Source organism: Chiroxiphia lanceolata, chromosome 4 (genome assembly GCF_009829145.1).
Source record: "Chiroxiphia lanceolata isolate bChiLan1 chromosome 4, bChiLan1.pri, whole genome shotgun sequence".
Taxonomy (NCBI): domain Eukaryota; kingdom Metazoa; phylum Chordata; class Aves; order Passeriformes; family Pipridae; genus Chiroxiphia; species Chiroxiphia lanceolata.
Window position 1 is genome coordinate 52,201,990 of NC_045640.1, and position 288,358 is coordinate 52,490,347.

General features: G+C 38.1%; 2 protein-coding genes and 2 long non-coding RNA genes across 7 annotated transcripts; 3 read left to right on the forward strand and 1 right to left on the reverse strand.

Moving 5' to 3' along the window:
• Positions 1-22,430: 22,430 nt before the first annotated feature.
• TSPAN5 (tetraspanin 5) lies at positions 22,431-108,005 on the forward strand. 2 transcript variants are annotated; one of them, XM_032685321.1, is made up of 8 exons: positions 22,432-22,930; positions 84,041-84,091; positions 94,617-94,763; positions 96,586-96,756; positions 98,703-98,828; positions 101,840-101,887; positions 102,021-102,137; positions 102,705-108,005. In XM_032685321.1, exons 1-8 carry the CDS (start codon positions 22,850-22,852, stop codon positions 102,768-102,770), a joined length of 807 nt encoding a protein of 268 aa, XP_032541212.1. In that variant the 5' UTR covers positions 22,432-22,849; the 3' UTR covers positions 102,771-108,005. The 2 variants fall into 2 exon arrangements, with proteins under 2 accessions (XP_032541213.1, XP_032541212.1); XM_032685322.1 differs by lacking the exon at positions 84,041-84,091 and having other exon boundaries at positions 22,431-22,930.
• A 2,745-nt stretch (positions 108,006-110,750) lies between these two features.
• On the reverse strand, positions 110,751-206,507 carry RAP1GDS1 (Rap1 GTPase-GDP dissociation stimulator 1). Of its 3 annotated transcripts, XM_032685318.1 has the most exons (15): positions 206,379-206,507; positions 170,948-171,055; positions 155,705-155,827; positions 150,544-150,669; positions 136,482-136,628; positions 128,583-128,711; positions 126,073-126,198; positions 123,213-123,356; positions 122,815-122,946; positions 122,281-122,415; positions 120,570-120,695; positions 119,485-119,624; positions 116,860-116,986; positions 115,316-115,444; positions 110,751-111,418 (listed from the first exon to the last, which is right to left on the reverse strand). In XM_032685318.1, the coding sequence occupies exons 1-15, from the start codon at positions 206,380-206,382 to the stop codon at positions 111,291-111,293; spliced, it is 1,824 nt and encodes a 607-aa protein (XP_032541209.1). In that variant the 5' UTR covers positions 206,383-206,507; the 3' UTR covers positions 110,751-111,290. The 3 variants fall into 3 exon arrangements, with proteins under 3 accessions (XP_032541209.1, XP_032541210.1, XP_032541211.1); XM_032685319.1 differs by lacking the exon at positions 136,482-136,628 and having other exon boundaries at positions 206,379-206,505; XM_032685320.1 differs by lacking the exons at positions 170,948-171,055; positions 206,379-206,507 and having other exon boundaries at positions 155,644-155,758.
• On the forward strand, positions 113,797-117,245 carry LOC116785577. Its single transcript, XR_004356591.1, has 3 exons — positions 113,797-113,836; positions 114,495-114,943; positions 115,252-117,245. It is a non-coding gene; the product is annotated as an uncharacterized LOC116785577 (long non-coding RNA).
• Positions 142,813-158,774, forward strand: LOC116785578. Its single transcript, XR_004356592.1, has 3 exons — positions 142,813-142,922; positions 147,827-147,926; positions 158,725-158,774. It is a non-coding gene; the product is annotated as an uncharacterized LOC116785578 (long non-coding RNA).
• Positions 206,508-288,358: the final 81,851 nt, after the last annotated feature.

Sequence of the window (288,358 nt, forward strand, 5' to 3'; positions counted from 1 at the left end):
GCTCCTGTTGTGCCACCATGGTGATGTTAAATGACTGAAGATAGTGTCTTGAACTTGGAGGGGTTTTGGTCTGTTTGTGCTGTCCATTGTGGCAAAAAAGAAAAAAGAACTTGTCTCTGTAGGTGTGTCGTTGCATAGCTGTGCACTTAATGCTTGAGATTTTTTATTTTATTTTTTTTGATTCAAGAATAGATGTTTGACTGCTGTAAACTGATTTCACTACTTGGCCTCAGTTTATCTCTTGTGTTTGAAGTGGAAGTGCCTCCTGCATAGTGACAAAATGGTGCCTATCAGTGTCCAGAGTTGGAGATGCTCTTGGGAGTTTCCCTGGAAAATCCATCCTTGAGTTTGTTCCCTAAAAGCAAGGAAGAAATATCTGTCCCCAGACAGCAGCCTGCAGATGTGCTCCAGAGTGGTTGGGTAAAAAAAAACAAACCTGAAAAGGTCTCTTAAGTGTTTATTGCTTCATCAGTAGAGGTGTGTCTTCCTTGTACACACCACCTGGAAGTTGTGGGTGAGGTGAGAATCAAGGGCAGAACTGAGGTTTGATTTTTGTCAGGCCATGATGGGTTGTGAAGTGGTGCAGACTAGTACTAAGCTGTAACAGCAGTAACTTAGGGCAATGTACTGCAAAAAAAAAGTAAATGTTTGGATATGGATAGCTTCTTAGGCAATAGATGGTTCTTTCACATTTGTGTGAAATGTGAAAATAATGCAAAGGGGGGAATTGGATTTTTTCTAACAGATTTATGGCCTTTCCTTGCGCATTGTTTCTTGGTAGATGTGGTGCTGTCCAGCCATCCCCCTGCACTGTGCAGCAGGGTCTCACCGCAGTGGGAGCAGTGGGCACTGCTGAGGGCATACCCAAACAGAGAGCTCTCAGCAGTGGGAGCTGGTTCTCCTGTAAGCTTTTATTGTGGCTGCTATTGCTTATCTTCAGGAAGCCCCAGGACTGAGACACTTCTACCCTCTGACATAATCTTTTCCAACTATATTTGTATTATAGTGTAGAAACATAGTCCTGGTTCTGTGCACTTGATGTTGTTGCACTAACCCTCTCAGCTGTATGGTTTTCAAGGTTGAGATTGTAATCCAGGATGAATGTTTATGTGAAATTCTAGGTGGTCTGCCTGAATAGGATTAATTCTGGTTTGAATACTGGGTACATCTTAATTGCACTGGAAGTGGTATGGTTTAGAGTCATCTCTAGTTAAATTAGCTTGAGGTGACTCAGTCCTACTCCTTGTCTAATTTTAAATTTTTTCTTGGTTTTAGCAAGAGAGACTCAGCTTTTTGGAAATGCTGGACTGTATATACCTTTGTTGCAATACAGGTAAGCTTCAACTGCCGCCTAGGTCTGCCTTCCTGCCGCCTAAAAGAAGCAGTTACTGGAATTTGCAGCAGAACTGACGTGTCAGGAAGGGAGTAAAACACCTTGCCAGCTGGCTATCCTGTTGCCAACTGCTGTACCTTGCAGTGCTGAGCCTGGAGTTTGTAAGGAGGTTTGTACAGGTGCATAACTATGCTTGATAATACTTCTGCCTTAAAGTCACGGTTTCTTCCCTGCATTGTGTCAGTTTTGAGAGGCTTTATTTCTGCATATTTTATAACAGTTTCTGAGAATTTCCCCGGCATTGTTGAGCTGTGCCAAGATTTTTTAACATCTCTGGAACCGTATGTTGGTTAATGCACCTGCATGCTGGCTGCAGCTGGGCTTGGCTCACTTGGAAAAGCAAAGAAGAGATTCCTAGCTGCCTGGTGTATCTATTTAATTTTTTGGTTGGTTGGATTTTTTTCCCAAAGCTGACCTGTGCTATTAAAGTGGAGAGTGCACATAGCTATAGTAGCCTTTCAGTTGTGCCCTTTAATATCTTCCTGTAGAGGGGATGGCCAGCAGCAGGTAGAGGAGCAGCCTCACAGGAACATGCCGAAGGCCAGTGAAGCTATTACTCAAAAGTGACTGAGCTACTGGGTCAGTGAAACAGCTTCTTCTGGATCTGAAGAGGTCAACCCAAAATACTATTAAAATTTGTAGGTTTTGTCCTTATAGTTCCTTCTTTCCATAGGTCTGAACCTAAATACTGCAGAACGTTTTCAAGAAAACATTTCACACTTTGCTCTGCATGTTTCAGGGGCCAGTATAAGCTGTGCTCCTACAACTGATGCCACTTTGCTGAAGTAGCAAAAGCTGTGTGAGAGGGGCAGAAGCACAGTGCTGTTCTGCACAAGAGGAGCTGCGTGTAGAGCATTTTTACACCAGCCAGAGTGCCTCATGCACTGAGCTTTTTCCAGCTGCCTTTGTGCTCTTCCTCTTCAGGTAGTCTTTTGCTTAGTTAAGCTACAGCTGCTGGGCTGTAAGCAGTCAAAAATCCTTTACTGGACGTGAAATTTCAGTACAGCTCAGAGGCACAGCATGCGTGAGCTGTTCCATACCTGGTTATGGCATTAGGGGATGGATGACTTGTGCTGCAGTTTTCGTGCCAGTATATTCAGCAAGTGCCATCTCAATGTTAATTCCAGTGAGAAAACAAGTATTACTGATGGTGATAAAGACAAATTGAAGGCATCTGAGCCAAAGCACTTCCCTGGGCCCTAGGCAGATGCTGAATCTGAAATCAGATATAATAGAGATTGAACAAGTTTTACAACTCATCCTCAATCAGCATCAAATGCTTTTGATACAGCAGCTGCTCTGTGAGGTCAGTACTGTGCATGTGACAGTTTTATCAATTTTATTGCTTACCTTAATGCTATATTTTTGGGATTTCCAGTTTACCCCGTGCTGCTCCTTTACTACAGCAGACAGAAACTGGAGTTTCTGAAATGGTATTGTTGGACAGGGCAGTTCATATTTTCCAGTTTGTAGTCTAAGCTGTCCCTTGAGCCTTGAGACAATTGACTGTAAAGGCCTTTTAACTGCAGAAGTCTAAATGGGAGTAGAAAATAAGTTTGCAGTTCTGTTCAGCAAAGTCCCCATATAAACATCAGTCTTCAACCTGACAAGAAAAGGCTTTTGCTGTGTGGACAGTTTTCTGCAGCGTTAGTCCAATGTTCACCTCCAGGGTTAGCAGATGGCTCTGGGGCGACATAAAAGTAGTAAAGGGAGAGAAAAACAAGTTTTTGTCACTTCCTGATAGTTTGCCAGAGTCCATCCCGGTCTTCATATCTGTGTGGGGAGTGCTGGGGTAGAAAATTCAATCCATGGACTTCTCTACCTATCTCTGTTTCCTATCTCTGTCCATGTGATATTTTACGGAGGAAGAATTCAATTGAGTTTGAGATCTTGTAGAAAGGGGAAAAAATTCAGATAAGGTGCTACTTAAATCTTTTGTTTCAGTCATTTAGTGAGATTTAGATATTTCCAAAATAAAAAAAAAAAAAATCACTGAGTTCTTGTTTTCCAGTGACTTCAGGCCTGTGGTGTTTGATCTGTTCTGGCCACATTGTTACCCATGGAGAAAACAGTAGTTGACAGCTTAAAAAACTTAGCTTGTTGGAGTTTTTTTTCCTTTCAGTGAAGTTTCTTTTGTGCTTTGTCATTAAGCACCATGGGGCAATTTTTTGTGGTTTAGATTTTGCTGCAGGGGCTATAGAAACGGGTGGGGATAGGAATGTGTGGATTAAGAATTTCGCCCTGGAAAAATCTTCTCAGTGGCACAGAACTGGAAGATACTGGGAAGATATAGCAGGATGATGTGCTCCCTTAGGGAGATGGTATGCTGGAGGCACAGCTTAGAACAGCTCCAGTCCAGTGGGCAGCAAGCTCCCTCTCTGACTCCAGTGCTGTCCCTGGCTTTTAGGCATCCTCCCTTCTCTGCTTTGCGTGTGGCTGCACTGCTGAGGGAATGTGGCCATGTATTTCCCTGCAGCAGGCTGTGGATGGCACACAAAGGAGTGTTTGAGAGCTTCACCAGGTGTGTGTATTGTTTCCAGATATGCTCTGGAAAGGCTTAACAGCTGAGCCTGTTCCCACCTCCTTCCTGGCTGAGATGATTGGATGCTAACTCAAATACTTGCAAGCACACACTTACCAGGTGCTGGCCTCCAGCTATCATCTGCCCTCCTGCAGTAATAAGATGGTAGGATAAAAAATTTCAAGCAGTAAACACATATGGAGGGAGACATTTTGCACTACAGCAGTAGGCAAGCATGTCCCAAACAGAACTCCAATAAAAAGTGAGACAGAAACCGGCAGTGCCTTCCCTTTTCACAACAGTTGGTATTGTGTTTGTTGTGATTAGGATCACCTAAAAAAAACTTTCAGCATGTTTTCCTGTACAACTGTTCATATCTGCCCCAGCAAGAAGGACTTAACACATTTGGAAAAATCAATAGACTTCAGCTGCAGGGGGATGGAGCATGGGGCATGGGCTGGCTTTTGCACTGAGCCCTTTAGAGACTTTATTTATCTAGTGGCGTGAGATGTGCAAGAGGAAAATAACTGTTACATGATTCTTGTGTCTTGCCAGAGTCCAAAGCAGGAAATACCATAATCACAGCAGTTCTGTGTAGTTGCCTGGATTAGAAAGGTAACTCTTAAACCATGGTAGATGTTTTTGAACTTGTTGAAAGTGGTTTCCAGCATGCAGTTTGAGGTGACTGTTGCTCTCTCTTCAGTGCAGGAGGATAAAAATGTGACATTTTTTGTTCGTATAGTTAGTTGTTATCACTATGAGTTGTGGTACAAATAGGAAAATTAGGTTATGTGTAACTATAATACTGAACTGGGCTGACAGGAACTTATGTTCTATAGACTAAAATGTCACTAAAAAGGGGATGTTCTTTACTTTTCAACATGTGGTGAAATCCAGGACCTGTTTATTCTTTGGAGGCAATTTAAAAACAAAAAAAAAATCCCCCAAATGCAGGTGTTTCATTACTGCTAGTAGAGCTTTAAAGATAATTTATTACTTGGAGCATTCCATGCAGAAAACTAGTTTTCTAGCTCACTTGGGAGGCAGGAGCTCTGCTGTTTGCCTTCCTTTGGCACATACTGTATTCTTGTCCATGCTTATTTGAATCTTGGGGCTGACAGCAAAGGTGTCCTCCTATCTACTGACTTGGTTAAAATATTGACTGAACTTTGTGTCCTGTTTCCAACAGTAGCTCATGGCAGATGATTAGGAAACAGCTTAAGAATTGGAAGATCTGTAGTGTAATCTTTGTGTTGGGACACCTTGTTACTTCTGGCAGAAGCACCTAGACCATCATATATAATAGCTCCTGATTGATCTGTCTCCATTAATTTGGCAAGTTACTTTATGAATGAATTTATAGTATTGTTCTTCAAAGTTGTCACAGCAGTTGAATTTCCAGCACAGCGATGCCTTGTGAGGAGGCAGTTCCGCCTGTGTCATCCTCTGTAGCACCTTCTCACAAACAAACCTGTCCTGGATTGAACCTCCCCTTTCCATTCAGTCTGGTGTCAGACATGTCAAAACTACCACTTAACAGAGGAGGTGGAGATACTTGTCTTTGCTTTAGGTTTTGGTTTTTTTTAAAAAAACTATGCTCTCTACCAATCCCATTTACGGTTTAGCTTGCATATTTTGTTGGGTTTTCAGTTGTTGAATACTGGAAACCTGGTTAACAACTTCATTTCTTCCACCTAGGGCAATGCAAACAGTGCAGTTACAGTATGTAAATAAAAGTACTGCAATTTAGCAGACTATGTTGTAGAAAGGATGGAATTAGAAGCAGAAAATCTGTTTTTCAAATTAAAAAAAGAAAGGGGAAACTCCTAATAATTAGCACAACTTTTCCAAAGTAGTTCTATTTGCCTTCCTCCAAGTCTACCTCACCTTATAAAGCAGACCAGGGTTGTTTCAAATGCAAGCTTTATTTTTTGACCCTAGTAATAGTTAGATCGTTAAGTCCAGATGTCACTTGGCAAAGCTATCCGTAGGTACTGTGGGCTTTTCACTTTGCTGCTGCTGTAAATCCCCTTTAATTTAAAAGTAAGCAAATACAAGTGGTGTATATTTGTAGGGGAACCCTCTCTCCTGTACTCCATCCTCTTGTGTTAGCTATTTTCAAACAGCCCCATGGGTTCTCAATTATTTCAGGAACCTTGTGATCTAATAAATGAAACAGCCATAAACAAAGCCAGCTTAATCTTGTCACGTCAGGCATTTTGCCATGGGAAGTCTTTGTTAGCTGGCTCAACTCTGTCAAATTGAAGAGGTACTGAGAGAGAGAGAGATGACCCATCATGTAAACTCATCTTTCTTTGTCATGGTGAGAGAGCTTTATACACTGCTCTCTCTCTGGGCTCTGCAGACCAGGAACCACACCGACTCGACCAGCAGGAACCTGTGTGCAACTCTGCAGTATGAGGTGTATTTCCATGGGAGCAGCATCTCCTTGGGTGAGTACATGCCTGTGTCTTCAGGTTGCTTCCTTCCAGAGTTCAGACTCCTTCCTCCATAAAAAAATGCTTCACAGGCTTTTGAGGTAGCTACAGTAGCTTGCTCTTTTAAAGCTGACCTTCAAAGGAATAAATGCTGTCAGCATGTTTGAGGAGGTCCTGATTACTTTTTCTTTCTTTTCTGCTTGTTCTTTATGTCACTGATTAAGATCTTGTCTATCCTGGATGACAGAGTGGCAGATCTGGAAATGTAACAGAAGTGTGAATTCACAAGAGCAAAACTTGGATCTGCTTAAGGGTAAGGGTCTTTTTTTTTTTTTTTTTTTCCCCTTTGATTGTTCTAGAATAATTAATTCATGGTGAAGCTTGCAAAAAGGAAGGAGCTACTGTTCCTGATAAATAGTAATATATATAAGACCCTCACTCTCATAGGTATAAGTTTTATTTTTTAGGGTATCTGACCTGTTACTGGAACCTGAATTTCAGGTGCATGGATTTTCCCTATCGAGAGACCCTGCTGTAATTGCTACAATTCTTCTTTATAGAACTGTTAGTTTTTCTCTGCCAAAGAAACATCTTATTTGATGTATTATGTAGCCTCCTGAAAAACTTAACTCCTTTTTAGACAAATTTAGTTGAAGATAAAAATACTTCCAAAACTGATTGTGCTTCATTTGTGCACAAGTTTTGCCAGTAAGGGAAGTTTAATAAATATCCCTCATCTTGCCTCCATAAAATTAACTTTCATACATCTGTACTGTAATTTATTAATAAAAAATTTCTTAGTTCATAAGCTTACAAAAATACCAGCCATTCCACAAAATAACTTCTTCAAGATAAATTTTTTACATTCCAAGAGTAAGAGGATATAAATCTTACAACAACTGATAGAAGACAGGCTCAAGTAACAGAAAATTCCAGCCATAACCTACTTTCCTTTGGAAAAGAAAAAAAGGAGGAAGAATGTAAGATTTTATAAAATGTGCCAAGTTTGCATTTTATTTCAGTCCTCGGATTTAATTGAAATAACTGTATCTGTGTTATGGACCTGTATTGTAATGCATAGGCTCTGTTTGGTGTCTTTACTTTAGATAAAGTTTCTGGAGAGACCTGTAACGCAGCGGTAAACTCTGTGCACAAGATTCAAAAGCTAAATGTGAAAACTGGATGCGGATGGTTGTTGCTGAGTCATGCTGACAGCTCAGCCTGGTTAGCTTTAATGAAGGTTCAAAGTGGAACAGGGCATCTTCTTGAGTAATGAGGTAAGACCGAAGAAGTCCTTCAGGCACTACCAGTGCTCAGTCTGATTCCTGCTGAACTTGCTGTGCCTCTGAGCTGACAGGAAGGGAAAGAATTTGGCTTCTGATTCTCAGGTTTCTGGTGCTGTAATTAGGGCTTTGGCTTTTTGACTCTCTGCAGAGCAGCATCTTAAAGCAATCTGAACAGTTCCTTTGCTGTCAGATATCACTGGGGTGTAAACAAATTTTTATTGACTTCAACGATGGTACCCAAAGTTTTACTTTATAATTTTTCTTAAATGCGATTAGGCACTCTTGCAGTGAAGGCTGCCATTGCTGCCAAGGGATTCTGGGAACACATATAAAATACAATTTACATGTGAGTAAACTACGAATGGATGAACTTTCTTTTGATAACCACTTAGGTTAAAACTCAGTTGTGCCCTGGAAAGCCAGTGGAAAAGGGACATGGAACCTCAAGGCAAAAGTATTTTCTCCCCCAATCAATCCTTTGTGGTATCTGTCACAGGATGTCCTTTTGCAAATAGCTTCATGAAAAAGTTGTATAGCAACAGATGTTGTTTGTCTTCAGGTGGGTTTACTCAAGGTGCAAAGGATGTACTTCCTGTTTTCTGACTTTGTGGGCACACATTTGGGGGGGGAAAAAAGATGCTATTAGTGTGTGGTAGTTCATACTCTACCAAGGATAGAGCTGTTTGCCCTTTCGGTATGAGTCACGCTGGACTAAGCACTGAATGATGCTAATCAGTTGTTTCATCCTGTTAGTTCTTGTTAAAAATAAAGTTTCTTGCTCTCTCACCTACCTTGCATTAGTAATCTGGCCTTGCACATAAACTAAGATCACTCCTTTTCTCACAACCAAAGATAAAGCCCGCTTTTAAAGTGCGCATGACTCCTGCTAGCTCTGACAGCTCTGGTCTGCAGCCCCTGTCAGTTATTATTTTGTGAAAGTTCAGGTTTCAAACTCACCTGTCTGCCTGACACTACAAGGTTTCCCTTTGGATATATTCATTGGATGTGACTTTAGCTTTATTTACCACTAGGCTTGTTTTACTGTTCCAAGTAAGGGCTAGTCCCTTCCTAGAGCAGAGCGTGTGGTATTTGTCAGAAGGAGATTGCTTTAAGGCTTCCAGATAACCTGACCAGCCTGCTCCTCTGTAAACAATTCTGTGGGCCCTACTGATAAGGATAAAGCAACTGCACTGAAGATGATTAGAAGATGCTGATAGCTGTAGGGGAGCAGACTAGTACTGCTCTGGCATATGACTACCCTTGAAGAAAAGCACTTACAAACTTATGAACATTTATAACATCTTGTTACTGGTGATGGCACCGATCTGCAGTTTTTCTGCTGTCAGTGTGTGCCATCAAGCCCCAGATGCTTGTTATTTTGTTCTGATCAGAATCCCTGCATTGGTTTGCAGGCCCACAAGAAACTCACTGTGGCTCTTTGCAACAAACTAAATGATAAACAAACTCCCTCCAGACCAGTCTGGGTGATGTTTATCAAAGGGTTACTGGTACAGATCTTGCCTATACTGGAAAAGGTGTATACCTCTAGAATGAGGCAGCTGGATCCATGGAGCTGCTGGTTCCACTAACTCTGTTCAATCTTTATCTGAAATTGATTTTAAGCCTTTCAGGATTAATATAAGCTTTTGCAGTTAGGGATTACATAGACCTATGAGGTCATGCCAGTGACATTTTGCTTGTTAAAAATTGTGTTGTAGATTAGATTCTAAGGGACTCAAGTATTTTAAAACTGTCATTCAACCTTGTACAGGTGGACCAAATTTATCTGGTGGGCATGTATAATGAAAACCCTGAGAAGAAGAGTGGAGATCTGTTTCCTCGTTATAATTGCAGCAACAGAGAAGTGATGGCTTTAGGTTAAACCTGTCAGGTTTCACCACTGCAGGCATGGTAAGGAGAGCAACACCTTCATCCTTCCAGCAAACCAGCAAATAAAAAAGCAAAGACTACAAAGCAGAAGAGGCTGAAAGGAGAATCTGGGGTCTAAGGAGAAGATGGCTCAAACAGAAGCACTGCGTGTCCTACATATACTTGCTGTGTTGAAGCATGGGAAGCCATAAAAGCAGTCTGAAAATCTGAGTATTTACCATCTGCGGAAAGAGAGAAGGAGAACTGGAAAGCAGGTATTAGCTTTTTTCCCTCTGATTCTATTGCCAGAGGGCCAAGACAGGTAATGGTTGCAGCTGAAGCTGCTACTTTCCCCTGTCTCCAGGGTATGTGGGCAAACCTATCAGACTCCTTGCATTGCTTTCATTTCAGTGCAACTCTGCTCCTTACACCAAATTCTTTTAGAAGATCTGTAGACTGCTACTGCCTGCCCTTGCCTTTTCCTGTGTAATTTTTGCAGGAGAAATGGATCAATTTTGCTTGATGTCTGCTGCCTTTAAATCAACTTCAACTAATGTGAGACTCAAGTGGTGGCAGCTGGGAGACTGCTTAGCTTCAAGCGTGGCTGGAGTTGTTCTGTGACCCGAAGAAGATGGCAGAATGCCATGCATTAAGGGTGATGGAAAATAGGTATGTGGGAGGAAGCCCTTACTCAAACAGTTAATACACCTAAATGTGAAGAAAAGAGGATTTGGTGTCAAAGTACATCTGTTGCCTGTGGTTTGATGCAGTCAGCATGACGTATTGCTAAACCTTTGTTCCAGCTGTCATAGGCACCTAAGTTTATGTGATTTTTCATTGGCTACTGCTTTTGAAATTTAGTGCTTCTGACATATGGGAAAATTTTTTTTCAAAGTGTGAGTGAGTCTGCAGGATGGGTGTGTTGGTAGTACATGGCTGACCACACTGTGCTGAGAGCTTTAGTGCAGCAGCATTTCAACTCCTGGCTGCAAGGGTAGTTAGAAACAAAGAGAATCAAACCGGATAGCTCTCATCAAGTCCTCTGATTCATAATTCCTGAAGAGATTCTTGTCCTAGTCTACTCCTATGTGCTATATAAAGGAAAACATATAAACTCTTCCCTTTGTATTTAGAAAGCGGACACGGATTAGGCTTACTAAGCAATAATCAGCTTTCACTGGTTTAAAATTAACTAAAACAGCACTAGTCTTTTTTTCTCTCAGCTGGTGGCAGTGGGGGACAGAAGATGTCTGGAGGAGGTGGCTCAGGCTTTTGTCACAGTGTGAAGAGAGATGTGACCTGCAGCAAGCTCTGTCCATTACCAGAGGCACGGTGCTATGTCCATCCTGGATGAGTTTTCCTGGTCTACCCTCCCAGCTGCCAGAATGGCTGTACAGGAGAGGTGAAGACTGCACTGTTAGCGAGGGGGGAGGGAGAGGTGTTGTTCTGATGGGATGGGACTATGTGTCCTGGGGCTGGTCGCGTGCCAGCAACAGCAGGTGTCCTTTGCTGTCCACCATCCTCAACTTGTTACCCTAAAGAGAATTTCTCTGGGCACTCTCCCCTCCTCCCCTGCGCTGATAGTTGAACTATTTATTTTGAGTTGTAATTGAAACAGGCACATTGGGGATTTTAAGCCCCTGCCCATTTCAGGGGTAAGGACACTGAGATGCCTTTGCTACCTGCTCTTCCTTTGCTCCCCCGATAACATGCCAAAAGCTTCAACGACAGGGGATGTTTCTGATAGCTCAGGCTGGGTTTGGTTTTGTTTTATTTTGGCTGAGTAGCAGCTAAAGTTTTCCCCTTTCCACTACTGAGCAGTTGGACCAATGGCCTCCCCCTGAAATCACAACTGCAATCCATTTTCTCTATTAAAGCAGCAATGATGCAATAGTGCCCAGCATAGCACAGAGCAGTGCCTAGCAGGCAACACTCACAATTTCTTCTGTTTGCCAAGTTTCTTCTGTTTGCCAAGTCATGCTGGGAGATGTAACTTAAGGCTAAAAACCCTCCACAGAGTGTGGAAGGCCTGTCTGTGTGTCAAGCATCTTTGCGTCTCCTCTTAGATGGCACTGAATAGTAGAAGGCTATTTTCCTTTTCTAGCATTAGGGGGAGCACAGCTGTTAAGAGAAAGATACTACATGGTAAAAAAAAAAAAAAGAAAAAGAGAAAAGATACAAACTGGAAAAAAAGTTCTGAACCTTATGAGTCCATTTAAACCCTGTCCCTACAGAATGGTCTGTTTATAATCTCTGTGCCGCCAGTAACAAAGTGTCTGCAGGCACCCAGGATTGTAGGACCTTGCTCCCAGAGATGTCAGGCAAAGAGGAGGAATAGAAATGGACAGCCTGCTAATTTTTCAGTCCCCTAGAAAGAAGCAAATAAAACTGAGTGACATTAACAACTGTTTTAAGCTTTCTTAGCGTTCCAGAAGCCATGTTGACAATGTTACAACAGCTATTCAGGAATGCTGGTATACCACCAGGGCTGTCTTTGAGAATTTATAGACTGTAATTTCTTGTTTTAGCTTCCAGTGGTGTCATTGATGATTGTACATAAGGCCTTGGCTACAGGGGAAAATATTCTTCTCTTGTTCCAAGCCCTTGACTCTGCAAATTGATTTTGTTTTGCACTTTGGTGGGAACGTTGCCCAATAAGCTGTGTGGTAAAGCCTCTCTACCCATAAAATCCCCAAACTCTTAATGATTTTCTCAGAGCCAGGATTTCACATGTGGGCTCAAAGTTCATAGGCCTATGTAATTCCTCTGCTTCTACCTCTACTGGCTTGTGCTTGCTTCCTCTGCTCATGAAAATACTTTATTGATCAGATCTCTTTAAAACTATAAGGATACTTCCTGGCTACTCAATGAGCAAGGCTAGCAGAATCAGTCCTTGTGTGCATAAAAGGTACCAGATAATGACATTTAGGCCAAATATTCTATCAGGGATATTTTACTTCATATATTTTTCCTCAACTCAGCAGACGCTTTAATCATTGGAATGGACAGGCTGATTGATTGCTTGGCTGATTTCTCTACACTCAGCACCTAAAAATAAATGTTTAAAAGTTACATAATCTTGGAGTTAAGGCTGCTGTCTGCATGTTCTTTGGAAGTGAGAAGTCCAAGTTAGGGCTTATGCTTTGGGAGAGCAGAGAGGATCCTCTGAGAGCAAACAACATACCAGACTTGGGTGTAAAGAAAGGTCAAGAGAGAGCATTGTAGTTTGATTCTGCTCTTTCCACTGATGTGATCAGCTGGCTCTTGGTGGTGGTACTGATTTGGATCTGTCAGGTTCACAGGAACATGTCAGCATCCATGCATCTCAAGCCAGTCCATTCTGCACATGTTCAATTTGCTTCTTTAGGAATATACCAAAGTTAGTATTGTGAGGAGGAGTGAAGGACAAAGTATTTAAGAAGAATTATTCCTTCCAAGGGAAAAGTTTGAGATGCCCAAAAGAAGCATGCCTGGGTGCCAAACAATAGTACTGCTGCCTGCAAGAATACTGTGCAAGGAGGAAAAATTGTAACTGGTACATGTGGATCTCTCCTTAGTAGTATTACTCAAGGAGAAGTTCCTATGAGACATGTGATATTTGCAGTGCTTCCAGAAATCAGAGAAGGAGAAGTGGGAGAGAGTTGAAAGGTATTGAAGAGAGAGGAAGAATCTGGGGAAAGGCAAGGAAGAAGGCCAGAAAGAAAAAAACATTTGTAGGTCATTCTGTGAAGGGTACAAAGGTAACACGTGCTCCAGAGAGACAGTGCCATGAAAGTTACAATAGAAATCACCACTGGGAAAGGATACTCTTCTTTCCTTCTTTTTTTTTTTTTTTTTAAATTTAATTCAAAAGGATGGCAGGAGCATGATGCAAAGTGTTATTCATATACTTGGGAAGACACACATATGAGGACATCTGTTTTAAGAAGCTGCTTCAAAAATAACCACAGGAGAGGAGTGTGTTTGCAAAGTGCAGCAGGCAACCTGCAGAGCAGTGACAAGCAAGACAGCAGTGGTGCTCTGAGTGCAGACAGCCCCAAATGTTTACAGGATTGTACACATTTATACTCACTGCTGAACCACCCCACCCTGACCCCTGTGGGTGTTTTACAAATGGAAGGAGGTGCTGTTTCCATGTTTTCTGCATGAGAACATTGATCCCTTTTCTGTTGCTCTCTTTCTTGACCCCTTTTTCTTAAGTCAGCAGCTTCTAAATTCCAGTTTCAAGCCTTTAAGAAATAACCCTGTTTCAATGAATATCCAAAACGTATGGGAGAGGAATACAGATTTGAATACTACTCCATCCCAAAGATGAGACCTTATTTGCCTGGAAAAAAAGGAAAAGCAGGCTGAGAGATTTTGAAGCAGGGTGCTCATATCCAGCATTCTACCCTAGCCTCTTACTGACTGCTGAGTACGGGAACAGGCAGCAAACCTGGCCACTGATTTACTGAAATGCTGTGAGGAAGTTCATTACAGCTTACCTGTTGTTTCAGCTTCCGGATGGGTAAAACAGAAGTGAAAAGCACAACTCTTGTGTTCGTCTTCTTCCCAAAGTCTGTGGTTTCAGACAGCTCTGAAAGTGCTGTGGTGTAGGACTCAATGCAAGTATCAGGTGTGATCCATTAGCGAAATGAGAAGGGGTAAAGCCAGATGGCAGGAGGCATCCCACTGGGGAACACAATGTTTCAGGCACCAGGCAGTTAATTTCTTGTGTTAGCCAGGTAAGAGAGCATGTTTGATAAAGACCAGATGAAAAATGAGCATAATTGTGTATTGGGAGATTCAACCTCTCCTTAGAACAGAACTTTGACAAAACATTCATGAAGAATATTCATCCCTATCTATTTTCTAGTTTTTCAGAGGAGAATCAATGGCAAATATGACTTCAAAGTAGCAACCAGATGTTTCCCTCCTGCTTTTTTAGCTACCCATTGTGGGTAACAGAAACATTTCACAAATAGAAGTGAGAGTTTGATATATAGTAGCTGATATCAATCTAGTAGGAAACAGCTGTATTTCTTTTCTGCACTAGTGGCTGTCAGCAAGTAACACTGAGCTGACTTCGGATATCCCCTACCTCAAGGGAAGCATTATCCTCTGTACTCCCTCCAGTACTGTGTTTTCTGATAAAGAATGAACGTGTCTGCTAAAATCAGTTCATGCTGCAGTAACCAGTTGGAGCAAATCTTTGTTTTCAGTTATAAAAATTCTCCCTTACAGCACAAAGTTAACTATTTGGAGTTTTGCAGAATTATTCTATATTTACCTGGCTGTGCATGGTATAACCCCAGTTGCACTTTGGCCAGTGTTCAGTAGCTGAGTGAAACCTGCCATGCATTTTCATATGTATGTAAACCAATAAAGGGATGTGCTTTGGACAGAATCTGATATTTCAAGAGTTGAGTAGCAGTCAAATTAGCTTGGAGTAAAGTGTAGCAACAGGGAATTTAATATCATGCTGTTACTCTATAGGTTAAACAGAGATGGAAAACAATTGCTTGTCACTATGTAAGAGGCTGTATCTCTAATATTGGCTGTTTTAAGTAAAGTACTTACCTTTACAGTTAAATAAACAGATGATTTGCTTTATGTTTTTACTGGGGCTCAGTTCACATTGAAACCAATGGTCATTTAATGTCCAAATTGCTTATGCCATCCCACTGGATACCTCTTCTCAGTGCCCAAGCCAGTTGCAGACTAGGCCCTACAGGACTTGCATCTGACTGCTTTTAAGTAGACATGGACTTCTAAGCACTGAGATTGCTTTTGGAGTGGGAGCTCTGGCATACTGCACTGAATACTAAGAGGTATTCAGGCATACAAATTGTTTGGTTTTTAAACTTTCCTTGAAGTATTTCATGGTTTACTATTTTGATGTCACTTCAGGCTTTGCCAAGATTAAGCTTTTTCTGTTAGTTTATAACCATATAGAAGATATAAAACAGTTCACTCTCAAAAAGCATTTTATTCCAGCTAGGACTATGCATATGGCTTTCTGTGTTTAGTTGTTTGATTGCATCATTCCTGTTTCAGTTGTGACAATTTGGCTTACACCTTTCTCTTCTTGTGTGAAATGAGATCTGAGTGCACTGCACCATTCTGTTGTGCATATCCACTGGACATCCTATTCTCTGCTATGGGACTATAGAAAAATGCCCAAATTTTTCTCTGAATGCTACTATACAGGTGCAGGCAGGGTGGCAAGCGTAAACTCACTGGGACAAAGATGTATTTTGAAAGAAGGATTGAATAAGCACTGTAAGCAGGCACCTGTAAGCAGGTGTACTTCTACAGTGTAGAACACTGACTGCAGGCTCTTCCTTGTCCACCCAGCCAAAGCTGACCTTGTGTTTGATATGGTTACTGCTCCTGTCTGTCTTCCAGTTTGGCTGCAGGGTCCTGTGCACCTTAGCTAGCTCCCTAGATGTCTCACTGCTGCCACATCCTACACCTATTAAAATCTGGGCAGTGTCCCTTTCTCCCTCTCCGGAGCACATGGAGGCCCTGTGAGTATCCCCATGGAAGGCTGACACCAACAGGCTGCACAGCGGGGTAATTTACCACTAGATGGCTGGACCTCCTTATTGTCCAGCTCTCGGTTTTGTTCCCGGCTCAGCGTGACCAGGCTTAGTACAGAACAATGGACTCGTTGTAAGCTCTCTGCCCACCCACTTTATAGCTTAACATTTTTAAACAGCTGATGCTTTTAGCAGATTTGCCTTCATGATGAATAGTTCAAACTTCTGAAATGTACTGAAAGAGCTGTGGTAATATCTAAGAAAATTATAGCTATTTTGCAAGTTGAAAAGGAAAAGCTCCCTAGTCCTATTCTAGGTTTTTTTTCCATTCCATTATATGTGTAATACAACATTCACTGAGTCTTTTATTTTGTACGTGCAAGCACAAGTGGGACACATTTAACAGTTTGTCACTCAGACTGGGATATAACATCATGATGTCCTGAGTAGTCACAGCCACATACTTTGATCTGGTGAATTTGGTGATGTAAAATCTGTAAAACTTTTAGACATTGACATATATGTCACTCTAATTTGAGGCAGAAATGTCTTTCTTTTAAGAAAAATTATTTTGCTCTCAGTCAATCTCTTCAAAAAGTTTAATACCTCTGAGTGAAAAATATCAACTTTGCTGATGATTGCAGACTGATACATTATACAGAGCAAGAAAGCCTACTTCAAAAGGAAGATTTCTCCTGCCTGAAAGCAAACAAGAGGAATAGACAAAGTAAACATCTGTTTCTTAAAGATATCACTTTTTTCCCCTTATCAGTCTCTTCACATTTTCAGCTCTGTATTTACTGGGTTCATGTTGTATGTCTATAGATGTATTTGTATCCTTGGGTTGCAAACAGAGAGGGATATTTTTAAATTAAAATTACTTTAGTTGCTTTGCTGTCACAACAGTAGCATTTTATGCTTGCCATTTGCAGGAACACGGAGGAGTCATAGTCTCTGCCTCCAAGGTAGTATAAACTAAAATATCAAACCTGGAAATCTTAGGGCATGTTAACAGCTTTGTGAGAGCCTGAAGTTGTGCCTAAAGAAGGTGATACATGGAATGGTAAGATAGAGATGAATCTAGAAATAGATTTGAGGTGGGTTTTCTTTTATTTTTTTTTTGAATATCAGTATCAGTCTTTCACAGTTCAATTTTCTTAAAGCACTATGACAGTAAAAAAAAAAACCTGATAGTATAATTAGTGTGCTAGAAGAAGAACAGGAAATTAAAATGAACTCCACCCATCTAGACTCACAGAAAAACATAGGTAGTGAAGCATACAGCAAGTGACAAGCCTGTGAAAAAAGACTTCAAAAGTAGTTGTTCAACCCAACAAGAATATGGGTTGCTACTCTGTTCTCATCTGCAGGAAGGTTTCTGGTTATGTTAATGCAAAAGGTGAGAGTAAGAAAGGCTTGGAAATTTACACTTACTGGACTTGCAAACAACTACATTATATATTTTTCTGAAGTGTTTCTTTTTAAAGGTGCTTGAAGGGTAATGTGCAGGTTATTTATGAAGTACAACTTCATGCTTGGAAGTAGTCTGGACCCAGTTTATTTGCTCTTTGAACTCTTAAATACTGAAGTTCCAAAGTAAATAAAGAAATCACATGGCTAGCTTCAGTCTTAGTTCTGGTACTTGATCCTGTCACAAACAGCATGTTATTGCTGAGCACAGAAGATTGTCTGCCTAAGATGTAGCATTATCACAGGCATTGTGTGCTCCTCCTATGAAGTTATAGGAAGTATAAAGCCCTGACAACACAGCATGGCTTTGTAATCACTCTAGTACTGCTATTGGGAATGTTTAAAAAAAACTTACTTTATTTACCTTGTTGCTAAGCAGGTCCAGTGGTTAAAAAGTCTACAGAATACTGCTGTAAAATACCTGTTCACTGGTGATATTACAAGTGCTATGTTTGCTGTGGCAGCTGTGCATAACATTTGAGAAATTAAAAGTGTCAATGCCAAGGTAAAGGAAACAGGTATCTTTGATCCAGCTATGTGGTAACTGTCATTAGATGTGAATAAAGAAGGCATATATGAAGAACCAGACAAAAAAGTGTGAGGAAATCAGCCTAAGCATTTCAACCACCTTCCTCTGGGATTATCAGTTCACTTGCAGAACTCTTGTACAGTCCTAAAAAACTGGAAGAGGCCCAGGATACACCCTGTTATGTAGACTGACTGACAGGAGACACTGATGTCACAGCAAAGATGGCACCCCTTTTGTCTGCTGCTCTTGTAGCAAGATGATTTAAGGACTTCGCAGAGGTCTGGGGGCTGAACTCCTGACCAAGATGGCCAAACATATACTCCAATGCCTTGTTGCTCAATTATTGGTCAGGCCATGGTAGCAAATTGTTCTAAAAGCTGAGCTCTGAGATTAATTGTTCTGTCAGCCTCCCCTCCTACCACTTCGGCAGCAACTTACAGTTAAAGCCTACAACAACCAAATCTGCAGGCGTGCACTCTCTCATTCTACCTCCTGCTTCCACTCCATGACCTTCTGACAGGTTAAAATGGTGGACTTGCAGAAAATCTTATCACCATTAAAAACACACTCGGAGGAACTTGTTCTCACACTTGTTCTTCTGAGTGGTATTACAGAGGAAATAGCTGTTAAACCTCTGAGTTGGAGGTGTCTGAGTGAGGATGTCCTGGTTATATGATGAAGAATCCTTGAAAGCAACTCGGAGGGCCTTGAAAAACCTCATGGATCTTAAGAAAATCATATGGTGTTCCATTTATAGGATAAACATTGGTTGCCCTTTTGAACAGAGCATTGTCAAGAATTACACCTGAACCCCCACGTATACACAGTAGTCTGTGTTTGGGAAGTGAACAGTTTCCAAATTTCAAGTTTGTCCAGTGCTTTTAGCAATACAAAGTTAGACTCCAGTGTCAAATTTATCCTTCTAACTTTGTATCCATATTAATGTCCATGGTCCTGTAGGACCAGTAATGAAAGGGGAGGTCACTATCCATACTCTGATTGCAGTCACCCCTAATTTAGAACTGTAAATCTGTGTCTCTTTTTGTAGAATAATGCATATGTTTTATCTCATTAAGCCCTCTCCCTGTCCTGTGCATGAAATGGTGGTAAGAAGTACCTCATAATTAATGCACTTGGGAGCCGGTTTGCTTGTAAGAGTGCTTGGAACCACAGCTGCAGTCACTGTGCGGCAGTGAGCTATGGACTGAGTACGTCACATTATTCCTGCTTCACCGTTGTATAGACTCATCAGAGGATAGTTCCTGATAAATTTCTGATAAGAAAGAGCTCCGTGAAACACTTCAGAAGAGGAGCTTGCTGAGACACAGCACTATAGAAACAGAGCTGTGTGTCAGCGTGTTTGCCCCAAGCAACACCCAGGTGCAGCTGCAGCCCTGACTGTTCCTTCGCTTATGAGTGCACAGTGTGGGGAGGAAGTGTGCCACCACTCCCACTCCTTCCTCCCACAAGCAACAGAGGTAGCAGCTTTGAAGTGCCTGACACAAAATGTACAGCATTTTGAGAAAGATAATAAAGACTCAGATGCACGTTCTCACGAGAAAGTAAAATCAGACTTAATGTGATTGGTTACTGGTTGTTATTTTGTACTTCTTAGCTTCAGATTCTGGCCTGGAACCCTGTAGATGTATAAACATGTTTAATGCTTTGTGAATCATCATAACAATGTTGTTGTTATCACATTCTAAAGGTGTTGGGTTGGTCCTGCAAGATGATATCATTATCCAATATTGAGAGTTAAGTTTCATATGAAAAAGCAGCTCACTACTCACCAGTGTTACCCATAAAAGTAATAAAGCAGTATTTGCACTTGTAAATTAATGAAATATATTTGTGTTATTCCTAAGATAAGCTGAAGTCATGTTCACATCTGGGACACAGCATGTGATTCCACCAAGGCCAATACTACTTGTATCACTACTTGAGTTTAGACCTATGAAATTCTTAGCTCAGAATTCCTTTTAAACCTAAAAAAAGTCCCCTCATCACTGTTCACTCAGTTTCTAAGTGGAAAGCATGGCTGCAAAATTATCAAATGAACACAAATGGCGTTACAAGCTAGTATGGTATTTAGATTGAAAAATATTTTGAGGTAGGTAATACCTCTGACTCTACAAATCTTGTTTTATGTCAGAAAGCTGTATGGCTTCCCTACAGAAAAAGATTGTTCTCCTATGAATTTCTACTAAAATAAAGTGTCTAGGAAATACCTAGACTTATGAACACAGACACTGAACTTCTCTTAGACCACAACTCTTTATCTCAATACGTGTGGCATGAGGTGAGATTGACAATGTGATAAGTCCCAGAACTACAGTCTTCAATGTGCTGCTCTGCCATTTCTTTTCTCAAGTCGCTCAGGCTTGCATTTCTTTTTCCCTGGAAAATGTCAAAGAATTCATAGATCAAAAACTGGGAGCTGACACACAGACAGAGGTGCTGGATCTAAGAAGTGATTGAGGAACTGGGATGAGAGTTCTTTGTGGAAAGTAAGAATTTTAGAGTCCGCAACTCTACCTCTTTTAAGATGTGAACTTCTTAAACTTGCCGCACTTATTAGCATTAGAATTGGCCAGTCTTTAGTCAGAAGAAGTCCATTGATATCTACATCTTAGAGGTGGGAAGTAGATTGTCATTTGGAGGGGACTTTTTCTCAAACGTCAGTTGGAAATCAAGGCATTGCCCAGTGTTATGAAGCAATGTGCTACTAGAAACATTGCTCTGTCATTGAAATACCATCCATCAGTACTCGTGACTCGTCAGATGAATTATGAACTAACTGAATTTGAGTAATTGTCTTGCCCTACTGCAAGGAAAGGTAATATTGCTCCTGCTTAGTATTGCCTCAGGCTTTTGTGCCAGAAGAGCACACTAGAATTCAATGTTGACTGGTAACTAACTGAATTTAAAGTGCTGTCACACTCATCGTGCTCAGCTTCCCTAGGTGGCCAAAACACTAAGAAACAATCCACGAGAGATGGCACAAAGCTAAAGGATGGGGATTTTTTTAATCCCTGTTTGTTTAGGAGAGGAAACAAAATGTGTTTGTAAACCAGAGAGGCTGCTGCAGGTGTTGAGGACTCTGTTACAGCTGGCATTCTGAAAGATCAATTACCTACATCAAAGCTGTTCTGCTGCCTTTGCTGTCTGCTTGCTTATTTCTGAGGCTGCACAGGAACCATAAACACAAAGTGAATTAAAAAGAGCAGGGTTCTGTGTTCAATACCCTCTTTGAGTGAACGGTCTAACCCTTAACACTAGACATCCCACGTTCTCCTTAAGCTGATGAGATGATGGGACAAAGTGAAATGCTTTTGGCTTTAAAAAGACACTTGGCGATGATATAGCTATGCTTGATTGAGAAAGCAAGTGAAATCATGTAATATGATGCTGTAAATGATGTAGGTTGTGTTTCAGTTTGAGTTGTTGATTGGGAATGAATGGATCAATAGGTAAAACATCTGAGATTGTTACTGAATTTATTGTAATAAGTATTACTTTACAATATTTTCCTCCTGCTTGTGAAACATTAAGCTATTAAGGGGTGCCAACATGTGATATTAGGAGTGTGTTATGACAGGAATATTATAAATGTTTAATATTAATAATTTAATAAGTATTACAGGTTGTCACCAATATTTGAAGCCACTTGTAAGAAGCGCACCTTAATATAGCACATTATTACCATACCCTACTGTAAGGCACCTGTTGTGCCCTTATCCACTGGTATGGAACATATGCATTACTGATGATTCACCTTTTTCCACCCTCTTGCCATGGATGGTCTTGTAAAGACAGTGTTAACAGCAGACAGGGATAAGGCTCATGTGATAAACGGCACTGTCATAGTTAGTGTATAGATGTGTTGCATTAATTTCTCATTTACCAATAACTTTATAGCTGTCAGGTTCAATATAAACTCAGAGTATGTTAAAATATAAATTCTAGCAATCATTGTAAAATAGTTCTTCACGCGTTCCTGCGCACACGGGGTCCCGTGGGACGCGATCCGAGGGCGCCCATTCAGAACAACACACACGGTGTAATTACGGTCTGGCTCCTCCTCGTTACCGCAGCCAGCCTGGAACCGGGGCTGTCGTCCGTGCCAGGCGCGGCTATTCCTCGCCGTCTCGGCATTCCCGGACCTGTGTCACCCCGGAGTGGAGGGAGGGAGGGATGGCAGCAGGACAGGGGGACGGAACTCCCGGGAGCGGCTGCGGAGGGAGCGGGGCCGCAGCTCCGCCCCTTCCCCGCCCACACGGGGCGGGCGGCGGCCGCGCGGTCTGATTGGCGGGGAGCGGCGCCAATCACGGGGCGGGGGCGGGGCCGGGCGCGCGCGGCGGCCGTTGGCGCTGCGGGGGCGCGCTCGGGGCAGCGCGCGGCTCCGGCCTCTGCCCGGGCAGATCCTGCCCCGCCGGCGCCTCTCCCGCTCCTTCTCTCCTCCCTCCCGCCGCGAGCAGCCGAGGGCGTCCTCCATGCGGGAGAAGAGGAGGAGGAGGAGGAGGTGGGAGCTGCTCGCCGGCCATCCCCGGCGCCCGGCAAGTCGGAGCCGACCCGCCGCCGCGCCGCTGCTGCCGCATCTCCCCGCGGCGCGGAGCCGGCGCTGAGCCCTGCCCGCCGCGCCGCACCCGCACCCCTCCTCGTAGTCTTACCTCCACCCTCCTTCCAGTCTTCCCAGCCCCCTCCTCCTAGTCTTCCCCCTCTTTTTTTTTTTTTTTTTTTTTTTATCCCCCTCCCGGCCCCCCCGCGCCCCCATTTGGTTCTCACCCTGGCCGCGAGCAAAGCGTCTTCATGAGCGCAGAGGATGTCCGGGAAGCACTACAAGGGGCCTGAAGTCAGTTGTTGCATCAAATATTTCATCTTCGGCTTCAATGTCATTTTCTGGGTAAGCGGAGCCGGTTGCGCGGCGCTTCGTGTCCTCCTCTGCCACCTCCTCCTCATCCTCCTCCCTCTCCATCCCGGCCGCCGGCGCCCACGGTCTGGGCACGGCCGGGAGCGACAGGGACGTGTGACAGCCAGGCGCGAGGCCGCGGGGGGATTTTGGATGGGGTGCGGGTGCGAGGCCGGGGGTGCCGCCGCCTCCGACACCCCCCCACCCGGCTCCGGACAGCCCTTCCCCGGGCAAGTTGTGGCGCTGCATTCCTCCACCTCCCGGGGATGCCGGCTCCTCTTCCCTTCCGGCCCTCCTAATTGCTTTTGTTGTAGGTGCGAAGAGGATTTCGTGCCTTTTTTTTTTTGCCCCTCCTTTTTTTCCTGTTTCCTCCTTCCTTTCCCCTCCTCTGCTTTGTGGTGGGGGAGGGAGGGAGCAGCCAGACACCCGGGCCTGGAGAACGAATTGATCTGCGTGTTTTCACGCTGACATCCCTGTTAGATGCAAATAATAATAATAATAAAATCACAGCTCAGGTTCTCTGAACAGTGATGTTTAATGATTGCACAATGGTGAAGCTGAGTATGGCAAGGGTTTGTTATGATTAGCTGTTAACACATACTAGTAGTAGCAAGCATAGAATGGAGGAGGAGGGAAACAGTATTTCCACCCATCCCTAAAGTTCAAGCCCATGGGAGGCTTGCTTGGGCATTTGTTGGGATTCTGGCTGTGATCTGCCTGCACAGTATCTTGTTGCACCATTCTGGCTGTAGAGTAGGCAGAACTGTATAGTGAAACGTAACCTTCATATACTAGTACTTCTAGCATCTTCTCCACGTGTTGGATTTGAAAGAGAAGCAGCTGGTTTTGTATGTACATGCCAAATTTCGGAACCGCAGAGGGGAAGGATGTGAGCATTCTCACACAGGTGTAAATGATGAGGTCTTCTTACTGCATAGAATGTTCAAGTCGAGTGAAGGGTCTTACATGTACAATCCCTCTCTTGTCATGAGATGTTCCACATAACAATGAGAAACATGCACAAACCCAGGTAGGGTGAATGTATTTTTGAGGGGCTTTGAAAGCAAGTTAAATATATATCCACTATAGTGGCTTGTTTGGACTAGAAAGGAGAATTGAGGAAAAAACCCCACACCACTTTGAAGTTTTATGGATGAAAATGGGGAAGAACAGAAGAGAAAAAACCTAAGCAGTACTGAGCTTCTGATTGTCCCCTTGGTGAGAACAGAGAGTGGTTACATGGGCAGCAGGTATCCATAGCTAATCTCAAGTCTGTTTTCCTGGAAAATAAAGATACCTGAAGAGGATGTTTGAAAGGATGGGAGTTTTGATTAATTACATTTTTATACTGAAATACCTTTCCTTAATCAAGAAGGTATGCTGCAAGAGTGAACCTGACTCTGGCTTTATGTCGGTGTTTACTTGGCCCCAGGCTGACCCCTGGAGATGAGTGGTAGCAAGCTTTGTAGTATTCTGACCCGACAGAGCTGTTTTGATTGTACTCTTCCGTTCAGTTTTTAGTGGTTGAGTTTGCCATGGTTCTTTTCACTTGTCTGTTTCTTTATTTGGATTCTCCTATGCATATGTTTATGTGAGCATGAATATTTTTCAGCAGGAAACAAGTGCTGTGAGGAACATTTGAGTGCAGTGTCCTTGGACTAAGAGAGGGAGATTATGGTGAAATCTACATAACGATGTTAACATGCTGTTTCAGGCACTGTCAGTATATCAGAGGCTATACACCCTATAATTGCCTTCATTTTGTTTTCTGAAGGTTAATGTGTGCAGGGTGCAAGTGGGAAAGTGGTATGTTTTACTATGTTTTCTGTAGCTACTCGTTTTCTAATCCTGTGTTCTTGGGGCTGGTGCAGCACAGCTTCTGCAGGTGTGCCTCTCTTGTAACTGAATGGGCCAAAGGATATTCCACTATGCCAGAGGCTTTATACTATTGGAATGCTAATCTGAAAACCTGAAAAAAATATAATTGTATATCACCCACTCAGCCACTTGCTTGATGTGTGGCCCTTGCAGATTTCCTCTTTTGTGAAATGCTAATCATCTCATTTGTGTTCCTGGCAAAACTTCTTGAAATTCACGGAGACCAAGCACTTTATAAGAGTTTAGTCATTTCTTTAGAATATTGTAATCTCTTTACAAGAAAGCCTGCATCTTTCATGATTTGGAGTGAAAATATAGGCAGTTACTCTCATAGAATACATTTTAATATTGTTTTTACTGAATTAATAGCAAATCCTTCAATAGTCTATGATGAAACTAGGCCAGAAAAGCTGTAAATGAAAATTGCAAATTCAGTTGGCTGTTTACAGAAAGTAATTACCAAAAATAGCCACTAATGTAGTAATTTTATACAGGTCAAAATGATTAAGAGGTTGTCATATTAATGCCATGACACTCTCCAGGATCTTGCAAACATGGAGATACGTAGCACACCTTTGATAGACCTTTTACCTGAGCATCGTTATATAGTTGTTTCAACACAACCTTTAAAAATTTTAATGTAAACAAGTGGGAAATACTCTTTATTCTGCATCATAAACCGATGGACTAAAAGAGAATGAGTTGGAAGAGTAATGATTTTGACAAGAAAATTGTCAATGCCTTGAATAGAGGAATGTTATAGATCTGCTGAAATGATTGGGAGAGTGATTGCACATGCTACTTAAACTGAAATTATTACAAAAAATCCGAGGCTTTAAATGCCACAGAATATGGGCAAAATAAATTACCAGGCCTTTTTGTCTTTTTGGTTTTGTGCTGGTTAGATATTTCTTTCTTTAAAAAACACAACTGAATTATTAGAGCAATGACTATGGGAAAGTTGCACTCTAATGGTCTGTACGTAGTTGTGACTAAAGGTGACAGTATGCTTTTTGAAGATAGTTCTCAGACTTGCATCACACTAGGTAACATGTTCTTGCCTAAATATGTGCTTCATACTGTTGTAGAAGACAATATTATCTGCTGAGTCTATGCATAATTAATGTTTTAGGTATATTTGCAAGCTTAATTTCTTTTGGAAATTCGGTATTAATGTTGGTAAATACGCTGAAAGTGTTTGTTCAGAAAAACTTATTTTATGAGACTACTATGCTGTCATGGAAAAGGGAAGCTCATTTTGCAGTGGTCAAAGTAAGATTTAGGAACGGAGAACTAATAGGCACAAATACATCTAAATCAAAAGTTAGAACTCAATATTATGCCTCCCTTCGCATTGCTCAGCTGCTGTCCTTCTGCAGGTTGTTCATGGGGCACACACCTGTGCTTTAACTTGATTAGCATAATGCCTGTGCAAAGCACCACATGGTTTGTTACCTTTCTAGGCTGGCAGCTGGTGGAATAGACAGTGCTTTTTTATGAACCTCTCTGTTTTTGTCTAGGTAAACCATAAGCTGTAATATAAGGTAAGAGAAAGCATTTTTCTGTAGTTAAAGAAAGCAAACAAATGATGCTCCTCCCTCCTTTTCCCCTTAGGCTTCCATGTACAATGTTGTCAAAGATAGAGTGCAAAAGGTCAAAGTAGGCCACCCAGCTTCCCAAAGGGCAAGAACCATTTTTCCCTCTTTCCCCCTCTACTTTTGCAAGACAGTTTTAGGCTGACTTTAGTTCCAAGAGCTGTTTTAAATTGTTCTCTGTGCTTTATTATATTTGATGGAAACTGCATATATATATATACTATTGCTTAACTCTGAATTTCAATCCCCATTTGATTCCACTGACCCTTGTCTAATTGGAAAGATATAAAAAGCACTGACAACTCAGAAACTTTTGCTTTATCTGGTGATTCACTGTAAGCTGTGAGATATGCTGCAGTTATGATACATCAGCATATTACAAGTCATAACTTGTGTTTTAATTTGCTTGGCATCTGATGGTTTTGATGGCAACCATATGGGAGTCTAGTCTTCCGAATTACAGAGAGATAACAGAAAGAAAATAAGGTTATGTAAGTGTGTTATGGGAAAAGTGTTGGAAAAGTGCAGTGACCTTTAAAGGACAACCAATAGATTGCTTTTTAAATTTTGTACATTGTTGATAGTTTGTTTTCAGAGGGGGAAAAGATAATTTTTGATGTCAGCTGGTTTTCAGATATCCACAAGGAAGTTTGGGTTATGTAATTTTCCCTTGCCAAAACAAATCAATGTTTGGTCCGTGCAATTTTCTAATGCATTCTGTAGCATTTGATCTTTAAAAATTTGCATTGAGAAGACGTCCTTGCAGTGGAAGTGGAAACATTCTGTTCATTTCCCTCCCTTCCCTCTTTTATGATCAAATGATTTTTATTTTTTATTTTGCATTTCTTAATAGCACAGATAGCTAAACATTCCACAAGTGGTCTTGCCAGAAGCAAAACAATGCTTGTTTTGGGCAAGTATCCTGCTGTTTTGTAACAGTGAAGGGCAGTGGTGTATATATTGATGAAATAGATGCTTGTTGTGAGCTTGTGATTCTTGAACTCTTCAGTGTCTCTTTCAGCAGATGTAGCCCCAGTATTTCAAATGCATATAAAAATTTAGTAGCTGCTGGCTCCAAGGGACTTGCTTCAGTTTTTTTTAGAGATTGTTCATGGCATAAAATTTTTCCTTGCCCTATGTTCCCTTATAGCTTGGTGGTAGGCTGTGTCATTGGTCATACAAAAAGAAATAGGTAAGGAACATGGATGAAACTGTTTCCTTTCTCATAAATATTTGTTTTCCCAAACTAGGTGTTTGTAAATATGTTACTGTTTTAAACTCTTTGATGTCTCTAGTTTCTGAAAGACTGAAGAAGCATAAGGGCACAAGAGGTAGAGAAAACTCATTGTGATGGATTGTGTGACTCCTCCTGTTTGATGTCAATGTACTTCAAGAGAATATTATAGAAACTATCATAAGCAGCTTACATACTTTTCTTCTCTGTCAAAGATGAATTTGGTAAATATATTTACCAGTCTCTCACCTTGATTGAATTGTCAGAGTAAGTTTTTTCTGGTTGCACATCTATCTCAAAGTATGAAGAGTCAATTTTGAATCTTTAATGTTCCGGTCGGAGAAAAATGTGAGTGGCACGCAGAGTACGGGCAGTCCCAACAGAATACTTCTGCAAATGAAACATCTTACTGGTATATGTATGTGTAAAAAGAGGTTATCTTTGGTCCTAATCTCATCCCCTTTGTTGCATGTTGATAATACTTCCTTAATAAAGGCAAGAAAGCCATGTTCTGTAACGCTGAATATCAAGGTGGATGTGCTACCTTAATTCCATAAGGCAGTCTTGTAACTGTAAACTTTTTGGTGTATGGATTATGTGTATGAATATGTACATATTCAACTGCAGTATATGATATAATAGGCATATAGGGAAGGCAAGCATCACCTATACTGGGGAATAAAGGCTTTTTTCCCAGATGGGAACCCAGAAAACATATTCTTGTAAGCAAACAAAAACATTATGTACCAGGTGCAATAGATGTAGGATAATTTTCAGATGGAAAATATGGGGGAGAAAGTTTTTTTTGGGGGCAAGGGAGAAGGAGGGGTTTGGGTGTTTTTTTTGTTGTTCTTTTTGTGTGGAGAGTAGAAAGAAGAAAAACGTAAGGAACTTCTCTATCCTCTCCAGTGGACAGGAATTTGAAAATATGTATGTAATCTACCATTTAAGAATGCTCTCTAAAACCTAGTTCTATAGATTACAACAATCCTCATGTACTTCTTAGTGAACTTTAATTTATTCTTTGTTCCTTAAACTCTGTAAGATGCAAGTTAATGATTAGTAGAGGATGAGAAACTTGGGCTTACATTGCTTCCTTTTCTTTTGATTCGCATTCCTACAAATAGACTTTATGAAGTCTATGTTAAAAACAAATTAGAAACTGGTTTTGGCACCTGGACTACTACAAGTAATAAATTTAGAATAAGAAGCTGATGTGTTGTTAAGTGTTCAGGCTAGGTACTTCAACAGTTTATACTCCATTAACCAAAAGCAGTAAGCTGTGAAGATTTGCTGTGAACATTTAGAGTATAATGCTTTGCTTTCAATTAAAACTGGAGGTGAGAGAGAATATCTTTTGACCCAAAGAAATTGCTTGACCTAATTCTGCCAGTTAGGGGATTCTAATCTGAAACCATAGTGCTGTAGGAGGGAACCAGCCTTCAGACTTGGCTTTGCCCAAAGTATGCAGCACGTTTCTCAAGTGCATGACTAGTAGTCTGTCAACAGGACTGTCACTGTTTTATTGATATGGACAGGAGTGAGAAGCTAAACAGCTCATGAAGTAACGCAGCTCTGTTAGAGATGACCCAGAAGTCACTGTTAGCATTAGCCCTAAATGCCTTCCAGTATGGTAATATTTTAAACTCTTCTTAATATCTGACTTTTCCACTAGCTAGCATTTCATAGTGACTTTGTACTCTTATACCAGTTTCTGTCTTTGTTTCTCATAAAAGTTAGCAAGTATTGTTGCAATGCAGTAAAGAATTAAAACAAAAAAAGCTTATCCATTTTTTAATGAATGTACTGAATTGCATTTAATGACACATTTACAGTGCAAAATCTAGGAAAACATTAGGCCTTAAATCAGTAAAGAATAATCTGTTTCTTTTTCGTTGTACTGTTGTTGAGTTTGGAAAACATTCCATTTTTTGTGATTGTTCTGCTGCTCCTGCCACAAAATATCCTATCTCATGGATCACTGTGGATATAGATTTTCACTGATTTCAGCAGTATTTTGTGCAGGTGTTAAGGGTTGTTGTGGGTGGATGTCACTGTTGGCACAGTGCTCGTTGTAGCTACTTCTGTAACATACACAGAGATCTAGAGCAGTTCAGCCGCCTTCTTATGCTGGCATTTAAAAATGTCACTAACACACTGAGGCTTGCAGTCAGGGGTGCTTGATTTGGTATCAAACTCTGACTCAGTGTGATCTCATATAACCTCCAGATGGCCTAACTTGCGGAGATGCTAAAAACAGTCAGATCCTACTCCTTTAACTTTATAAAATAAATGAGCCAAATGGCAGTACAGGTATTTATTTTAATACACATCAGTCTCCACATCAGATTCTTCTGCTAATGTTTCAACTTCCCAGCCACTTTCCTCTGGACACATTTAGAATAAGTATTTCAGCACACACAGAGGATCTTATGAATGAACTGTCAATTTCCCACAGAACTGGGAAAAATCAATATGCCTCTTCCAGGCCTTGAAAATCCCTGTGCTCTTAGTGAAGACTCCATTACATCAAATAATATTGAAAATCATTTCAGGCAAAGTTCCTGATGTATGGTGATGGAAGAGCTTTTTTCTTTTTGCAGCAAAGCAAATACATATTATGAAGACACTTTGTATATCTGTTCTGTACCTTTTGTCACCTGGTTTTCCTAACAACATAACTTCTTATGGAAAAAAAAAAGAATTGTAGGAACTTTTGCTTAAATAGGTTCTTTTTCTCCTCAATAAGCAAGTAACATTATTTCTGAAAGTGTTTGGTCCTTCTTTGTGGTATTAAATTCAAAGAAAGCATTAAAAGGAGACTAGATATCTTTAGATACATGCAATACTTTGGGTTCATAGAGGCTTCTGTTTTGTTTTCTTGATCACAGTGTTAATGAGTTAAAACCTGAGTGTGTCTCCAGTCCTAGCTCCAGTGAGCTACTGTTAGAGGGTAATGAGTGTGATAGAAATGATACTGCAAGGATACTTGAAATAACTCAACCTACTGGGTGTTTCCTAGTGTTAGTAGCTTACATTTGATGAGAGCCCAGCTTAATTTACTTTGATTTAGGGGCAAAACTTCTATGATGTGGAACACTGTTTTATGTCAGGATTTTCTCTGTGTCAAGAGGGCAGACTCTCTCAACTGAGCTCTGGTGCCCTAAGCAAAGATGCAGTAGCACTTTGTGTGGGGTGTCACCGCAAGCAGATCCACCTGGTATCTGTTATTTTGTCAGAGCCTGCATCACAGGTTCTGCCTGTTGGACACCTTTGCTTTATGTACCCATGTAAGCTTCACATATGCATATATTTACCCTTGTGAGGCTAGGTTCTCTGTGCTTCCCTCGCACTGAACTGCATCTCTTCTGCTGCATTCTGTGTTCTGTGATTTAAAAAGAGCTTGATGGGAGTTCCCTCTACGTGCTGTAAATGCTTTATATATAAAAGCAGAGACACTGAGGAAAAACATTTACAGATAATATATGGCAAAGGTTTTGCTGCTTCATGCAATGCTTCGGTTAACTGTGTCACCTTGTGGAAGATCACTCTCAAGTTTGTCTTCGCAATGCCATGAGGTTAGAGTGTTTCAGGCTGGAGAACAGAATTTTGAAATGGTGACAGTTTGAAACATTGAGTCCTACTAGGTAATGAAGAGGAGGTTTGGCAAGTATCCGGGGCTATTCTCAGCTGGGAGTATACAGAGGTGTTCTACTATGCACAGAGCAAGGGTTTCAGATTTTTTAATTTTTATTTTTGCCACCTAAATATAAAACTAGAAAGGTTCCCTGTGGGTATAAGATAGCATTTCATAAAAGTTGTCTTCCTGACTGCCAGTTGATGTGGGTGTATGTCAAAAGGAATATGTGTGAATTCAGTCAGTCCAACAATAATGAAATATAAAATTAAAATAATTTAAAAAGAAGAGGTAAAACTTGCAAAGTTAGAATCCCTCTTTTCCAAGGAGTTATCCAATTAATTCCTAGATGAAAATTCAGCCCTTTGGCTTGTGAAGACTATAAAAATGTGTATATATAAATATGAAATATGTATAATTTTGCTTGAAAAATTACTAAGGTCCAGTTTCTAATCAATATTGCTTGATATCATGAGCATTCTTTTGTTTCTTTTTCTTTCTGTGAGCATTAAGGGGTCATGTGAGGTGTTGCCTAATTCAAATTTTTTTCTTCTCTCAATACATAGAAAGACCTATTTTTGTAGCGGGGCCACTTCCCCACCTTGGTTGGCAGTAGTTTCATGGCTGGTTTTGGTGTGCTATCTTGCAAATTCTAGTGTCAAAATGAAAGCAGGGGGGCTGCAAGTGGCTGAGGCTGGCACAAGGCTGCTGCAGAACCACGTGTTAATACAGCTTCAGTGGACTGATAGCAGTCAGTTACCAGATCTGACTGAGAACTCTCTCATCTGGAACAATTTCTATTGACCTGCTGTTTAGCTGCAAGAATGAAGTATGGGAAAATGGTAGGACCGTCTTCTCCTTTCCCTGCACAGATCAGCTTTAAGTGATTGTACCAGCATGGCCTGTCTCAGCTCTAGGTAAAGTGGTTTTGGACTCAGGAGTACACAGAGGTGTAAGACATGCTGCTGTGTTAACAGATAGCTCACTCCAGTGAGGACTGTTATGTAGACATTGGCTAGTTGGGAATACCCCTCTGGTGCGCTTTGATCTCTGTTTTTGTAAGAGTTGTGGTGGTGATCTGTTTTCTCCTTAGTGCTCAGTGAAGTGGAGAAACAAAGAGCAATGTTTGTCTACCAAGTTTATTGTAATGTGAACTTAATTTGAACTTAAGGTTGAGTGGACAACTCCATCATTTACCTCTCTAGTTTCTTCTCCTTCCCATAAATGTCATTCTAAACACCATGCCACTCGCTGTAATAATGCAAATCCTTCACTGGAGTGGCCTGCTAGATGGGGTGGCAAATGATCTCTCTGAAGAGAATTTGTCATGATTATCCCTTCCCAAGTAGTATCCTTTCTGGTGGCTTTGTTACAAACAAAAGGTTAGTATGCATTTAATGTTGGAGATACATTTATATATATAACACTATGCATGCATATATATATATATATATATATAACATGTACATAAAATAATGCAGTACTAAAAAAATTATTTTTTACTTGCTAGAGCAGAAGTTCATTATTAACTTATGTATTTATCTATTGTTATCTATCTAAAAGGAGCACTTGAAGGGACTGGAAACCCATCTAATTGCTGTTACAGGCAAAGGACTTTTTGCTTCCTCTGACTATTGTACTGTTCTGCTCCTGCTGGGAGCTCTGGCATAGTCACCAGTTGTGTTCCCGCTTCAGCTCTGTGGGCTGGGTGTGGTTTGAAAACATTGCTTTTTTGTTTTGTTTTGTTTTCTTCATTTTGAAGATAGGCAAAACCACTTCCTGGGTAAGTCTAGTGATTTGTGGTAATATTTAAATCAATGTTTTATTCTGCAGAAACTTTTCCATGCAAGTAAGTTTGTGTTTGACTCAAGAACATAAGCCTGTTAAGGTTTTACATGGTTTACATCTTTGTTGACCTCTGCTTTCCTTCATTTTTCCTAAACCACTCTCATGCCTGTGGGAGAGAAAGTAGCTCCTGAACAGATGCAGTTAATAACTTTGCATATTAAAGAAAACCACTGCCAGTCCTGATGAGACTGACACTGAAGAGTTTGTGCCACTGTAACAGGTGAATGAGTTGTAACTCCCATCTGGCCATTTTTGTTGTTCTGAGTACTCTTCTCTGCCCCATAGTTTCATGACCCTATCAGCTGTTCTGCAGAGGGGCTGACCTCTGACGAAGGCAAAAGGACAGCAACAGTGGGCAACAGTAGCTTGTGTCTTCAACTTTTCCCATCCCAGAAATTTCTGTATGTGTGTGTGTGTGATTTCCAGTGAACTCCCTATCATCCAGTATTTCATATATTATTTTAAATGTCATACTTAATAAGTGACAGTGATGATGTACTCCACTGTTACTTGTGGCTTTCTTGTCAATAGCAGCTTACTACTGCCTGGATAAATCACTGTGCCTCTTGTTACCTGATTCTTGTTGGTTTTGCCCTCCTTTCAGTTTGTGCTGTACTCCAACTTGCAGAGACTGTTCCATTCTCCAAGAAAGCTCTTTTTGTGTCTTACAGTTATTTGTGTCTGTTCTTGCTTTTGTCACCTGGATTTGAAAGCTCAGCTGGGTCTGTGCTGTTAGCCCACAAGAGCCTCTGCATGGTCATTGCCGTGCTCCAAGAGGTGCAGTTTGCTGTTTTTGTTTCTGGAATTCAGCCACATGTCCACAGGGAAGTGGGAAGGAGAAGTAAAAAACCCAACACTGAATTTTTTTGGTACCATTTTTAAGGTGCTTGTTCCTATTTGGCAAACAACTTTGTTCCATAAACATGTGCCTCCTTTCAGTGTAATGTGCAAGTATCTCTTTTTGAAACAGCAAGCCTTAGTATTGGTTCAAGACCTTCCAAATTACACCTTCTTTAGTTGTGTCAAACTGTGTGTCTGGTGAATATCAAAACTGTACACACTGCTCTGGCTCTGATGTGAAGAATTTCACATTTCATAGCAATTCATAAACAATTGCTGCAGGACTGAGCTGTGTAGGATCAGGTGAGGTGGAATGGATGGGGCTATTGTAGAGACTGGCATGGTCAGCAGAGATTTGAGTGATGTGCTGTGTCTCCTTTTTTGTACCACATGGAAGGCTTGTTGCTTTTGAAGCACAGGATCTCAACAAAACTTGAGGCTGGAGTACAGGACTGAAATTTAAAGAAGCTGGTGGTTGTTCCTGCTTTATGAGTTAGAAAAATAGTGTAAAGTTCTACATATTTTATGTTGAGAGTTGGTGGGATTCCTTTTTTGTATCTTTGGAGATGATAAGAACTCCAGTGGGTTTTGCTGTTTGTTTAAATCTCTGTAGTGTACCAAGGTCAGATTTTCATTTACTTTAAAAGGCTATCTTGCTCCAATCTGCCACTGTAACATGTCCTTAAAATGACTGCAGATATTTATAGAGCAACGTAGAACACTTCTGGTGTAGCTGTGTTGTCAAAATTGTTCAAGTGAGCAGTATTAGACACCTAGCTTGAAGAATTCAAAGGACTTTATAAGTTGGAAGGATGGACTTTGCATTGTGGGATGTGATTGGACTTCTGTGTAAAGGATGGTGAGAAGAGAAACCTGTAACTTTTCACAAAAAGAGCAGGAATGGAATACACCACTTGTTCATAAAGCAGAAGGTGTTTAAATTTAAGAATGTAGTCTTTTAAAAGTGAGAGGATAGTCATATTTTGTCTGAAAAACACTGCCTTGTTTTTTATTGTATCTCCATGTTACCTTCTGCGAAGATACTTTTCTGCAGTTATTGTTATCAAAGCGCCATTCTGGGAGCTCTCTTGTTATTGTTTCACTTTGTTTTGTTAGTAGAACTTCAGTTTAAAAACTTTCTACCTTGGAAAAAAACCCCACAAAGACAAACCAAAACAAACGTCCATAAAGATGTCTCAGAATTCCGAGAAACAAACTGTGGATCAATTATTAAGTGCCTTCCCTCTCCCTCATGCACTTCCTGATGTGGTATTAATTTTACATGAGCCCCCCCACATTGCCCTTCATCCACTTAGGGTATAGAGCACAAAGGCTTTCAGCACTGTAAATGATTGGGCACTTGTTACAACCCTCTGCGTAAGAGCAGATCCTGTTGACTTCAGTGGGAATCACTTGTTGGCAGCTGCATAATTGTTTTTCAAACAATGTAGTTTTTTACAGAAAAAAAAAAAAACACCAAACAAAAAAGGGAGGATGTGTGGGAAAGCTCAAAGAGGTATCCGAAACAAAACACTGAAAAGTCTTTCATAAGAGCTAGAGCAATTACTTCAGTTGCCTAAGTAGCTAAGAGCTGGCAAAAAGGGTGTTACAGTAGTTTAACCAGAAACTCTGGCAGAGAACAGTGGAGCCTATCAGGCAGCGTTCCTCCTCATTTGTGTTTTAGAGGAAGCATCCTACCTGACCGTCCTTTAGATGATAACTTCCCCTCAGTAGCAGCAGCTATTTGGGACTCTAGTACTTGTAGCACTGGGAGAACTCAGCCAATGAAGCACATAGAGTTTGTCCTCAGCAAGCAATTGTGACTGTATTCTCTCTAGTTGTAGAGTAGTGGTGTGCTTGGATGAAATAGCTTTACATGTGCTGAAATACCACTTAACAGTGGTTTCTGCAGGCTATGTGCCTTGCCACCAGTCTGGGCAGCGAGCTGGTCACCGGTGTCATTTTTTATAACTAGTGATTCATAGTACTTCATTGAGCACCGAGTCCTGCTTTTGCCAGGCATGGACATAACAGCAGCAACTTCATGATAAATCTTTGTCCAATGGAGCTGCTAATGCTCAGCTCTAAAATACCACTACTTATGTGGTGTACCATTAGCCACATAAGAAATCTCCACATTTGGTTTATGGCATCTGAACTTCAACAGCGTCTTGGGCTAAAGAGAATGACTTCTGCATGAAATATGTTCCATTACTGCTAATGGTGTCTTATTTTATCTGACACACTAACTTACTTGATAATTTCTGTAAACAAAGCATAAAAGAAGCCATGTATATAAATCAAACCTGAAAATCAATTTATAGCTGAATGGGAACTGAACATCTCGGTCTAGTTTTGTTTATGCTTTGGTGATTGATAAAAAAAAAAAGTAAAAACAGTCCAAATGTAGAACTTAATGCATATTGCATTTATTTTCTACTATTGGATTGTTTCAGCACTTTGTGGAAAAGCAATATGAGTAGGTAGTTATAGTCTGTGCTAATACCAGTGGTTTCAATACTATTAAAAGTAAACAGTAAGAGCCACCTTGCTTTTTGCCTTTGAGGAAGGCTTTAAAGAACTGTGCAACTGATTCTTATTGATGGCTCAGGAAAAAAAAAAAAGGGTCAAAGTTAACAATCCCTGCTTTTAGATTCATTGTACCACCAAGGGAGATGAAGAACTTTGAGCTATTGCACTGAATCCTTAATCAGCTAAATTGTCATGTACCTTCAAATGAAACATTAGCCTCCAGAGCCAAAAGTTGCTCCACAGTTTTGGAGATGTGCTGAGCCTTCCCTTTTGACTAGATTCAATGCAAGGGAGTTCCCCAAGGGAAAGAATCTTGCTCTTTTATTTCTCTTTAGTATGTGAAGAAACAATATATCAATGCACCTACGCCTCTTATTAAAAAAGTCAAAATTTTAATGGTTTCAAATTTAAAAGTTTGAAGATCCTGTAGTCTGGATTTCTGTTACTTTTGTGTGAATTGACAACTTTTAAATACCTAGAACAGGTGTTTGTTTATTTTAAGATATATTTGGCTGTGTTTTGTACGGTGTGAAAGATGTGATAAAAAGGCATTTTTGAATAATCTTTAATTTCCAGATGGGGTCCCATACAGATCAAAAGTAGTTTGGAGGTTTGATGTTCTTTTTTCCCAGAGGACATTTCAAGATGGTATCCTTGCCAGCTAAACTAACTTAGAACAGTTGGGCCAGTGTAAGGTATGGCTTCATAAACCAACTGAGAGGCTGGTGAAGAGTGACATAGGAGGAAGACAGCTCCACTCAGGTGAGGATGTGACCAGGGGAACTAAATGGACCATTTTGCTACTGAAAAATCTATCTAGTTTAACTGCCTGGAGTTAAAGTCATGTAGGTTTTGTTTTTATGAGTGTTGTCCATGTCAAACACCACCACTGCAATTAATATTTGGCATAATTAACAATTTTTATGGACAGACTCAATCTGGAAAAAAAACCCCACTGTAGACTGAGCAATGTCCCTTGAAAATATTAATCTTAACTAGCTTTGAAGTCTGTGGACAAGTTGTCATTTCCCTATTGTTTTCAAGGTCTGATACCTTTGACTGACCCCAGGCTGAGTTAAGAAAGCCTGAGTTGTGAAAGGTATGTTGAAATCTGCAGAACTAGAGTTACTACAGAAGTTATGGAAACTAAACTATTAATACTGGTCTGGTATGACCCAGCAGGAGTTTGGAATGGTTTTTCTGCTGTACTTCACTTAAGAGTGGTAAAGGTGCGCTCTTTTCTTTCTCCCTTGAGCCTTGGGATAAATGTGTCTAGTGAAAATTCTTCTTTCAGGCTTAAGCTGAGATAATGCCAGCAGTTTGGGCTGCATGATCTGTAAACTGTTACAAAATTTCAAAATGACTTCTCAGTGTTCAAAATGAGTTATGTATTTGCTGTTCGTGAAATGTTCTCAACAAACTAAAATCATCAGTAAAGTAACCGAAAGCAAAAGGAGTAAATACTCTTAGGTTTCAAAGGTAGTATTGGAAGTAATTTTGTGAGTGTTGTTAAAGGTAGCTCTGAAATTTTTAAGAAATTGTTACTTTAATGAGAATATATAGAATTGAAACATTCGTTTAAATTCAGACAAACTTAAATCAGTGTCTTCCTTTTAATATGGATATTTTGCATTTAAAATAAAAGAGAATGTTCTTAGATTTGGACAGGACGCAAGATGAAAACTTGCGGAGGGTTGGGCAGAAAGTTGTTTTGAAGCTTTTATAGTGAAGTACTGTGAGCTGTTCTAGTCTTTCCTCTCTGACATCTAACATTATGTTTGGATTGAAGCATTTCCTGATATATAATAAATAAGATATAGAATTCCTGATGTAGAATAAAATAAGGCATCACTGTTAAGGTAGTCCTCAACCTTTTTAGAAGTGCAACAGAGACCATACCAGTGATCATACTGGACCAGACAATAGGTTTCTTTAAGGTAAATATTCTTAGAACAGTGGCCAGCTGGTAAGAAGTATGAGAAACAAGGCAGGTAGTGATAAATGTTAGGGAGTATGTTCTGAATCCCCAGCCTTTCAGATCTAGAATTAGTATCTTTGTACTTGGAATCCCTATATGGATTTTTCTTTGTGAATTTATCTGGTTGGTCCTTGAATCTCTGACTTTCTGAAGTGTGTGACATCCAGTTGTTAGCTGTACATTTTCCCTATTAGTATTGGCTTACTTTTGCGAGAGGTGGAGTTCCAACAGGCATCTAATAAAGCATTCTGCAGCTTGGAGTCAATTAACTTTCATGTTCATCTGCTTAGTTTCTGTGAAACCACAATGAAAATCCTGCATCTAAAGAACGTAGTTTGAAACACCTTTTATCTGCTCCCTCTGTACCCTGCCCCTGGCTTTTCCACACAATACCATTAAGAAACAAATTTTGGATACCTTCTTTTTCAGTGGTTCGGATGGTTGAATTACAAATGTAGGAGGCGTGTAAAGTCAAGTAAGTGTAGCAGTCCAAGGCAACTACAGCTGGATGTCACAGATGAAAAAGCTTTCTGCTGGGAAGAGGAGCTTTAAGTTTCCAGATGGTGACCTACTTGGATCTTTACACAGCTCCTCCAGTTACAATGAATTAACCATTTTCAGCCCAGGCTGTGTTTAACAGCAAGGTATATAGTTGGCAGTTTTTATGTAGGATTCCAATTGCTTGCAGTTCTGTCCTTTTTCATCCTCTCTTTCCCTTGCCTCCCAAAAGGAAGAAATGAGCCAGTCTGCACTCCCAGAGTTCTTATTTGGTTATGGTGGCTCCTTATTAAGTAACAAAATGGTATACTAGGGCTGAGAGTTCTGCGATAGGCAGGTGAATCTGAAGGGTGTTCTCAGGCAGGTGCCAGACTATTCCTTCCTTTGATTACTATTTTGGTAGGTTCTAGAAATTAGCTTTAACATAAAAGCTCAAATATAGCACTTATCTGTTATTTTGGAAGGAAAGGTGGGAAATTCCTTTCTTGTCTGGACCCTGAGAAAGTCCGTGAGCAAGTCTGTGGCTTTTGGGCAGTGCTGCCTGCTGCCTAGGCTGTCTCTGAAGCAGAGACCAATGTGCCAGGAGTACGACTTTGAGGGGTTGCATAAGGTAAATCAGTGGCCAGACAGCACAGCGGAGTCATCGGTTCTGGAGTCATCATAAGCGTGACATCCCTAAGGTTGTGTTGTAGCCCAAGCAAATTTGTTAAGACAAGTTTACAGAAGTCACCTTACATTATACCATGGCATTTGACACCTGGTAAATGAAATGTGAGACTTTTCTTCTTTATTTGCATAATAGTCATGGGAAGGGAGGAAGAACATAAGTGTCATGGGTGACTACTTGTATTTACTGGCTGACAAAGAGAAGACAAGAGATAGGCAAGAGAGCCACATAACCTGGTGATGAGGTTCTCGCCAAAAAATACCAGATCCTTTAGAGCTAGCTGACCATGCAGAGGCTGACTTTAGATTTAAGCTAGTTTACTAGGCTTGGGGAAAAAAAAAAGCTTACAGAGTTCTAAGACTTTTTGTTTTACTAAGAAATAAAAATGAATGCTTCTGAATGCCTTTGTAAGTTCTTATTCCCAGGGCCCAGATCCATGATCTGATCCCACTGGGAATAGGATTTCCAGAGAAACAACTTAATCTAAATTCCTGTTGTTATAGGAAATGGGAAAAAAAAAAAAAAAGGAAGAAGGCCTGAGAAAACAGTTTGGTAGGTGTTCATCCTGAAATCTGTTTTATTTGCTGCATGGGGATCTATTTTAGAAGTACTTCAATGAAAACTTGCACAATAGAACAAAGTGCTTTGAGGCTTTACATTTAAAGGTATGTTATTTTGTTTGGTTGATAGTTTTGGTTTTCTTAAGTTTTTAGGTGTGTGATTTTGTGTGGGGTTTTTTTGGGGGGGTGTGGGTTTTATTTTTGGTTTTTTTTATATATATATGTGAACTACTTGGATTAATTAGTGTTTTCTTGGCAGCAACAAAGAGTGGTTCCCTCTCTTGCCCACATCCTTGGTGTTTGCTGTATAGCTGTGTTTTGCATCGTACCCTGATCTTTGATATGATAGATTCTACTGAAGAAGAAATAAACCCATCCTGTAAACTGAATTTCATGCTGTGGGCTAGGTATACTTCCAAAGATGTAATTGCTACAAAACTGTGGTTTCTACTAGTGTTAATAAAATCCAATGTGAGCAGCATATGCTAGGATGTTTACTTTCATATAAAGATATGTTTATGTGTGTGTGTATATATATATATATATTTTTTTTTTTTAATGTTTTTCCCTGGTTCTGTTTTTCCACTTCTTCTCCATACCAATACTGCTGAAGCTCATTGAAGAGAACAGCTTTTGCTCTTGCCAGCCAGAATCTGTTTTTGCAGTGAGGGGTCCCTGCTGGGGAAGTCTTTCTTTTTCTGCTATCTTTCTTCTCTCTGCAGGGTATCAGGCATCAGGACTGCCCTCCTGTCTGCCCTGCTGACAGCCATACGTTCTCTGCTCTTACTGCAGCAGCTGCTGCTCCTCAGCCTGACTGAGAGAGCATAAATTAAAATACAAAAGTCTCCTGTGGCCACTCTTGGCTGACAGTGCAATGGCAGATCAGACCTTCCTACATCATCTTCACTTGACTTTCTTCTTTTTCTCAAGAATTTCCTCCGCATTTGTATCAGTCACAGTCTTTTACCACTGGGCTGAATAGCAGCAGCAATCCAGTAACTCTAAATGTTTTATGTACTTGAGTGATTGGAGCAGTTTGCAGAGAAAAGAATCAGCAATGTGGGTTTCACCAAAACTTCAAGTCTTTCTTTCTGCTTTTTATACTGCCTGAAGAAGGCAGGCTATTTTTGTGCTTTCCATGGCTGCTGAAGATACAGGGCTAATTCCTGTTCTCTTCTCCCCATCGGAGAGTTAGAAACATCAGAACTATTGTGTTGCCGTTGTGTGTGTGTGTGCGTGTGTGTGTGACTTAGGGCACAGCAGTGAGTGGAGTGTTTTCTCAAATGAGCCTTTATTGTTTTGAAACCTGGTGTTTGTAAAGGGGTTCTTAACTCCCAGAGGGCAGAGAGGGAGCTGCTTAGTGGTGGGATGGAATGCCATGCCTCAAAATTGGCTATGTAGAGTTTCTGACCCAACTGTATTCTTTTTGTGAGGAGATTGTTTTGTATTTACCCTGTGTGTGTCTGACATAGATGTTCTTTGGCTCAGTGTACTTAAATGTGAGGACCCTTCCTTGTAGAGGTGATAAGTGATGAGGATGATGATTATTTTTAGTCTTTTTGTTAAAGGAACTATGCCCACCTGCTCTGGATTCCACAAGCTGGTTTGGCTTATTGGGCGCTTGAGTGTAAATATATTGATACATTGTGTGTGAATTTCATATCCTCTTTTAACTTTCGGGAGAGCACGTTAAGCCACAAACGTTTTTCCAGATGGTTCATTTTGTTAAAAACTGCAGTGTTTTTAGGTTAGGTGGACACTCCCCCCTCAATCTTCTTCTAGCATGTTATTGTGAGCTTTAAGTTCTGACTGGGCAGTTGGGGCATTTCATCAAAGCATTGCTCTGATTATCTGCATCTTCTGAGTGGAGGAACAGTTCTGGAGGGAACAGTCTCAACAACATTTTTCCAGGGTTCTTTGATGAAGGTAAGTGTAGCTGTCAAGTTAATTTTTTTTGTTAAGAGTTATTTAGGCCTTAACTGAACAAAAATAGGCTTCAAGCACTTAGAGAGTCTTACCTGAAGTCAATGGCACTGCCTTTTGTTTCCTGTGGAAAAGGGTCCTAATTTGCAAAGACTCTTTTCTCCGAAGTAAGAATTTGATAAAACTTTCCAAAGTAGTGTAAGCTGTGGCCATCTTCACAAGTGGCTTCAGGCTGACGGAGGCTGATAAGAATCTCTCATTGATAATACAGCAGACTGGAGTTCATCTTAAATGTTAATAGGTCGTCTAAGTGCTTTTTGAAAACTTGCTCTGTTTTAAAATTTTTCCTTAAAAATGTCATAGATATTATGGAAATTGTATAAGCATATGGTAATGTTTGGAAATAATCATGGGACCAACGGTAGAATTGCTGTTCTGCCTACCAATTGGACTTAACAAGAGCAAAATGCCATTACTACCTTTGTAATTAGATTTATTTTAATGTCTTTGAATAAAATACCTCTGAAATCAACTACTGAGTGCTTTAACTGCTTTGTTGCTGCTTAATGAAACCGTGGCCTTGCCAGACTGCCTGCTAATAGAGTGCTTGTTCCTTTCCTCCCTGTATATTTAGTGTCTGGACCATCTTCAGTAATGCCTAATGCATATGCATGCAGTAATGAGATTCAAGAGGAGCAGGGTTGATGTCCCTGTATCTTTAATCACAGTTTTTATGTGTGGTGCTTATAATGGAAGACAGGCAGGATGAAAAGTTCTTCTTCTTTAAGCTTGAAGGCAAGTAAACATTCTTCCAAGACCAGTGAGAAAAATGTTCCTCTCCACCCATCCCCACCGCTCCTTGGGTGAACTTCTTTGAATGAATCAATTACTCTTACAGCAGGTTTTACTTACACGGTAATTGAAATTTGTATTCAGTACCCATCGATCAGAATAGAATTATCCTGCTGTTAGGTTAGGTGAGGAGGACTATAATGGGACTGGTGACTCCTTGCTCACAGGGAGAGTGGGAGGATTCACTAAAAGGATCTGAATGGTGTTCAGGATCAAGCTGTTTACTGTGTTTCTTTGTCTGATTTCCCAAATCTGGAAGCAATGACTGAATGTCAGTGGTAATTCAAATACCTCTCCTGAATAAATAAACAGGCTATCCCATTTTGTCATACTAAATAATATTCCGCATTGTGAAAGCCTAAAAGCAAAGCATGCCTAAGCTTAGAACCTTTTAATCCACATTACATTAAAATGTCTTGATTTATGTAATTGACTTTAAGGATTTGGAGGTAGGGAAGTATCAGGACTTGCTCATGCTGTTCATTTTATCCTGCTGATTAGGCAACTGAAAGCTACCTTGGCGGTGGAGTTAGAGACAATATTGTGCAAGTAAACTGTTATATGAAAGCAAAAAATACACATGTGGAAAAGTGCACGTGTGTTTTTCCTTCGGTAAGTTTAGTGCTAGTAGCAGGTGCCAGATGAGTAGTCCTGTAAGCTGGTATCCTGTATTTCCATGTCACATACAGCAGGATGAATGGGAAAGCAAGCGTCTGTACAGCATCCATGCTGAGGTGCAGTGCCAGAGTACTTCTGTAGCTGTTGGTAGCTCTTTCCTTGTAACTGCACCCCAGCTAGTACAAACAATAGTGGCTCTTTGGTGTGAACTTGCCAGCTAGTGCTTGAATTGAGTAAGCTGGTCTTCCTTTGTTAGCTGCTTCTGGAGAGTTGCAGTTGTAACAGCGTGTTGACTCTTCCTATCTTTTTTTTCTCCTTTTTTCTCTTTTAAACAGTAAACCTTCTTCTTGGAGAGAATGAGAAAGATTTTGTGCACTGATTTGCTGTTTGTGGTGATGTGAAGGAGTGTAAATTTCTGTTAAATTCTGGTCAGTCCAAAAATATTTTGCTAGAAAGAGTCCAGGGTGTGTGGTGAGATTACCTAAAAAGGTTGCTAAGGACTCATGAAATTAATTGTAGGAATTTTACCCTTCCTGTCAGTTGATGGTGCTCACTTCTTTTTTAGTTCTGAAATTGTATCATCCTTGAATGTGTTTTTGTGAATCACTGTCACTTGACTTGCTTGTGGGTTCAGAAGATTGACTTTTGTGTAAAGCTCTTCCCTGTCCTTTCCTGGCTGATTAAATAAATAACACTTTCCTGAATTTTTGGCATACCTTTGTGTTTGTGTTATCTTTTAAAGGTGAAGAAGAGGACTGAGAAGCATATCTGCATCCTCTTCTATTTAATACCAAAACTTACAAAACCCACGTGAATCATGAGGGCACCTTTGATGTTCATGCTGGTCTCTTCTACAGGCCAGAAGATAAGAAAATAGGAACAGTACCTGAAGTACATGGTAGACTGTAATTGCCTACTATCACACTGTGATTTGCAAAGACTGTAGAAGCAATACAAATAGCATTGGTGGAGGGTTTTTTTCCCCAGGCGATGTTCCTTCCACCCTCAGTTATGACCAGTGCACTTTAGTTACAGCTCCCTAATATGAGCTGAAGAGACTTATAGCAGTAGCTCAGTGTCAGAGAGGGAGTGTGTAGCTACAGTGTAGGATTCATTATGCTCTGAACTGACACTGCCATAATTCAGCTGATGGTTTTTATGCTTGCTGGCATGGCCTTTTCACAACATAAGATGCTTTGTTCATTTAGTATTGTGCTAGGTGATTGCCATGATTTCAAACAGGCTGATCATGAGATTTTGAGTTTTTTGACACTTGTTTTGGGTTGACTGCACTAGCCTGTGTTTCCTGTGAGTGCTGTAATAATATAAATAACTGTGCTTTTTGTTCTGACCAAGCATATTCTTGAAATATCATTTCAAGTGTAATAATGGAGAGCATGTTAATAAGAACGAGTGGGGAATGCAGCTGTTGGGTTGTTTTCTTTTTTGAGACTGACCTGCTCAACCTTCCCAGGACCTTCTTCATTTTTTCGTGGGAGCTTGGGAAACAACTGCTGATACATTACCTTCAGGACATTGACAAGTATTGTTCAAAAGGGTAGTTTGTTCTGTTCTGTTTCCTCTACTTCCCACTGCAGTAAAGCTTGGCCTGGCTTGTGTGTTAAGAAGCCAGTTACTCTGCCTGAAGCTCTCTTAAGGGCTATAGACAAAGACGGTGAGAACTTGCCTAAAATTTGGTGATGTCTTGGACTGGAATAACAGACTTTGGTTTGGTGTGACTTGCTGTTGTCAATGCTTTGCTCAGAATTTTGTAGCCTGTGCAGATAGCTGGAATACACTTGCATTAAGAATATTTTGGCATTAAAACAACATGTATTTTCATACTGAAAGTAAAGCCCTTTCTTGCTGATCTTGCATTTGTTCCTAAAAAGGAGAGTGCTTCAGGGGTGCCTGTGGAAAAATAGAGATCATTTAGTTTTGAGCAGTTACTGAAAAACTAATCCTGCACTCCAGAATATAATGAGTTGTGGATTCTTCACTTCATTGAGTGAAATATAACTGGTGTGACCTACTTTATTTGCATATTTAACATACTGGATACTTTCTGTCGTTTTTGTTTTTTATTTTTTTTTTAGCTTGTTTCCTAGGAAACAAATGCCCTGGTATACTAGAGAACAGCTATTGTATGGAGAACACTGCCCTTCTGAGCATTGTTCTTTTGTAGGTGGAAGGCTTTCAAGGGGAAAGAGCTGGAGTTTTCAAAAACATCTTTCTTAACCAGAATAGCACAAGGATGTGTTTCACGCTGCTCTACAACCCCTCAATGTATTTCCTTTTTCTTTTTTTTTTAGTAGGAGTATCTATGTTATAATGGCTTATCTAGTAAAACTGCTATATATGTTCCTATGGAAGGCATACCAAAATAAGCTGAATGAGTAATTAATAAATGGTTGGTTTTGTCATCCTTGCTGAGCACCATGTAGATGCATATTTCTAAAAGTGTTTTATTTTGAATTATGTGGAATGGAAACAATAATGCAGAATATAGGGGTCAAGTAGACTTAAGGAAGTAATATTTGCATTAGTGCAGTAGATCAAGAGGGGAGCAAGAAACCTTTTAGATGTAAAAATTGTCTGCAGTTTGTTATGCTGCTGTGGGTTTTTAATTTCTTATTTTTAATTTTAGCCCAATGTTTATTGTTGTGATGTTAAAAAATAGTTGTGATTTTTGCAATGTTAAATTTGAAGCTGTGATAGTGGCATAGTTTTGGGATTGGTAATGCTGAATCTTACTAAGTGATGAAAGAAAACAAACTAGCTCACTGGTTGAATTGTCTGGTTAAATGACAAGAATGGTGGGGAGAGTTTAAAAATACTGAGCAAACTGGAGGAGAAAGAATAAAAGGGAATCTGAGCTTTTGGTAATGTGTGACAAATAGGAATGAGTTCTATGGGTTGAAAGTGCTGCACAGTTCCCCTTTGGTCTTTTTACACAGACTTCAAAAACTCACATAATGCCCAATGATCAATGGGGCAGGTAACTTACAGCCATATCTCTTGTAATTTGTGGCTTATTCTGCTGTTTCTGAACTGCTTGAACCGAGTGTGTAGAATGTGGTGTAAGTCTCAAATATATATGTCACTGTAACCTGAGTTATGTGCTGCAAGGTCTTGATAGTTGTTTTTCTGATAATTTTCTTTAATTCTATAGTTTTTCTGTAGTCACTGTATATTGAGAAGGTGGAATATAGGCAGGATGAGAGAAATCTGTCCATGTAGCTCCTTAATTTCTCACCAGAGCTTTATTTAGTGCCCCTTTATTCAGCGCCTTCCTGAGGTAAGGACAGATAGCTAACAGTAAGAGAGTGTGATCCTGAGCAAAATAAGGGGATGTGCTGGGGAACGGAGCTTGTTTGTGTAGAATTGCTTTTGGGTTTGAAATCCAGCAGAGCTAATTCTTTGTCCATATTTGCCAGAAGTAGGGATATAATGTGTACTTCCTGCATTCTCTAGGGGTTACAACTTTCAAACAACAGAGCATGTTTCATATAGGGAAAGAAATTATGATTTTTCTTAAGAAAAAGCTCTTTTTGAGGTCAAAGGGAGGTTCAGATTCTGTATGGTGACTTCTGCAAATGAATCAGATGGTGATCTCCCCAGGTGGTTGTCATGTGATTTATCAAGTGGTTTTACCTTGTGGAGAGAAAGTAGATGACTGACATTGTTCTGGATGTTCAATACCAGCATCAACTGCTGTTCACAAGTACCTGTTCCTACTTGTGCTTGGTCAAAAAGATGACTGACTGCTAGTAATGAAAGATTTTACAAGTCTTTGAACTCTTCACGTGCCAGCTTTTGTGACTTGAGAGTACATTATACCGCTGCACCTCTTCACTGCTTACCAGAGAACCTCCTCAAATTGAAACCAAATTTGAAGACAAGCATTATTTAACAGTCTCTCCAAGTAACTGATTCAAGTTCTTTTAAAAGTACCTGTACTCGATGTGATCTGCACCTCTTGTAAGAGCTATGTGACAGTGAAACCACTGATCTTGTCTAACTTTGTGCACATAAAATAAGACTTTCTCAACACATAGACACAGGCAAACAACTTCAGGTTTCAACACAAAGCATAAAAATCGCTAGTTCTTACACAGAACATCTAAAGTTGTTTGTCAACATAAGGGCTGGAGTGGGGAGCAAAAGTAGATCTAGGTGCCATAGATCTTCTGAAGCAGTAAAATATGTAGATTATATGACTTGAGCCAGTTAACTATTGCTGAACTGTCCCTTTGCATAATAAATAATGTGTGAATGAAATAATGAGAAGCTGCTGGTTAGCTTGCTCTTCCACCAGTGATGGTGGAAGAATCTAGGGGAGAACTCTGTGCCCTGACTACTCAGTTATTAACATCCATGGATACAGCAACTAAAACTGCAAAACATGGAGAGGCCAAGCGTTTGGGAGGGAAAATCTTTCTTTTAATTCCATCTGGGATTAAGTTAAAGCCTGTGAGCGGTGACCATGGCAAGTTTTGCAGCATGCCATATTAATTTAACCATAGGAGTCCCCATTCTGTGGATACATTAGTTAACACTGTTAGAAGCTGCTCTCTTTGAAAATGCTGAATGCCTTCCCCTCCCCAAACCCAGTGCTTGCCTCTGTTGCCTTTCTTCTGGTCACCTTTTGAGACAAGGTGAAAGGAGGTTGAGATGACCAAATTGACAATTGCAAATAGGACTGTAACTTCTGTCTTTGCATTAAGCATTCCCATCTGTTGGATCTTTAATACTTCTTTTCTTTCACTTACTTAGTGGTTTTTTTTTCTCTTAACAGTACATGCCATGCACATCCATTGCTGCTCTCAGCATTTGTATGCAAATGTAAAACTCTGAAGTGTAGTGCATTTGGGGTGATTGTGTAAAGCAGTATTTGATTGTGTACGTGATTGCAAAGTAAAGGCATTCTCTGCTGTGGAACAACTAAATGTGTCATTTAGGGCAAGATCTCAGCTGTTGTAGAAAATACATGTGGAAATGTTTTATGAGTTCATTACATAACTGGGGCATCTGATTATTGTTATTCAAATCACTTCTCATAATAAAAGCCAAAAACTTGTAGAGCAGTTGTCCTTGTATGTTAGTGTCATCCTAGCTGTTCCACAGTGCAGTGTAAATCTCAAAGCAACTCTGATGCAGCAGTAGGGTGATTCCCTGTTACAGCAAAGTTACAATTTCATTTAGTTTTACTCTGCTTTTCATCATATATTTAATGACATGAGCAGAGGAAATTTCATCCTTTTTTTTTTTTCCTTCGAGTTCAGCTTTGATTTGTAACATAATCACAGAGTTTCTTAAATCTGTTAAGATTACTTACCACTGCTAAAAATAGCTTTTGCCTGAGGTTTTGGAAAACCTCAGGTGCTCTGAGGAAATGAAACTGGTGGCCAGATAAAAGAGCAATATCAAGCAGTGGCTACAGCTGTCCCAGGTTGATGTAAACTGGCACTGATGATGTGGGAGTGTATTCTCACAATAGCTGCAGTGTTAGTGGGGTCCCTTGGTGTGGGGTGAATTGCATGTGGTAGTACCTACTGGCAAAGATTATTTTCCTCCCTGGGATTCTCTCTAGGGTGTTGAAGGACATGATGGTGATATGAGAAGCAGTAAACAAGGACTGTTCTCAGTTGTGCTGGTTTTTTGTTTTCTACACCACTGATGACTGTGATATGTTGGTCAAAACTTTCAAGTGCTGTGTGTGCAAAAAAAAATCCTCAAATATTGTGTCTAGATAATTGTCAAATATGTTCTAGGCCTTGCAGAATAAATCAGCAGGAGAGCAGTGAGGTGCAAAATGACATGTTTGTTGCTTTAATTCAAAGTGCTTGGTCATTAGGGCTGCTAAGTTGCAAATATTCATATAGTAATACTGTTTTTTCCTGGTGCTTTCAGTTGCATTCAGTAACTCCTTGCAGAGGAAAATAGAAAATCCTGTCCCCTTTAATGATGCTTAGTTTGTTTTGAAGAGCATCCTTACTTTCAGAAAAATTCTGGTGAGTTTCAGCTAGATGTAATATGAAATGACTGTCTTGGTGGCAGATTCACCATCTGCTGGTACGAGACACTGTTAATTGTACTAGCATGATTGTTGGTTTGACAGCTCTCTAAACTGAAATGGTGAAATGATACAGGTTGCAAACATACAGAAAACCTCCTTTGTTTTTATGCCTTATTTTGTTTCCTGTAAAAATGACATAATTCATAGTTCCAGCTAAACAAAGTAGTGTTAGTGCCTTGAAGAAGAAGCAACCTCTGTCTCAGGGTGGAGGAGAAATGGGCATTGGAGGGAAGATCTCAGGCTTAAGATCTGTTGCTGATGAAAGATTATTTGCATAACCTCAGATGAAACCCTGGCCAGAGAGCCAGTCAATATGTGTCACATATGACCTTTGAAAGGAAATCAGGATCAACTGTAAGAGAATGTAGAAGAGCTGCTCTGTGGTGTTGTCAATTTTCTACTTGCTAGGTAAATGCAGTGGTGCAGTGAATTTGAAATGGTAGAACCTTAAAAAGATTCAACCAATTTTGTTGAAGACTGTGGTTTTTAATGGGAGTACCAAATCCTTATGCTTTGGTTGCTTTTTAGCTACCTGTAGTTCCTGCTTTTCCTTATTGTTTTTTTTTCTCTCCATTTAATACAAGTTGCTTGCTGCAGAACTACATAATCCTTTTTTTCTCTCAAATAAATTGCTGTATATTAGTATAATTATACAACAAGCTTTATTTTGTTCCTTACTTCACTGCAGTAGATCAGAAGTTCTCTATGCCATGTAAATCTCTGCATTTCAGATTTGTTTTGCAACCTGCTTTAAACTTTTTTCAAATGCAACCTGCATTTTTACTGTATACCTTAGAAATAGAGTTAAGTCATTGACCTGCAAAGTAAGAATGTGGTTTGGGTTATTTTGACCTGAAATTTCTGGGGTATTTTTTTTAGGACTGCATTACTGCTTGATTTTTCATTTTGTTTTGCTAGCACAATGACTAGTGCATATATACTACACAGGATGGGACAGAAAGGTTTTACTTTTAGAGGGTTATTCTTAGCAGCATTGCAGCGAAGAGAGAATTGGTGTTTGGATTTGCTGCAGTGTAGCCACAATCATGAATTAAGTGCATGAACAGTGCCAAGAGAAATGCTATGTAGCTGGTGTGCTACCCTTTCACTTTTATTAGCTCTTTGCATGAGACAGTGACACCCAAACCTACTGGCAGTAATATACTATCTTTGTGTTCTGCCTGCACTTTGAGCCTGGAGTGGTTAATGTTTATCTGTGTGCCCACTCATGAGTCACTCCCTTACAGTGCTTCCTTGATTAGCTTCAAGCATTGCATTCCTGCTCTGTTCTTAGCCATAAGCTCTTCCTGCAAGGACTTGAAATACGAATGCTCCTGAAGCAGCAGATGGAAAACTTTTTGTTGTTAACGTTCTTTTGTTTCTAGCTGATCCATGAATCTGAGTTTCTCTTCAAGTAGGGTTAGGTGTACTCCTGTCACCCTCACTAACTACTCAGCTGCTCATGCTTTCAGCAGACCTCAAGGAAAGAAGCAACACTGCTGGGAACAGTGATGTGGTGGAACTTGTTTATCATATACAAGAGCAGCAGAGCTACCTTCATGTGAAAAGGCTTTTATAGTGAATGGGTTGTTCTTATCAGCTGAAGTGAGACTTTAAAGCTTCTGGAGGAAAATATTAAGATACTTTTGAGTCTGCTCAAGTTGCTTTATTGTGGGAGATGTACTGGCACAGATAGTATTGAAAGCCTATTTTACATGACAGCATAATAGTAAATTTAGTTGAATGCTTTTAAAACCTTTCTCAAGAGCTGAGATTTAACACTATAATTTTTTTGGGGTTGTGTTTCAAAGAAATTGTTTTCTACCTTCTTTGAATAATCTGTAGGGAAGCAAAGCAATTTAGATCAGCAAACAGGAGCTCCTCAAAATACATTTATAGCAGCTAGTGATAAATAATCTTTTTCTAACAATGGATTTGTTGCTAAATCTAAGTGTTGTTCCCAGGTATTCGATTACCTGAGCTGATTTTGTTCATATACTGGAAGTATTGCTGTGCTCCAGTCCTATGCTTATTGTTCAGGTTTGAGTGTATGTATCAGCACTGAAGATGGAGCTTTTAATACAAAAGACATGCAGTATCCATTTCCTTATTGTTCTTGAGTGGAGCTGCCCCAAGCTGGCAGTCCTCAGACTGATCTGCAGCTGTTTTGCTGTACTGTGACAACCGTGTGGCTGAGGAGAGGCAGCAGCAGCAGGCAGAGAAATGGGCTTTCCTGAATTCCCTTCCTCACAGAGCAGTTTCTGTTCCAGAGGCTTTGCTTTATGGGAATTCAGTGTGATTGTAACTGAGAATGAAGCCTATAAGAAATGGGTTTTGAAAAACTGAAGTTCAGCAAGTTTATGATGTTCATTCATTAGTTTAAAAACATTTTCAAATGAAGTAAACGGTCTCATGGGGCCAAATGTCTCAGTGCTGAGCCCAGGCTGATTCAATTGGGCTCACATCTGGGGATTGCCATGAGGGAACACCTGGAGCTGGGGAAGAGTAAAATATCCACACTGTAGGTCTATTTGCCACCCAGCTCTGTATTTGACACAACAGGACTTGCTGGACTGTGCAGAAAGTATGAGGTGAGCACTGTGTGGGCTTATACCATGTGGTGCCGGTAACAGAAACTACAGCGTTTTGAGCTGGTCAGGTTTGGATGGGAAGCACTACAGGTAGCCTGAGGGGGCCTTGCTCACCCACCTGCAGCAGGCTCAGCACCTAGACGGCTCTTGCTCCATCCTTGGGTTATGCCCTTGTAATTTCCTTTTGTTCCTGCAGAACAAAAAATGGACTGAGTGCTGTTGCCACACATACTGTGTCTTTCCTTCTCAGTTGAGTGGAATGCTACTTTTAAAAATACTTACTAATCACGTACGTGGCTACGCAAAATAAGTGCCGTGTTCTCAGACCTGAAGCCAGTGGCTGATGATGGTAATGTTCCCCAGGACTGGTTAACGTGTGCGGATCTGTATGACGCCTTTCCTAAGTTTTACCTAAAGGGTCCAGCGTTTGACTGTTGTTTCATCTCATTTATAACATTTTGCATTGCATTGTGCAAAATTTGTTTAAAGCCTTGTAGCTAATTTCTATGCAAAGCTTACATTTGGAAGACTTGTTGTCAGTTCTAAAATGTTAATGGCTCAAGTATAGTGCCAAATCAACAGTTTATTCAATTTTTAATTGATTATTTTGTAACTGGCAGGTTTTTAATTGCCAGACATCACTTTAAAAAAAGTGATCATTCTGCAATTTTTAAAAGACTGAAATTGGAGTACTTCAGCTGTCCAGTTTCTCAGATTATTGTTCCTTCTGTGAGCACTTGGAAAGAGGGACAGTCCACTTCAACTGATTGTGTTGTAACTGTCCTAGTGGCTATGAGAAATTGTATGAACTCTTCTGTACTTATGAGAAAAAAAGGAAATATAGACTTCATGTGAAGATCTGGCTTTATTTGATGAAATATCTTTTAATTTGAACTTGTTTTCAGCAGCACTGTTAGCTTGATATGTTGATGCATAGTCTGTTTCTGAGGACCCTTGAGTTGAAAACTACATGGAGGTATAGGTAAAGAATTTGGTTCCATGTTTTATGTTGTATGTGATCCTGCACCTGGAGAATTCAACTGGCTCTTCCATGCAGTTCCTCAATTCAACCAATGTCTTTTGTTTGGTTTTTTTTGTTATTGTTTGTTATGCTGATATCCCAAAATAGCAAGGCATATGTAAACAGCCATGAAAATTTATAACTACTTATCTTTTTTTGAGGGAGAGGAGGAATATATTGAATTGTGCAAAATCTTGGTCCTGTACCAGTGGGCTGTGACAATTCTGGTACCACCACTCTTCAAACTTTTCCTGACCTATTGACAAGAATACAGAGGAAGTAAGGACCTAAATGTGTTACTCTCTCCTCCTTCCTCTGTAATAATTCTGAAATCCTTTGGCCCACAGCTGCAATATTTATTGGAGGGAAAATGAATATATGCCTTTGATCTTATCCAAACACCTTATCCAAAGGGATGGAGTACGAACCTTCTGCAGAGGATCCTGTTTTATAGACAGGAACTCTTTGAACAGTTAAAGTTCTGAGTTGTCGTTTCCAGAACTTGAAAAAGAGGGACAAGAGGGGAAAAAGAAAAAAGCTAAGAATAACTGAAGCGTCCCTTATTATTCAGATCCTAACTCTGTTGCCAAAGGAAAGCCGCAGCAAAGCAAGAATTAACGATGAGTTAGCTCAAGGTCTGCACCCTTGAGTTACTAGTTAACATAGGAGGACGTGGCCTGGCTTTCGAAAGAAGCTGCTGGCAGAGCACTGCTTGATATTTGGCTCTGACATATTCACGATGATATGAATAGATTTCTTATGTTGCAGCACGTAAGCAGGATGAGAATGTGAGTCTCCTACAGCAGTTGGTGAAAACAACATACGTGTAGTTTTGTGAAGACTTAAGGACAGATGGTGTCCCATAGAATAATTATATAACAGCCAAAATTCCCTTAACAAATCTTTATATAATAGGTGTGATAATTACTCATAAATTGCCAATCATTGCAATATTTTTCTGTTACATAAATAGTACAGGGATCTAGCCCCACTTAAACTCTTGGGTGAATTTGTTCTTTAGTCTAGGTTACTTTTTTTCACTTACCTTGTCATTTCTAGTCTTCCTTTGTTTTTGACAAAAGGCCCAAGTGATGTGCGCTTCTGTCCAATCAAGTGAGATAAAGCTGAAAATGTCACCTCTCTCTTACATCTGCCTCTTTAGGACTATTTTCTTTGCCTTCACGGACTCCCATGTTTTACTCCTCCCAGTCTCCGTCCAAAGGCATTAACGTTCCCCTAAGAAGTTGGCTACTGCATGTTACCCTGCAGTCTGCCTGAAAGGAATGGAGTATAGAATTAAGATCTGTTTTCTGGGAACTGCTGGCTTTTGCCCAAGATTTTACACCCATTTCTTCAGCTGTTATCTTGGCTGTTTCTTGCATGACTCTTGAGTGGGCTGGGAATTTGTGCAGATTGCTGGAAGAGGGCTTTTAAAACTGGGAATGATCTGGACAATTATTTCTGAGGCATCAGTGTAGCAGCCTTTGAAGCACCAGTGGCCCTGATTGATCTGACATCAAGATGAACTGTCTGCTAGCAAAGGACAGTTGTCTTTTGTTGAGAATTTTAAGGGGTGGATTTAACAAAGTCCTTTCTTCCCTCTCTAAGTCTAAGCCCTTTAGTATCCAGTAGCTCATAACCCATCTGCTTTCTGTATCCAAAGGGCAGTTTGCCAACTCCATACAAGCCACAGGTTGCTCCTTGACTGACATAATTTTAGGGGAAGTTACAGATAAAGGTTTTTTCCTAGCTTGTTGCCTATATCATGTCCATGCTGATTTCTACTTTTTCTATGGAAGGTAATATAGGGCAGGGATTCAGATATATATGATGTTAAATAGACTGGCCAAAATTAGGGACATGTTACATTTGGGAGGGACAGAATTCTGCTAACACAACATTTCAAGTAGTGCTAACCAAAAGTAGAAGCATATATTAATCACTGACCAGTTTGTCTGCAAAGTGTGCTTCTTACTTAAAGGCCTCTGTCTGAAGCTGTGTCCCTGCTTTCCCCAAAGGAACATTGATAGCTTCCTTGCTAGTCATGGACCTGTACCAATCAAAACAGATGAGGGTTTGAAGAAGTAATTATAGGAAGTACAGCAGCAAAAGTACTTTGGTAAATGCCACAGTTTCTCATCTGGAGAAGTACTAATGTTGATTTCCTTTGGGACACCATACTTATTCTCAGTGGTAGATGTGCGTGTGGTCCTTGACAATTCTACTTGAGTAAGTTACAAGAAAGTTCTTCATAGCAAGAGCAGCTCAGGACTGCAAAGTTGTAGAGGCTGCTTGTGTTAGCCAGGTCATTACTCTGAAAATGAGTGGTTCTTATGTGACCCTGTGCACAGCATAACTTACTTCAATGCTGTTTTATGAGAGCATCAGCCCTAAACAAATTCTCTCCAGCAGTCAGTTGGAAGCTGATTAAATGCTTCTGCTTGTTGGGGCTGTATCTGTCTAGGCAAGGATCCTGGAAACTGGGCATTCACCTACAAAAGCACAGATGGGGGAAATATTCTGGAGTTTGGGGGTGTGTGAAAAGAAAGGTCTTTGGTAACCTTTGTAAGTTACCAGATTTAAGCATTTCAGTAACAATAAATTAAGGAAAATCTCCCTTTCTAGGGAGATTTCTAAGTCAACCAACTTCCTCACAATCTATTAAGAAAGAAATGTCAATTTGTTCAAACTTTAACAAGAAAGTGTCTATTTTTTACTTCTCATTTCTTTTTAGGGGAAAGCATTTTTCCAATATGGAATTGTTTGGTTGGCTGGTAGTACGGTTAATTTCATCACTCTGTCTGCAGAAGAGATTCAGATCAGATTCAGTCCCTGGCTCAGACAAATTGAGAAGTTAAACAGATGTCTCTAGTATCCTAAACAAGTTTCTGAGCAACTAGACTCTTGATTACTCTATGATAACTTTCATGGTTATCCATCGAAGAGATGTGTTGATTTCTTGATCTGGATGTTGTTAGGACCCTTGCAGGACACTTAGATGTCTTATTTTCCAAGTCTAGTGTGGTTTTTGCTTTACAACTTCAAAATCATCTTTCACATTGTCTATTTCAATTTTTAGCTCATTCCTAAACAGTCCTCTTGTAGTGCGCAAGATTCAGCAAAGTCAGCTGCCTGTGAGAGAGCAGGGTGGTGTCTTTGCTCACCTGAGTAAGACAGCATACCTGCTTTTAATGCATTTGACCAGTGGATTACCCTTGAAGCCCTCTGAATACTAGTTGGCATGGAGTTCCTTCTTGCTCCTGGTCATAAAATTGCAGTTTCTCATGGTAGGTCTCAGCTTCTCTGTTCATCAGCCTCCTGACTTTGCTTGCTCACAGTGCTCAGTGTGGTTTGTTGTCTTGCTTGTTTTTATTTACATCTACTAAAAGCAGTATGACTGATAGTGGCTGTCTAATATACATACTCAAGGATTAGAGACTGAATTCTATGGAAAGACAGTGAGATTGCCATCTCAGGCCTGAATTATTTTATATACCTTTTTATTTTTTTTTTTTTTTTTTTTTTTAGGGTTTTTTTTTCCCTCCCCAGTTTATTGTCGGGATTGATTTTTTAATTTTTTTTTAACTGAACATTTGTTCAGATTTATTCTGTGGTATTCCAAGATGATTGAAATCAATATTTCTAAACCAGTGGTATAGGTGCCTGCATTCCCTTTATCATGGAGAGCTGCTCCTCATATTTTTCCATGTCCTGCTTCACTTCGGCCTGTTAAAATAACTCCACCATTCTCAGTCTTGTCCTTCTCTTATATGGAGATCAGGTTGGTGCTTCGACAAATGAATACACAAATCTTGCACATTAGACTTCATAGTGGGGGTTTTTTTGTGTGTATGTGTGTGCATCTTACATGAAACCCGTTTAGGAATTAGATGTATTTTGTTCTGTGTTTAATCAGTTGGTCATTCTGTAACTTGCCTAATTACTGTTTGTATATAAATCAGGTTGAAAAGACACATAGTTTATATTTGTGAGTCTACAGAAATGCTGTTTGGTGAACAGTTAAAACATTTGTTCTTGTTTTTTCACCCTATAGAATTATGGAATTTAATGTTGGATTATTTACATATTCAGTGTCTAAGTGTCACATATGGTAATTTGTATTATTTGCTCTGAGAGACCTGTGGCTGGGAGTAGGACACCTCTGATCAGCAGAAATCTTTCTTCTTTTGAGTCCCATGCTGCAAGACCTGGAAGTGCAATAGGATCACTAGGGATCCAGAAATCTTTTCACAGAACTTCTAGACATGAGCCATTTATTGTTACAGCTTTTGTGTCATGACTTTTTCTAACACTAAGTGGAAATTTGCATATCTTCCCTTGTTGCTTAACATGTTACACGTACTAATTACATGCTTATTGAATATTTAATTATCATGCATGTCCTATAAAGAGCTTTGAGATGCTGAGACAGGCATTACCTATGCTGACAATTGTTTGCCCTTCTTAAGATGGGCTATAGGAGTTCAAGAGAAGGTTGACCTCAGACATAACAGGATTGCTTTCTTATCTGTTAATAAAAGCATCAGCTCTCCAGTAAGATGAAGTGATAAAATACAGTCACAGTTAGGTGATTTCTAACATTGCCAGTGCAAGCCTTGAAAAATATCCAGGCTCCAAGATATGAGACTTGATTTTTAGTAATAATTTAAGCTAATATAGTGAGAATTTTGGACTACTAATTTTTATATTTTTATTTGCCTGTGAAAACTAATGAGCCGAGCAAAACAGAGAATCTCAAGTAACAAATAACAAGTTAACTAAAGCTAACAGTAATGAGTAGTTAGAGTTTTGTGGAAGAACTTAATTACTAAGAAGTCCTTAAATCACTTGGAAGAGTTGATGCCTCCCTATTTTGAGGATTTTAATTTTCTAGTACTGAGAATTAAAGAAAGGCTCTAAGCCTAAGAAGTATTGCTCCTTGTTAATCAAAGGAGTTGCACGGTCGTGACCTGAAGGAGTAGAATGCCAGTGTCTTTCTCAATAGGTAGGAAAACCCACTGATGTTCCTGCTAAGCAGGTGGATATATGTTGTTTTTTTGAGTGAGGAATAGGAGTCAGAAAAGTGTAAACTTTATTCTGTTTTGTTAGAAAACAGAAACAGAAGTTTCTGTTTTGTTTTCTGGAATAGTCTGAGAGGATGTAATTCCCCTTCCTCTTAAAAGGTTCTTAAGCGTTAAATCCTGCCTGAAAAGGTGCTATTATTGTCCCTTTATTCAGAGACTGTTGCAAATTCTCATTGATTAATGTTGAAATAACCTAAGCTATGCTAGAATAATGCGTGTACAGATAAGTGTATTTATATATACATACATAAACACCCAGATTTTTTTAATTGCTTTGTATCACAGAAATTGCTTAACACTTCTTGCATTTTTTTTCAACTTGATTTGCTTTGTCCTTCAATCAGGAAATGTTATGTTCTTTTTCTTTATAAATTTTTTTTTCATTCAAACGAGGGAAAAATTCCAATCATTCTGTTATAAATATAACTGTAGCAGACATCTGCCATGTTTGCAAGTTCTTTTATTACTTTCTGGTAATTTAAATGTCATTTTTTGTAATATAACTTTTCTAATTGTCATGCTCTTAACCCCAAGTGGCAACAAAGCTCCACACAACTGCTCACTCAGTCCCCCCACATCAGGATGGGGGAGAGAATAGGAAAAGTGAGAAAACTCATGGATTGAGATAAAGTCAATTCAATAGGTAAAGCAAAAGCCACAGGCACAAGCAAAGCAAAACAAGAGATTCATTCCCCGCTTCCCATGGGCAGGCAGGTGTTCAGCCATCCCCAGGAAAGCAGGGCTTACTCACATCGAACAGGTACTTGGGAAGGCAAATGTCATCGCTCTGAACGTCCTCCCCTTCCTCCCTCTTCTCCCCTCTTTATATACTGAACGTGGCACCATTTGGTGTGGGACATCCCTTGGGTCAGTTGGGGTCAGCTGTCCCAGCTGTGCCCCCTATCAACTCCTTATGCACCCTCAGCCTCCTTGCTGGTGGGATGAGATGAGAAGTAGAAAAAGCCTTGACTGTGCAAGCTCTGCTCAGCAGTAGCAAAAACATCCCTGTGTTATCAACACTCTTTCCAGCACAAATCCAAAACATAGTCCCTACTAACTCATCGTCATGGTTGGGCTTCGCAAATGAAGATTAGGGTACCCTACTAACTACTGTGAAAACAATTAACTCTATCCCAGCCAAAACCAGCATGCTGATGGAAGTGGGGACTGCATGCAAAAGAAAGGCATTAGGTCATAAAGCAGTGAAATGTTGCAAATAAAGTTTATAGCTAATATTTGTGTTCCTTATGTGATCCTTAAAATTAAGAGTATATTCTGTTCGTTCTTTTGTGGGGAATGGCTAAAGAGGGTTAATGATGTTGATATTATGTTGGTGAAGTGACAGTTTCCAGCAGTTTGCAAAAGAATATTCTTTCAGATTTCTCCAATTGATGCAGCTTCTTTGCCTCTTTTTAGCAGTAGGAGTCAGATAATTTAAGAAAAAAAAAAATCTCTGCTACTACAAGGCAAACTGCATTAATATTTCATCTATTCTAGACCATTGTATTGTGTGGAAGGTACAAGGTTCTTGGGAATAAACTTATAAGCAGCAGTTAGTTGGTATGTGATTTACACACCATGAAAATCTATTTAACTATTTTAGGCCTTTAGAGCCTGTGATTCTTAAGTGGATCTATTGTCTGTCAAAGTTGGAGGACAGAGGCACTTACATCCTCAGGAAGATGCTGGTTTGGAGGAGTGAACTAGCTCTCTTTCCAGCCTGGGGTTAAAAGTAGGATTGTCAGATTTCCCTGAAGTGATCATTTGCAGCATGATATTAAGTCTTTTATAGTGAGGAAATAAAAAATATGCAATCTTAAAGGATAACACTGAGAGTGTTGAGGTGTAAAGGTTTATTATCCTTAGTATATACTGCTAAGTCTGGGGGTCTTACATTAGTCTCTTCAGTTTGCATTTTTTTGTTTCACTCAGAAAACCTTTTAATGCATTCAGCTTGTTCTTGCTACAAGAAAAAAAAAACTTTCAAAAGCAAAGAATGTGTATTCATTGAAGATGTGGGTGAGACAAAGCAAAATAATTATAATGACAGCTTGTAAGTTGGTCTGTACCAGCTTCAGTTATAACTTACTTCTACAAGTTTTTCTTTTTTTTGAAGTGCTTGCCTTTCTGGAATTTTTAACCCCACCTTGTAACTTGTCACTTGAATTTCAGAAATGTGAAAAAAAGATTTTGAATCCAAATCAGTTTCCCTTATTGATACTTGATAACAGAAAACTGCTAATAGTTTGATTTGATTGAGGTCTTTAAGGAACAAATCATTCCAGTGTACAGGATTGTTAAAAATGTCAGAAGAAGGGATGTTTAGCTAAGCAAGGAATTTTAATGAACTCAGATGTATAAAGAGAGCGTAGAAGAAATACAAGAAAGGACAGGCAAGGCAGAGGTGCCTGCAAGCATCCTATGGGCCCTAGGGATTCTACCAAGAAGGCCAAAGCCTAGTTGCAGTTCAGACTAGCTTGGGACATAAAAAATTGTCAAGAAGGGCCTCTGCAAGTATACCAGTAGCAAAAATAAAGTTCTTTGAAAACACAGGTTTGTTATTGAATGTGGAGGCAACTTAATAATGGATCATACAGGAAAGGCTGAAGTACTCAGTGTTTTTGACCTCAGAAAAGCAATAGGACAGAGATCTCCCAGAGAAGCTGAAGTGTTCTAGTGTTGTGCTATGAGAAAGCTTTATTTGATGTCTCACCTGAATCCTCTTTGATTAAATAACAGCCTGTTGTTGTTTCTGTTTGAATGCAGAGTACAGGTTATTCTTTTTTCCTTATGCAATAAAGGCTATTATCAGTTTGCTGCTCTTTGCATTGTAAATAAAGATCATAAGCCTGTTCTTCTTTTGAGGCCAACAGTCATTTCTTTGCTTTCTTAGATACTATAAGCTGCCCGTGTCTTTGTAAAAGTTAAGTGCCTAAAACTAGATGTAACATCCAGCTAAGCTTTACAGGGACTAAGTAAAACGTAAGGATTACTGTCTATATTTTGCAGGATATATTGCTTCATTTTTAAGCTCCTGTATGAAGTTTGTGGGTTTTGTATAGTAGCTTTTTATTGTTGACTCAACTTACAATTTACCTTAGGTCTTTAAAACACTTATTTTTAATCTTTAATTTTTTTTAATTATACCTTCTCAGTAAGGAAGCAGTGTGTGACTCTGGTTTTGCCAGAGAGGCACATAGTTACTGTGGCTGAAACTGCAACAATGCCTTGGTGTTGCTGTCCTGGAATTAGAAAAAGGATGGGAAATGGGGGATCCTCCTGAGAAGTCTACGTGCTATATGTGTGCATATGTATATATATGTATAAATAGCTGAGACCTTTGAGTCTGGGCAGAATTTATTTGTGCTGAGAGTCTTAACAAGCGTCAGCCATTTGAATAATCCTGCATTAGATCTTTTTCTGTGAGGAACTGCCACGTGCTGTTCTCTGCACTGCACTTCTGCACTTGACTGTGTCAGCTTTTGAGTAGCTCCTTGTACGTTGTCCCTGATGAATGGATGATTTCATTCTGTTTTGATCTCTGTACTCTGTTAAAATAAACTTGAGGTCTCATTCTGAATTCTGTAGCAAAACCTATTAAATGTGCTGTCTTCTTTTATCCTGTTGTTAAGAAAAATATCCAATGGCACTAGACTTAGGACAGGCACCTTGTCATGTCCTTCCATTTTGGCAGGGGGGTACTGGTAATTACTCAACTTATTCCTGTCATTCTTACTGTCATCCTAGTAGATTCACTAAGACTACTTACCCAAACTTGATAATAAGAGCCATTGAAATTGAAATTCCTTCAAAATACCCAAGACTAGTTAGTCTTGCTGGAGGTAATGGGGCTCAGGACAGGCACAAGATGTGGGTGGATATTGCTGTAGAAACGAGGTTTTCACTTCGTATGTTGACATTAATCAAAATAATTTCAGCTGTACAGTGCACAGCTGCAGTGTCAGTGTCCTCAGGGAAACCTTTTTGATCTAAATGCAGTGGGTGTCATTGAGAGCACTTAAAGTGCACAGGGGAAGTGCAGTCTTGTGGCATGAAATAATCTCAGAATGGTTTGGGTTAGAAGGATCCTTAAAGATCATTTAGTTCCAACTCCCCTGCCATGGGCAGGAGCACCATCTGTCAGGTTTTATTTTATAAAGAATACAAAGACAGTTGCCAGACTTTTTTTTTTTTTTTTTTGTATTTGTAGGTTACATTTGTCCTTCTCTGAATGGAGGAAAAGAAGCTTCTATTCATTATTTGATTTGCTTCAGAGCCATTATTGGTTTTGGAAATTTGATAAATATCTGAGTTAATGGTTACTCTGTTGCTTTTTCAAGTGGAGCCAGACTTGGCAGAGGTTTGCCCTGGTACGTGGCAAACATGATAAAGCTCGTCATCAGGAGCCTGTGTTTTGATTCTGTAAGCTGAAAAACAGTAACATCAACTTATGATCCTTTTTCCACTGATTCCTAAAAATGTTTTAAAAGATGCTCTCATGAGACCCTGCTTGGAATACTGTTTTGAGCTCTCAGGTCCTTGGCGCAGGAAGGACATGGACCTGTTGGAGTGGGTCCAGAGGAGGCCATGATGATGATCAGAGGAACGGAACACCTCCTGTGCAGACAGGCTGAAAGCTGGGACTGTTCTGCCTGGAGAAGAGAAGGCTCCAGGGGAACATTATAGGACGTTCCAGTACCTAAAGGGTACCTATAAGAAAGGTGGGGACAAATGTTTTAGGAGATCCTGTTCCAATAGAACAAAGGTTAACAGGTTCAAACCAAAGGAGGATTGATTTAGATTAGACATAAGGAAGAAGTTTTTTGCAATGAGTGTAATAAAACACTGGCACTGGTTTTGTGATTTAAGGAGATGCTACCTTCTGAAGCTTTCAAGCTTTAAAAAATTTAGAGTTGTTTCATGTCTTTGATATGCTGTTGTGGTTTAACCTTAGCTGGCAGCTAAGCACCACACAGCCACTCACTTGCTTTAACAACTCTGCCAATTTTGATGTAAAATTTACTTTGTCCTGTCATTACTGACAGTCTGTGGGAAGTAGTAAAAGTATCTGAATGAACAGAGTCACCATTTTGGACAGAAATATGAATCTTTCAGAAATCCTTCTATTTGTAAGTGTAACTTTTTTCTTATTAAATAAAACAAAAACCCTACCCAAAGATAAAAACCCCAGAACAATCCAACCTGCAACATAAAGAGACCATGAACATTCTAATTGGCAATTGTCCTTTAAACACCACTGGGACTGCACAGTAAGTATTCAGTTGAAATTACATGAATTAGTAGTAGTCGCTTGAAACTGGTAATTCATATGGAAAACTCTAGATCTGTTTTGCTGTCTTCATTGCTAATAACATTGTCAGAGAACATTAAAGAATGAAAATTTTGTCACTGAATAGTAAATTTATAAGATGTCATATTGCAGTGCATGGGATGGTCATTAAGTGCTTTTTAATTTTTATTTCTCTGGAGGAGCCGATTAAAGCTGGTCACTAAAAGCACATTGGAAAAAGCTTCTGTTCTTGTTTCTTGGGTTTTCTCTTTGTTTTTAAAATAATCTAATGCAACTAATGCAATCTGTATGGGATCTAAATGAAAGAAATCTGCTTCAAGCAGATTTCAAGCAAAACAAGGATTTTACTCCAAGCCTCATTTCATAGGGGAATTTCTCTTCTGAGAACTGGGTGGACATGCAAAACAGATGAGGAAATCTGGAACAGACAAGATAGCGGGTAGCAAGTACTGCCACAGAGAAAAACGTTAACACACTTTTGGAATTTCCTTTTTTTCCACGTTGTTAGTATTTTTTCATTGGCTTGTCTGGGTTTCATCTGTGGTCTTGGTCCCTACCAACTTGGAGTTCCCTGAATTATATTTGTGATGTCTGAGAGGCAAAAAATATCACAAGGGGCAGTTTTCGATCTAGTCAGCACTTCAGATTACTCTGGCAAGGACAAGGACATGCAGCTTGTAGCAAACAAGCTTAGTGCCCTTGCTCTCTTAGGATTCTCTATGGCATTACTAGACTTAATTGTGTTGATCCCAAATGCACTTTAATTAGGACAGGCAAGGAGAAAACGAACTGGACAGCACAAATCACATGAATCCCCTCTATCCTACTTTTTATGTTCTTTGCTTTATTTTTCTCCCTCGTTTGATGCTCAGGCTTTTACTGGGAAAAAAAAAAGAAGTGTCTGGCTTTGTCAGACAAGGTAATTGCATCTTTTAAAGTATAGCTGTCTGCTGTGACTAAAAGGTACCAAAACAGCTTTTAATGTCCTGATACTGATGAAAGTTTGTCAGGTGTGAATGGTTGATAAGGCTGCTGTTAGGTTTGTTTTCTAGTGACATTTAAGACAGGTCACTAGAAAAGGTGGGCCTCTGCATTTCTCTTGTGTCTCCTCTGGGTTTTTCCTAGATACTTTTATCATACAACAGTAGTGCTAGTCCTTTACACCTGCATTTATCTCTCTATTCTCTCCCTTCCTTTCCTTTTAGACTTCTTAAAATCTGTCAAACAGTGGACTTGTAACCCACTGTAATAATGTATGGCCAAAACCAATGAGTGTTCAATTTAGCATTGCTAAAATGAAACCTTTGCTAAATGCTTTTTCACATGCTATGTTCTTTCTTGTATATTCAGTATGTTTGAGTGGAAGCGAACCAGCAATAATCTGTCATAAACCCCCAAATCCAGCCTTGTTTAATTGAACAATAAAACCCAGTGTTTCATCAACACTTTACCCTTCCTGAGCCTGAGAAACTACTGGGTTTTTTGCCTGTACAATAGGGATAGTATTGTACTCAACCGTCAGCTTTGAGAGAGGCCTTGTCCTGAAGAATTCAGTCTATTTAGACAAGACAATAGATGATAGGGAAAACTGAGGCACAGGAGGGACATGACCTGTGTGGGGTCTTGTTGCAGGTCAGTGGCAAAACCATGGTGAGAACTCGTGTGCTATAGCTGTTGTCTCATTGCTGGGTCAGCCAGTGCTCGCTGTGAGCCGCCGCTTCCCAGACACTCCTGATAATCAACTTGCAACATGTACTGAAGGTCAAGCTTCTCAGTGACTCTGTGGGTGGTGCTGTCATATCTGTTCTTTCAGTTCATTGTCTAATATATAGCTTTGGGTCTCTCAACTTGTTTCTAAACTTCTTCATAAATCCGAAGACTAATCTGGAATGAGAAAATGTTAATTTGTAGAAGTATTTTACACCAGATATTATAATAAGCGGGTCATTAAGCTGTCATGGTCTGTCGTGTCTGTGGGACTTGAGAGACCTTTAATCAGCAGATTATTGACACTACATGGCGAACAGTCTGATGTGGAAATAAAAGTTCACGACCTTAGGAATTGCTAATAAAAGTTCCTGATTCAGGTTACTGCTGCTAAAAAAGAAGAAAGGTTTATATACATTTTCTGCAGTTGTTTTTATTGTAAGGTCAGCGAGAGGTGAAGAAAGCAATGCCTTGTAGTTCAGGCCCAAGGCTTTTTATCAGCAACTGTAACGTACTGCTGCTAACGTTCAATTTTGCCAAGCCTGCAACAGTTCCCATATGTTGTGCTGTAATCCTCCTTTTGGTAATATTTTTCTCAAAGTTGTTTCAAGTTCCTTTGACATAATAAGGATTTAAACAGTATGTGCGTAGTTTTAGGGATTTGTTTATTTAGTGGTAGTAAACTCATACACATTTTTTATGTAGAGTGTAAGCATTGTGCAGAAGTTGCAGTCTTCACACGTGTAAAACTGATTAGCTGTAGCTTTGTAGTGTTTTAGATGGTCTTAAAAAACAGAATCCTCTCTGTACATCAAGACAAAACGCATTTTGCTTGTCAACCCTCTCCCAATTAAAGGTGTGAGAGCATCTAAATTAGAGAAATTTCAGAACCCTTCTCTAAAAACAACCATGTTGTCCCCCCTGCCCCAAGCTCAGTGCTCTGGGACCAAGGTAGGTCGTGATCTGCAAACCAGAACTTGGATTGTATGTGAAGTGTAGTAGCTCTGGTACAGAACATGAGTACAGGTGGCCACAGTTAGTTTAGCTCCCCCAGAATTTCCACTGCAATCTCTTGTCCTTACGCAGTTGCCATTTTCCGTGTTTCATACCACAGTGAAAATGAAAACTAATGTTTGAAAACAACAGTTCTCAGGAAGAAGCTACAGCCTTAGTCCTTGGTGTCTGTAATTGACAATAAAAAGTGAATAAAACCAACAGAACTGACCATAAGCCTTTGTGGTAAATAAATTCTCTTACTTAGGATTTACAGAAGAAATTAATAATAGCTGACGTTTTATTTTTCTCATATTGTTTAGACTTGTTGCCAGTGCTACTGCCTGTGCTACTCTTATTTTGAAGGGAAATATGTTTACAGTTAATTGACCTAACCCTAGTTAGCTGAATTTGGTAGATAGACAAAATTTTAATAACGAAAAGGATTACAAATTAATACAAATAGCTAATACTTTTGAATATTGCGTAAAGCGTTCTAAATGTTAAATGGAACATGGGAATACGAAAAAGGCTTATTTTTAGTTCTTCATTCAGCCAAATGTAAATCAATCAGATACTGTACTCCTTGTCTTATAGTTGTTTTGTCTTTCATACTAGTTTTACAAGAACCTTAGCTGAAACTTTGTAAGAAGGTGCTGTAGTTTTAGTTAAATGGGAAGGATTTTTCAGTGATGAATATTTCATACCACCATGTAATTTCGGAGCATGAGGACTACCCCTCTCCGAGCGGGATCGGGGGAAAGACTGTCCCTGGGGGTCTTGAGACCCGATGGAAAGGTGGGTCCCTGGTGTGGAGCATCCCAGGAACTCGGGAGACAGAAGACCAAAAGCGACCGCAGGCCGCAACTGCTCTCTCGGTACCTCGGGTTTGCCCGCTGGAGGACGGCGGACTCTTGAGTCTTTTGCCGGAGTGCTCAGCCTTCCTCTGCTGTTCGGCTGAGCTCAGACTTTGGAACCACCATAGCGCTGCTTTTTGAAGCGCTTTTGGAACTATTTTTCCATAGCCCGGGAGACGCCGTCAGCCCAGGAATCATAGCCCGGAGTCACCGCCGTCTCAGCCTCAGCCATTTCACTCCCTCGCCCGCACAAAGCGCCACTGCCCCGGGGCCTGAGCCCGCTTGGCCCCGCCAGGCCCCGGCCCCGCGCCCGGTCAGCCCCAGCTCTGCCACCACACACACACGTGCTTTGCTATGCTGGAACCCACACCAGCAGCACAGGACTTTTTCAGGCGAAATATCCTTCCAGGTTTTGTTTTAACCTAGGGAGGAGGTACGGAACTAGGTAATATTTTCTGCTATTGTTGTTATTTTGTTTCTTTCTTAATTTTTAGTAAAATTGTTATTTTTCTTTCTTCATTCAGACTCCTCATAATTTTTTACATTCTCTGTATTGGAGGGAGGGAAATAATAAAAGAAGAAAGGTTCATGTCATTAGAGGTCTCCCCTCCTGAATATATTGTCATTAAACCAAGACAGAAGGCTTGAGTTACTAATTTCAGTGATAAAATACAGCAATGATATATAATGAAATATATAGTAAGTATTAGATGTTAGACTGTTCAAGAGAAATACTACACTTCTTAGGTGTTTTTCTGACTTCTAAAATGTAGTTAGATTGCCATAATTTGGGGTTTGGGGTTTTTTTTAAATTTATCTGCACTGTAATGGCATCAGTCTGTTGCTCCTAATCCCTCTTTATAGAAAATCTATGGGATTAAAAAAACACACTATACAATTTCACTGAAATGTGCTCTATTTTTTGTAATTTGATGTGAGTATGTTCAGTATTCACTGAGTAATAGTTCAGTAAAGAATTCCCCTTGTTAATTCAATTAACGCTTCTTGATCCTTCTCATTGTCCAAGTTGCAGCCTTCCTTTTGTGGAATGAAATTGAACAATTGATAGGAAAGGTCAATGGAAATTAGTTTGTCTGTGCTGCGGGACATGCAGCTTGTTCAAAGAATAGTCACTGAAAAGTAGATCAGGGATAATTTGTCTTATGTAAAAACTTTGGTGGCTTTGAGCTCATACACATGCTTCTATAGCGAAGTTCTTGCTCTTGTGTAAGTGGAGAGATGATGGGGACATGAGGTTGTTTCTGTATAAACATTTTTCGGCAGCTCTTTTTCAGTAGAAAAATACAAGTGATGGCAGCTGTTGGAGTGAAAGAAATTTTACTTCCATAAGGAATTCTTTTTCTGTGCAAAATCATTAGTGGTGGCCTTATTCAAAAGTATTAAAAATAGCAGTCTGTCTACAATTTGAATGATAAAAATGTATATAGTTTTGCTAGAAGGCATTACTCAGTGCCTTTTCTTGAAGGCATGAAAGGAATAGATGAGGGACCAATGGTTAAACTGTATCACCCTTGATAACATGTCAGTGTTATGGATTGTTATTCTTTTAACAGTGAATCAAGGAAGTTTCGAAGGTACACGTTCAGGGTAAAAAATCTAAAGTGAAAATTGTGGTACAAGGATGCATTTAAAAAAAACTCATAACTTATTATTTCTAAGTCATGAGATGGACTGTGCTGCATTGATTGCTTATGCAGACTACTAAAGTGCACCATCTTGGAAAATGAAGCGCATCTAGGATACAGCTTTGGGACTGGCAGATGTCATGTGGCACTTGGGGCAGATAATTGAGCACAGCTTACCTCCTCAGCTTTTCTAAGCAGGTATTGCATTTTTCAGGTTACTGGATTTTGGGTTTGGTGATTGTTTTTTTTTTTTTAAATTTTATTTTGGAAGTTAAGGCAGGGTGATATGTTAACTTTCATTATGAAATGAGCTATCTTACTAAAGAAAACTTACCTGGATGCTTACCATGCAGCTTACCATACTGCGCATTGTATGTGCCAAGAATAGCATTATTTTTGGTATAATTCCTAGGGGACTTCTACAAGTAGGCAATTTTCAACATCACTGAACACAGGAATAAAATTCTCAATTTGTAAGATTAGCTGCAGTGCACTTATTAGGAAGGACTCAGAGCTACACACTCTAAAGAATAAAGAGAGAAAAAAAAGGGAAAGGAAGAAGAGCCTGAGATCCAGGTACTATTTTTGTTAGTGTCTGATCATATTTTGTCTTTTAAAGCTAGAAAAATACTCTGATCAATATGAAAAATATTATTATAAAAATGTATCAAAGTTCTGGTTTTGCATTCACTAATATCTCTCATTACCCTAAAAGACTGTGTATCGGGGAGGGGAACTTTTTTACAGAGTTTTAAATGTGTGCTTATGGCCAGTGTGTACATACATGTATTCCTTGTGATTTTATCAGCTGTGTTATTGCCTTTCCTGCATATACCAGGAGTAAAGGAATGGCTGGATTACTCGGAAAGCCCTTGGTGACGGGATTTGGAAGAGTGAATTAAGTAGAAAGTGTATGTCAGAGCTTAAGCTGAGCTCTTAATTGTATTGCTCCTGTCAGGTGAGATTGACCCACAGAGTAACCTTCCCCTGGCATTGTGCAAACCTCCAGTGTTTTCAGTCCTGACTTATGGAAAAGCTACATGGAAATATAGAGAAGTAGCAAAAAAAGACTCTTTTGTTGTTTACTGCAGTGCACAGGACACACTATCGGGCAACTTTGGGTCTTTGGTTTCGCTCTCGCAGTTATTGCTGATTCATATGGCAGAAATAGGAAGAGCACCAGGATGTCTGTCTGTTACATTGATCAGTGAGGTTGTTGAGAAAGAAATGGATGTATTTAATAAGCATATATGAGTATCTTATGACTCAAACGGGATGAAATTATTTCGTATTTACTGGGAGCCAAGAACTGAGGGAATCCCTCACCTGATGCAAAGAGGGGAATCTGTATTCATGATGCATCTTTTTTTCTCCAGGGAGTCTGTGATCTTTAAGATGCCTTAATTTTGCAAGGGGGTAACCATTTAAAAAAATAAACTGAGAGAATACAAAACCACAGGTAGTTATTCTACACAGATGGAGATATAAACAGTTTCATTTGTAAAACTGACTGCTTGCAGTTTTAAGTAACAGAAGATATGGTAAGGCTGGTGGGCATTCTCATGGAAATTTGTCTTTCTAAAATAAAAATTATTTTTAAAGAGGAGATGGAGCAGTTGGCATCAAATGCAGTGGTACTATTTGTAGTCTTCTGATTCTGTGATGTGAATTAATGGTAACTGAATTAAAGAAAGCTTACTGGTTTCTCATGGGTTTTTTTGTCCACTTCTTAGTTTTGTCTACAGGTATGGTAATAAATTGTTTCTCTTAAGTCAGGTACTGTGGACATTAGCAATAATTATAGGGAGAATTTTCAAAAACTTCTAGTAGTTCTTGGCTACTGTTAAAGTCAGAAGGAAACTTAGAGGGAATTGTGCCTCAATGAAGTATGTTTGTATATCTTGATCGTTGTGCGTATTTTGCCTAATTTTTTCAAACATTAAAAAAATTTTTTTTAGTTGTGTTTCATACTTTTGGATAAATAGACAGATGCAGTGTCTTATGGGGACAGACAGTCAACTCAGCCAGCAGCCGAAACTAATCCCCTAGTCACTGGAACATTGTGGGATGTGGGCTTCCTCCTTCTGCTGCTTCTTTCACAGCTTCAGCCTCCACACGACCCCATAGATGATCAGAAGCTCTTTTTTGTATGTATCTGTGATTATGTTAGTTGAGAGTGCAGGAACTCATTTTACAAAATGGGGCTTGTAAGTTCTTGTAGCACAGCCTCAGACATCCGTGTCTTGTAGGAATTGTGTAGGAGAGGCAAGAGTAGGAGCGCTGAACAAGTCAGTGATAGACCACACTGACAATGTATAAATCTATGGGATAGATTTGTTGTCCTGCATTGTTATATAAAAATCATATGTCTTTACTGTAATGGCAGGGCAGGACAACAACTCTGTTCCTTAATTTGGGGCATACACGGTTTTTCCTTCTGCTTCACCCAAGGCAAGATCTGGTAGTGCTAATTACTGTATTAACTGAAGGAGAGACAAAAACCTATTGGTGGTGTCTCTTGTCTTCATACACACAGTTCCCCTTGCTCTCTCTTTTTAGTGCCCTGAGGGGGCACTAAATTGTTTGATTTAGTGCATCGAGGGAGAGAGAGAGAATCTGACACGCCACCCTGCTCTTGTTTGTTCTCTGCCCATTTGGCAGTGACAGAAACCAAGGAGAGGTCATGTGAGTGCAGCCAGAATAGCGTGGCAGTGCCGGGAACGCAGTCGCGTTACACTGAGCTCCTTTCATACCTTCTGTCTGAATAGGGGTCAGTGCTGTACCAAATGTCATGGAATTAATTGGTGATTTTTATGCAGACACATCTAAATGGCACGCACTGAGGAACCCCACCCCGTGCTGCAAACAGCATGTTGTGCTTTCAGGGCAGGTGGGAAGAGCTGACCATGGACTGTTGAATGAAGGTTCAAATGAAAATGGGAGTGACTTTGGAGTAAAGCAATTATGGGGCTGATCCTAGAAAACCCAGTTACCTGCTGTTTGTATGACACAAGCTAAATGATCTACCAGGGAGACCAGAAGTCTAGCAGTCACACAAGGATCTGTTGAAGACATGTTCCCTAATAAAAACACCTGCCACCCCAAAGTTTTAGGGGGTGTAATCTTGTATGTTTCTGTTCGTGTGTTTGTACTTCAATGTACCCTTGCTGGGATGCCTTGTCTCCCTAGCATTGTCCAGGTTGAAGTGTAGTTAATGAATGTGCAGTTTTATGCTGACATGCCCAACTACTTATGAAGTGTGATGGTCCATGTACAAAAATCCTGAGAACCCAATTTCATTGCTGAGTGTTGATGGGGTGCAGCGGGGTCTCATACAGGAGTTGTAATCCATATGCTTTAACTCTTAGAGTTGGGCACTGCCAGTGGCAGTGACATTTGAAAGAAGAGCCCACAATCATTTAGCAGGCTACAGCTGGACTAGATGCTGTACTAGAACTTTGCAGAGATAATAGAATTGAGGGAAACTTAGAGAGCAATTAGTTTCTTTCTGAGAATGTTTTCTTAAATGTCATGAAATTTATTTTACCTTTCTATATTTCATCAACTTACTAGCTCACAGATTGATGCATGCAATTTCAAAGCTGTCTTCTGTTGTGTTCCCAATGAATAAATTTTCAGCTTATAGCAGGTATTTTCTTAGTCCTTAAGTATATGATACTGTGTTTGGATGGTTAAATTTCATTCCATCTGTGTGTCCCATATGTTCAGCCCTCCTACTGTTCCAGTTTGTTTGTGGTCACATTTCTTCACTAAGTTAAGGAAAGGACATGAGGTACTAAGAGAAGGATTCTTGCTGATGGCTCCACAGTCGTGTATGGCCTGTACAGCTGTGTTCTGCTGACCTCTTACTCTATCTCTGGGTAGCTCAGTGCAGGGTTAATTGCAGTGTTTGTGCAGCAGGGGAGGATCAAAGTTAAAGGTCTCTTTCTGTCTCCTGATGTTTCAACTCAAATAAAGAAATACCTAAAAGTATACAGATATGGTTGTAGTGGATGTATTACAGCACAGGTTAATGGGGAAATCTCCTAGGCTGGAAATGGAAGAGAAGGTAAGAGCAGCAATCTGGATTTCCCTGAGTGTGTTGGTCAAGATACATATAGTTTCAGTTGTTTCAAAGAGGTCAGTAGATGAAATTATTGAAAAACAATAAAAATATGTTTGATATTCCTTTTCCTTGCTCAATTAAATTTTTTTTGTTAGTTTGCATTTACTTCTCAAAAATTTGACTTCCAAATACACTTGTTCTTAAAGAAAAGCAGGACTGAAAGCTGGAGAAGCTATGTTAAGAGTGGTTTCCTTTCCAAACCTTCCTCTGGGAAAGCATGCCGTTGCCTTTCAAGTTGTCTCCTCTCCTGTTGTCTCTGTGTTTGTCACGATTAGTGGCTGGAAAGTGAAACCGACACTATTGTCTTCGGGTCAAACTTCAGCAGTGTTTTTCAGATGAGGGAAAACCTTCAGATAAGTTGTTATGCTTGCACTTTTGTGCTGCAAAATGTTTATTTTCTCTTCTAGCATGGATTCAAATTGCAGCGCAGGCAGGGAGGTGTCAAAATTGATTTAGCAGTTTGATGCTGTGCATGTTCTCCTTTATACTTATGTTCCAGTTTTTACCCTTGCTCTACCAGGATACCTTCTTGACATTGGTATTTTAGCAGGAATTAACTGTCTCTGGTTAGCAGCGGAGATACACCTTCTTTGCTGTATAATGTATAATTATCTGTTTTCTGTAGTGTGGAGTTATACTCCTTTAGAAGATGAAGCCTTTTAAGCAAAGTTGAGAAAATGTCCTGTTTTGTGCTTTTACCCTTGTTTCTGTGACACGTTTGTTAAAACACACATTTCTTGATCTCTTCCTATCCTTGACTTTAATATTTATGCTGAGAAATCTGCTGTCAGGGGTGGTCATGAGCCTCTCTGAGGCTCTCAGTCTCACAGAGGTCTGCGTGCCCTAACACACTGGTATTGTGTAATGTGCCCAAAAGCATCACAATTCCAACGAGATCCTGTGGGACTCTTAAAGACAGAGTTCTAGACAGTTGTATTATCTTTCAGTTGATCAAGCCAACTGTAGTAGATTTGCCTGTAAGGCTGGAGTTGGGAGTCTGTGGATTGCAGATGTCCCTTTTGAGATTCTATACAGGGTTTCCATGGGGAAACAGCTAAAGTTGTTTAAATGAGTTTTACTGCTGGCAATCAATAGTAAAGAATAAATGCTTTCTTTTATTCTCTTCTATAACAATGTCCAACTGGGCATGGAAACTTATCCAGTATTCGTATTTTTATGATTAAATGGCTGCTTTGTGCTGCTCATATACCTTGTGCCTTGAAACCCTTCTGGGGCTGAGCATAAAGAAAGAAAATACTTTTCCTGCAAATGAGGAGTTACAGTTCTTGGACCAAGTTAAAGTGATGGGTAAATGCATAAAGTCAAACCAAATCCAGTTCTCTGTGCACGATTGTTGGGGGTTTTTATGGTGGCATTTGTTCTTGAGGTGTTGTTTCGTGTGATTTTTGTTTTCTTTTTAATGTGGGCCCCTGTTTGGATACTGAGGTGTGGCATGAAGACTTTACTTTGAAGATCATACTAGTGTTTCCAAGGCTTTCTTAAAAATGGTCTTGAGGTACTGTCCTACTTGGTAATGACTATCTACAAGTACATAAGGTGGGATCTTAAAAACAGCTGCTCTGTTTTTACGGATAAGGGAGAAAATTAGATTATCTGGTTGGCACGTACACTCTCTGCTGCAAGTTATCTTTGCAGTACCAGAACATCACATTCATCCAGAAAGAGTGGTAGGCAAAGACTGACTGACTGCAAGAGCTATGCAACACAAGGGTCTTAATGGTACAGCATCATTTGCTTTTCATAGCTTTTCTCTTAGGGAGCCTCCGTATGTACTACAACTACATTTCCACATCCCTCAGAGACATTTTCTAATCCTTGCTTTCCTACTAGGTGTTGACAGAGGGATGAGCTATTGGTGTTTGTGCAAAGCAGCAAAGGTTTATGCAAACAGTAGGCAAAGGTAGTGGATTCATCAGGAACTATAGTTTATGGAAATAATGTAGTTCAAAGTGGCAATAAAATTGGGAATTGCACTTACATATGAGCATTTTATATGATATAGGTGATACTACTCATACTGTTAAGCTGAAATTATATAAGAGTAGGCTCTGTTGTAGTGATCTGGAAATCTTCCAGTATGGTTCTGTTTATTCAATGCATTTATCCTTAAAGCAAGTTTAATACCCTCAAATTAAATTGCAGTGATAGTGTTGTAGATATCTTCAGCACAAGTCCAGCAAAAGTGTCAGCAGCAGAACCACCCTGGGCTGCCATATGTGATCTCAAGAGGCACCTGTAGAGAAGGGGAGAGGATTTTGTCTACATGTTTTGTCTACATAGTCAAGCCCCTGATGCCTCTTTTGAGAATGACAAATAATAGAGGTGCTTTTGATACTACCTGGAAACTAGATAAAATGTACAGCAGTATGTTTCCTTTAGACAAGCAGCTGTTTATCGCTTTTTTTTTCCACTGCCGAACTGTGGAACTTTTGCCTAGAAATAAAGCCTTCAGGTAAATGGCATTGTGGCCATTTGTTGCCTCTTATTTGTTCCATGTCACTTGTGTTTGAAAAGCAATTGAAATCACTTTTATTTACTTTGCCCCCTGCAAATAATAAGCGATAAAGAATTTTGGCCAATATTTACAGAACATCTGTCTTGTAATTTGGCTTTGTGTGTCTGGATTGCTGGTAGTAACTGTGTGTGGGTATTGGAAAATAATTTTTTATATGTGTCTAAATGGCATTTAGCTTTATTTGTTTTCCCCACATTTCTCTCAAAACCCAAGGTATGCATAGGTATACACACAGCTGGTCTGACTTTTGAGATTGTGCTTTTGTTTGTGTTGACAAAATAGTGCTGGTTTCTGTACACTCTTGGCTGCATCTTTGTATAGTGAAGAGTTACTAGGCTGTCAAATAACTCTTAATAATCCTACCACAGCCCTTCAAGTGTCTACTTCTATCCTGCATCCTCCAGCACTGGGTGCTATGACTATTGGAAGCTGATTTAGTTCGTCTGTTAACATATGCCATATATGTGTGTGTTTGCCATTGTAGAGTGTATAGTTCTGAGTCAGATTTGTTCAGGGGAAAGGTGTGATAGGCTATACAGTGACATCATATCAGGGTCGGAATTTTGGATACCTGAACTTGGCTTCTGGCATGTTATTAAATTGCAGTGCACTTCCTAACTTTTCAAGCTATGATTTCTTCATATATGTGGTACTGATTTCTTTGTAAATGGTTTTAAACATATTACTGTGGGGGACCCTAAAAAAGAACCAGGAATGAGCATTCGGTGAAGGTAAGAGGCATTAAAGCTATTAAAGAATTTGCTAGGAAAAGTTCTATGTGCACTTGCAGAATGAGGGTCTGTTCACCATTTGCTTGATGCTCGCTATTTTACACACTGGTTGTTTTTTTTTGTTTTGTTTTTTTTGTGTGCATGTGTGGGTTTTTTTGTTTGTTTTCTTTTGTTTTCTTTAAGTAGGAGAGCCAGATTACATTGTTTGGCCCAGGTTTGTCTGTAAAGCTGGTGGGCTTCTCTTGCCTCTCTGTTCAGACTTGTTCAGTGTTCTCATACTTCCGTCATCCTCCATATGCACTTGCTTCTCTGCTAAGTGAAGGAAATGAATCTCTGAGTATAGTCCCTTGAAACAGCCTGGGATACAGCAGCTTCTGTAGCTGGGATAGATGATCTTGAGACTCTCTCTCGTCCCTGTCTCAGCTGTGAGCACAGCTAGAAGCTGAGACTGCTTTCTCAAAAGGAAATGCTGAACATTCAGAATATCGTGCTGTGTTGACAAACCTACCTGTTTGTGTTTCCTGGCTCTGCACTCTGAGGTACTCGCCACTTCAATCAATTGTGTACGCAACTCAATTATCAATTTGTTACTAAGGAAAAAGACTAGCTCAGATTGTTTCAGTTTGCTGTATCAAATGCTTGAATTAAGTCTAACAACTTTACTGCTTGTAGCTGAAATAAGTGAATATTTGTGTATCGGTTTCCTAATGAGACTTTAATGTATACTCTGTTTTGTTCTGGTTGGGTTTTTTTGTTTGTGTTTTTTTGAACTTCTGCTTTTAGTGGAACAGCAGCTTCAGGAAAAGAACATGAAGAAGAATCATGGTGGGGCTGCACCTAAATAGTCTGAAGCTCAGGTAGGGTGGTTTGGGATGAATGAGATTGGCACAGTGGCAGGAAGAGGACAGCTGGAGGAGGTCTAGCTGTCCTCTGGGGCTGGAAGCTGCTGGTCCTGGGCAGCACAACAGACCTGGAAAATGACCCATTTACAATACTGCTTCCAGACCTTTTCCTTCACCTTAGCTTGAAACAGAACATGCCTTTAAACTTTTTCTTAGTTTACAGGCCAGAATGAGAAGACTTATGTCTTTGCACTGTGAAATTGCCAAAAAGAAGTAATGAGTGTACTGCTAGAGGATGTGGAATTCAGGTTTAGTTTTTTTCCCCCGATTATCTTATTTTCTACTTTTCTGCTGCTTGTATTTGTGTTTTAAACCCATTCTGTTTTCATACACTGCTACACCACCACTTACATAATTTTGGGCCATTTTAAAAATAGAAACTGACTTTGGGCACGGAAGCTGCAGTGGAGGACTGAGCCAGAGATGGAACAGTATTGATGAGGAGAACAAGACTGGACAGGAAAAGTAGAGGAACATGGAGCACTTAATGTAGTTCAGAACTGAATGTGGGGAAGAGGTCCTTGAAGAGGTGTGTGCAGCAGAATTTCTCAGTCTTTCCACAAAGTCTTTTGGGCTCAGGAAGAGCAGAGAAAAAGAGTACTGTGAAACGAAGACAAATTGAGAGTGTAAAGAAGAGGGATAGGAGCTGTGCCAGATGCGTGTACCAAAGTGACAGTTAATGGAGATGTCTTGTTACTTCAACTCTGTAGGCTTTTTATTTGTTTGTGTGGTAGTGGTGGTCTACCAAAGACCTAAATGGTCTTTGATGTTTGTATGGGGAAAAAAGGTACTGGTTTTAGGAAATGAGCTATATCCCATAGAAACAAAAATATTAAACTCTCAAAAGCTTTAATAGAAGAATTTAACAAGTGACTGTGATGAATAAATTTTATGTGCTTTAAAATAAATCTGCTCCAAATGAAGTATTTTCTTTAGACATCAGGACCTGAGTTTGAAGAGTCTGTGTGCATTTGAAAAGAGTTAAATTTATTTTATCTAGGCTTGAGAGGAGTTGTTTGAATGTTGAAGCAGGGGAAGTAGGGTCCAATTCATTCTCCTTTTTCTGTTTTCTTGTATATCAATTTCTATGGACAAGAGGAGAGGGACTTCAGTCTTTAGGGGCTCTTGCTCCAAGCCGATTGGCAGTGCTTACAATTGCACCACCAGAAAGCAATAAAAGAAATACACAGAACAACAGTAACAGAAAACAGATGTCTTGCTTTTGCAATTAAAGAACTGGAGAAGGCAGTAAGAAAACAATGGCAATTGACTCTGCGTTGGGACGGAGCGTATCTATCTTGGTTACTTGTCAAAACGGAAAACTGGTGAAAATGAAACATACCTTAACAGCCATAGTATCTTGCTTTGAAAATTTGGGTCAAATGTGCTTAATTTTTCATTAGAGAACATCATGCTAAGAGTCCTGCAAGATGGAGCAGACAGCTTTTCTCATTGTGTTCTCGTGTCTGTTTTTCTACTTTGGATAATTCTATAAAACCAGTCAAGTCTCTGATTTAGCTGAGCAAGCTATGTGGAAACTGGGATGTCTTTTTTTCTTCCATATGTGTGTGTTTTGTATCAGGAGGGAAAAGGTGTTACTGAGACAGTTATCTGTGAAATATAGTTTAATGTTTTTTAGAGGCTGCACATAAAATGGAAATATATTTGACATCTTGTAGTCTATATCTGAATGTCACAGTGAACTAAAATGGTAATTAGTCACCTACACAGCATCTTCATTCACTGACTGTTATACATGGAGCTTTTCTGCTGGTAGTGTCTCAAGGCAAACAAGAAGTAGGCTTTAGGAGAATGCACTCTTCATAAGCATTAGCATAATGTTTAAATGTATATGTATGCTTTGAGCAGTTTGTCTCTCCTTTCGTCAGCATGTTTGTTTAGCCACATGAAAATGAGATGCTGTAACAATCTGTGTTGAGAATGGAAAAGTTCTTGAAACTGGGGTGTATGGAAAAAGAAACAAGGGCAGACTTCTGATACCTTCCTTCCATGTGATATTGGTTCAGGCAAAAGCTGTAGAGTTGAGAAGATCTTTTTGCAAGAATGCTAGCTGACATATTTTAAGCAGAGTACACATCGGTGGCATGAAGGGGAGAAAAAAACTGTGTGAAACCTTATTTTAATTTCTGGCTTGGTGGTTTTTCTGTCAGAGCTACTTAAAAACAAACAAGCAACAAAACCAACAACAAAATCCTTTGTGCTCAGACAGACAGAGCTCCTTTTTGCCCTGGCTTCAAAAGCAAAATGACTGATTTGGCATAAAGTACTTTAAAGAAAGCAGTGAGTATTCTGGCTGAAATATCTCTGAGTGAGTCTGAGCACAGAATGCTGCAGAGGAAGTGCTTAGGGAAAAATTGTTCATCTGGGGTTTTGGAGTCAGTTAGGAGCTTGTCAGCACTGCTTTATATATATACAAAGCTCAGAAGTCCTGTGTTTTCCTGATTGTATTTCAGGATGTGAAATACTACACTTCATGTTGTCCTGATCACCGCTGTGCTTGTCAGTAAAATACTGTACCTTGTATTTCCGTGCTGTGCTGGCTTAAATCACACAGAAGGAAGTCTTGCTCTGTGAATAACCTACAGCATATTGCCATGGAAGAAACACCAAAGTGCCCATAGGAATCCTTATAGATCTCCTTGCTAACAGTCCTTGCTAACATTGTGCACAAAGTTCTTACACCTTCAGGGAAGGGCAGGTGGAACATTTTCACACTGCCAAAATATGGGGCTAAACACCAAAAAAGCTCTTGCAAGTAAGCTCTAGTTCTGAACTCTGACAATTTTGGCAGGCTTCTGATAGTGTGTTTGTGTTGTTATAGGGAAGGTGAAATTAGGTGGCTGCACTAGAGTTCTGTCTCTCACAAGTCTTTAATGTAACCACACTTGTACATACACTGGTTTATACACGTGGCACGTTAACCAACCTTTTACTGCTTGGCCTGCTGCTGTCGTCCTTTTGGTTGAAAACTGGTGCCAAGTTATTTAAGAATGTCAGCTGAGATGAAAAATTCAGTATGTGAAGTCATGTCTGATCCCTCTACAATTAAGCTTCTCTCAAAGTTTTTCTAGTGTTTCTGTTAGTATTTGCCTCAGTAGCCTTTAAATGCACTGCTGTGCTGTATGGTGCTGCATCCCTAGCAACAAAGATCATTTTCCTTCATGCAGGCAAGACCGAGAATAAGGTATGTGCAGCTTGAAACACTTATTGATCAATTGACTTCTGAAAACTGCACGTGAATTTTACAAGCAGGGTAACAGTAAAAGTACTGCTACATGTTCTATTTTTAAATACATATAGTCTTTATAGAAGAAATTGGAACACATTTGTTCTATGTTTGTGAATAGAAAACCTATGGCTGAGAAAGTACTACTATGCCTGTTTTTTTGTAAGGCTAATATTCCAGAGGAATGTTCTGATATTCTCCTGCAAATTATTTTATAAAAAGGAAAAGTATCAAGATTTTACAAGCTCTGCACCAGATCCAGTGACTATTTATAGTTAGGCCAAATGGTCTTACTTGATGTCTGTGGAGAATTGAGATTTTTTCTCTGTTAAGTGTTTTGTAGATAATGAGGCAAACTTCCACCTTTTTATTGCTCATTGGAATATTTTAGTGGATATAAATTAAATTTTCCAGACTTAACTGAGATTATGTGTGTGCCATCTCACCATCTTCCCATGTGCTTCAGATGTGAAGAGATTTTCTTAATGGTTACAAGCAAGCAGCACAAGACTGTCTTTGAGACATCTGCAGAAGGGCTGCAAGATAATCAGGATATATGTCCAGTTTTACTTCTGGTTCTAAGAGCAAATAGAGGGATTTTTGCTAAGCACTTCCAGATATTTTTAGGCTATGCAGGAGTTTATTTCATAATTGTCAAGAAAATCCAAACTTAATCCTGGTGAGAGGTGTAAGTCTTCTCATGAACAGCTGTCTTCTACCGGTGGGGATTACTGATAGCCTTCCTATGTGCTTTGTCGCCATAGCAGGCTGTGTTTCTGCAAAGGTTGGCCTTTTTAGGGTGTGATTGTAAGGGCTTAGGTCAGTGGTCTGTCTACCTCTATATTTTATCTCAAGTAGTGCAGGTAGAGTTTCTCCAAGGCGAGAGACATTTAAACAAAAAGCATGCACGCAGACATCTTTCCCTGATTATAATCTTCCAATGAGCAACAGCGTAAAAACTTTGAGCCAGGAGCTGCATCAGAATCACATTTCAATAGCTATGGATCCTCCGTTAATTTATCTGATCTCTTTTTTCTGAATGCCATTAAGCTTTTGGTTTCTGTAGTATCCTATGAGAGTTCATGATTTCATTCTGAACCTTTTTCACCTAATGGATCTTGTTCATTGTTCCTGTTTCTTATCTGCTCAAAAGAGCATTTCTGTTTTAGGGTATGGAGAGAACTGAGCAGCATGCAATTTTTTGAGCCTCTTGAAAAATTTGAGAATTCTTTTTTTTTTTTTTTTCCCTTGACAAAAGCTTGACAGTCTCAGTTTTTTAGGTGTTTCAATTTAGTATAGTACAGTCTGATTACCCAATCTGTAAATGGAGACCTGGCTTGAAACCCTGTAGTCTAAGTCACCTTTTACAACCCATGAGGTAATCTTATCCTTAAGTCTCAACTTCTGGTGAAGGATCAGGACACTTGACTAGATTAAGTATGTAAAGCGAGTGGATCTGAGCCAGACTTGCAGCTGATGTGTATGACTGTAAAGTTACATTCGTATGCACTGATAAAATTCTTTCATTCTGGTTTTCCACACTTGTTCTGTTCAAAGCCACATTAAGCTTTTTGCAAAACATAATTTTTTATACCTCTTAACAATAACAATTTGCTACTTCCAAATGCAACTTATGGTTTTTATAATACTATAGCTATTTCCCCCCCCCTTAACTCCTGTTCCTTCAACTGTTGTGCCTTTGGCTGTGTAAGAAAGAAGGAGACTGTTGCTGCAAAAAAGATCTTTGTCTGAGAGATTTGGAAACTTGAACAGCTTTATCTCAAATTTCAAATAATCACTGCAGTCAGGAGGATTACACACACTCTTCTGGCAAGCTTTATAACCCTAATAAAAAAAGCAGTCATGATACAGGTAAGATGACCTTTTTTGGCTCAGGTGGTGTATCACAGGAGGCTGTACCAACTTTCTCAAATCCACCTTTCATACTTTATGAAAATTAAGGCTGTTGAAATAAGACTTTCTTGACCAACAGTTATGTTTTTCCATCTAGGAAAAATTTCCACTTATCTTGTGTTAAAATGTGGCCAACCCTGCAACAGTTTCCTTTGAAGAATGCTGACTTGTAGTATTGTTTAAATTTACAGTCATGACTCTTCAAGTCAAAAAAAAAAGTTTAATTCCCAGTATGCATGGTCCTTTGGGTAGCTGGAAAAGCACACTTGGAGGAGAAAGTCACAGAAATGAAATGGGCGTTAGGGAACTCCAGGGCATTGCAGTGAGCAGATTCCACTCGATATTGGGTTATGCTTTACATGTATTGTTGTGGTACAAAGCTAAAAGTGCCCCTTCAAAAAAAAAAAGTGCATGTAAGAAAGAAGGAATCTTTCTTTGAAAACATTGAAATCACTTCTGGGAAAGCTTTTAAAGTTTATGTTCCTGCCTCCTCCCACTTTTCAACAGAAACCCACTTTTGTCCTGTTCTGCAAAGGAAAAATCATTAGGATACTTAACTGTTTACACAGATCTTAAGAGAAAACGTACTTGTGTGCCAGAGTAAGTCCACACTAATGCAGTGTGGAGAAACCACAAAGAAGACCAGAGTTTTATGTCTGAGCAACAATCAGCAATGTGCTCCAATACTAATGTGAATATAGTTTTCTTTTTAGTTAGCGCTTAGGTTTTAAAAACCAGATATGCAAGTTGGACAGATGGACATTTGGAGATGTGCTCAGACATTTGCTGTGTGTTTTTTAAACATTTTACATGATAGCTACTGTATCATGCCAAATATGCAGTAATGATGCTGGGAGATGGAATGCTTATTCTGCCTGCTTTGCTTGTCTCACTGATCTTTAGTGTAGATTTTGTATGGAAACGCTGTAGATTTGGAGGGAGGTGATGCCCTCTAAATTGTTCAGTGGAATGGAGAAATACAGGGACGTAACAAAATCCAGGGCACTGTTCCCTTTTCCTTAGTGGAGGAAAGGGAACTTTTGAGTTCGGAGCTTTTGAGTCCCTTGGACGAGAAAGGGAATGTTAACTTCCTTTATGAAATACAGAAACACTCAGTATGAGAAAAGTTATAAAGTGTTGACTTCAGGGCTTTAAAAAGTTCTTAGTCTTTCAAACCGATATTGTTTTTATTATTTCCCTCCCCCACTCATAGGTTATTTTCTGTGGACAACATTGCTAAAATTGATAATACATGTGTGTTTAGGACTTTCTTTTAATCACTTTCTCTCACTGGGAGAGCACTGTGAGGGCAGATACTTTGTGCAGGTGGTGGTAATACAATAGTAAAATAATGTGTTGCTTGACAGTGGAGTCTGCTTTGAATCTGGCAAACTCAAAAAGAACTTAACTTGCTCAATGCTGATAAAATGACACTGCACTTACTATTCCTATGTGGAACATCCCTGAGTTGTGCAAGTTTTAAGTTCTTCAAGTTACAATGGTTGAGTTGTGAAATAAACAACGAGATACATATTATAAGTGTCTCTCAGTCCTGATAAAATTGATTCCCCAACAGAGAAGATGAGTCAATGTGTATGTTAAAAAAAAAATAAACAAAGAACCCCCCCAAAAAACCCTATGCAAAACCCACCATAAATTTCTAGTTCCTGCTCTGATATTTTTTTTCCTTTTCCTTTAGTTCCTTGGCATAGCATTTCTTGGGATTGGATTGTGGGCATGGAATGAGAAGGTAAGCTGAATATAGCACCAAATTTTGTTTTTCTTCTTAATCTCTCTTTTTCTGACGAAATGTTAAAATAGTAATATACTGTGTATTTTGGGTCCACACACATTTTCTACTGAAACAAAATCAAGCTGCTGTGTCAAATAAAACCTTGGCTTGGGTCACCTAGAGGAACATCATTGGCATTTTTCCCAAGAATACCTTGGCAAGACATCATGGCCGACACTCGCACATAAAATAACCATTTCAGGCCTTGCACACTCAAACTGCAGCTCAGATACCAGAACCCTTTACTGAGGCAGTATTGGCAGTGTGTTTCCACTCTGTGTGTCCCCAGGAAATGGAGAGGGAGCCTACATGTCTTATAAAGCAGCTTCCTGAAAATAGGCCTGCGTGGCTTTGCCCTAACATAGCATGTTACTTGCTGTTCCTATTAAAACAACAAAAACAAAAAAATGAGAAACAAAATGAGCCCTGAAAATCAAGGCAAACCTTTAGGGAACGCTCTCTGTTGCAAGACTGTAAAATCATCTTCAAAATGGGAAGTCTGTATGTGCATGGGTAGCAGGCAGGGAAAGAGAAAACATTTGTGAACCAGAGCCCAATTTTTACTTTGCTTGCTGCTGAAGTTGAGAAGATGAAATATCAAGACATGCTATACAAAACAAGTCAGTATGTCTGGGGTTACTGGATGAAGAGTTGTCTCACTAAAAGACATCAGCTAAATTAAAGCCAGAGTTTCCTTTTCTTCTTTGTTTAAAAAATTGAAAATAACAAAACCTGGCCGATAACAATGGTGCTATGAAGTTCAGTTACATAATAGTTTTTTCTTCATTTAATGGAAAACACTGAGTAAGTTATGAATTGATGTTCACTTAAGGCATTATAACTGGCACTTGCAGCAGAACAAGTAACACATTGGAAGCTCTGAAGTTTTGCCACTTAAAAATTCACAACAAATTTTTCTGGTTCAGAAGTGAGTTGTTAACTTAGATTCTAACTGCTCTCTGCGTATACCTTGAATGTAAGTAATACACAGAGTAATGGGATATTAATTAACTCACACTATATACACCTATATTTATATATTTATATACACCATATAATACCAATGTTGGGTAGGTTCAATAGCTGTGTCTATTTTCATTCAGCAAAGGCGTAAAAACATGTCTTTTTTAATACTCTTAGCATAATCTCAGAGCTTTGTACCTGTGTCTAAGCCAAAGAGAACAGCATTATTTTGGAGTGGTTTTCTAGAAGAGATTTAGACATTTTTGTTTCATTGCAGTAGGTAATAGAAGTGATTCCTCTTCAGAATGAATGAGCAGCCGTAGAAAAATCAGCTATAGTCTAGTGTTTGAAGTCTAAAGTATGCCAGTCCTACAGCTAGAAGGTGTTCTGGCAGAGTAGTGGTTTTTTTAGGGTTTACATATTTTCTATATGGGAATGCATGCACCCTTTCCTAGGAAAAATGTATTCAATTCATAGTTGCTAATAACCAGAAGTCATAGGTCATGTTTTTACTTGAGGTTTGGACATCTGTTACCAAGTCATCTTAAACCATTTTTAATCAGATTCTGAAAGTGGAAGAAAATGCCACGTTGTTTTTAAGACAAGCAAATAAAACCACCTACAGCAGTTTAATATATGTTAGCTCAGGCTCCATACGTAGTAGGTTTTCCTTTAGAAATTAATAAATAAAATACTCTTTATTGGTATAAAGCACAGGTTTTTCCTTGAAAATGAGCATCTTTTCCCAGCTTTTTTAGCTGTTGTGTCTTCCAGTGCTTAGTGTGGACTCTGCCAGTTCGTGGTTGTAACTAACAAAATGCCATGTAGGTGTAGCTGAACCACACAGCTCCTGAGCATAGACAGATTTGAGTTCTTGCTACAGTTTTGTAGCAAGAGCTATGGAAAAATGGACTTGTGTCAAGCTAATTTGAGGTCTTTATTTCACTCAGCTCTCCAGAGGACAGGCAATGGCCAAAAGCTGCAGTCAGCAGGATCAAGTTCCAGATACATAGGCCCTATGTAACTTAGTGCGGGGCAGATACCTTAGATCCCAGATAGAGTTGTTCTTACTGCAGATGAGGATTTGGAGATGAAAGCCAAGTAGGTGACGCCCAAGGTTTGAGAGATCTGTATCTTAACTGAAAAGCGCTTCTCTAGTTAGACTGATTCTTGCCTAAGGCTGGACTGGATATCCCTTAGGCTTTGTGGGCTGCTGTAAGACAACAAAGCAGCTTGTCAGAGAAGGACACAGGAGTCCTGGTGTTCACAAAGTTGAACTTGAGCCAGTGGTGTGTCTTTGTGGCAAAGAAGGCCAATGGTGTCCTGGGCTGTACTAGAGTGTTTCCAGCAAGCTGGGGGAGGGAATTCTTCCCCTCTACTCAGTGCTGGTGAGGCCACACCTGGGCCAGTTCTGGGCTCCCCGGTACAAGAGGGACATACTGGAGAGTCCAGCAAAGGACTGCCTAGATGATTAAGGGACTGGAGCATCTCTTCTACTAGGAAAAACTAAGAGAGATAGAACTGTTCAGCCCAGAGAAGAATAGACTCAGGGGAATCTTAATGTATGTAAATACCTGAAGCAAGAGTGCAAAGAGGGTGGAGCCAGGCTGTTTTCAGTGGTGCCTGGCTGTTTTCAGTGGTGCCCAGTGATGGGGGCAGTGGGCACAAACTGATACACAGCAGGTGCTCTCTCTGGACACCAGGGAACACATGTTTTTACTGTGAGGGTGACTGAGCACTGGCACAGTGTGCCTGAAGATGATTTGGAGTCTCCCTCTTTGGAGATTTTTCAAAAGGAGTCAGGACATGGTCCGAGGCAGCCAGATCTGGGTGATCAGATGACGTCAGCCATTCTGCGAAGACTTGCTGCTGCCCAATGAACTAAGTCTTTATCAAAGTTGAACTTGATGCTGTTATTGTATAATGTATAAACATAAATTTGTAAGGTTTTTTTGCAGGAGTGGGTCTTCAGAAGGACTCCTACTTAATTTGGTGCTGGCGAGGATTTTGATTTACTTCTGTTTTGAATCGTGTGACTTTATATCCAGCTGTGTGGTTTTATAGCCTGGCCATCAACTTGTATATACTTTTGCTACCTCACAGAATCTTTTTAAAGTAAAAAAATAGCATTCCAGGCCACATTAAAACTGCAGGACAAAAAGAAATCCACACTTTTCAGGAGTCCCATTCGCTGCTGGCTAAAACCAGTTTATGGTAGATTTGTGAACTTGGTGGCTAGTTTCTCTTTTTTTGCTAAGTTGACTTGAATTCTCTCCTTTAAACTTTCTTGTAAAGAAGAAAAGCACAATATACAGTCTCGTGACCTTCCTTACAGCCTTTGCAGGGAGGCAAAAGAGCTCATTTGTCAAATAGGCAAAAGAATTGACTTGACAGCCAGTCAGCCAGCCCTAAACAAAAACTGGGCAATTAGCATTCTGAGTCATGAACCTGAAAGAGAGCTGGGGTGGGTGGGGGCAATAAACTCCAAGGACGAATAAAGCGATCTATACATGGATGTACTGTATAGCTCACAGTCTCGCAGTGTTTTCAGGCATGCTAGACTCGGGCTTGTACCATAAAATAGTTCATCCATGGCAGCTGATTTCCTCCCTCCTCCCTGCAACAGTGACATGAACATTTTTAACATATAAAGAGTCTATACTAAGCCCCAGCAACCTATACTACCTTTGCTCAGCAGCAGGGGAAAAAGTTTATATTTCATTGATTTTTTTAAACCACTTCAAGTCATGCCTTCTATTGACTCTTTAAAAATAAACTAGACTTGTACAAAAATGTCTGTTTCCCTCCTCTGTTGTATATATTAGATTTTGTGATCTCTAAGGCTGTTCATGGTATGATGCCAGTAGGTGCTTTGGAAAATAAGCTTCCTGGCTTCCTCCAGGAGATTTATATTCAAGAGTAGTGAGCCTAATGATGAATTGCTGTTACGTCTTCTGAAACCTTACAAGACTATCTATGGGGACAGACTTTTTAGAAGGAAAGAACTGTGGTTTTGGGTAAACTCTTTAGAAGGTAGCAAAAGTAGAGATACTAAAGTAGGGAAGAAATCTGCAAATCCTTGCAAATTTTGTTGATTAAACTTAGTTTGTGTATTAAGTTTACTGAAATGAGGAGGGAGAAGTGGAAGAAGTTGATTATGTACATAAGTTTGGTTTCTAGGCTTTTTCTGTTAAATCAGCATAACTGTAAGACACTCCAGCTCAGAACAAGTTGTATGCAGTTTGGAGTACCAGTATGGTACCTCTGTATGCCAGCATAGTATTCTTAGTGAGCAGGAGCTCTAAATCTGGATCTCAAGTTTTAAGGTACACTTTTACTTGTTAATATAAGGTGATTTGGGCCTGCTTTTGGTGTTCTGGGAAAGGCTAAACTCCCTACATAAAAAGAGTCACAGTTTGTCAGACCAAGTCTGTCTCTCTTTGCCCTGAAGTGAAAACCACAGTTGTTTTCAGGAAAAAATTCTCACTTCTCTTACTGTCCCGGTGAGTGGCAGATATCAGGAAGGAGTGATACACTAGTCACTCTATAATTGTTATGCATACATGTCTGTCACACAGTTTTTCTAAAAACTATTGCCAGCAAGGAAACTGTGCATGTATCCTGTGGTTCCTTATGGGCTGAAGGATACCCAAAGCTTATATCTTGCCTCTAAGTCAGGGCTGTGTGTGGATTTTACATGATTGAGGAAGAGAGTGAGGGATACTAATATTCACTATTACATTTTGATTAAATTTCAGTACATAAAGATGAGTAATCTAAACAGGCTCCTAAATAGTTTACTAGTGTTCCAACACTTTATAGCCCTTAATCCTGAAAAATCTAAAAATTTGTATCTTGTAATGTATTTGTGCTGGTTATTCACCTATTGAACTCTTCTTTGTCAGGGCAAGAAAATTAAACTAGTTGTTCTCCTTTATTAGACACTGCTGCTTTTACTGTTTGCTGTGGGATATGCAAAACCAACAGAAATCAAGGAAATAAGATTTGTAAACATCTCCCAGCTAGTTTCTTGCTTGCAGAGCCAAAATTCCAAAGTAGAATTAATTTGGCATGTTTCAATGACTATTGTTCTGTTCCTCATTCTCATTCAGATGCGCAGCATGGAGAAACTGCATGGATTTTATGACTAACAAAGCAGAGAGATATTTTTCCATTTTAAAATCATGCATTTGGAAATACTTTTATTTACCATCACCCCCACATGTTCCTGTTTGCCAGTGATTCTGAGTCCCACAGACAAGCCTGTGAAAAGGCTAAACCTCTGTTTGCAAAGAAGAAATGTTTCAAAAGATCTTGTGTTGATGAATCTTTTTTTGATCTTCTGAGTTGTTTTTTTTCTTTTTTTTTTTTTTTTGTCCTCCCAGTAATGGAATTCTGCAACAGAGAAGTTTTTTTTCCCCCATCTTGGAGGAAATGGAAAATAAAAAGTAGCTGATTTCTCCCATCCTACTCTCACAGTGTATTACCCTGTTGATGATTCTCCTAAGGTGTCTCTGACTCAGTATGCCTTGAATTTTCATTACAGGATCAGCTTTTCAAAATTGCTTCTGCCTGGTGTTTCAGTTGGTGCTGTTCTCTTGCCCTGAGGTGTGGTACTAGGCCTGCTAAATCAGCAGCTGTTCACAACAGACCATCTGGAAATCTCACTAGCTTGTTAGTGCACTTGTGACTTCCTTCTCTTTGGCCTCATCAGGAACCCAGGATTGCATCAGACTGTACAGGTGTGACAGCACTGAGGCACTGTTCCAGCCAAGATGACTGTCTTACTTTGGGTTCAGCGTGCAGAGGCTGTGCCTGCTAAATGCAGACAGTGTGGACCAACAGAACAGCAAATGGTGTTGAAGATCCCGCTTGCAAACTCTACAGGTTTTGAAAGGTTTTGAATTCTCTTCAGCTTAGTTCTAGGGTGATCTCATGAACTGAATACCTGCTAGTGGTTGGAGCTTGAATTATGTTCCATTTATAAGTAACCTAGTGTGTGTGCTCTGGGACTGATGTGGACTGAAGCACAGCTAGTGTGTGATCACGTCAAATGAACTGCTGGATCTGACCTGAAATATTAATGCAGATGTGCACCAAAGGCAGGAGCTGGAGTCAGGGACCTGTCTCTGGAAAGTAGTACAAGTTGTTCTGATGATCTTAAAAAGTACAAAATGGAGACGGGGTGGGGTAGAAATATGAGATCAGTCTTTCCTGTTCCATCCGTGCATCATTGCATCCTAGTGATTGAAGTAAAATATTTCACAAATAAAGGAACTTTTCTAATAACTTCACTGTTATGTATTTTAGTTCACATATGGATGATGCTTTTGTTGTTTCACTACCCCAAACAAATTTTGACTTGTGTTGGATTAAAAGATTAATTAACAACTCATGCACTGTTATGTACAGCAAGCTATGGAGGATGGAGGAACAGAGCAAACAGATGATCTGGAGATCAGCCAGGGAACATGTCCTACTGGCTCTCCTTGTGGGACTACAGCAGAGCCCTAAGTTGACACCATGGGGAGAAGTAAAATATTTGAGTATGTAGCTTTTTACAAACAAAGTGTTTCCTGCCAAATACAGATTATACACGTGCCTAAACTACTAAGAACGTGATGCGCATGTACCTCAAAAATAACCGTGCTTCCAAAATGAGAATGTATGTTTAGAGGAAAAAAAAAAGTTCCTCCTTTTAGTAGTTGAAGTATCAGAGTACCTGCAACTATTTAACAAAAAAGGTTGAAGTGGGCAACTGCAGTAGCATTGCTGAGGAAAAATACCTTGCATTTGTAGAAAGGCTGATGCTAAACTACTTAGAGGTGGTTTGTCTAGATCTTGCACTGATGCAAGAGAGAAGTGGACAGTCACCATATATGACAGTCAGTCACCATGGCTGACTGCTCAGCCTAAATATTCAGAGCAGATCACTGGAGGATGCAGTGTTAGAATATGAGATTCTTGATCCTCTGCTCAAGCACCTCTGGAAACATTCCCTTCTGCTTTTGGCTAAAGATGGGATGAAGACAGAATTGATCACTACCAGCTGGTTTTATATTTCTGTCAAACTTTCCCTTGCAGTAGCCATTGCAGCCAAACAATACTGAATACTGTGGTAATAGGTACAGTAGGCATTACAGAAACCTGTGGTGGATAGGAAGAGTATATGCCTAGAGGACTGTATGTTTAGTTCTTCTTAACAGTATAAAGTGAGATAATATTCCCCAGTTGTTGTTCTGCTGATTGAAGCAAAATATGCTTTTCTTCAGGATATTGCACCACTGTATCTTCAGAGAGCTTATCTTTGAGTGTCCAGAAAACTGTATTTCAAGCAGTAATCTTCTATCAGACTACCCCTGTGCATCTCTAGCTGTAACCACAGAGCACTGTCTGTGTTTCTCATTCCCACTGCTGGCTATTGTTTTATTGCCAAAGCCTCTCTGAAGATTGTATGTCCTGAGATGTCCCTTCAGAATACTGATAACTTGGGGTTCATATGCAGAGAGCATATGCAGTACAAACAAGAATTACACAGTATGTGCTTTGCATTGTCGGGATGTATGATTTGGGATTTAGCCAAGCTAGGCTTATGATAGCCATGTGTGCATTAGCAACAGATGCACATAAGATGCTTTCTAAGGACAGCAAACAATGGCAGATAAAGCTTGTGTTGTTCTATTTCAGTACGTGTCAAATCATTGCTACCCTGAGAAGCTGGAACCTGGAAGAGATGAGAGATGGGATAAATGACTTGTGCCAGGTGACTGGCCAACATGTGGCATGCTAGGGTGCTAAGAGCCCAGCTGTGCTAGAAAATCAAGTAAAGTGGGAAAGGGCATGATCAGAAAAACAGTATAAAACTGGTTCAATAAATTTTACTGCCATCGACTTTCATGGCAGTGTGGCAAAATGCAAAGGGATGTGTTTCTTACTACACTTTATATTATGACTAGCTTCTCTAAGAGTCCACAGATGTGAGCTGAATTTCACCTGGATTTCTTTTCATTTGAATTTTACTACTTTCATATGGAAAGAGGTTGATTTAGAGTAGTAATTTTCTTTGAGGTTTTTGTTGATTTATTTCGTTTTGTTTTGTGTGTTTTTAAAGAAAGACTAAGTGTCATACAAAAGGAGACTCAAATGGCTGTTCATCCATCTTGGATTTTTTTAAAGTAAATACAAATAGTACAAAGACAACATCCTTTATCCAGTGACTGTTTTTTCCCTCTACTATTCTATGGTCCATCAACTTCAAAATCAGCTAATATTAAAAGAAAAGAATTCTACCTTGCTTTAAGGTAGAATTTATTCTCATCTTGTGGTAACTATATAGGCACAGAAGAAAGGACTTTAAACTTTGTGAAGACATCATTTCAGTAGCTTTTTTTTTTCCCTTGAGGCAGAGGTCATGCTTCTTGTCTTGTGTATGGCCATAGCCAAAGGCCCAGATTTTTTCAAAGGTTTCTGTGTTATTGGATTGTACTGTTTATATTGCTTGTTAGCCAGAAAGTTGTCTTGGATTTCTTTTCTATGACAAATGTAATGAAACGAAAGTAGTGGGAAACTTTTGCACAAGCTGATATAAGTGTTAATGACAGGTAAGTGTTCATTTCATGCTGGTGTGTACCATCTATTCACTGAGATGGTCCCAGAAGAGGGGATGGGCCAACTGGTTTGCTTTGATAGTAGTGCTGGCTTTGAGTTGTGTTATGTCATTCCTTACATCTATTTTTGCGTTTTTAATGAATGACAGTAAGGCTAGTACTATATGTAATGTAGGAGGAAAGTGATGAATCTGATTTTTTTCTAAAATTTTTTTTCATCCCTCTCTGTCAGGCAATAGCCTGTTGTAGTAGGAGGGAGAAGAATCCGCTTTGAGAATGTCATTCATGCTGTTGGATTATTGTTTGTACTTTAGGATTGGGTCGTAGTCAGGTTTTTCTTTTGCTTTTAGCGTACTGGACTTTTCTAAGGCTCCTTGATGTGTGGATTGGAGAAATTCATGTGTACATTTTTATCTAGTCTGTCCTTGTCTGTAGAATTAAAAAACTTTGAGTACTGTCTTTGTCTACTACTTGTTCAATGTCAGTTTTGCTTGGGAAACTCTATGAAAGTGTTGCAGACTACATGAGGTAATGTGTTAGAAATATTGGTAGCATGACAATTGGTATGTTTTGAGTGACCCAAAATAGATTTATATATATAAAATAATCACAGGTCTAAAACTATGGTTGTGAACAGTCATCCATTAAAAATGTTAATATCAACTTCTGGAAATAAGGTTATAATAATTTCCTTCTAAATTATTGCTGGTTTGGGACTATTTCAAAGAAACAAAGGGGATATGAACAGGAAAAAGGAAAAGGATGAAGAACCTAATAATTCTGCAAATAAGGAGCCGTAGATGTAAAGGTCTATATTGCTGCTTTTCAAGCCACATCAATATTCAGGAGTTAGTAGGAAGCAGTAGCCAAAGCACTCAGCCTGGCTTCAGAGTTCTTTGAGGAAATGCAGCAGTGTGCTTCGCATTGACCTACAGCACCAGGGAGGGGAATGAAGAAATAGTAACACTTCAGCATTTTTTTTCTGCCAAAAGGCTTTAGGAAACTGTAACTGTTGCTGTGCAAACACACTGGAATAAGGGAGACTTTGTACTTGCTTCTTGATATGACCCATCTGTTCAGCATCAGCCAAGGGATTACTGGCATCACAACCCAAGCTCTACTTCTAAGGCGAAAATGGCATTACAAGCAGACTGTGCTGACTGTCATATCTAAAACACAGCATATGTGATTTAACATATGATAGGTCTAACCTAAGTTAGTGTAAACCATATCCCAAGACAAGTCCTTAGACTGTCTTATGTCCCACTAAGAGACTTTACATTATTTTCAAATTTTTGCTGCTAGCTAATTAGTCACTAGCCACTTTATTTCTAGAACGAGGTTTTGGCACTGGAGATGCCTGAATCTGAATTGGCCAGGTATGTAGTCTGTCAGAACTGAGTGTAAAATTTTTTGTTGTAAGGTGCTGCAACCTAGGACTAAATCCAAGTTGGTTTTATTACTGTTGACTGCTTTTTCTGTCATAGCACGTGTAACTGTGTGCTTACATAAATGGTGTATATGCATAAATGTGCTTACATAAATGGTGTATAAAATGCACCTCATCATGGGTAATAAGACTGAGTTAAGTTTTGTTCAAATATCTCTTCTGACTTTCTGGCAGACTACTTCATATAGCTGCAGAAGCAGGAAATGCCCTGTGGGTTTCTCACAGAAGACTCTAGAAGCACAATTTGTTGTTCATTCACGTGTTGATTCAGAAATGTTGTACATAATTGCACTTTTTATCTCTTCTGGAATGCAAGGATTTTCTTAATTGTGTTTTCTTGCTGTACTGCAGAACATTTATTTTGCTATAGTCTTCTACCTTTTTAAAAAGAAAAATGCAAGGAGAATTTGTACAACTGAAAGCTAAACATGCTAACTAATTCTTGGCATTGTCTCTTTCCCAGGGAGTGCTGTCCAATATCTCCTCCATCACCGACCTGGGAGGCTTTGATCCTGTTTGGCTCTTCCTAGTGGTGGGAGGAGTAATGTTCATTTTGGGATTTGCAGGATGCATTGGAGCTTTACGAGAAAATACTTTTCTCCTCAAATTTGTAAGTAGCCTTTGCAGCTCTGGCATTCATCAGTTACACAGTGTGTCATGTTATCTGTTCTGCTTAACTGTGTGAAGCTTTTAAAATGTATTTTGGGGAGGAAGGTGTTATCCTGTGTGAGAGTACCACAAAAGCACTTAACTTTTAACACTTTACAGCTCTTCAGTCTCTAGTGCTTACTGGTTTTGTTTTCTTAAGGTTCAAAACTATTAGCGGTAAGAATCATAACATGGAATTACTGCTTTTCATATGGATATAGCCTAACATTTTGCTTTCCTGTCACAAAAAGAGGGAAATTTCTGCGGAGAATCTGTGTGTTTAACTTGGAGGCCATAATAAGCTGCCTGTGAAATACAAGGGATGTACATACACCCCTGAATGTGACCCAGCGGCTTCTGCTGTGCAAGTGCTCCCCATGGTACAGAGGAGATAGGACTGTTATGAGGGGTTGCTTGCCGATATCCTCAGTCTGTGCTGTTTAGCTAATTTGGAAAGGCTTCAATGCTTAGTTTCAGTGCTGGGGCCTGAGAAGGAGGAAGGGAGGAGAATGTGTCCAGGATGTGTAAAGAAAATGCAACTTGTCTTCTTGAACTCTGGTCTGGACTGTTGGTTAGGAAAGGAGTTGCTGATGTGCAGTCATACCTCAATGTGCAGAACTCCTTTAGCTAAGTAGCTTGGTTCTGTTTTATTGAAAGCCTTCCTCCTGTGAGCTTTGAAGATGACGATGACAGTTCCATTTTAGATAAATTGAAGATTTATAATAAAAATGTAAAATTCTTTCCTCCACCACTCCCACTTCCAGAGGTGGGCACAGCCTGGGTAATAGCTGTGTCTCCATAACCATTAACGGTTAATATATACATGAAAAGGCTTTCAGGGAAATAACTGCCTCCAAGTGACATATTTGGCTCCCACAGACATGTTGTATATGGGGAGGAGGCAATTGAGAGTTACAGTTCTTGAGGCATTTATAAAGCAGCTTGTAACACTTTTTTTTTCTCTTCTTCCTTGCTTCTCTTAGCTTGCCTAAAATGAACCCATCTGCTGAACCAGAAATAGCTCCCCATACAGCAGCTGCAGGAGAAATTAAAAATGCATCTGAACACACACAGAGAGCATATTAAAATGAAATTCAAAGGCGCAGTTGCAAAAGGGATGGGAGTTCCAGTATACCAGGACCCCCTGTGTGTTCTAAAACAGTGTAGACTCAGTGGAAATGCTTAGAGAAAGTGGCAGATCATTAGTAATGCCTTTGGCATCCATTGCATTTGCATTAATCATAGCAGCCTCATTTGGTTTTAATGTGGATGTGAGTCATTTCATAGACATTCCGCTCTGACTTAGTCATTAATTAAGTTCTGCTGTTACCAATTTTTGCTTTGTCTGCTTAGGCGAAGCTTTGCCAGTGAGAGTAGCTAAAGAAGTCACGTAGAAAACATTTTACTGGCACTACTGGTTGTTTATGCCTTTGAAAATATAAGTACCTATGCGGAAATTAAGATGGGTTTTCAAGGGCCTTACATGTGGTGACTAGCCATTTCTTGAAACTTGAATTCTTTTGGATCTCTTTGAAAATCCTAGTGAAATGGCCAAGGTTTGAATTTGTTGGCATTTTTATTATTTGTTAGACTAGAATTAAGATTTCCGTACTACAGCCCTAATAAGAAATGGTATATTTTTAATTTAAAATTTCCTGTGTGCTAGAATGGCTTGAACTTGCACTGAAACAAATAAAACCTTATCACTGGATATAATTATGAGCCTTGAAATAGTTTTTGATCATAAAGGAAAATAATTTTAACCTTTTTTATTTTCTTCATAGTTTTCTGTATTTCTTGGAATTATTTTCTTCTTGGAGCTGACTGCTGGTGTTCTAGCATTTGTTTTCAAAGACTGGATAAAGGACCAGCTGTATTTCTTTATAAACAACAACATCAGAGCATACCGAGATGACATTGATTTGCAAAACCTCATAGACTTCACGCAGGAATATGTAAGTTGCTCTATGTTTATTTTTCGTAAAGCTTGCTTTAAAGAAATATTTTAGCATATAATACTTTTGAATGTATATATGTATGTATATTTGTCTTTACAGAACTTCTACGAACAGCACCTGTGAAAAGTGTTTTATTTGTTGATGTATGACTGAGTAAAACAAGGTGGAGAGTTGGGGTGACTTATGCTGGAAGACTTAGTGTGTCAAATGTATTAAGTTGAAATATTTTATTGTAGGAGATGTCACATCTGTTTAAAAAATTATTCATTTTCTAAGCTTAATTTGGTTCTAAGATGAACGTTGGTGTAGTTTTAGCAGCGTTAGAGTTGCTACACCACACTGTAGAGTGGCAGAGATATTTGGTTGGTCCAAATGAAACTACAATGTTGTTTCTGCTGAAGTAGACTTAGTGGAATTGGGCCATTCATAGAGTTCTTGTGACTCTAAACTCTGTAAGTGACTCTTGTTCTCTAAGTGACACTACATCTGCACTTAGGAGAGAGGGGTGAAGCCAGAGATGTACTCATTTGTGAGGGTTAAGCTCTGTAACTTAACAGTGTGTGTAAAGGAGAATTGCACTGATTGCACACAGATTATTCTATCAGTACCTTCTTGCTCCAGTACTCGGTTCTGGCCTGTGTTGATGAGCTTTAAATTTGGCCCTGTGTGGCTAAGATGGTTAAGTGTTGTTTGAATTCGTGTTTACTAATTTTTGTATATTCTACAATTAAGATGGTTTCAACATTTGATTTGCCTCTGTGTGCCTGGGGGGAAAATGGCAAGTAACAGGATGTGGATCCTTGCACTGTTTTGAGTCTTGTCCAGTTGGGAGAAGGTCAGAGGTCACTACCTTTGAAAGCAGTGGTCCACTGTATGCAACCAAAAGCCTACAGTCCAACTTTGCAGTCACTGCATAAAGCTTTCTCTCCTTATTGGATTAGCACTCTTAGCAGATAAGCCAGGGACAGCTCAAGTCTGAAGAGCAAGCTACTTTTTCAGCCAGTAAAGATAGTGCTTGAAGACATATTCAGGTATTGCAAAGAGAACTGTGCTACATCTAGAAAGAGAGAATTGCTATTCCAATGCTTTTAAAAATGTGGTTTGTTTGTGGGGTTTTATGTTTTAAAACTTTTTTTAAGCTGACACAGATGGGTTCATTGGGCTAGCTTCTTAAATGCTGTAACCATCAGTGCTCCACTGATCTCCAGTCCATTCTTTGCAGTTCAGCAAAGCACACCAGTTCTTTGTGTGTTCAGCATGTTTTGCCAGAGACTAAGCCTGCCTTTTGGCAAATATACTCTTTAAAGAAGTCAGTAAAGATGTTATTTGTGCAGTGTGTGATGCTCAAGAAACAGTGTGTTCGTACAGTCTGATGCACAGACAGGCAAAGTTCCCCCAAACTGGCTAAAGTACCGGTGTAACCCTCAGAGCTGAGAATCCAGGACACAATTAGACTGGACAGAATGTCACACTCTTGGCTCTGCTGTCCCTTGGGCTGAGCTTGTAGGCTTGTGCAATTCTGTCGTGTTGTTTGGGCTTATCAGCTCACTCCACGGGTTTCTCTCCAGGGAGCAGCATAGCAGGGTGTGAACGTAACTTTAATCACATAATAACTTTAGAACAACTTACAGGTTTGGAATGGTCTTTAAAGAAACAACAACAAAAAACAAACAAAAAAACCCCAACAAAAACCAAGCCAAACCAAACCAAAACCCCAAACAAAACCAAAAACAACAACAACAAAAAAACCCCAAACAACAACAACAAAAAACAAACAAAACAACCCCCCCACAAAAAAACAAAAAACCAACCAAACAAAAGAAGCCAGTGGGAGTGTCAGATTTTGTTTTGAAAGCTAGAGGGAAACTGGCAGCAGTGATGCGTGTTACTAATGCTGAGATTTTTGTTCTGAAAGTTAAGGAGCTCTCCTTTCTTTGTTCTAGTGGCAGTGCTGTGGGGCTTTTGGAGCTGATGACTGGAACCTTAATATTTACTTCAATTGCACAGATTCCAATGCAAGTCGAGAGCGCTGTGGTGTGCCATTCTCTTGCTGTACTAAAGACCCTGCTGTAAGTGACAGTCAAGAGGGTAGGATGAATCTGCTGTTCCAACTGTAAATCACTCTTCAAGATTTTTTTTTTTTTTTTTTTTGGTCTGGAAATCATGCATAATCATTACCTTCTCACCCACTTGTATTCTTTTTGTTCTTGAAGCTCAGCTTACCACTACCTTTTCTGCAGACAGCAAAAATCCTAAGCTAACTTAAGTCTTCATTGTTTGTTTTCTGTTGCTTTTCATTAGAATGAGAGAACCATGGGCTTGGCTGAATGTAAATGTTAATTTTAGCAAGTATAAAAAGCAGAAGCTCTTAATGAGTTAAAGGATATGAGCTTTCAATTGAAAATCATCAGAACAGCACCTCTTAAGATCAGACACTCTGAAGGAGATATTATTCATTATTTAATGCAGTGTCCTGAGGCTGCAGCCAGTTTGACCCAGTTTGTTCCAGGTACAGTAATGAATGTCGGTCTGTGCCCTGAAGAATTGACGTGTTTGCATTAGAATCTGGAGCTGGGTATAGACACCTTTACACGCTCTTTTTCTCCCCATAAAATTACTGCCTGTACTACGGTCACCTGAAATCAGACTTGAGAAGTCAGAAATTGTTTGAGGGAGCAGCTTTTTGGTAAATTTTCATGTCTTTTAAAATAGTTATAGTTCTGGATCAAGCAGAAAATGTTGGAGCCATGTATTGCTAGTATGGACATGATCAAGAATGAAGAGTAAAGTGTAGGAAAGCGTTCACTAACAGTGAAAGACTTGGAACAGGGATGGCTGTGTACACAGAGACTGTTATGCGCATAACAGTGTATACATTTGACTTTCATATGGCTTGAAAGAAGCTGGCTTTGAGTGTTTGCATTATCTAGCAATTCAGCTGTGGCTTTTTCCCCACCTGGAATGACTTAGAGTTCCTTGAATGTATGAGTCTAGCACTGACTGAAGTTAGGCAAGTTTCCAACAGGCACCTCAGGTGCTTCCTGCCTTGCTAATGCGATGCAGTCACTGCTCCCAGCACCCAGTCACTGCTGCTGCACTCCTCCTCTCCTGATAAGGCACTGCCACTTGCACAAGCTGGTTCTGGTTCTTCTGCAGTGAATGTGTCTTTGCAGTAGTTTGAATCTTTCTCAGAAACATAGCTGAAAATGTTTCAATGGGATATTAAAACAAAATGTAGATTAGGCTCAAGCATTACATTATGATTTGGATTCCCTCTACTGTTTGCCTGTCTCCCCACCCATCCACACAGAGAGGTCATCACAACCCAGTTTTAAAAATATGGTTGTTATAAAACCAAACTAGTGACAGCAGTACAAGGTAATCCTATAAATCCTATAGTTCTCTCTCTCTTTGTTGTGTATATGGCTATGCAGTTTCTTAGAGTGTGATGCAGCAACCAGAAATTTAAAGATTAATCTCATTCATTGTAAGGAAGCAACACACTTAATTGCCTTTAAAATAAAGACTGAAAATATTAGAAGTCATGTATATAATGGATATAATTGTAAACAAGCTGTGACTGGTTCAATTGCAGTGATTAAATGCAGGTTTATTCTGTGGAAAAGCAAAGTTGTCCCTTTTGGAATTAGGATTCAGTGTTGACTGATGCAAAGAGTTATGTGGATGCTTTATTGAACAGAACTTGCTTTTAGTTTAGCTTGAATCAGGAAGTGATAAGTTTAAGGTAGACTAAAATAAGTATCTTAAAACAAATTTTGACTCCTGTAGTTCACTTTGCTATAGTTTAGCAGGTTCCTGTACAGACAAGTGTAGTTTATAAACAGTCAAGTTTGTTTATTTCAATTGCATTCTTCATACCTTCTTTCCGTTAACAAATTCCAAGGCAGAAGACATTAATGATGAAGCATTCAGCACAAGGAAGAAAGCTTAAAATCCCTCTGTCAGAATCTTAGGTACTTTTACAGCCCTGAAGAACTTGGCACTTATATCCTGGCATTGAAAGGTACAAGTTGCTCAAATCTTAAAGGTTCATTAAGGGAATCCAGTTTGGGCAACTGACAGAATGCAATCTGTCGTACTTCCTGCAAAGTGAGGAAACAGAGGAGCTTTAGTGCCGATAGGAGATATTTTTTTCCATATGGCTGCTTGTTAAAATCCTTTTCTCCACTGCCTGCCTTTCTCACTTCCCACTTTGGTTACGTTGTGGTGTTTTGTACACCTAGGTAAGATTGGCTGATTTTCTCACTTTCTTGAGTAGTTCCTTCTTCTGCTCATTGTTATTATTTTGCTCCCTTCGTGGATGACACCAAAAGTACTTGCTTCATTTTGTTGCCATGAAACAATTGTATACAAAGTAATAATGCATCTTCAGCTGTCAATGGATAGCACTTGTTCACTAGGGAAAGTCTTCCAGAGCCTATTTTATTACCTGTGCTTTGGGAGCACTAAAGGAAAGGAAGTAGGAAAAAAAAAGCCCTCCTTTCCCATTGGTATTGAACTTCTGTAAGAATGAACAGGCAGTAAGAACACGTTCTGTTCTTTTTTCTCTCTGGTTTCTGGAAAGGAACTAGATACTGTATATATTTCTAGGGACATTCCCAGAAAGAACTTGCAATTTCTTCAACAGAACTGCCCCTTGTCACCTCTTCATTCTGCACAGACTGAACCCTGAAAATGTTAACAGTATTCTTGGCATATATTTTTTAGTATAGACAAAACATTTTCAACAGAAGGTTCTTCCACTTAAAATAGATGTTCCCTATTCCCTTTGCTTTGACTTCTGAATCCTTGTATCTGGAACATGGAGTTCACCCAGGTGGAGGGCTGGTCTTCCCAGCTTACTGACTAAATGATGAAAAAGGTTTTTGACCGTGTGCTTTTGTTTGTTGCAAATAATTAATAGCACTGAGTGAAAGAGGAAGGCTTTGTTTTTAAGCAATATGCTAGTCAAAGTTAAGGTGATTGTTTTATTTACATACAGGACCAACTCTGGGGAGCCTGGGAGAGGTGTTTGGGAGACATTTCACTAATTGTCTCTCTCTGTCTCTCCCCCCCCCAGGAAGATGTTATTAATACTCAGTGTGGCTACGATGCAAGGCAAAAACCAGTAAGCTTTTTTTTTTCTTTCTTCTTAATGTGGTATGTTAAGGATCTGAATCCCTGTTGCAAGAGCAGATTATTCTACTGATGGGATAGTTGAATATAATTATCTCTATTTTCTTCCCTCTTCTCCTTGGCAGGAAGTTGATCAGCAGATTGTTATCTACACTAAAGGCTGTGTCCCTCAGTTTGAGAAATGGTTGCAGGACAACCTTACCATAGTTGCTGGTATATTCATTGGGATAGCATTGCTGCAGGTAAACATCACGCTCCCTGTAATGAGTCACACAAAGGAATAATGAATAAAGTGAATATATGAGGGGGGAAACTGTGTATGAGAACTGGAAATACAGTGCCAGGTGCCCATAGAAATATAATGTGCTGGGTTTAGTGAGGGGAACTAAATGTATGAGGCTTTCTTTGTGTTAAGGAGTATTTAATTTTTATCTATAGGGATGCATTTTTTTCTTTTCAACTTTCTGTAGGTCAAAAAAACCACTCTCTTAGATAAAGCTTAGGTAGAGGTTTTTAGTCCCTACAGACTTACTGTTTCTGGTGGTGTTTAAATGAGCAGCAGAAAGCCTTTAGAATTGCTTTCGTTGAAGCAAGACTAGAACTGTTCAGTTTCCTGAAACGCAGCGGCACTATAAAAATACTGGCATTACAGGAGTTTTGCAATATTATTCCTTCTTGCAATTTACTGTTAATTTGATTTCTAACTGTCTGTTGCTTGTTTTCATACCTAAGTTCTGTATAACCTAAGGAGCTGAACTTTGTGAAGATTTGTCTTATGCTCTAAATGAATAAACTGTTGTCTCTTCCAGATATTTGGGATATGCTTAGCCCAGAATTTGGTTAGTGACATTGAGGCTGTCAGAGCCAGCTGGTAAAACTGCTGAAGTAACCACAACAAAACACTGGACAACTGAAACCCTCTGAAACCTCCAGTGTGTCACTCCGACACCAAGCTGTATGGACATGGGTGACAGGGAAGCCTTCTCTCCAGAGTAGTCTCAAGTCTAAGTTCCTGATATTGCAGTGAACTCGTGTTTCTTTGGGGTGGGGGAGAGAAGAGTGGGCTATTGAAAATCTGCTGCTCACTGACAATTTTTTTTTTCTTTTAAACCACCACTTTGAAAGCTCTTGAGCCGTGAATCTCTACTGTATTCTTGATTTTGAGTAACAAGTGGACACTTTTTTAAATTGGTGTATTCAGTGAGACAGAGTTGCATCGTTGTAGTCTGTGGATATGCTGTTTATTCTTCATGTCATGAGCTCTTTGGTAGCTGCCAAATATTCCTGAGATAGTCTGTCTCGTCACCACTCCATAAAGGAGCAATCTTCTTGTTTTCACAGCTAAACGTAGCTACAGGCATAAACCCATGAAGCAGGAAGCAACTTTCTATGCATCTATTGTACAGTAAAAGAAATTGTTTTTAAAACAAGGGAAATTTTTTTTTATGTAAGCTTCCAACCATCTCCGTGTAGTACCTTGAGGTTGGAATCAGCAAGCTCACAGGGAGAATTGCCTAATTTTATGAAGCTCTTTCTTCCTTCTCCACCCTTGTATGATGGGAAAGGAGTTTTATATTTGACAAACAAGGGTTGTAGAGCCTTTGGTTGCTGCCATACCTTTGAACATCAGTCTTTTAAGGCAAGGATGGGATATAACTGTATAAATGTATGAAAGCAGTGTGGATGTTGGGTCCAAGTGAAGAATAATATTCAAAGAATGATTTATATATTAACTTAAAAAAAATCAAAACATATGTATCCGATATGGCAAAATCTTCTGTTTCTCTGAAATTTAGTGTAACCTAATGTTTTTAGGGATCTTGCTGATATTAATGCTTTGACATACTCCTGCAAAAATTCCTTTTTTTGTCTGTTCCTAGCTGAGGCTTTGGTCTTTCTTTTTTTCTTTTTCCTTTCACTTGCATGAGCTGTGGAGTAAGCATCTGTGACACTCCAGTGCTTTAAATACGTGCATATGTTTTAATACAGTCTAATCCAATCTTATTTATTGGTAAATGCATGTGATTATGGAAAGATCATATCCCATTCTCTTGGAAGCTGGAGAGAACAGTTTTTGCCAGAGTAAATGCATACCTCCAGTGAACAAATCCTTGCTATGGAGATGTCTCCCTTTCTTGCTCTAAAGGCAACAAAAAGCTTTCTTGAAGCAATGGGATAAAAGTTTTAAAATAGAAGTGTTTATTAGGATCAGCCAAGACAGACTCTTTTGAATTGGACAAAAGAGAGTAGAATTTGGAATAAAGCACAACTAGTGGAAGAAGGCTTACATCAGGCTCCATCCAGCTTAGGCTTTTTGATTTGTCCTTCTTCACTAACAGTAGTGAACTTACAGACCTGACCATGGCTTGGGTAGTTTTATTGCACTTTGTACAAATTTAGCTTGTTTTATGACCTTTCTCACTATCTGTAGAACTAGTCCTGAAAGCTGTAGGTTCTCAGCTCCCGTTTTGGTCAGACAGTGACAAAGGGTGTGCAGCACCTCTTTGTAAGAACTTAACATCTTTCTGAGTTGAGTTTCCTAAAACATGAGGTATGTGGAGTAGAAGAGATGAATGCATTGCTTTCAAAGCTTTTCTGTTCTGGGGGATAGATAGAAGGCTGATCTGATGACCTGTTGAGGCCCTTTCTGGTCCTGTGACTCTTAAACAAATGAGTATACATACCCTTGCACATTTTGCCTTTCTGTGCTTTAGCTGGCCATGGTTTTTTTCCCCTCTGAAGGCTGGTGATAGGCACACCAGCACTTCACAGATGCCTCAGACAGACCTGTTGTCCTCCTGTCTTTGAGCATTACCTCATCCTCTTCTGGTTAACTCCCACTGACTGGCTCTGAATCAGGCAGCCTCCATATCCCTTGCTATCTGCTGTTAAAGGCCAGCCATGACTCAGAGTATTTTTTTAAGGCCTTTGAAAGCAATTATAATTCACTGTCCTTAATAAAATTGGTTCCACCTCACCACAGTGTTATGTTTTTCTTAGCCACTCCTCAACTTGAGGAGTTACTGGTGTTTGTTTTGCCCTAGAAGGGACACACCATTTTGCCTGATAGCGGCAGGACAGACAGATCATCAGCACCAGTATTGCTGCACTGAAACAAAATGATGCAGGGAGGAATCAGGGAAGCAGGGTTGAGGAAGTAACCCTTCCACCAAAGAGCCTTGATTGTGACCCAGGGCTTTGGTTTGGAGGAAAAAAAAGCCTAATTACAGAAACATTCCTTGTTGCCACTGATCTTGAATACTGCTGTTGCTGCTCTGGGCTTCTGAAGACAGCTTCGTTCCTCTACTTGAATTTCTGCAGTTGTACTGTATGGCCTTCTGTCTTGTCACGCTGTTCTCTCAGTTCCAGTCTGCTGAATGTGCCGTTGGCAGTGTCAGACTGATAGGAGGGTAGATGCTCTGAGGTGAGCAAATCTTGTTCTCACTACTTGCATGTGTACACACAGATGTGCAACACTTCTGCTGAATCCCAGAATGACTGACTGTTCTTACAAAAACCACTAAATAACTTATTTTTCTAGAGCTTGTCTTTATTGCTGCAGATGTTGATCCTCCTCCCTTCCCCACTCCCATAAGAGATACTTATTTTCCTTGTGTTCACAGTTGTTTGATGTATGTGTACTGAATGTTCAGGATTAGCTGTCTATATTGCATATTTAAATCCCACATTTTCTTGTCTACGGATCAGGTAAGATGTCCTAGTAATGCCCCATCAGCAGCTGGGCTACTCAGCAGCTTAAGTGTCCAGTTTGGATAGCTTGTGGGGAGGCCTTGGAAATCAATGTATTATTGTTAGAGCCTGCTGAATACAAGCAAGCTTTCTTCCAGAAAACTGAAAAGTTCAGGTGAGCTACAACTAAAGCACAACTGCTGCTACATGGGCTCAGTGTCTAAAGCAATAAGATACAGTAGGCGCGAGGACTCCTTGTCCAGGCAATTTCTAGCCTGCCTGGTGTGGTGGTGGGGTAGATGTGAGGTCAGAGGTCAGTGTAATTATCTTTAATGTGCAGTAGTTGTTCAGAGAATTGTTGTCAGGCTTATGGTCCTTTAGACTGTGAAACAGCTGTTTGCTGTGTGATTCCTGTGGGATGGTGGCATTGCTAATGAGGAGCCTGGTAGCTTCAGCAGCAGCACTGGCTTTAAAGCCATTTCCATATACCCCGTGGAGCCCTGCCAAAGGGCATCACAGTCCTTGCTCCTCTGCTTTCTAAATACTCTGTGTTCACAGGCCTTTCTGTTGTTTGATTTTTTCCTTTTTTTTAATTAATAGCCTAATGGACAAATGTTTGATTCATCTCTGTGTGACTCTTTCGGTAGCAGTAGAATCTCTTTGTTTCAAAATCCATAATTTTGATTGTGCCCCTTAGAGTTTGAAGCTGTGGGGATGCTTGCTCAAGTGTGCTCTGTCCTGAAAGCCTTCTTCTCTCCCCTTTGAGAGAGATGCTTATTGTAGTTCTGGTGTGTAAATAATGTTTGAAATGTAAATAGTAGCATGCAGATTAAATGATTCTTGCACATGACTGCTTTTCACCCTGAAAGTGTTTATTGTGGATAGGAAAGGTGTCCACCGTGAGAGTTTGCTGGTGAGTCCTGTGTGGTGGTCCAGGCTGTCCCTCACAACGGGGGTGCGGCCTGAGCACCTCAGCTGCCTGCCCTTGCGTGTCTGCCCCAGCGGGCAGGCGGGTGGCAGCACCTCAGAAAGGTGGAGGCCTGACCACCCTTTCGGGCTCTGGGCAATGGCAGGACCTCCTTTGCCTTTTCCCTTTGCTGCTTGGCATTAGAACAGCATTAGACTGTAAAGTGGAGGGTTGGTGTCAGCACCCCCAGTTATGGGAGGTTGCCATCCCTTTGTGGCGGGACTAAACATGGTGCTATAAGAACTGTCCTGGATGTCAATCTGTGTTTTTACTACTTTAGAGTTGCCCTTGGTAAAATTGGTTCTGATTAATATGGTTGGTAACAAGAGAAACTATTGTGTGAGTTTTTGATTGTGTTTCCTTTCTTGCTGTGTGTGCCTTTTGGGTGCATTGAAATGGCAGTTCTGCAAATACCTAGGAAGGAAATTAGACTTTAAGAGTTGTCAAGTACTCCTGAAGGTTCGAGTTCCTCCCTCCCATTTTTGTTTTCTTTCTGAATCTTTTTCAGATACCTATAATAGGTGATGAAACTGTCTAAAGCAAACAAAACAATACTACCCTGATCCATTAGCTACCAAATTTTGCCACTTGAAATAAAAAAATCAGTCTCCCTTAACATGCAGGATATGAAGAAGTGTTGTGACTACTAGCGTGCACCAGGCAGCACTGCTAGCTGTCTTTTGTGTTTTGGCAATATAAGGTGTTAATAAAAAGCTCTATGCCTACATGTGTTCATGTTCATGCTGTGTACATAGAAGAGATGGACCTGAATACCATCTTGAGCTCTGGGGAGATTGGGATTTGGGTTTTGTGACTCAGACCCATTTCTGATACGTATATTCCAGATTAGTTCTGGCTGAATCTCTTTTTCTGGTTCATCCTAAGGTGTACAGCAAGGTGTCGATATTTACCCTTTGTGTATCATTCCTTTTTATACGAATGTACTCTCTTGTGTTCCTTTTTTTATCAGTTGTAAAATTGATTGTAAAAGCCAACTACACTTACCGATTGAAAGTATTGCTATAACAGAACTGCATGCCCAGTAGAGTTTGACTTGAGCTTTAGTTTTCTGATTTCAGATTGGTTCCCTTCAGTCTAGGAGAAAAGCATAGATCAGGTGCATAATGTATTACTTGTCATCTTTAGCATTAGACTGTGGTATTGTATCACATGCTGATCTCAATGGATGTAACTGGAGTCTACTTAGGAAGTTAATGCAACTTCCTGGTAATTCATTTTAAGCTATTGAAAGTGGTCTTGGTCATGCTACTTGTGTTCTTGGGTTTTTGTTTTTTAATAGAGGCATTTTTTAGGAATGTTTTAATACACTTATGATGGACAATACAATAGTTTTAATAGTCGTGCAGTATTCTGTATTTACTTGAAGTAAATCATTTTATATGCAATTTGTTAGATAATTACAATTTTATAAATAAAACTGTGTGAAATATGATGTTGTGAATGTGTACTCTTGATGTAGCACTTAACAATACAAGGATACATTCATGCAAAATTCCTCCAGGAAAAGACCCCCTACCTCCCATCCTCCAAAGTAACAGTGGAAATAAATCCCCAAGTCTCTCATCTATGGTGTAGAATATTGTATTCTAATTAAGTCACAAAACACATTATCACACCACAAGTGGCTGCCCTTAAATTAATGATAAGCTAATATGTGAAGAGCATGTCCCCACTTGAAGAGATCCTGTATCTGCTGTCAGCTCTTGTTGAAGTCTCTGGCTAATGAACACGCCCTGCTTCTTTCCAAACAGGTCGTTGGTGTTCCTCAGGCTGCAGTGACTGATCTCTTCCCAGAATCATTTTGGTGACCCTGAAGTGTTCATAAGTTGCTGCTTTGCAGGAAACAGCACAGAGGGGATTTGTCCCAACTTAATTAAACTTTTGAAAGGGAGGTGGGAATTTTATTTGTCTACGTGCAACATGTCCTTAAACAGAAGTAGTGAGAGCTGGCTTATTTTTTTTTGTGCAGGTAAAAAAGGGTAATGATGTCTTATGCTTCTTTGGACAAAGAAGGAAGCAGCCCTTTTTTTTTTTTTTTTTAAAGTATTTCAAAAACTGTAGATTTTGTACACAGAACACCACCATGACCAATTTGAAAGCATGTCTCTACATCCAGATTGAAGTGGGTGCTCTGGATCCAAGGATCCGTATTGTTGGGACTTGTGTCTTACCCAAAGTGAAAATTCACCTTGTAATAAGGACATTGTGAAATGTAAAAACATACAGATGTTTTTTTATCTTCCTGGCTGGTGTGATGCTAGGTCTTGCAAACTTCCTTACAGATGCAGACAGGCGTAATACACGAGGCAGGCACTGCCTGCCCTGTGTCGTGTGGCCACAGGGATGCTTTAGCTTGGTTTACAGTGGCAGTAAGACAGAAGAAAAGGCCCCATGTCCAGCATTGCCATCCTAAAAACAGTCTGAGCAGCAGATGTCAAGCTTTGCTGAGATGTAATCTATCTAGTAAACATCTGATTGGAATTATTGTCAGCAGTTTCACTTAAGTTGCCTCCAGTCAAATGAGTAGTGAAATACATGCAATAGTAACATCCTTAGATCCCATTTCTGGTTAGATCCCATCCTCTGGTGCTCAGAGGATAAATGATTTACCAGCTACATAGAAATGACCTGCAGGCTGCAGCATGCCTCAGGATAGTGCAGTGTTTTTGTGGCCAGATACAGTCTCCTCAATTACCTCCTTCTACTGGGACATACACCCATCTTCGCCCTTATGCAGGCTTTCCTTCTTAGACTTACCACAGATTTTATCTAGGAATGTAAGTCATTTGATGTTCCACCCAGGGAAACCATCTGAAAGTAGGGTATCACCACTGGCCTGTGCTTATGCTTGCTGTGACAGTGGTATCCTTGCTTTGATGATCAGAATATGGCAAATGCTTAACCACAGCTACCGTTAGACAACCAGGTAAATGGGAATTTTGTCAGTGTCACAACTTTGTCCTCTACAGCTCGTATGAGCACTTGCAGTTTATGCCAATGTCAAAAGAATGGTCTCTTTCTAGAACCAGGTGGGTCACTGATAACTGGCCTTTCAAATATATTTTGGGATCTGTTTAAGTCAGTTTCTGTGCCTGACAAAACTTGGGCTTGTGAGGGCCTATGACCTGTGACTGTAAACATGCTGGTTATGTTCAGCAGCAGTGCAGAGGTTCTGTGTTGTTTGAAGCCTGATGTCACAGGGTCCTGTGCTCTGTTCACAGCTCTGCACTCTGTCAGTGGCTTTATTGCACTATTGCTAGCAAATGCCTTTTTGAATACGTGGGTTTGTTTTTTTCTGTTGTTGTTGTACAGCTTGGTATTAGAGGCTTTTTCTGGATGTTTCTGGCACTGGATTAAATGATTAAATGGATGTGGAATCTCTGCAGTGTGAAAACTCCTGTAGCATCTGCTGCATTTTTTCAATTACCTGGCATGGGGATCTCATGGGTGCTTGAACTTTGGGTTTGCTGCCTCTGATGATAAAAAAGGAGCCTGAAACTTCCAAGGCTGGCACTTCAGTTCCGGAAATGCCGAATTCACTTTAAAATGTTATAGATCTTATGACCTTCGTGCATGGTGGGCTTGATCAAGCTAGGCAATGGTATCACACAGTCCAAAATAACATCTGTTGGCTTGCTGGAAACTATCGCAACTGCTCGTTGTTTTGCCAAAGTGGTGTCTGCTGATTTGCTCAGAGGCATGTTACAAACCTACAAAAGAGCAGCTGTGAGATACGATGCTCAGACTGGCAGTTTCCATCTCCCTTACCTAGGAAAGGAGAAAAAGGAAGTGTCTTGTGTCCTCCCATTTCTCACTCGATGGGCTTCTGTTGAGAAACTGCTGCAAGATATGCCCTTAAAATTCCATCTACAGAAAAACCCCCTAGTAAACAAAAAAGCAATCCCAAGCAAGCCCAAGAGCACTTGTACGCACATGGCTTTATAGGATAAGGATCGTATCACGCACTGCTGCTCAAATGCATGATTGTTACGCCACACAGTGCCTCTGTGTGAGCACACACAGCGAAAGTGGTTGGAATAGTTTCCTTTGTATCCGCTCAGCTGCAAGGCAGTGAATGCGTCGGGCCAGAGCCAGCAACAAAACCAACTCCTTGCCAGTGCACAGTAGTGCAGTCGCAGCTTCTGCGTGAGATTACAAAAGAGGATAAACCACAGAGTAAAGTGAGAGCACTGAAATTTTTATTTGTTACCTCTAGGTACCACGAGTTTGACATTAATAGGCAAGACCAGTGAATGAGCAGCAGTACATTGCATTCAAACCTGAATCTCCAAAGCACCAAAATCTGAGCTAGATTTACTTCTTAATCCTATAGTCAGCACACTAGTCTGGACTTGCTGCATCTCGTATTGTCCCTAATTTAGTAGTACATTGTTATGCAGTTAAGGGGCATGAGGAAAGAGTCAGTTGTGTAGTACCACTTCTACATCATCATAGGACTACAACATGCACATTCTACTGTGTGGCCCAAGCAACAAGAATACAAGTAGAACAGTTACGGGTGGAGACAGCTTCATGTTAACACCACCTATGAATTTGTAGAAACCTTTTTGGACGGGTACCTACAGCAGTTCATCAATTTGTGTGGGAACGTTACACGCATGCACGAGTGATACAGTGGAAAACATAGCAGGAGCGGCAGCAGGACGGAGGACAAAGGTGAAGTCTGTGATGGGATGCACTGGAAACAAGACCTTCCTCAGCTTTCTACAGCAAGTCTCTGCTCTGTTAGCGAGGCCTGCTGGGCAACAGTTTTGTTCTCATGGCTGCGGAGTTTTGATATGACTTCTAGAAACGCCATGCTCTGCACTTCCTTTTGAAGAGGCTCTGGAAAAGGAAATATTAAACAGTGCTTTGTATGAGACGGGAAGAAGAACAGAAAACTGTGAGAAGCTTTTCTACTGAACCCTGTACACATAAGCACACAGCTCTCTGTGTACACATAATCTGGTTATTTACTTTTTTGAATTGCTTTTGAGGAATGAGAAAACTCTTTGGGGCCTGGGGCATGCACAAACTCCATGGATTTCAGGTAGTTATGAGTGATTAAACTGCTGAACAGCAGTTCAGAGCATCCACCTGGACTGCCTTCTAAAACAGAGGCTTTGGAAGTATTTTTACGAAAACATTTTTTCACTTTATTCTTTAAACCAGCCTGACCAAGTGAGCTCTCAGCCTTGACAGGCTCACTGCATTGTTTGTGTGTACCAGCTGTTACTGGTTGTGTGGGGATTGATCCATTAAAGTAATAGATGTGTCACCACCTGGTCACTGTTTGCTGTCCATTCACAGCTCAGCTCTGAAGTTAATGCAAACACAACACACAGAGCATTGCCCAGTGCTGTGCATATGGATACACTGCTCGTGTTTTACTCAAAACTGAGACACTCTGATAAGTCTGATCCTGGATTGCATGGTACTTTAATAAGGAGAGGTTGTGAGCGACTCATAAAATCAAAGCCCCATACTCTAAAAATCTCACAATTTTGATCCAAAGCAGTTGGTTTTGTTTCATGCTCTGTTCAGGCAACTTCAGTGAAATCCCACTCAGCAACAAATGCCTACATGTATTTTTGCTTTCCACATGCTGCTGTGGGCCTGATCCCTGAGAAAACCAAACCAAACCTGCTTCAGATAGCTATGCTGTAGCTGTGCTATTTACTTCTTTTTTCTTTTTAAATTTGTTCCCATCCCTACCTTCTTTCTTGTTCACATATTTTCAGTTTTCGTGCAGTTTAACCCCCACCATGTCAGAGCTGGGAATTCTCATGTTGCTGTGCACCTGGGAACCTGTATGTGATGTCATCAGAGTGATGTCAGTGAAGCTATTGGGGTGATTATGCCATGTAAGCACTTTCTTCTTTCTCCTGAGATATCAACATGTTTATGCAGGCATTTTACTGTGCTTTACAGCGGCTGATAACATCCAGGTTCCCAGACTCTCACACACAGAAGTGACTGTGCTAGCTACAAATGCTCTGCTTTTGATGATTCTTCCGTTTTCCTTTATCCTCATTTTTCTTTCTCTAACCATTCACTCAGTTGCAAGAGAAACTTCCAGATGGCAAGAATCACATATAAATTGATATCTATTTACTGCTTAACACTGTCTGAAGTTCAACAAAGGCAAAAGCAGGGTCCTGCACCTGGGGAAGAATTACCCCCTGCACCAGTACAGGCTGGGGGCCGATCTGCTGGAAAGCAGCTCTGTGGAGAACGACCTGTGGGTCATGAGTTGTCCATGAGCCAGCTGTGTGCCCTAGTGGGCAAGAAGGCCAATGGTATCCTGGGATGCATTAGGAAGAGCATTGCCAGCATGTCAAGGGATGTGATGCTGCCCCTCTACTCAGCCCTGGTGAGGCCACAGCTGGAGTGCTGTGTCCAGTTCTAGGCTCCTCAGTACAAGGGGGACAAGGAGCTGCTGGTGCAGGTCCAGGATAGGGCAACAAAGATGCTTAAGGGATGGGAGCATCTCTCTTATGAGAAAAGGCTGAGGGAGCTGGGAAGAGGTGACTGAGAGGGGACCCCCTGAATATATATATAATTATCTGAAGAGACAGTGACAAGAGGATGGAGCCAGGCACTTCCTGATGGTGCCAAGCAATAGGACAAGAGGCAATGGGCAGAAACTGATGCACAGGAAGTTCCACCTGAATATGGGGAAGAATTTCTTTACTTTGTGGGTGACTGAGCACTGGAACAGGTTGCCCAGAGAGGTTGTGAATCTCCCTCACTGGGGATATTCAAGAATGGTCTGGATGCAATCCTGTGCCATATGCTCTAGGATGACCCTGCTTGAGCAGGGAGGTTGGACCAGATGACCCATTGTGGTCCCTTCCAACCTGACCCATTCTGTGACCCTGTGAATACAGTTGTTGGCAATATCAAGTTAAATGTGATGCCAGATACCCTGTAACAAAGCACAGTAACAACAGCAGTCACTGGAGAATTAAACTTACCAATAATTAAACCAGTGGAACTGCTTATAGTCTTTATGGAACTATACTGGGGTCTATTACTTTAAAATGATTACCCAGGTCTGTTTACAGTAGAATACAGAACATGTAAATGCTCACTGTGTGGAGACAGTGATGAAAACAGTTTAGAGTCAACAGAACTGGGAGAGAGGTGTACTTTAGTATTTTCCCATGTAAAGGACATTTGGCTCTTTGATCCTCCCCTCCTTGGTTAAAATAGTAAAAAAAAGGGTAAGGAGCCTCATGTCTAGGCAGAGCTTACAGTGTGGTGGCAGACTGAACTCTGCCAGTCAGATAATCCTAAAGAACCTCCCCTAAGATAGGACTGATCCATACTCTGGTGGACTAGAGAGACAGGTATTTGACTTTAAATAACTCTGTCAGTCTTGCAGGTGACAAGACTCGAGGAAGGGAAAACGCAACTGTCAGGCGGAATTTCTGAAGATGAATATTTTAGTTGGAAGCAGGTAGGAATATACACACAGTGAGGTTGAGTGGGAACCTTTGCCAAAAGAATTCTGCTCTACAATGGATGGATAATCCCAACCATGAAATGGCTCTAGAAGGTTGTGAGTAAGAACTAAATTTACATGCCTTAACATTAAAATGAATGCTTACTGGGAGCTGAGCCTGGTTAGCAGATTTAGAGCACAACCTTTGCACTGAGATGTGTATACTCTCTAAAACCAAGTATTTGTTTCTATAAGATGGCAGTAATACAGCATTCACATGCATGGATGTACAGGTCACCTGAATTACACTTGCAGTAGGCAAAAACTCTTTAAGAAAAAAAGCACCTCTGTTTACAGAGACAGCACATGCTTAGCTATGGTAACATTTAATCAATTAAACTGAATTGCTGTAAACTCATCTCTGGAAAACCTCAAATATTTCACACTTGGCAAGTCATGTGCAGACAGACTGAGTTTACACCTTTCTGTACTTAATCCAATTGTCATCTTAGTTGTCTGTAAATGCCTGAAACCTTTATGGAATGAAATTAGTTCTCTTTCCACAGACTAAATACTTCTTAAAAAACCAAATGAAAGAAATGTAGCAACTTCTTGAAACCTCAGCTGGGAATCAAATTTTCTGCTCAATGACACCTTGCTCTTTTTTGTTTTGTGGTTTGTTTTGTTTGTTTGTTTGCCCACACACAGGTGGGAAGTTGCAGTATCAAACCACAGCCTGCTACTCCACCCTGAAAACAGCCTGACCTTTAGCAGAGGGTGAGCTCAGAGAGATGAGAGTTTGCAGCCTCCAGCACTGACATGTGTTAATGCATGTCCTGCTCATCTTTCAAAGCAACCTAAACAGTTGTGGCTGGTGGGCTGAGCACATGAGGGCTGCTGAGGGAAGGACTCTTCCTAGTGAGGTAAGTGTAAGGATCCTTCCTAAACCACCATCACACCTCAGTTATAGGGAACTTGCAGCTTAAGATGAAAATGAAGTTCTTGTTAACCTTCATATTTGCAAAGACAACCTGATACTGTCATTTCTTTCCTGTCAAAGTTTGAGTTAGCTGCACCCTGCAGAAGCCAGAGTCTGACTTCTGCAGTTAATATCCCAAACTGATTTAACAGCCTCTTCCTTGAGAGTGTCATAGTAAATTGAACCTTTCTGTGTACATCCATTGTGAACACAAAACCAGTCTCAGTGTGTTTGCATTTGCTCTATGTTCAGGCTGTAGGAGGGAACTAAGTTTGCATCCATAAATCTCAGGAAGCAGCCTCTCCTGAATACTCACCAGATCCTATAAGAGCACAGATCAGCACCATGGAATTGTATTTTATTTCTGGAGCACTCCTGTCGTCTGAGAGCAGTCTGTGTAGAATCTGAACAAGCTGAGCATTTTCAAGATCCTTTTCAGCAGTGACTGAAATAAAGTGAAAATTTTTAAGTCTGTAAGTGCCACTTGCTTTGATGCTTCCGTGTGTAGCTGTTTACTGAAACATGGATCTCTCACTGGAGTGAAAGGGGTGCTGTGGTACATAACTCACTGGTATGAAACTGAAGCACATAATTGATGGTATGATGACAGGAATCACAGCTCTTGCTATAGAAATGTGAAGTTGCCTAACTGCTTGAAAGGACAGCCACAGAGTTTAATGACAAAATCCAGTCTTAAATGTGCAGTGAGCTGATGGAAAAGCCACCAGGCTTTCTAGCTATTTAGGCCAACACTTGCAATATTTCAATTTTCAAGACTTCCATTGCCTGAATTTGCTTTTGGAAATTCTGTCTGAGTAAATACAGATTGTGCAGTTCTTGATTCCATCGTAGAGGGAGCTCAGAGTCCATTATAAAGGCTGTGAAAAACTTTCCAAGATCACAGTGTGAGTTACTACCTCTGTAGCTTTCTAAGAAACATTAGGTATTGAACTGAGGCTTAGCCTTTAAAGGCCTGAAGACAAGAGAGTTAGGCAATTCATGTGACTAGGAACATCTTTCCTTTTATTTAAAACAATTCCCTGATGTACTGGCAGTGATCTGGAAGTTGAACAGAGCATTCCTGTAGTACGCACTTGATGACAAGAGATGAAATCAAGAGCAAAAATAAGTAATGCTATTTGTTTAGTTCCTTATCTTAGTTAATAAGCAAGGATAAGCAGAACCTCAGTTGGCCATTTACCTTTGTTTGGAAATCTGAGGTACTACAAATGCAAGTGAAGCCACATAATCATCTCTGCCTTCATATGGCAACTCTTGCACCTATTTCTGTGGAACTTAATGAAGACATTTTGGGGGCATTATCCATCTCTGTGTGTTCTGTAGCCCTTACTAATTAGGTAAGTGAAAGATTTATTTTCATTCGGCCAGTTGGTTAGAGCATGGTCCTAATAACACCAAGGTTGTGGGTGCAATCTTTGTATGGGCCACTCACTGAAGAGCTGAACTCAATCCTTGTGGGTCCCTTCCAACTCAGAACATTCTGTGATTCTGTGACCATTCCAGTGTAGGAACACGGTCAGGTCATATGGTCTCCACTGTAAAGTACATTCGCCTTCTTTTGGGTTTTACCCGAAATCTGAAAGTTAAATTGAAGGGCCCTTCTAAATCATGTCATCATCTACCAGAAGGATGGAACAGATACTGTAGAACCAGCAGTCTCCAGTTTTCTGCACAACATGACAGCCTGCTGGTGTCTTCATGAACCGTCACGTATTGCTGTGCTACCCAAAGGCAGGTGGAAGGAGGAGGCTGTTCTACACTGCCAAAGAAACTCACACAACTATGGCTTCTCTTGGGCACAGACTGGAAAGGCAACAGGTGAACTGCTGGGATACTCACCTAACTCTAATGCCGCTATTAATGCCAGTGCAACGAGAGCTTCGTTTTGCATTATTACGTGTTCGCTGGTCGCCATGGTTACTAAATGCTTGATGCCACCACTCTGAACAATGGTCCTAATTACATCCTAAAATAAATAACACAAAGATAAAAAAAAAATCTGTATTGCATACAAACTGCATTAAATAAGGAAACCATCATGGAGGCTATGTTATCTTCAGGTAAGGACCCACTCACTGGCTTTATGCACATGGAATCACTTTATACATAAATGTACACACACACACAGGCCTACAAGTTATCTGTTACTACTTTGCAACTGTAAGGTACAATGTGTTAAACCAAGCCAGGTGACCCCATAGCTAAGACACACATAACTAACTCTTTTCCAGGTCATATTGTGTAACTCAACTTCTCACGATGTGCCATCAATCACCAAACAGTGAGGTGTTCAAAGTACCCAGTGAGCCACATATCTGGGATAAGGAAACACAAGAACATTTTCACAGTTTCTTCAAAATGTTCAGAGACGTGAGATCACAACTATTACACCTTACTATGTAACAGAAATGGTGAACTTTAAAAAATATATTTAGAAATAGGCAGGAAAATGAGCAGCAGTCTCTTAAATATTGTGGAATTTTCCTTCAAATACAAAGGAAAGGAAAAGGTAGGTATGGGATACCAATGTGTTGGTTTCTGTTCTAATGCCAACCATTAAAGTGAATTGTTGGCCAATACTGCTGCCCGGTATATAAGAAATTAAAATGTTGACTGGGTTAAATATCCCCTAAATCAGTTCAAAAATACACAGCTGAGATTCTGCTTTCAAGTCCAAAATTTGATCCAACTTGCTTATGTGACAAGCATGAATAAAGATTTCTAGTCTTTGCAGGTACTTGTCAGTTATAATTTTAAAAGTGATTTTGCACCTAATGTTGTCACCATTTTATGTCCCAAAAATTGCAGCCTAATAACTCAAGAGTAACAAATTTAAAACCCTTTTTCCCCTAAATGACATAATGTATGCAAGCGTTTAAGTATTTTTATATATATATATATATATAATAATTATATATATATTATTTATAGAGCATACTTGCAATGATGTGTTTTATTATTTGTGATTTTCTGGTGGAACTCCAAAGTAGTTTTGAGACAATCTAGAAACTGCTAAGTCCTATTTGAATTGGTGTGGAATTTTGGCTGTATAAGCCTTAAGAATCAATCAGCATCTTTGACATCAAAATTTTTTATTTTGTAGGTGAACATCACCCTTTAAAGGTAAAACAGATGACAGCCAAAAGGCTCGGTGCTAGTGTGGCTAAAATCAAAAGTATTTTCTCCATTTTTTTTGGAATGACTAAAACTAAACTACTGTTGCCTTTGTAAATATTACTCCAAATCCTTTAAAGTTAAAAGCCAAATTAAAATCTGACATGCTGTGAAGAACCATACAGTTGTACTCATATTCAAACCTAGAGGGCAGCAAAAGCTTAAAAAAACCCACCCCGTCAGCTCTGTTTTCTTCTTCCCGTCAAGTTTTGTCTATGAGTACATAAACCAAACAAAAATTCACCTGTGACAATTCTGTTAACTTCCTTATTAATATCTATTTCATGCTATCAGTAGTGTCTCCATATTTAGAATTGAATTCTGTTTTCCTGTAGAGAATATTGATAAAATCTTGCATCTGTGGTAGCATTTGCCATTCCACGCATGCTGGGGATTGTGTGGGGTGGGTGTAGAAAAAATGAGAACTCAGAGAAGTGAAACCTGATCAGTTTGAGAGGCTGAACATAAAATGGAGAATGGGTATTAGAGAGAGGTAATATTAGAAACCAGGAAAGATTTAAATCCCCGTAAGGCCTGTTGACTTGTTCTTGGAGAGGCTCAGTATAGATCAGGCCCACACTATGTTTTTCACTTTGTGAAAAACATTCATGCCATGCATGAATGAAGAGGTCACTGTTACAGTCCGAGTTCTCTAAATCACACTTGCTATTTAAGCTCAGTAATGCAGCCTGTGTTCATATCAGTGAACATGCTGAAGGAAGTCTGAGCCTGAAATAGCTTGTCTCCAGAGGAGATGCATTTGTCCCTTCTAAGGCTATGTTCTGCCTAATACTCTCCTGAACAAGGGCGGTGGACTTGGACTGTTTAGGTAAAGGTATTTGATTGAAAGGTATTGAAGGTGACAAGATAAGTTTCTCTTAACATCGTACCTTTAGCCACGTGCAAGCAAGCTTTTGTTAGAATTTGGGATAAATTATGATTTCTAATGATCTGTCAGAATCTTGTAACTCTGAAATATGCTATATGAAAAGCAAGGGGACAGATTATTTCTGGATCTCATTTTTATATAAACATATAGCAAGTTCATAACAACTGAGCTCAATGATTCTTCACATATAACATCACTAAAACATGGAAAATATGGCATGCTGAACTGCTGCAGGATACATTAAAAACAAAAATGAGTCAAAACTTGGGCAGGGGAGATGTAACATGTGAATACCCAACCTGGCTCTCTAGAAGGACCATGTGCTGAAGGGTCAGCTACCGACAGCAAGTGCAGAGTAACTCTTAGTTGTTACAAGCTGACCTTTTTCACCACTAACTTACTTTTGATTTGCTGTGTCGTATAAGTGCAGAAAGTAGTCTGTTGGACTCTCCCATCACACCTGCGTGATCCTTGGCTTCACACCACTCCACCAATCGTTCCACCAGTTTTACATTTTTGCCCAGCTGTTCAGCTGCTTCTGCTACACGATGCCGGAGCCAACAACACAACAAAAAAGTTGTCACTTTTTTTAAGCAAGTGCTAGAAAAACAAGCTGAAAGTTACTAACTAGAAGGCGTTAGTAGAACTTCACTAGCTTGCACTACAACAGCAGAAGTCTAGGCTGCATTGAAGCAAGTAAAGCCAGTCAAAATGGAAACACCTTATCAGCGCAGTTAATGAAGCTTATGTATTGATTAAGAGCAGGGGAAATACAGGTGATGTCAGACCCCCAGGTTAGCTGTGAGCTAGCTCAAAAATTTAAAACCAGGAGGGACCGCTGCCACAAGGGAGCTCTGTTGTCAGTTAGATTAGGTTTGATAGACTAAGTCACGTAAGTTTCTTCAATGAATTTCTGTTTCACATCTAATAGCTTTACTAGAACTATAATGGGTCTTTTGAAAAACTCTGCAGGACTGGGTCAAAAATACATATGCAGCTAATTTACCTCATTAACTACTTGCGGTTTTTAGCAGACTTCTGATTTTATAAATCCTCATCCTGGAATGAGCTGTTAACTCAAAGGTGCTTGTTCTTTTTGAAATTGCAGTCTATTAATTAATAGAGTATTAGCCTGTTCCAAAGAGTGAGGTACAGCCAGGCAATGCGGTAAGTGAACAGCAAAACAGGAGTGGTTGCTTCAAGCACTCACGCCTCAATAAATACTTGTGATGTGACAGTGAAAGGAAATTCAAAAGTAAATAAGTATTTGACACTTATTTGGAGGGTCCCTAGTAGTCAGCTTAGGAGTTCTGAAAGAAAAAATCAACCCACATTCCTCTTCCTTTGCATATGCATTAGATTTATTCCAAGACTTAAGGAATAAAATTTAAAAAAATTCCCTGCTTCTCTCTTTTAAGAATCTTGGCAGCATGTCACAGACTGAACGAAAGAGAATCACTTAACACAGAGAACAGTTTATTTTTACCTTGTGCATCTATTAACATTCTTAATGTTCCCAGCAGCTTGAACTGAACAGGGGGCATCTCCGATCTGAGAAATTTCAATACAGCTTCTGCAACGCCAGCTGATAGCATCTTAGCCTTATTTACAACTGCATGAATAAAGAACAGGGATTGATCTCAAGAACGTTTCTGGAAGATAAGTTATTTCCAAGATGGTCTTGAAGCAAATCTTCGGACGTGGTTTGAAAAATAGGTTGTGAGCACAGACTTCAGGAACATGAGCGTGCGCTGATGCTACCGCATTATGGAAAAATGTCACGGATCCTAAGGCACAGCTGTGAAATTAAGTGCTTTTTCCTAGCATGCACATCTAATTTTCAGTGTTCAGCCTGAACACAAACTTGGGCTAGACTTCTCCACTTGGTCTAGGAATGGCATCTTCCACAAAATGCATCAGGTAGAAGCCCAGGCTAATACTTGCACCCCAAATTATGAGGTAACTTCCCTGAGTCCCAACAATTCTCTTCTATTCCTCAGGCAAAGAAACTAAAGCATCTAATTAGCAGAATAACCTCTTACCCAGTTCCAATATTTTATAAGAACAACACTGGCCTGACATGTCTGGAGTCTGTACCTTTTATTGCCCCCTACCAACCTTTCTTTTATGCCCTCCGCTAGTCTACGCTCTCCGCTTTCGCAGAGCTCTCTCAAATGTATTTAAGGTGCAAATCCTACCCAACAGCATACTTAGAAAAAAGCACTTATTTGATATTCAAAATAGTGTTTTAACAAGCAGCTTATCACTGAGGTCAGTTATTACTTGCTCATTTTTCTTTAACAATGTACAGGGAAGCTTATTTAGGTCTCTGGCAGACACCCTTGAGCACAGGCTATAGGGAAGCTGACTGATTGAAGTGAGAAGAATGACTCACCTGAGAAAGGTAAGCAAACTGCATACCACTAAAGCAGAGTGGGTTTAGTTATGTATGCATGATCATTTCTAAAAAGTTATGGTTTGTCAAAACTGAAAATAGTAAAATAAGGTTAAATGGATAAAAGACTTATTTTTGGCTTGGCACAAGAAAGCATACCACAAGTATTACAGATTTGCTTTGTTTTTTATGTCCATGTGCTCTACCTTTTATGCTTGGGTAATCAAAACTCATACAAATTAAGTTATTAAAAATGACAAAATTACCATTCAGCTCACTGCCTACAAACAGTAACTAATTGCAATAGGCTGGCTATTCTAACAGTCTACCTCCAAATCTAATTTGGCAATTTTCAAAGTCTCAGGAAGTTACAGTAAGGTCCATTGTTTCAACAAAGTGGGCACTGTTCTCTGGTGGGGATCCTCAGCTGTGATACAGATCCCAAAGGAAGCAACCAAAAAAACTCATAATGCAGTGCTCTGGACAAAAGGGTTTGAGAAATCATATCCAAGGCCTCCTCACCTCCTTGCCTTTTACAAAGCTGCTCTTTTGTTGGTGGGAGATACTGTGGGATCAGAGGGGCAAAGGACGGTCACTAGGCCTGTGATGTATTTTGAACTGCTTGTCACAACTGCTGTGCAACAGACACAAAAGCAATGATGGGGCAGGATGAAAAGCAGCAGTGTGATCTCCCTCTAGGACTAGGACTGTCAGTCAGTTCTCCCACCCTCATTCCCTGGGGGGTGCAGTGGGAGAGCAGAATGTCACCTTTGGGTAGTTAGCAATGCAAAGAGAGGCTTACCAGGAATAGCCAGGTTTCTGAGCGCGCTCAGTGCAGCATGCTGCACAGTTACATTTCCATCCTCCACATGTCTGTCTAGCAGATCCATCAGCTTTTGAACTATGCCATTATCCACCATATGGATGCAGTTTCCGTCTGTGCGAGATGAGACAAGTCACTTGTGAATGGAAGATCATTACTAAGATTTTTACGATAATGTCTTACGAATGGAAGGGTTATTTCCTTCCTCCTTTCCAGATTTCATCGTTTAGAATTTGACCATCATCAATGGGAGCTGCAGTGCTCACAACAAACTTAGAAAAGTGATAGAAGAAACACTGAAGAAGGCAGAAATCCCCTATACCCCTCTAAAAATGCAAAATAGTATTTTTAAAGTAGGCTTAATGCTTTTCAGGACTGTAAAGTATAAAACTACTGATGTTGCTGTATAAACACCAGCTTTACTGTGACACAGGTTTTGTTTGTAGCTGTACAGACAGAGCATGATAGAAGGGCACACATAAATTTACATAAGCTATTATGGCATGTTCTTACCATTTCTGGCAAAATTTGCAATAGCCAGTGCTCCTGCAAGCTGTAGCTGATGACTATTGGAAGGAATCCATGAAAGCACTCTTTGGAACACACTGCCTTTTCCTCCTTCAAATAACTTCTGCATGGATTCATCTGGGGTAAAAAGCACAGACAGTCAGCAAACCAAAAAAGTGTTTGTTAGGGAAACTTCTCTTTATGTTTGTGAAGCTATGCTTCCACTACAATTAATACAGTCCTGCAGTGGGATCAGGACAAAATTGACCTGTTAAATGTTTGCCTGGTGGGTAGCAGGTCCTCTAAGTTATTTAGAAAATTAATGAATAGTGAAATTCGGCAGCCAAACAGCATTACAAATATCTGCTGTTGCTTTGCAGAAGACAGTGACAGCCCATACTTACCTCCAAGCAATAACAGAACCATAAGATCAGAAGCTGTTTTCAGCTCTGCAATATCATCCTCTTTGTCACTGTCCACAGTCTTCTGGACGATCTCAAGTAAGCACTCCACCAAGCCTGCTTCAACCAGCTGCAGTTTAATGACATCTGAAGAACAGCATGGATAATGGGAGTCAGAATCAGGATTTTAAATACACCTATCGCACACACATGCAAGACAGACTGTGAGAAGAAGTAGTGAAGAAATCACTGTTTTCACTGATGGCTTGTATACATAAACCTGCAACTTCTTTATTTGAAATTCTTAGGGCCAACTTCTGTTATTACTCATCTAGCAGGCACTCCCTAAACGGCCTTTAGAGCACAACCATACACTGAAGCTCTGTGGAGTCCTTCACTTCTCAAAAATGAGGATATTTCTCTACAGCAAACTTCTGGCATCTCAGTCATGACACAGCAGACTTATAAGGACTGTGCTGTGTTCATGCTTTCCAAAGACTTTGGACTATGCTGCAGAATAAACTTAGGGTTTCTTATTCTGTTTCATGTACAGAAGCGTTACTGACTTCATTGACACAAATAAGTATAAAACATGGAACTTTTTGATGAAATCTTAGACCAAGCAATTTCTTTTAGTTGAGACAATATTTTTGCCATTCATTGAAAGGGCTGCAGCAGGAGTACAGTAAGGTCAAATCCAAAAGGCTGGGTCTGGAGGGAAGTTTGTTGTGATTGAAGAAAAACTGGAAATTGATGAGGCAAACACATTTCTTAGTTATTACTAGAAACAAGGCTCAAGAAGGCAATAAATACGTTTTTCAGGTGGTGACACAGAACCTGGGAACAGTGTTTTATCTCCTGTTTCCACAACAACAAAATCTTTAACAGATACTTCCCTGTGAACTTGGAGCTGGGAATCTCCTCACATGCCTAAACTCCCTTTCCATTAAGATGGAATGGCAGGTCGTCTGATGCTGTTATTAAGTCTTTTCACACATGAAAGTGATTCTGGTAGTTTTTGCATGCTGGTTTTGGAAAACACAGTCACAAAGCTCTGCAGAAGTGTGCAAAGAAATAGATTTCTCTCACCTTTCCGCATGAAATGGTGTTTTAACAATAAGCCGTTTAACCCAAGTTAAAATATTTGTAAAGGCCAAAGCTTTGGAAATATTTTTTTCTTACAGTTTACAAGCCACAGATGGGAGAGGAAGTGTATTCTACCTCTGGTGGAGGATGTGTCTGACTCTCAGTTTCCTGGTGTCAGTAGGCTTCTGGCCTGAGTGAAATTCATTGTTCCTCTAAGAGCAACTGACCTTCTCATGAACTTTGTTAGGGAATGCAAAATATCCAGTTGGGATTTTTTTAAGATAGGCACTTTTGCACTGAGGTGCTTTAAAAAATAGAGAATTCCCTTAGTTCCAGAATATCGGGTTGGAGATGTCTTGTGATTTGAAACTGAAACTGCTACACCAATGTGCTTAATCAACAACTAAATAAGAAACAAGCTTAAAACACCCCAACCACCAAAATCTAGACTCTGCAAATACTTAATTTAGATGTTTTTTTCCTTCTGACCTATTGCTAATTGTCTGCAATCAAAAGCACCTAAATAGTACCAGCACAGTGAACTCATTGAAGTATGCCTTGAATTCACAGTGGAAATGTTCAGCTGACTACCTCGTACATGCAGGAACCTGAGTTATCGTCAGCAGCAGTGAACTTCTCAAATCTAACTGGAACTAAAAAACATAGTCTAAGAAAAATTAAGCATTTGAACTGAAATACGTCAAATACACAAAACGTTCAACCCTATTCCATGTCAGTCCCTGAGAATGGAATAACTCAGAGCAACTGGCTAGTTATTATATAATAAATTAATATATTTTGGAAAAAATGTGCAGCTTTAGAACTGAAAAAAGGAATTTATTTCCCATACCACTTAAAAGTCAAAATAACTTTTTAAATTAAAGCTTATCTTAATTTATACAATGTAAGACAGACACACACAGAGTGTGTATGTACACAGAGTAGAATGAAACCTAAATCTTTAGAGTTTGCAATTCTATCTAATAATTTATTCAAATTAAACAAGCTTTAATGCTGAGATGGTTAAAACAAAGTTATAGAGCCATCAAATACGGTGATGTCTTCCATACTTAGAACTGTTTCCAACTGCAGTCCAGCTCCATTTCCACTAAGGGTAGATGACAGATTGTACAAACTACCTTTGTACCACCCTTTGTTCCTTTGGGAAGAACATCCCAGAGGAGTCATCAGGTGTACGTCACTTCCTGTTCTGGCTTGAGCAGTGAATGAAATTCCCAGGGGCCACCTGGGGCTACCACAGTATATGCCACCAAACACCCAAATTAAATTCCTATGATCTCTTAACAAACATTAAATGGAGTGTCCATCTCTTAGCTCTGCAATTAACACGTCCCTAGCAAAAATAATGTCCATAGGAAATGGAACTGCTAGTGGCTCTGCGATTCCATGAAATGATGTCCTGGTGCTGCAATGGTCTATTCATGCTTGAGCCAGCTTTTGCAGACAAATGTTGTAAAGCCCTCTAAAAAGCAGTTTTTGATATTCCCACTGAGGGCACAGGGAAATAAAATATAACATAATCATAGAGTGAATCACAGATGGAATTAGCATCAACAATTTGTTAGCTCCTGTCATACGCTCGACAAAAAAATGAAGACCTATTCACCGTGCATGAAACTACCATCACAAGGGTCAGTCATAGTGGCTTCTGAACAAAGCAGCCAGTTACTCTGCATTTAGTCCCTGAAAGAGATACCAATACACCAAAATACACATAAGGGAATGAGTAAAAGATAGTGCAAGAAAAAATTCTCACCATTTTCTGCCAGGGGAGCCAAAACTTCAAAAATCATCTCTTTTTTATCATGCTCTATTTGCTTCTTGAACAGTTTCACAAGCTCTTCAGCAATGTTTGTGTAGGCAAACTGCTCCTTACTTGACTCTGTGAAGCAAAAGGAAAAATTCAGTATGAAGTAAACAAATCACATCAAAAGGTAGGACTATTTATTTTCTCTTTGTTACCACTGGTAAGATGACTCTTTATTCACAGTAAGATGACTAATAGTGCTCTTGACAGACAAGAACAATAGACTTGTGCTTGTCACAAAATGAAAAGATACATGTCTCACACTTTCAGATAAATGTGCTGACCTGAATTTATTATGACTAAGGCTGTAAAAACTATATAAATATATGATCAAGGCTGTTGGGGCTGGTTTTGCCCAACAAAATGTAAAGGTAGCTATAGAAACAGTAACAGTACAAAAATATATATTAAGTCTTTGATTTCCCTCATCTTAACAGGAAGAAGAGCAGGTTATATAGCACATTGTCTATGGGAGAGATGAAGATTTGCACTCAATGCTTTAATATTTACATGGTTTCACAATGTTGACATTTCTTTTGAAATCTGTGTGTGGCTGTTGCTGGGCCATCTCACCCTGCACAGAGAGCATAAAGCAGCTTTTACAGATGGGTGGGCTTCCTACCAGCAGATTAGCCAGCAGATCTTCAACTGTACATTCAACAAAAGCATCTCTTATTCCACTGCCTGTATCATATTCCTCCTCCCTGGCAGTATTACAAGGGATGCAGGTGGTAGGGCTGGTGTTCTGCATTCTCCAGTTGCCACCTCCTGAGGGCCATCTGTAGTTAGAAAATCTTCCAGCACCTTTGCTATTGCTCTGATGGATGGTTAGGGATTATTTTAATCTAGAACTGACACCAAGGACTTGGGAAAAGCATGAACTGAAGACCTAGACTCTTTTGTGCACATTCCATTATTGTTTTCTCTCACTATGCACAGTTGCACAGCATATTCTAAGTGGATTTTTGATTTTTCCAGTATTTTTAAAAGGAGATTCATCACTCTCTTTATTGGTTTGTGCCCTGCTTTGGCAGAGAATAAGAGTCATATAATGCTTTCCAATGCAGTTGTCTCTTAAGGGGTGCAAAATGATAACTCCACCAAAAAATTCCCTGAAGTTACAAGGTAAAAATAAAATAATACAGTTTCAATGTGACTGACTAAACTATTGCTTAAGGGAGATTAAAGTATTACAAACTAAATTAATTTTGTGCCAATTTTAAAGAATGAGGACCTTTTCATCACATAACAGGAAAGGAAGCAGCTACTGTTAAGCTTCTTTCCCATGGTTCTTGTTACTCAACAGGACAGAGCTGGATCTTTCCAAAGAGGGAAAGGCAATGTAGTTCTCCATGAGGCTACCATTTCTTGTATTTTATATCCTTATGGTTTTAGTTGCATCTAAGCACTAGAATTTTCAGAGTATGACTCTTATTATACTTTCTGTTGTGCAGACACAGTACACCAGTGCCCATCTTGAAGACCTGTCATCTATTAACTTCTTTAGCGCTACTTTGATGGCTCTTTCTGTTGTTGAGTTGTTAAAGAGGAGTTGTCTACTGTAAGTGAAGGTATCATGTGTACGATCAGACCACTAGATATGATGTTCTTTCTGGCCTTGGAATCTGTGAACTCAGGCCACCAAACACTACAAACTCAGAGATATATTTTTCATATTTTGAACTGCTGAATGTTCTCAGAAAAACAGGATGATATCATAACTGCTATATTATTCTACTGCAGTGCAAAAAAACTCATAAGACTAAAATTTCATTGAATAGGTTAGCAAAAGAATAGCAATGTAAAACATAAGTGATAATAAAACATAGGCTGTAACAACCTGTTGATTTACACTTGATCGAATTCCAATGAAAACTAATCCAGCTGCAAAGACACTGGATCAAAGCAGGGCTACAAACTTCAATTTAAATGAAGTTGTAACTAAAATTGCTAAAGATAACATCTATTCATGATTTATACATGGAAGCATTTAGACTAGAACATGTTAAAACTCTTTACCTAAAAGAATATTGTATAGGCAGATTAATGAACTGTGCCTGTCTCAGTTTCATTGAGAGATTTTCATGAGTCAAAGTTAATCCTGATAAAACTTTGTGGACCTACACCAGGATACAATATTTATATTATTAATAAACAATTCACAGTAAGTAGCAGTGCTATGGAAATACTGTTTGGATGATTTAAAACGTGTTTAGTTGCACTGAAGAACATTAACAGAAAACGTAAGATTCTATTAAGCACTCAAATAAATTTCAATTACTGAAGGCGAAAAAAAAAGACAATTATAGATTCTATGGAAAATAAGCAGAAACTGCTTGTCTATTATTATAGAGTGTACCAAAAGGAATGGAACAAGCATCAGTGCAAAGCTTTTGTTAGTCTTTAACTAAGACTTAACGTAACTGAATGTGAATTTGAGATTAATATCATGGACTTACCGAGTTCTGCTAAATTGCCAAATGCAACAAGGCACATTTCTGTCAGAGCTGCATTTTGGCAATGAATACCCAACAATTTCACTAACGTAGGAATAACACCCATATTGATAAGCTGTGACTGCAACGTATCTACATAAAAAGAAAGTACAACAGTGAGTTAGCATTTCTGTTCGTAGTACCATTCCTTTAACCAAAAAAGCATTTTTCACACAAAGCAACTTCTAGGCTAAGCAGCATTTAAATGTCTGTCTCCTCTGCTCTGCTACACTATCAGGTCCAGAGTTGAGATATGGACTCATAATTCTCCTTGTCCCTGGCAATGGGATGTATTCCCAGAAATATTCCTTCCTGATCTGGTCATAGGGTATAATGAGTTATGCAGCTACTGACAATTTTGTGGTTATCAGGTTCTTAATACATGTCGGGTTTGATTCTGGGCTCACTGAGACGAGCCGGCTGAAATCAACCTAAACTAGGTCAGTGAAATAGTTATTTATCTGAGAGCTTTTTCTATATACTCTTTTATTATTAAAGAGCAAACCCGGAAAATTAAAATTAGGATGAATATAAACTGGCACTGAAATAAACACGAAAAGTTTCATAAACACAGAAGTCACAATGTAGATTATGAGGAGCTTGAGAAAAAAGAAAGTTTAATAAAGACAAAAAATGGAAGGTTTAAGAAAAGTCCTTAGAAGCCATTCTGATAATTTCTTGCATAGGATGAAAGTTTATAGTATTTACAAGTAAGAAAGTTATTGCTCCTAGATGTCTGCAAATAGAAAGATGCTTTGATGGTTAGGCAGAAACGTGATTGTTTTGAAGGATTATTTATAACGATATTTTCTCTTACACATTTTACCTATAACATAGCAAAGAAGAAAAACATTGGTTTACAGTTGAATAGAATGAAGCAGACTTAAATAAACACACCAGATGTTGTTTAGTAATTTTCCTAAGCATCTTTTTTCCTTTGTTTCCAAGCACTTTGACTATGTTTAAATGTTACAGACCCAAAAGACAAGGATCCAAAGCCCAGTGAAGTCAAGAGAATTGTATTACTTCATTTAGCTTTGGGTCAAGCCCTACAGGGGAATTCTGGGGTTTTTTTTGTGTTTGGGGTTTTTTTTTTTGTTGTTTTCCTTTTTAAGGAATTCATTCTAGGCAACTGAAATCAGTTGGACGTTTTATATCTGTGGGATCAGAGCCATAAAAAATTGCAGATTTTTACAGGGAGATAAAAACATATTACACCTTAAGTTTAGCAAATTTAGTACCACCTCACGCTCTCAAAAAGCTCTTTGCCCTCAAAATTCTGCCAAATGTGTTTGAAATTTTCATATAATAAAAATTATGAAAATATTCCAGAATATTTAGCTCATTTTTATTAAGCATAAAAGACTTTTATAATAATTATCAATTTGGTACACTAAGTAAGTAAAAGCCATGGTTATTACAGGTTAGTGGGGATGAGCAGGAATCCTTATGGCTTGACATCTTTAATAAAACTGTATTACTTACCAGTAACTGAATTTCCTTTTTTGGGGAGAGGGATTATCTCTTCCACAGATTCATGATCTTTAGTGAAATTTATGAGAACACCATGTCAGACACCAAAGAGCTGTTGAAGTTGTCAAATTTCAGGTAAGTACAAATTGTACTAGCGCATGCATTGAATGCCATTTTACCTCTGGCAGATGTGTGAGTCACTACTACACCCTCCTACTTCAATCCAAACTGACTGCAAAAATCTGTCTCTGAATAGGAAAATTGGAGCAGGGGGAGATGGTTCTGTGGAGAAAATTATTGTGTAGGAGAACTCAAGTTACTGGTAAATAATCTGGTTTTGTCCTTGTTTTGTGATTGTCCCCTGCAGACACTTAAAAATTCTGAAGGAAAACTGGTAGTCATGGAGAGTGGGAGAACAAAGACACAAACCACAAATGCCATAGAACATTATGTGGAAAGAAATTGCTTTGTTACTAGACTATACCTTTATGTCACTGTAAAAATCACTTTATCCAACTGTAATGGACAGAGAGACAATCTCTATGGGCTTCATTCTGACATCAGAAGCATAAACTCTCAATTTTGAGGAGGGTTTTTTTTTTCTGCTGTCTCTTTCTTAATACAAAATATATAAAAAGCATGGAGGAGAAGATGAGTGGAAAAATGGAAACCACATCCATCTTTGAAAGGAAACAGGAATCTTTAGAGCCAAACAGAAGGATATACTGTTGGTCAAGAGAGCATGGAGTGCACTGACTAAAGGGCCTCTAGAATTTCCAAGTAAGAAAAAAAGGAAAAAAACCCCACATACTAAGAAAGGACAATTGTACTGGGTCAAAAGTCAGGTATTATATCAGACTCCATACCAGTCTCATTTCCCTGGAGTAGAAGGATGACACCTGAGTACAGGAATTGTCTCCAGTGGTAAGAATGGCATTACAAGAATTGTCAGTAGGGTAACCATTGCCTTAACAGCAGTAAGCGGAGGGATAAATTTTCTCTTTTGACGAAGACAGGACAACCCCATGAGTCACAAAGCTGCATAGGAGGTGAGATCTTTGAAAATAAAAGGCTGCCAGCAGCTATTTGCAATGTTTATACTTAAGCTTGGGCTTGCCATACAAATTCTGGACTTGACATTTACATCTGTCGTTACCACCAATAGGAGGTTCTTTCTCTAGCAAAGTCTATTAAGCAGTTCAAGAGAAAAGCATTAGGCATCTCAGTGGTATTGAGACCTACAGCACTTTTTAGTTCAGAGAAATTAAAAGCATCTAAGTGGTTCAGCCTTAGCTGAAAAGACTGCCAGCAGTTCTGTATCTGTCCGAGGAAAGACCTCAGACTGGGTAACTTGGATTAACTGCGTATCTTGGCCTTTCACTGCAGGAAGTGTTAATGCCCTACTAGAGCAGGAAACAAATTCAGGGGACACATGCATCCATCCTACAAGCAGTTGCCTGACACAGGACTAAAGCAAGCCATGAAGCCAGGCAACATCGTATCTCAGGATGAAACAGCTTCCTAAGCAGAACTTTATGCACAGTGAGCAGGAAGCATGAAAAACTGAATGCCTCTTCTGAATTTATGACTCAAAGCCACATTTTACACTGCTATCACATGTTGCACTAGTAAAATGCCTCTGTGTTCTTTTGGGGTGAAAAGCACTGACAGTGATGCTGTACAGATGCATATACAGGTATATAAAAGGCAATCAATACATGCGCCAGCACAAAGAATTACCTACCTAAAACTTGAATTTCAATGGCTCCATGTCCTTCGGTGACACACATGGAAGCTCCAAAGAGTAAGATCTGGGGAGAATATCCCAAATTGAGAACTTTATCGGGGTCATTTTTGTTTAAAACTCTGATTTAGGCTAGTTCATGATTTTGAAAAGAATTTCAGAAAACAACTCATCATTTGTGTCCCATAAGCAACTGTGATTATAATGCTGAAGGAATTTGTACAAATTGGTGGCATGATTTCATACCCTAGAGAAACCTGCTTGCAATCCCCATAGCTATATTAAATCATCACATAACATAAAAGTGATTGTATTGATTATCTCACTATCATAAGGAACATACTTTTTATCTGCTTTTACATACTTTAGGTTACTTTGCATTTAAATATATTTAAGTGTTGAAAGCATGCTAGACGTCTTTAGCTGTGATGTAAATGAAACAAAAACCACGGCAAGCATGAAAATTAGCAAAGGTAAATCTTAGGAGGAAGCATTATTGAAATATTGCTTTTAGACCACAATAATGGTGTCATAAATCTCCCTTCCACTTCTTGTGTATTTACATAACTTCTGCAGAAGGTCAACAGTGCACATCAGTCCCCAACATTCATTCCAGTTGCTAAGAGTTTTGTGAGAATAAGAAAGGGTTGGCAGTTGTATGATTTAACATCAGGATGTCACTTTTTACAAAGGCACTGAAGGAAAGAGAACCTTGACAGACTGAAGTTTAATATGGAATGAAATGATGAAGGAATCTATAAACATAATTATTTTTATCTACTATATGCCCATATATATAAATGTATATATACTTTCACACATGCATACTGTATCCAGCTAACTTCCGATCTCCAATTTGACTACCTAATAAGCCAATTGGCCTAGTTCTTGCATAACTTCTGTATTTCTTTAAAAAGGCTTTCATGGTTTGTTTTAGAGATCTCAAGAGACAATTAGTTACCTTATAGACTGATCCCATTAACTTGCAAATAGTCTTGGCTTTCAGGATTATGAGATCTGCAGAATAACTACTCATGTTTCTAACTCAAGTAAAAGAGTGTTTGCATATGATTATTAGTTTTATTAGATTAGTTATTAGTTTTTCCCTCTTTATCCAAGCCTGCTTTGCTTCTTGCTCTTAAGCAGATTCATAGCTACACAGAGACTAATAATGGAAAGCAGGAATGAACTATTTGTGTCTGATTGAATTTGTGTAGTAAAATACGATTATGACAAGAGGGTCAAGATAACCTGAGCTGAAGGCAAAGGGATGTTCTCCATAAGAAAAAAACCCTCTGATTTCAAGCAATGCAATTAAATATCAACACTTTCTTTTCAGCTTGAAAGAACTGCAAGAGATGCCAAAGCTGAGTTTGTCCTCTTAACTCTGTAGTTACTAATAAGATACTAAGGAAGCAAAGAAAGAATTGAGAGACAGTAGGCAAAAATAATTCCTAAACACAAGCAGATGACACAAGAACCTTGTAAAAGAAATCTTAGTTTTAAAGCTTAGATAACAGTGTTATAAATGGAGTTACAACTGCAAGCTGAGTGTCCAGAATCAGGATGAGATACAAGTATGCTCCATTAATTTGTTCTGTTTAGAAAAAGAAAACCTTACTTGTAGATGCTCTTCAGTTGCCTTTTTTATATAACTCAGTGTAATAAATCCCTGAAAGTACTCAAGAATGAGTCTCTCGTGTTAAAAAAAAAGAGGTAGTTGATAGTTACTACTAATAAAGTAGCAGCTATTGGAAAAAGGTAATTGGTTGACTGGGAATGACAAACTGTTTAGAATCAAATAAAACAATTCATATACTCTTTGCTCATAAAATGCTAATAACTGGAAAATATTAGGGTGTTCACAGATAATTAGATGCAACTAAGAGCCAACTCTGCTGTAATGGTCCTTGTCTAGATAGCTAGTGCAACTTAAAATAGTGCAAGTCATTAAGAGCAGTAAAGAAATCTTCAAAGTCCCCACCTGTGATTTTGTAACATAGCATGCTAAGCTGGAAAAGATTACAGAAACATGAAAAAAGAAGGTAGAAGTGCTATTTCAAAGACTGGAACACCTTCTCCTTACCTAATATTTTTCCTTTTATTTTTGTCCAATTGGTTTCCATAACTACAAAGAACGTGATTCTAGGCTGAAATCCCATACTGCTCATCCTTCAGCAAAACCAATGCAGTGTTTATCTTCTTCATAAGTAACTGAGACCAAACCTTTGTAAGTAAATCCTGAAAATGATATTCACTAATCTGTGACCACAATTAACTGTCAGGGCAATCTCAGTTTTGATGTTTAACAGGTCAGCAAAGAACTGCATTTAGTCAGAATATTATCCATGATGCTGCAATGCATGGAAGTTAAGTGGTTATCTCAGGCTGACATTGACTGCTGTCCTGAAAATTTATGATGGTCCACATGTGATATTTTTGATCCATTCATAACTATGGTCATAACTTGTGGTTCTTAAAACAAAACTGGAAAGATAGGTCAACTATGCATTTCTCCATTCACATGCTACAGGTACGGTCACTGAATTTTCTTCTAAAAATTTAGTCCTCTAAATCCTTTTTCTCCTTTTTTCTTAATTTTTTTTTAATATTGTTTTGGCATATTATTTGGAGTTCGATTCAATGGTTGCCCAAGTCAATGAGCAAATTTTACACAGCATACCCATGGGTGCTGGGCCAAACATGAGCTGGGTTCCCACCAAAAGGAACCCTTCCTCATGGAGACCACCAAGTATGTGGGGTAGGGTGAAGGTTTGGTAAGCCCCCAGCACTCCTCCCTGATGTGGCGGCAGAACAGGGTGGTGGTGTGCACCCAAATCCAAGAGCTGGGAATACTCCTGCATTTATCACTTCTGACATTGGCTTCAGCAGCTCTTGTGAATATTGTGTCAGTGTGTGAGATGAAAGATGTTCTTTAGCAGAGAGGAGAGCAGCTAGTGAATCCTCCTAGTTGTCACTGAACTACACAACTGCTTTACTGATTGCATCAGAATAAGCTATCTAACTAGATGGAATGAGTCATTTATTCAGTGTTCATAACAGTTAAGCTGTTCAGAAGCTGCTTTTTTGGGAGATTTATCTCATAATTAGTTTTCCTAGGGAAGATCTGCCAGGAGCTTGGTCACTGAAGCAAAACTGATAACAGTATCTCTACACATTGCTTTTGGACTCGTCTGTCTTGAGCTACCAAGTATACTGTATGCTCATTAGTCTTAATTAATACACAGGATTCCAGCAGCTTAGAGGTGAGAATACCTTTTTTTTCCAAATATTTTAACAAAGAAAACATGGAGTTAACACTATGAAATGTAACAAATGTGACACTCATGCAGACATCAAGCAAAAGAGCTCCTGAAGACTATATGAAATAAAGGAACTGGAAAGTTGCTCTTTAGATAAGATGGAAGAAGTACGGGAAACAAGAATTCTTAGATAATACAAAGAAAAGAGGAGAAAAAAAAAAGAACAAGAGAAAGAGATGAGACACATACAACAGTTGTATTTGGAGCTGAATGAGTTACACCAAGAGATGAGATCTCCACAGAGATGGCACAGAAAACACACATGGAAATTATACTAGAAGAGATGATAAAGCAGATTAAAAATGTACACAGTAAAACCATTCTGAAAACTAGAAGAGTTTTAGGAACACAGGATTGGAAAGTGAGTAACAGGAAGTTACAGCAAATTATATCTTTCCGGAAATGGTGAGTTGCTAATAAAGAAGATATTTCTTCCTAAGATAAAACACTGCAATTCATGAAATGGGCATGACTGAAGGAACAAAGTGATTACTAACTACATTTGCAATCTGTGCCATTGCAAGTCAAGAGAGCAGCCCCTATTTAGCCTTCCTCACTTATCCCAAATTTCTTCAAATTTTGAAAGCTTGAAACTGTGTGAACACTATAAATATGCTTTGGCATATTAACATACTTGTGTGCAGAAGCAAACTAGGTACTAGTTTCTACAATTAATGTAGAATGCTATTTTGTTACTCTCAGTGGTCAAGGGTTTCTCACTTAAGATACTATCTTGGTTTTTGCCCCAGCCCCTGAACATCTCCAATTAATGGGATAGAGAACATAAAAATTTGTAGACACAGAACAATGTTGACCATACCCATAAATGATTCCCCATTTAACTTAGAAGAACATAACGTTGTTTTATTTACATTTCACGGGGAGAAAAATTATTAACTGTTTGGCATACATACCCCCAAATCATTAACAACACTGCATGTCTGCAACAAATTAGTCCTATTTGATACTAAATGAAAAACAGAGGACTGAATGTAGCCTTCTAATTAACTTCTGTAATCTGTTTTTTTCCTAAGGTGTACGATACATCTTCATGCAGTGCTTTTAAAAGAAGTAAATTCCAGATGTTGATCTTAAAACTTTATACAATAAGCTATATGGAATTGTATATATCTAGTATTTTTGGGGAACATAATTTTACTGAAACAGAAAACTGTATATGTGAACTGAGGTCCTTCATCTTTTCAGAACAGCTTAGTGTTAGTATCCACAATGTAAACCTACAGATGACTTTAACTTTTTATCTTTTTTTTTGTTGGGGTTGTTCTCCTGGTAGACAGAAAGCAAATTTTCGGTGTTGTTTACCATTCTCATTGCTATAGTTCATCAGCATGCCACAAAAGACAGTCAAGAGCTTCTCACTGGCTGGATCTGTTTTACTGCACAGTGACCTTAAATGGTCTACTACAATATGTGCACCACCTGCATGGTCAACTGCGTTCCTGCCCTCATCTGTAAAACAAAGAGTTACATTAAAAAAAAATGAAACCAAAGCCGTCGAATCCCAAACATAACAGTAATCATACAAAATGAAGTTTTTAAACAGAGTGAAGTCATTCTTCCAGTGTTGTCAAATTCATCTAGAGAGATGCTTGAGGGCCAGCTTTTAGTGCAACAGAGCTAGGAGAGTGAAAACACCTACAACAGAAGGGATTAACCACCTGGCACTAATACCTTTGTAAAGAAGTTCAGTGTTTGAGGCAGAGCTGCTGGAGCTGCTAAATAAAATTCTGAAGATACATTCAGTTTAGCCAGAGGGAGGTTCTGGGCACTTTACAAAGCCTAGTCCATATACAGGTAAATTACTCTTACCATTATGCAACTTGAGAAATTGAAATACAGAAAATAAATTGCTTGAGTTACTTAAAAACAAAATAGGGAATAAAAAGGACAAAGCAGACAGAGGTACTAATTCACAGTGACGAACTCTGTTCATGCACTCACTCTGCCACATAGCATGTTCTTTGTGCTTCTATAGTTGAAATTTAATAACACTATCAGGTTCTTTTTGTATGGCTAAAAAGAAAGATTTGCTCTACATCTATAAAAGGCTACGATGTTCTGAAGTATTGTAAATAGCACATCATAATCTTTGTATGGAACTCTTCCTATATAAAAAAATCAGACTTTGATGAAACAATTGCCTTCTATTACATTAATCATCAATACTGCTTTCTTTCCCAGCAGGCAATCAGCAATACTCAACAGTCAATAACCTAAATTCCAGGGCTTTCAAAAGAAAAGATATTTCCATGTGAGGCACAGGTGGAATCAACTGGAAAATCTGGATGAAAACAAAACCTTGTTGGGAAAAAGCAATAAAGCAAAAGTTTTTGCGAAATAAAAAAAACCAAAACAATCCTCTCCCCAATTTCTTAATGGCCTCAAAGCAAATCTCCTCTTTTCCTTGTTATTCACCACTCTACCATCACTCCTCTCTCCCCCCCATCATACGTGGAGGCCAAGCTACCAACTTTTCAACATTCTGCAAGGTACTCAGCATGAAAACCAAGGCTGCACACATCTATAATACGATCTTCCACTATAAAATGTTCCAGAACTCTGCAAAAAGAAGTTTTTAAATCTTCCAGTTCTTGTTAATATTATTTATGAAGCATACATACCCCTTATCCTAGATATAAAAACCAGGATTATAAGTATTGTATATAGGAACTGCAGATAATTTGCTGAGTGGACTTGGAACATTAATTCTTGGTGGATCTTAACTATTAGGATTATTACCAAAGTGATAAGTGTTTTGCAGAATAACTGAGATACATGCAATGCAGAAAAACATCACTGCCACGACTGTTTCCACCTTGGACAGGATCTGGGTATCAGAAGACTGTGTTTTGCTGCAAGCATGTATACTCCATACTGAAAAAGGAGACAGTCATCTATTTACACTCAAACAAATTCAAGGTAAGATTCTGTGTCAAGGAAGGACTATAAAAAAAAGGATAAATACAAAATAAACCTCTCACATATTTGATGTTATAACAAACATAGCCATACTGCTGAAATGAAAGGAAGTCCTACATCAAAATACAGTGAAATGATATAGTTAGGTGTTCAGATTCAGTGTTTACATTTACCAAATCTGCAGAGAATAAAATCAAATTCGGTTGGAATATTACAGCATTCTGCTTTATGTATCCTCTTCTGGTACTTTATATTACAAAAGTAATGCGAATACATGTTTTTGTATTTGACTCAACCTGTTTTGTGAGTCAAAATAAGTATGCAAAATGAAACTGAATCACTGATTTTGGATCAGAAGGGCTGAATGTGGTCCTCAAATTACTATAATGCAATTAAAATCAACAAACTAAAACCATAATAAAGATTAGCTTCAGATAAGGATCACACATCTCAAGCTTGTTCCTGTGTCATGATACAGAACTACATGTAGAATGTGTAAGTGAAGAATAATGTAAAAGTAGAGTCAGGTGAGAGTTTGGAAGCAAGGGTTAAAAAAAAACAAACAAAAAAGGTTACAAGCCAAGTTCCTTACCTGGATGGAATTTGGCAGAACTCCACTGAAAATAATTGTGTGGCAATACTTCAAAACAAATTAAAATCTAAGTCATATATCCTTTAACTTCCATTTTCTCTGGTTTGTGAAAGAAGTTATATATTAAAAACTGGTGTTAAGTCTCTCAATTCAAATACATGACAAAATTTGTATCAACACAATATTTTTGTTAGGTAAATAGATAGTCAACTTCCACTGTAGTCAGCAAAAATAAAGCAGAAAGAGACAGAAACAAATCTCATTCCAAGAAATGTCTCTGTCTCTGTGGTATACTCAAAACTTTAAGTACAAATGAACTTCAGGATCCCTCCCAAGAAGGTGGCAGGCTGTAAGTGCCAGACTTTGACAGGACTACATAGGCTGGCAGACTTGTAAAAGAGATGCCTTAACTGAGTTTGTTGCTCTATCTCTTTCCCATGCTAGAGCTCACCTTGCATGGCTGCTTCTCTGCCCTAAGCCGCTGAGTGAAGAACAGACCTGGGCTAGGGCTATAATTAGATGTCCTGGTGCTGCCTTCTTCGCCCAAGAGGATTAACTCAGCTCATTAGTGCAGGGCCACAAAGAATCCTGCACCAGATGTAGGAGGAACGTTCTGAAGGTCCTGACTACCCACTGCAAGCACTGCTATGACACCCCGCTGCATCCACAGGCAAAAAGCTACTTCTGACTCAGAATGCTTCGTGTACGTATTGCCAACTTACTTCTCACTACTCCGTCGCTAAGAAACAGATCTTGCACACAAGAATACTCATCAAAGTCCAAATCATTTACAGTCAAAACAAGCCCACAGCATGTTGCCGTGTCTTGTTCTCAATCCAACTATTACCTTGCAGTTCAGCAGCTCTATGAACTCCCACACTTAACGTGCTTCCAGCCTCCCAGAACCTGTGTTGAATTTTTTTCCTGTGACCTTTTTAAATAAACATTTGCTATGCCTAAGAGAACACTGATTGAACAGTTTAATGAGAGCATTCACATTTCTGCTTAAAAATGCTTTATTACAGCCCACAAAGGGCAATGCTGTTGTATAGCTTTTTTTTTAAAGTACATGTAATACTGTCTAAAGATGCCAGAATGACAACAACCCAAGAGACCAGATATTTTTTTCCCTGTAAAATGTACAGTAAGATTTATTACAGAATGAGCTATTACTTCCACAACATTCTTTAGCCCAATTCAATACAATCGTCTCTAAGAATTAGTACAATCTCTTTTCTCTATCCTGAGTTGCTGGAAGGAGTTTTATGCAAAAAGGGGTTTTAATGTGGATTATCAAATTACTGCAACTGCTCACATTCCTTCTATGACCAGTCTTGTCAAATTTTCCCATAGCTCAGCCATGCCTGCTTCAATGGATGCTCAAGTCAACAATCAAACTTTTTTTATTGTGTATGATTGCTAGAACTTTAAAATGCAGCACTTAAAGTACTTTCAATTTGCTTTTCCCAAGATGTATTTGCATGATTTTCACTTGAGTTTTCGTCCGTAGTTCACTAAGCCCTAAAACAAATCAGTCATAAAATGTAAACAAGAAAAAATAATTAAACTGACAGCTTAAAGAATAAAAACAATGTAAAGCATAAGCTATATACCGCCAGTGAGTTATTTCTAAACCACATGCACCAAAATACTTTGATTTTTGTCCTCACCGAAAGCTTGTTATTTCCGGACATACAGCTAAATCAGGAAAAAGGGCTGTGCCACAGTATACGCAGATATTGGGAAATATTTAGGCTTAAAAAACCCCACTCATTTCTCAAATAATCAGCTAGAAAACTATTTGACAGCGTTTCTTAAAAAATGATCTTTTGGGCTTGAAGTATATGATTTGAAATGTTCTGATTTTGTCTTGCAACTGGAAACCTGAATTCTTCTTTCCCCGATTCACGTTCTGCAAAAGTTTATTGGTGTAAACAGCTGCATAGTATAAATGGTGCAACTCAGAGAGGGAAAGGATCATTTGTATGATCAAGGTTCCTGATTTGTATAAACCAAGCTGCCAAGACAGCAACTTTTGGTGATGTGGTAAAAACAGTATTTATTTTAAAATTCTTTTTACTCTGCAATTGGCTCATCATTTAAGTGACATACTGCCATTTTATTTTAATTACTACATCTTTATTGCATTTGGCTACAATCCTGCATTTTTTTTGATCAAAATATTGCTTAGTCCTGTAGTAAGTTTATCTTAAAATGCTGGCAGCTATCCTTAACCCTAAGGGTAAGCACTGAGGGTACTGTCTCATAAACTATTCCTTTAGAATAATTGCTAAAATAATAAATATGTAATCAGTAAACTAGAAGTGCTATAGTAGAATGCTGTCTTTTAATATAGTCTCTTCAAGGATTGAAAATAGGTAGCGTTGATCTTTTTGGATAAAACTGTTGCCAGCAATTTTGTTGGGTAATGACAGCTCGCGCAGCAGCATACTGGCCCTCTTATGCAACTAGTTCATTCTAACAAACAAATACAAATTTTAAATGTTGTAGCCAAATAGAGATGTAGGGGTGTTTTTGGTTGGCAACTCATAGTATGTTCAATATGTGGACCACAGGTTATCAATAACAACAAGCCCTAATCTCTTTCATGATTTCTTTTGTCTACAGACTCAGGAGTTTGGCAGAACATTTGAAGGGAAAGGTAAATGTGCCAGGACCGCAATCTCCCTAATGTTATGCTGAGGCAGCAGTCAAATGCAAGCCAGATTCTAGTCTACAATTTAATTTCAGTAAAATGTGCTTATTTGTCATATTCCTCTTATGTCAGATAAATACAAGAAAAATCATATTTTTCTGATTTCAGACAAAAGAACAGTGATGAGTTTACTGTTTAAGACTTCAATACTTCATTTCCAGTCAAATTCTACTAGTGGACCTGAGATTTCAATATAGCAGACAATGAGGCATCCAATACTACTAGTCTGAGTATTGGCAAATTATTTGTTCTGGATTCCAAGGATACTTCAAAATGTAATTAGAATGTAGTAATTACCCCTACTGAATTTATTTGAAATTAAAGAAGCCAGGTATGAGAATGTTCTACTGGTATGAGAATGTTCTACTTAGATATACAAAACTCAGGTAAAGGTCCTCAGAACTGAATTTAGCAGTTCCTCTTGCCTTCCTTTTCATGTGCAATATACTTACAGCAGACTCTTCAGGTGATTTTATAACTCTATGAAACTCCACAGTAATTCCAGTGCAGTCAAACAAATTACTCTAGGTTTATGAGAGCATAAGTCAGAGCTGAAACCTGCCTAAGTCAGAGCCAGCCTATGCTTATTATTTCATACAGCATGAAATAAATCATGGAATCCAATTATACACTAAAACAGCAGGCAGTTTTTCTATACTGGTAAATAGGTATTTATAGCATCTCATACTATTAACAGAATAAACTTGCACAGCACAATTAATTTAGAATTCTAACTCCCAGGCCTACAGTGAAATGTTGCCTTCTAGTTTCAAACTATCCAAGAACAAGGGTGAGAAGTGAGCGTGGCATGGTCACAGTCTGGTGCAGAATAGGGGCATGCTGCTGACTGCTGCTGAAAGGAGCTTGGCAAGAGGCTTAGACTGGTGTTGTGTGACAATGGTTCTGCCCCTGAAGGAGCTAAAAGGAGCTGGGTCTCCACCAAGGCAGCCAGAGGAGCAGTCACAGAAAGTGTGTGACCCATGGAGATTTGGAGTAGATTAGGAAAAGCCCACGAAGGAAAAAGCAAAATAAAGCCAAAAGAATCCACCGTAAAGCACATCTGTGGATCCTACTAGGCCCTGGGAAGAAAGAAAATTATTTAAAGAACTGAAAATTAATAAATGGACCTGGGATCTAGGAAAAGCTGGGGCAAGTCTTGCATTTAGGGTCAGTGCTACTTGCCCCAAATCATGAAGCCTAGAGGCAGTGAGAGGACCTGGCCCTACAAAGTAAATCCAAGCAGCAGAATGTGAACTGATGCTTGTTGTACTCTCCTTGTGCAGCCTGCACAGAGGAGCTGACTTGTAGAAGATTCTTGTATCTGAAAGGCTGGAGGATACAGCCTGAGAAAGACCACAAAACGTCTTGTTTTAGGAAGGCTTTTACTTCCTTAGCAGAAGGCAACCCACTGATTTGACCAGAGGGCAACTGGCAATGCAATACAACTGCAGAACAGCCTCAGCTCAAGAGGCCAAGGGGTACCAAGATAGGATTGATAAACTGGACACTGTCTTAGGTAAGTGACTCTTTTCTAAGGGGAATCTGAATGCTGTTGTAGACAGGGTATTCAAGGCATCTACCGTGATTCCTCAGGCCATCCTGCTGGCTGGACAACTAGCCAGACATACAGCAGTCTCAGGATCAAGGAGGCTTAAAGACCAACTTTGCTCATACGCACTGTATTCCTAACACAAACCACTTTGCTAGTATGTGTAGTGTGAACTAACTCTTTCCTCACCATTTTTGCCAAATACTTAAGCTGCAACTTCCTCTGGTGGGCACTGTCTCCTGATTGTACTACTGTACAAACAGCATTATTAGAACTCTCTAACTAAACAGAGTCCTGGTCCCCTGGCTGAGGCATTTAAGGGCTCCACTGCGTTAAAGGACAGATTTTACTAACACAGTTCCTCCACAATTATGTCCAGTTTCTGTTTCTGAGAGTTACACAGTATTCCTTAGATAGGAACACAGCAAATGTGATGCAATTTAAGTGGTTTGCATATAGTATGTTATCTCTATGCTGTTATCACACTGTAGGAAATGCTGTATAAAACCAGATGCCTGTGCAGCTATCATATGAACAACTGAAAGGCTTGGTCAATGCAATACATGCATGGTGCACAGTGTTGCAAAGATCTGCAGAAGTGGATCTGAGAGTACAACAAAATTATATTCTTCGGTATTATTTACGAAGCTGTCATTACATAATTACACTGTATTAAAACACAAAGTTAAAAGGAGAAAAACAATGGCTGAAAACTTTAAAAAAGACAATAAATTAATAAACACATCCCAATTTTATATAAGCAATGCTTAGCAAGATACTAACAGATTCTTTCTTCTGTCTTCCATAGTAATCAGTTGTCGCTTTCTACCATTGCTGACTTAGTGACAGTTGATATTTCTAGTCACATAATGCCTACTTTCCTAAATAGAGTAAGCTAGACACTTTGCCCATGTTGAGACACTCAACTAACAACCTTTGTTTTCTGAGGGGTGAGAAATCAACAAGCTGACTGTGCAGTTATCTCTAAATATGAAAAATTTCACATATCCTTAACAGCAAAGTGAAAAATGGCATGAAAAGGGAGGTTGAATTGAAAAGAGAAGAGGGAGCTACCCATTTTGGGTTGTTCACTTAGAGTTACTGAAATTCTAAATGCTTTTCCTCCTGATAAGAATTTTTTTTGTCATCATAAATATTAGGAGAATTCCAAGTTTTTGCTTTCCTACTGTGTTTAACTTTGAAGCATGAAGAAATAGGTCAGTTTTTAACTGAAGTTTGGAACTTAGATTTCCTTTTAAGGTGGCAACAAGATCTAGTGAATAAGGGTTTCTTTCTAAGTCTGCTCATGACCCTGGAAACATCTTCCATATATTTTTTTTCCTTTTTTTCTTGTTGCCTGTGGCTTCTATTTTGACTGTTAATTAAGCAGATTTCTCTGAGCCTGCTGTAATATGAGCAATACACAAACTTTACAGACTATGGATTAAATGCTGGAGAGGAAGAAAGGAAGGAATCAGAAAAAATCTGCTTGGTTTCCTAGATATTATTTGCTTTGTACCTGTACTGACAGAACAGCTATCTACTTATTCTGCTTATTCAAATAATCTTCCTGGAAAAAAACAGGAAGAGGAAAAGTATTTGCCCTGCAGAAAATAAACAGGACCTGTAATACCTATGGACTTTAAAACAAACAAAAAATCAGGCCTCATAGCTTCATCTTAAAGGAAGGAAAAGTTCCAAATCTATGGCAATTTGGTTTGGGTTTTCACACGCACACGCAAACAAACTCTCCAATGTGGGCTTCTGTGAAGTTTTGGCTTAAGTAATGAGAATTTTGCCATTTGTTTCAGTAGAGTTAATATTCAGTGTAAATTTTAAAAAGAGTATTAGCCTGAGAATGAGAATTCATGGGTTTTGCACCACCTCTCAAATGGGTTTTTTGTGATGTTCTAGGAAGACTTCATCATCATTCTGATTCCATTTAGGCCAGCTATAACATAAATAAATGAGAATAATATTGTTTAATAGCTTCTTAAGAACATTCATGATTAATTGCTGTTAAGTACTAAATATTACTGAGAAAGTATGTGTTGGCATACATATGGTATGATTAGTTTCTAGCTGATGCACACAAGGATTGCATCCCTAGAATTTTAATTCTCTGCAAGCAAAACAATTTTCAAGCAACAATTTAAGGACTCTGGTCTTGATTTCATGGTATTTCTTGGGAAACAGCTTAGTAGGTGGCATTTGCATTTGGTAGGATCTAGTACAATGATAAGTGAAAAATCGTGGTAAGATGCTGCCTAGCTGCATGAATCAGGGTGACCTTCATAAAAATGATCAGCCAGTAGTGTGCTGTTATCAACACCAGTTGTGTTCTAGGACTCTGCTGTTTTTCCATATGGTAATGAAAAAAGTTATGCCATTTTCTAAAGAAAACTGAATTTGACTGCTTTCCAGTACGCTTAATTTCTTAAGTGACTGGCTTTCTGCTTTAGATCCTGAAATTAATCTTATCTCCTGAGAGGAGATGGACATAACTGCAACTGAGTAGTTTCTTATTTTTGTGCTTAGCCTTCCTTAGCAGATCTCTGCAAGAGGTCTGTATTATCCTTATAAAATGGGCAGCTGAGAATTTATAGCATGTGTAAGATCTTTCTAACAAGAAGTGGTGTAATGTTCATGTTCCAGTGCTGAGGGTGAGAAAGGCCACGTAGTCAACATTCAGCTAGGAGTCTTGCCATCAATACAAGTAAGACTGCATAGATAACTGAAAAATATACAGCTTGGGAAATGAGAAAATGATCCAATAAATTTCCTGCTGAGAAAGGTAGATAAGCAGTTGTCAGAGGAGAGCCTTTATAGAATGAGCTGGCATTTCTAGCTTCTTCCCAACTCTATAGCTGTTTGTATCATGATGTATCGTTGCTGAGAACATGGTATCCAGGCTGGTGGTTTCATGAAGAAACAAGGTTGTGGAGCGAAAAGAAATAGCTTTGAGATTCCCCAACGAGGTCTCTATGTACTACCATTAATATGAATATTGTGGAAGGGCAGAATGGGAAATTTTTCACTTCTGTTACAAGATACATGAAGAGCTTACTTCCCTTTGCCAGCTCTCAGAATATGTGTATGCTCTAAACAGCAAGAAGGACTTGCTTTCTACTGGGTAAGAGTCTAATCTATTCTCAACTGAGTCAATCAGAATCACTCCCTCTAGTCTGTATGGCTCCTGAACCAGGCTCTAAATATCCCAGCCTTTCAATTCCTCTTAGAATTATCACTTTTGTAGTATAATTATGGTAGCCTCTATCGTATGCACAATGCTATATAAAAACACAGGAAAGTAGCTTGTCAATCAGTTCAGAACTGACGTGTGTAACAAATTACCCGTGGAAAGATGAGAGATTAAGATAGCATGTGCATCACAAACTTAATGATAAAAAAATATCGTGAGGCTATTATCAGCTAAGAAAATAATATTAATTTAATATAGCATAATTTTCCATTAAAATTCTTGATAAAATCTATTTGGTTGGTCTGATCTTTCATCTATACAAACTGCATTGGTGTGGAGGGTGTCAGAGTAAGACAGAGACCTGGCTACAGACAGGTTTTGTCTTTCTCCCACATTGTCATGTAGGTCTTGCAAGAAGGCAGGCCTCACTTGAAGACTGTGTCTCAGTCTCCCTGTCCCCCAAGCATTCAATCAGCCACATGAGTCAAGTCACCAGAGTCTGCCCAGTCTACTGGGAAAGAAGCCAACAGAGAGAGCAAAGGTGTGTACTAGCCACCAGGTTGTTCATTAAGTGATCAGAAGCTGCAATTTGGATAATGTTTTTCTATAGCTTAATACCCCAACTGCCAGAGCTGATAGTAGCAAATAATTTTTAGGCTTTATCTACAGCAGAATTAGCCACTCTGTTCTGACTTAAGACATTGCTTTTTGTAGCGAGAACCATGTTAGGTTAAACATAACCTCCTCCAAACAATGGAGATGAGATCTTTATGTCGCATGTGGAGCCCAGGTGCAGGGAGGTATCCTTTATCTGTAACATTTGTACATCCATAACAGACAGCCTTTAATGAAGAAATAGCACTGGGGAGAATGACAGGAGGGGTTGGAAAGACATACAGTAGGAAGGCAGCTATAGTTTGACTCATGCATAAAAAGTGATGAAGCAGGTAGAAGGACAACTCTTGTGCTCTGACTGGACAACGCCTGAGAATTTAGCTTGGACTATAAGCAAAAAACCATAACTGGTGGCTAAAAGGAAAGAGTAGGCTAGGAGCTTTGCATCTAGTACTATAGTTCAGACAGAATTCTGCCCCCGAGTAAGGCTGTGGAACCCGTTGTCTGGGGATACGGCAGTACAAGCAGCTGTACTTGGTACAGGCTCTAGATACAGTGGGGGAGAAAGCAGGAGGGAGAGGAGGAGAGATCATGTCTCCAGTTCTTTACTTTGCACTTTCTGCTTTGACAAAAATTTGAGGGCTGAGGTGTATGTGCCATTTACTAGATAAGCAGGTAGAACAATTACAGGCTGTACAAGAACATGCAGTAATGTACCTTCTTAAATTGTACGACTGCACTGAACAGTCTGCATGCTGTTGCTTCTGACAGTCTGCAATTCAATGCTTCTGACTTAAGATCTTTTAGTTTGCCTCAATTGTTTCTTTCATCTCTGCATACAAAAGTAAGGCTGGGTGACTAGAAGGCTCATCACTACCAAAAATCTGCCTTCTACTCTGCTTTGCAATTGTATTTGCCTGTATTCTTGATGTTCAGAGATTCACATAATGCACATTTCTTCACAATACAAATACTCTAAAAAGGATGTTCTCAAGGCTGCTTGGTGTAAATTTGACCTATTTTTTCCTCTTTAATTTCTTCCATGCTCAAATAGGTGATGCAGTGTTATTTTTAGAGGGCCAGCACTGATGAGCACCCAGATGATAACACTTTGCCATGTGTACCTCAAACTTAATAAAGAAGAAAATCTGTCAGTAAGTCAACAGGTTTTCACTTCATGTTTTTTGTGAGGAGATGAATCGGTTCAGTGAGGTCCTTGGCCAGCAAGTGTGTAATTCCCCTTTTACCTTGTGGAAGGTACTAAACCTCTTTCAGCATTGGGACTGAGCTATGAATTACTGTTCCACAGCAGCTGTGTTCCAGGAGTAGTCACTCCTGAACTTATGTGGAAATGGTCTTGCCTTCATGTCAGCAACTCTGGGATCTGTCAACACTAAAAAACTACTGCCATTTTCCTTTAATCAAGAAAAAAATTTCAGGCAATTCTCTTCTTCAATGCCTTCCCTGCATAAAAAGCCATTTGTCCCACAACTTTCCTTCTGCACCATGCAAACTTCTCTCAAAAATAGAGACCCAATTAACTCAATTTTGTACAAACTGTCACTAAACCAAGTGATGCATGCTTGCTGGGATGAAATACAGGACAACTGGGGCTTTCAGTAAATAGAAAAGTTGCTATGAGCCATCCAATATGGGCTTTATTTCACAGTTTCATTCTAACATTGATTTAGGACTTAAAAACATTCCTCATTATTGCATAGTATAATTACATGAACAGTGTAAGTGAAAAAATGCTCATGTATATGCTAAAATATAGTCACTGATGTATTTCAGGTTCTTATACAAGTCCCAGTTTTCAGAAGGGTAACAGCTGCATTTGTCTCAATTGAAAAGAAAAATACTATCAATATGTAGCATTTTAATTAAAACTACTGGCCTCCACATGTTGTCTTTGTTATACTTTATAGTTCCTTGTTAGGAAAAACAATAGGAATAAATTGAAATATATTAAATTTTCTAGTAATAAGCATAGTGAAAGTATTTGTCCTAAATAAGAATTTCGGATAGGGTACATAACAATTAAGCTTAATAAAAACATGCTAACATATAAAATAATGCTAGATAGGGTGGCTGTGATAACTAGGCACTGTAAATAGCCTCTTCCACTCAAATCCAATATGCTAATCTTGATTTTTGTGACATTTTATTACATTTTATTCATTAATCTTATTCAAATACACAGGGAAGGTAGTGACTGTCCTCCCACAGGAGCACAGCAACACATGGCACACAGAACACATCACCGCCCTACTGTAGATTTTATCAGTGCCAGCTTTGCTCCACAGAAGGTGAATAACACAGCTTTTCTGCAGAGGATAAATCCTGCACTGTAAAAGTCAGCTGTAGTCCACAACACCTAATACCGCAAAACCATTTATGTGTGCCCTTATTGTATTTCATGAAGAGATGTGTGGTGGACAACAATGACATGAATAATTACATAGATTTTACTTATATGAAATAAACCAGTGCACTTGAAAGTGACCTTTATGTCACACATGATCCTGAAATAAAATATAGTAAATAAATTATGTTATAGAAAAGCTCAACAGCTTCTACTTGGAAGTTTCCACAGGGAAGCAGTTGTTCAGTGATTGGTCACCTTAAAGAAAATCCTAAATGAAAGAATTATACATTAACATCCTCAAGAGTAGTTATCTGTAAATGGAAATGCCAGCATGGAAAATATGATTAACTTTCCTCAGGTCAAAGGCAAGGTAATTTAAAACAATATAAAATGTAAATTTTCAAACTTGGATGAAAAAAAGGAGCAAGGAGAAAGGCTACAAATAATTCATTTTTTGTTTAACAGGCAGTATTCAGAACAGCAAATTTTTTAGTAACTACAACACAGTACACAGAAAATTTCTTGTCATATGAAATAAGGCACTAAATCTCAAGACAACAAAATGCTTTTACAATTTCATCTCACTTCCCATCTGCAGACATCCATAGCCTTCTAAATCCTTCATGTGCTTGAAAAAATGTTCCTGTTGTCTCTGCTTCTGCAGAGGCTTTTATCAAAATATTTAAAGTAAGGGATAATGAGGCCACATTTTCCAAACACTGCAACCACTGACTTGGTTTTTCAGATGACATATCTACGCACGTAATCAGCACATGGAGTCACAACTACATTTCAAAACTCAATTGCTTCTCAGTGTAAAAATTTATTGTGCCCATACAAAGCTAAAAAACCTCACCAAGCTCCCCCCTCCATCACCCTTGACTACCAAAAATACCAATATGTAATCTTAGGGCGATTGATTGGCCACACAAAAATACTGAGAATCAGCAACATTAGCTCAGACATCATTTCAGCCACATACGCAGCTCTTCACAGCTTTGCGACTGGTAGAATACAAATATTCCCTTCTGACTCTGGTCCCTTCCAAGACATTCTGTTTGAGGAAAAATTAACTGTTCAGGCCTCTGCATATGTAGCACCTGCTCCTTGAAAACCTAGTTCACTGTGTTTAAAAAATCCCAAACCCAGAATCACGAATCTTTTCTATTCTTATATCCAGTTGTATCACAATATTGAAACAGGTTTTTTAATCTTTCTGTCACAAAAGCATAATCCAAGTGTGACACTCAATTTTCCCATACAATCAGAAGAGTCATGTGGTAAATAAAAAAAAATCAAGGAAAGAGGAAAATAACCCGCCAGTACACAAAGTGCAGAACACCAAAACACTCCCCTCCCTTCTACAAGAGCATCTACAAAATAGGGCATATTTCAACACTCACGGCTATCGTAGCATATATTGCCCAGGGCACGTCCTGTTTGAAGCAATACTTCCTGGTCTTTGCAGTTTAACAGCTGCACCAAAGGAGGGATCAAGCCAGCATCCACACATGGGTTCCGCATAAATTCTGCAAGTAACACAAAGCCTGTTAAAGCGAGCCAGCTGTTTTCAGTTCATCAATTCTAGTTACACTGGCGTGGCAACTGGGCCTTTTGTGTGACTAAACACATGCATAGATAAACAGTGTAAGTACTCATGAAAGTTTCTAGAGAATAAGCCCAAATCAGGATTAGGGCTTAGTTCTTTCCATTATTTGCTAATTTAGAAGGAATTAAGAGTATTTAATTGACTTCCATGGAAACTAATTTAACATAGTTCAGACTGTGAATATTTTTAGCATCACAAAGAAGTGGTCAAAAGAACAGTGAATTCACAATAAATTCAACATAAATTAAAATTACTAAATAACACAAAAGGTGATATTTTAGTAATTAAAAGTAGTATTCTAGAGCAACATTTTTCACTCTCTATTCTCTTAATCAGAATTCCTGAAAAGCTTTTGCTTTAAAACAATAAAAAAAATAAAATTAAAGCTCAGTAAGAGGCTATTTATTTAGAAGGTAAGGAAAGGAACAGAAAAAGAAAGAGTGAGAAATATAAGAGATTATGTGAGCCCAAAGGCCTGTATCTTTCCACAATCTAACCGAGGGAGAAAAGGCAGAGGACCCATCCCTCGGGAAGCTCTTTCCCTTCTGTCCTTTCTTGCTGCTGTGTCACAGAGAACCAAAGTATTATTTCACGCCCATACAAGTCACAGAGTATGATCCTGCTGTCAGACAAAGAGCTGATCTCCAGAAGGAGCTATAGTTAGGCAGGCACTGTGCTGCACATTTTAAAAACGAAGTTTATAGAAGGAACCACCTGATACACCAGTAAGTGTTACTTCATAGTTTACTACAGTGCACCCTTAGGGACGTAGCACTGTAATAGGCAAATGGCCAGTAAGTTTTTTTATTTGTTGTGAATGGCAAACAGAATGGTAAGGTTAGAAGGGACTACAGTGGGTCAGGTCATCTGGCCCAAAATCCCTGCTCAAGCAGGGTTTTCCCAGAGCACATTGCACGGGACTGAATCCAGACAGATCTTGAATATCTCCAGTGAGGGAGACTCCACAACCTCTCTGGGCAAGCTGTTACAGTGCTCAGTCACCCGCAGAGTAAAGAAGTCCTTCTTCATACATTGGTAAGGTCCCTCTTCGTCATCTCTTCTCAAGGCTGAACAGGCCCACCTCTCTCAGCCTGCCCTCAGAAGAGAGATGCTCCAGTCCCTTAACCATTTTTGTTGCCCTCTGCTGGACCCGCTCCAGGAGCTCCACATCTCTCTTGCACTGAGGAGTCCAGAAATGGACACAGTAATTAAGATGTACCCTCACCAGGGCTGAGTGGAGGGGCAAATTATGTCTCTTCCTGATCCTAGACAATGTCGGATCTTTCAAAATCAGTTTGCCTTTGTGTTACTTAGTCATTTATAAAACAGATTCAACCAGGGTGCACAATCCCCCTAAAAACAGATGAGAAAGTTTTTCTGATTCTGGATGAACAAAATTCCTCATGCCAATAATTCAAAGATTTCACACCATGACTGAAGTACAACTACATCTTCTTAAATACTCCCTTTGTTGCATCCATTACAATGTTCTTTGAAATTTCTGTAGCTTCAAAATCTAGTCTCTTTTGTAGTTAATCTCACAGTGTTATTTTAGCTAAAGAATTGTCATAGAGGTAAGCAATAGTCACGTGATGATAACCTTCAATATATCAACAGTAGATTAAGAAGAATCAGCAATATCTAAACACTTGCACAGGTACAATGGAAGACAGTTGTGAGTGCAGTTAACGTGCCTTCTTAAGTTACTGTAACATTTTAAAACTGTGGCCAGATGCTACAGTGTGATAAACAGTGATGATATCCATCGTAATGAACGTAACAAATATCAGATACATCTGTTCTTTAAAATTGGTTTTGCTATGTCTTTGTAATGTTCAATCTATTTCTTTATCACCCACTTTCATCTTCATCGCAACATTTGTTTGCTAAATGTATTTTCTTCCTGTCTTCTGTGTCTCCTCAGTCTCTTCCTCTCAATTGCCTGTAAAAGCTTTTCTCTGATCCTCAGCTTCTGAAGCACTTTCTTTTACACCTACTAATTTACCATAGTCTCTACATCACCAAAGACAGATTTATGTTTTTCTCCTAGTCTGTAACAGGAAATGAAACCTTTTCTCTTCTAAAACATTGAGAGGTCTCACTCAGTCTGTTCTGCTGTTTGTTTAGGTTTTCCTCACATGGTGAAAAAGAGTAAGAAATCCTTTTTCCACCCTCACTCCATTTGGAGTGCACAGAAGCTTTCAGGCTCCCATTCAGCAACAAAACAACCGGGCAATATGCGGAGCAAACTCGTATTTATGTAGGTCATGTAAGGGCAAGAAGTAAAAGAAATGGTGCCGTATACAGCAAAATAGATTTCTGAAACAGGAACAAAAATGTGATAACTGCAACCACATTTGCAGTTGACACTACACAGAAGTAATAAAAGAAAGAGGAAGTAATCGAGAGCAGACTCACAAAATTCCCACTTATGTGGCAGGGAAATGAAGCAGATCCTGTGAAGCAAAGAGTGAAGAATCGCTTAAGAAGTTAGGAGGAGAACCACCAAGGACAGAGTAACATAAACCAAAGGACAAAATTTTGAAAGAGAAATGTGATTGTGATCTAGTATTACAGACTGTGAAGGTGATGTTCTCATTCTTACACCTTGGCAAAGAAGATGAGGCTAAAGACCTTGGAAGAGGGTTTAAAAGGTACACAGTGGGGAGAGAAACTCCATGTAAAAAGTGCATCTGAGCCTTCAGACTGCTCACAATTGAAAGGGAAATAGCCGTAGCTGGAAAAACAAGAGTGACTAACAGGAGTTTTGTATGTTTGGATATTCAAAACAGGAGAGACTAACATGAGGTCATGCTGGGAGGAGGAAGAGTCATGTGGGCTGAAGAGGTGAAGCAGGAAGAGCACCAAGAGGTCGAAAGAAAGAGATGAAACATGACAAAACCACTAAAGCAAGTAGAGGAATTTGATGTGACCAGATGCGTGAACTTGTGTGTGTGTGTGTAAGACCAGATAAGGGGAATGCAAAAGGAAAACAAGAAGTGAGGAAGGAAAAGATGCTCTTTTATCAGTAACATCCAAAGTCAGACTCTCTACTCCCAGCTCTGGTAGTGTTGCATGGCGTGACCATAGGGAAATGAGTTCAAATGCCTGGGTTTAATGCCTACTATCTGTAGGATGTTGATAACACAAATCGCTCCAAGTGCCCTGAAGCTTGTTGAGAACAGGTGCAGTATAAGCATTAAACTCTTATATTTTTATGTAATAAAACAAAGAAAACAACGGAAATCAAATGAGGTATTCCTTGCTATCCTACCTAAGCAACTATTTCAACAGTTAGAATCCAATGAGAAATACCCAGATGATCTCAGTCTTGAAAGCACTGGGTACCTTAAATAATTTCTGAATACTGTCACTTTAACCTTGGCTGACAGAGGTCCCAGTTACACCTGCTAATGACTAAAAGAAAGACAAAAGCTATTTTGTACGATGAACCAGGTAAAATGCCAGCTTTTCTGAAGTTTGTACATATAACACCAGTTTAAAAGCTGTCAGGAAAAATGATACATTAGAAACTATTCATACATTTCATGTACTATTTCAGATTTGAAAGGTACTGGCTAAAATGCTCTGTAAGAGAATCTTTCATGAAACAATACACAGTAATCAGTTTAGCCATTGTGAACATTTATTTTATTTTTAACTTTCCTCAGGTAGGAGCTACAAGGACTAACTGGGAGGATACACAGTTGACTTTGATATTCTAAATACACTTATTATGAATTCATTAATTACAGAAAAAACATGTAATACTGTTTCATAAATCTCTATCATGCTGAAACATTTCTAAGTTGAAATTTCTATGTTTACATTTTTTACTGGCTATTTATCTAAATAATTTTAACACTTAAAAAATAAACATATATATCCTTTTTTTGTTAATGTAGTTTCTGAATGTCCATATATAGCACTGTCTCAAATTCAGTAAAATGTGTGGAGAAGGTCACCATGGGGCTATCAGTAAGAAGCTGTATTATTGTGACTCCAAAGAAAAGGTGGAAATGGAATGTGGAAATAGTCAGCAGTAATGTATCCCTTCCTCTGAAGAGGCATCAGCATAAGAGTTTACAAAGGGAGAGGGATAAGGCTGCCAGGACAGCAGTTAAGAGGCATCCTACTTTTCTCTACCTGGCCTCTGGGGAAGGGAAGTCCAAAATGCAATCTCTGCCTCTTTTGCTGGGACAGCAGCAAGTCCAGGGGTGTGAAAAGTCGGCCTCTACCCTCATCACAGGGTCTGCCTGTAGTGCCCTCCTGCAGATATGAGGTCATTCTTCTGACCTCAAGGTATGCAGGGTATTGGGTGAGTTTAATATAATTCTTTATAAAGAAAAATTTAAATAGTCTTTTATTATTTCCTATGTTATATCATACACCATATGTATATAATACATACAAAGATGCATGCCTGATTCTCATTTGGGACCCTGGACTCTAACACGTATAATGCTCTTCAGGTAGAAGTAACTGGTTTTGGTGTGGTACCAAAGGCCTCATAAAGGTAATAACCTTATCACAAATCTCAGACCAAAGAAATGATCTGCTATCCCTTAACTACCTGTATACATGCTACTGCTGTAACTACATGCACTATGCAAAACTGGCTGCACAAATGGTGTATGTCTTTTTTTCTACATGTATTTCATACAGAAATGCATTTCATCAGTGGTGTGCTATTTCTGCCCAATAAATTGCACTATTGTCTTAAAAACTAAATACTCTGAAAGTAAGAGTTAAAAAAAATCCCAGTAGGCCAAATGCTGTTTTGACTGTATTAAAAAGTAGAGAAAAAAAATTTGACAAAACAAAAGGAGTGAAAGGGAGAGACATGAAAGGTGTCTAATCTATAAAATGAAAACATAAATGAAGTAAAACATACTGACAAGTGAGGTGAAAAACTGAAGATGTTCCAGCAGAAAAGTTCTTGTAGAAAACCTCACCATTTCTGGCTACTTCTGCTATGATGTTAGCTACTTTTGCTGTGCAGGAAGATTGTGGCGTCAACAGATTCGCGAACACCTGAAGAACTCCGCTTTTCTGGATTTTTTCACTTGTCTCCATATCTGAAAAACACATCACACAAAAATGACTTGTGCATCAACTTGCTTTGGGGAAGAAAAGAAAGAAAAGCAGAAGGGAAGTTAAGTCTTCTCAAAAGTAATGATTAAAGTCATTATTTTCCCATATAAGAAGCCAACTGTTATTTCAGTAACCATATTTATTTTATCTGATGTGCTTGTAGAACTTAATACTTTGCCATTCCCAGTCAATTGATCTTTGTAAGGTGACTGCTATATAAGTAAATATGATACAAACTTATGCATACATGGGGAAAGTACTGGAGAGACTGGTAGAAAGACTAAAGGACATGGAGTGATATGAAGCAGACTAAGGTACTATGTAAAAGTCAAGGAATGATACTCTGAAAGGATGAACTATTGGAAATGTTCAAGGAATTATGGGGGAAGTCCTTACAGCTGAAGGTACAGCTTAATACAATGTAGGAATCAGGAACTGGAGAAGAGGGAGAGCTAAGATGATCCTGGTCTGGACTCCTCTTATACTCAAATATCTTCTATGTTACTCTGCTAAGCTACAGTAGCTCCAACGTAGAATCAGTAGAAGGAAAAGGGGAAAAGAACATTGAGTTTCCTGTAGTAGAGATCAAAGATTTGTGACTAAACCTTTCCTCTCTCAGCATGTAGTAGAGAATTGTGCAGCTGCTCTGTAACAAGGCCCTGCCTAATATTTTTGGCCAACAGCTCTGTAACAAACTGAAAATTAACATTGATTCAACTGCAATTAAAGACAAGATACTAGATGCTATAACATATTTTGCTAATGCTTTAAATAATGGCATATTTGAGAGGAATACTAGTGTGACATACAGCATGATTGGATGGCAGCTATCATTTCAGAAAGCAGCATGGCTCCTTAAGCCATTTATAATAGAAGTTGCTTGCCGTCTTCAAAAATGACTGTGAGAAGCTCCAATTGATGTCTTTTGCAAAGCAAAACAAATCCATCTGAATGGAAGTCTACTGTTCGAAAACCCTGTCTCACAGGGTCATTTTTAAGCAGTACAACATGCACAAACCCCCTGACATCACTTTTAATTAAAGGCTGATAGTGTAAGTTAAAATTTAAAATAACGCTACAGCTTGCCAGTACTGGTGAGAAACAGATGTAGACCTTTTAGGGTTGAACAGACAGTCCTCTGAGCACCAGAGGACTTAACAGATTAAGAGAGAGAATTTCAAGTCTGGATTGCAGTTATGCCTCCTATTTCTGTATTCAATTCCAATTTGGGATGTTGGTGTTTAGCTAGAACCATTCATCTGCATTTGATTACAAACAGCTTAGGTATCAATAAAGGTTAATTTCAACATCTCATGCATAATGTAAATGCTAATTATTATTAACCTGTTTACAATTAACTGCGATTTTGGAAATACACTGAGAAAGCCTCTCAAAAGATATAACGTAAAGAAACTTATGGCTTATTTGGAAGTTTTTATAAGTTCTAACATATATTTAGGAGCTATATTCTCCTGTGGATATATACAGATGAAAGGAAAGTTTGAATTCAGAGAAAATCATATCAGGACTAAAGACTGGTCCAGACATCTTAGCTGTCTGCTAAGGAAGAGCTCCTCTTTCTCTCTTAAGTTCAAAACTCAAAGTACAGAATTCGAAATTCAAAATGTAGGTATCTGTGAACCAGTATCAGTAGGCAGGAAACATTACTGCGCTTCCTCCTGTCATGCTGCTGAGATATACAGTATCCAGTCTTATTTTTATAATCTCTAGTTTGATGGACTCATTACTGTGCAAAGCATAAATTACATAAGTAGAACTAAATATATCCTGCAAGAAGAGGGAAAATAAAATTAAATGCTTCTCCGGGCAAGTTGTGTGTAACAGATACACCCTGATTTATTTTCTTAAGATAAGCAAGTGAGCACCAATAAAAGCACAGACCTCAACAGGCCTGTCAGAAATTGGGAGATCAGCTAGGTATGATCACATAAATGAAAACAAACCAGTGAATCTTTACTTACTCTTAAACAGTAGAGGAGGCACACCTGCATACACTCTTCCCTTCGAACCAATATCTGAATCTTTCTTGTTACCCAGATTGAGTATCAATGTCAAACTTTTGCTAGTCATAAAGGTTATAAGACTGATTAATTTGACCAGCAGTGAGAGAGTATAACTGTCACTGGGCAGGGACACTCTTACCTCTGCTCTACCCCTGGTGTGTGTTCAAGCATAATTATTTTGGGGAAAAAGCACATTACCCTGGCAGCAGGCAGAAGAATTGCTACTAACTATGCAGCCCACAGTGCCCTCTGAGGTGTATTTTTGCCAGGAACTGCCTTAGGTATAAAAAACGCCACAGGGTGCTTCAGCTTGTCTACTCCAAGTCTACCTAACCCCTAACTAAGTTCTTCTTCTGCAGAACACGTACAATTTACACTTGGTGTAATATACTGAAATTAATCCAGTTTCAAAATAGAGAGGTAACAGTACGACATTAAATCTTTGAAAGTAGTTTATAGTAGAACCTCCATATAAGGCATCTTAAGGGAATGTGCCAAGAAAATTACTGTTACATCCTCAGGCACATTACTCTGTTTTGTATCTGCAGAATAAATCCTTTTTTTTCTCCCTAGGGATTCTGTGTTCATCACATGAAAGTTCTATTAAAGAAGGTGGGAAAAAAAAAAAAGACTGTGCTGAAATATGCAAATTAATTTCTTAAGTCACATGTAATTAGTAGATATTTTAGTTATAGTAAACCAATCTTTCTGGAGCTTTGAAATGCTTACACATGAAAGGGTATTTTAATTGGAACAAGATGTCTTATACATAAACATTGTTAAATTTTTATTTAAATTGTTTATTGCCTTGTTAAATATAGCATTTTTGCTTGTTACTTTTTTACGTTCTTTTAAAGGAGGAAAACTTTACAGGCAAATGATGCACAGGGCTGCCCTGCAAAGTCCAAAGATCTTCAACCACTCTTCAACTGTCTGAGAAGTCAACTGTACACTCAGTTCAGGTACTAAGCGTTAAAATGCATGTAGAAGAAAATACCAAGCTGGAGGTCCTGAGGTTGATTTCAGCACAGCTACAGGTATGTAAGTATTTCGTAGAAGTGCCCAAATGGGACAGTTACTTCATGGCTATTTGCAAAACATGAGCGAACAGTCCTGAGTGACTCTGCGCACACATGTGTGTGTGCAGTTCTCAGCTCTGTTCTGTGGGATGCACCTGAGGCATAACTGTGCTAGGAGGGGACTACAGCTGCAGACGCACTGTAAAGCAAATAACTTCCCTTAATCAAACTAAGCCTTTCTACTCCTTTGGGATTTTTTCCACTTGCAACTGTAGTGGCACTGCTATTCCAGGGGCTGCCCACTCATTAAGGTCCGTGCACCTCTGTCTCTTTTTTGCTCAGCTTCATATAACACAAGTCTTATAAAAATACATAAAACATAAAGGGACATACACAGGGACATAAATGAAGGAAAGTGTGTGTGGTGTTATTCTTTGGAGTGGACAATGAAGGGTCATGTTCATACAGAAATATTTTCACTGTGATTGTAAAAACCATGAGTTAGCATTCTGCAGAACCTGAGACTGAAAGACCACACACCAATGCTTGCCAAAGGGCTGGTGCTCATACCACTGCCTGGCCCTGGCAGAAATACTGTACGGTTTGCTGAGAGAATTATAAATTGCTAGTGGCTTTAGCATAGGCAACCCTCAATTCTTGCTTTTATTTGTTCTCTTCAGAGGCTGGAGAAGGCCTGACTGGCTCCCTGTCTGTGTGTGTGTATGCATGAAAGAGGTATTATTTATTAAGAGTACGCATCTGCATGCTAGTTTCATTCTGGGCTTCCTAGTAAATTATTAGAGGCTAAATTATTTTGAAAACTCATTTCAGTTGTCATCTTTTGAATTGCTCTTTCAATGTATTGTCCACTGTAGTTAGAGCAAGCAAAACCAAAATATTTCTCTAGGAGCAAGAAAGATCTAGGCAAAATCTCTGCCACATATTCTTCTTCCCTGCCTTCTATACTGGCCAAAAAGGAAATTATAGCCAACGTTTCCTTTAGCAGAATTGCATCCCCTTTCAAATCTGTTAGTTTTGTGTCTGAAAGAAACATAGAAATCTATGTAGCCTGACATTAGGATGCTAGACCTCAAGATCCTTTTGCTACATGCAATGTCCAGATTTCAAATGCTTTCTTTTAAAGCCTGATTTTCAGTCTGCTTGCACCAGCCCACCTGTGGAGCACCCACTGCCTCCTATCTTAAAGCAATGAGACTGTAGGACTGTAATAATGTTGCTTTAGGAAACAGCCCATTTGCACACAATATAATAGTGATGTGCCACAGAAGCAAAATTGGGGGAATAACTCTCTAAGGTTAAACCTGCAGCTTTAGATGTCTCTTTATATCACTAGATATCAAGACAAAGGGTATGTTAGATCACATAATGTCAAAATCTTATTAATGTCATAGCTGGGTGATTAAAATGTCAATATCCTTGCTTTTCGTGGTTTTTGCAGTGCCTGAAGTCAGAATAATAAAATGTGTGGGTAGGAAGTGTTTTTAATGCCATAGATCAGAGCCAGAGAGCTGAGTACCGTGGCTGCTTAATTAAGTAGCAGAAATCAGTATAGGAAAAAAACTCAGTGAGTGCCCCAAATTAAATCCTACACTTTCTCCCCTCTCAAGTCCTCTGAAATTTCACTTCCCTCTATTCACTCTTTTCTCCTCTCTGTATCATTTTGTCTAACTTCAAGTGAAAGAAAAAGCAGAAATGGGGAACAGAAGGGAAAGGCAAGGTGCATCTGTCAGAAGCGCTATACTATGCCCTCGCTAGCAGAAGAAAGCTATAGGTTCACCATAACTATTCTCTATAAACAACAAGTTTAAATTACTAAGTGTTGTTAGTAACTCAACAGTAGTGATGGCTAGCATTGCAATAATTCCCATGCTGTGGAGCTTCACACCACAAATGAGGCTCACCGCAGAATTGTAGATAAACAGCTTTGTGAGTACCCTCTTTCTTAAACGAACCATGTTTACCATGTACTCTTTTGAAAAACATATGTCTTTCTAGCTGCAAAGATGTTTTATAAACCTACTGAAACTGCTGCAGAAAATTACCTTGGCTTTAAAATGTTCCTCCTGCAGGTACTCTCATCAGAAAGAGAAAGATGAACACATGAATAAATGATGAGCCACATATATCATGAAAGGAACCTTCCATCTGCACTTTCAGGAGGCAGAAGGGAAGAGAATGAAGGGAACAAGGGATATCTTTCAAACTGGCACATCTTCCTAACCACCACAGTAAAAAGGTTCACAAGACCAAGAGTAAGTACTGATGTTCTCTCCATATACAGCCTCCCTCAAGAAATATCGTCTCTCTCCACAGCCTCCTACTGTATTTTTCAAACCACATAATGAAGATTTTAGTCTGACTACAAGAGCACAAAAAGTGAGTTGTAAAGAACCCCAGTAAAATTATGTGCTCTCATGCAATAAAGTACCACTGATAAGGAGGCTTTTGCTTAGCATACCTTAGCCAAAAAGGCTGTTCCAGTCATCAAGAGTTAGTTTTACAGGAAAAAAAAAGTCCTTTAATAATAAGTTATAAATAAAAATAACTGTATAAATTTAATTTCTTTTTGGCACACTCCTCCTCACATGGGGAAATCCCCAAAAATACAATCTGCTTGCTCACTTATCCTTCAAATTAGACACCTTTGAGGCAGGGAGGGAGGATTCTCCCTTAGCTGTGCAAATGTTTCCATCATGGTGTTTGCTCTGTTCTCTCTCTGTCAGCAGCTACAGGGCAACTTCAATTCCTATTTTTAATGAAGAAACAGAGACAGTACACAGATGTTTGTAATTAAAATCTCAGTTCTAACATGGAAGGAAGGACAGATGGAGAGACAGATTCATCAATCAACTAGCTGCAGGATTCCCACTGATTAAATTCTCAAAAAGCTACATCCAAAGTAAAAAATTGAATTTCAGGATGAGATTCCACCCCTTGAATAGCCTGTTGCAGGTACCAATTAAGTAATTTAATAAAAATACTTGTCACCTTTACCTTCAATGAAGAAATATGCATATCAATACTTCCACAAATACATCACAGCACAAGACAGAATATTAAAGTTCGGCAGCTCGGAAGCCTCGAGTTTCGGAACTGGATCCAGTTTAGAACCGTGACACATAGCTTGGTGGATTTATCTAAGCTGTTCCCCTGCTCCCACTTTTTGAGTCACCCTCTCCAGGATGTAACCACTTCAGTAGCAAAGTTGACAGAAGAGTCTGACATTTCTGCCTCAGCATCTTCATGTTCTATACTCAGCCTGTGTGGACATTTTCATCTGCCTCCTTTGGTACTCATACTAACTGGAATTGTTAGAAGGACCCAGGGTAAAGGGTACCATCATGCTTCAGTTTTTCAAACTTTATAACTGAAATGCTAGGCCTAGAGTGTAAAATCCTTTTTCCAAACTCGATTTAGTTTAAACATCAAATCAAACTTGAAAGCTGACCATTATATATGCAGGAAATGTTTCATGGTCCTTTTAAGCAATCTTAAGAGTGCTCTTAAGTGAGCTGAAATGCCTGCTGTAAAATTCCATCCTCTACTTATTGAAAGAGTAGGTCTACATTCAAAGGAATCTTACCTTCTGATATTTTTAATAAGTTCTGCTGTCAAAGTAGCTGAAGGAAAGCCTAATCTATAAAAGATCACATTTATAAGATATAAGTGACTGGAGCAAAACTAAGAATGAAATTTCAGACCTGAAATTGTGAATTACATGATGTTTAAATATAACTTTTTTTTAAAAAAAGTAGATGGCTTCCTTTGCCTCTGTATTGCATTTTCAAAAGGCAGGCATTTTCCTTTGCTTCTGTATTGCATTTCAAAAATGCAACCTAAAAAAAAGGATGTGTCAATTCTATTATCTGGAACTGCTATTCACTGACGTCTTCCGCAAAGAAAAAATATGTAATAGTTAATCTTTATTTGGCACATTGTGTATTTAATGAATAGCACTTGGAATTTAACACTTGGATAAACGTTTAACTATCTGGCACTAACTAAATACATCACTATTAGAGGGACTTTATGTAAAATATAATCCCACTAAGCGGTGATGATTACCATTTAGTATCATTAGGGTAAGCCAGTTTACTGGGAGACAGTCCAATAAAAAGCAGTCACCTTGATTTACTACAGTTACATTGTAATAATATACTACATACAGAACTTATGATGAAACATTTCTGGATTATTTGTATACAGTGCCATGACAAGGCAACAGCTCCATGAGCTAAGATGCAAGAAGCATCCTTCTTCAGCAAAAAGAAGGAACACTTTATAACATAGTATTTGAGCCAAAACTCCCTCTTATAAAATATCCATCAGGATCCCCAACTTTTAGCTGGACGTTTGACTAAAAGTCTTCTCACGTAAGCTTAACGACCTGCAATGAGCTTGATGGACTGAGCTGGCCCAATTCAATTTGAAACCCTGGCTCTGCTACAAGAGATTATCAGCATCAGAGGCAGACTAGAAATTCTTGTTTGTACGAGTAGACTGGTCTAAGATGTGGGGTTTCGGTTTGATAGTTTCCTACCAGCAAACCCTTACTGCTGACGCAGCTATATTGCCAAAAACTACAAAAATAATAGAAGTCTGTTTTGTTGGTAATGTTCTTTCTGAGGGACATAGTGTAAGGTACTGTAGAAACTGTCACTGTACTAAGACGGTTTCCATCCTTGCTAGTGCACAAACAGGCTTAAGCCTTCCCTAACAGCAGAATATAAAACCTTCATCAGCGTTTTATGTACTACCTTCACTTTCTCACCAAAAATCTGAGTGTAAGCAGTTGTTGTAAAAGGCAGTGGGAATCACAGAGGGATGGCATCCATCACCACTTAGGTACCCACACTTAGCTTGTTTTTTTTCTTTCAAAAACGTTATCTCTAAATCTTTTTCTCCCTTCTCCCATTTCTCTCGTTCCTCTAAAAAAAAAATCTTATGCACTACTTTGATCCTTGTTACTCATCCCCTTAGTTTCATTCCTTTTTCATTTTTATTCCCTCTCCCTCCCTTGGTCTGAATAGACATTAAATGCATTATCCCCACACCACTGAAGTCCAAAGAAACTGGATCGAGATTTATAGAAGCTAAACAGACACCAGTTCATGTCCCCAATATGCAAAGAAAACAAATTGTACAGGCTACCGTGGGTAGCTCAGTGCTGCTGTTAATATTTTTGTAGTTTCCAAGACAAACTAGGAATAATAAAGTAGTAAAATCTTTTTCATGGGCCAAGGCCACTGTCTTCCTAAAGAATACTTTAATTTCAGCAGATAACTATAAATTTTAGCAGCCAGCAATAATCCTGTTGTTGTTTTATTTTTCTGGAGGAAGATATTCTAACTTTCATCTGCATATTTCCATTTTGTGGATAAACACCATAGGTGTCTGCTGCTTGTTGGAACATTCAAGCTGGGATGCTTAGGTGTCAGGACTAACATTCAGGCATGTGTCTGCTGTGACTAAGTATACATCGATGGGTGGCCTCCTCCTTCTAAGATCACAGGTAGGTGGCGTATAATAGGGATCATCGGAGGGCAGACCCAAGGAGGATCAAAAATCCACCTGGATGAGAGACTGCTGTTAAGAACAAAGGCAGATGCTGAAGATCAAAGAGGAATAAGAAAGCAGGGAAATGCTATTTGTCAATTAATTTAGTTCTACTTGCTATCAGTTGTTTTAATACGCCACTAATCCAATTAGTAGCATTTTCTACCCTCTTGCTTGTGCTAAGCTATCTTGTGCTTTTGCACTGGTTTGTGTTGCCACAGCTTATGTATTAGTAAAGTGTAGTAAAGCTATGGGGATGCTGAAAGCTCATTTTTCATTTACATGAAACAACTGTATCCAAAAGTTAATTCTATGTATGAGGGTCAAAATAGAACCTAAGATATTTTATTTTAAGCTATAATGCTATGCAAGCACTCACAATCATGAAAGCATTGTTATTTGGCCACAATATGCACGAAATTATGGTCACCTGCTTTTACTCATATTCTGTTCAAACAGTCTCTTCAAAACAGAGAAATGTTAGTCTGGTGATGTTTAAGGATATCTTTGTTTGAGCAAGCTGTGAAATGTGGAGTTCCACCTCCATGCTATGAAAGGGAATGGAGAAAGCTTAAAATGCCTGGCCAATGGGAAAAAATGAAAGTGATTTCAGGAATGTTTGTGACTTAGAATAACTCTGCTAGGACAAAAGTTTCTACAACTTAATTTTTCTTATGTTTGGGGTGGGAAAAAGCATGTCGTTTACTTTTATGCCAATGTGTAAAAGGATTGTGGAAACAAATGATGAAGTGACTATCCTCTGTGTACTAAAGACATACAGGGTTTCACTGAAGAGATGGCACTCTTGTGTTACAAGTTAAACAGATAGCTGCCTGGCTCTTCAATAAATAAATAAGAACTATAATGAATGTCCAGAAAGAACATAGACAAAAATAGGTAAAGCTCACTTTTGTCTTTTACAAATCAAAGGTATTAAAAGTAACAATAATTTTAAAATTTCAATTTTTTATTTTATTTTAATTGAGCCCTGAATTAAAACAATTACAAAACATTATCCCTAAATTCTCCATGATTTTTCTGCTCCACTAGAGGAATTGTTCCATCTTGCAACAATCTTCACTGGCTATAGAAGATGATAGAATCTGTAATTCTGTCATCTTCTATGGCCAGTGAAGATCAGAAAAAGGAACATCAGGTATAGAAAGCACATGAGTACTAACTAAATTCAACAACACAGGGAAGCCGTAGCTATAAAGAACAGAGGAAAATGAAGAATTTCCAACTCAAATATAACCTCAGTGTTAACATATGGTTGTGAGAACTGGAAATCCACCATAACATTAAAGACTAGACATCTTTCAAAGCAAGTGCCTACAGAGGATTCAGGGCATTGGATGTAAAATTTAATCACTGATGAAGCAATGTGAGAAATCTGCAGTCTCTGCAGAAATCCAACACTTTCTTAAGCACTCCAGATGCTAACACATCCTCCTCTGTGATGCCTTCAAATAGGAACGAACGCATTTCAGAAAACCCACTGGTGACTTTCAAGAGAAAACCTGAACAAGGTGGTTAAGGTAGGAGGGCTGAGCCCATGATTCCAACACCATAAAGCTGGAACAGCAGGAAGTGATTGATGGCAAAGGCTTACTAGCAGTTGCTCACGGAGTTTGTAAGAATGATATTTTTTCTGATACAACAAAATGAGTATATTCAAAACAAAACATGGCTGCAGCATATAGCCAAAATACATTTGGGGGCAAAACAAAATACCATGAAGAAACTGTGTTCATTATGTAGAGAAGAATGACATACTAAAGTAGCCTTTGAATAATGCTGAGATTTCCAGTTTCAAACATGGATTCACAATTTTCATGGGTCATGTGATGGTTCCTTGAGTTACCAGGTATCAGCATAGCTCAACGAACACAAAATAGGGCATCTTAGCAACTACATCTTTAAGGTAAAGTGTATTATTTCAAAGCTTTCCAACATTTCTAAATCCCTCTCAAAACTGGGGCCCTGCCCTCTCACTTAAGTTTTTTTTTGCTGGTGTGATTTTGCTTAACCATTTTTACATGTAACATGTAGACTCATAGTCTCCCAAAATGTATGAGTCAAAAAAATGTTTCGAATGCATGTGCCAGTCTTCGCACTTCAATTACATGTCAGACATTTTCATAGCCAAGTGCTGAAGGCTGGGATTAGTGGGCATTTTCAGCCTCTTACACTGAGTACATCAGAGCCAAAAATATCATTCTCAGCAGATTTTTCAGATTTCTCATTTATCAAAACTGGGTTATTTATGTCTGCTATAACTTCTTGTATCTGAAACACAGCATGTCTGGACTAGCAATAACTTCTTTTTTTTTTTTTGTTATTGCAATAATTATGTCCCAGAAAGTGTGTGGTTTAAAAGAAAATCTCTATTTCCTTTTTATTTTCTTTTTCTCAGGTAGTCCTTTCCTGTAGACCTCTATTTGGGGATCTTAGGTTAACAGCATTTTTTTTGATAGACACGGTATTTTTGAAATTACTCTTAATAGGTATAAATTTGTATATATATTTGTTGATATAAAATTATGGCCAATATTGTTTTCTGTTGCATTTCCTTATACAAGACAACCAATTGTTCTCAATATCCGATAGTACATACCCATATTTTTCTTTGGGTGTGAGATACAAAATAAAGCATTTATATTACTTTACACTCCATATCAGTGTAAACAGTCTGCTTCCAGATCAGCAAAATTCTTTCTTTACAATAACACATCAAACCATGTCTGTATAGAAAGAATCCAAATTCTGTGGAGCAGACAATGGAGTAACTTGTGTTGATACACAGTTGTTGAAAGAAAACACGTGCAACATATGAATCACCTCTTGATTCAGTAGAAGCCAGTATTTCATTTAATGCAAGGTTGACTGTTTTTTTGCTCCTAATATTGCTTATGGATCATGTACCCCAGCCTTCTCTTAAAAATCTGAATTAGGGAAAGTTTAGCAATCTAGAGAGGGTGAACGCTGGCAGGTGGAGAGAGATCAAGCATTCCTGTTTTTCTTTCAGAAACAAGGTGGACAGAATCTCAACTTATGTGAATGAGGTAGATCCACAGAGGTGCAAAGAGCTGTGCCAACTCACATTACCTGGGAATTTGGACTAATGTTACTGCAGCCTTATGGCTGCAAAGTCCCCAGATATGTCAGTTAACTTCACTGGAAATGAAGGAACTCCACACAAAATGAGGTATGTTCTTATTATCCTGAATAATTTCTAGTTTCTAATTTCTATTCTTCTGTTATTGTTGCCTCTTTCATCTTGAACTCCTCAGTTTTACCTAGTGCCAGAAGCTAGGCCATATATGACTGGCCTCAGCCAGAAGTGCTGGTGACAGATAAGAACTAAAATACTTGCATAAATAGGAATATACATATTTCCAAACAATGTCTCCTAAGGAAACCGTCTGCAGCTTTTTCAGACCTGGCTCTCAGATGTGAAGGGCTACACAATTATCTCCCTAGACAAATAGTAGCTAAAACAATTTGAATTTGGTTTGCCAAATATTTACCAACAGTTATCACATTCAGCTATTTGACTCATCCCTCTGTGTGTGCATACACCTTAATGTGACTGGTGTGACAAATAGCATAATACCTCAAAGTCAGACAGGAAGTATCATGTTCCAGGGCACCACCTGTCTAGGATTATCAAAACATCAGCTTTGAGAAGGAGTATGAAAAACAAAAGAAAAAGCAACAGATTACATAGAAAGAGATGAAAAGTTCCAATATTCATCATTGCCATCTCTTTCTATACAGTAAACACTATAAGAAGAAAGTAATGTTTTAACATAATTAAAATTTAAAACATTGTATGCAAAGTAAATGGAACTATAATTGTCACTGCATTGTAAGAGACCAGGGAACTTCGATTTCTGCAGCAACCACAACTCTATGCTGCGTGCATACAGATACCAAATAAAAGCAGTGTAATGGTCACTGAAATGTCCCTGTGTACATGGAATATGCAGAATCGAAATTGTGCAAACAATTCTTTCCTTTGCTGAAAGTCTGAGTGTTGTATTAATACTGGGTTTAACTGCTGATCTTGGCTGGCAGTAGATGGGAGTGGGTTGCATTACTGTATTAGTAATGTACTGAATTTTATATAAGATAGAATAATACTTTGTCTCCAAGTCTTAATGAAGTGAATAAAACTAACTTCTGTGACTTACAATACCACTGTGAACTCCCAAGGAAATCACAGTCCTATAAAATTATTTTAAAATAAACTCTATTCCTCGCATGGCTTATTTCTCTAGTGTTACTCTAATATGATGATTTACTGAACTATAATCAGAATGTATACCTCATTAATATAATCAAACACATAGAAATATACTAGAAGAGAGCAGAATAACTATTTGAGAAATCTTATTTAAATCATTTCTGCATTACAATTAACATACTTTCATATTAAAAATTGATTTTTAATTATTATTGTATAACAATTTATACACAGACACAGAGGTACAGTGTGTATCTCGTATCTAGATATTATATATATGATAATAAAGACTGTAACTAAAAATCAATAAAATCCATTTTAAGATGTTAACTGTATGGATGAGAACTATGAGAAAGCATATAGAAAACTGATTCTGTATCTATTTGTTGAACCAATCTATTACATGCAATTTACCTCATAAAGTCTTTTGAATGTTTTGCTGTTCTCACAAAATTATCCCAAACCAGAAGTCTGTCTTCTATGAGGATTTTTTTCCCCCCAAATCATCAGACTATCTTGAGAAATAAAGTCTGTTGTCCAAAGAGACTCAGCAAAACTTAGGTATTGGAAGTGTCCCGTACCCTTGAAAGAGCATCGATATACTGGTTCCTAAATTACCAGCAAGCTGTTGAAAAAAATGTCCTATCTGACCCATCTAGTTTTCAGAGTCAGTTGTTTAAGTTGTCCTCAATCTTGGGCAACTGAAAATATGTGGAGATATGTATCACATGGCAGCTCACCAGGTTTATATTCATATTACTGACTTACATGCAAAGAGCCTGGTAAATGATGGAGAGATTAAATTTTCTAAAACTACCCAAAAGAGAGATGTCAGAATCCTAATAATCTATTTATCTGATCTGGCAGCTATAAGACTGAAAAAGAAAATATTTTGGAAGGAAGAGCAAAGCCTTAGACTGAGAGGGAAGAGAGTCATGTGGTTGCAGGGAAGCATCAGTAAGTTTTCCATACATTAATCAAAATTACTGTGCATCTGCCAAACTTGTTCCGTGACACATCTATGTGACCTTCACAGGCAAATGGTAAACTCAGTTATTTACACAAGTATGCTCTCACTTTTCATAACATCTTCTTTTAGTACTTATTGTTCAAGTATTAGACTTAAAGGTACTGGAAATACCAAAGTCAACTGGAGGTTGGAATAAAGTACTAGATATACCTTATAAATAAATCCATACGAAAAATGATTCAGCAACTTCAAAAAATGGGTTATTCTAAACCCCAAATATTTTATTACTTCCTGGCTGACATCCCCTTACATAATAATCAGAATTAAAAACTGACTATCATTAAATGCAGAGGCCGTTATAATCCATTTTTTACTTGATATGGATGGTGATTATATTCAGTTGTGAAAAACCTCATGAAGTATTTTACACCAACTAAGCCAAAAGGCTGTGATTTGTAGAATACTATCATGGGAAAAAAAACAAGACTTATTAATAGTATATACTTTTGAGTGTATTGATATTTCCAAAAGGCTAACTTTTTTAAATGAAGAATTTTTAACCATGGCTCTCTATCCTGAGAGGTCTTTCAACCTGAAATTTTCTTCTGCCACAATCTGAAGCACTAAGAAAGCTGAACTCAAGAAAGTCTTATAAACTGTCATCAAGAAAGTCTTATAAACTGTCATCTTCATTTACCTTACCTTTCTGTCTACTAAGAGTGGGGATATGCATTCTACAGTTTTTGGTGAAAAACGCATCTTGTTCCATTCTGATGTTATTTTTTTATCATACTACATATCAAATTTGTACTATCTTTGGATATCCAGCCTAGTTCTGCTGATTGAAACTCTTGGAAATAAGACATCTGTGATCAAAATTATGAGGAAAATACATCACAAATAGGAAATCATACTCCTTCAATCAGAATTAGCAAGTAGCTCCCTTATCCCTCTCCTCATCTTATCAGGCTTATTTCTCCATCTCTGTTCTTTTTCTCTTGAACGATCAATTAGAAAAGTAATTGTGTTACTTCATCATATTGGTAAAAGGACTGGACTACAGCTGTTCTAAATATTCAAGTATTTACCTGTCACTGTCTTCATTGTTATCTGAATGTTACAGATATACAGGTTAAAAATACCCCCTCAGAACAGCCAATCCAACAGCCTACTGCTTGACTCAGTCTTTCTGCTACATTTTAATACCTCCATTTTAATTCAGTGATTTCATATGATTTAAAATTTGAAAGGTCCATACAACTTACTGTTTTGTGCCAGAGCTTGAAGCAGACAGTCCAAGCATCCTTCCAAGCTATCTGCTGTGCTGTCAGTGGTTGTTATCTTCAGCTTTTTCAGGGCATCACTTAAATTATCTGCTTGGTAAATACAAAGAAAAGAGAAATCAGTGTTCTCATCAATTTGGTAATAGCACTAAAGCCTTGAATGTAAGTACTTAGTGTAAAATAAAGAATTTCTGTATCAATGAAGAAGGCATGTATGGTCTGTGCTCTGAGGATACAAAAAGCCAAGAGTCAAAGGTTATAGATGAAATTAAACTTGTCAAATTTATATGTACATTTATCATTCTGCATTTGAGAAAAGATGTCAGCAGGTACTTTATGAAATGTCACCAAATAGTAATCTAGCCATCAGTACTTTCTCATCCTAACTGGTGCAGAAAACCAGCAGCCATTCCTTTGCATCTATCTTTGTGTGCAAGAATAACATAGAATGAAAATAAGCATATCTTGATTTTTTTCATCAGTAAAAGGAAAATAATTGAAAATGCCCATTTCTGCATGCTGTGTAGGCTTTCATCTTGGTTATACATTCACAGATTCCTAGTGCTAAGCTTACAGCCCTTTAAGCATTTTGCCATTTTCCAAAAAGAATGTTCCAAGCATCATTGCTTATATTTATATATGTTTTACTGTGTTAACTCTTTAAATTCAACTGATCTGTAGAAACAGATGGCATTTTCTTGAAACAAGAAAGTTCTGTTGTGGACTTCAGATAATTAACCCTTTCCCTCTTTAAAAAAAAACCACTGCCTAATGCAAATGACATAGTATCATTCTCAAAAGATGCACATTTTTCCCCATAAAGGTCAGGGTAGTAGGACCGTTACCATTTTGAAAATTCTGTCTATTCAAGCAAGGTTTAAGTGCTGGCAGCTGTAGCCTGAGTCTCCTTGGTAAGTCTGCTGATGACTAACCTCACTCTGCATGGACTATTCTTTAAAAATGAGTGCTGATTCAGTTTCCATGCCAACTCTGACAGTAAGCAGAAAGTGTTACTCAAAACAAATAATCTTAAATAGTGTCTAGCTGTCCCTTGTTTCCCAGTGGCTAATCCAAGAGCCTTGACCCAAACCCAACTGAACTCTAGGTGCAGTTTCTTTGCAATGCATCACCGGTATCTTCTGAGGCTGAATGGCAGCCAGCGCTGCCTTAAAGTTTCACACCAACATAGGAAGCCCCTTTCATAGGTTGGCACCTACTGTGCTTTGCCTCCTCTTCACCTGCCTACATATGGGATGGTGCAAAGGAAAGGAATGGAAACACAGCAGGCATCCCGTGAAGAGGGTGGAATCTCACTCCTGGAACTGCTCTGCTTCTCAGCCAAAGCTGTTGCTTTGTTCCACGTCCATTTTTTATTAGCACATGCTTTTGCAGTTCAATATCCCATACAGATAAAGGTAAGGTACTTCATTTTTAAAGTGCTCAGTATTTATATACGAAATTGTTTATATGTTTCTATGACCAGTCTGTTCATTAATGAACGTGTCCTTAGCAACACTATAGCCAGGATTCCCATTACTCCTAAATGCAGAGAGCCAGCAGCATACTGGCAACTCTATTAAAAGCCTTTGGGGCAACTGCACTTGGTTGTTCTCCTTGAGATCTTAAACCTGCCTCCCTACCATCTCTCCTTGCTATGCTGAACTCCTAACTCCTCGAACAAGCTAGAAGGGAAAAAAACCCTAAATTTATTTCCTTTCATACTCACATTACTCTGTAGCAGGCTTACTGCAGCACCTTTCTTGAATGACATTTAACTAACAGTAAAATTGACCGTGCACTGCAAAGTATCACTGGTTAAATACATTATTCAGGAAATAACATTGGAATTTGTCAAGAGACACAGGTGTAGAGTGCTCAATGACCAGTCCCAGTACTACAACTGTGCACTCCACCACTTCCTCCACCTGCCTCCATCTCATAATCTTACCTTCAGTTTTCTGCTAATATAGCACTAATTCTCTTCCCCCCTTACAGGTATCTCATCTCCCCATATACTCACACATTTAACTTTTAAACTGTAGCAACATTTACAGTAAGAGGACTAAATCTACTATACAGATAAAAACCAGGGGCTCCTACAATCTGGGGAAGAAGAAAATGCATAGGTAAGAAATCCACCTTCACATCAGATTTTGCAGACTATGAGGAGAGGTTATTATAATCAGAAAGCACACACAGACTTTATTTTTCTCTTACAGCCTCTTCTACCTCACACGCTCATTTTTTCATGGTACTGAGCATGTGCATGTTCCACTGACGTACATAAACATTAAAGTGCAAATTAAGACACACTTAAAGTATCAATGGACACTTGTAGCAACGGTATACCATATAACCTTTAAAATATCTTATGAAACCACGATGCACTATGTGCCAAACTGCCACTTCATTAGGTATACTTGCATGCTATAAGTCCTTTAAAAATAATAATAGAAAACAATTAATAAACCATATGCATTAAGTGTGTTTCTGAAATAAATTCCACTAATCCTTGATTTTTTAATAAGCCTACAACTCTAAACTTCTTGCAGCTTGGGATTTACTCACTCTGTGCTATAGAAGAAAACCTAAGTAGGAATACTGTAGAAACAACAAATCTTTTGATACAATGTCAGAAGGCCAAGAGCACAGAGGGAAAGAGAACATCCTTCGAGAAAGAATTTATTTGCTCACTTTGATTCTTTCTGTCATAGTCGGTCTCCTTTCTAAAAAGTCAACACCTTGAAAGACACAGTTACTGTCAAAACCTGAGAATCTTGGACATATGCAAATACACCTTAAACAGATTCCGGAGTTTTGTTATTATTTAATTTTTGTTTCTGTTGTTGTTCTGAAAAGCACAAACCCTTACAGTCTGAGATGACACTGACAGGGATATTCAGAGAGAAAGGGCTGTCATGTTCTAGAGGGCTCTTACCATATAATCACACAAGGCTTCCCGACTTCCGCAGTTTCACAATTGCCCTAAACCTGTCATTTAGGGAAGAAGCTGCAGATGCTTGTCTTCCAGGTACAAAACCCCTGTTGTTTTCTTGTGATCATCTCCTGCTTACTTTAATGTCTCTTTCTCTCCTTCTAGAGAAGCTGTTTTCAGTAGGCTTGTTACTGCATAGGCTGATCAGATTCTCAGCAATAAAACCTCATTGGAGAAAAACAATATGAAGAATCTTTTCGGTTGAGTATCAGAGAAATCTGAATAAGTAGATTTTGTGGGCAAGGTGGGCAAGATTAGGATGGTAAAAATAGACTACTAATGGCACAGTTGCTCAACAATCTGGTATCAGATTGTGACATTGCGAGGCATCAAGTCTGAAGTTTAACAGAAGTATCAACTATTTTGTTGATGACCCCAAGCACAGGATGTCTCTAATACTTGCATCTGGCTTACTGTACTGCTTTCAGAAGAATTAGTTATCTTATCTGGACACAAAGCTCAGAATCCCACAGACCTTAATCCTATATAACCTAATGATACAAACTGGTAAGTGAGGAAGTGGAGTCTGCCAAGAGCTGTCAGATCTGTCTGCCCATTCCACCTCCTGTTGCATTTTTTTTCCTCATAACTACTCCTGCACAAACACACCTAAAAAATGATATGGTTTAAATACTACGGTTGCCGACATTGCTTTTGGTGTCACAGTATTACTATTATCTCTTGCAAACTAGATAGAAATCTCTTGTGCAGACATTTTTACAGAAAAAAATTAGTCAGAAACTAACATAAGTGAATGTTTCAATATTTCATTTCATTTCACCATACTCTTATTTTTCTGAGAGCTTTTCTGCGACTCATTCCTATTTTCAATCACTAACTTGTTTTATGCAGAAGACTATTCTTTTATCTTGTGAAAACTGGGTAGTTGATCAACCTTGTTCAGGATCAAGACCACAGGAGTGCTGGTTAGACCACAAGAAGTCTGATAAGGTACCCAGCCGGCAGCTTCTGTGGGCAAGAACCAACTTGCTAATTTTGCTGTGAGTTCACATCATCTTCACCCAAATCACAGAAAATGCCCTCTTCCAAGACTGATGTTAAAAAAATTATTTAGAATGTCTTAGTTGAGTATTTAAATGGGCATCTTTTGTCTGGACTGTTTGTTTTTCATATATTTGTATCATTTTTCGAGTATGGATATTTTCTCTGAAAATGAACACTTTGAACATATTAACGTTGCCTATATCTTTTGATTGACACTTAGTCGGCTGTTGTTATTAAAGAGACTATTACATTATACATCCAACTTAACAGATAAGGAATTCAAAATTAATAGATATTGAAATGGGACATACTGAAACAGGCTGATAAGAAGTTCAAGCAGTTCTGCTATTATAAGGATGGTGGCTGTATTAACGCCTTTTGATTCTGTTTCACTGCCTCTCAGGAAACAATGACACATCAAACTGAGCAGAAGGAATGTGCCATTTTATGGGTCTCCTTGTAATAACGGCATAAATCTCTTACAAATTTAAGTGCATATGACTAGACTTCAGAAACTACTTCATTTTCTTGTATGGACTTTAACTTATTAGAATTTCAGTACAAACTAACCTATATAGGCAATCCACCACGGACTCACCACAGTTGTTTTGACAAAAAGTGTATTCTGAGGTTATATTATCTGAGAACCTAGGAACTGACACAAAGATCAGACTCATAATCCATTTAGGGGAGCATCCAGCTCCCAAGCCATCATTACCCCAAGCTCTTCCCTTCTGATACCATCAGTGTGTCTACTCTAATGCAGACCTTACACCACCAGCAGAGCACTAAACCATGCTAAACCATATTCAGTGGTGCCTGAGGTGCCCTGTGGTGTATAACAAGTATCTGACCTTGATAACCTCCCACAGGGTGGTGGTGGTTTGTTGATCCTGAAGAGTAGGCACATTTGGCCTGAATTATTTTTTGGAGCAGAAAGCCCAACAACTGGTGACATCTCCACCATGCCTTTGGTTTTTAATGACCCCAGATGCCACCTCCCCTTCTTTTCCATAGGAAACAGAAGACTGGCCCAAAATTAGGAGAGCCCCTTAGTTCCCAAGACATTGAATAAGCTGTCAGAAATGTACATAAGTCCTTTTTGAATCTGTATAAGGAAAAACTAAGACACTTCTTGGATAATTTATGAGAAGATACCTAGTCCCATACAACTGTTCATCCACCTAGACATGCAAAATACCTCAAATGCAGAGTTTACTGAGGACAAAAGAATTTTGTTCTCATACTTAGTCTATTGACAAAAAATACTCCATCTTCAGCTGTCTTTGTAGACAGCTGCCCTCAGGTGCTCCCAAGTGTACAGTGGTTTCTGTCAAATCACACGAATCCATCACTAGAAAGACTCTTTGTTCTTAGTCCATCTGGGAAATTTCTAAAATTGGCATCTAATCAGGAGGTACCTATATGCTGTCAGAGGGCAGCGACAGGGGTAAAGAATTAATTTTTGGTAAGTAATGCCTGGAGACCCGGTAAGGACAGACAAGACCAAATGGTCTTTGACAATGCAGAGGTCAACGGCTTTGTTGGGAAACAAACAGGAAACAGAAAACGATTTTGCCACTGTTAAATTATTAACTATACACCCACAACCCACACTTTTAATACTGCATACATCTCCTGGCACCTCATGCTGCAAATGACATGCGGCAGAAAAGGCACAGGCATGGCTGAGCAAAGGTAAGGAACAACTGCTCCCCAAGAAGTTAAATAGACAAGGACTCTTCATTCTGTAAAAGAAAGGTGTAGATTTGTGGAATCAGAAATAGGACTAAGGTAACTAAAAGAAAGCTAATAATTACTGTTTCTTTTAACACAACAACTAAAATACCAAAATTAAATTACCAAGCAACAAACTCAAAAACGACAAAGTATATTTTCACACCACACATAATGGAAACATGGAACTGTTAAGAAGTTGGAACCATAAACAGATTCACTCCATACATGGCTACTAATACTATGATATGTGTAACAATTCTGGATTAGGAAGTTCCTACATGCCAGATTACTGGAAATTGGGAGAATACCTCCCGGGATTAGGAAGTTCCTACATGCCAGATTACTGGAAATTGGGAGAATACCTCCCGGTACTTGTGCTACTCCTGTCCCTGCCCTGCCCACTGTTTTCCTAGACATGAGCTACTGGGCATTCACTGTCAGAAACAGAACAATTGGGTGAACCGACTTTTGGCTACAGGTGGGTGACATGGCATTTGTTGTCACACTACATCTCAGTGCTCTGGTTCACTGAGAGAAGAAGCTGGCCAAACACACCTACCCAGATATGTTTGGACTTTACTGGGCCATCTGCCTGGATCCAGCAAGCTGAAAAAGATTTTGGATTCTGTAGTTTCTCTACAGCCAATGAGGTAATTCCCATGTTTATCAGCTGCCCCTTTGTGCTGAACAGGTTCTGAGGCTGATCCTGGCCCTAAACCAGATTAACATTTAAATCCACGAATCCAAACATCTTAATCAGGAAGGAACTTTTTTTTAAAAAACACAAATCCTGTTTATTTGTTTCTGTCCTACCCTGTCCATCGAGGTGGGTTAATGTTTTTTTTCCAACAAATTTTCTAGTTCTAGGGATATACTGACAGATCTTTAACTGCAGGGCTCCTGCTGCAACCTGTCTTTACTTAGGTACATTTGCTCTACTTTTCTAGCATAGTAACTAATTTTAATGAGAGTGCCTATTTTTGTCAACAGTTCAGCTGCTTCATTCTTAAACACTTTCTGAATCTTAGATATATACCATCTGGTCTTAGAGACTTGTTACTCTTTCATTTATCCACTTGTTTCTGCATCTGTTCTTCTGACATCGGACTTCATTTTTATTACCTGAAAATACTGACATGCAATGATTCATTGCCACCTGAGCACTAAGCTACCTAATTATTTTTTGTAATTATCAGCTGAGCCTATACACACTAATAACTACTTAGTCAGTTGTATTCAAAATCAGGATAGAAACCTGAAAAAAGTGACATCAGCCAGCATTCAGTTCATTTGGAATCTCTTGCCAATGCAAAATTTTCATTTTGTTGTTGAATTCTGGTTATTTTTAAACAAAAAGAGTGGTGTGTTGCTGGGGTCTTTTTACTACTTCTGAACTCCCTCAATAACACATTCATGAGTAAAATTAAAAGGATCAACTGTTACTCTCTCAGTAACAGAGATTAGCTAAAATTACTTTTTTTGCTTGTTTTCTGGTTTGTTTTTTTTTGCCTTGGAGGAAATTTGGAAGATATTTGAAAATAATTTCATGTATTATTATTACTGTAGTCACAAATAAACTACAGACACTAGTACAAACATATTTACACTACAACAAAGTATATTGACCTGTAGTTGCTGTAATTGGTTTCTGAACACTAATGATCCTTTTTCTACTATTTAAATCATAGGTTGCAAAGACTAGACTGTAAGAATGCCATTTCAGAAGATTTTACAGAATCTTAGAGGATTTTTGTCTCTTTCCTAGGAAAATGTGGTACAGATTTAAGTATCTTTATATTTCATATTTAAACACTGAAGATCTGGAATTATCTTAAGGTCCAAAGAAACTGATCAAAATTCAGTGAAATCAACGTAACAACTTGTAGTGGTTTATAAAAAGCCCTAAGAGATCTTGCTTAAAATCAGTCTTAAAAGAAGAATAACACTTACCTGACAGATAACCGCACATTTTATTTTCATATAGTCTGTTTTCTCCAAGTGCCTGATCTTCACTGAGTCACATTATGAAAACCCAGGAGACATGCAGGGCCATAACAGAAAATACTAATTGGGACTTTCGATAGACACAAGCCTTTAAATTCTCGCTGGGGCCTTAGTGAGCAAGAAACACACAACATCATCTGTAATCAAAACTGAATCCACTTCAGTGGTTTTTTCAATGATCCATTATAAAACTGATAATAAAGAAGGTAGATGCCTGTTTTATCCTAAGTGATGTGCTGTGTCACGATTAGCCAAATCTCAAGTGGTCTGGGTGCTGAATGGAAGAAAAATCTCTTATTGTCTCCACCCTAAGTAATATATGATTTTCCTCTGTGCATTTTTTTTAATTCTCATATGTTCGTATGACTCTTCTTATAAATATATTTCACAAAGTAATGCATATCACCATTAATTTCTTCAGTCACACTATAGAATAGATCTGACCTTTTTCCCTTACTAGACGATCTTTATGTGAACACACCATCATCAGAAATAAGAGCTTAGGCACAGATTTATGTCAAAACCAAAAGAAAGTTATAAAATGTATATCACAACCTAAGCCTTTAAATACCAAGTTCTGTTAGGGCTCATTTTTTAAATATCCTGAGAATACATCTAATGCAGGCAACAAATACCTGTGCATCATGGTGTACATGGATTTTCCTTACTCTGTGTAACTGGCTAACAAAAACATGTTATTTAATAGATAAAATGTTCTCACACTGATGGATTGTGTCAAAGCCTACGCTACTGGCCAAGCTGTGGAAAAGCACTAGGGTCAGGGGCTTTACTGTCTCTAGACAAATGCACTGAACAAACAGGTTGTTTGGAAAAAAAGAAAAGAAACATCCAATTAAGAATTTGAAAGCACTCTGTCTAAGAGCACCACTGTGCACCTCTACTTGCTGGTTGCGGTGGGTGTTACACTCTCTCCTCCTCCTGCCTCTGATCTGCAGCAGTGCAATATGTGACAGCTCATGAGATGAATGCACGTGAGAAGGGAGTGCAGGCTGCAGGTCACATTGCTTTCAGTACTGCTCGTCTCCTTATCAGTCCTTGCTGAAGGACAAGAGAATGACCACCACGAAGTAGAGAGGTTTCTTCCGGGATCTAAGCTACTATAGGATGCAACGAACTGACTTGATGAATGAGCCAACCAGTTTGCCACCATATGTAGCCACAGTACTCAGTTTTCTCTTTCTGTTTTCAACCAGATTCTGTCTTTTTAACCCAAACTACGGGAATGAATTGTTTGGTTTGGTGGCCTACCCCATCAGCTCTCAAGAACTGCTAAAATTATGCAATTCCCAAGTAATCAATTGTCACTATATTATCATGTACTAGCTGGTATTTTCCTCCAAAGGGATGACTCTGAGTCTCAAATACCTGAGAATATCAGGTTACATTTCTCAATATATATTTTTTAGCTTTCATATCTGGGAAAAACCCAAGAACTTGAAAATATAAATTAGATATTACAAGAGTAAACAGAAACAACCCAAAGGCTTACCCTTTACAAAATAATACCTTTTTTCAATTACTTTTTTCCTGTTGCTCATCATTTGTGCTTTTCAAGCTTCACTGTGTTTTTTTTTCCAATTATACACATACTTGGCACTGTTGCATTAAGTTGGTTAGATTTACACAAACACTATTACTTACTAATATAATTCCCCAAATAAGTAAAATATGTATCTGTGCAAAAGTTGCATGACTTCCATATTATAAGATCTCCAGATTTCCTTTATCTTAGACACAGGTATGCATATACAAATACATATAGTATATACACACACTACCACAAACAAAAGAATTGCTAAAGTGATATCAGGTTGCGTACTCAAGTTTTGAAAACAAAAAGAGTTCCGGAATTAAATCAACCCATATATATTTCACCATGTAAAATATTTACGAGACAACACAGTGCATGTCGAGATGTACACATGAAGAATACTGTTTTATCCAAGGGACACCTATCTCTTTCAGGAAAAATGTTCTGTCAAAGAACAGTCACTTAATATCTTCTCATATCCTCCTTCTTCACAAGTGGTTCTAGTTTTATTTCCCAGATACTACGAAAAAATCATATTCTGAAGGATTGCTTCCTTTCTCGCTGACAGTTATAAAATTAGTATCATTACATTATGTCATCATGTTTCAAAGATATTAATGTGCTTGCTTTCACAGGGTATTTATAAGGTAAGAGAGAATCAATATACTGTGTGAGTGAATGAGAGAACTGAAACTTGAAAAATTTGAGGTCAAAAGTATCTCTGTGGGAATTTGGGGTTTCCAACACAAGATAGCTCCCGATTTTCAGGTTCCAGAATTACTGCACATTCTGGAGTTTTTCAGAGTCTTCAGATGAAGGTACAGATTACTCTCTGCACTTCTATAAAGCAGACCATGACGCATCATGCATAGATATCAAGAAAGCATGAGATATGATAACAGATTACCAGGGATATATTTTTAAAAATTGCCTACCATACTTTTCTACAGGAATTCCTACAGGAATTATGTGCCATGGGGTGGAAGGGGATCTAGTTCTTTGTGAGAACATTCAACTATAAACTGTCAGATGAATGCTTCTTTACACATGCCCACCCCCCCTTAATTTGTGACACGGATTCAAAGTACTGCAACGTAAAAAGCAACAGAAGGTGTCCACCACCAGATTATTCTGGATTACTGCCCACCCTATGCAGAGAATGAAAAAAATTTAGAGGGGAAAAACAACAGGAACAAAACAGTCTCTTAAGTGACTACTGATACTTCAAACAATAGTCCAAACCTGTTTCTTGCTCATGCTAAAACAAAAGCCCACCAAGCAAATTAAAATGGACAGCCTAAAGCAGGCACTTGGTATAGCATAGAGCTCTTCCAGAAGAGTCAGTATATGACTGAAAAAGGATCTTTTAAATAAAAGGGTAACCTTAATAATAATGAAATCTATCATTCCCTACAATGCTATATTACATATAAATAGGCAACCATATGGAGCAGCATAGAAAAGACAAGCTGCATGTGTGCATGAGTCTATGCACACACACACACACATGAAACTAGCAAGGCTTGCATCTCTCTACTAGATCTTTTTTTCATTCATCTTAGGTGTTTTATTATGTTCTTTTGTCTTTGTCCTCTGCTCCTCCAGATGATTTCTGCCTGAAGCACTTTTAATCTAGCAAGCAGGAGTCACTTTGTCAAGTCAAGACAGGAAGAACAGAGAAGAGGTAATAGAAAACACACACAAAGAAAATTAAACTACAGAAACAGTACAGTCTAGAAACAGCATATGTGAAACTGAGAGCTCTTTAAGCTTTACCTTTTCTTTGGGATGATCTTTGCCTGTGCTACTGCGTCTAACCTTTTCTGACTGTACCTACTCTGAAAGTCTTAATCCTAATGTGATTCAAATTAGCAGACTACGAATGCCAATCTAGACATTACACAAACAAATAAGAGGAAAACACTTTCCTACAGAGATTTTTAATTTTTCATTAAATTATTTCCCTTACTGTATTAGAACAAATACTGATTTTTATAGGTACGTGTTATATTAGAACAAACACTGATTTTTTTCTTGCATAATCTGATAGAGCTGCCAATTGTCTATACTTTTTCCAAGTTATGCACAAAATATGGCTTCTTAGCAACAAAATAACACATATGTAAAGCTAGAAGTTAGTCTGAATGGGCATTTGTAGGACGTTAAAATGTGGGATAACAATTTAGACTTGAAGTATACGTTCCTAATCAATCTAACATTATTCTACTGATAGCCTTTTCAATAAACAAGTTAAAATTACTTTTTCCTCTTACTTGGCCTAAAAATACAACACATAAATAAATTAAAATAAGCAATACAAAGCTGAGGATACAAAGTTCCAGAACTGCCAGTATCGAAGAAGAAGCTGAGACTTCAGACTTCAACAAGCTTTGATTCTGGCCTCTGGCCTAAACTATGCAAGTAAGTACATATAAATTGTACAATATATGTACAATGTCTGTATAACTATACTTACGGTACCAGCTTGAGTTACTGAACAAATATAGGATCTGATTCTGTACAAAGCCCTCAGGTACATTTTTACCAGTAAAGTAGGAATTTTGCCTGAATAAGACACCCAGGCTCAAAATTGGTACTGTTAGCTCTAATTGTATGTCACATCAGTGTTCTGTCAGATGTTATGAAATACTGATCTGTAATACAGCACTTTTTCCAGCTAAGTTCCCCAAAAACCTTAAATATAGAAAGGATGTACTTGAAAGGAATAGGGTTAACCATGAGTCCACAGTGGTTCTTAAACTGTCTGGTTTGAAGATACAGGATCATGGAATCATTAAGGCTGGAAGAGACCTCTAAGATCATCGAGTTCAACCTTTGATCAAACACCACCATGTCCACTACACATTATCACAAAGTGCCACGTCCACTCAGTTTTTGAAAACTTCCAGGGTGACTTTACCACTCCTCTGGGGACCCTGTTCCTGTTTTTAGTGAAGAAATTTTTCCTAACATCCAACCTGAACCTCCTCTAACACAACTTGAGGCCATTTCCCCTTGTCCTGTCACTAGTCAACTGAGAGAAGAGGCCGACCCCCACCTTGCTACAACCTCCTTTCAGGCAGCTGTTGAGAGTGATGAGGGCTCCTCTGAGTGCTCCTTCTCTGGACTGAACAACACAACTCCCTCCGCTGCTCCCCATAGGACTAACTGTCATCCTGCAATTTACCGGAGACAACAGAGACTTCCAGTTTTCAGATATTTCTTACTGACAATAAATAAACCTGTGATGATGACAGAACAGGAGGAGTCACATAAATTTGCATGGTCTCATATGTTTACCAGAATCCTTAAATGGAAATCTGACATCACTACTATCAGTGGTTACTGATGTCTGAAATCAGGTTTATTTTAATACTTAGGTACTATTTATTCTTTCTTATAAAATACTTCTTTAAGTCTGTTTATTAAAAAGCCTGTTTCTAAATTCTGCTTTTAATATGATCACCGACTGTGTATCTAAACCCACTTTTTTAAAACTCACTAAAAGGCTGCGATACTTAAATTACCACACATCTCATAACTCTTTTCTTACCCACCTTACAGAAATGACAACCTCTGAAGTAGTCATCATCTTTGCATTAAGGGAAGGTATATGTGTAATTTTGCGTAGTAGGAAAATATATCAAGCTTTCTGACACATCCTCTACAAGCGTTTCAAATATAGTAAGTTAAGAAACAAAATCTCAGCCCTTGTCCTGTTGGGTGTTAATAAAATTCCATCTGGTCACTTAGGAGCTGTGCCAACACTACCACACAAAGAGCCTTTAAGCTGTTTGAATGTTCAAGAGTCATTTGACAGCTTTTTTATTTACCTTTTTTTTTGTCAAATATGCACCTAATAGTGTACAGATGGCTAGGTTTTAACAAGTTCACTTGTATGTAAACACGAAACTAACCTTGAAAGTAAACTGCTGAGGTTTTGCTTTGGGTTGTTGCTTGGGTTATACGTTTTTCTTCTAACATTTAGGATTGTTCAGTTTACTGCTACTCCAAGTTCCTTATTAGGCAAATACAAAGCGAAAGTGAAAACTTGGTGCCTAGTTTTCCTAAAACTGCAAACATAGTAAGAATCTGCTCAGCCTGCTCAGAGTCAACAGAATGGGAGTAGGTACATGAAGTCTCAGTAGACAGCAAGTTAAAGGAACGTTCACTGATAAAAATCTTCACAGGGGAAACAAATCCCAAGAACTGCTCTGGGCAATGAGAGAGATTTCAGCAGCAGATGGATAATAAGCTCAGTGTATACTAAGTATATATCTTTTAGTGCCAAAAGCAGTTCTAAATTTATTCTCTAGTCACTGTGATAAAAGATGTGTACTTAATACAGAAAAATAAATTTCACACTGTAATTTATATTCAAACTTGAAAAGAAAAAATTGGTTTGCCAAAAAAAACCCCCCACCCCTCATTTAAAAAAAACATTCCGGGTGACCTGATCTAGCTTCAGAGTTACCCAGCTTGGCAGAGGAGGCTGTATTAGGTGATGTCCCCAGTGACTTCATTTTCTGCGTAAAGCTATTATTCCATGTGATGAGGTTGTATACATCATAAACACATAGCACTGAATTTGCCTGGCCTGGTCTGTTGCCTTCAATAACCATTCTAATAGCCTCTAAATTATCAGAGAGGATTCAAAATGTTGCAAGACTGGCAAAGGTAATCTAGGTCATCCACTTCTGCACTACACTGAGCCAAAACAGACAGGTAAAACAACCCTGAATGGTCCACCAGGCTCTCAGCTAGAAGATCAATTGTCTGGTATGTGAGAAATACATAGTGAGAGAAAAATGCTATTTCAGTTACAAGAAGTGGTTTAGTAACACTCCCTCCTCATTCCTATCTCTCAACACCTTTTAACTGAATCAAGAATAAAATCTGTAAATTAATGGAATTAATTTATATCTTAAATCTCTGTAAAATATGCACTCAGTATACAGATAAGGGTCCAATTCTGTCACTATTTATCAGTGTGTAACTCTTTCATTCTTACTGGAGTATTTTGTAAGCAGTCTTACATGTCTGCATAAACTCTGGGAGGTCCAAAGACCAATCTACTACAGAAAATAAAGTGGAAAATAGAGACTAACCTAGGAAAAACTGTGAGGATTTAAGGAAAGACTATAAAAGATCTAATAACAGAACGTAACAGTGTTTCTATGCATGTTCTGTAGTTACTTAGTGATATATTTTTAAAGGTATCTTGGCACCTTAAATGAAGATGTGTAACTCCTGTTCCAAAATCTTGCACTTTTATCAATTAATAACTCTTTGGTTTGCTATCAGGATTTTTTGCATGTGATTTATGAGGAAAAAAAATGTTATACCTGCCTGCAAATGCATACCATTCTGGAAGGAAGTTTGGACCCTGAACATCTTTCTGAATGGTAAGCCCTTTTAAAAGCTCTTAAATTAGGAAGACTTGTATTTCCCAGTCCTTTTCTATGGGAAGAAATTGTTTTGTTTGTTGGATCTTCAAGCAGATAATTTTAAACTCAACATTGATCAGAGCACTCTAGCAACCCATTTTCTCCTGGTCCAGATACTGACTTAAGTTTCTCCATGGCACTTGCTACCACTGTCCTGCGTAGAAATAGTTCCCTCAGCACGTATGGTCTACGAGAAACCTCTGACACCTGACACAGAACAAATAACAGGTATTGAAAGGCTGAGGGCTCATGCAACACACTTCAATGAAACTTCAGCAAGGAAAAGTAAATATCTACCCTGATATAATTATAAAGGTAATTTTGTATTCTATTTTTTTACATTTAATATTAATATAAAATAAAACAAATAAAAAAGGTAATAAGTAAATAAGCTTAGCGGTTCCTAATTAGAAAGACCTAAAGGCATTCTGTTATGCAACAACACTCATGCAAGTTCCATTTTCCTTCTTGACAAGATACATATCCTAAACCAGCTGATCTACTACACTCATCCCTGCAGTTATCTTTTTATGGAAACATACCGTTTTCCCCCAGTTCTCTATCCCAGCAGAAGGCTGAGAGTTGCAGCCTCTGCATCTTGTCAGACTGGGGGACTTCACAATGATGCTCCAAAGCACACATATTGCTTAGATATGAAGTCTTAATGGTAGCTTATTTTGTTCTCCAGAGGACTTTAAAATTTGCTTTTGTTTTTATTTATTTTTCCCAGAAATGACCAAAAAACGTCCCTACTTTTAATTGCAAGCTACAAGATAATTACAAACCATGCATGAAAGCTTTCAGCCCTGAAAATACATTGTTTCAATTTTATGAGTGTGCGCAAACAAGTTCATAATGGAAGTGACCTGTCATTTGTTATTGTTTGGTTTTCAGTAAAAGTTTCTTAGAAATAGGTTGGTTGCAATTCTAATGAGAGGCTCTGAACCCCCTTTTTTACAACTGTTTTACAATTAAAAACTCATATGGTTCTAAGTAATTGTTTGTGTGTATTCTCCTACTAACTAACATCACTTTCATCATTTTTGTCCCAAGGAGGGAAGAGAGAGAAAGACTATCACATAAAAATGCACCTTTCCAGCTGAAGACACAACTGTTAAACCTGTAATTAAAAAATTTCCTTTAACCACAGAAGGGCTAATAGAAGTGTGACGGTTTCCTCATGCCATGGAGAAAAAGGCTTTTAATATTCTCTAATGCCAATGAAGGATACAAAGGAAATTAAGTCAGTTCTGGAAAGCACTGCTTCTAGGCTGGTGAGACTGTCTGATGCCACTGGTCCTTTAATTTAGCAGTTTAGCAAAAATTACTAAAATGGCCCCAAATCAACAACATGCATTTTGTAGGCAGATTGTGGTGCCCACATATCACAAACTGAAGACTAGGCTGTCAGCATCATTCATCTATAAGCTTTTAGGGCCAAAACATACTCTAGAGTTAGTCTGTTTTTACAGGTATCATGTATGGCTTTAAACCTGGTGTTACTAAGATTAGTAGACATCTGCGGTTAATCCCTCTAGTGACAAATATTTACCTGTTAACGCAGTTATTTGTTTTCACTTACGAATGCACAGGATGTAGAACAGCAACAAAAACACTGCAGTGATAGGATCGGCTCAGATCCTCTCTGAAGGATTCAACTGAGTTTTCATGTAAGACTGACATAAAACTGCAGAATTGGATGGCAAAATTAAGATGGTGTACAAACTGCTCAATATAACCCTATTTTAAAAAAGATTTCCACAAAACCCATTAGTATTCTGCATGACTGCTGCAGTTACAAGTGATCATTAACCTCTGCAAAGCATTTAAGAGTTTTATTTAGTAAAAAATATACAACAGTGACAATGCAGTAAACGTGATACTGATGTTCTGAGGCAGCACATTACAGTACATATGCACAGCTGGGTAAATCGTAATCTGAATGTTACAGTCCTCAAGTATTACTTCAAATCACTATGATGAACATTGGAATGAGTGAGACAGGACAATATTATCCACTAAAAATACGTTTTAGGAGAGAGAAAATCTGACAGTACAAATAAGGGGGAAAAATATCTTCAAAAGAAAAAGCTACTTTATATGTCTTAAATCTCATGACTCTTAATTAAACTGTTAATCCTCCATTCAATCAGCTGTGTTTGGACATCCCATAACAAGTGAAATGCTCCCAAGGGACACATATTTACAAGAAGCTCAATAAAAAAGGCAACCAGGACTTTTTTTCTTTTCAAAAAGAAATATATCTTTAAAGACAAAAGATTTCTGCAAAATGCCACTTGCTACATTGAACTGCGAGTCATTTGCTTCCCCCACAAGCAGGATCTCAGTGTGCTGCAAAGTGGAGGAGTGATTTGCTTTCACTGCTTAATAACCATCTCTCAGACTAAGTAAAGAGTCATATTGACAGAAACTGAAAGGGGTCAGGCTCTGCATACAATCTGCAGGTCTCAAGGATGAAGGGCAGAGCTAATAGCAGATAGGGAGGACAAACAAGTCCTTGTGATGTGTTTCACAAGGGATGCAAGAATGTGTGACACTTGGATAAAGTTGCACATGTTATACTCCCAAATTAAGAATGGCCACCATACTCTCAAAGACATGTATCCCTCTGATGGCCAAGCAGATCTTGACTGACCCTTAAATCACAGGGGAGGAAAAAAATCAGGTTTATATGCAGAGATGACTGTAGAAAGCCTACCTCCCATGCTCCCATTCACCAGACACCAAATTCTGGAGAAATTTAACTTTTTTTCCTTTGAAGTTCCACATGCATTCAGTTTAAGCCCAAATGCAGAACTCTCCTAGATCTCTCAGGTAGCTTCATAACCAAATTTATGCGTTAGTCTTACTGGGATCTCTGAGGGTGTGGTTCTTCTTGGCCCTTCTTTGAATGTGCCCCATAAACACAGGCAACAGGAATTCTTGGAGAAAGGCACCAGCATTTTACAGAAAGTGCATGGCAAAAATGTCAAAGTGCCTTTTGCACATTGGTCTGAACATGAAAATAAAGCAAATGCTATCCTCTATCTGAAAGGATTTAAACACAGCTTCTCAGAAACATACTTGAATCCAATTTTTCATGTGAGGACTGAAACACCTCTTACCTCTTCTGTTGAGATATATTTCATATTGGATGGGGCTTTGAGTAACCTGTTTCTAGTGGAAGGTGTCCCTGCCCACGGCAGGAGGGTTAGAACTAGATGATCTTTAATGTACCTTCCAACCCAAACCATTCTGTGGTTCTACGTTAAGCAATTGATGCATAAAAAAATAAGTAGTCACAGGAGAAAGTGCTGGAACAAAAAAATCTCCATCTTTTAAAAAATATGCCTTAAAAAATAGGCTTTGACACACACTACTATTAGGCCTGATATACTGGTCTGTTTGGGGGCATACCTTTAATTTCAGGCAGAGAAAAAGCTTAGACTTTTAGAGCTATTTGGAGCTCTTTCCTGCATAAACATGTGCCTTACACAAGGAAGGTGAAGGTGGTAACTGAGTCGTGCCTCTTCCTCCATTCACATTTGAAAAGAATGTGAAGGTTTGAAGTTTTCTTAGAAATATCCACCTTTAAGAAATAATTTCAGGTCCTCGGCTTAAGGCAGAAATCATGCTGATCAGAAAATGATATGCATATTAATTACGGGTGGTTTCCTGTTGAGCTCAGTAGCTGAGCCTACTCTCAAATCTCCAGGCATCTTTTATTTAGACAGCCAAAACTCCTGGCTCAGGTTTCTGAATGCCATACTGGAAACCAGCACCTCAAAACCAGAGCATATCTGTAATGCAGTCTGTCCCTAACCATGCCTCTACAAAGAAACTACCACTGCAGTAAGTCAGTAAGTATTTCAGGATATTCATGTTATTTATTTTACACAGACTCTTAAAAGGACAGCTTCTGATCAACTGCCAGCCTTTTTGCCATTAGGGATGAAAGAAGCAGTGATACTTCAGAAGGCAGAGATGCAGAGAACAGAAGTCAAAACTCAGCATGATTTTCTGGGATGATTCCTGACCAGCTCCTGCATGTAACAATGACGCCGCAGCCTTCAGTATAACTGAGTGCTCTGAGGAGTTATTTATGGACTGCTTACCAGCCAAGAGACACTAAGAATCTTCACAATGGTCTGTCATGGTCTGAAAAATTTCAATAATGTGCCCTAGCCCATCCTCCACTAGGCATCTTGCACCAACATTAAGGAACAGTCCGGTCCTCTCTATATCACATGTTTATAGTGTTTAGGTCAAGGAAATTCCTCTCGGTCAGCATATGTAACTCCCACAGATGCTAGCCACAAAGGGACCACAGTTGAGGAAAGAATCTCTCTCCTATTAAGTTTTCTGATTACGCTGGGGTTTTTTCCTGAAACTTTATTTTCTCAATTATAATTAGTCTCTTGAAAGTGGAAGAAAGAGGAAGTGGATAAAAGAATAGCTCAAAAATTGTCACATGTTACAGGGGTAAAGCTTAGAGACACTCCATGGAGTAAATGTGCGGCAGCCAAAAGCTGCTGTCATTTTTAACCACTGTTCATACGCTGAGGTTTTAATGAAATGAATAAGACCAGGATTCTTCTGGATCAGCAGGCATCAAACAGTACAGCTTTGTTGCTGACCACATTTCATTTACTCTTAGAAGCTGCACATAAGAATAAAAATTTAAAAGAGCATTATCAGGTTTAATATTCTTCCTCTCCATTTTAAAAAACACACAAAAGCCTCATATGGAATGTTATTGAGGTAATATTAATACAGTCAGCAATTGATTCAGAAAGCATTATTTATCAGGAAAACTGTTAATTGTTCAGCTATAAGCACAAGATAAAAAAAAAGTCTTTCTCCTTCTTCAGGTCCCATTGGAACAGGCAGTTAGGCACAACGAATAGTAGTTTGGTCCCCGCTGGTAATTTCAAATCTGCTATAAATCCAACAGATGACAGGACACACATAGTTCCTTCTATATCTCATCTAGATATCAGGCTTTCTCAGACTAAGTACTCCCCTACCCTGCGTCAGCACTTCCACGTGTAGTAAGAGCCAGACTCCTCTACGTAAAAGGTTACAGGAAGGCCCAGAGGGAGAGAACTAAAAACTCTACTCTACACCGAAGAATCTAAAATACCCCAGGAAATACATCTCTGTTCCTCACCACCCTTTTATACTGAAGTTTGTCTTCCCTTTGAGTAGGATCCACTGTGACAACCTCTTGAAAAACAGTGTGGTTATGTCCTACTATGGAAGCATTATATGCCTCTGTCAAAAGGAATTATTCTCTGATCTAGTTGAGCAGAAGTTTTCATTGTCCTACAAATCTACACCATGGGTGTCTAGAAGGATAAAAACTGTGGAAGATGCTACCAAATAACTCTGTTAGGATCTATCTTGGAAAAGCTTCCTTCTGCTCCAGGTTGATAAAAATGTATTACCGAAGATGAAAAAAAATTAATAATAATACACAAGTAAAATACAATGTGTTGGGATAAATTCACCTAATTAAGGTAGAGGCTTTTACCTCTACAGTTAATACAGATATGGGCCATAACAGACAGACTTTGGATACAACTAAACTGCAGGACTCAAGAGAGCTTCCAAGTACAGGTTCTGGCTCATTAGAAAGCTCAAGGTATGCACTCTCCCCTGCTTAGCTGGAAAGGAACACGGACATATCATAAAATCATAGAACCAGTCCTGAAATCCAAAAAGATTACATCAACAACATGTAGACAAAGAGGGAACTACGGCACGATCAGCAGGGCCTTCACATGAAGATCTGCACCCACTGGTTTCCCATTAATTGCTACTGCAAGTCAATCTCAATGCATTTCTCACCAGCTAAATAAGTAATGTAGCACAGAAAGAGCTGAAATCCTATTTAGGCTACACCTGATAATCCATCTTTCATCCCCAGTGTGATTCTGCATAATTAAGCCTGTTGAGTGTGTACAAAGTAAGGTTTGACATCTTCTATTCACTTCCATCAACTTACAGTAACTCATGGTTACTTGTAACTGTAGCTACTGTAAGTTGCAGGTACTTGTAGACTAACGAAATCCCCTAGGCAATTTTTAAAGTGTATAGACTTTAATTTTCCTTTATAAATAAACAAAAATTAATAGTTATTATAGTTTATATATAAAATAAGTAAATAAAGTTTAATTTTCCTAAAGTCACAGTTAGGAAGGGTTTATCATTGCTTTACTTATTATCAAGAAGTCAAATATAAGTCTACCAGCCTTATTCAGAAAGGTTAAACCACAGATTTTGAGTATGCAGTTTGTGCTTAAAACCAGTATAGCCTGAAGGTAGATATGCATTTGGAATCCTTGCAGACAATACTAAATTTGGGGGAACAGCTGGCATACCAAATAGGAATTTAGAGGCACCATTCAGAAACCTGGGGGCTGGATCAACAGAAGTCTCCTGAAGTTCAACAAGGGTAAGGCGTGAGTTCTGCAGCTAAGGTAGAATAACCCCAAGTGTCTATGCAGGCTGGGAACAAACTGTTGCAAAGACACAGGGGTTACAGAGGATGCCAAGTAAAACATGAGGCAGCAGCATGCTCCCAAAGTAAATAAAGCAAACTGTATATTGCTTATATTAGGAACGTGACCAGCAGATCGAGGCTCTGCTTCATGCCTGCAAGGATTTGTGTCTTCCACAATTCTTTCTCTGTCTGGTTCTGTATGTCCCAGATCAAGAAGGATACTAAAAACTAGAGACAGTCTAGGACAGAGTTATCAAGATGAGCATGTTCCCACAAGAAGAAAGAGGAGGCTGAGGGCTTCTTTAATCTGGCAAAGAGAAGGCTAAGGGGGGGGGCCTCAAGCTACCTGAAGGGATGTTACAAAAACTACAGAGGCTTCAAGTATTAGCTACGCAAAGTCATAGCCAACCTGGTTCAAGCATTGCCAACAGTCCTGCTTCAAAATCCTTCCAAATGATGATTCTGCATTTCTTCTATGAATCTGTTCAAATTTCAGCTCAAAACAACTTCACTCTTTCTACCACAGGACTTATTACAGTGCCTCCAAGTAGGACATGCTTATTACAGGTACAGCCAAGTCTTGCTGTATGACTTGCTTGGTCCAACTAAAAATTAGCAGAGCACAGATTGGAAAATTCCTGACCTGACTATTCCTGCTATCTACCTCTCAAACAACAAATCTTTTCCTTTTCCTTCCAAACAAGTTAAGTACCTTTTTGTTCTACAAAACAGGAAATGGTTTGGGGCTCAAGAAGGAAAAGTCTCAAACACAAGTAAAAAGTACTCCTTTTACATCTAAAATTATTCCATTTCACTTGCTAATAGAACTAATTTTTATTATGAGATTCCTGTATTGCATTTACTCAGCAGTGGTACTGCTTTAATTCCCACATATATGAAGACAAAATTTATTGTAAAATACCATGGAAGCTAAGTCTTACTATTGGGAAAAAGCAACTTGCTAAGTATGCTGTAAAATTATCTTGACTTGGTAAGTCCTTCACACTACTCCAGAAGGATTTGAGCACAACTCTGGAGAACAGAAAAGATGGACCCCCTTTCACCGTGGCCTTCAGTTGTAAAGGTAAAATAAAAGTAGCTTGAATGAGGCTTGCCTTCTGTAACAGTATCATAATACTGAGGATAGATTAATTATTTCTATCACTAAAGAAAAAAAGAAAGCATTAAAAATGTAACTTCTGCTTAAAAAAAGACACAATGGAACACAAGCACCATAGAGGTGATTTTGTGAACTGTTTACTAGTAGAGTTGCAAAAGTATATTAACTGTCCATATTCCTATTAAAGCAAGCAATTAGGAACTTCCCAGACTATTAATCGTCAGGAGGTGATACATATATAATGAAGTAATTATCAAAATACCTATAAACTTTACATTTTAAAGTGAACAAGGAGTTTTGGTCTGAGCATAGGCCTTTGAAAATGCTGGTGTTACTATAATGCATTTTGCACCTTGATACCTCTTTTAGTGATGTAATATCACACTAGAACACCACATTTAGGAGCAAATGTTTTCACATATATCAAACCAATATTTTTTTGCACAGCATGCCTTTCATTTGTTATGCTACTTGTTTACCTTCACATTTCAGAGTTCAAGGTAAAAACCTAGTTTTCACCTAATTTCTATTGCCCCATCTGGGTCAATAATAACCTTCTGCAATACATTAACTTTACATCCTGAATGAAGGTGGGAGTAGAGAGGAAGGCAACTTTTTACAAGCCACTATCTTGATCTTGTTGTTTTCACTTTTTTAAAGAAACAGATGGGAGGGGGATAAATTTGAGCTTGGTTTTATTTATCTGCTTCACTTTTTATGTAGACAAAATTGTTGATAAATATTAAAAGGCTATTTAGATGAATTAGTGTTTATAGATACCTCTGAAGAGGATTTTTTTTTTTAATGACAGAGTTCAGTGCTCTTATCTTTTCAGTAACTGTCTGTTTGTCACCCGTTGCTAGCACGTCTACCTTTTCTCTCTAATGCATGGGAAGTCAGATTTTCTCATCTTTATCTGACATCATGATACACTGAACTGACTAGTCTTTTGAGAATACAACTCCTAATTCCCTTGTGCCCCAAATTCTCCAGTGTACTAATCATGTGCAACTTTTTGTGGCTTCCACAGATGTGACTCACTGCAAAAAAAACCCCTGTATGCAGATCTTAAAGCTGTTAATTGTATGATGAATATTTAAACATGAGGCTTTGTCAAGTCATCTCAAATATGAAGGCACCGTGGGCATCATTTTATTGCACATCACTTTATTACCCCATTATCCTATGGTCATTTATGTCCAGGCAGAGTATAAAAGCTACAGTTTGGACCCAATTACCATCTTAAATCAAATCTGCAGTCTCTTTATGCATAATGCAGGGCAAAGGGGAACTGAGGCTACAATCTGACTACACAGAGGCTTCATCAGCAAAGCTGGTTTCAACAGATTACCTTTTCTAAATGCTCTGCAATGAGGTCACTTATAGCACTGCACTACAGTGTCATTTAAATCTACAACACACGCTTAAACCTGTCATTTGTTAGAGTTTTCTGTACTCAATTTAAAGAAGTCATGTCTCAGCACTGAATAAAAAGTTTTACTTTCATTAAATTAATACCTCAATGCCTCTTTATAAGCTGTGTTGAGCATTCAGATCTTTCATGTCAAAGCAACTAGACTTTCTTGTCTGATGGTTTTATGTTAGATTACATTAGATGAAGCAGCAGAAACATCTAAAATTAAAAGATTCAGATGATATGCTGAATTCTGGGGACAAATTAATTCTTCAAATACAGAGCAGAACAGCATGCTCATCTAAACAAGCAGAACTGGGCTTCTAAACAACTAAGCCTTGGAAAGTCCAACATACGCTACAAGATCAAAGCCTAAGCAGTAAAGAATCTGTTATGTAAATGCAATAACCACAATGGACATCAAAACCCTATTCTGATTGTTCTTTGAGATTCCAGCAAGTAAGTGCTGAAACAAAAATGGTTAAAATATTAATATTTTAATTCCAAATTGTGATCAAACTCAGAAGAAGCCTTTTTTTATAAAGCTGCTTTTTCAAGAAGTCAGGAAGCAAAAAGAAAGAAAAAAATGAGGAGAATTACTTGTAAGAATTACTGAGTTTTCAAGTTTGATATCTACTCCTTGATCTCAGATTTACATCTCTGCCCAAAGAGAGTTCAATCTTAAACTGCAAGCAGGTTCCTCAGCACATTCTCAATTGTAAGAAATAAATTTTTGGTAATGGAAAAAAAATTAATAGACTCATCTATTTATTTTTTAAGAAATAAAAGGGTCAAACAGAAAAGCCTGTGTTTCAAAAATCTGCCAAAGATTAAGTCATTTTTTAAATGTGCCCATTGACCAGCTTTAAAAAAAATCCAGCAAGTTCTTTATGTACAGCCAAAGATGCTATTTTGTTGATGACCACTTATGATTTTAGAAATAAAGCAGTTTAGTTTAGCTAAGTATGCTCACTTCCAAGAGATACCTCTCTGTTGTGACCACTAAAGTACAGAAAACTGTTCAGAACTGGAACAGCTAAAAGCAGGCTAAAAACAATCCAGTAGTCCACAGCTGTTGCTTTTTATCAGAAAGCCTACTTAATATCAATTTAAAGAAAAAAAGAAAATGTAAAACAGGCCACCCCTTGCTAACGTGAAGTGCTGTATTATCTAGGGCATTTCTCTCTCCAGCCATCTGTTTTGAGCTGGGTACATGCACAGAACTCAAATTTCATGTTCACAGGAGAACCCTACCCATCTCTTCCAGAGACTGCACGAGAAGTCTTAAATTCTACCTTGTTCTCAACAGCCCAAAAAAAAGAATGGTGATATCTCGTAAAGAGAGAACGTTCTGGCCTTCATAAAGATATGCAAGCACTTCAGATAATTTCTGGAATGAAGCTGCATTACGAAGAAGTGTATTGAACTGCTTTTTGTTTCTTTCCACCATTCCTAACTTCGGAGAACTAAGTGTCCACACTAGTATATATCTGATTAGAAGCATAATGTGTAAAAAGTCTTGAAAAAAGGAATTCCTAACATTTTCCAGGAATATCAGAAAGCATCAAAAGCCATCATCTAATGGCTACAACAAAGCAAGTTTTTGAAACAGAGTTTTGAAACCTTAATTTCTCCTTTTTCCCTATGCTGCTACAAGATAGAACAAAGGTCACTGTATGTATATTAATAGCTTATGGCACCATGCTTATTATTCCTTTTACAGGAGGATGTTCTAACATGATGATCTCCATGTTAAATTGGTTTCTCCTTTGATATAACAAATTATACAAACTACATACACAAACTACATAATTCCACCAATTTTAAAGAAAAAAATCAAGTTCACCAAATCATTTTCTTTACCATAGAACATGGCTCTTTCTTCATTTAGCAAGTTCCTTCAGATGCTATGTATTAGTATAGCATCATACCTAGGAATAAAAGACATGTAAACAGTGCTTCTGATAGTAAAAACTGGTCCAATGTCTGCCATTCTTTCTCCAACTGTATAAACTAGAGAGCCAATATTACTACACCTTGAAAGGATGGGGTGATGCACCATTTTACATGGTTTCATCAAAACAGGACAGTTTAAGCTGTACTAGAGCCGAGTCAGAAAAGCAGGAGCCCAATGACTTCAGTGGCACTCAGTGTGGGCTTTGTGTGGGTACAAGAATGCTGTATAAACAGCATTTATACAAATAGGGTCCAATTCTGTACAATTTCTTTCCTCCAAGATACATTCTTTCATATATTCTCACTTATTGTACATTAGGCAAAACTGAAGGAAGATTTTAAGTTTGCTGTAGAAAATTGCTTCACCTCTTGAAATTAGAAAGTTGCGCATCAGTTTTTCAATTCTTTCCCTACCAATAATGGTGAAAAGGCTAGATGATAAAAGAAGCTGTTATATATTTAACTAATAAGGACAGAACCTGAGGAGAAGAGAGACTATGAGATGGGAGGAAAGATGGAAAAGAACAGGTAATGGAAGAAAGCTGTTGTAGAAAACTGGGTAAAGAAATAAAGAAGCCTGAAGAAATAGGACAGCTGTGAAAGACAGTGCAAAGAGTAAGAAAGAATTATTAGGCAAAATAGAAAAGACTTCAAGAAAGTAAGTACATTGTAACATCAGATACAGAAGTATGGGTTTTGCCTGGAAAGTGCATACTGTATGTCAGGCACTACTGCATTGATCAGTATCTTTAACTGAACTGAAGCACCATTGTCCTATAAACAAACAGGTAATGGGATTTTTGTTGCAAAAGCTTAAAAAAAAAATAAAAAAAGGCCAAAAACCCCCCCATGAGCCTGCTTGGTTCCTGTGAACAATCCCTTATGAACATGTTCCTTCTCTTTCTCTCAGTCACCAATGTTCCCCTGCTCTTCTCCAATTCCATATGGCAGGAGCCAGCATGTCTATATATTCTCGCTGAGTTTTGCAGAGAACTCAGTAAGAAAGCCTGTCAGGTTTTGCAGGATGAGAACAAATATATCTGTATAAAGTGTAGTAATGCACTTCTAAATTAATTTGATCATACCACATTTTGACAAGGAACATGTTCACAGACCAGTTTTCTGTTGTGGTTGTCCTTTTTTTTCCCCTCTCAGAGATCAACATCCTGATCCTAAAATCAGATTGACGCATAAACAAGGGAGAAGAAAGAGGAAAAATAATGGCTAGTAGTTACTTCGGAGAGAGGGAGAAAAAAAGAGAGAGAACGATAAGTATGAAAATGCCTCGTAACTATTCACTGATGCTCCTCTTGATGGTCACATTCACTCACTGTTCACTCCCTTTAATTTGCTCACTGAAGTTCAGGTAGGGTGTCTTAGGTATTTGTACAACAGGGTTCTAAAATTGCCAGCAATCCAGTGACATCCAGCGTGCACAGTGAAAGACTGCTGAAGGAACAGTGGTCATATATATAAGATGCTACTACCAAGTACAGCGGACTCAGTAAACTGACTTCAGTCAGTTCTTCCAGAGGTCCAAGAGGGGTAAGTTAAACATTCTGTGGACAGGGAAGATTTAGACAAGAAAGATGTGTACAATCTGCTTCGCTTTCAAAACCCTCTTCTCTTCCTATGCTTTGTTCCTGCTGTCAAGATAAAACAGTGTTTTGATTTAAGGAAATTGTTCCAAAGGCTTCATGTAGCACAAGGAGCTTTTTGGGAGTACTGAACTTAAGTTTTGCCTGCAGGGTACTGGGTGCTGTTGACAGTGAGCACAATGGGATTTCTCCGCAGAGTCATTGTCAGTCATGTGGGTAAAGCCTTCAAGCCTGCGCAATGGATTTTTTAGGTGAGACACAGTGTGCGCGGAACTGAACCCACCCTTTAATCCTGAGGTTCATCTGCCAGGGCCGAGCGAGCTTGGACGGTGGCAGTGAGGTCCTCAGGACGTAGGTTTGATTAGAGTGACCTTCTCTTAGATGGACGGCCTTACAGGGCTAAGCGAGCTCCATCTGCCCGGGTTTGGGATTGGAGTTGTCCTTCTCCTAGGATGACTGCCAGGAGGCTAAAGAGCTCATCCTGCCCAAGAATGTATTAAATCTGGTCCTACGGTTTTGATCTGTCTGGCATGGGCGACCCTACTGGAGGCATGTACCATACAGTTTGCAACCACACAGGGGAACGGAGACTATGTTCCTATTAGAACGCCTTGAGCAAGTCTTTCATTTCCTGCTTTATTATCACCTACCTATAAATAAACTGGAGGAGGTACCCAGGGACAACCCTTTGTCCTGTCCACCGTTTCAGGATGTAACAGAGCAAAGCAAGTATATCCAGTATGCTGAGCCTGGGCGGTAGCCACAGGAGAACCAAAACCAGACAGACAGAACAAACAAAGCAAACATTCTGACCCCAGTACCCATCCAGGCAGGGGTGCCTTTTATTGGCTCCAGCCTGGCGGGGCCCCCCATTATTCTAAAAGAACCTACTAACCACCCTGACCTTATCCAACCCCCACTGTGTTTCCACATATCTTCAGGCACACTACTCACCTGCGACATTACATATGGGATTGTGTCACTCTCCCTCCTGCTAGTCGTCGGACCACCATGGCCCGCTTGACACACTACGATAATCCCCCCCCCCAACCCCTCCCCCCCAACCCTGGAACGCCAAACCTCTGTGTGCTCCGAATCTTCCTTCTCCTCTTTCATGGAGGTGCAGTACCTGCCGGCAAGGCTCCCTCTGTTTCTCCTCTCTCATGCAACGGTTGCGGCCGAGGGCTCAACCGCACGCGCGGAGCGCGCGCGGCGCGGGGACATGCCCAAGCCGCCGCAGGAACGGCCCCCGGCCGCAGAGGGTCCCGACCAGGAGGTTAGAGGCTCGGGAGCCCACTCCCAGCAGGGGCTTCCGCCCCGTCTCCGCAGAGTAGGGACACAGGAATGAACTTAGCAAGGCTGAAGAAAGGAAAAGGTATGCTACTGGTGGTACGCTAGTGGCATGTACTGTAAGGTAGCATTCAAGGCTAGAAGCGTTAAAATAGTTCAATTAATTTAAGTCACTGGACTGTCATATCCAACATCAAAGACAGGCAGCATTTCTAAATACACCCTCAAGAGGACCTCCTAGTTGCCAGAGAGCAGGCCACCATCAGCAAGAGGCAGACCTCCCCAGCCAAACACACCCTGACCCTAGAGATTATAAAGGCTTGCAGATGTTCACGTGGTACGTTTCTGATATTTATGAAAAAGAGCTAGGCTTGCAGCATTTTCGTCTTCCATTCACAAAGCACTGTCATAGAATTAATCCATGTGGTATAATGCCATTTTATTTCCAGTCTGGGTATAATTAAGGGTAAAAAGGGGTAGAACAGAGTTTGTGAAGTGCTGGGTACATTCCCAACTGTAGACCTCTACTGTACAGAAGATAGGATGAGAGAAAGATGTATCTGTTGTATCTGCCATTCTTTTTGGACTGATGTATTCTAGAGGTAAAGACAATTCCCCAAAGGTAAAGAATGTAATAAGGATGGGGTTTTCAACTGTAGGTTTTGTGCCCGGTTGCTCTACATTAGTATATCAGGAAGGCTATACATGCACAGGCAGCTGACAGTGGATATGAGAACTCAAGACTACCAGGAGATGCTAAGGTGTCACATCCCCACATCTCCCAAACACTCTGGGTTTAATCAGAGCCAACTGATAGTAAGGGTCAACAAAAAAATTAAATTATACACAAGTTTTGCATATGTCTCCAAAATCATTGTGTCTGTCAGGCTGGTAAGTATCAGTGGATGGAACCAACTGACAAATTCAAACACTGATTAACTTCCATGAACCTCCCTGAGTTATCACTAACATGAATTAATAGCTTAATGTTTTAATAGAAGCTCAGAATTGGCTTATGCCTCAGATGTTACTATAATACATGACTACGTAGCAGTAAGCTTGTAAGAGATGTTAAATATTAGGGAAATGGGACCTAATATTGAAATGGATCACTGAAGATATTTCCTTCACAAGAGTGTGATTTTTCTTTGTTTGTTTTCCCTGACTTTTCAGTGTGAAAATGTGATTTCTGTTAGAGGTTTCTGTCTGACCTATAAATGAAAATCATGCAAGCATTTAATTTATTTTAAACTACAAAGTTTAACACAACTTTATACGTGCATCTACATTGTCTCAATTAATGTGTATGGTTAATTTCATTTACATCAGATGTATACACATTTATTCCCTGACATTTCTTATCATAATTTGTGAAGATATATCTGAAAGTGCTTCAAGTCAGAGACATTTCTAAGACACGTGCCCTGCCCGCACACACACTTGCAACAGTTCAGGCATGCTGTATTTATTTGCAAGTCCAAGAGCATCATGCACTAAATTCTGTCCTTTATCTTGAGTCAAATGAACAGCAGTTACCTGGTTTATAGATTTGACAAATTCTTCTGGATACCTGCCAGCTTTATAATCTACTTGAACTAAAGCTTAAGAACAGTGTGAGATCACCAGGGTTTCTGCACAACTTCAAAGCTCCCTAAGCTAGAGCTGTGCAGTTCTCAGGCTGAATAAACGTTGCCAGGCTATGTGCACAGCTTAGAGGCTCCTTGAACCACAGCCATTTGTTTCAGAGGGTTAACAAATTCTATTAGGCATATCTGGACCGCACGTAAATTCTAATATATATCATCTATTTTTTTGCACTAAAAGAAACTTCAACATTCAGAAATACAGGGCTTTTAACTGTCATTTTACTCTACCAAAACAAATTTCATTTAGTTGCCATTATAATAAAATTTGTAAATAGAAAGAATTTTCTATACCATATTTAACAAAAAGAGGCCCTGGGAGATTGTCCTTTCAGTGAAAGCTGCTACTTTTAAAATCCCTTACTAGGAAAAGCTCCTCATCTAATTAAAATAAAACTGCCATTAAAAAAAAATTCTCCATTAGCTGGAGAACACATATTAACATTTTAAGACACCTAATTTCCAGAAGCTTAGATGGAGTTCCTAATCTATTTTAATCTGGAAACAAGTTAGAATCTGAAACGTAATGCCTTCGACAGTATCAAGACAGCACGAATGCTCATTTTCTCAAACACATCATGTGAACAGACCCAGGTGAACCAGTCAACAGTGGAAAGTGGGTTTTCTCTTATGTAAGTAACTGGGTCACTGTCTAATGTCCCTTTGTTATGGTAAAACATGAACTTCATCCTGTGATACAGTTAAGAAGGGATAATGACCAACCTCCTTGACAGATGCCACAAATGAATCTCCATAGCTTTCTCTCCTGTCAAATGGTAATGACATTATTTTCTCCTTTATTGAGCAAATGCTAGTTTATGCTAATCTCTTCTTTTTGTTTTACATATTTATTAATAATTCAATTCTGACAACTTTCAAAAATAATTCAGCTTTACTTGAGGAAGATGGAAAATTACATTAAGTCTTCTCAAGGACTGTCAACAGCAAACAACTGTTACTATAAAAAAAAAAAGTAAAATTATCTGATTTTACCCCAGCTATTTTACCCCAGCTATTTTCTTAATATTGGTGGGAGGGGCATAGAGTACAACTCCTCCTTTCTTCCTCCTATTTCTGTCTTCTGTTATTCTATTCATCCATCTTTCCTCTACTTCTAGTATTTCTCCCCTTCACGTATTTCCCTTCAGGGATTTTTGTTCTCTTCTATTCCTGTCTTGTTAGCTTTCTCATTTCCATTATTACTGCTTTGTTTCCTTCAGGTTTCAGCTGTTCTTTTGCCCTTTCTCTTTCCACTTTTAGTTTGATGCTAAGGATGTTCCTCATAGACTTCTGGAACTACCTCTGAATATTCTGTTCTCAGGAAACATACTTGTGAAAGAATCCTTTAACCTAAAGCTAAAGACAAAATTGGTTGGTTTCAGTCTCACATAATAACAGAAGATCACAAACATTGGCCTGAACACAGGAACTTATTCACTGCAGAAGGTCAATCAGAAGTAACCTAACCTCTCTGCTTCAGAAGTACACTTCAAGGAGTATCAGTGAAGCAAAAGAGATGCACTCTAAAAGCAGTTTCCTTCATGTTTATGTTTTAAAAGAGAAGACTTTTGTCAAAATCAGCCTTGTTTTTTTCAGAAATGCTAATGCAAAATGTTATACTGGCTTAAACTGGTGTATTCTGGCTGTCCAGAACTAATATGCTGGTGGTTTTAGAAGCCTCATTGTTTTAGCAAAACCTTTAAAAGAATTACATATCATCTTTTTGTGCAATTGACATATCTCTTCTCCAAGCAGTTTATTAGTCGAACTTGCATTTCTTGTAAGAAAACTAGCAAAAGAGCTCTGACGATGGAAGACTTTTTTCATTAGCTTTCATTTCTCTCATCTAAGGCTACTGATTACAATTTTTTAATCATAAACATGCTAGTTTATCCCTATCTTCCCAAAAGCATTAGTGTACACAGCCATGCCTGAAGCTTCACACCCTCCCGCCTCCTCTATTTCATCAACCAGTATCCTGAAGACAGGCCATGGTTTGTTACACCCTGCTCTGTGGTTCACAGCTGGTTGCATATGCTAATTCTTATGGGAAACTGAGAGAGGAAATTGAGTATATTTGGAGGAGAGGGGCAATATAAATCCTTGTTCTGACAACAGCGCAGCTAAATGGACAGTACTTAAATAAATCCATCTACACTACAGACTGGGAATCTGACATATCTTGTCATTGTGCTCTTAATGCTAGGTATTGTAAGGAGAGTCTAGCAAGCTGCTTTCGCAGTTTGTTGCCCAACTAGGCACGTAAGTTAGAGCAGAGGCTGCCTTCCATTTCCTGCTAACAAAACTAGTACTCTCAAAATGGAAGAATACTTTTATAAGCTTTCACTACTACAGACTGTAACTGACACTTCAAACAAAATGATAATTGCCGCAAAAAAAATTGTGTCCTGTATTTGTATTCTGCATACAAACACTTTTATATGGTGTTTCTCCTCTTTTGGGTTCAATGGATTACTGTTGAGTGGTCAAATTGCAACTCAGTTCCTAATTTTTATTTTATTAATTTATGTCCGTGGAATAATTGCAGCCTGCTTACAATACACTCCATGGGCCACTGCTCTAAAATAGAAAGATTTTCTTGGATACAGTGTGTTTGCATGAGTATACCAGTTGTGTTTTTCGAGGTTACAAGCAAAAATTGACTGAGGAAATGGACCATTCATTGTGAAACTGAAGCATTACGTTAATAAATGAAAAGTAAAAGCCTGAAATTGTTTTTGTAAAAACAGAACAAAAGTAGTGGTGGTGCACGTCATCTGAAGTACTCAAAGTTCTCTACTGAGAGCAGTACTCAAGGCGACTTGCCTCAAAGCCAGAAGCTGAATACTGTTTAAACTGTACTCAGACACAGCCCTAAAAACTATAAACACAAGAAACAAAAGTTACAATTTTGGATAGAACCGGTATTAGTGAGAAAAAATAGCTATCCTCTAGGAGGAAACAACTGCCATGATAATGTCTTCAGAGGAACACACACTTGGAAACAGTGTAGCAGAAGAGATATTTCTATACTGTAAAGATAATGCAGATCCACGTATACATAACAAGCATTTTTAACTACAGAAGTGTTTTGACTGGAGTTAGAATATACCTGCTTGGGTTTCCACTTTATATCTCCAGTAGAGAAACCAGTTAATACTACACCAACATTCACAAACACAGAATAGACCACATATTTTACCGTAAGACATTACTGCACTCTCTGCCACAAACACTTGTTTGTTGAGCATCATTTCAGGAGAGATATAAAAGCTGTTGGAAAAACAAATTCATCCTTGATTTAACTCTAAGGATTTTCAGCTTTTATGCAATGTGTTACCAAAAAGAAAGCTGTAAGCTGAATGGGGGAATTAAGTGCCTTGACTGTATAAGTTTAAACACAGATCTTAAAAATGAAAAGTCATTACAGTTGCTAGCCAAGGTGAAACTGATTTCAGTCTTTGCCACTCACAAGAGTTGCTGCAGAGGCTAAAGTTTGCTCTGATTTTAAAGACAGTGGAATCAGACCCTGATATGTGAAGAAGGGGAAACAAAAAAAAAGGTTCCTCAGTATTTTCACAAGCTGTATCTCTGGGCAGTTATGGACGGGTGCTGACAGATTCTACAGGAAAATTATTTCAGTCTTCCCAAAAATAATTATAACTACTCTTGTAGCAAGCTGTAGCAGATTCTCAAGATTCTCAAGCTGTTTTCAAACTTGCCTGCAAGTGAAGCGTAGTCTCATCTAAAAAGGAGTGCTGCGCTCATTCTGCACCAGCTTTTCTGAACAGGTTTTAGCTGATGCCCTAAAGTTATTATTTTTGCAAGCCAAAAGAGCTATAACTAGACTTTGACCAGAATGAAGAGAGTACCAGTCTTAGTTTGTGAATGCAGATTGGAAACACATGCCAACTGTATCTTGGTGTCTTGTCTTTTCAACCCTCATGGAGAAGAGATCTTCACTACATTGTTACAGTTTTACCTAATTCGGATGAAATCTGACAATTATTCCTTATGCCTGACCCTGGCAGCTTCTAGCTTCAATCATTCTCCAAAGGTTCTCCATTGCTTTAAAGGAGTTAAATAAGTATTTAACCCCATTTCACAACCAGAAAAACTAAGGCACTGCAACTGCTTCTTTCCATGGAAACTTCTAGTTAAAAGTGAAAGATACATGTGATCTGCAAAGAAACTACTGATTTACCTAAGGCCACAGGAAGTGCTGATGTCAAACCTCCGAGGCAAATTCAGGAACTGCCACCTCCTTACCCTGGTAGAGAACCAAAGTTCCTTGCCCTCTGGACCTGCAACCTTGATCCCACCATCACATCTGGCAGACTGGCTGGGTCTTTGGCAGCTCCATGTGGGCACCCCCTACGTATCCCTGGGATCTACACTACTGCCAGATTTCTGGAAAATCTGTTTTATGATGGCTGTTTCAGACCGGGAGAGCTGTAGCTTTGTGCAAGAGGATGGGGTGGAGAAGGCAAGACAAATTCACTAACAGCTTTGTAAAGCAAAACCAAATACCACACTTCCTAGACTCATATGGCATTTGTTGGACACTTCGTACAAGTGTCAATCAGCGTGAAACTACTTAATTAACAATCTCATGATAAAAAAGGAAGAGATAACATGGCTGCATTTCTAGGCATAATTATTGCCCTAAGAGCCAGAGAAATACGAGGATCCTCGTCTCCCACAAACAATGAGCAAGAGATTACAAAACGACCTAAACGTACTACCCCAACTTGTCTCCATTATGCAAACAGTAACTGGGAAAGAGTCCTGGGGGTGCCTTATATAACTCCTTGCTCTGAGTCCCCCCCTGGCACCGGGGGAATTCGTGCTTCCCCTAACCTGAATGCCCACCCGGGGCCGTGCGGGAGCCCCGCGGGCTGGGCTGGGCTGGGCACGGCGGGAGGGCGGCACCGGCGCAGCACCCGCGCAAACTTTGCGCCGCAGGGGCCGGGCAGCGGCCGCGGCACCGCCGGGGACACTCGGGGGGCTCCTCCCGGGCAGCGGCCGACGCGAAAGTTGCAGCAGCCACCTCTCTCCGCCCGCCGGAGCCGAGTGGGCGGCGGCCTCCCGGGGGCAGAGGGGCGGCGGCAGGGGCTGCACGGCGCGGGGCTGGGGCGACTTACCCATGGTGCCGCCGCGGCCTCTTCCTCCTGCTCCTGCTCCTGCTCCTCCTGCTGCTGCTGCTGCTCCTGCAGCCGCCGCCTCTCCGCCGGCGCGGAGGGAGGCGCGGGAGGCGGGGGCGCGGAGCGGGGCGCGGCAGCGGCGCGGAGCCTGCGTGCGGCGGGCTATGAGTCAGGGCAGCACATCCGGGCACGGCCGGGGAGACACCCCGCCCGACCGCCGGGCAGCACCGTGCCGCCGCCGCCGCCGGGGAAGGGCGGGCAGCCGCGCAGGGAGGAGGCGGTGCAGGGCTGGCGGCAGCGCCCCCGGCGGGGAAGGAGGCGGCTGAGGGGCGGGTCCGCGCTGGGAGCGGTAGCTGCCGCCCCTCACCGCGGCCTCGGGCCTCCTTTGTTAGGGGCTGGGGTGGGGCCGCCAGCCGGGCTGTGGGGCGGCTGGCGGGCAAGGGAGGGAGGGAGTGTGGAGCGCCTCTCCGGCGTGGTGTCCCCAACACATTCCCACACCCACCGCATCCCCACGCCCTCGGCTGTGGTTGGTGCCGTCCACACATCCCACCGCATCCCCACACCCATGCCGCGCCGTTCCTCGGTCCGGGAGGCAGGTGGGGTGCTTTAAACACGGCGAGCGCGGTGTTTAAATTAATATTTAATGATACGGACTCAAGGAGGAGCGTCCTGCAAGAAGGAGGGGGATTATGCTGGGTGGGTTAGTGGGGTTTTATGTGTGCCGTGTGGGGAGAAGGATCCGTGGAGGAAACTGCAGGTGAAGTCCGAGTACTGCGTGTTTTGCTGAACCAACGTTACGGGTTTTACACTCGAAACTGAAAGACACGAGGTAGTTCTGTGTGGAAGGCATTTTTAACAAGAAAATAAATCTCCATGTTCAGTGGTCCCTCTTCCTTTCTGCCCTGAGGTACTCAGTCTCTGTCTAGCAGGGAACAATGAGGAACTGTTTGCTGTTGCAGCTCTCTCCTTACAGCGCTTTCACTGGGAACCATTTGGGGCGGAGGGCAGTGGTGAAATTAATTGAGTAGCTTTTTGTGGCATTTTCATATTTTTCAGTTCTTTCCATTGTGCGTTCACGGGTTTGCCTGAGTAAATCCTGAAGTGTGGTTAAATAGAGTAGGAAAAGCGTGATAGAGGGGTTTGCTTGCTCTGTAGAAATGGATCGGCCAGGGACAATTCAGATGACTGATGCAAAAAGAACTTTCAGTTGAATCATCCTCCACAGTGGCTTCACAAGTGACACCAGTAGTCCCTTCACCAGAAGTCAGCAGCTGCCAGGGGTTTCCTCTCTGGAACAGGTCCCAGGAGCTTTCATGCCTATAAAAGGGCAGTGTGATGTGACAAGCAAAGAATAATTCATCGGTCCTGCAGACTACAGACTGAACGTGTTGGAGTTTATCCATTTACTTCACCAGCTCTTCCTTCCTGAGGACACAGCAGAATTTTGCAGTTGACTTCAGTGGGGTTAACCACAGTATGCAGAACTTGGCACTGAAGATATGTAATTTTCTGATCAACTGATACTGAAAATCAGTATGCTTTTACACTGGCTAGACAACTAAAACACTTTTGTTACTGTTTTCATTGCACTGAGGCTGCAGAAAATTCAAACCAGAACACGTTGGGTTTTTAACTGCAGGCTTTATCTAACTCAGTACTTTGTAAAACAGGGGATTCTTAAATGAATCTAAGTGGTAAAAAGTTGTATTTTTTCTGCTTTCTTCTATCTCCAAATCTTGTCTGAAATTCATCTTTGTCCTATGTTTTTGCCTCCTTATTTCTTTCACTCAGCAGTAAATTTTGTATTGGCTTTATAGCTGTGTCTCAAATGCTTCCTCTACTTGTCTGGGAAAAAAAAGGCAGTGAAATTCTCTTCTTACTGATCTGTTGTTGAGGGATCATGGAAGAGATATTCCACATAGTATTCCATATGGGATAAGTCCCACCTGGGATAAATCAGAGCAACCTGTGAAATACACAGGCATCTCAAGTTTACTTGCATGCCCTAACTGAAATGCACACGTATATCTTTGCAAGACCCAGCAAAGACCATTACCTGCTCCAAGAAAGAATTTTGAGGATGGTGACTTCTAAAGAGTTCTGCTTTCAAAAACACTGCCAGAAAGAGGCCTGGCACTACAGAACATCTTTGATTATAATTGGTTTTGGTGGATCCAAAAGAACCATGCAAAACTAGGGAGAGCTTTTGTTCTTTTGACTGAATACTTATTAATTCTAGGAGAGAAAGAAAAAGCTCCAAACAAGCTGAGGACTTGATTTTTGTCAATCTCTTAATTAGATACAAGTTTACAAGAGAACAAAGAGGTGTTGTGAAAAAAAAAAAAAATCCAAATAAAAGTCCTGCCATTCCTGTATGTATGGCTACTCATGGAATAGTGCAAAAGAGAAAGGGGTCTTTAGGAGAGGAATGTCCATCTCCAAGAGACTACACAGAAGAGCTTTGGGCCATTAGGCATAGATATCATATGTGTACAAGATAATACACAAAGTCAGCGGTGCTGAATTTTTTTAAAGCGATCAGCACCTGTGAAGTGTGGTCCAATGATACCTGTGAGGATATCTTGTTAAAAACAATGAATTTAGGATGTTCCAGATCACTCATCTCAGTTGTCCCTGATGTATTCATGAAGGAAAAAATAATTAAAAAGCAAGTTTTTGAGAAAAACTGGCAACTAGGAGCATTATACTGAGTTATTGGTGAGGTTTGCAATAGAAATCGGGTAGAAACCTGTACAAGTGTATTCTATGAGTTTCAGTAGATGTTTAATTTTAGCAGTGGGGAAAAGACTAAAAGATCAGTTCATAAAAATATCCTTTAGGACAGCTTAGGACTGCTTTTTTAATGTACGTCTAGTGCAGCTGTGGAAATTGAGTTGTAGACTACAGAAATTAGGAAGGTATTAACAAGTGCTATCTCTGCACTCCCAAACATTGACTGTCTAATGTCCTGCAAGAAAATGGAAAATTTTCTTTGACCTCCCAATGCTTACTACTTTATGAATTTTCTTTCTCAGATCTTGCACCGTTTTCAAATTCTCAGCACATCTCCTCACCCCTGACATAGCAACTCCTCAAAAAGCTTCTCGCATACATTATGTCATTTAATTTGGCACTAAGGCACATGTAAGGAATATATTTTTAATTGCCTCTGTACTGATGTTAGAAATTTACATGAGCAACAGGAGCATGCTGGGATACTTGAATACATAAGGAAATATGATACAGGACCATAATTTAGTGGAATTCAGATAATCTGATGGGAATGGGCTGTCACAACTTGTTCTGTCAGTAATGAAGGGCAAAGAAAGCAAGAGTGTGGGTAGTGCTTTACTCCTATTAGAGGCACAGGCAACCCTTTGAACCCTGGCACCTTGAGAAATCTCAGTTCTTGTAAAACTAGAGGTGGAAATAGTGCAGAACTATCGGTGAACTTGCATGTGGAAAATAGGGCAAGCTTCTTCTTGAGACCTTCCTCTGATATGTGAATGGGAAGACAATAAAAGTGTGCAGAGGGAAGAGTGTTGCCAGGGATGACTCGATGTTCTTCTCCCTGAAGGTAAACTGCCTCAGATTTTCCATGGGATAAGAGCAGTTATTGATACAGAAGTGAACACCTGACCTTCTTCTATTATAATTCATTCACGTTCTCATACCTGCTGTGTAAGTATTCATGATAAAGCCTTTCTGGTAAGTGCTGGAAGTTGAAATTGGGAAACACCAAGCTAAGGTACAACTTTCTATCTGTGAGTGCAATTTAAATACAAGAATGGCTGACCTGGGAAAGTAAAATCTGAGAAACTAATGAGTTTTTTGTGTTTTTTAATCCCAACCTTTCAAAAAATAAAGCTTTAATCTGGCTGAAAAAAAAAAACCAAACCACCTGTATGTGAGTTTGTATGCACTATGTCATGCTATAAGACTCATACAGTTTCTGGCCTGAAAATTTGGGGCTTTTTAATGACCAGTATCTTTTGCTTTCTCCATAGGGAGAATAAAAATGGCATATTGTATTTGGTACATTCATAACATATGAAGACCATAGTTGTATGCTTGATTTACGCTTTAGAGCTGAAGGAGTTTTCCTGCACAGTCAGAAGGGAATTTCTTCCTCTTTGCCCTCAAATTTAACTGGGTAGTTTATTTTTTGATTTTTTTTTCTTTTACTAGTGTTTTGTATTTATTATAGCTTTTCTACAGACCTCAAGAAGAAATAGGAGAGAAACTGGAGGGGAAAATTGCTCTAAAGCTATTTTGTCTGTACCAAATCTGTTTGGATGACCTAGTCATAAGATCTGGGCTTAGGAAAAGCTTTGCTTCCAGATGAGATTAGTAGGAGCCTTGCCTCTATTTGCCTTTCCCTTCACTATGGGAGATGGTTTGCCAGCTGGACTCTCTGTAAATCTCACCTAAACAGCATCCAGTTATACAGCTGTCTTGAGTAGGAGAACTTGGTGGTTGCTGTTCCTCAGTCATGTTACACAGCCGAATTTGACTAAATCCTATTAGGGGTCAGGTGAGTAAAGTCAGACTAATTATGGAATATCTCGGTTAAATTTATTGGCCTGTGATACGCAGGTGACCTAATGGCCTCTGCTTAGAGAAGTAATTTGAGGCAGCTGAGAGGGCTGGGAGAAAAAAGTTGAAAAGGGTGAACTAGCTTTCTGATTTATATCCCCTCAAGGCAAGTGAGAACTCAACTTCCTTCAGCAAATGTAAATATCATAAAATGAAAGAAGTTAAAATATTCACTCAAAGAGAGTTTGTCTGCAGACATCTCCAGCTGTTCTGTAAGTATATTCTTCCCAATGTTGACCAACTATCATCTCTTCATTTTAGTAATTTTCTTACCTAAGTTAAAGGAATGTGAAAAAATTGGAAAAAAAACTTTTATTGATTCACAATGTTTCTGAGTTAGTGCTAATACATGATCACATTCTTGTGTAAAGGTTTATTTTGGGGGGTTAGATGTACAAAGCAATTATATGCTGTTCTTTATTTTTAATTGTATGCTTTTAGTACATCTTAATTTGTGTAAATCTTTTTGGACTTAATCTAGTGAAGGGCACACGTCTGCAGCAGAGTTTGCTATGGTGCGCTTTATTTTCGCATTATGGAGCATTTTATATTTAAATGTTTTTTATTACTACTTAAATAATGTTACTGCTCTACTGGGATAATTATGTCCTATTTATTTCTCTGCTTCCATCAATTTCTCTACCTTAGTGCAAATAAAAGTAAGCTCTGAAGTAACTTCTAATTTGTAAAAACAGCTTCTGACTTGATAATACTAATGGAGATAATTTGAATTCTACCTGAGCAATGATAATTGCAAGAATAAAGCTGTAGCTAAGTAGTGCCACTGTGTTCAACCATTAGTGGTGCCTCAACCAAAAGAAAGCACAAGAAAAAGCACATTTTTAGGGTAGAGTTACAAAAAAGACCCAATTTGAAAGCTCACCTTTTATATTTCCCAGGTGCTATAGACAAGTTACTTTAGTCTGTGATTGTGTGATTATGAGAATGGCCATTCTACAACTGAGGGGTAACAACTGGTCTATTGTTCGCTGTATGTATTCTGCTCGAATCAAATAGCCAGAAAAAAAGTCCAAGAAAAACCCCACTATGCTCTAGCACATAGTATTCCTCAGTGCCACGTGAAATACAGCAGTGCTTTAATAATATCAGTAAGCTTTCAGAATTTAAATAAGACCTTATAGAGATGTGTACGCCAGCCTTTCTTGTTTAAATCTTTCTGCCCTTTTACAACCTTACAATTTTTGGAGCCTGGGCTTCCCCAGTGCTCTTTAGCTCTTTCTTTATTTTGACTCCATTTGCTGTCAGGAAATAATTTTGCCACATGTGACAACTGAACTAATTCTGACTGAAGTTAGCAAAGGGATATAGTATTAGCCAGATGACTCTCTTCAGAGGTACTTGTAACTCTGAGGCAATGTCTTGCCTCATTATTCCCCACAAGATGCTAGTGTTACTCTGGAGAAAGGAATATCCAGCTGCCTGGACTGTGTCCTTTTAAAGCCTGTCTTTAGTTGAAGCAGATGAAATATGAACTCTGTGGTTTATTTAATTTTTGATTCCTTAGTACATGGATTCAGGCTATGTCTTAAGGTAGCAAAAATTGTTTGGGATGTTTATATATGCAGAACCCTCTATGCTTTGTGGTTCCTCAGCTGAAAAACTGGCTATAGTTTTCACTGAATTTCAGAAACACAACTTTCACTAAATGTATGTATGTCTATATCTTTCCATATGTTTAATGTATGTGTCTCTATATATTTGCACACAAATATGTATACATGCGTAGCTATTTCTGGGATATCTTAAAAATATAAATTGTGTATGAACTGAAAAAAAGGTCTTTTTTGCATTTGTGCAAATGTGAAGTAATAAGTCTGAATACCACAGAAAAAATCCTTAGGCTTTAATTTTTCAACGCTGTGGAATTAGTCATTTTCTCAAGTAAGTTACAGTCTTCACATTACTGTTGAATACAGCATTTTGCTGCAGCTGCATACCTTCCCCCTGCCTTGCATTTTGTGACTTTTTTTTTTTCCTAATTTTATTTCTACTCTTGAGCTACTGCAACTTATACTTCTCTGTGACTGCATTCCATGGCACAAATAATTAGTTACACCCAGTTTTCCTGGGTCTTAGAGGTAGAACCCACTTTGCAACCAGGCAGCTCCAGGTGCAACCTGGTGATTTGAAGTGACTCTTCGAGTTGTCATTTTTCCCGGGCAAGCTCTCAAAATTCACAATGTGTTTGAGATTCTGCAAGAAACTTAGCCTGCAATAGCATCTGTGATGTCTGTAGCTGAAATCATGAGGTTCAGCAAACCCAAGAAGAATACTGAATTTTCAGATAGATGTTGAGTTCTGATCTGCTTGCTCTCAAGCTTCTTTTCCTTTTATTTCCTTCTACCATACAGCTCAGGAAGTTGGGGTGGAACAGCAAGTTATGCTGTGAAAGTGATTAATGGATAACAGCAAAGACAGGGGATGGGGCTGTGTGTGTATAAAAGGTGCATAATGGAGCAATAAGTGTAAGTGCTGCTTTAGGCAATGAAGATGCTGGTGTTCATGAAGGGATTGGCAAATGTCTCTCAGATTTGTCAGCTGTGAATTTTACATTCTTTTTAATTTTTTTTTTTAAATGTTGAAATCTAGGTACCAACAATGATATTGCCAGTAAAAACCACAACCATTGTAAGCATCAAGAATAAACTGTAGCAATTCTATAGAAAGACAGTGCCTTCCAAAACTAGAATTAGGGAAATTCTGCACCTAGGCACCAGCAGTGAGGCAATTATCTCCTCAGAATATTTTAGCAAGCACTTGGTAACCTTTCTTGTTCACTGAGGCTGAGAATTTCAGAAAGACAATTCTGAGGTGTTCAGATTCCCACAAGAGCTACTCTCAGGATGTTAAAGCATTTAACTCTGTCTGTAACTACTTGCTAAGTTAGATCTAGATATTCGATTCTCCAGATTTCTTGGAATTTGCACACACAGAGGGCTCGATACCTCAAAATGTTGATGTCACTTTCTCCTTCCTTAATGCCCTTTTCTTTTCCTCAAAAAGGGCATTAATCTAAATAAAGTAGCAGGACATCTTGGAAGTCATCAAATGTGCCAATTTTATGTCTCCCACGAAACATTACTAAACCAGCTTCACTGAGCCAGGTTTCCCACTTATTGTTTGCCTTTGTAAGGTTTGGTCTATGCTAAAAAGTAAACATAATGATATTGCAGGCTCAAAATTTTTTTTTTTTAGTTTGCCTAATGGGACTGGAAATACAAAAATATTGTTAAAAATCATGCCTTTGGGAATATGTTCAGTTGCCTCTAAGTTCCTCAGGTTGTATATAAGACTTGTGTCTTCCTTGAGAAAGGTTGAAATTTCACAATAAGCAGATTAATAATACCAGGCATCAAGATTGCTGATGAATGTGAAAGACAAGAGTTGGTGCTTAGTCTAGAATCTTTAAGATGATGCTTGAAAGGGCTGTGAGGATGATTGGACTTGATGGATGAAGATTCCAGGTATATGACAGTGGCCTGATAGCTGATGCAGCAGTCAGACTAGAAAGGACTAAGGAGTAAGACAGACTAGACAGAAAGAGTTTACAACTGTAATGTAAAATTACACTTGAGATCAGGAAAAAAGAGTATTATTTGTTATATTCCAGGTAGTGAGAGGAAGCTGATCTGATGTATCAGGAAAAAAGAAGGCAATAGAGAGACAAAAAATCTGACATTTACCTTGCATAATGAAAAAGGATTTGTGGTCAGCTGTAGTGTTCTGATGTGGAGGGAAAGCTGCTAAGCTAGAAGACATCTAGGCTATAGCAGCAATAAGAGAGGATCGGATCATAGACAGAATTGAATGCCAGTGCAATTAGAAATGCAGAGATCATTTAATATTTCCATGTCTTCATTATCTATTGAACAAGCTACCAAAACAAAAAAGAAAATAAAAGGTAAATTAAAGAAAAATCAAATCTAGGCTGTTGAATCATTTAAAGATTATTTCTATCAGTATCATGGGCCAAAGTCTGGGTTATTCATTGTATAGAAGCCTCAAAATTGGCATAACACAAGAAGGTACAAGAGTGGAAAGTTTCATTGTTCTTGTCCTTATGGAGAAGAATATTGTTGGACAGATGCGAGACTGTGCCAGATTCACATTCTGAGTCCATGTGATGAAACTTGGGCCTCATTTTCCAGCAACTGTACAAGTGTACCTCTAATGTTTGGGACCACTCATAGGCATGCTGAGCATGACCATTTAACAGTGTAGATGAAGGCTATGTATTGTACAAGTTGCACAAACACTTGTGTTCACAGTCACAGCTTTATTTTCTAAAAACTGCTAGGTACATACTTTTTCTAATAGTGGGTATTAATATACTGGTTTTACTCATCAGGCTTTCTAATTTTAAAGCTTAGAGCTGATTTGAAGTTGCCGTATTTTAGTGCTGCATATCTCTGTTAGCATATTTTTCCCACCACTGCTGCTAATTTAGCCTGTCAGGCATTGTGACACGCTGCAGGACCATGCAGGTACTTGTCATGTCTGAAAACTTCATCCCTAACAGTGCAGGTGGGGGTGGAAATCGCAACAAAGGTAATTACCATGTATCTTGATCTTCAGGCAGTGGAGATTGTGGTTTGGAGTGATTTCCCTTGGGCAAAAGGGGAAGGTAGGAGTCAGAGCCTGCAGTGCTGACTGGGTGCTCTCTGAATGGTTTTTGGCATGGTGAGAAGAGCTGCAGCAGCATAGGACCGGCAATCTGTAAGAGGAAATACAGCCCCTCAGCAAGGAATGGGGTACAAACTGGAGCTGGAAGAGAGGTGGTGGGAGGGGGAGCATATAAAGAAGGAAATTTTAAAAGAAAAGTTTTATGAGAGGTATATTATATTTTAGCCTTACAAAAACATTTCTCGTTTAAATGGCAGTTTTCCGTTATGCCGTACTATTGCATTTTCTAGATATACATTACAGCTCTGACCTCCCCATCACCCCACATGATGCTGTGGTTTGCCTGTTAATAGTTACTGTATAAAAAAAAGTCTCTTGATGCTAGTCTGCATTCAGGGATACTCATATATGTACCCATATCTCAGTACTTTTAGTCCTTAAGGACCTCTGGAATTGAAACAAACACTATTGTCAACAATAAACTGAGAGGCCTTTGAAAAATTAGCTTTGAAGTCTTAAACTTCTTGCTGCAGGGCTGACCATAGCTGCACTTCTTGCACTTCCTGATGGCAAGAACTGCAGGAATGTTTAAAGAAAAAAGGGGTTTCAAGTAGTCTCATGTTGCTTTATGTTACTGAATTTTGATTTTTTTTTTTTTTTTTGGATGTTGCATTTGAGGTTATGTCTTTTATTTTTCTTTGTGTATGAAACTGGTAACTACCCAAGCTTTGAATTTTAAATCAGCTTAAGGTCTCTGGTATTCTTAATTAACAGGCCCCAAAACTGTTTTATTTTCACAATCCTAATTAGTGTATGGCCAGTCTTCGCGAATGAAGATTTGGGAAAGGTCATTACCCTTCGAGCCTGCGCAGTGGATTTTTTAGGTGAGACACAGTGTGCGCTGAGCTGAGCCCACCCTTTAATCCTAAGGTTCATCTGCCGGGGCCGAGCGAGCTTGGACAGTGGCAGTGAGGTCCTCAGGACGTAGGTTTGTTTTTAGAGTGACCTTCTCTTAGATGGATGGCCTTACAGGGCTGACGAGCTCCATCTACCCGGGGCAGTTTCCCTGACCAGGAATCGAACCCTGGCCGCAGCAGTGAGACCCCCACCAGGGGTCCCCATCCTAATTAATAAATGAAATATTAACAGGAAAAAAAAAAAGTTATGAACCAGTATAGTTAAAATGGTTATTTGCTTCTCTGTTTGCTTTGATACATTTGTCCTGCATGAATCTTTACTGCCTGTTTTAATAAAGGAAGTTTTCTAAGCTCCTGTGAATGTTATCCTAAGTGGAAGCACCCATGAGACTGCTGCTTAGTGAAAGCATATTTCCCTCCTTTCTTGGGTTTGCATTAGTGATGATGAGTTTCTGGAGCTTTCAGTGCTCTTGCCAGAAAGATTAGGCTATCGTGTCTTTGCTGTTGTCATTCATTATAGTCACTGCTGCTTGATGATGTGCCAAGAATAGTTCAGGGTTTAGTTAGAGCTGGGCCTATGGGCACACTTGTGTATTCATGCTAATATTGTGAAAATAGTAGACTTGGAAGTGTAATTCACATGTACTATGAAGTATATGCAAATAAAATCTGTAATTCGCAGGTAAGAAACATACATGGAGATGTAGGGCTGAAAAAATGAAAACTCCTCTGTTGCAAAACTTGCTTAAAACTGTGTAGTTAGAGATCTGTGCCTACATCACTGTGTAGAGAGACAGCTTCATCTTTTTATTCCCTTTTCTTCTCCAGCACCTGCCCTCCCAGCCCCTTGTACTGTCTCATATATATTGTGATTTTCTTAGTTTACCTTCTCCACAGAGATTCTGTAGGGCTGTGCATTTTGTAGAGAAGCCTCTTCTCTTTGTGCTTCTCTAACTCCAGGTGACCTCTGTGTCTCCTCTAGGATAACAATGAGACCTGTGGTTCAGTCAAAGCAGCTGTGTGTTCTGACAACATCAATGTGCACCAAAGTCTAAGCTGAGCCTCCTAGGCCCCATATGGGCTCACATAGAGATTCCTATGGGATCCAAGGCTTATCAAAATTCAGAATTACAAATGGCTTATCTACATAAAATATCTGGAAGTGAGAGCAAACAGGAAGCAGTGAAAGGCACAGTGATAGCATATTACCCTGATAAATTGAAATGCTTGAAAATAAAAAGTCCTTGGGTGATTTTACAGGAGAGAGCAAACATAAATAAATGGAGCCTTCAATAACTCTAAATTCTGCCTCAGAGTTTCAATGGAATATTTGATCCACTTTCCTCTTATGTCTTATTCTACCAAATTAGAAGCATTATTTATTGAGGTGGTTGTCAGAGAGGGAGTCTAAAATAAGGGAATGCTCTACTATGGTTCCTTGTAGGCTTTTGGACCCCTAGGTTTTTAATCTCAGACTGAAGAATTCTACTGTCCCTTAGGTTGCTTATTTTAATGGAAATTCTTTTGTTGTGCAGAGGAGACTTCAAAATTAATTCAACATAATATTTAGCAGGAATTAAGCATTTCCAAAGCTTCAAACTTTGGGGAGCTGAAACTGCCTCTCCGACAGCACAGATATTTTCCTCAGGGTCAGACTTTTGTTCTCAAAGAAGATGAGTCAAACCTTGCTAACTGGCTTTATAAAACCCTGAGCTCTAAGAATTTTGCTGTCGTGGACTCTTTTGCAGAGCTTTTTATTTCCCAGGCAAAACCTCATTTGCATTGTGGTATTGTTATGTGTTTTCCTTTGATCTCCTATTTTGGATTTCTAAGATTGAGTGCTTTTTTTTTTTTTCTTGCAAATTTGGATTGCCCCAGGATATGAGAGGTTTGTTTGAACTCATTTAATTGGCCAGTGATGTGAAAAATGATCACTTTCTATATTGAAAATGAGCTCAAATAACCCTTTCATGGAGTCCTTATAACCTACTGTAACTTTCCATGCATTTTTACTGACTCAGATTTATCTTGTCTGGAAGGAGAATGAACACTTCTAATCTCTTTCAAGTTTGCAGACATTGATTTTTGGATTTACAAGGCATCACAATAAAAATATGGAAAAATTGAAAGATTATTAGCCACACTCTCCAGTGTTCTAATTTCAGTGAAAATGATACAATTCCAATTAAATCAAAATAAATAATCACAATAGATATGATGTGCCTAAGAGTAAAATGGAGTTTGGTTTTTTACATTTGATTTCATGCTGTTTATATTGTAATTTTGGAGAGATTGCCTTTTATTTACACAGAGGCTAAATTTTATAGGATGTTTTTGGATAAGAAAAAAAAAAAATTATCCTTTGAAAAGCCTGAATGCAAGAATCCAACCTGAAGTCTATGAAAGCTGTATGACTGGTCTTAAAAAAGAATATGCTCTATTAAGATTTTTTTATTAGCATTCATGACATCTTAAAATTGCTTCTTGATTTATTAGAATGTTAGGGGGAAAATAAAAGTGTATACATTAAATTTGGCATTTTATACTGAAATTATAAATACATTAAACTATCACTGTTTCTTCTATCAACTTTATCGACACTTAGAGTTTTCCAGCCATGTCTTTTGTCTTGTCCCTCTGCAGAATCCTCACCTGTAACATTTTACTCTGTTCACAGTTGCCAAGCCCTGCAACTAGAGATTGCATATCTCCTTTTAGTCCTATATAAAAGGAACTTGTCTCTACCTTGTGGGTGGGAGGGTGTTATCTTGCATTATGAGGAAAAAAATGGCAATTTACTCAGCTTCCATGCTGTTCAGAATCATCAGGTCCTACTTTTCTTTTTCTTCCCCCCCCCTTCTTAGCTCTTAATTTAAGCCATGTACAAGAAATAAGCTTGGTCCTGTGGCTTGTTTTGGAGTTTTTTGGTTTGGTGAGGTTTTTTTGTTTGTTTGTTTTGTTTTGTGGTTAGTTTGTGTGGCTTTTGGGGGTTTGGTTTTAAATAATCTTCAGGTGTAGCTGGTCTGTATGATCCTATGTGTTTTAAACAATGTACTCAGAGAAGAGTGGACACAGATTTGCTATTAGATCTAATATAGCAGTGCTTTAAACTCATTACTGCAGCCTGAAACTTGTAATTGCAATATGACAGGATCCTTGTAATGACACAGGTGGCTACATGCATTATGGCATACTTGCTCTTTGTGATTACTGTGCCTTTGAGTTTGTATTTTTTTATTGAAAATAATAGTTAATCTTTCTTCCTCTTCTTCAGTGCCTTTGCTGAATTATGGTACTTTCATCCTGTTTGGTAAGAGCTGTGATCATTTTTCATCACGTAGGCTTAAATTTCTCTAAGGCACATTAGGTATGGAAAAAAATGAACAAAATGGTGATGAACAAGTCTGAGGAAAAGAGGTGATTCTTAACTCCTGAAATATGTAGGGACCTTGTGCCTTTCACTGTGTAGTATAGAGCTAAATTATTAAGATGAGAAGGATGACCAATGTTTATCATTCTACATTTTTCCTTCTGAAACTCGTCAAAGTAATGCCTGTTGTATGTGTTTGGTCAGTTGTAGTGCTCTTGGTGGTCTTGAATATAATCCCCTTGCCATGGGAGGCTACTGCCTGGTTGCCATGCCAAGGCACACATCAAAGATATTTTTGAGCAATTAGCATAGTTTTGCAAACTGTTCAGCAGAAGTTCTGCGTAATAGAATTCACTTGTCATGCTTGGGCTTTCTCAAGAGAAATTCCAGATTGAAACCAAGACTGTCACTTGCATCACATGACAGAGAGTGCAAGAAAATAATTATGAAGAAAAAAGGACAGACCACATTCCAGGCATTTTAGGCTGTCTGCTTCTATTTTAGAGTGAACATGCACCACCGGTAGAAGTACCCAGACTGGAGGGATGTACACAATACACGGTATCATTTTAATTTCCTTTGGAGGAAGAAAATCCAGACCTATAGGTTCAGGTTACTGAATTACTATCTTTCATGTTCCAGTTATCAGAGTTCAATGAATAAGAAATACTCTAGGAAACAAACACAGGATAATTTTTTTTTCTGTAAAAGATTTATTTTTGGAATGACCCAAAAGAAATGGTTGCAAAAGATATATAGGAGGCTAGTCTACAAAGCTGTTCCAAGGATGGCCTCCTTTCAAATATTTGGAGCTTATGAGCTCACCTACATATCCAGAAACAGATTCAGCCAGCTTTTTGCATGTATTCCCTAGTAAAACTTTCCAGTCTTTGATTTCAATAACTGATTTACTGATTTCTGTATTGCTGCAAGTGTCTTTAAGTTAATACCCCAGGTAATATATGTTTGCCATTAAACATATCTGTTTTTATTCTCACTTCTTCTATTAGTGTTCTAAATCTATTGTCTTAATTAATCTGAACAAATGATTTTTTTTGGCCTTTTTTAAGTGCTGCATTCTTCCCCTATGTACCACATAAAGTATCCTATTAAAATCAAGAGCTGCACATAAATAAGACATGAAATATGACTGCAAGTTCACAAAACCCAGCAAAATACCAATTGTTTCGTATTTGTCCTTGGCTAAAGGGGAAGAGGATAAAACAGCTACCACAGGATACCAGTTCAATGTGAGCTTCTGGTGTGGACAGGTTATATTCACACCACTGTGTGTTCCAGAGAAGCTTCTCTCTGCAGACAAACCCTCAGATCCGTTGACAGGAATGATGTCTCATCAATGTATGTATGCATATCTTAATTAAGGGTACACATTGTTGGAGCTGACAAGAATGTCAGGCTCTTCAGATTCCCAGAAATTCTCTAAGCCTGACAGATATGAAGCTGGTATTGGCTGAGTGCATTCAGATAACTTTTCACAAAAGGTGAGTAGTTCCTCTTCCTGTATGAATTAGAATTGTTCCCAGAGTCTGAATTTTCCATTCCTCTGTCAGACTTTTTTTTAAAATGCTTTACAATTCAGAGACAGACGTGTATATATTATACTACTTAACAAACACTTAAATGCAAGAGTGTGCCATACTTCTGAGACATACATAGAATTTTAACTCAATTAGAAAAACTCACTAAAGGCTTGGCAAGTGTTATCAGGGACATATATTGAGATGCAAATATACCTCTTGTCAGGAATTCTGTTATTTTTCTGGGCAGATACGGAATAACTATGAAAGCATGACTAAATCTTGGAAAATATTAAGGGTTCTGTAGCTGAGGGAAAGGGTGGTTTTCCTCGTCTTTCTACGTGCTTCATTTAAGTTACATCTTACCCAAACCTTTAAAGAACAAATCTTAACATTGTGTGGTGCTGTGAGTAGTTACTCTGGTCTAGTAAATAAATACATGATTTTTTTTTTCTTTAAATATAAAACTGGCATACTGATAAAATCCCTAGTGTGGAAGCAATTTTATAGGGAAGATGTACTTTAAGCATATATAACTAGCTGTAGCCATCACCTTTATGTGCTTATCCATGTGTCAGTAAAATAAGTATTGTTTAACTATATCAATTGCATCCTAGTATGTAAACCCAATTTTCTTTCTCAAATTTGGTTGAAGTAGTCATTTGGTCAGATCTGCACTACAAAGTTTTGCTGGCGTAGATGTTGTTGCTTTTATTGAATAGTCAATAACCACTGATTTCCTTTAATCTTTTATTCATAATAATCCTTTTCTTTGTGTACAGTTGCCAATAAAACAGTCTCTCAAGTAAAAGACCCTGGAAGTCTGAGATCTACCTGCTGGAGCAGGAATAGATACTAATGAGCTCAGTGAGGGAAACATACTTACGGCTCATGAGAGATTGTCAGAGAAATTAAATGGACTGGACATGAGGTTTTAGGCACAGAGAGAGCGTAATTATGGCCCTCAGACAGTACTGAAGAAATGCTTTGAATACTACATCTAGGACTGAGAAGAAAAATGATCTAAAAGATGTCATCTGGTACTGATGATAATGAAGACAATTTTCATGATACTTGGAAGGTGATTGCTGAAATTGAGTATTTGTCTCGGTAGGAGCAGTGGTTGTAAGCTAAAGAATTGTTAAGAGTTCAATTGTGTCAGTACTAAGTACAGTTTATTATTTACTAGTTCAGAGTGAATTTTCTGACAACATTAATTTCGATTAGGGGCATTAGAGCTTGATGGTCCCCCAGCATAGGTAGAATCCTCCCATATATGTGGTTTTGTATCTTTTTTGTTGCAGTTGGTCCTCAGTTAAAGCAGCACAAAAATCTGTGTGGACAAGCCAGAAATGAAAAATCAGTATAAATAAATGTCACGAAAAAAATTATTTCAAAATCCATTAGCAGCAAAGGGTTAAATAAGAAGGAAGTGGCAAAGAACGACTACTTTAGCCTTCCTACTAGTCTTGCTATTTTAGTGAAACAAGGGAGTAAATATGGGCTTGCACTTCTTTCAGTCTAGCCTCTAATCAAGGATCTGCTTTTTTCTTTTGCAATAAATAACATTGGGCTTAAGGGACTTCAATTAAGAGAGACAAGTACATTAATCCAGGGCTTTATCTCCTCTTAGGTTGGTAAATATACAGATCCTTAATAATACCTCCTCTTTAGCATCTTATAGATGTCTTGATCTGTTTCCAACATGGAAATTCAAGCTGTAAGATGCCTCTTAGTGGTTAGATCTTATTTAGGATCTCTATGTAATTATAACTACCCATGTTCAGGAAAGGCAAATTCAAATTTGCTTTACAGGAAAATGGAGTATCTATATTAAAAGTGGAGTATAACCTGCATCATTGCGTATAGATGGCAATTAGCCAACAACATATCTGTTATCAACATCAGAAAGGTGAGGTACTCCATGTTTGAGTGCTTTGGAGTTTGTGATGTTACAGGAATGGTAAGCTACTAGAATTCAATTAGTTTCTTCCAACATTTAATATCTTGTGGCACTGATCCAGACTCATCGGGACAAGAACTAGTCCTTACACTAGTACAATTTTTCTAGGCATGCTGACAGTTCAGTGTTGTGTGGTTATGGTGTGTGTGTGGAGGGGGTTTTGTTATTGTTTGTTTATCTGACACCAAACAGAAATGGTGCCCTGCAGATGAACAACCACTGCTTTGTGCCATACAGGAGGCACAAAGCAGCCCTTAACAGTAACATCCCAGTCTAGGCATGATGCAGAACTTGTGTAATGACTTCTGTGTTCCCCAGCTACCAGCAGAGAGGATATTGGCAGGTAAAGAAGGTGTGGATGTATCATAGTAACTTTGGCAGCTTTGCCTGCTGACAACCTCCACAGCTAGCCTGCTGCTCAGGTGCCATGTTAATGACAGACAGAAGACAGGTATTTGGACAGATGTATGTACACTTGGACAATAATGGACCTTGCTAACCCTATCTTTGTTCTTCAGTAGCCTTTAGGGGTCATATGTGTGAGACAATAAAAGTGCTATCCAAGGCATCATCCTATAATCTTCTCTGTTGGACGGAGGCTAAACTTTGGTGCAGTAGTGTCAAAATCAGAGTTTCCAGGAAGAAAGTTAGTGAGGTGATATTTCCAGTAAGTCCAAAACAGAACTGTTATAGAGATGCTGAGGGCATTGAAAGGCAAACAAAAGATGCTAAAAGAAGTCCAAGAAATGGGACAAAAGAACTAGAGATTTTGAAAAATTAATTAAGATATTATTTCCCAGTCTCTTCTGGGAGACCTCCAATGCTTTGTCAGGGAAGGTAAAAACTCTGTTAACCATGCAGTTTAAAGTGTCTGAGTGATGTGGAAGCCAAATCACAGAGCTCTCAGTCTGTAAGAGTAAGACAGATTGATGAGGTGCTCAGTGACCTGGCTGTCATGACCCAGAAAGTTTTCCAGGAAATGGAGGAGACATGGAAACTACTGGTCAACTTGAAAAATGCTGAGATAAGATACTGTAAGTAGTGCAGGAACTAAATAATTAGCTTGCAAAGGAAGAAAAAGATTTTAGACTGTAGTAGGAGCTAGCTTTCTGCATCAGATATGCTGAACATCCAACAGGCTTAGGTAAGAAAGGGTATTTTCCTAGCCTGCTCCTATTTTACACCCTATTCATAATCTGTGGAAAGCAGAGGCAAGAAATTGGATTGCCTCAGTTTAAACGACATTATCTTTGAAGAGAAAACTCCTGTGACCATTATTTTACTGTAATGGACAAAAAGAGGCACTTTGGTAGACAGCTTAGGTGACCCACATCTCAGGGTGCCTCAGAATTTATGTGCGGGAAAAGAAATCTCATCATCTGAAGCTTAAACAAGTCTGTAATATGCACCTCAGAACTACCCATCCATCTCAGTTCACCAAGAGACACTTGAGAACTAGAAAGAAAGAAAAAAGAAATTTTTATTTCAAACGTTAAAGGTATGATATGACATTTCTTCCTTACATAGCTAAAACCACTCAAGGCATTCTGGAGTAAATTGGTAGCATGCCAATTTCTTGTTCGTTGGAGTTTAAGACTGAAGATAAAAAGTGCCAGCATAAGACAAAGCAACGGCTGGTGAGAGTATTAAAGGAGAGTGTTTTGTCTGTATGAATACTGATGTAGTATGGCCTTGCTAAAGAGAGTCTGAAAGTCAGTGTTCTTTAATACCTGGGCTAGTAATTTATAAAATAGTTAGAAATCCTGATGTAAGGAATCCAAAGTCCTGTAACAGTACCTAAGGTGTTCTGTTGATTAAATTCTTCATTGCACCTGGAGTTCTGAATTACAAATATTTAATTCTAAGTAAGTAAAAAAAAAAAAGTTTTAAAATGTCAGCCATTCTAGCGCTTTTCTCAAGTCAACAGAGAAATAAAAGGATGTGCATCTGTTCACTGCTGTTTCTGTTGATGGCATGCTAAACTGTCAACAGCGTGCCAGTCTCTTACACAGACTGCTCTCAACCTCTGATAATAGTAAAGAACCAGTATAACTTTGGAAATGAAAAAAAATTGGCTTATTGGGGTATTGAAATACAGAAAGTGAAGAATGTGGCAGAGTTAGCAAAGAGCCAAAGCTTGAAGCCTTGCCCAGGTTTCCTCTGCTCTCTTACTAGGTAGCTCAGGTGCACAAATATCAGACTTCCCTATTAATCAGATTTTTGAAAAGATCTTATTAGCTTGGTTGCAGTGATGGGTCTAAGGTGACTGCAGGCTTTTGCACCGTACTATGCCTCATGTGTAAAGCCTTTTATACAGCATAGAGCCCCAAGGAACATGCCACTTGGGCTCATCACAAGAAATTAGCTTAGAAAGACCCAGACTTATGAGCTTTCATTCGATAATTGTTCTGCTGAATGCATGCCAACCCAGAGAAGCACCTTCTCTAGAGTTCGGTTTCTATTTGGGAACAGGCTGAAGACTGCTTTCTGTTCTCTGATGAGATGGTAACATTGCACAAGGAAGTGCTGGAAGCTTGGTCTGTTCTTGTGATTTGGAGAAGGAAGGAGCCATATGGGGGAGGCAGTTGGAAGGTGTTGCAAGTTTTGAGGACTCCCTGATTCACTGTGTATAATGTCAAAGCTGAAGTAGCCTTTGGGCACGTGAGATAATTCGGAAGCTAAAACTGCCCGTGCAAGTTGTGTATTGAGATTATTAACACAGATATTGTACACTGTTGATAGGATGCCTGTCAGCTGGCTTCTGTGTTTTCAGGGCAAGCAGTAAGTAACATTTAATGAGTTGTGACACAATATGCATGGTTTGTGCACTATCCTTTCCATTTTCAGAGGTCTTGCAAAAGGTCAAATGAATCTAAGCAGTAGGTACTTTGCTCACTGATTTAATAGTTATGAGCTAGAATTGCAAAGCAGGGGAGGGAACTGCATTCCATGAAACAGGCACTAGGAAGCATTTGTGGACTTCATTCAAGATGAATTCAAGTACATGGACATCCTTCCTAAAAACTAAATGGAAGAGATACTCAAATTACATTATTTAATAAGATGGCTAAAACTCAAAATTGTTTGCCTGGGTTCCCATGCCATGAATGCATGCATAGGAGGAAGTGAAACTCAGTTTGAGAAGAAGAAAACAGACTCCAGGACAGGCTAGTTGCAGCTGTGGTTGTCCATGGTAAGTTAGACACAAAAGGTAACTAGAAGTCAGAAAAAGTAAGCAAGAAGTAGAGAAGAAATCATGAACATGAATGCATATTTAATCACTGGAACATTTGCCTCCTTACAGTATTCAAAATTGCTCTCTTTTTATGCTTGAATTTGAAGAGATTTTGTGGGTTTTTTTTATGTATAGTGAAGCAGAACTAAGTTGGATATGTTTCTGAAGATGTCTGTAGAAATCCATTCATTTTACTGAAAACTCAATAAGTGAAACAAATCTAACATGTAGATATGATGTCCAAAATCGGAAGAATCCAGGAAAGCTTTTATCACATTAAGTCAATCTCCTTGCAAAACATACGTATCTTGTAGAAAACATCAGTAATTCAGAAAATATTTGTAAAAGTTTGATCTCATGTCAGAGGAAATATTTACATAATATATTTTTCCAAGCAAAACACTGGAAGTGCGCAATGTTCCTTAGCATTTTGGGAACAATCTTCAGGAAAGTGCTGATTGGAATTATCAGTCACTACTCAGGTTTTACATTTGAACTGTCTTTATAACTGTGTTTAAAGCAAAAGAAATATTCCCTTCCCATTTCATCAGCAACCTGCAGGCATGTAGACTGGATCTTAAATTCTGTGTCACTACTGTGTCTTTTTTTTTCCTTACACAGCAGCTATGTTAGCAGCATATATAGATCTTAGCTAAGGTCTTCCATTCCCTGAAGAATTTACATTTCTAGAGGTGTTAATATGGTATGTCCTTCTTTCTATGTATTTTTTGTACCTATATTAGTAGAATGACAGAGTATATTATTTGGTAAATATTCTGTTACATCCACAGTGTATTAAGAGTTTTATTTCTATATTAATTAACATTGAGCTGGGATTTGGTTGGGAGAGATCTGAGTTAAACTGAAAGACAAAAAGAGAATTTATACTTTATTTTCCAGGGAAGGAAAGGATGGAAGTAAGTGTAGGCAGGGCAAAAACTAGGAGCTCAGAGGAACAATACCAGACTTTTGGCATTTCACTGGATTCACCCTAACTCTGTTTCCACTTTCATACCAGCTCTAATAGAGACTCCTTTGCCATTAGCTGGAGCACACTGAAAGGTTTTTGAGACTCTCAAGCCCACAGTGAACAGGCAAGTTGTGCTGACTTGCTGTTTCTTTGGTGTTACTTTTCCAGAAGAGAAATTTCTAATATAACTTTTGCCTCTGCTTAAGGGCTGAGCTACCAAATGGTGCTATACGTTCACAAATGTGAATAAGAAGGTCAGCATTTACAAATGAGGTGGATGGGGGCCCACCCAGAAGAAAAGGAGTCTCCTAAAGTGCTGTTTGCATATTAGGGGGGAAGGAGGGGGAATTTAGGGAATGCAGCTGTAGAGCCTATAGTGCCTGCTGTGTAAATTGCCTACATTGCTTGCCCCTGAGCTCACAACACAGCTGGCGTGCTATCAAATATCCCAAAGGGTATTAGCAGTGGGACTTTAGTAAAAGCCTCTCTGTATAATTACCAGTGCTTTTTTAAAAATAAAAACTTGTCCAACAATAAATCGAGGGGAAGAACCTAACAAAACCCCAATTGTGCAAATCTTATTTCAGTATGTACATGTCTTTGTGGAGCAAAGAACAAATACTGGGCTTTGCTGATGCAAATGTTGTTCCTAGAGATGGTTCACAGCTTTCCACCTTATACTCCAATTAGGTTTTCACTTTTGTGGTCTGAGTTTTAAAAATATTTTTGTCTTCTTTTTCTTCTTGTAATCACTTTTTGTTTAGCTTTGGACCCCGCCTTTTCCCTTCACCCCTGAAGTGCTGATCTAACTTCTAAAAGCTTTGAGAAATATATATCTATAAAGTCCTTTCACCTTGACCCCTTTCTGTCTGCTGCTGGAAGCGCAGTTCTGTGTGGCATCTGTATGCTTCCACCTGTCTTTATAGTTACCATGGAAACCTGCCACAGGCTGCATAAAGCCACTGATGAGACAAGGAAGAAGGGATAAGCCTTTTAGTTCCTAAAATAGAATAAGTGTAGGACTGAGAGCAAATATCACTCTAATTGTCCAGGACACACACCCAGCAAAGGATGAATTCTGGTAGTGCTGTAAGGTTGGGTTTGATGGTATTTTGTTAGAGGAAAGTCTTGGTCTCTTTTTCATTTGCACAGGCTTGTACAAGAGGCTTTTTTGGCCTGGTGAACAAGATTGAATTCAGCTTACTTCAGTTCTGAGGCAAAATCCAATTTTTCCGTTGAAAGCAGGTGATCCTAAGTATTCAGCAGCTTTGGAGTTTGAGTGATTGAACATTGAGCACAGGTATTCTGCACTGATGGCCATTTATAGAGGTGGTGTGCAAATTGATCCCATAAAGTGCAAATTGAAGGCCAACAGAAGCTGCAGCCTGGCAAACCTGCAGCTGGTGAATGTAACAGAAACTCAGACATCCAAGATCAGGCTCAGCAATCCATTCTGCTTCTGAATGTGGGTGGGATCTTGGGTGGCATTGAAGCGATAGCTCTGCATGCCCAGAACACTGAGGAGCTGGAAGGTTGAGTCATTTTCCTGTCTCCTGTCTTGCTCTCAGGTTTATGTTTCTCCAGTGGTAAGAATTTACTAGAAAAAGCCCCACTTTGGATTTACTAAAGCCTCAGTTTGGTAACTTCAAGATTTAACGGGAGATAGATTTAGTTATCCAGGACTTTGTGGGTGCCCATTTAGCAGAAGGGTTAATGAACAGAATGCTCTGTATACTTCACTGATTTCTTGATGGCAGGTGCTGAAGGGCAAGAATGGCACATGCACTGTATATACAGGTGTGTTGAAGGCAAACATGAGCAAGCACAACTTGCTCTTAAAGCCAATCTGAAGTTATGTGACTGTACCACTAAGGTCCTGAGCTAAGGCTACTGCTGAAATTTCAGGAGGGCTTGTCAGTTCAGGGCTGGTGTGACACTGCAACCACATTGCTTTGTCCAGGGTAAAATATGGACAGAACTCCTGAATCTGCTGATTTGTCTTGCTGACAGTTTGTGATGCTGCTTTTTTTCCAAGCCAGACAGCTGTTCATTGGCAACTGGAGTAAGAACACTGTGCTCTCAGTTCCCATAAGCTGCTAAAAAGTTGTCAAGGGGAAGCTGACTTCTGTTAAGACTTCTGGCTGTATGTGATTGGAAATGACTTTGAATCCCGTTACCTGTACTTTGCAACTGCTGGTGCTAGATCCTGGTCTCATTTATGACTATGAATATGGAATTGTGCTTTGATTTCATTGCACTTGCTTTTCACTTTAATTGAATGGGACAAGACTGAATTTCCCACTCTCCCCTGTACTGTTCAACCTTACTAAAGTCTTCACTTATTTATTTGTGTGGTCTCCATGTTATACTTCAGTGGGTCTTACTCAACCTCTTTGTGCCTAATAAAACTCAGTAATAGTTGTATTTGCAAGAATAGATTGATTTTTCTTTTGAAATTACTATAATTTTAACAGAATAAAGAAAAATTCCTACATACTAAATACAGTGATATTTAAAACATATCTTTTTAATATCTTTTGTCTTATTTGTAAGAGCATGAAGCTTAACTTGAAAAAGAAATTTTTCAGCTGTCAAGTGAAAAAATGCCACCAGTTTAAGAACAAATTAAAATATGTTACAAATGAGATTACTCTGGTGCCACATTTATATCAGTAGTATATGTTTGCTTATCTAGTTCCTAATGAAAACAACAGATAGAACATAATAAATTTAACTGGCTGTGTAGATTATGCTGTTTAAGCAGTTTCTTTTGAGAAGGGTGTACTTGTGACAGTCTTGGATGCCACTAAGCATATTTTTTATTACTAAATATGAATCCAGATTCAGTACTGCTTATCAGAGACTCCATGGTTTATAGTCACAGATTGTTATTTCTGGTAATGCTCATGTGATAACAGAATAGCAAAATCCCCTGCAATTCTTTTTCATGTGCATGGTTGAGTATAAGGGGTATAATTAGAAACTTTAAACTAATAAAAATGTATCCATGGCTGATAGTGTTCACTGTTCTGCTTCTTGAGATAGCTGATGTAATTTGTTTCCAAAGGACCAAGCCAACTGTAATGATGTTCCATAGCAGAAAATGGCTATTCTTCACAAAGCCATTTGTGAGGAGCTTTTAATCAGCTCCTCTCAAGGGATGTTTCATCTGATAGCAAAGATACATAGATGCACACACTACATATGTTAGTCAAAAATACTAAGCAGTTAAAGGCAACTTCCAAAGCATTTAATCTGTAATAATCACCCCTTTGGAGAGGAGAATTACAAAATGTAATGTGTTTATATTACATGGTGTGAAAGCTGAGAACATTTCCTGAATCACAGCTGTAATATAATGCTTTTGTTTATAATATCGTCTTCTTTCATAGGATCATTATGGTTAGAAAAAACAATCTTTAACATAAGCAAATAGTGAAAACACAAACCTCGCTTCTTTAGCCTATTTCCACTCTTTAGAAATTTAATATTCAGCTTCAGTAAGTAAAACAATATACTACCTTTCTCAACCTGTACAGAATGTCCTAGATGTTGTGCAGTTGTTACTAATGTATTGTAGCAATATGAGGTGCAAATCCGGGATCATGTTTATCAAAGCAACTTGCTTATTTTTAAAATTTTTCTGGTGATGGCATTGGCATGTCTCTTTCTGCAAAATCTTGATATATATTAATGCTTATGAACTGTACTTACTGCATGGAAAACTTAATCCTGAATTAGGTTGTTTGGATGAAACTGGAATACATATAAATAATGATAAATAGAAAATGTGCATGAAAAATTAGAGGACAATACTGGAACTAAAGAAACCAATTGCAACAAGCATGTCTTTATACAAGAACTGTCTTCAGACCAGCGTCTCCATTTCTCCAGACAAACATCATACATACAATTTGTCCATTCAGTAACCCAATTGGTAACAATAGTTTCAGCTGCCTATATAGCTATTTGGAAATGGGAAAAGGAAATTAATCAAAAAATCTCACGGCAGACTCAAAGAAGATAATGCAAGCAGAGTGAGGTCTGAGCTGCAGAAAGAATGCTGGTGGAAAGCCATGGTTAGATATTTTCACATGACAGGCTTGAAAAATGAAACAGATGCAGAATTTGCAGCAGGATTTAGAAAGAAATGCTAGAGTAAGGAGAATCATCTCTCGGGAATATTCTCAACAGAAAAAACATCTGGCCTAAGATTAGAAATCTGGACTATTTCATCTGAATTATCATAAAATATTTATGATTTATTCTGTTGGTGATTTGATGATCTCCAACTTCCCTGATCACTGTTTCTTTTATAATAAGCCCATTTTTTCTGTCTTCCCCCTCCCCCTTTTTTTTTTTTTCCAGTTAAAATGTACTCCTTTATTAGTGCTGTATTTAATCAGCATCTTTGTATAGTGGAATTCAGAGTAGGTTAAATTCAGAGTCTAAATGATAATAGGTGCATCAGAAATAGTAATACAGCATTATTAAAGCATCTTTTTTTTTCATGTGCACGCCCCAAAATACAGCTATTTTTTTTCTTTCTTCTGGTATTTTGGCAAACTTCTTATCTGTTAGTTTCATGCTGTGCAATTGCTTTGCTATGGGGATGTCTGTGTGAGTTTTCTAAATTTTCACTGGAGACAAAAAGCACATTTATTTTTATTGGCTTACTCTCCCTACAAGATTTTTATCCTACAGAAATTCTTTTCCAGCTTCAGATGGGGATATATGGCTGTGTGCAGTTCAGATAAGGATGATACCAGAAAAAGAGAGAAGCAGAAGCCTGCAGTTTTTGCTACATGAAGCCTGCTCCAGAAATGATTAGAGAAGCAGAGATTTCCACATATTGAATGCAGCTACAGGCACAGAGGTCACTGTCAGTCCCGAATCAGAGGTCTGTTCTTGGGTGAACTCTGATCCTTGTCATGCATATTTAACACTTTGTTTATGTGAGAGCTTCATAGCATTTCTCATATGTAACCTGAATAAAAATCATGAATACTTTACCTAAGCAGGAAGAATATCACTTATGATAGAAGAGTTTTATTATGATTTCCACTTGTAGCAGCTTTTTAAAGTCATTCTTACTGCATGTTCTTCTGGAATGGATGTAAATGGAACATGATGTCTTCATGTGAGTAGATAATATGGTATGGGTGTGTTTAATCTTGGAGCCGCAGTAGCCTGAAGATATTGTTTATAAATACTTTTTCTTTTGGTTTGGTTTTTTTTTGGTGAAAGCACTGGAAATGGCAAAGCTTTCTGCTGCATCACGTTTGCAATGGTGAAGTGGGCAGAGTTCAGTTACATGCATGTAACCTGATAAAAATAGGGGAGATACGCCATCTACAGCTACCTCTGTAGTATTCCTTTTCCTGTGATTGTGGGCTGCTTTTTTAGTCTTTTTTTACAAATCTGTTGTTGAAAACCCTGTAAAGAAATTCTACCTGTTAGTACTAATGAAGGGGAGCGAATATTTTTAACCTTGTGTATCTTGCCTTTTTTTTCACCTCTGCCAGCCTAATGGTAAGGAAAAATAATTCTATTTAGAGTTAAATCCCTGAGTTTAAATTTTATTACTGTGTTTTTAGGTTTTTAGGATGGGGGCTAAATTCACTGCTTGCATAGCCAGCTGCAGTCACTAGGAATTGGCACCATTTTTTAACAAATGCTCTGTGTGAATGTAAGAAAGATGCTCCTGGATAGGCTGAGGTATGTTTAAATAGGCAACTTGGCACCATGCCCTCCAGAGATACAATTTTACTAGAAGGTGTAGGTTGATGGAAATAGGATGTAAATGATTGCTTGCTTTACGTATGCTTGCTGTCTTTCAGCAGTGGGAAACACTTGGTGTGTCATTTCGCATTTGCTCCTTTGTTTATCTTCCCGTATTTCTCCATGGTTTGAAAGGATGTACCAAGATGTGGTATCAAGTGTCTTTAGGAAATAATCTATACTCTTTAATGGTAAACCTAGTGTAAATAAACAACTTATCCAGCTGCTCCTGGGATCCCAGCAGAAAGAGGGCATATTTGAATGGAGGAATGGAGAATGCATTTTGAGAGGAAACACTGAGACCAGTTGTCAGCAGTTTGGAAATCAGTGCTGCGCAGGACTAGAAACTGTCCATGTGGTTCAGGCACTGTGGTGTGGGAGCAAAAAAAATTATGTGATCAGCATTTGTCATTTGGGGTTTTTTTGGGAAAAAAAGATGGAAAGAGTACAATATGTAATAATAATCGTTATAATTATTAGCAATAATCATTCCAGGGGCTAATTTGGCCTCTCTTTAGGCTTGCTGGAGGAAAGCTTTGCTGCATTTTCCAGGCATGCTACGTGTCCCAAAAGTCAGTGTTGTCTCCTCACCCTTCCTGCACCTTCTGGAGGTCATGGGTATTTCAGCTGAGCAATTTCCACTACTGTCACTACTCTGTTGCTAACAGGTCACAGAACCAGGTAAGACCTATTAAAACAAGCGGTGTGAGACTGTTGCCAAGCACCATCACCATACTTGTTTCTGGTTTACTGTGACTGGAGGTGAATGGAGGGTGAACAGTGGCAGCCACGACTGCAGGATGAAAGTGAACTAAAGCTCTGCTGCAGTTTAACATATTTAAGTTCCATTGAAATTTTAGAGGTAAACAATAGGGGAGAGTGGACTTGGAGATGTGAAGTTTGAAACCTTGTTCTTAGGATGGCAACAATCAGCAGTCGTTTCATAACAGATTTGGTTAGAGTAACCTTTTCTTTCAAGTAAGTTGGCCAACTACAGAGAAAAATAGGAAAGGTACCATTTGTTACAATTATTAGTCTCATGTATCCTCTTAGCCTCTCGTAGTTTCTTCTTTTTTTTTTTTTTTCTGTAGTAAGATTCTTATAATGTAACCCTTGAAGGTGAATGCTGTCTGATGTTTAAAAATCCTAGCTTTGCCTTTGCCTTTTTTGATGGCTGTCATATTTCCTAAATATTTTTTTTTTGCTACTTATTTGAAGTCACAGATTGTGCTGTAGCTAAAATTGTTTTTGTAGCTTAATGAACTAACAAGAGAACAATTTCTAAAGAAACAGGAATTGTGCATTAGTTTTATTCTAAATAAATATATATTTAGTATAAATATATGTGAGTATAAAATACTTGTCTCTGAAAGAGAAAAGTGAATTCAGTTGCTGTTGAAAGACCTTCACAAGGTGTGCAGATTGTTACTGCTTTATTTTACACATACTTAAAAAAAAACCGCAACAAAAAATCAGACCCCCAAAAAACCGAAACCCAATAAAGCAGAGAATTTGTAACATAATTGTTCTTATGAAACTCATATATGAAACCACTGCCTTGAGTAATTATGGTGTAATCTGTGGAAGGAGCTGGACTTTAAGTTCTGCTCACTTCTACATCCTTGCACCACAAAGTGCTGCAGTTGCAGTCCTGTTCTTGGAATCATAGAATCATTTAGGTTGTAAAAGACCTTTAATGTCACTGAGTCCAACTGCTAACCTAACACTGCCAGGTCCACCACTAAAACATGTCTCCCTGTGCCACATCTGCATATCTTTTAAATACTCATGGGGATGGTGCAGAAGTCTGATCTTCCTCGTGCTTTCTTGAATACTTCTAGGCACTGTAGGAGATTCTTTGACACTTTTTTTCCTATCTGTTAGTAAAGATAAATGTGTGGGAACAGTGTCTCTTGCTGCTGGAAGCTGAGCAGGGATGCTGTTTGCCTGAGGCAGTATTTCTTATTACTCTCAGAGAAGAATGATACTTAGAACTTGAAATGGAACATGTCTTTAGATGTATAATTAAGTCCTTATGACAAAAAGAAAATTGTAAATTCAACTTTTTGAACTTTAATATGTAGGGCAAACCTTATAAAACAAGAGCATAGCATGACTGCAGTAGTGTCAGTGCCCACAGCTACAGAATACATAAAACTACAGAAAGAATTAGACTGTCTAAAGCATGGGACTAACTGGTAATGAAAAAAAATCCATATTATAGTTATGTATGTCATGCATTTCCTTGCTGTACAATCATTTAAGACAAGTTGACAGCTATATACATTCCCAAGTGGGAAAAGGTGATAAAGCTGTTTGTATTAAATTTTGTACTGGAATGGTAAAATCAGTCATACTGTATCATAAACAGTGATGAACAATGAAGATATTTTTTCTTTTTTCCTGAGTCTTCCTCAACCTTAAATTATGATGGAAAAAGAAAACAAATAACTCTTTAAGTAATGAAGTTTATATATGAAAACCTTTACTCTGTTTTTAGACGTAATAGTTAGAAATTGGGGATGTAAATATAACCTACATTTATCTTTGGCACTTCTATTGGATTATCGGTTCTTCAAAGTGGAAACTGGGAATCATCCCAGTGTTTTATGAGAGCGTAGTGATGAGGACAATATGCTACAAAAGTTTACAGATGACAGGCCTTGTGGAATGGCATCTTCATGTTGCAACTGAGATACAACATGTTATGTGCTTCTGTTAATTTATTCTTGTGCTACACTGTTTTCCATCACATCTACAGTAAAACTGCATAAATAATGTTTTACGCTGTGAGATATTGTTGGTCAAAAAAGCTATTTCTGAAAATTTACATTTAGTAAGGATGCTTATTTTAAAAGTATTTAGGAAATGCATTTTCAATGGTTGACAGTTACAGTAGCAGCACTAACGATTAGTAGCTTGGAAATCTTCTAAGGTTTTTCTCTGTTTATGTATTTATATTTATATGTTTTTAATTTTTTTAATTTCTGAGAGAGAGTGACCTCTATAAAAATCTGCTGAAAGGAGAATGACCCCTCTATTCCTTCTCTTGATCCAGCTTTTGGATATGAAGAGGCTGAGTATGACATTGTTATAAAACAGTACCCACCTCAGGATCCAGCTCACTATCAGATATTATTTGTAAGTAACTTTTAATGACTTGCATATCACTAAGGAGAAAACAATAAACAGTGTGCTGTATTTTTACTCTTTTACTAAATAACACAAACTAAACCATTTCTGCTCCTTCTCCTCCACCCCAACCCCCCACCCAAAAAAAGACTGCCCTGTTCTCCTAGAATAACAAAAATCAAATAGCTGCCACTGGATTTCTGACACTATGCAGGATGTTTCTGGAGGTTATGCATGCAAATGTAATGAAGTCATGTTAGTACTGTAGTGAAGTAGTACCTGCTTTACTACATCCAAAGATGTTTCTGTAGACTTGGAAAAAACCCCTTGCATCTCTGAAAGAGAGTAATCATTCCCTTTTCATCTTGAGTAGAAAGGTGATATAAAAAAGGGCATGCAATAATTCTGCAAGTGATAAGAGAGAGCCTTAGGGTGCAAAGGCTGCAAGAAACCTGCCTATGCTTTTTTTACAGTTATTAATTTCTTAAAATAACTAAGCCACGAGAAAATTGATTCAAAGAATCCCAGTATGCCTATGAATTCTAAAATCATAGATAAAACTGAATTGTAAGAATGCAATTCTAATATTGAATATATTGTGTTGCTACCTTATAAATACATATTTGTCTCTGTTTTATTTGCAAATATTTGAGAGAAATTTCCCAATTTTTTTGACAATATTTTTCTTAACTATACATAAAAAAAAATTTCAAGGTATAGGTATGTTTTTCCCCTTTTAATCCCTTCATAAGAAGGGGAATAATATATGAAGAAACATATATGTATTACACATGTGAAACATAAAAACTCTTTTAAAGTCATGCAGTTCATTGATATGCTTTCTAAGCTACAGGAGTACTCTTGCAGAAAAGTCTTGAAGTTCTAGGATTTCATGTAAGAACACAGTATGTGAGACCTGTTGAATCATAGACATTCTTGAATTATTTAAATAAATTTTTTCATAATTTTGTAATTTTAGAGAAGTAATGACTTAAAAAGCAATGAGCTTTAATTCTTCTATGTTTTCAATATCTTTAAGTTGCCATATTTTACTGTAATGTCTGACACTTTTGAGAATACTTACAAATAGTGCAATTTAATAATATTAAAAATACTCGTCTAAAGCATCTTGCAAAGAAATCTGCCTGCAGAGTTGTTAATACCACAGCCAAAAACCTTTAAGTGATTGCTTTCCTGTTTATAACCTTTTATCTCCTAGTAGTTCTTGACATTTTCATCTTTAATTAAAGTGTATCATTGTAGGTCAGGACAGTAAAGTATTAATATCTTTTTCAGAAGGTACTGGGATTTTACTGTGTGACTCCTGCTAGTAAAGCATTTGACAGATCTATATCAGTCTGTGGCAAAAAATGCTATTTTTCAAAGTCTGCAGATTGCCACATTATTTTTACTCCAAAGTCTTTTTGTACTGTCTGTATTTTTTTAGTTCTAGGTCAACTTACTGCTTTCTTGAAGAAATTTATCATGTTTTTAAAATTTTTTTAGACTGCTAAATCACTTTTGAAGCTGAAATGCTGTAATCTGATATCAAATCTACACTGAAAAAGAAAGGTGTTCTCATAATTAAGCGAACTTTCATAAATTAGCAGCTCTACTTTAAAACCATTCTGAGATGTGATAGATTGAAGTTTTGTAAACTCTGGGTTGTACATCTTGTGTTGCAAGATGTGTATTTTTGCAATACTTTAGTAGAGCTGTGTTCTTTAATATCTCTGTCACATCTTCTCAAACAAATTGCACGTTAAATGTGTCTTCCCTTTGAAAGGCCTCAACAGCTACTGTTCATGTTCCTTATTACAGATGATTCTGAAGTAGTGACATCAGCTACAGATAGCATTTATAACAAAGGGGATGCTTGAGTAGTATTAATTGCATGGACTGCATTATAGTTCATAACTGACCAAAATAAAGAAGGGAATAATGAATTCCTTTTTGGTTACTCTTTCCTCCTATGATTAGTTTTCCAAGAAATGCATTAGGGGGCAGCAGAGCCACGTGGAGACCCAGATCACAAGCATTTCTAAGTATTCGATGCCAAAGCTTTAGTATTCCACATTTTTGTTAGGAATCATATTTTCTGTGAGTGCTGTTGCGCAGATACAAGTCATCATGTTTTCTCAACATTGAACAAACAAAATGCATAGTCTCTATGTAATCAAATATAGAATCTGGGAAGTTATCTGTAATTACTGTAGTTATACGAATGGAGAACTAACACAAGGAGATTAAATGGTTGTGCTGGTTTTGGCTGGGAAAGAGTTAATTTTTTTCATAGTAGCTGGTATGAGGCTGTGTTTTGGATTTGTGCTGGAAACAGTGTTGATAACAGAGGGGTGTTTTTGTTTATTGCTGGGCAACAAGTGCACATAGTCAAGGCCTTTACTGCTTCTCTTATTGCCCTGCCAGTGAGGAGGCTGGGGCTGCATGCAGGAAGTTGGGAAGGAACGCAGGTGGGATGCTGACCCCGACTGACCAAAGGGATATTCCATGGTATATGGTGTCATGCTCTGCATATGCAGCTGCCACATTTGGAGTGATGGTGTTTGTCTTCCCAACTAACCGCTACGTGTGATGGTGCCCTGCTCTTCTGGAGCTGGCTGCACACCTGCCTGCCCGTGGGAAGCAGTGAATTAATTCCATGTTTTGCTTTGCTTGTGTGCGTGGTTTTTACTCTCCCTGTTAAACTGTCTTTATGTCGACTCAAAAGTTTTCTCACTTTTCCAATTCTCTCCCTGATCCTGCTAGTGGGGGAGTCAGTGAGCAGCTCTGTAGTACTTAGTTGCCAGCTGAGGTTTAAACCACAAAAGTGGTATAGTGAAAAGGTGAGTGGGAATGTGAGAATTTCAATCTGAAGTAAGCTTTTGATCTCTAGATTTGGATGATTTCAGGTAGTATTTTAGCTACCTGTGTGCTTTAGCTTTTAGCAATGGAGAGATAAAGGGTCAAGGGAAATCCCAGAATGTGCAACTGGAGTTTTTTATTCCAAATCTGTGTTTCTTTTATGTAACCATTCAGAAATAATTTTTGAAAGCTAGATTTACCTGGTGATGTTAAAAGAATTAAAAACACTGTATTTTAAGGAATATTGACCATTTCATCATTGTTAAAAATCTAAGAACTGGAGTATTTTGTTCTGTATTCTGGTGTATTTGAGTGCTCAAGAATTTCATAGATCTTTGGTGCAAAATTCCTTTATTACCATTAATGTTTTTATAGAAGAGATGTTGCCCAATACTGGCACAATGGAGTTTAAAAAAACTGTAAGAAAAGCAGAAAACTGTTGGATCTGGGGTCCTAGAGACTGTAAGGTATCTCTATCTTTCACCATGACAGCTTTCTTTTCATTTATTTTCTAGAGTGGTGGTGTTTAAGGAATTTTGGCTACTTCTGAGGTAGTTATCCTACATAAAAGGATTAAAAAAAAAAAAAGCTAAATATTTTAATTTTAATTTACCTACAATATTTATATATTGAATTTTTTTTTAGTAAGACTTGAGAACAAAGAGGATTTTTGTTTCTGTCTCTTAGGGGAAATAATGAACACCTTCGTGGGAAAAGGTGGGCATCTTTCAAGTGTCTAATTATTACTTTCTATTAATGGAGCTGACCTATAACCAGACCAAAGTGTTTAAGTGGGTCAGTACATTTCTAAGACAGGTCCTTACTGCAGATTATCTTAGCAGTCATTGCCCTTTCTTTAACTGCTGTTTTTTCTTATCGATAGGTTATAGAAATGTTGTAGCATGGTCCTGTTTATTTTTTATTTGCCTGTGTTTCTTGTCTGGTTCCTCTTGGTTTCTCTTTGTAGATTTCATAATTTTCTTTGGCACTTCAGTTTCATTGCCCCATTTTAATCAGCCTTCAGAGCTGGATATAGTGTAGAAATCATGGTCTAATTTAAGATCTTAGTTTTAAAGTACTCATAACTTAGGCTTAGAATGGAAAACATTTAAGTGATTCATTGGAGTCTATTCATATGTTGAACTTGTTCTGTACTTGTGTGTTGGATTTAATAAAATGTTTTATTTTTCTTGATATGTTTGTAATTCTACTGTGGGCAAAGATAATCATGGCTGAGTCTTTTCATCTTCCTGTTTCTTTTAGAAATGGCCAATTTTTTATTATTTCTAAGGACTTGTTTGCAAGGTTATACTTCACACAAATCCTTCTGCAGATGCATGTTTCTCTTAATACTTATTACAGAATCAATGGCATCAGTTAATACTTTGTATGAAAATATAAAATAATTTATAATAATAACCATCGAGGATGTCAGAGACACACACCAGCAACACACAACTAAAGCGTTTCTCGGGAGAGAAAGAACCTTCTGAAAACAATTTTATCTTTGGAGGGTTTTGAAGTGCTTTCTTGTTAGCAAAACATACCTTATTATATATTTTTATTTAATATAAATTTGCTTATATAAGAGCAGTGCATAAACTTTAATAATTTAGTGAGTTTTCACAGTTATAATAGCACAAGAAACAACATGAAAAGCAGATACAATAAATAAGCCCTTAAGTGGATAGTAAACTATTTTGAGTGTTTTTAGCACTTGCTGCAGCTGTTTTGGCCTTATTCTTTCTCTAGAGAAGTGACAGTATGTGTACAAGTTGTTGGTTTGAATCCCTTATTTTATTTTACACAACCACTATTTTTAGGTCAGAGCTCCTTCAAAGCTTAAGCCACTCATCTAGGATTCCCCAAGTTGCTGCTTTTTTCTTACTGTGGGTACAGTATATATTGGATAAGTCATGAATTCCCAAAGCACACTTTCACTGTGAAACAAATGTAGGCCTCAGTCCAGCAAAGCATTTAGATGTTAATAGTTAAATACACAGTTAGCTGTTGCATTTGACTGCAGCAGGACTGCTTACATATTTTAAGCTACGGACATATGGAAGTGCTTTAGTGGATTAGTGCCCACATGCAATGCCGAGGAAGAGAAACAAATTTGCATGATGTTACTGAGCTAGATCCTCTGGTACAGAGCTAGATCTGCAGAGTCCTCAATTAAAAAAAAAAAAAAAATTCAAATCCTATTTTTAAATAGCTAAAATATTTGCATTATAACATATGTATTCTATAAATATCACAGAATTAATTTAAAAAAACCCAGCTGTACATTTTCTCTTGCTGTTATGGGAGTTATTACCGTGCTTTGATAAGATTGGCAGTTGCTTTAAAAATGTGTAAGGACTGGTGTATCAGGCTGGGACCCAGGGAGCTCTGCAGATTTAGGTCTGCTTGCCCATAAAATATGGTTTGGAAGGAGAGCTGGAGAAAACGAATAATTCTGTGATGTAATGTGAGAAAATAGTGTGTGAACAAACCAGCAGTGTTAAAAGGTCTGTGCTGAGAGGCACTGCCTTAGTTTAAGTATTGTAACCCTCGATGGTATGACTGTGTGAGTTCATGCTGGGAAAAATGAAGAATATGCAAATAAGGTTATTTTTGAAGAGTGTTATATTAAAAAAAAAAGTATTAAAACCCAAACCTGTGACAATTATTATGCTAGAGCTTAGTGAGGTGACTATAAAAGCTACATAATCACTGTATGTAGGTAATACATGTGCATACATCTTCAGGCAAATTGTATATCAGGTCTTACTCAATGTGTTGCATCAATTAACTTAAAGTTTCAGGTAGTATGTCAGAACATGAAAAATACATCCTTTTGAAACAGCGTGTGTAATCAGCCTAAATCTACTTTACAAGGCTGGGTATTCAAACTAAAGGGTACTGCTGGAGTCTGACACTGATACATTAGCTAATGTTGGTAACATGCTGGGAACTACCTGTGTGCTGTAACACTGGAAGGCAGTCCATTAGTGCTTGAATTAATGCACTCAGGGACTTTTAATTCTTCACGGAATCTATTTCCATATTTAATTACGGGAAAGTCATAGAAAAAAGTTAAGAAGCACCTTCTTCATCCATTTCATTGTCAACGGGAGTGGCGATTAGTAATTCTTCTTCAAGTTATATTGCAGTGTTCACTTAAAATAATGCAGCTCCTTGCTGAGTTTGCTCCAATTAAGCCATATTTTATTTGCTAATGACTTACCAAGTTGACAATGACCTTGAAGTTGGTATTGTCAACACTTCTTGACATAAAGAGCTAGATGATTTAGAGTTATTAAGAGTGCATCCATATATTCTTCAGTCTTTGTCAGTATTTTTTGAAAAAGATTTTTAATTCCATTACAGATGGAATACTTTACCTGAATAATGTAGAGGTTAGTAAGTTAAGTAACAGTCAATTTATATTATTTTTTCTGCAGAGTTTAAAGATATGTATATATAAGACAACACTTTTACTGTTTTTGAGTTTGCAAAAATGTGCTGACTTATCTTTACAACTGAGTAGCTTTAATAGCTAGAAATGCAGTTTACTACTGTAACACTTCTGCTACCTGTAAGTCACTTACATAAATAAATTTATAAATATTTAGATAATGAATTTAACTTTTTCGGAAGTTACACTTTATTGTGGTTAAATTTACTTCACTGTAGTATCACTGTAGCAGTACTAATATCCCTTGTACTGTATCATTCACTAGTATTTCACTGCTAGTATCATTGAATAGAATAAGATATTAATTCTTTATGAATGCTTCTTGGTAATTTAAAATGAAGGTGAATAATAAAATTACTTTTATGTAGTTTAGAAATGTTTAGAGCCTCATAGTTACAATTTAATAATAACATGAAACATCTGTGCTTTTAGGTATAACTTACAGTTTGAGCATTTTAGATCCAACACTGTATTTAATACAAATGAGTGCAGTAATGAAATCTGTTTTGTCACTAGAAGTATCCCTGACCTTCTCAGTTTGTTGGTGTTTTTATCATCTTTGTCTTTTTGGAAACTGATGCATGTTCTGTTAATCCAGATGCATACATAATCACACTACCGATTCATGCGCATTATTTGCTGGGAACTATCATTAGTTCGTTTTTCTTCATGTTTTTATATGACATCATACCTGTCTTCAAGGGGTAAAAAATGAACCTTAGTGAGTTTAAAAGGAAGTAGATATCATTACTTTAAAAAATACCCTGATAAATTTCACATTCTGATTTGATGCACTTAAATTGTATTACATTTTACTTGTTAAGAGTATAGTTCCGTATGCTGAAAATATGACTTACTGAGTGCCATTTAAAAAAAAGTGATCAAACTACCGATTCGAGCAGATCTTTAAGAATATGCTTCTTTTGTTTTACCTTCAAGAATTGAGTTACTGTGCCATGAAATTTTACTTTAATGGAGTCATCACTGTGTGCAAAACTGTAACTAAGGAATCTTATGATCTAATTACTGTAACCTGTTTCTTTCTTCACTCTAAATCTCTGTTCTCAGTCTCTCTATCATGCCTAATAAAATATCATACAGGCTTTGGGCTGTTCAGTCTAGAGATTATGAGGTGCCTAGGATCTTTTGAATATTGAAATGTTCGTTAATAGCGTGTATGTACATAGCTTGCTAGGGCTTAACAAGCACACGTTTCAGGTCTAGTTACTCAATCACATCCATAAATTTAAGTATACAAATTATTATTATCTCTTTCTGTTAAAAATGACTTCTTATAATTGAAAAATTATTTTAAGTAAGTAGAATAAGTGCAGAGTAAGAATGTGCTGAGCATTCTTCTGTAGGTGTTAGAATACGGCTAGAAATGCCTCTCATCTGATTGGATGACGTATTTAGATAGCAAAGTTTTCTTTCATATTATTTTTAGTTGGAAACATATGCTCATTTGAATTAGAAAGGGATTCAAATAAACTATTTTCCTTAAGACTATAGAGCATGACTTGTGTTTTAAAAGCAGAGATGACTTCTAATGTTTTGTCCAGTATTTCAGTTTTTATGTCAGAAAATCCTTTTTCTTCTGTGCAGTCAACTGCGATATTTGAAATTGCTCATAATTTCAAAATGTTTTTTTTCAGTCACGGAAGGCTTACTGCTCTGTAATAGGGTATAGACACAAAAAAGCAACATCTGCATAAAATGAGAGAATGACTGCTCTTGACTTTGGTTTTGTTTGGTTTTTTATTTAGATTTGCAAAACATGAAACACTTTATACCTTGTGAAATATATATTTTTCATTATTACAGAAACTAATGTTATGGTATTAAAAAATGTTTAATTTGTTTAAGATATGTTTCTAAATGTAATAGTCTTGTTCTGTGTGAAGTTCCTTTACTTATCAAGTGTTTTCCCCAGAAAAGAAGCAAAAAAGTACAGATATCATGAGATTTTATATATATATATATATATATATATATATATATATATATATAAAATAAGGTCACAGTCTGCACATTTTATTCTTCATAGCAGGGCTTTATATTTTTGCAGTTTATTGTTAGTAATTTAACATCATTTCTCTACATGCATAAGTCCCTTCCCTTTTTTTAGATCTGATGCCCTCTGAGTGGGATTCAGTTTGGTGTTCATTTCACATTTTTAGCTGCCAGAGAAATTAAGTTTAACTGCTGTGAGGCTCCTATCAGCTCAACATTTTCCTAGATCGTAGAGGACATGTTAGAGAACAAGGCCATTCAACTCTTGAAGACACTCACCAGTGTGGTTAGAATGTACAAGACTTTTCCTGTCATGATAAGGTTCTGTTCCATTAATAATAATAATATCATCGTACTATTCCTTTATTAGTGTTGTAATCATATGTAAGTAATTCCACAAAATTACCCATAATAAAAATTCAATATGATTAATCCTTATTATAGACTTCAAAATAAATTAGATTTCTACAGGATCATAATCTGTCACAATCAAAACTACTTTTAAGATGTCCATTCAGTACATATCTGAACAATAATATTTTTCTAATGTGTAGTAAACCAGTAGTAAATTGTGCCTTACAGAACCACTTGATGGTGCTGTCACCCTTTTACTCTGAAAATTCAGTTTAGCTCTCATGCTTCCTTTATAAAAATGATCATCCTAAACTTCTTTAAATAGTGAAGGAGGAGAAACTGTATAAGCAAGGATATTATTTATTTTTTTTATTATTTATTACAAGGGAAAGGTAACACTTTAATAAAGCCTGTGATTTTTTTTTTTTTCAATGTAAGCTTGTGAGAAGGCATATACTGACTATAGAGAATATACATATCTGTAAAAAAGGAATCTAATCTGAGGAAGGTGCTAGCTGATATTTCCAGGATCCTGGTTATTTCTGCATAATGAAGGAAAAATATGACTGAGTAGTTTTTCTGAGATGTGACTGACTTCAATGTTAAAATTATTGCATTATAGAAATGTGCATGCTGATCCTGGATGTACATTGTATTACTGATAGCAAAGTGTGGGTTCTTTTGGGTTTGGATTTTTTTTTTCCCTTTCTTCAAAGTACTACAAAGATGATACTCTTTGATAACCAGTCTTATTCCTAGCACGTGACTCTAAGAATGTTCTCTCAGCGGTCCATGTATCAGGTTTGTTAGAAATCATGTAAAACTTGCTGTGAATAATTTTGATGGATTTAGAATTAGTGAGTGAAACTTTAGATATGTAATATATTTGCTGAACTAGTTATTTTCTGATGTTTAAAGACATTCTGTCTACAGGCCACTGAATTTCATCTATATATGTAGAGTTGAACATGGAGCTGAAAAGTTAGTAATGGAGGTAAAGGAAATATTTGTACAGACCTTTGTGAGTCAAGGTAGGTGTGTTCTATCCAGTTTAGTACATTTAGTTCAGCCGTTTACAACTCATGGCTTTATATAAATGTATTCATGTTGGACACCAGCACTTCAGGCCCCAACTTCGGGAGGGGGGAATGGTGACATAAGGACATAGGAGAACTAAATGACAGAACATGAACATAAAATTTGTAAATTTTTTTGTATACCTCACATTAAATGAAACTGTTTCTGCTTCTCAACTTCCATAACATCTATTGAATAGACCATAGCTAGATGTGTGTTTGGCAGCTCAAAAGATGACTATGAAGATGTGTGCAGAAAGTGTAATTGGACAGATGAGTGGTCCATTGAGGTCTAACTGCTTGATGTGGACAATGATAACCTGATTTTTGCTATATTTGTTGTTTTTATGCATTCTGATCTATGTAGTCTGAAGCTAAATTGTTAACCAGTATTTTCTTTTCAATCATCACTGCATCTCTGGGAGAGACTTCTGTGCTCTATGTTGTGTATGACTTAGGAAGCAGCTCTGGATAAGGATTATAAAGAAAAATTTAACTTGAGTAACTGATAAAAAAAAAAAAATTTAAAAAAATTTTGTTTCTACAGTGAAATAAGCTGTCTAGAATCACAAGCTGCTTCCCTGCTAGACAGCTCTTTACTTGTGAATCCTCAAAGCTCCCTTAGCTGATACGTGAAGTTACTGTTTTCTGTAGTTCAGCATTACCCATCACAATGTTGTTAGAGAAACAAACTCATAGTATTGGGGAATTATTAGTTTCACAAGCACTATTTGTTTGCAGAGAACAGTGAGACTGAAGGGGTTGGGGGTGGAGATGTGTGAGTGAGATAGGAAGGAGAAAACCTACTTGAAGGCCTTTGCAATGTAATAAAATTAAACTGCTGTGTGGTTCATATTGTAATTATGGTGTAACTAGTAAAACCCCCCCCCAAAAAAATCTCTATGGATAAGATTCACTACAAGCGTCAAAGTGATGTTTATACAGTGATTTTGGCTGGTAATTAATTATTTTATATTTTAGCTGTACTTGGTAGATAGGGCAAAACTGTGGTCAAGAAATTACAGAATTCTTTGACTTAAATTTATTTTTTCTCTTCTGTTTCTTTCCATTACTTATTCTGCCTTGAAATATAAAGGAATACATTTTACTGATTTCAATGGAAAAAGCTGTGAGTTTAAGAGGGTCCAGGACTGGGCAATATGATTATAACTCAGTAAATGAAAATATGCCAGGATATTTAATTTTTTTATCTGTTTATTAAAAAATTGCTGTATTTATTCTTTCGAATAGATTTGTTATATTTTTTGGTTTTATTTCCATTGTGTTAATATATATTGATTTTCCTATGTTTTTAACCATTTGGTTTGCAGCAGTCAGGCTCATTTGCTGTTCCTGAACTCTTATACTTCATGGAGTCTTTCCTTTCATATGCATAGACATTTCTGCTTGTTTCACTGGAAACGTAATCCTTACAGTTATTAATTTTGCTGTGGTTTCAGAGCAGTGAACACGTTTTTAAAGGTTTCCTTCACTGAAAGCCAATTTACTTCATACTTGATGGCTTGTAAAAATTATGATCTACTTTCAGTAACATAGTTGAGCTTTTGATTCATCCAGGCTGGTCTTCTGCCACACTTGATAGCTTTTTTACACATTAGAATGTGTTTTGAAAAGAATGTTCTTGAATATCAATCAGCTCAGCTCTCCTGAGCCCCTTGGCCATTCAGCCCTATGGGATAGTCAAACAGATCCCTGAGTGAGTCAGAGCTAGGATAGGTGTCCTGCTGGGCTTGTTACTGATGAAAAAGGATGAATTCCTTAGGGCTCCGAAGGTCAAAGTGATGGTAGAATTTAAGATCCTGAGAAAAGCATGTAAGGAAAATAGTAAAATTAATCCTTATTTCACTAATCCTTAATTTAGCCACTTCTCTTGACTTCCAAATGGTTCATTGTTAAAAAGGATGTAAGGAAGTATTTCTCCTAGTTGAGCTTGTAGCCTTGTGTAAAGAGGAAGGCAGCTCATTTATGTCTGTAACTTCCTGTGGAGGTGCTCATTAAGATACTCTAGACTATATATTTCTACTGCTGTATGAGTGGTCATTAAGTTACTAGGAAACGTGTATGACCACTGTTTCCTCCTCTGTGTGACTTACAAGTATAAATGACAGCTCAAATTTCTTTTAAAAATAACAACAAAAAAAGGCTTCCAGTTTCAGATTGTGCATCCTATTATCAAGCTAAAAGAGAAAAAGGAAGTTAGTATGAAAAATTTGGGAAAAACAAGATTCTAAAATCTCATTCAGTGACTCTGCTGGTTGGTTTAAGCAGCAAAATTATCAATATGCTGCCTCCTGTTGGTTCTGTTTGTAGATAAGTAATGCTCTTGTGTTTGTTACAAATGGCACTTAAGCATAAATTCCAAGCCTATGACTACAGAGCTTTGCCAGTTTGCATCTTTGTGATTCCCACCTTTGATGCCTAAATTGCCTATTCCAGTTATACGGTCTTAAGCCTTGTAAGTACATTTTTAAGTGTAATGTTAATTAAGTGTTGATGTTTGTGCCTGAGCAGTTTCTACATGTATTTCAGAAGCTTAGGCCTATAGAACTTTTGGATAAAATTGAAAATATGGATTAATAATACCTATATACTTAACCAAGCAACTGATTTGACCTATCTTTTCAGACTGCAGCTGTAAATTCGCTAGAAGTTGGAAAAATAAGTTTTTAAAATAAACTTCAGGTTGCTGGTTGGTTGGTCTTAATTTGCTGTGTGAGCAATTTGCTGTGGTTTAAATCCTTTCCAGTGTCTTGGTCAGACTTATTGGAATGACATTTGAAGTGGTCATAAAACCTACACGAGTATTTTTAGTGATTTCCTTTGAAGTTTTTTTCCCTTAAATAAAACAAACAAATAAATAAATAAAATAAATAAAAGGGTTCTCTAGAGAGTTGCTTCTACCAAGAGAGTTTTAAAAATTTGTGATATAGCTAGACCTGTTTTGGTGAATTACAGTGTTAAGTCTCATAATTAGAGAATCATAACTCACTTGAAGCTTTGTTTGACATGGGTTAGGGTATCATCTCAAAAATTGTACACTGTCTTCTCTCTAAGCTTTTTATTTTTTCTTCATTGAATGGTTGTTGTAGTCATCCTGTGATAATAAATATATGATTTTGCCATTTGTGAAACAAGCCTTGTGTTGGTTCTTTGGGTTTACTGCATAATTGTATGATATTGTGAGACCCCTCCTATTTGTAAGTAATTTTGACCTTCATTAGTTATTGCAAATAGCAGCTGTTTGTAATAGAATAGACTTTCACTAAACCTATTTAGATAAGCATTTAAAAGTGAAGACTTATAAATCTTTCCTTTAACTTTCTAAAGGGAAACTGCGCTGCATTATGAAAAAGTCAACAGCAAAAAAAAAAAATGAGGCAAGGAAAAATATGACCTCTTCTTCCCACAGTAATAGAATTACAGAAGAAAAAGAGGTAGTGGCACTTCAGCTTTTTCCTCCTATTTGAAAACTAATTTATATCCAGACTTCAGGTGTAAGGCTTTCATAATACAGTGAAAAAAAGACTGCAATTTATATTGAAAGTAAAAAAAACCCAACTAGTTAAGAATGAAAATTCATGAGCTTTTTTATTTTTCCTCTTTTACTTCAGTGTAAATCCTGTGAAATAATTTAAGAGCATAAGCTCTTTACACTTTGTAGAAATTGTGAAGCTGGAACAGATTGCCCAGAGAGGTAGTGGAATCTCCAAGATATTCAAGAACTGCCTGGACACAATCCTGTGCAATATGCTCTGGAATGGACTGGCTTGAGCAGGGAGGTTGGAATAGATGGCCCACTCTGGTCCCTTCCAACCTGACCCATTCTGTAATTCTGTATTTTCACAACTTTTGGAATGATATGTCAAAATTGTAATCAAATGACTAGTAACTCCTCTCAGAATTCATCAAGATTCAATAAATACGCATAAAAATATATTTATTCTAAATGAACAGTGCTGTTGTTTTGGTTTATATTTTAAACTCAACAAATGAAATATTTCAGACCATTTATGTAACATGGCCAAATTTTGGAGCCTTTAGGCATGTGTGGGGAGAGATGTCTTCCGCTATAGGCAACTGCTTTAGCTTCATTTTTTTTTCTTATGTAAAAATGCTTTATTTTAAAGTTTGCTTGATATATTTATATTTTTAGAGATTGCAGGTAAAGAAAACCTGAAAAAATCAATACCTCACTACATCCAACTGTATTTTCTCTTTTTACTGAATTTTCCATGTCTCCAGTAAAATGTGTTTTAGGTATAAAACTTCTTGTCATTGCACCTTCTTAGTTTTTCTACTTTCATTCAGTGTCACTATAAAGAATTGTAAGGTAAATTGGATTGATACTACCAACTTAAGGTGATAAATGATAAAACACCAAGCATCATTTTTGAAATTTGAGCACTAGAAGTAAATAAGAGGGTTTCATTAAACAAGTAACTGATATTGCTGGTTCTAAGGATGGAAACATTTATAGTATTGAGAAAAAGCTGCAAATAATTAATTTTGTGCATGTGAAAAGTTTTCTTAAAATTCAAGGAGCTTAAGTATAGCTATGGGACTTGTGAATTTTGAAAACCTTTGTATGTAGGTGCAAAACTGAGAAAAATCGCTATTTTTGGCACACAGCCTTGCAACTGAAAGCTATTCTAACTGGGACTGTTGTACACAATGCAGAGTATTAGTATGGCATAAACTCACAAGAGCTGTCTGTTGAGATTTTTTGAAATATTAAGGATATCTTTCAAATATACACTGTGAACCTAGGTTTCTTATTTAGAATACTTTCAGGTGATAATTAATGAGGAAGTTACTACCTTATCTCATTTAAAGACCGAAGGACTGAACAGTGACATGAATGGGGGGAACTGCATTAGTGGGAGGCAGCTTTTGTCTTGGCATATGATCAAACATGCTATGCTGAGTGATCTAAGTGTAAGGTTTTACCTTCTTGGCTCCTTTATGCTTCATTTTTTAACTCCTAATAAACTAGTTTAGTCTTCCTTGGGTGTGTAAAACTGCTTCTGACATAAGAGGAAAACAGAAGCAATGATGTAAAGGGATACACAAGAAGGGAGATAAAAAAGAGGAGTTGAGATGACCTAGCACTCCTTTACTAAGGAAGAAGCAATGTACAAAGATTCAGGAGGAAGGGGGAACCTGGTGTTTCTAGGCAGGAAGTGATAAAAAAAAAAAGAGGTTTGGTTTTTCTTTTTTTTTTTTTATGTTGGTAGAGACTCTCAGAGAATGTGTTGCTTTTGGTTTTGTTTTGGTTTTTTCCCCCTATCTGGTTATAAATTTCAGAAAAGAATTGATGAATGAATGGTGCTTATTTTTGAATTACATGAAGTGTCTGATGGCACTATTCTTTTTCAGGTTTCTGTTAAGTGCTAATGTATGCAAATTTATTGTAAAAAAAATAATTATCAGAGAAAAGATGTGTTAAATGAGAATTAAAACTGAGAGTATATCCCAGAATTTGAAGTTGATGGACAGTGTGTTGTAATTACCTTAAAGAGATCTAAGTTCTTCGTGGTTTGGGAAACACAGCTGAGTAAAAAAGGTATGTAAAAACCAGCTTTTGTCCTTAGCTAGGATGATACATGTAGTTAGAGCAGGTGTGTGGGAAGTATTCATGTGAACACTTACTTGAACTCAGCCCTGTGCTTTGGGACTGAATGCAGTAACTAGAAACCTTACTTTTGGAACCAAACTTAACCCTGAACTTTGGGGCTGGATTTGCTGGTGTCAGGGAAAGATTATATGCTAATTTATGTTTTTTTTTCTGTAAAGACATTCATAGTAATTACTTTCCTGTGGACTCACAGATTTCTGATAAAACTAGGAGTTTACAGTGCACTTTATTAATCAGAGCAATCTGTTTCCACAGATTGCTCGTTTTTCTCAAAGTTGGTGAGAATTTTACGTCAAAGAGTCTGCAAGTTCTTAATCAAATTTGGTTAAGACTGATTAATAGGTTCAAAATTACCCGGAAAGGATGACTTGACTTCTATTCCTAAAAGCATGTCCATTTTTTCCTCTGAAGACCAGGCTGCAAATTGAAATCATCAGTTCATTCTAATTTAGATTCGCAAATGTTAAAATGTGCAGCAGTAACTATCTAGTTGACATAATGTCCCTTCTGAAAAAGACAATGATTTCCTAAATTACCTTATTGAGAATTTTGATGTCTTAAAAAATTTGCATTATTTTTTTTCTTAAGCTACACTTCAATTAGGATTTCCAGAAGTAAAAATGCTTGGTTTCAGTGTAATGCCTGTGTGATGCATTGTAATTTTTTTTTTTTAAAGGTCAATAATTATTTCCCCTGCCTCCTTTTTTGGGATGAATAACTGTCCTAGTTAGAACAGCTGGGACCGATTCATCACATAAATTCATATAGATATCTTAATGCATAATAAATAAAAGGATGCAGTGAGGTTTTTGGGATTGGTCTCTGATTTTGGAATGTGATTGCTGCTAACTTATGTATGATAACCTTGTTTCACGATGAACTGCTTCTTTCCCCCTCAGCTTTCTTAAGGAAAAAGAATGATCAGATTTTATAAGGAACTGGATCTTTTAGCTAAAGCAGATTAAAAATAAAGCAGGACTGCTGGGGTGAGAAATTTATCAACAGGTAAAGTTGTAACAGCCTTGCTGAAAGTACTGGAAAAAAATTTCTCAAAGTATGGAGGGACTTGTAAAGTTCATTTTGCTTATATTTAAAGTGAAAGGATAACAAAAACAGGTAAATGCAAACTATAGAACGCTTTACAGTATCTTTTGTCCATTCATCTTCTTATTTTAACTGGCTCTCTGTGCTCCTAATAGTATCCTGAAGAGGAGATGTATTTTAAAAAAGCAGACAACAAATATTTTCTTTAATACATCCAGTATACAAGAAAAGATTTTTTTTAAAAAAACTGAATAGAATTTAAATTTTTTAAAAATGTTTTATGAATGTACTTTAATGTATTTTGCAGTTCTAAGAATATGTACAACTTTTACATGCAAACTATTTCTCTGCTATGTTTCTGAAGATTTGTAATTATGGTAATTACTCAAAAGTTAATTGCAGTTGTGCATCATGATTTCATGATTAAACAGGGGGCTGTATAATACTACAAAACAGGATCTTATGACATAGTATAGAAAAAACAGTTGAAATTTAAGTGAAAAAAGACTCCATTCCACTGCAGTGTATGATGGAATTGGTAGCATCTTAAATGGCTCATGGGCAGCAACATCTGACTTCAGTACCTTAAGGTGAAATGGTTGCAAATGTATTACCTTGACTTTGTTTAACAGCTTCAGTAAAAATAGGCTGGGTATTTCTGCAGAATTAAATAAGATACATGTAGTTTACTTTTGTTAAATAATGTTTCTTTTAAGGCACTACCATATTTTGAAGCCTAGAGCTGAGCTTGGTAGAGAATGTGTTGTCTCAGCAAAGGGAGGGATGTACTTTGTGAGGAGGGATGTACTTTGGCCTTAGCAAAAACAAAAGCAAATTCTGATGTGTCTGAATTAAAAACATTTGAGAAGTGGTGTTTTAAAATACGAAGTTAGGGTTTGTCAGTAGGTTGCTGCAGAAATTTTTGAACGCTCCACTTATTCGCTTCAGTATTTCACTGAAGACACTCTGGTTCCACAAAGCCCTTACCCATAAACAGAGTTAGTACCCTAGTTAGAGAAATAAATGGTTGTTGCAGGCTTTGGTCACTAAAACCATGTGCAGGGTTGAGAGCAGAGACACCCAAACTGGCTATGCCAGAGAACTTCCATGTAGAGTTTGGCAAAATAAATGTTAATATATTTTTCATATATATATATATATGTACATATATAAATGTAAATCAAAATTTGATAGACAACTAATTTTGGAATTTTATGAGGTATAATTTATTTCTTTGCATTACAAGAAAGTAATCATTATGCAGGAAGAAAGGTATGTACCTGTTTGTTGTGATTACTTAAATCAGTCTGTAAATAGTTTGTTGATCCTAATGTATTTATAGCCAATTTTTTGTTTCATTAAATATGTGCTTATATAAAGTGCTATGACCTTTGAATTAATGAAATAGCTTATAAATTGAAAAGCATGTGTAGGCTGTTCCTCTACCAGGAAGTAGGAAATGAAACATGGTGCTCATACCATCTCAGGAAAAAAGGAGGAGTTGATTTAAAAATGTGAAGCATTCACCTGCATGCTTTTTAAAACTTACTACCTTCCCATTCTTTATTGAAAAGTCCATAAAACCGTTTTTTCATTTATGTTATCACTATGACACTTTATCTTAAGGAAATTAGGCTTTTAAAGACACTTCTTTTAATAACTTTCACTAAGCAAGTGCAAAATAATGTTTTTTTTGAACAATTTCAGTAAAAGGACTGGAGACCCAGCTTTCAGTTGGTAGTGCTATTTATAGAGTATAAAGAAAAATATGTACAGCAGTGCAGCAGTGCTGGCAGTTTCTCATTTCTTCTTTAATACTGATGACATTTAGGTAGCCTTGTTCCAAACACCTTGAAGAATGCCAAGGAACAACAACCTCTAAGCTGTATATGTGTCAACATTGTGGTATTGTTGTGAAAAAGGGAATATGGCCAGATGCTCTGTTAGGATGTGTACATAGAAGTTTTACCTGCAATGAATGTGAAATAATTCTTGTGAGCTGTGCTACAGTGAGCAAACTTTTATCTGCAGTATGGTGTCATATCCACCATATTTCAAGTATAAAATGTGGAGGCCAATCAGAGCCAGTTTAGAGGAAAATAACAAAAGTACTGAGACATTTAGAGAATGTTCCTAGACAGAAAAAATGAATGAGTAAAGAATAAAGAAGGACTTAATGTAGTAATCTTCAACTATGCAAAAGCTTGCTGAAGAGAAACAAAAAATAATGGGATTTCCAAATCCACCTACAATCAAGATGAGAAAAGAAAAGCTTTGGCCTAACACAGATTTGTGCTTCTTTCAAAAGAGTTCTTACCAGAGGCTTGTAAATTTGATCAACTTGCATTCTCTATGCAGATTTTGTCTGGATTTTTTCAGACTCAGGTTTCTGAAAGGTTTCAGTAGTATAGATTCCTTTATTTTTTGAGAACAAGGACATTTCAGATGAGGAGGGTTATACTTTGTCGCTAGCAAAAACAAAAGCAAATTCTGACTTTGCATTTGATTAGCTCTAGTGCCTTAATGGAAAATGATTCAAAAACTTGAAGCTTGTCAGTTTAGTTCTCATTTCATTACTGGGTTTATGCATATATATGTATTGAACTTGCAACATGTATATAATCCTATGAAATTCAGGAGATCCTGAGGTTAAAAATATATTCACTTACCATACTGAGTAAAACAACACTTTTCCAACTCTTCTTCCAACACAACTGACTCTGTGTTGGAGATATATCCTTTGCCAGTCTGGTAAATATCTGATTCATTTTCTCAAATTGAAATAGTTGGAAAAAAAGTAGTACCTTGTGTACTACTATGTTACTATTTGTGACATGAGTTAATGATCTACTATATTCCTCTGGATCTGCGAAGATAGGCATCTATGCAAAAGGATGGCAGGAAATGTGTGACAGCTTTTTCTGTATGAGTTGAAGATGGAATGTAAGGAAATGAAGTAAGATTTGGAAAGAACATTTTCTCCTCCCCCATGATATGTGTAATTAGCCGATCATTAGCTGTGTCTTTTGAACCATCACTTGTTTTCAGATGATGTGTGACCACATGTTTCAGAAGTTTTGTTCATGGTACTCTTTTGTCAGTCTTCCTTTCTATAGTATTTGCTTGTTTTACCTTAGAATTATATACGTAAATCAGTTTGCAAGTGAACCTGTGAATACTAACATCAGTTTTCCCTAAGCACTCGTAACCATCAGAGCTTGTTTAATGGCTGTGCTGCACTATTTAAGTATACAGCAGCATTTTTTTTTTTCTTACTTGGGAGTCTCTTTTCTTCATGGGTGAAGGATGCATGTATAGGAAAATGAGATTCTGGCCAGAGGACTTTAAAAAAAAAGTGTGATGATGGGAGGACTTAATTGGTAGATACTATTAGATTTCTATGTTGCTGTCATTTTTATCTCAACAAGGTGGGAATGTCTTCTCTATATGGACTGTAAATTTTTTAAACTGTCCTATACTTTCTCACTTGTAATTATACATTTAAAGGAAAGTGAGATATTATGCATAAAAACAGAACTCAGGTCAATGTGTGTCTAACAACCAGATTTGACTAAAATTGTAAGTTTTTCTCATTAATAAATTGCAGGTCCTCAAATGGCAAGTGAGTTAAATGGAAAACAAAGCAATCCCCTACAAAATGTTCTGCACACATGCTATTATGATGATATTAACACTTGAGTTTCTTTTTAAATATTAAAGGACGTATTCCTAGACTATGATAGCTTTTCTTTGCCAGTGAAATTGTGACTAATCCCAGGAATGCACAATTACCGTAGTTTTGCAACACTTCACCTGTATTTGATGTCTCTCACTCCCAAAGGTTTCTTTTGTTTTGGTGTTTTTCCCCCCTGCTGCTTTTAGTCTTCTCTCATAGGATAGATCAGTGAAATCACCTGTAAATGAATAAGTGAATTGACTATATATAGTTAGTTTCATCTTGTATGTAGTGTTAGTAGCTTCTTGCAAAAGCGAATTCTCAGGATCATATATGTTGGAGTTACTGGATCTTGAAGAGCTTCTGTTGCCTCAGGCAAAATTCTGAGGCTGCTTAATCATTTCTCTTCTGGGAACAGTAAATCATCTGTGAATTTAAATCTGTTTGAAAAGGTAACTTACACTGGAGTCTCTCTTGGAATATATTAGGCAAAACTGCAATTTATACCCTCACAGAGTAGGCATAAATTTCCTTATATTTACTAGAAATCATTGCTTATTTGCAAGGTAAGCTTCCAAGTGTCACCAACTCATTAGTTTTATATGAATGAAAAAGCAGGTTCAACACACAGATGAGATTTACAACTGTGCCGAATTCCGTGAAAAGAATTGTATTGTGACAGAAGTTGAAAGGGCTAGTTTTCATCTTATGATACCAGGAGTTAAAAGTTGTTCAGTGTTAGCCTTTGTTTATCAAAACTTTGAGAATTTTTACTAGGTTATGGCTTAAATAAAAATTACATGACTTTTATCAAGCAAAACTTCCCTTTTATTTTCAGCTTAGGATAAGGATGTTATAATACTCTTTACTTCTAAAATACATTTTACTGTAAAATGCCAGGGCCTCCCCACCCTGTCATCCTCCCCTGTATGAATGAAAAATGAATGTGCTGGGATCCTCATGTTCAATTTACAGTTAAGAATATAGGGGCCTAACGAGGTTACAGGGTATATTAAGGATTATTCAACAGATGAGCATGGCAAGGAATAAAATGTTGACTTCTAGTAAGGATGTCTTTTGTATTTTTATAAGGTCAGCTATTGATGCACCACAGTATTGGTTTAATGTTACTACAGGATTGTTTTTTATTGTATATTTATTGTATTATATATTTGGTAAAGAATCTTTTGTAGCGCTTGGCATATTTGGGTTTCCTATCTACTCTTAGAGTTACATCAGAAATGAAGTTGGTAGATTCTTGTATGGTGTTTGAAAAGATATTAGTTGATTCTAAAAGCAAGAGAACCACTTCTCAAAAGCTGTTACATAAAAATACTTCTTTCTGGTTTTAACTTAATAAATAATTTCCTTACTTCTCTGTACTTTTGGATAGTGCTGTGACTTTGCTTTGTTGCAGCTGTTTATTAAAAAGTCCTGGTGAACCCTGGCAGATGGTGATGTTCTCTGCAGGTTTCACCCCACACTAGCTCAAAGTCATAATGTTTTTCACTATAGAATGGTTTTGGTGTGGTGTGTTTTTTGTTTCTGTGTTTGTTTTTGTTGCTTTTGTTTTGTTGTTTGGTTTTTTTTTTTTTCCCCTTAGAGAACTTCACTCTCTGGAGTTTCCCCATTGTAACTCTTCCTGACATTTGCTCTCTACTTGAATTGATGAATGGTTGGATTTGAATCAATATTTTGTCACAAGTAGCTGGCTTTTGTGGTGCCATCACATTCATGCAGAAATTGTCAGAATGAGGCAAATCCTCACTGGCTTCTGCGGTAACCATTATTACAAAAAAAATCCATTAACTTGAGGTCTCTGTGAATGTAGTTCACTGTTTAAAGTTCTTTCATATACTGCTGTCAGATGGTAGCATTTAGGAAGTGTGAATACCTGTAGGGTTTTGCAACTAGTAGCTATTTCCTTCAAGATTTTTGGTTTTACTGTTAGTGTCAGAGGTCATGTGTTTATAAATTACAATGAATATGTTTTTTGGGGTAATAACAGTAGCGAGTCTTTCATGAGATCTTTGTTTCAGCCTTTCAGGTTATCTCATGGCTAAAGTAAAAGAGAAGCTAGCAGTTCTGGGGTTTTTTTTGGTTGTTGGTTTTTTTTTTTTTTTTTTTTTTTTTAAGTGTGAGAAGACAACATTAAAGTAAGTGTGTGTGTGTGTGAGATATCCTAGTAAGACTAATGATTACCTGAAATACTTGTCTGTGCTTTTGAAGCTTAACCCTTTTGCTCATCCATCAGTCAGCAGTGGCAGGTAGTGACCATTAGGTGGATTCATTAGCACCCTGCAGCCTTCTTGTACAGGGTGACCCACATCTGTCTTCATTAGAAGTTTGCTACTTGCCAGTAGTGAACAGATGGGTCATTATAGCCTACACTGCCCTCTGGGCATACCTGGAGGACGGGCAAAGTCGTCCGGTGCAGGACACAGATGCGTATTTGCTTCGTAGAAACGGGACAACATATATAGGATAAGTGTAATAACATCGGGTTTTTTCTTTAGGCTGGCTAGCTTATACTTAGTGATTTTATTTTTATTGTTATTTATTCTGTCTGATGTCAGCTTTGAGAACATGAAAGTATGGCTAAAACAGACTTGAATTATGCATGACTCTTTCTTTAAAAAAATATTATGGAATATAACATATAGCAATGCTGAACTGTTAGTATTTTCACTTGAGCTTTAAGTGCCAATTTCAGCATCTCATTTTCTTTTTCTAGAACTGAGATATTTTCTGTAAAAATTAAGATTTTTTTTTTTGAAAGACTTCTATGAGGTAAGGCTGAAGGTAAAATGCATTCATAATCCTATTGTCAGGAGAGGAAAGTAAAAGCCTGGTTTCCTTATTTCTTCATGCTCTTTACACTGCATGAATTTAAATCCTATTCTACCACCATGGTTAAAAACATTTTTTAATAAAAACCCACCCTATGTGTCAATTATTCACTATGGGTTGCGTTTTTTCAAAATTTTGGAGCAGTTAAACATGTATTTTCAGTGTTAGCAGCATTATAATTGATATTCCACTTCAGTGTTTTTTTGAGAAAATTCCTTTCATCACTGTGTTTAAGAATAGCACTCTTAAATGTGAGGCAAACTGATTAGAGCTAGAAAGCCTGATTATGCCAACAGCTTCTTCCCCAGAATGCTCTCCCAAATGAAACAAGAAAAAGGCTCCCATTACCACTTTCTTAAAGTGTTGCTGCATTAAAAAAACCCCACCCAATGTGTTCTCTCCTTTACTGGACCAACCTTACCTCCCACTTAGGCATATTTTCTATAGGAGGGCTTCAATTATTATCAAAAGATTTTTTTTTTCTTTAGCTTTTTGTAGTAAGCTGCTACTCACTGGGAATTTGTTTGCTGTTTTTAAATAAGTATACTGTTTCTCTCTTCGTAGTTTAGAATATATACTAATTTTGTCGAGTTCTTTTTCTATTCCATGTGACTATATGCTTTTTTTTGGTGGCACTCAAAGTAGATTTTAAAGGCAAAAGTATTTCTGGAGTTTGTGCTTGTTGTTGCAACAAACAGAGACCATTCTCTTTAGGAAGGTATGATCTTGTCCAATAGTTACATCTCATGTAAGAGTAAGAATTGCCTACTTTGTTTATATATAAAAAATTTAAAATAATATGGTAATCTTCTTTAGTGAAAAAATAGGAACAACTTTTGTTTAATAAATTTTAAAATAAAATAGATGTTATATATTTAGTGAAAAATACCATTACTGAAGTTGTTGGAAGTAATACACTTGAATGAAAAAACTGTAACGTTTGGAGTTTTATTTGTAACAGATGAATTGGACAGCAAACAAAAAAACATACTTTCTACTTGCAGTAGAGGTGATTAATTCTGCTTGGTGCATGGAAGGGAGCATTAATAATTTCTTGTGAGAAGTGCAGTATCTTGCTACTGTAGCTATGTTCTACCGATTTTTTTTTTTTTAATGCGTTTGTTGTGCATGATAAAGAGTTGGTAAAAGCTTGTTGCTGTATCTTAAGAAAAATACTAAAATTTATTCATCTTTTCAGTTTGAGAAATAACATCCTGTGTTAGCATGTTCTATGTATTTACAATCTCTGATTACCCAGCAGTAAAGATGACATTCAGCATCCATCTGGAATATTTGCATGTATTTACATTGTTTGCAAAAGCCATTGAAATGATCTGAGAGGCTCTGATTTAAGGTGGTGCAGGTAACCTCAATACAGCCATGTTGAATCTGTAGTTTGTGATACGATCTTTAATTATATGATGACACTATGTTTTCCAGAGAATGTTGCCTTAGGGTATACAGAATAGATAGTGTTCACTGAGTGAAGTGCTTTTTCTTTATTTCTTTTTTATCTTCCTGTTCTGCATGAACTCTATGCTATATGTGGCACATCCTCTTTACCATGTTCTGAAATGCAGGTGATTAATTTCCTTTCTAGTGTTCCTCTGCTGCTTGTTGTAGAGGTTTTTTAACCTTTTTACAAGCATAAAATGTACCATCTTTCTGTGACTCCTAGTCATGTTAATTTTCACTGCTGCAGTCCTCTGCTCTTTTTTTGATAACTAGCATTAGACCTTTCATTCTTAAACCCGTTCTTTGTACATCTCTGATTCTCTGTTTCCTCATTAAACACTCCTTTTTTTTTTTTTTTTTTTTTACCCTTACAACAGCCAGCTTTCCTGATACAGGTGAAAATTACAAGTCATTTTCATTCTGCTCTTTAGATATGTGAAAAGGGATATATTTTTTTGAACTTCTCTACATTTATTAAAACCACTGATTCTGTCTGTGTTATGATGTGTTAATATCAATAGAAAGAATGGCAGTGTTTTACTACTTTGTTGACAACATGCTTACATTTACCATGATAATTCGTAGTTAAGGGATAGTGGAATGATAAATACTTTTCAGTGGCTTCATAATGGCACATAGAAATGCAAAGTTATCTTTTAGTGTTTAAGAAATGGAAGAATCACAGATAGCTGTATAGCTGTCTGTATTTGACAGACATAACATTAGTTTTAAATAACTGGTTTGCTGTAGTTCTGTTAATCATTGTTTATATCTCCAGAACATTTTTTACAGACTGTAAAATTACCAACAGCAATTTAAAATTTTTTTTAAAATTCTACATTTTACCTTTTAATCTAATGACTTTGAAAAATAGGTATGGGAATGTGGAAACCAACTAAAGGCTTTGTAATGACCCTTGATAGGACCTGAAATGCCTCAGTATTAACAGTGAAACTGTAATGAATTTAGTTACTAAAACTAATAATTATGTATTAATGAACTTTCTATTGCCTTGTAAATAGTAGACCCTAGTAATTTTCCGATAGTGATTATCTGAAAGTGAGTTGTCTGATGACTTTTAGTTATCTTATACGCTGATATTTGGCAGTTCATTTAAGTACGTGCTCTTAAGGCCTCCTGGAAAAGGTATTGTCATGTGAATACTATTTGCTGTGATTTAATTACTTCTATCATTGTTTAATCAGGTTCTCATTCAGGTTTGATAGGGTGACATACTGTGTTAGATACCAGCACTTGCATGTTCAAATGAACTACCACTGTCACGGTTATATGTTTAATCTGCGGTGTATCTGGATATCATATCTTGTTTATGCAATTCTTTTTATTGCGTGTAATATTTTGTTCAAGAAATATACTCTAGATGTTCCTATTCTTGAAGTGCTTGTATCACTGTTGTGAGTTGCGCTCCACCTATTTTTACCATTTTATGTTGTGTTTTGATCTTATTCAGACCTCTTTTTTCTTTAAATGAGGAAAAATGATTTACCAGCTGCCTGAAAAAGTTTTCTGCAGGTGTAAGAATTTTTATTTTTATTTTTCTATTTAAATACTCCTGACAAAAAATGAATCTGCAGAGGGACGATTCTGTTTCCGTTCAGGTTCCATGTGTATTAGATTTGTGATATGCTATCCTGAAGATGTCTGGTAGTTTAGATTAAATCGCCTGCTGATGATTGAACTGGCTGGTCTCGTTCAGTCAACCCACTGTGGAACCCCCTACCGTCCCCTATCAAGGCTACCTATTGTTTGTGCTGTTCTAATGAGACCCTCTTGTGGAATTCATGTTCTGGCCTGTAACCTTGTCTTGTTACAAACTGCTTTGTCTTTTAATATATTTGACTTTCTTATTCACAAACCAGTTTTTAAATTATCTTCTGCCAGTTTTCACAGATACTCTTTCAGATTGAAAAAGCCATGTGCTGAACAAATACCATCAAGGGAAATGAACTTCATATGAGTGTAGCAGCGTGTGTTAGAATTTATTTCTTTTTTGAAGAGTGACATTCTGACTGTAGGATCTTAAAGAAACCACCATGCAAAATAAAAAAAACTTTGACCTTTTTTTGTGTAGAAACCTTATTTGTCTCTGCCATGTATTGTGTGTGACAGCAAGCAGAGTAGATAATCCATCAGGTTTACGACCAAACAAATATAAGTATGTTTTCTTCACAGGAACATTTTGTTAATTTTGTGCCCGGATAAAATGTGAAGGATACAATACAAGTATTAATGTAGCTGTCAACACACTTTTTCTTCATTTAAAATATGACCTTATAAGTGTGAACTGAAGACCATCAGCAAAAGTGTGATTTTTGCTGATAGAATAATGCTACTTTGCAGATCATTCATTATAGCTGCTTGATCTTTTCTTCAGTGGGTTATCTCTTTGAATTTCAACAGGTGGTGAAGTGACTTTTTAATACAGCTATTTATTCATTAGAAGTGGGGACATATGAACTAGCACTCCTGATGAACTAACATGCTCTAGAATTTATGAGAATTAGTGCTTGGCAATTACTGGTACCGATCTGTATAGTGTGAAGTTATTGTGGGAACATAAATATCATGGCATAAAATGACACATCAACAAAAATATCTCTTAACAGCAAGGAAGCAATCTTATGTTAACACAGTGTTAAAGCTGCACTCTATTATGTACCCGCATACATCCTGGTGGAGACTACCTGATGCAGGATCTTCTCTGAAAACTTCAGGGAAGAAAATAGGGAGTTCTGCTCAGAGCAATAGGAAGAAAGATAGAACAGTGCAATTCTCTATCAGTTATAATCCTTTACTGGGTGGCTTGATTAAACATGAAAAAATTATGGAAGGAAATAATTTTCTTAAGTGGGACCTTTCAGAATTAGTGTTACTTCAAAACCAATTCATTTTCATGCCTGATGTTTACAGCTTTAAATGCAGATCGACAAATTTGACCCTTTTAAAAAGATTGCTGCAATTTAGCATCATTAACTATTTTCAGCATGATATTAATTAGAATATGCAAGTTAGTTGAGCTTTTTGGAGATTAAATTAATTTGATGGAGGCAGTATTGATACAGGGTAATACTTCTGTAATATTATTTTATGTTATTTCTCAAGAAGAGATTGTTTATTGTATAAGGAAATCTTAATAGAATTAGCTTTTGATATCTGTAGCTATGTAATAATTTGTGTCAATGGTTCTCAAAAAACTGAAATATCAGAGGTCAAGAAAAATCTGTGATATGTAATGCTAATATAGCAAATTTTTGTCAGTTCTAAACTTTTAGCCTGATTTGAGAGGTATGGAGGTTTTGACCAATTTGTCTTTAAGTATTATATCAGGACTTAGCAGCTGCTGGAGTCACCCTCTGAAGAACACAGATTTAACTTTTGTTGTTCTTGGAGAGGGCAGATAGGGGAGTAGTATTAAACTTTTAACTGTAAAAGTGTTTTACAGTTACAATGATTGTGCTTACGTTAATATGGCAGAAGCATGGGAAGTTCTCAAGAGAGTAAGGTTTGACAGTTTTACTTGGGGTTTTTAAGGTCCTGAGAAGCTGTCTGGATGTTTCATGATGTCTTGGACTTCATTTAGACAATCTAAATACTTTATCCAATCCTTATTGAATCAGTAGGAAAAGTTTCCTTACTGAATGGAATTTGGACTACTCTGTCTTTATCTGATAATAATGTGTCTTACCTACAAATAGAACAAATCATTTGACTATTCTAATAGCATAAGACTTGCAAAATGCATTTGTAAGCATATGGTTTATAGAAATTAGTATACTTGAAAAAAAATTAGAAATCTGCCTTGTTCAAAGAGAAATATGGGTTGAATGAGAAAAAGCTATGGGAGAATCCCCTGTTTTCAGGTTTTGAAAATGCATTGAATGAAGACAGTTTGAACTTGAGCTGTTCTCTATTCAATGCATAAAATTGTAAGGGGACAAGGATCTGCAAAAAGCTTGTTGCTTGTCTGTGTTGTGTGAAGTATCCAGGAGCCAGAAAGTGACGGACTTTTAAATATAATAATGCTACCACTTTCAAGTTCTGTACTTTGATGTACCAGGGAGTAAATGGAAAAAAAAAAAAGTAGACTGTGATATAGGCTTACAATCTATGTGTGAGACAGTTGTATGCTCACAACTCACTGTGCACAGTGAGTCTTATTTTAGCCAGTACAAATGGATGTGTTGTGTATATATAGTAGTTCACAAAGCCTAAGCGATTTTTGGATCAGGATTTTGTTTTAGTATATTTCCTAATACTTGAGGACAACTAATTTGATAGTACTTTAGACCTTTAAAAACACTTCTTCAGTCAGCAGAGCTCCAACAGACTTTTGAAGTAAGCTTAACGTAGTTTGCCTTTGTCTATATTTGCATTTATACCCATTTCGGCTACACTTCAGCTGTATGTGGCAGTGACATTGTCTTGAGCTGATTTACATTTCTTTGTTTAGAAGCTATTAATGACTCAGAGAGTGCTGTAAAAGCCATTAATACTGAAGCTGACATGTGGCAGGTCTGACAGCAAAAAGAAACAGAATTTCAATTTCTAGTTCTGTCTGTATGTAATGCATTTTGGGAACTATCACTTTGAAGAGAAAACTTATAAGTTACAGGGCAACAAGATGGTACAGATGTACAAAAAAATACAGAAATTAACATCATCATAGTGTGGAATAGGATTTTTATAGTAGGTGGTATTTACGCATTAGGGAAAAGTAATTTTCGCAAAATAGAGTGAAATTTGTAATACTTATTGAGAGATGTGCTTGTTTAAATGATGGCCTCTTGATAAGCATGCAGATGTGAAAAATAGGTGCTTTAATTGCCAAAATAAAGACTTGCATGTCTTAGAAACAAATATTGAAATCTCAATGGCTGGTGAGATTTTTTTTTTTTCCCCTGGAAACATCAATATGTGCTTTTATAGCTTTGAAAGTCATAGAATGATAGAATCAGCTGGGTTGGAAGGGGCCTCTGACATCATCAAGTCCAACCCTTGATCCACTACTGCCGTGGTTACTAGACCGTGGCACTAAAAGCCACATCCAGTCACATCATTCCATCTTTACCTTTAACACTTTCTTTTTTCATCTAGTTCTTACAAAACTGTTGTTCCATGTTCCCTGTAACAAGCACTTCAGGAAATACCATCCAGTTAACTATACAACTTTCTGCTGTAATATTATATGGACTGCTTGACCTATAAATAGTAAATCTGTTTATATTGACAAAGTGAATTATTATCTTGAAAATTTTCAGTTATATCTGATCTGATCCATTAGCATTATAAAATGATTTGATTATTTCAATTTCAATATCTTACAGCTTAGCTTTTGGAATTGTGAGGCTGCAGTTTTTATATAATTGGAAATATTTTTTTTTTTTTACTTTTATAATAATTTATCACTTGGCTGAATATTTCCATTCTTAATTTCTGCCCACAGCTGAAATAATGTTTTTGAGACATGTGAAAAAAGCTGTCATGGTGTGTTGTGTGGTTGGTTTTGGGTTTTTGTGACTTTTTTTTTTTTGCTGTTCTTTTGTTTTGATTGGTTGGTATTTTGGCTTTTTTTTGTGTCAAAGTGAAGTACATTGCTGATTATTTGTTTTAAAGAAATTATAAGATACTTTTTGACAGACTCATAACTTTAAAAATAGATGAATGCTTTCTCTTTAAAATGAGCTGGTTAAATGGATGTAACTCTGTTAATTGCTTGACTAACTCTAGTCCAATATTCTAATTGTTGGTGATTTTTTTTTTTTTTAACCAGAAGCTGTCTAAAATGAATGAGTGATTTATGAGCACAGGAGATAAGACATAGGATTACATCTCATTTACTAAACTTTTTACTGAGGAACTCAGGGGACCTACCACTTTATGCATGGGAGCACTGCATGTTTAATTATCTCCCCTGGTAAATATTTACATCTGAGGCATCCATCAACATCTTTCTTGGCCCAGAGGATGGGTTTTTAAGCACTGCTAAGTCCAAGATTGTTAGTCAGGAATAAGTTTATTGGCAACAATTTAGAACTAAACTATGTGACAGTGGAAAAGATTTGATTGAGATAACTAGTTTCACTAAGAAATGCTATAAATGATTGTAGACTCCCAGCTCATACCTGTACTCTATCAAATTTTGTATAACTGATATCATCTAGTGCACTCTAAAAGTCTGAATATGAGGAAAACAGAGGTGAAGGAGCACTGTAGATACTTTCACAAGAAATGGTTGGCTTGCAATCTTGTGTTGAAAGCCTTCACTGACAGCTCTGGCTGGGGAATTCTGTGCATCTGTCTTGCATATCAGATGCTCTGTCAAAAAAGGGTACAAATGAGTAACACAACTTGAAGATCTTACTTCCTTTTCATTGACATTAACTGGCTATGCTCTGCTTTCTCATGCAGGGTATTTAGTAATGTATATTTAACAAGGAAAAGATTTATCAAGCTATAACCTGCTAAAGCAGAAGAGCAATGCCTGAACAAGGTAGAAGTTTCTAATGTAGCTGGCATTCTTCAAAGTAAAGTCTTTTATATGTTGATTTGTTTTTTTCTTATAAGATAGGTAATATTTGCAATTAATGAGAAAAATAGGTTTCAAATAATCATATATACCGACTACAAACAGACAATGCCAAGGACAATGGTACAGTGGGATTGAAACACACATTAAGTAAAGGAAATTTTTACAAGTTGGCAATGTCTTTTCAGAATTCAGTTTTTTTCCCAGAACTACAGTCTGACTGCAAGTTAAATTTGGATTAGTATAACTATTATGAAGTATAACTATACAAAGGTACATATATTTTTAATCTCCCTTATTTAGCCCATCCTGCATTTTTAAGTATATTCTTCTGTCTTACTGAGGTTGCCAGTTGATTTTTATCCAGTAGGTAAATTCCTGAGGGAGAATTTCTTATGTCCTTGTAGTTCCATTAATTGATACTTGTACTGAATATGTGAGGCAAGGTTTTGAGACCAGGATGGGGAGTCTGCAGGTGTGTCCTCTGTGGGAAGAGGACAGGAAATGTCTCCTGCCTGACATAGCCATTTCCAGACAGCTCTGCGATGGACCCCACACACAGAGGACCTGAGCCCATCGGCCAACTTGGTGCCTCTGTAAAAACGTTTTCAAGGAAATGCAGAAAATGTCAGACAGGCAAAGGAAGAGGGAACAAAAAGAGTGGGAAACAGCAGAGTAGGAAGCAAAGGTGCTCCAGGCATCCGAGCACATTTTGCCCCTGCAGCCTGTTGAGAGTCCATGCTGGAGCAGATTTTTCTTAATAGGAATTGTGATCTCTGGAGAGCCCATGCTGCGGAAAATTTTCTGAAGGACTGCAGCCAGTTGGGATTCCATGCTGGAGTGGAGCACAACTGTGAGAAGGAAGCAGTGGAGGAGAGAAATCAGTATGTACCGTCTGCAGCTCCCATCCCCTAATGCCACCTTAGGATGGTTAGAGCAGTCTGGAATGAAGGGGTGAAGTTGAGCCTGGGAAATGTGGGGAGGAAAGGTGTTGTTTTAATGTTTGTCTTTTTGTTTCTTGCTCTCCGAATCTATTTTAACTGGCAATAAAGGGAAGTTAACTTTCCCTAAGCTGAGTCTACTTTGACCATAATGGTAATTGCTAAGTAATTTCCCTTGTTTTATCTTGATCTACAAGCTTTCTCTTTATGTTTTCTCCTCCTGTCCCTTTAAACAAAAATAGAGGTTTGACATGTGAAAATTAGTAGTTTTCTTGGTTTAGTTTAAAATTATCTGTATAGGGAATGCTGAACCAGAAAATTGAGTTTATGGAAAGCACAGCACTCTTCAATTTAATTCTGTGCTTTCTATTTCCTGCCCAATAGTTGTTTTTCTATGTAATCCTCAGTGGGACTTTTCCTGTGTTCTCTGTACATTGTTACTGACAAATAGACTGAAGTTCAGGATATCGTAAGTAAAAAAAGATAAAAATGGTCAATATATTGTCTCGCTTGGGGTGTAGCTATATCATATGTGTCCTTTGTCTGTCATTCCTGACCCGACACAGCAGTTGCTGGCTTTGTTGCTTACCAGATCTGATAGTAGCTTCCCTGAGGGGTGGGCTTGGAGCTTGCAGGCTATCAGCAGAACTCTCGTTCCCTCCTTATAACCTCCCAGGCAAGGTGAGGCTATGCTGGGGACTAGGGACTTCTTCACAAGACTGAAAGTAAGTTATCACAGATGATTCCAGCTTGGTTGGATCTTCTAGGAGAGATATGCACGAAGGCTTCCTCTGTCCCCACCAGACTTGGAGGAGATGGGAGTCCTGGAAGCTCTGGGTTAGTCACTGGACTATTTAGGTCAAACAGACTGTAAGGATTTATGTATATATTTGCCTTCAGTTTATTGAATTGGTGTTTTGTTGAAGTATTTCTGTATATACTTGGTGAGGAAATACAGATTTTGTGGATAACTTCTAAACCAGTTTCAGTGAACTGTTTTGCTTAAATTTAGGATTAAAACCTGTGTTAGGGTTCCTGTTTCCTCAGTAAAGTAGGGATGAAAATGCTTTCAAGTGTAAGTGAATTTATTAAGAATTTATTTCAATAATCCATGTGCAGCATTCAAAAATTTTAGATTCAAGATAGTGTAAATATCCAATAGAGTATCTTAATTCATGGTTGAAGTGGTTCAGTGTTCTTATACTTCCAAAATATACAATGGCACTTTTTGTAAGGGGAAAAAAAAATCTTTCAATTGAAAGCACTAGTATGATTTTGACTTGTTTCCACCACTGATTGTAATTCTCTTCATAGGTATCTGTGAATCAGAAGCAAAATTTGTAGTTTGTCACGTTTTGCTTGTCCTACAGAATAGAATAAAAACAGTTTCTGAACTCTTAAAGTCTGTAGCTGATTGCAAGTGTAATTGTCTGCTTAAATAGTCTTAAATTTGTTTGATATGTGTTCCCACTCGGTCTAGACTACAAAATACTCTGATGCTAGTATAAATATTCTGTTTTATCATAAATCATTCAGTAGGACAACTTGTACTGTAATATCAGTTTAATGAAAGGGTAAACATAGGAATTACTGATTTTAATAATAAAAATTAATTCTAATAGCTTTTTATGGCAGAATTGCTCAGAACAAAATTCTTTCCTGTGTAGTGATTAACTTGCATACAGCAGTTTTGCTGTATAAAAAAGCTTTTTTTTTAATAAAAAAGCTATTGTAATATAAATAGATCTTACTAGATAGGGTAAAAACTTAGTAAAATAGACCATGCTGATCTTTAAAATTTAGGAAAATATACCTAATATTACTAAATTTTATTGTAAGCAATATATCTAAAATAATTTACAACATTGTGTTTATTATTGATTGAAATAATTATATTTTTTCCTGAAAAGATTGAGATCCCATTAAGTGTCGAATATAACCCTTTGTTTTACATATTTATGAAGGCTTTGCTGTCTGTACAGTTAGTAAACTTGTCAAATTATAAAATAAAGAAAAACGTGTCTATTTTTTTACTTTAACCTTGTAAGTTAACTTTCTGCCTCTGAGACTGGACATAATTTCATATCCCACGTCTGGGTTGCAGTGTGGGAGAGATCACTGTAAGAATGCTGTTTCTTCAGGAGTAGTCAATGGGTCTTTTTAACATTCACTTCAAATAATAGTAATTTTTCTCTGAATTAAAGGAAAGGCAAATCATTATGCAATAAATGTTACAATTTCTGGGATGCTTTCTCATAGATTTTCACATTTAGTTGGGAACCTGATGCATCTTAGAGTTTGTAGATGGAGTGGAAAAGCTGCCTATGTATTACTAACCAAAGTCTGTATAACTTAACCAGAGTTAAAATGTTTCAGCTCTCCCCCGTGTGAAGTATTTTAAGTAATGGATGTGTTAGCACTGTAAGTGAAATAGTCTCAGTTGAACTGTTATTATTCCTGTATTTTCAAAATATATTTTCTCATGAGTTGCTGGAAGTGGCTTTGAATGCCAGATGTAAGCACTGACATTTATAATGGAGGGGAGCAGCTTGATTAGGCTGCCAGGTATACATATACAGAACTTATATTATTCTTTTGCTGCTATTCAAATTCAGAAGTGTTGCAATCCATTCACTCTAAGGAGGAGACACATTAACACAGCTGTGTGCATAAACATTTGCTTGAATGTTATCTTTTCTTAGATTTAAAAAAAAAATTTGTCATGTACCACTGCAATTTTCAGAGCAGAACTAAATCACAACTATTATGTAGGATTTTTTTAAACTTTTTATTCCAGGTACATAATTTTAAGGATAGCATCTTTCATTTCACTATCCGAGATCTATTCCAGAGTTGTTTTTCTATCTTCCTTTACCGTGTGATCTGTTTGCACTAGGCTTGCTTAATCTAAACCTGTTTGATTTTTAAAAAATACCTTTTTTTGATAATGTGGGACAGATTTCTTTTCTGGAAATCAGAAACCATGATAACTCAGATTAATGTAATTTATGTTGCAATTGCATGAAGAAGTTCTGCAGATGTAAAATCCCTGCAGTTGTGTAAGTTGAAAAGAACATACTATGAATTAAGCACTCAATCACCAGTTACAGTTCACAAAAACCCATTAGAGTGTTGTATTCTAATAGCAATCTCTCTTGTTATTAAACATATATTACTCTAGAAATTTAGGAAAATGCTGAGTTGGTATAAGATTCATACCAGAAATTCTTTAAACAACCAACATTTTCCTAAAATTGTACTTAAATAAAATTGATTGTGCTTTTTGTATGAGAGGAAACACTTCTGAGGTGGAAATGTGCTTATGGTCCCACTCCGTAAACTAAAAAAATAGTGATGATAACAGCAATGTTTGACTTCATTTGAGTGCTTCGAACTATGGAGAAAATGTGGAAAAGTTGATTATTTGGTAACATACTTAAAAGTTTTAGTGTGCTGTGAAGGTAGTTATTGCCTGTGGCAAAGGTATTAAACTCCTTTAGAGAATTACGTAGTCACAGAATGCTCTTTTATAAGAAGTTGGAGAGATCTCAAGACTTCATATGCCCCCACATCCACCCATTGACTGGTTAGTAGTTCAGCTATATTTGCCTTGAAATGTATTTAAGTGTTCACTTTTAACTTCACACAAAACTTATGCATACATTAAGCAATTGCTGGTTTACTTTTGTATGTAGACAGTTGTGACATGAGTTATGTTTTTTCAGGGTTTTCTGAGATCTGGGAAATATGAAATGAGAATTCTGTTTCAAAAGAGCAGTGCAAAGTAAGCCGTATGTATTTTTCTTCCCTCATACATAAGTATTGTAATAACATGAATCACACAACAGTAAGGTAACTATCAAGAAATAATAATTGTAACGGTCTGTGACTGCTAAATTAATTGTTTCTGTGTAGTTTTGCATTTTTTAGTTAACTGTTGATGTTTATGAGATCTGTATGAATATAGAACTCAGACATAAAAGTATTTGTGGACCAAATATATGTGTTTGCAATCCACTGGTATTCAGAGTATATAACCTAATATCGGTAAGACCAATATTCTAGGACATTAATAATTAATAATTAATAATTAATAATTGAAAATACAGTAAATATGAAATTAATTTGAAGTTAAAATACTCTAAGATTAGAGAAAATGTACATACAGTTGTTGGTCAAAGGAATGTAAATATGGTTTCTAATTCAGCATTATTTATTTATGCAAACTGATTTATAATAGTATGTTTGTTTTAACTAATTTATAGGATTGCTAACTAATGAAGAAGCACTATAAATAGCATCAGTGAATGCTTTCTTCAAGTGAATGATTTCTTCTTTTCCCCTGTTTAGGACTATTGTTAAATAATGCTGTTTCTCTAAAATACAAGTTCTTTAGCTAATCATCAACAAAATACCAAAGATGTAATCATAATATGGAAAAGCACGATTTTACGTAAGTAAATACATGAACAATGAATTACACTTTCATTCCACTGGCAAGTTTGCACCTTGCATCAGCTTAATAATGGTATGTGGCTGGGAGAGCAAGTGGGAGAATGTCTCTCTAAAAGACACATCCACACAACTTGCTCTCTTGTTGGCTGGTGCATGATTACGTAAAGTCAGTGGTATTTGGTTGTGTACCAATTCCTTTTGGTCATCTCTTTTAACCAGTGACTTTGTTTAACAGTCTTGATGCCCTCTGTACCTTTTTTTTCATTTGCTTCTCTTTTGTTTTGTTGTTAAGTGCTCATATGTCATGCAAGTCATCTACAGCTCAGTGGTTCTCTTGAAGCTCAGTTTTCACTGTGCTTGACAAATGCAGTGGTTGTGTTTTATCTGTTGACTTGCAGGCCAGTTGTCTGTGCGTCCTGTCAATTATGTCCTACCATTATTTTATCTGCCATTTAGACCCTGTACTGGAAAGGGAAATATTCAGAAATACCTTCTCAATGACATCACAAAGTAATAAATGTCTGATCTCAGATCCTGATCAGTTAGAATCAGAGTTACTGCCCTTGGCAACTTTTATGATTTCCGTGCTGGACTGCATGAACAACCTGTAGCCATTAACTGAAGAGAATGGTCAGGAGATTATTTTTCATACATCATCATAGTTTGAGGTGAATGTTCTGAGACACCTTGGGGGGAGTGTGTGCTGATAGTAATTACAGAGATTCAAGATACCACATTGCCATGTATTTAAGATTTTGACATAAAGCCTTGTCTGACTCTTCCGAATAATGTTGTGGGCTTTACTCAGGAGGTGATACTCATTCTTTCTATATTCTACTCATTCTCAGTGCTGCTGGGGATACAGTTTTGACTCCTCTCTCCTATGCTGTTGACAGATGTTGATTTGAAGTAGCTTTTCAGCTCATCTGTCAACTCCTTACTAGCAAACCTTTAAAGTACACCTGCAACACTTATGCTTTAATATAAATTTTCCCTAATTCATATTAAACCCTGCTTTTTTGCCATTACCTTTGACAGTAATTGTTTACTCAGCCCAATCATTTACTTGTGACATTATCGTAATGGTCAAGTTCCCACAGCATTGAAAAAAACCAGTGTTTATTTGGCATATGTAAGGATAGCAGTATTTGTATCTTCAGCTCCTCAGTGTTAATCTTCTTTTCAGAAAACCAAGATTTTTGTACTTCTGACCCTGCTGATTATCAAGTAACTTTAAAAACTGTGTCTTTAAAAAGAAGGTAAAGACACAAAAGTCTGTGAATTTTAGAAGGGTTTTTTTTCCAAATGAGTACTATGTTTTTAAGAGTTATTTGTACTTAGTGAAAAAAGAGAACTAGTCAATGAAAGGAGAGCTAGGTGCTGATTACGTTTTGTTCCTGTCTGCACTTTTGTTCCTGAATGTATATTTTTGCTCTTTTGTAAACATAATGAGTTTAAAGGCAAAACCAATCAGTTTTGACACTTCTTGACATGTAAAGCAGAACATATTTTACTCATAGTAGTATGAAATCTAGACTTTTCTGTGCAGTTAAAAGGAAAACTTATAATTAAGAAGTTATGCAATGTTAGAAGAAATAACAAAAAAAAAGGTGGTGATGAATGAGACGTTATTCGCTCTCTTTTGAATAACGCGTTCTTAGGCTCTTCAGCTTTCCTACTTTTATATTTTTGTTGCATACTCTTTCTATTCTTTGTCACAACTTCCCTGTCTCTACTTCAAAATAATAATACTTTTAAAATATGCTTTTCCCTACTTGCTTAATGTATCATAGAGTTTTATAACATATTGCAACCTGATTCTGTCTAAACCATTACCTACTGAAGGGAAGTGTTTAAGAGCATGATTAATTCTAAGCGTTGTAATGTTTCATTGCCAGAGTTCCACATTTATGTTGCTGAAAGCAAATTATCATCTGTCTATATTCAGAGATGGATAGCCTATAGTTTTTTAGATATATAAACTTAAATTTTTAGCTCTTCTGCACTATCTCCTAAGAGAATCATGCTCATTCATCATTGTTGCTATTTTAACATTTAAATCTAATTTGATACAAATCTAGAGTGCCAAGACATAGCTTAACAGGCCAGAATGTAAGAAATGTGATTAGAAAGTAAGTTAGGAAAGTAAGATAAAGATCACAGTAATTGGATAATTAACAATTTTAAAAAAGCTAGGGCATCATATGTATTTACAATAACCCCTGTATCCTCTTTAGCAGTAAGAAGACCCTTAAAACTAGCATAAATTTTTGTAAATATTCAATATAAGGATCTATTTCCTACAAAGATTAAGCTACTGTAAGAATAAATCTGTTGATTGGAGTGTGTTTTGTTCCTTTCCATTTGCCACACTTAATCAGTAAATGTTATACTGTTTAGAGGCTAAATTTGTGCTACATTGCTCATGTCTGAGGGGATTCTCATGCTCTGATTATTGAAAATATGATCATCGCTCTCTTTCATACCTAGTTTTCCCATCTCCAGAAACTGGGATGATGGTTAGCGCCCAGTCACATCAGGATGAGGAATCCCTGTGCAGGTAAGCAATGTGCTTTCACCTCAGAGTGTAGGAACACACATATCCCACAGCGTAAACAATTTTTAAATGAGATATTCTTTGTATTGTCATGGCAGTTAATTGCAGATATATTTAGACATGACACTTGTTTAATAAAGAGAAGACAGTACACTGAAGATAACTCAGGTTTTCAGGCCTGTGTAATAAAACCAGTTCCTAGCAAAAATTGGTGATTCCTGTCTTCATTTTGAAATGTTTTTGCTTAGCCTTTTTTGGACAACAAAGCAGGCACATTTACATAACGTGTGCATACACATAGATATCATATTCTACTGATTGATTTAAGTAGACTGCTAAGAAGTTCTGAACCTTAGTGAGAAAACATCTTTAAGCCAAAAATATGCCTAAAGAATTAAAATTACTACAATGTCTGAATTTTAAAATGTCAATATTGAGAAATGGTATTCAATATTATAAAAATATTTCAAAATTTTGAAGAATTTTTTGCAAGAAAATAGAGTAATCTCAGGATTGTTGTCTTTTTTTCTTTCTTCATAAGACTTTGTATACAACTTCTTGTAAGGAAAAAAAAAGTTGCATGAAAATTGTGTGTAGTAGAAGAATACAAATAAGAAAAGATACTTCTAAATCAATTCTGCCTTTCCCTCCAGCTCTTGTATATCCGTGGTTGGTTCACCATTCACAGTAGTAATTCTTTTCTCTGCTAACACCATGGATTCTAATTTTTTTGAAAAGAACTTCTGAGTTTGTAGACTCAGGTCTCTAGCCAATTGCTTAGACTTGTCTCTCCTGATCATGGGGCTTCTTTTTGTCATGGGTTTTTATTCTTTGATATTTTTGTTTAATTTGTTTTTAGGAGCAACCTTTTATGCCATACCCAATTCTTGTGACAAACGCTGTGTATGTGGCACTGGATATTGGAAGCCCTGCAGTATTGCTGTTGTCATGTAGATCTAGAAGTAGACAGTTAAAGGTGCCTCATTCAGGAATTCGTCCAGTTCAACTCGAGTTCAACTCTATCTACCTGCTTCTTTTCCTGAATAATGATGATATGCTGACATCTCAGTGCATGGATCTCTGGTAACTTTTTCCTTTTGGAGTTGGAGCTCATATTATAATAACCCAAATACAGTTTAAGTCACTGAGACTTGTACGTGTTCTTATGTGTTTCATTGAATTGGATGAAGGAAACTGAAATAAAATAATTTTGATGTTAGACTCAGAGGATATTACTGTCTGGGTGCATGATTTAAAATGCTTGTATTGTGCATTGCTACAAAGTATGATGGATGCATATTATAACCTGCATGAAGTGTATTCTTTCACGGAAATTCAAATAAATTGTTCTTGTATTGTTAGTATAGCATTAAATAATTTTAAGAGTGAAGCTACAAATGTCAAAATGAAACTTGGAGGGTTTTTTGTCTTCAGTATTTTTACCATTTTCTGATTCTTGTAGTTGGTGTTTACTTTTGCATCTATTACACAAATGTAATAATACAAGCATTAGAATGTTATAATTATATAATACTACTACTATATAATATTACTTATATAATATAATTATACCATTATGATTATATAATTATAAATATATAAGTTGAGAAATAATGCAAAGCTGCTGCTTTTGCAATAACCATGTTTTTTTATTCTCCAAGTTTTAATATTTAATGATTTATTAATATAACTTGTGCTCTTTGTTTTAGAATAATGTAAAACTTGTCTGATATGTAGAGAGTGAAACCAGCAGAATGAATTCAATTCAGATCATTAGTTTTCATGTTAACAGGGTTCATATGAATTAAAACTCCAGAAGACAATTTCAAAGGAGTTACTTTTAAAAAGACTAACATTTCTTTGTTCTCTACAATTTTCAGGTCAAAGAAAACACTGAAAAGCTACAAAACCCAGTATTTGTCTTGTCAACAGCTGAAAGAACAGCAGTTGCCATGGTAAGAAAACTTCCCATGTTAATTTATTGGTTTTAAATTAGTGAATGAAAAAGAGTGGGTTCAGCCAATTTTTTGTGCATCTTAGGTCATTTGAACAAATTTTGTGTTAGCTTGTTTTTTTTGTTTTAGCATATCTCCTACATTACATATTCTTATGTGTTATGAAAATATTTAACCCTGTGTATGCTGATAACCTTTGAGGATGACACATGGATGTTATTTCTTGTTTTCAGCCAAATATTGCAAATTGCAGGGATGAGTCTTAAAGGTTTAGGATTAATCCAGTTATTGAAATCTACCATGGATGAGAAGAAAGTCTCTGTAAAGTATGAACTATAAAATGAAGTTGGCAGGTTTAATCCCCTATGAAGCTGTAATCATGTAAACTGCTGCTAGACTGCCATTAGGCTACTGATAGTATGCAGTACTCCTAAAGAGGACTTAATTAAGTACACCAGTATAGTGTACTGCTGATTCTGCCCTTTACCTGATCTTTAATTTCCATGAATCTGAAATGTACTGAGGTTGGTTAATAAAAATTGCTTGGATTAAAGAAAAAAAAAAAGTAAAATAAATTCTTTAGGAAGTGTTTAAAGATTTTAATCCATGAAGTTATTTTTGTTCCAATGACATGGATACGTTTTATTGTTTAGATGTCTAAATGTCTGTCAAGTCTACATAACCACAGTATTTGTAGTTTGAAAGTCTGTATTTACATTTTTTGTGGTTTATAAGTAACTAATACTTAGGAGATATTCATGTTTCTAGGAGATAGAGAATATGCCTCTCACTTGTCTTTTGTAATATTCTCCATGATTCCTTTTCTGTGAAATAGAAAAAAAAAACCAACAAAAAATTCCAGCTTAAATCCTCCTCCTCTATCCTTGATAGTCTGGAACTTACAGGAAAGGGAAATAAACTGGAAGAATTCAGTAGTGACTTTCTATATAAGCTTTAGATAGTAAACATTGAAAGCATTTACAAGGTGTTATACCTAATTAAAAACTATTTTCTTATTTCTTTACTTTTAGAAGGCCCTGAATGATAAATTCTGCTCTGTGTATGTATGTATAAATGTCTTTTATGATGTTCTTGTTTGGATAACACATTTTTATATTTTCATCACAACTGAAAACTTTGTCTTATTGCATTCAAGTGTTGTATCTCTTAGTGCTGGATGTCTGCCTCCAGACTCTGAAATAAATTTATGAATTATCTAACTGTAAGGAGTATGGTAAGACTGATCACGATTAAGGATGTACATCAATCCTAAAAAAACCTTTTTTTTAGTGCTAAGATCTCCAGAGGGAGCCAACTATAAATCCAGATAATTTGAAATTGTGCTCCCAGCTGCTCAGAAATGTCTTGAAGCTTTGTTTTTTCTTTCTGAGCAATCCTCTTGTAAGATTTATGGTAATTTTATCTTAGAATTACTTTAGTTAGAAAACCCAACAAGATAACTTTAGTTATCACAGTGAGCAATGTAACAAAAACTTTAATCAATATTTGAAAATCTTGTCAACGCGTTTTGTTTTTGAAGTAGTGGAAAAACAACTTTCTAGATACCACTTTATGGAGCAGGCAAACAGATTTAATTAAGTAATAGTAGGAATGGAAGTGCTCTAAAGAATACGGTCTGAATTACTAGCGAAGTTAAAGTCCATGAAAATACAGAACCTCTTAGTTTTGCAGAACTCTGATTTTAGCATGCTTCTTGATTTAATCAAGCACTCTAACCTTTTGCAAATAAATAAGAGATTAAAAAAAAGAAGAAATTATCACAAAGGAAGCAAAGGCTTATAAATGTTTTTAAAGGATAAAGAGAGAAGATTGTCTTGTGAGAAAATATTCTAGACTTGTAGACTAGTTTAGTATCAGACTCTGTCTTAGAGGGACAGAGGGGAGGAAACAAAGATGGGGTGATAGTGATGAAATGAGATTGGAGAAGAAGACACAAAAAGAAGTCAGGAAAAAATTGGATTTGATTTATTGAAAAACAGTAAAAAAGAGAGTGATAAAAAACAAACAAAAAGTTATGTGGTTTAGTAGGAGTTTTATATTAAATCATGAATGTGAAAGAAGACAAGTATAGGAATGGTACTAATTGTGGTATTCTCTGTCATTAGGTGGAATCTAAAATGTTGTTGAATTTTTTGTCATTTGGAATTTCAGCTTTTTTACTGATGGAGAAATAGAATGCTGAGCACTGGGTGTTTTTTATTTATTTATTTTCCTGCGCAAATAAGAGGAGATTATAACCATTCTGGTTGTGAAATGTGCAAAATGAGATTAGATACAGTTCTGAAAACACTAAGGATTTTAGTGTTGTTACGATTTTTCTTTTTCGTATTAGGAAAATTGTTTTGTTTTTAAAAATTAACTGTCTTGTAGCTTGAAATTTATTTCATTATTAAGTTGTGAATATGTTTGAAAAGTTAAGTATGATACCCAAAGAGAATAGAATATATACAGTGTTTTGAGTGATTAGTAACTAGGTTGCTTCTAGCTCTGTTCTCTCTCTCTAAACATATCTTGCATATGCAGGTAAATGGCTTCTGTATAAAGGCTAAAACATTTTTAGTAGATTGTCAGAATGATAGTCTTCATACTGAATCATTAATGGATTGGAGCCATATTAAAACTAGTGCCATATTAAAACTTTGGAGCCATATTAAAACTAGTGCACACCATGTGCCCCAGTTAATTGCAGAGCTAAGACTTGCTGAGTTATTTTGTGTAATTCTGGATTGCTGACTGAAATTGCTAATTTAGATTGTGGATATACAATACAGAGATCCAGCTCAGTCTTTTGTATGAATTCTCTGTCTCCAAATAGGTTATGGATGTTTTAATTACTTAAAGTAGCCAGTTATACTATGAACAGTGAAAAGTTTTTGTTACATTGGTAGTGACAAGTTTCCCAACTTTTGCATCTGTTTGAGCCTTTTCTTAGTGTTTATTGAATGCTTAGACAGTTTCCTGTTTTTACACAACAGGTTTTTTTTTTTTTTTTGAAAAAGACACAACACAACACTTTGGCCTAATACATAAGAAAATAAAGTCAATGAATTTATGATTATTAAAGTACTGGTTTGAAAAGCAGCAATTATGGTGCGTGTTTCAAAATCAATATACAGAATAAATGTTTTATTTACTGTGTGCATACTTGCTATCAATTTAGTAGTAAGGATTTAATATATGAAGGGTGATTATTAGGAGAAAAGTAGGCAGAGTAGCTAAGAAAAATTATTTTCAGGCAACTAGCTTATTTGTAGCTAAAATGAACTTAGCATAATGAATAGTTCATGTATCATACCCTATATATGGCATGGTATGCTGATGTTAGTCTTGTTTCTGGAATATACAAAAGTGGAATGACTTTTCTCCCTGGTACAGAGACATCTGTAGGAAATTTGTTATGTAGTAAATTAAGGAAATCAGAGAAGGGCCTCAGAGAAGGGCCTGATAAGAAAGAGCAGTTACTTGATTTCTTCCGAAGATCACAGGTGAAGAGAAACTAGAGATGCTGAATGAAATACCTGTTACTTAATGAAAACAAAGATGGACAGGAACTTGGGGTCAACAGATGAGAAAATTCCCTTGGAGGTGTCAGTTCACTCAGAACATTTTAACACAAGTATCTGCCTTTGAAGCAGGCGGAGGTAGAACTAGAATGGTAAAGAAACTTCCTAACTGAAGTATTAGTACTCTAGGGCTGTAATAGTGGGTGTGTTCAGTGTAAATACAGAACTAAAACAACTACATCATGAGATGTACTAAAACTGGTGTGTTTACTACAAAACATGCAGCAGGGACTGAAAAGCAGCATCTTTGTCAAGTGAAAGACAGACCATTCCTTTGAGGCATCTTCCTCAGTTTCCATTCCTTGTGCTTCTGTGGAAAAAGACATGTTTCCAGGAAACAAATATCGATGTTCCAGGCTGAACTATGCATGTAGGTTATTTTTTTTTTTTATTTTCTTCCACTGTTCTTAATTACCACTTTTCACTTGAGAGCAAGTACTCCATGTTTACCATCAGGCTGGTGTGTTTTGCCTTGGGGAGTGTCGTGGATTCACTACCTTGCTTTTCAGTCATAGGAGTGCACAGGTCAACTTGATTATCTATTTTACCTCTGTTATTTTGTATTAAAGCTATATTCCTGCCCCATTCAAGATGAGCAGTCCCACTAACATGACATTTAAACTGGCTGTTTGGGACTTAAAATTTTGTTAGGTAGGGTTAATAAAAATTTCCATTGTCTGGCATTTATGATACCAGTAATTTCTTGAGAGTACAGTGCTTTGAAAACCCATGGTGTGTAAAAACTAAGCCAACAGTAAAATCAAGTGCAATGGAGGCTTTCTGCTTACTAAGGTATTTAGCTCCTGGAAATTTTTGCATGATTTCATGTGGGATTTTGAAATTCATTTTATGAGATAAATTACTCCATTAATTTTACAATAGGTTGCTATTATTTTATGCTCATCTAATGCTGTGATACCATATGGCAGTGGAGATCTGTAAGCCTCTAACTGCCTTACATTTATTTCTGTCATTTTGTAGTAAATTGTATTTCTGGGAAGTACCACCTTCTATGGAGCTACTATGATCATATTTAGATACCGTCATTACTTTCCAAATGAGTTTTTAAAAAATCTGTCTCAGTTTGTGTTTGGGCAATTTTGTGTTTTAACCCTGTTATGCAAAAATAGTGTCTGTTCTTCCAGACAGTCAGTGGTTTTTGAACAAGGAATGTCCTAGGTCAGGGCTACTAATGGTTTCATTTTTTTTATATATGTGAGCTTTATGATACAAAAGAGAGAAAATTGCATTTTATTTTTTGTCTTCCTTCTTACAGTAGCATCTTTGGTGATGGTCTTCTGCAAGAATGCAGTTTTTATATGCACTGAGGATTAAAAAAAGGCCAGTTCTGGATCTGAGTTTTTCTATGAAGTGTTAATTCGCGTCCAAAGTCCTTTTTAGTTTAAATTTGTATTTAGGATGAATTTGGTTTTCTAAAGTTGACTTAGGAGTTGTAGAAGTTAACTTGTCAGATTTGGAATGAGATTTTTTTGTCCTCAAAGGGATAAGTCATATTTAAATAAGACTTTTTAAAATTCTTTTTTTTGGCAGCTTCTATATTATGTTAGTAACAATTACACTTTATTGTAACTGACACATTGCATCAACAGTGTCCCAAAAGCCCCTTGCTGTCTTTGCAGTGCAAACCCCCAAAAATTAACCTGCTGTGTCAATGGCCAGCCGTGAATGCCAGCTTTATGACTCTCATACATACCTGCTGTGTAAAGGTTAAGTTTAGTAACATAAAACATTTTGTGTCATGCTGATTAATTGAAAGATAGCAACTGATTAAGTCACTACACTGAAAGTCAGAAGTTCCATACCTTCTGTACTGCTTGACAATAAATTCTTAAGAAATAATGTGATACAGCAGCTTTCTACTGAGCAGTCTTGTATGTACAAAGAGATTGGATAGATTTTCTGATAAAATGAGTATGCTAAGAGCTAATTCTTCATCAGAAGCACAAGTCATGTAGAAATAAAGAACTTCTAGGCTTTTAAACTGCAGATTGATCTAATACTCTTATATCTTCTGTAAGAGTAGATCTTTGCCTTACCATGACATTGGTACAATCTGTATGCTTGGGAAACTGTGAATAAACAGGTTTTGTGACATGTTTGAATTACTGCTTACCTGAGCAAAGTGAGAAAATGTTGAGGGAAGAAAAATTTCCTAGTTTAGTAAAAAATGAAATAAAAGCAAGTTTAGGTGTAGTCTTCTGTTCCAGTGGATTATCAAAACTATTTATTCATAAAACAGTAGCAATGATACATGTATTCTTGGTTATGTTTATTTTGTCACATAAAGTTACATTACAGAAGCAGGAATGTTTAATTCATAGTCATTTTAATAGAATACAGAACTCTGTAACTACTGCCATTGCCCACAACTAAAGAAGAAGAATAATCTTTCTTTTAAAGTAATGTAATAATATGATAGTTTCTTTTAGTGTTGCCAAATATTTGACTTCCCAGTTTTTGTTTTAGCTGAAAAGTTTGTGAGGCATCTTGATAATTCTCATTGCTTAACTTGGTCAGTTGCAATGCTAATGATGTTTGCATTTTTGTTCCAGTACCTATTTTTATGCTTCATTTCTATGAAAACTGAGATAACATCATCTTATGTGAGCAGAGGAATATTCATTCTTTATGTAGTTTTTCTTTGCAATGTATTGTCTTGTTTTAAATATTTAAATATTCTGAATTTAATATTCTGTGAAAAATAAATTGTTTATATATGAGGTTTTTTTAAAAGGGAAGAGAAGTGTATTGATTTGAAAATAAAATTTCACCAGTCTCTTCCAACCATCTATTTTTCATTTAAAAAAAAATTAAAAAAAAAATTAGAACCTACTCTTCACTTCGCGCTTCTCCTTTTTTTTATGTCATCCTATTCTTACCAAGCATGTTATAATTAGAAACCATTGACAGTTGGAGTTTTGGATTTAATTTGTGACATTTTATTGTGGAATGTAGTATAACTATGTATTGAAAACTTATGCAAGCTGTATGCATCAAAAATCGTGGAAGGAAAAATGGGTATGTTTAATCCAATTTAAGCCTTCAAAGGGATCAGAGCATCATAAGCAGAATCTAAATTTATATTTAGGTGGTTGCAATCTGATTAGATACATGAGAAAACAAAAAAGCAATTATCATTATTGAAATAATAACACTAAAAAAATCCACCACGTGTTTTATGCTCATTTCAGTCAGTGTGAGTGTGTCAGCTGTTAACTGTAAACCATCTTTTTTTTCATATCAAGCTGAATAACCAAGTCCTGGCAATATGGACTCATGAAGAGCTATATGGAAGAAATGTTCCTTACTGGCTACTGCTCTTATGTGCTGGATCTTGATCAAAACAGTAAGAGATTCACCTTCCTAATTCCCAGTGGTTGCAAGACATCTGAACTAACTTGTCATGGAACAAGAAACAAACTTTTTTCTGTATGAAACTTTTCTCTGCTGGTTGTCTAAAGATGGTTTTTCTGGTAAGTACTAATCATTTAGAGACATACTAATTAGTTATGAGAGAACAAAATAAAAAATGCAATAAAAGGTACTGCTTGTTTTAGTCTAGTTGAGCTGTTCTTTGCGACTTTCATCACTAATGAGGTAAGCAGAGTGAGAATAAACATGTGACTCTAAAAGTGATAGCTGTGAAAACTGGGGTAATTCTTTAAAAATGGAGTATGATGGAAAAATTAGTAATCAACTATATAACCCCTTTTTCCAGTGTTTTTAAAATGTTCCGGCATCATATTCTTATTTTTGGTCAGTACTTGCTCTGAACTCTGATTTTGCTTTCTATATCTTTATAAAGAACTCTGTGTTCTGAACATCAGTACATGAAAGAGAGTGAAAAATAATGGTCTTTTTCTGTACTTAAACACATGCCAGTCTTTCTGAAAAAAATCTGCTGCAACATTGTAGCCTTGAGAATTTGGCATGTGCCTGTAGCATCCAGCTGCTTAAGTTCCTTGCATCTTGCTGTTAGAGAAGTCAATTTATTTTTTACAGAACTTATGTTCTTATACAGATAAATTTGAGACTATCGCAAAATGAGACATAGTAATCAATTTAAACTCAGCAGTTGCCTGCTATTAATTGCCATTTAGACACATTTAGATGCAAAGCTCGTGATAGCTCCGATTCATAAAATGTTAAAGATATTTTTAATATGGAAAAAAGTTTTGAACTCTGTATGTGGCAATAAGAATTTGCATTCCTGCCCAGGTAGGCATCTTACAATTCTTTAAAGCTTTCCCCTCAACACAGGCTCATTATTGTGTCTTTGAAAGCTGACCAGGAAGATATTTCTGGATTTGCAGATAGTGTGTATATTTAATACGGAGTATAGAGCAATAAATTGTATTAAAATGAGGTAATTCATCCAAACATGGTCTTTAATGTGTTTTGATTTATGTTTATCCTTTGATAACATTATCTGATAATAATGATAGATTCTCTGGCTCTGAGTTCTTGCTTTGTGCTACCATTATTCACAGAAAGCCCATACAGTTCCTACCTATATAGTCTCATATTTGGAGATGTCACTGTAACGTCCTCATATACTTTGTAGTTAACACTTATTCTGGAATTAGTTTATGGGAAACTTGTGCATTTTGTTAGCACAAAGAAAGAATTTCAGAAAACATGATAAATGGAAAGCAACTTGCCCCAACTCTCTAATTGCCCATTATCAAGGTAAAATATTACCTGTTATGAACTTTATATATATGTGTGTGTATGTGTGTGTATATATGCATATGTATTGTATCTATTACTATTAAGACTTAAATGTCAAATTTATATAGTGTTCAGATCATAAAGTCTGACTTTCCTTGGTTTGTGCAGAACTACACTGTAAACAAGGCCGGTGAAATTTGCTTCAGAAGGTTTCAAAAGGCATCAGGATACTGGATCCAAATAAAAACTGTGTGAACTGCAATTAATAATTGCTTCTTATGTTTAGATTTTAAATGCACAATATGTTCCTCTTTTATAACAAAATAGAAGGTAGAAACATGAATAATTCAAATTATTCAAATTCAAAATGAAGCAGATTTATCAGTCATTGAACCAGTGATTTATTTCAGAAACTGCTTGATGATGCCTGCAGCAGTGTCTGGACAGATTCTGGTGATTCCATGCAGACAGTTAACAAATAGTAATGAGACGTTGCCAAGGTAAAAGCATTGTAGTGTAAGCATAAGGTCTTTTCAGAGAGATAGTCTGAGAAAAGTTGTTACCTTATCCTCTGAAAAATTATAGTGAAAAGTGCAATTTCAGATGAACTCAAGCTTATTAATTTGATCAAAGAAATTTAATTAATTTAATAAAAAAACCAAGCACCGGGAGTCCATAATCAGTCAGGCATTTATACATTGACATTTATTGCCACTCAACAGCAGATAGGTATAGAGCTAGGATTCAGAAGAAATTCTGAATTCAGTGTCCTGAGCAGGATGTTAGAAGGTCAAAATGGCTGCTCTTGTCTAGTTACAATTAAAATCTAATGAAAGGTTCATCACACAAAATTGTAGTGTTTTTTAATTACTAAAATACATTTCAGCAGATTAGATGAACAATGCTGAGTATTCAGATATGTTTCTACCGTGAAATTATGAAAGAATTTGTTTTGGAATAAAGTCATTCTTTGGATACTTTCATGCTCTGAAAGTGATTTGTAGCTGTCTGTTCTCTAAATGCTTCCATCCTCTGCCAGTTTTTTGATGATCTTGGAGATCTTGGACCTTAAACACCCATCTCATAAAGAGAAGGGGTCTCCTGAATTGTTTTTCTTCTCTTTATAGTGTGATGTATCTCAAGATCTGAAGTAGCTCAGATGAATCTGTAGGGCGAACAGATAAGTCAAATTTTCTTTATAAGCACAAATGAAATTTTAAGCATTTCAAGTAGGAAATTTTTTAATGAGGTGAGGACACATTTTGAATGTGTGGATGATGAAAGAAAAGGGAATAAAATGCTGATGATTTAGCTTCTTCTTTGTAGTTGACTTCTTTGTAGCTTAAAGGCTATATAAAAGTAACTACTGTTATTCTAAAGTATGTCAATAATGCCTTGAATGAAGTAAATTGCAACTGTATGTCTTCATAAGAAGATGAAATTTGCTATATTCACTGTGGCTAGGCTTCGCGAACAAAGATTTGGGAAGGGCTCTACCCACATTTGTTACAAGCACGCTGGTGGCTAAAAAGGCCAATATGAGATAGACACATCTGACTGCAAAAGGCACAGCAGAAGGACTCCTTAGGTGGTAAATTCTGCAAGATGATTCTTTCTGCGTTGTCTTTTCTCCTCGGGAGTGATCCTATGTGCGTTCTTAAAGGAAGCAGCAGCATTATAGATGATGTGTCTCCAGACCTCTTGATTGGAGACCACAGTAGACCAGTTATGTTGATCAATATGGCCAAGGCTGAGATGTTGTTTCAGGGAGTCCTTGTATCTTCTCTTTGGGGCTCCTCTCATGCGGCAGCCAGTGGCAAGTTCACCATAAAGCAAGATCTTAGGGAGGCGGTGGTCCTTCATCCTGGAGACGTGCCCTGCTCATCGCAGCTGTGTTCTCAGCAACATGGCCTCGATACTTGTGATTGCTGCTTGCTCTAGAACAGACGTATTGGTCACATAATCTGACCAGGGGATGTTTAGGATTGTACGGAGACAGCGCTGATGGAAGCGTTCTAGGCGTCACAGGTGGTGGCGGTAGATGACCCATGATTCAGATCCGTATAAGAGAGTAGACAGCACTATGGCTCTGTAAACATCGATCTTTGTACTTTTCTTCAAGTGTTTATTTTGCCAAACTCTTTTGTGGAGTTTTCCAAAAGCACTATATGCCTTTACTAACCTGTTGTCTGTCTCCCTGTCAATCTTACCATCTGAGGAGATGAGGCTACCTAGGTAATCAAACTGCTGGACTGATTTGAGCTCTGATTCACCAATGGTGATATGGGGATGTTGGAAGTCTTCCTGAGGTGCAGGTTGATAGAGAACTTCAGTCTTCTTTAATCTGACTTCCAGCCCAAAGAGCTCAGCAGCATCTGCAAAGCAGGATGTTAAATGCTGCAGAGCTGCTTCTGTGTGAGCAACAAGGGCGGCGTCATCAGCATAAAGCAGCTCCTGGACAAGATGGTTTAAGGTCTTGGTGTGGGCCTTCAGTCGCCTTAGATTGAATAGGCTGCCATCAGTACGGTATCGAATGTAGATAATGTCCTGATCATCGAGGTCTGCCTTGGCTCTTTGGAGCATCATGCTGAAAAAGATTGTGAATAGGGATGAAAATTGCTATATTAATATAGAAAGTACTTACCAAACTTTGGGTA

Coding starts and splice junctions, on each gene's coding strand:
- TSPAN5 (XM_032685321.1), top strand. CDS start 22,850: ATGTCCGGGAAGCACTACAAGGGGCCTGAAGTCAGTTGTTGCATCAAA. Junction 96,757..98,702: donor TAGACTTCACGCAGGAATAT/GTAAGTTGCTCT, acceptor TCTTTGTTCTAG/TGGCAGTGCTGTGGGGCTTT. Junction 101,888..102,020: donor ACGATGCAAGGCAAAAACCA/GTAAGCTTTTTT, acceptor TCTCCTTGGCAG/GAAGTTGATCAGCAGATTGT.
- RAP1GDS1 (XM_032685318.1), bottom strand. Junction 122,947..123,212: donor GGTTCTGTTATTGCTTGGAG/GTAAGTATGGGC, acceptor TTTTTACCCCAG/ATGAATCCATGCAGAAGTTA. Junction 116,987..119,484: donor TACGACACAGCAAATCAAAA/GTAAGTTAGTGG, acceptor TATTTATTTTAG/GATGTAATTAGGACCATTGT.